This window comes from Anguilla rostrata, chromosome 19 (genome assembly GCF_018555375.3).
Source record: "Anguilla rostrata isolate EN2019 chromosome 19, ASM1855537v3, whole genome shotgun sequence".
Taxonomy (NCBI): Eukaryota; Metazoa; Chordata; class Actinopteri; order Anguilliformes; family Anguillidae; genus Anguilla; species Anguilla rostrata.
In genome coordinates this window covers 11,027,755-11,313,767 of record NC_057951.1, presented here as the reverse complement: position 1 = coordinate 11,313,767, position 286,013 = coordinate 11,027,755, and the positions used below count along the sequence as shown (strand labels likewise).

Here is a 286,013-nt window from a genome sequence, read left to right as displayed (position 1 = left end):
CTCAATGAAATCAACTCAATAGACTCCCTCCTTCTGCCACAGTGTTCCCGGGCGAGTGGCGCTGACCCAATACAATCTGAGATGTGTTTTTCTCAGTGTTGTGTCCTCTGTTAGTCTCTGGGTCTTCACGGTGGATTTATGACACTTTCAGCGGGAACGTTTCTGTCGGCGCGGCTGTCGATGCCAGATGAAGAGCTCAGATGAAGTCCACTGCGGAGGGATCAGGAACTTCTTTTCTCTGGTGTACCCTCTCTCTCCTTCCTCCTTCCCAATCCTTTATTCCCATAAAGCTTGAGAGGGAACTGCGTCTCATGAATATTCTGTTTCAGTGAATGGGGGGCACCCAGTGATCGTGGGGGGGGGGGGGGATCTTTCACATACCACGGCCATTATTGCACAGTAACAAAGAGAACCTCACACCCGTCCAAACCGGTTTATCGGCTGGCAGAACACGTGTGGTGTTTTGGTGTTGTGGGGAGGGAGAGGGAGAGGGAGGGAGAGAGAGAGAGAGATATGGAGGACGGGAGAGAGATTGTAAGATGTAAACACCTACTGGCAGGTAGGTTATTTGTCTATTTTTTGTTATTACTGTTCTTTGTAACTCTTGCTTTGGCAACACTGCGCGTGTCATGCCAATAAAGCAACTTGAAATTGAGAGAGAGAGAGAGAGAGAGGGAGAGAGAGAGAGAGAGAGAGAGAGGGAGAGGAGAGGGAGAGGAGAGGAGAGAGGAGAGGAGAGGAGAGAGGGGAGAGAGAGAGAGAGAGAGAGAAAGAGAGAGAAGAGAGAGAGAGGAGAGAGAGAGAGAGAGAGAGAGAGAGAGAGAGAGAGAGAGAGAGAGAGAGAGAGAGAGAGAGAGAGAGATTTTGGTTGTGCAGGTGAACCCTTATTTTCTCTCCAGAGGAATATATGATGAAATAAGCAGAGATATCAGACCCTGGCCCAGAGGAGCCCTTTCCTCTCAGTAATGAGATCCTCTTCATCTGTGAGCGGAACAGGCCCTCCTCTCCCTCGCCGATACAAGAGCCGGGGACGTTTCGTTCTGCAATTCAGCTAATTCACTCCACCGACTCGCTAAACTGATTTGATCAAATCCATTCTTACCCTATGTTATGAAACGTGCTGCCTTGTTTCGTGTCTCCATTTTAATTGCTTTTCTGCGTAGCGCTTTGGGCTATACTTCTGATGTGTGGACACGCGCATGCCTCAGTTAACAGGTGACAGCCACGTAGCGAAACCTCCTTTTGCAGGCGAAAGGAACATTTCCTCGGCTTATCAGAGTATCGATGAATGGATGTTATGGTTTTATCATCTAATCTATGGCTGGTTACAACAATAAAATATGTGGAACATTCCGTCCAGCAGCACACGATACTTCATTCACTGCATTTTTCCGGTAATTTCAGCGCACAAATAACCAGCAGAAAACCCATTTAAACCCCCCCCCCCAACGCCTCTGGATGTAAATGTGACTCAGTTTGTGTTGGTCTTCCTTATGAATGACTGATGCTCTGCGTCATGAGATTTGATTTCTCACTGCGGCCAGAGAGAAATGAGATTTAAAAAAAATATTAATAAAAAATAAATAAATGTAGACAGGAGGATATTTGCCTGAAAAACGAGATTATGTTTTGTCCACATGGCAAAAAAAAAAAACACTTAATAAAGGTATTCCTTTGGCTGGAAAACAAACATGGTGGTTCATGTGACAGAGACTGCGCTGTGCTGGGAGACTCATCAGGTCAGACGGCGCGTTAGCCGTTAGCGTGCACAACCGCGGTTCCTTTGAACTGTTGAGAGCTATCAGAAGGCCCGCGGGCGCCACCGCCGCGGCCCCCGGGGCGAGCGAAGCCGGGGCTTTGAAGACGGACGATCCAAAGGCCCGCCGTGACTCGGCCTGGCCGCCGGCGGCGGGTCTGCGCCGGTACCGCGCGTCCGGAGCGCTTTCATCTCTGTCTGTGAAGTCCGGAGGGGCGTCTGTGACTCCTGCGTCCTGCCCGAAGTGGCAAAGCCAAAAAAAACCCCAAAAAAACCGCCGCCCACCCGCCCCCCAGCTGGGCCCCTTGTTCCCACACATTTCACAGAATCACTGCCAGGCATTATCACCCATTCATTTTTTTCTTTACCGATTGAAGAACTCACGGAACTTAGCTGCATTCTTTTTTCTTTTTGAGGTAATCTCAAATATTAGGCAAAAGGGGGGGGGAATCTCGCTTCCAGAGTTCTTTTTTTCTTCTCATATTCTCTTGCTGGGGCCGAACAGCAGCGGCTTCGGTTTCAGCGTGTGTTCTGGAACACGCCGGGGTTGCCGGGGACGCCCGCGCAGAGCGGGGTTATTTCGGACAGTGGCCACGTGCTGGAGAAATCCATTTCCCCACTTTGACTGTGACTCGGCTGATGAGAGGAAAATGGAAAAAAAGAACCAAAATGGTTGTGCTCACTCTAAACTAACCTTGGTACACGTGCATGCATGCACGCACGCACATACACGTGCACACACACACACACACACACACACACAGCACAGCACACACAGACACTCAAAGATATGGCTTTACACCTTGGCTCTATACATTTTCCGCCCTGTGGACTACAGTCTGATATCTGACACTCCTATAAACAGGATACATAAATTATTCTTAAGGTGAGGACCAACCTATTGCATTATACCTCGGCTGCTTTTTTGGCTGGAGTTCCCCTTCATCAGCCATTACTGAATTAGTCCCAGGAATGGGATGGGTGTTCTCAGAATCCGGCCTTATGCAACCTCTCTGTCAGTGACATCACTGCTAATGAAGCAGGTGAATGAACACAGTGTTGCCAATGCAGGCTACTGACTCTCAGGGACTACAATTCAAACATAAATGACAGCTAATTCAGTCACCATTTCAATGGCCTGCTCCCTTCTTACCAGAGCAGATTAGGCTGACATCACAGCTGAATACGTGGATCAGGACATTTGACTATGCAAACGAGGTGGCAGCGTAGCACAGAATTTGTTCTCAAATGACCTGCCTGGATAAATTTGAAAAGTACTTCCTTTTTTTTAAAGTATACTGGTTCAAGAACTAATTTGAGTGGCATGTCTGATCTACAGGTGGGGTGCTGCCGCTGTGCCTTTAACAAGGTACTTAACTCGAATTGCTTCGATAAATAACCGGCTGTATTAATTGACTACATTAAAATAACGAGGTGAGTCACTCTGGATATGCGTACACACTAAAAACCTTCATATAATGCAAATCCACTTGATTCTAACAACAATACTTCCTGTCAGACTCACTGTGTTAACAATCCTTTCCTGTGTCGCTGGCTTGCTATTCTTCTTCATTAACTATTTAAATAGGCTTGTGAACTTTGTCTTGAAAATTAGTGCTGGAGAAAACACATGTAAGAAACAAGCACATTTTAACTGGATAGCTGAAGCATAACCTCGGAGCCGTTTAGTGAATAGGTTTTGGGAGTCTGGGTAAAAGCGAAATGACCTTTCTCTGCCAGGGCTTGGGCGGTAATTTTTTGGAGCCCCACTGCTTCAGTATGAATGATTCAGAGACATCCGCTGAGCCTGACCTCGCTGCTCAGGCAGCAACACACAGGTGAATTATTCACAAGGACTACAGGTGTGTGTGTGTGTGTGTGTGTGCGCGTGCATGTGCACATGTCTGTGTGTGTGTATGTGCATGCGTGTGCGCATGTATGTGTGTGTGTGCACGCAGACGGTCAGTGTTTAGCGATGGGGAAAAAAATACCCGAGAATGTACGTTGTTACAAAACTACTCCGAAATAAAACCAGTGGAGGTGTTGGTTGCTAGGCAAGTGGCGCAGTGAAAAATAAAGCTAAAAGTGTGCTAGCAGGTGTCAGACGTAGGAAAGAGTCTCGTGAGAAAACCTTTTGCACACATTATTATCCTCGGATACATCAAATCCTCATTTTTGGCTCCGTATGCGAACACGATGTTTAGAGGTTCTGGGTCAGGCCACAGAGAGCTGAGAGCTGTGTGCCGCTGCTGCCGGGTCACATGGTACATTCATCCCTCCAGTTCATTTCCCAACTGCCGCACAAAGCGCCGATGCTCGCTGTCCCGACAATGGCCGTCGTGAGGGGATTATTTTCATTGTTCCCCTGAAAGGATGTTTTTGTCCTCAAGTGACCCAGACCAACATGACGTTTTTTATTTTTTAAAGGCAGAGGCCAAACTTCTCCCCAAATCATAGATTAATTGTGCAAGATCTAGAATAGAGGGAGGTTCTTAAGAGAGGGGGAGGGTTATATCACTTTTGTCCTTTAAAGCACAACTTGGTCTTGGTCTGATGAGAATCTCCTGCTTTTTGGTTCATTTTACCTTGCGTCTGCGGCCACCACTCTCCCAGCTGAGCCGAACTCAGGCTTTGGTGCCACATTTTGTTGCCTTGGCAGCGTTCAGCCGGTGCACCTTGGGATACCTTGGCAAAAACAAGCTATTGTTCGATATTATCTTTCATCCGTTTTTGTTGTGATTATATCTTCTCTCGTTTTCATATCTACGGAATGTTGCGTTGTCAACATGGCACAATCCATGTGTCGGGATCAGATTTAGAATAACTTGCACTGATAAGTAGTATCTGTGAGAATAATAATTAAATTATGCCAGATAATACTTTAACATGTAGTTTAGCACTTGCCACCACTCATGTATCTTTTCAGAGCACCGAACATTCAGCGATGACTTTAAACTGCTAAAAACACGTGGAAAAATGTCAGAAAATGACCAGATACACACTTCGCATAAGTCATTCTGTTGGTACGGATGTCTGTACCTGGAGTGTACACTCCTTCTGCTTCTCTCAGTCAAGAGCCTGCACAAGCCTGCCTCTCACACACACAATGCAAAAAAAGAGAAACAAGCCTTTAATCTCCATCAGCTGCTATACTGAACTGCATACTGATCAGCTGCTGCGATAAGCTCTGCATGACTCATTAAGGCTGAAACTCAGAGAGCTTATTACCTTATATACCTTAACTATTTATCACGTAAGTTATAACAGAACAGATGCAGCTGAACAGTTCGCCCAGAGGTCTTAACACTGAAGAGTAAGTCTTGGCACGGGCTGTTGGCATTTCTAACCACCCTGTTGATTGCTCTGTCAGACAGCCAGCAGGTTGGGAATGTTTGTTAGCGCACGCCTAGTTCCGCACGTTTCCGCTCAGGATCCCATTCCTAGCGTTCCCGAGACGGTCAGTCGGGCTCCAGGTCACCGCTCAGGAATCTGGCTCGGCTGTCATCAGCTGAGGGAACGGTGCCACAAAAGAGATTCTCCTCGAGATTACGGCACAGCCAACCCCCCGCCCAACCCCACCATCTGCCATCAGACCAGAGCAGCAAGTGCTAGAACACATGACAAAGGCCATTGCTATGAACCGAGATACCATACCAACGATGTAACTGCAACGACAGGAAGTGAAGTCATACGGTTTTCAGAAAAGCAGGAGGAAGAAGAAACGGTGATTTCTCAACACGTAAATGGCAGAGTGTGCGTTTTCTAAGCCCTCAGATCAGACATTCCCGCGTGGCTAAGTACAGAGTACGGACAGAAGAGGTTGGGTCAGAACGTCTACGCTTACGCCAGATTACAAATACGAGAGGAAGAAAGCTCCTTCGTGGCATTCGCTCGGTTCTTCCTGCGCAGAACGGAAGAATTAGATTGGAATCGGTGTTCAGTCAGCCTGCTCTCATGTGACTTAGGAACACGATGGCAAGAACATGCCATTCAGCTCATCTAAGCTCAGCATCAGCGCCAGAAAAGAGAAGGAACACCGTGTCACGCCCGGCCTTGAGCACCCGGGACAAGCATTGTTCCACGCACCGAAAACTCAACGCATTGTCACTGTGCTGATATCAAAGCTGAACATACCTTCAACTAAAAAAAAAATGAATTATAAAATTCTAAAAGCCCAAATATGATCCAGGCGGAATATGACAGTTTTACTGTAATAGCACGGACATTAGCCTCAATGAGTGCTGCCTCTTTGATGAGATTTGGCCAGGTGAGTTTCAGGCTTATTAACACAGGGCACATTAAATACTAGAGCAAAGGTGAAAAATCTTCCGTGGATGTGATGCTTAGATTCCAACAGATATGTAAATCCCAAAAATAACTTGTACGCTGTAACTCAACACGCTTGTTGACAAGTGGTTACAATCAGGAACATCAGGTTTCCAGAATCAGGCGCCATGAAGCACTGTTTGTGCCTTTGTGGTGACTTCCCCAATGACATCACCTGCAATCTCCGACTGGACTTCGACAACCTGTGCAACGGCATTCTCAACACTCAGACTCCCCCCCCCACACCCCCGCTGACAGTTAAACGGTTTGGCACTTCTCAGAAGGTGCCCTGCACGCAATTTGATTGGCTGTGGTGTGAATCCATGCGAGGCCAGTGTGCTCACATAGGAGCGGTTCCTCTGCATACCTGCCGGAGCTCCTCACGCGTCTCCAACGGCGACGGATGACTGGGGCATGGCGTAAGCATACGCAATAAGCGCTTCTGCACATCGCGACAGCTTCAGGGTAAGAGGAAATATTCTGGAATGGCCACAGAGAGAATAAGTCACATCCCTGGGGCTTTGGTGGATGCTTTCAAACAAACAGCATTCATCCATCCATCCATTATCTATACCCGCTTATCCTGGGCAGGGTTGCAGGGGGTGCTGGAGCCTGGACAGACTGCCAATCCATTGCAATCAAACAAGAGAGAGAGAGAGATCATCTTAATGAAGCAAAGTCATTCATATTACGTTCCTATGAATTTACAGCACATTTTTATGGTGCCAGTAAAACTTTATTTTCTTGCTGGAGTAATATTAAGAAATAAGAAGATGTATCAGACTCTGGCCCAGAGGGGCCCTTTGACTGTCAGGAAATGAGGCCCAAAGGACGCTTATCTCAGCCAACAAGACACACTGAGAAATGGGTGCATTTCTAATCTAAAGGAGGGCGGCAGTGTGTTTAACACACACACACACGCACACACACACACGCACACACACGCACACACACGCACACACATGCACACACATACATATATCCATAAGGCAGCCAAAAGGAAGCTGAAAGTGATAATGATGCTGTTTTTCCATGTCCTAGTGCTGTGTGTCTGTAGGGTTATCTGGGGCCAGACAGTCTTCCCTCCTATCCTTCCGCTTACCAATGAGTACAGTGGGGCCCTCTCTCCCTCCCTCTGACTATACATACATAATACTTACACACATGCATACATACATACATACAGTACATACAGAGATTACTGTTTCTTCTATTAAAACAGGATTGAGTAGCATGGATACATCCATCATGTTTACTTTAAAAATTAATTTACCTCAAGGCTGCTATCTGCATACCTTGGATGATTAAAAGTGTATAACATGTCAAGGCAGTTAGGTTAGCAGAGGCTGAGCCACAATTGCCACTGATTTTAGCTCCTTCATAGCCCTCTTTCCACTTTGAGGTCAAGCACTACCACTCCACTTGTCGCTCTCGTCAAGCGATAAGGTCAAATAAGGTTGGGGTCTCTCTTCACTTCAACAAACATCACCCCTGCTTGCTCTGGGCTCCTGCCTCCCCTGTGAAAGACCAGCCTCCCTCACTGAGAAAACACGCCTCACTGTGAAAGACAGGCTATAATGTGCAAGACACACTGTACTTCACTATGAAAGATGAGGTCTACAAGCCCTGAAAACGAGCCTCCCTGTGGAAGACTCACTCTGCAGGGTGCAGGGTTGAGAAAGAGAGTGTCACACCAGTACAAGCCAGTTTGTTTTGTACCACAGGGTGAGCCCTATTACGCTGGCATGGCTCCCTTACATAACCCACAGTGTTGCTAAACATTGCTGAGGTCACAGCCTGCAGGTCACACGCCCCCACACTAATGACCAATCAGTGACCTTCTCTCACCCTCCAGCACATCTCTACCTGATCAGCTCTCTGCCAGCTGACCGCTCACACTGCCTCAGAGTACACACTTCCAAACACCTATTCAAAGCACACAAATCACACATAGATATGTATGATATATACGTATGTACCTACTCACTGAAGTACACAAATCAGAACTGATCCAATATAGGGCGGCTGACAAATTTACATGCAGACTGAAGACAGTACAATACTGTAATCAGGCCCAGCCATTTTTGAAAAAAATTGCCCTGTTTAACAGTACAGCAGAATGCCTTGACCCGACTTACTTTTCATGCAAACACTTATCATGGAATGACCCTGAGATCACTTTTACGATTATTATTAACGATATACATGCTGGAAGTCCATAAAAAATGCGATAAACTGTATAGCGTGTTTGCTTGAACTTTAGAATCTTGCCTCAGTCCAGGCTGATATCTGTATGTGTCATGGGTCAGGCTCACATGCTTCAGTACAGAAAAAAACCTTCAGTCTTTAGCTTTCCTGTCTTTTCCCAAGGGCTGCCTGCAAATCATTACCTTCAAGTGTTACGGGAGCTTTCCGCTGGGCATATATCCCTGTGTACGCAATCCAGCTGCACAAATGTGTTGCAGAAAGGTAATGTGAAACTACTTAAGTGATTTAGGTAACCTAGGTAACTTTGCTCATGGGGGCAACACCTGTGTACAACACCGATAGCGGCCCACCTGGGATCCGAACCAGTGACCACCCGGTGCAGAGCGTCACGCGGTGCCATTTCAGCCCAAAGGGGAGTGAATGCGTCACGCGTCTCTGATGGTCAGAGCGAGGCTGCCGGGTCGTACCGCCATTCAGGGAAGAGGCTCCAAAGGTCAACGTCGCCCGCGCTTCGACGGGGGGCTCCGGCATCACGCGGAGAGGAAGAAACGCCGCTAAACAAAAGCGCACAATCCCCAGCATGCACCTGTGTGACCGCCGGAGGCCGGAGCTTTCGCTGACATCCCTCTTCATCTTTGACCCCATTCCTCTCTTCCCCCCTCCATCCCCCCTCCCCCCCACTAGCGTTTGGCAGCAAAATTCCGGGATAGGGGATTTGGGCTGGGGGGGGGCTTACTGTGGCTGGGAAGGCTTTACTACGCAACCGCCGATAATTTGTCACCTTTTTAACGAGGCGGGTTTCCTCAAAAGGAAGTGACAGACAATGCGGCTGGACATTCCTTCTCGGAACACGGAGCTGGTGGGGAGGGGGGGGGGGAGCTATAGTGTGTAGCCATAAGGACCAGCTGCTCCTGTTGTTTTAACAAAGTTCACATTGCATTCCTGGACCTCCACACACCCCCAGGGTGGCGACCGACCCCTGAGCTGGGGGGCTGGTATGTGCTTGCACAGAACACTACAGAATATAAGGACAAGAAGAGGCCATATGTCCCCACTGAGGCTCCTTTACCGATACAGACTGAGCAGTATAAAGCACTGCCTCAAGCCTGGGCTCTGGGCTCGAATACCGACACTGGTCAATGCACAGACCAAGCCTCTTAGAGTAGCAAAGTGATGAGGGATTATTTAGTCCCGCTCCCTAACATCAGCACCTCAGTGCAGCAAGGGGTTGAGAGGATATTTAGCCCCGCCTCCTAACACCTGAGCATTCCTCTCACATCACTTTTGGGTTGAGGTGGTCACAGCCTCAAACTACACCCTGTTTCAGCAGTAAACGCAGGGTAGCCACTGTGGCTAATAAACTTGCTTTTGAAAGCCACTCAGACATGAAGAAACCAGCCATCACATAGGAAGCAGATAACATGAGCAGATGCCTAACAGGAAGAGTAAACAAAGAAAGATATTTTATTTCAGTTCCCTCAATCAACATCCTAAACAAAATTACGCTGGTGAAGGGGGCTGCCACAGGGCCCTGTCACAAGACTCATGTACAAACAGAATGGGTAGAGCAGCCCCCCCTTATCGAAAGAAACGGACGGATGAACGCAGTGCCTGCCTTCGGACACCAGGCCCATCGGAACAGATCCAATCAGAATCTTTGTCATCATTCATTCTAATTTTGAGTCTTAGAAACCGGTTATGTCAGGTTGATGTGTTTTGCAATAGTTTTTGGAACACAGATTGTTATGAAGACATGAAACTGATCGTGTATGCTGTGTGTTATCTAGGGGAATTCTAACAACACCTTGTTTCTGGGGAAAGAAGGAAGGAAAGACAGAGAGAGAGAGAGAGATATAAGCATGAACTGAGCATGTTTTCAGGGCAGAGGGCACAAGGGCAGAGCAACAGAGAGAGCATAGAGGGGGGAAGGAAGAGAGGAGGAAGAAATGTGTGCGTGTGTGTGTGCATGCGTCCGCACATGTGTGTGTATATGTGTATGTGTGCATTTGCTAATTTAAATTTAAATTTAAATTAAAATGGAAAAGTCCTATATTTTTTTTATTGTGGCCCACAACACATTCGAGTTGGGAAATTTGGCCAACACTGGAGACACAAATGAAGACAAAGTGATTAAAAACCAGAGTAAAAAAAAAAAAACACATCCATCCCAGGTAAAATCGCTAAACAAACAAACAGGATGCTAGCTTTGATTTCCCCCAGGGAAAGGCCATTCTCTCTCTCAAATGGCTGCTTGATCATTGCTTTCTGCACTGCACATACTCTCGGATCCTATAGCCTACTGTTTTATGCGGCAGCAGTCAGCTAGGCGTGAAATGGTCTCTGAACAGAAACCAGGCTACAATCACTTCCTGCGCGGCGAAGAGAGGCGTTTCAGCCAGTTATAAACACGAAACAACTTTGCCCCACGACACTGCCATCGATTGTGCTTATGTCCAGGGAGGCGTGCTAAAATGGAACTTTGACCTCTAATTACAGTGTTGTTCCAAAGATTGCACTGTTAAACTCTACTCTTTATTAGCTGTGGGAGACAATTCAAAGGCCACCCTCAAAGAACTAACATTTACACTTCACACTGGATTTACTGAAGCAGTTCACACAACAGCTGGCTCAGCGCTATTTAGATGATTTCCTATGCCTGGGGCTGTTTGTTGGATTCATTTAGCATTACAACAGTAGAAAGAGTTGGTCTCAGATATGTGGATTCAGCACTGCTACACACTCATTCATTTGTATAGTCATTGTGTTTGTCATGTATGCGTCTCGATCGTAAGGAAAGGTCACCTCCTGGTGGACAAATTGTTGCAATGCTATGATTAGCCTTACCTCTCTGACGCCTTGGAAGAAACGATGACAGCAGCAGTCCTTTCATTGCATGGAAGGTAACCTCCTGAATTAGCCCAAAAGAAATGTGAAAGTAAGACCACCAGAACACATTTCAGAACAGCAACGCAATCAGTGAAGTCATCACACAAGCCTCCGAAATGCATTGCACAACCTTATCTTTATCATTGTCACTTCCTCTCCTCTTACAAGTCTTTTGTTTTACTCTGTCGCATGAAGAGATGCTCACAGGGACTGATGCTGATTTGTGTTTCCCTCGAAGAAGGCTGACACACAACTTCACACAGGCTCATGAGTGCCATTGTCAAGAGCCAGCACTAGAGTTTTGGTGGACCTAAACATAAATGCGGTTGTGGCCCCAAAATGCTCCAGTGTAAACACACACACACTACTTAAACTAGAATTGTGCGGCCCAGGGATGTTTGTGGCCCTAAACACTGAGTGTTTATGCCAATGGCCCATTCTGACCATTGTTAGTGTTTTAGTTTGACCTAAAGGGACTAAACACACTACATCCTAATGCCTGGGCAGAAGCACAATGCGTAAGCACAAACAAACGACAAAGAAGTGTATGAAATTACATAAAAGTGATAACAAAGGTTAAAAGTGAGGGAAGAGTAAGTTGACCTCTGTCATGGTCCCAGGAGCCCTCTACTGACTCTTCGGAGTAGTGCAGCTGTTTTACATTCGTAACTACAACAGTGGTCGTCCATCCACAGAGTAAATAGAATGAATGAATGAATGAATGAATGAATGAATGAATGAGACTATTTAAAACTGAGATTTCATAAGACTGCCTAGCAGACAGTAATCCTATAAAAATTGCTGAGGATAGAAACACAAGAAAGCCAGCAGGCTTATTTCCATTGTGGTCCGCTAACATTCAAATGTAGACATGACAAAACATCCAATACAACACAGTACAAAAAGATATGACAAAATAAGATATGACAAAAAGTACTGGCAGATTGGCAGATTATATGATAAAAACACAGTATTTAATAGCCATCTTTTTAAGGATAACTCAAAATTATTCTTGGATGCACATGATTTCAATTCAGAGGGAAGTATATTGCACTGGACTGCTTGTACAAAAAGGTATTGTTCCCCATTGGGCTCTTGAATGTACAAGGGACAAAATTAGTGAGACTGACACTGCTTGCACAATAATGTCTCTGATGCGAGTAAAATAATTTACCAAATAACTTGGAGTTATTTACAATTTTATATGTAATCCTCATAGTAATCTGCATGACTCTTTTGTCTATTGTAAGCCATTTAAGGTGCTTAAAATAAGAATCAACCAGATGGGTACGATGATGATGAAAATATTAAGGCAAACCGTTTGAAATATGATCAGTTTGACACATAACTAATTTCTATATAAAATGTCCTTATTGACTTAAAAGCTCAAACGTTAGTGGAGGAACTTTTATTTTGATACGTCGACACTTCGACACCGGAAGTATGCGGCCATTTTTTCAGCTTCACTGTCAATGGTTGTTATCGGCGGTTGGGCACGAGTTTTCGTTTTTAAATTCTGTATATTTTCTTGAGTTTTATGTTCAGTAATCGTTAAAGGATCTGCAGCGATGGAAACTGATTGTTTCTCAGATAGCAATGCAGGTAATGACACACTACTGTAACGATAGTTACCACTAGACTATAGGCAGCTAAAAAACTATTACTATTAACCCTCCTTGGTGTCAAGTATTGTTGGCGAGCTTGATCATAAAACAGAAAATGCGTGTTGTCACTTCATTTCGTAACATTATTACAGTTACTAACTTGCTACCTGTCTGGCACTGAGTTAGCGTATTGCCCAGATAAAATGACGTTAGTGGACTACTTCATTGCGTGTTCATTTATTAGTTTTAATGGCAATGTTACCAGGAACCTGCAAGCTGCAACTGAGCTGTTCCAGCGTCATTTAATTACAGCAGAAAACAGGACGTGATTTTTTTTATTGATGTGCAAACGTTTTGACTACTCCGAGGCTAGATGTATCTTGGAATCATATTGCGGTCTGTTTACAGGTATTTCTGCTTTTACACCTACCTTAAATTCATGTCATTAGCTGACGAACAAACGGTTCCACAGGCTAAAAGTTTGGTAAACCGCTGTAACCACTTTGCAAAGTTACACGTTTATAAGCGTTAAAAATGCTTATAAAAAAAGAACTACAACGTATGGTTGTTATAACTTGTATGAATAAAACGGCTATTTGAGAGTAATGCTAACGAGATAGTTATGCTGTAGTTACCTATGATAGTTAGCCTCCCAAATAGGCCAACAGTATGACGCTGGACGACCTCAGAATACGCTTACATTTCGGAATGGACTGCCAAGTGGTTGGGACCAGTTCACTCTTGTGCTGTATGGTTGGGACTGCTGGGCTCTGAACATGTTCTGTGGCTGAAGCATTTTCATGGGGCATGCTTCTTCCGGTATTCATAGCTCAAGGTAGCGTGAGGGGCGTGTCTGATTGGTGGATAGTTCCTGCTTACATCCTGGCGGTAATTCCCAGGAAAAGTAAAATATTGGTTAGACGATTTGGATGTCATTGTGCTGTCCTTCATACACAGTGCTATTCCTCTCTATCCCTGTCATTTCTAGTTTTTTCCCCCAACACGTTTCTTTATTCTTTCTTTTTTTAATTTTTATTTTTACAGATACCCATCTTCCTCTCTCTTCCATACGCCTCTTGGTTCCACCGCTACGCTTGGCCTGTGCAGCCATGTGGCAAATGACACAGCGGGGAGAAATAATGCATTATGGGAAGCTGGAGGAGTTTGTGACGTTGGTGACTGAGACAGTCCCAGAACTTCTGACTGACAAACAAAGGGCCCAGCTCATCCAAGGCCTGCAAACAAGGGTGAGAGGGGGAAAAAGGGGGGAGGGGGTAGAAGAAATGATAAGAATGGAGGGAAAAAATAGGTGAGATTGTATACATGGTTCTACAATAAGTTTAATTAAATGCTTTGTAAAGGCCTGTGAAGCCCAGCACTGAAATGATGGAGGAGGGTTTGGGGTGTGAAAAGCAAGAGAGGTAATTGGGCGAAATGAAGATGTGGGAGGGCCGTGAGGTTGTAGAGAGCATTGGAGGGGGAGGAGCTTTGAAAGTGTAGAATGGAGACAAACTGAACTGCGGTCCTCACTTGCAGTAGCGCTGACTCTTGATTGGCTGTTTCAGTTAATTCTGGAGTTGTGTCGCAGCGAGCACTTGGCAGACCCACAGACCATACAGGCCCATGTAGACAGGATCCAGGCCCAGGTAATAATGAAACAGAGCCAAAATATTGAGAAAGCAGCGGCTGATCCATGCTGCTGTAATTGACAGTTACCTGTGTGGCCAATGTGCTGTGTTTGCCAGGTGAGTGAAGCAGAATCTGAAGTGTCGGACGCAAATTTCCTGGAGCTGGTGCAGACCTTGCTGAAGAACCCAGCACAGAGAGAGCAGTTTTTCCAGGTCAGATTCCCAAGTTTATCATCGTGTTTTTTTTTCCTCATTCGTGCAGTTTCTTTTTTTTTTTGGATTCTTTAAAATTATCTTTACTCCTCTCCTCTCTCAGGAGGTGTTCCCAGTGGAATTTGGGCCAAAGTATGATGCCACTCTGCAGACATTGGTGTGGGAGTTCTTCTCCAGACTGGAGCACCTGCTGCCAGTACCAGATCTTACTCAGGTACCACCAGAGAGTGACAAACTGTACATGGTCCTACCTGAGAAATGACTTTGCTAATAACTGTATGAAATGCTAACATCATAAGCATAATTGCATGCTTGGCAACAACCAGGTGGAGATGTGGAGTCCAGATACTGTAGTGGTCCCCCGATTCCCAATGAGTTTATATAGGATCTCATCACTTTTTAAGGATCAGCCAAAATGAATGAAGGATTAACACAAATCCAATTCTCATGAACATGTCCCTGGGCATATAAGGAGTAGGTGGACTCCTTTACCCATCTCTCCCCCTCTTTCCCTGTCTCTCACTTAGACAGCATCCTTGCTCAGTGCTGCTTCCACAGGCCTGGAGGAGTGTGGGCAGTTTGCTTCTCATCAACAGCAGCTCAAGACTCTGCTTCAGCACCACAAATGCTTTGGACAGTTCACCACAAATGGTAGGTCTCAGTTATATGATGTATATAAATGAGAGCAGAAATGTATTAATGATACAGTATTTCAACTTTTTTTTAAATTAGCGGTTAGAGAACAATAGAATTTTAGAATTTTTAATGGACATGAAAATAGTTGAGAATTCCTCTCTCTCTCTCAGTAGCTCTCCCTTCCATGGATGACTGCATCGTCTCATCTCTGTCTCTCCCTTCATTGTCGGGGGTTGTGATCACATCTGAGCAGACCGACTCTGGGGGCCAGTCAGAATCTGCGCACAGCTCTATTGCTGTTTTAAGCTCCTCCTCTTTCAGCAAAGACGTGGTGTCGGAGTGTTTGATTGACAGCACGGATTACGCGGGGGTGGAGGTTGAGCTGAGGACCAGTGTAGGCTTAAGTGAGGGCGCAGAAGAGAGGGAGGAGGGCACGGCGGTGGCAGAAGAGGCAGAGAATGGAGGGATGAACCTTGAGGATGGAGGAATGGACACTAAATGTGAAGAGACAGAGAACGATGGACAGAGCGAGAGGAACGAGAATGAGCAGAGGGACGGAGAGAAGGAAAACGAGAGGAAGGAACCGAGTGGCGGTAATGACATAAGTCACACACCCCAAACTGGCGCGACCCTCAGCGAGGCGAGGCTGTGGCCGTGGAAGGGGGCGGTTGTAACACACAAGAAGACGGGGAACAGCTTGGTGATCACCCTGAAATGCCTCCCCGAGTCACAGGAGAAAGGGTAAGAGAAAGCGGGGTGGAGGGGTACTGGAGAACGTGTGTCTTTTGTCTGATAATTCTCCGAGCTCTTTTGAAATGCAGAATGTGTTATTTGTCGCCCTGTTCCAGAAACATGAATGGAGCCCGAAATTTCTCACACAGGAATGGGGATGCAGGTGAAGTAATGTTTCACGTTCTTTCCTCTCTGTGCAGTTTGGATTCAGGATGCCATGACTATTCCAGCTTTAGTAAAATGATTATATTCCCCAATCCCCACCATCAACAGGCACCATCTTTTTATATATGAGTTACATGTGTTCAGGTCAGGCAATAGTAGCGTGATAACTGGATACAAGATCAGGACGTTATGGTAGTTTCTGAAGATCTAGCTGCAGTAGACCAGCAATTCTAACAGGTGCGTTCATGAAGTAATGTTTCACTGTGCTTGCATGAGTGCTATCCAGGGTGCTGAAATTCGCTAATAAAAGGAAATGTTTGTTCTTTTGCTGTCTTAATGTTTTTTTTAATCAATTACCATTCATTAAATTTCCCTTATTTGGTATTTGTTCTCTGTTATTGTAGTTATCAGGGATAGCTCATTTCTAACCTGCTTTTCAGAGATGTTCTGTGTGTACTTATATGTGTTAATTTGTTATTTTTTAATCAGCTCTGGTTCCTGTTTATTTGTCCATTTCATTCTTGTCTTTTCTCCGTAGGCTGGACCCTGGAGGCGAACGCGCGGGTCTTTGCCTGCTCTAAGTGCCTGGTCTTTCATTCGGACGAAGGGTACCTCTACCAGCACATCAAGACGGCTCACCCAGAGGAGTACAAGGAGTTCGTGTGGGCCGGAGACCGTAAAGCAGAAAACCCAGCGCCTCCTGGCGCTGCCCGTCCTGCCCCTGCCCCCGCCCCTGCCCCCGGCCCCGCCTTCATTCCCGCCCCCAGCCCCGCCCCCGAAAGCCCGCCTCCCGTCCCGGCCAAGCCGGAGGCGAGCGGCCCGCGGAGCCACGCCTGCTCACAGTGCGGGAAGCTGTTCAAGTCGCCGTCGGACCGCACGCGGCACGAGCGCACGCACACGGGGGAGCGGCCGTTCCACTGCCCGCGCTGCGCCAAGCGCTTCATCACCGCCTGGGACCTGACGCGCCACCAGCGCACGCACGCGGGCAAGCTGCCCTTCTACTGCGCGCAGTGCGGCGAGAGCTTCGGCTCCGCGGCCGAGCTGGCGCGGCACAAGCAGGTGCACCCGGACCGGCGGCGCTACGGCTGCCGGCAGTGCGGGCGGAGCTTCGACTCGCTGCTGGAGCGCTCGCAGCACCGGCAGACCCACGCCGTGCGGCGGCTGCACAAGTGCCCGCAGTGCGACAAGAGCTACACCCGCCCGTCCGACATGCGGCGGCACCAGCGCAGCCACACCGGCGAGCGGCCCTACCGCTGCGCCCTCTGCGGCAAGACCTTCCGCTCGGCCACCGGCGAGAAGAAGCACCAGCAGACGCACACGGGCGAGCGCCCCTTCCCCTGCTCCCACTGCGGCAAGCGCTTCACCCGCCTGCCCATCCTGGCCCGGCACGAGCGCATCCACACCGGCGAGCGGCCCTACCTCTGCTCCAAGTGCGGCAAGAGCTTCCTCTCGCTGGGCGAGCTCTCCAAGCACCAGAAGTGCCACACGGAGGAGCGGCCCTACCTGTGCGCCCACTGCGGCAAGGGCTTCAAGCGCGAGGGCACCCTGCTGAAGCACCGCCGCACCCACACCGGCGAGCGGCCCTACCGCTGCCCCCGCTGCGACAAGACCTTCACCGACCGCTCGGGCCTCAACCGGCACGAGCTGGTGCACACCGGGGAGCGGCCCTACGGCTGCGCGCAGTGCGGCAAGGCCTTCCTGTCGTCGGGCGAGCTCCTGAAGCACCAGCGCTTCCACACGGGCGAGCGGCCCTTCGGCTGCGGGCTCTGCGGGAAGACCTTCACGCAGTCCTGCTACCTGAAGCGGCACGAGAGGAGCCACTCGGGCGAGAGGCCGTACGGCTGCCCGCAGTGCCGCAAGAGCTTCTCCTGCTCCACGCAGCTGAAGCGGCACGCCAGGGTGCACGCCGAGGAGAAGCCCTTCCGCTGCTCCGAGTGCGGCAAGGGCTTCAGCCAATCGTGCCTCGCCAAGGCGCACCAGCTGACTCACGCGGTCGGGCAGAGCTGAGCCAGGCCTTCCTCCCTCTGAGGAATGGCGAGGACAGACATAGGACACATAGGCAAGGAACGTTTGTGTGACGATGTGTTCACAACGTGATTTCTGTTTGATGCGGTTTCTGAGCCGGCTAATTTAAGACATATCAAAATTGCTGCATCACAGACAATTAAAAGACCTGTACAGTAAATGCTAAATGCACATTAGGATATGTTTCAGCATCTTTCAAAAAGGGATTTAAAAAAAATGTTTTTTTTTTTTTTTACGTAAGCTGTGTTAAGATAAAGAAAGCTGTCTGAAGTGTACTGGAACTGATTGCACTATTTTGCATTGTTTGTTAAATGTAGATTGTAAAATATGTAAAACTTGTTCAAATGCCAAATCATGTAATGTTTGTGATCAAGAAAACACAGGAGCAGAACAGGTAATCACAGAACTCTTAGTTGTCAGTTGAAATGAGCCACAATAATGCAAGATGAATATAAAGCTAATCGTGTTTTGTAGTGTTGTGTTCAATATTTACACCGCCTTTGAAGATTGTAGGCTTTAAAGAGAAGATTTTTCATCATAGATAACGTTCATTGTTCATTGAGTAACATTATCCAAAAAATCACTATTTAGTATGTTCCGTCTGACCGTCAGAGTTATTGCTGTGACCTCTGTTTCATAAAACTGAGTACTTCATCTTTAACTCCAAAAGGCCAGTGAACTTGAAGTGATATTGTTTGAATATATAACCCCCTTGACACGTTCTTAAAAAATGCCATTTTCATTTTTTTAAAACACTAAAGAATGTTCTCATTAAGAGCAAGGCAAGGCAAAGACGTGAAATATGGTAGGGCTCGAAAAAACTGACCCTGATCCTAAAACTAAAATGAGCCCCAAAAAATATCAAAAATGCTCGCTGTAATTACACCTATGGTGCGCCGGGAGTCGCCAGTCTGTCGGCCATATTTCGCAATGACCCCAACTTCTCTGCGCTGGTTTTAGTCCGAGAAAATTTAAATTGTCTGCCGTCTCTCTGCTTTAACAATGTTAAAGAGTTATGTTCCTACAGCCTCTAAAAAGCCAGAAACATATTAACGGTTTTCTACTATTTTATTTATAAACAAAGCAAGCGGAAATCCTGGAGAGGCTGCCTGTTGATTGACACTTGGTGAGTTAGTAAATTAACTTAAAATAATCATAATAATTGTTATTTATTATTATTATTATTATTATTATTATTTGTAAGTAATGTTGCAAGTCATTCATTAACAAATATTTACTTGCTAAGATACCAAGAAAACAAGCACCTCTAGTAGTGCTTGTCTAAGGTGTCGGTGGCTACCTAATGTGCGAAGCTAAATTAAGTCGCATTGTGATTTTCTTATGATATACTTTTTCGTTTTGAAGAGGGATATTTAAGCAAGCTTGGTTTAGGAGGTGTGCTACATTAGTAGTCTGGTGAGCTTAAATTCCTGCTCGGCTCCATCTCAGTGAACATTGTTTTTTTTAATACTGATCTTTGATAGTAAAAGACGCGTTTGGAAAAGAGGAAATTGCAACACACGTGGTCTGTATTCCCACCGCCTTTGTTATAGATCTGATAATTCTGTCATTTGTTTTTATCAGCAGTAAGAGGGAAGCAGAAAATTCAGCCCTTACTTCGGTTGCTTACATAGTCCAGATGAACAGATGCACGACTGAAATGTTCATCCGTTCTTTCGGTCTGTTTTTTTGGACGAGTGGCTTTATTGCACTTTATATAATTATGAATCTAATGGTTAAGGCTGTCCCTTTTTGCCACTCCTGCCTTGTGCTGCCAAGCTCCTCACCCTTAAACATGCCGTAAGCTGTTTCTTATCGCTCCCCGTTGTGAGCACTGTTTGAGCTGCACGTTGCTGGGATTGCTAATGCTAATGCCGCAGACCTCTGGCTCATCCGTCGGGCACGTTGCCATTGGTGACCACAGCAGGCTTAGCACTGCTTCACCTTTTCCCACTTTTACTTGCTTTTTGTGTTCCGCCTGCCTGGCCTCTAGTAGTCAGGTGGGAATTAACTTCAGATGCAACTCGTAGGCTATTTATAGACTTAGTAACAAGGAAGATATAGCCTAGTTTTTGTTTAAACTGGATTAAGGAGTGGGGCAACACTGTTTCTGGACAAAATAAATCAATTTTCTGCACACAAGCGAAGTGAAAATATGATCTTGAAGCTTTCCTTGTGGTAATTATAGGATTGAAATGATTTATGCACTGCAATGGGATGACTGTTTTAACAAGCAGACAGAAGAGACTGCAGTGACCTCATTTCTAGGATAGGAGAAGTTCAGTTTTCAAAATAAAAGTCACAGTCACTTCTAGGATGCTGCGGTGTGTTACTCTGTAACCTAAGATGTAAAATTTTCCTATTTCTGCCTTTGAGCAATTCCCTGAGATGTGTGTGCTTCCCATCCCAATATCCTCAGCACTCAAGCTTGCGTAACTCAAGAGTTTGAGGAACTGAAGTTCCTGATAATACAAGTTGTGTGCCTGTTACGGCCTTAGAAATTTCAGTTCCTTGAACTCTTTTGGTGACTGGTAGCCCAACCCCACTTAGTACTTTTTCAAAGTATGTGTTTGAGTTGGCTTGTGCCCATTGCCGCATCGAGTACAAATTTACCAACTCAGTTCACCATGCCAAGAACGCAGTGTTCCCTTATTGTGTGTTTGCATTTGCGTGAAACAGCACTGAGAAAAGAGACTCAACCCGGAGGTCACTGGGATAGATACTGAAGCCTTTTATTTTTTATTTTTTGGAACACACACATTTAAACTGTGACAATGACCCCGGCCCTGCTGCCCCAGCAGTTACACGGTCATCCTTTCTAGCAAGTGACAAAAAATGCACACGAATGGCACCAATGAAGAACAGTCTGGACTGGACGCACGCCGAACAAGAGAACCGTGAAAAAAGTGCTACCTACCTATACATGACACTCGTTTGCTTCCTGGTCTGAGAAAAGGCTGGAGAGTTTCCTTCACACGCCTGTGCCCTCAACAAAGGGGGGGGCGGAGCTTTCATCATCTGTCCTGCGTCATGTGACTGTGATTTCGGAACAGTCTACACACACTACTACAGCTTAAAAAAAAAAAACTGTTTCGAATGGACGCGGGAGGCCACGCCCTGCCTTGCAGTTCTTGAGCCCAGCTGTAATGGCGGTACATGGTTTTACCATCACAGAAGTCCTCGTGGATTTAAATATTGCCCTGTGGGCCTGCAAATAAAATGAGTAAAAATCACAAAAGTAGTCGCTCTGTTTGTAATTTCTGGTCCCCTATTTTTTTTTTTTTTTTGCACCAACTGCTATGCTTGGATGCACAACGTTCCCCCGGTTACGGCAGAAAAATTCCACCATTTTGATTTGTCAGGGTGCTCAATGCTGCCGCCTGGGAATGTTGGGAATGGTATTATGACCTCATAAAATGCTGCAATTTTTCTAAATCCAGAGTTAAAGAAAATACAAAATAATACCTCTAAATGCACATAAGGAAATTTGAAATGACCACCACCAGCAAGATTTGTAAATGCAATATGATACAGAAATGTCATCTTGGAAATAATCTTGTTTGGTCCCACCTATAAGGAGAGTTCAGTGCAAAATTAAAAGGGACACAGCTACTTTATGACCTGCAATGAACAGTTGATTCATTAAACTGACAGAAAAACTGTTTTTTTTTCCTGACACCACACACATCAATAAAGCTGTTCACTTTGATGGTGATTATAGCTTGAACACCCCTGATGAAACGAACACCGTATGGTTGTATACAAGAACACAACTGCAGTGAGCGGATGAGGGACAAGTCATTATGCGAACTTGCGGTTCTCTGTTTTGTGTTCATAACACAAAAAATAAAGGCTGATTTTTAAAAAATAGGGCAAATATACTGAGATTGCTCCCGTGTAAAATCTTGGTTCTGAGAGAGTGTGGTAGTGGCAGTGGTCAGGGCTGTGACTCATGTGTGACATAGTCTTCAGAATGTTGTTTGAATCCCACATGGAACATTGTTCCGTCGGTAGATGACAGGTTGTTCAGATATAAGTTATTTCAGGAACTTGAAGCAGAACATGTAAATTCTTGCTCTGGCAGCAAAATCATTGTCTTACCATTTCAAGATTTTCTTATAAAGAAACTTATTTCAGTTTTACAGCCATAGATTAATTTCCAATACCTATAGTCACACCTGTGGTGGGATTCCAACACAGTTGCATGATGAAGACAGTATGCTAAAGAGATTGGATCACTTGTTTCACATATTAAAATATACAACTGAGCACGACCTGTTTTAACCTGTAAACTTAGCACAGTCCTCTTAGATTGAAATAACTAAGCAGGTGAGAAAATTGAGGGAATTTGTTGTTTTTTGTTTGTTTTTAAAGAACACTGATGAAAATTACGTTTGCAGGAGTAATCGTAGTCGTAATGTAGGAAAGGGATTACCATAAAATGTGTAAAACACTCAACAAGAGCGAACTTGAAAAAGCAGCCTGAAACAAATTCACTCTTGTTGATGCCCTACACTTATATGTTCTGTTCTTACAGCATAGCATCATTACAGTAGTGGTGATGTAGTTATGATATGGAGAAGATAATGTATAAGTGCTTAATATGCATATTTACAATATGCACCTTGAACGTGACCAATTCCACTCCATCTTCCAGGATTCCCTGTCTTCCTCCTCTTCTTGTGATTGGCCATTTGCTCCCCTGCCTGTTAAACCATAAACCCCCGTGCAAGCTTCCAGTATAGTTGGCATACCGATGCAGCGGTAGCCATATGGAATCGGAAACTCATTACAGGGCGTGAAGAATCCCGGCTCCCCAGTGTTTTCTCAATGGCAGACGATCCACAGTGTGCACACGACGCATGGAAAAATACAAGTCTCTTGAGCTGTTTGTACAGTATAGACTTATACACAGATTACATTACTTGACCCGCGTGGGGTGGCAGTGCAGCTTTGAATCGCTCATGCCTGTCCTCGTTAGAGATGCTCACGCTGCTGTGGCATTATGGGTAACAACTCACTGTCGCTACTTAAAAGGTGTGAAAACTAAAGCTACCGTGTGAATGGTTAACGATATGTAAAAAAAAAAAAAAGGTTATCTCCCGGTGAACTACTATTCCCTGCTAACATGTAGCCCTCCCTCAAAATGTCTGCGATCCCCCTGCGGTCTTGTACCACGGCAGTGTGATAACTCAAATAAAACACGGGGAAAGGAGAGAACGTTAGCTGTTAGCCATGTTCCGGCTAATCCTGAGATCAACATAAACTATTAACGAAACAAAAGATTTGTCGCTGACAACAACAATCAGTTCCTCCGTTCCGCCACTAGAGGGACGGCTCTCTCTTCTGACCCAGATGTGTGGCTTTGTTGCTGCTTGTTTGAAGGAAACGGCCTTCAGGTTGGGGGAGGAAATGTGGGTGGGTGTGTGTGCGCTCCCACTACGGCCCGCCCCCACCCGGCCCGTTTCAGTTGGTTTGGCAAGTGTCAACTTGGTCCGGTGAGCGCAGAATCGCTGGCTCCATCTGGAACGCGGTTGGTCACTGAAGACTCTTTAAGGCAAGGGTCCGTCCCTTGCTTCCACCCTCTCAAACAAAAAAAAAAGTTCTGCAAAAAATGTTTTATTTTTTTTGTTTAGTTTTTTTTTTTGTTTAGTTTTTTTTTCTTTTCGGATCTTGTGTTGACTTTTTGGTATCAACGAAAAGCCTGAAGCAAGGGAGGACAGGTGAATAACCTGCATTTGTGGAGGGAGAAGTGGGGAGGGAAAGAAAGAGAAAGAGCAGTTACATCCTATCCAGCCATTTTCAGACACAATACCCCACATGCTCATTTATGTAGAACAGAGACAGTACAGATCTCCACCAAGAATCCACCAAGGTTTCTTTACATCAGTTTTGTTAAGTTGCACTGATCTTTGCTAAGTCAATGTTTGAACTTTTAAAATAGTCAAACAACCATATCTTCATGCTTTTCAAATTTCGTAATGGACAGCAATTTGCCTGGGCCTGAGTGTTTACCCCGTTCAACTAGGTCATTGGAATAGACCTCATCAATGGTTCAGTTCCTTCAAGACATTTAATTCATATTACCAAAAGAAGAAAAACTCAAAACGAGTCGTTTCCACATTCGGCTGGTGAGTTAAACACTCACATTGCACGGTTAGGACTTGGTAACGTTCTCATAGATGACATCACTGGTGATGGACTGCTGTTTCTTCTTCCTCCACATCAGCTGGACGCACTGGTGGATGAACACGTACTGTTCCTGCAGAGGAGAGGGGGCGGGAGGGATCTTACCTCATTACTCACATTTTTCAAAATCATGTAGACTTTTCTTAAATATATTTCACAGCAGTGCATGTTTGTATGTAAGTAATCTTGACATTACATTTTATTTTGAAATATTTCAGTACTCCATTTGTGTGAGCAGAGGCGCCTTATTGGGGGGATAGAGTTAGGTTGATTCCAAGGGCCCTGACTAATAGGGGCCCTCAAAGACTATGTTGTAGTTATAGTGATAGGGTAGAGGGGCCCAATTGTTCATCCATATGGCTAAAAAGGACATGGAGCATGATCCCTGATTTGTGATTAATGTGCAAAATGGAGGTGGAGTTAGTTGGGTGAGAAACGCTGCCGCTCTCGCTCACCTCTGTCTGCACCATGCAGAGCCGGTGGGAGCGCATCTGCGACACCAGGCCCAGGATGTCGGCGAACTCGTGCTCCCGAATGTGCTGCATGAGGCGGTCCAGGGCGATGAAGGTCCCCGTCCGCCCCACGCCCGCGCTGGGGTTAAACAACAGGGCCGTCAATCAAAACGCTGTCTGCGCCATCTTTAACAACGGCGTTGAAAGCAGAGACGCTCATGGGAGAACCACAGTGAAATCCGAGCTGCCTTGTTGGGTCTGTGCAGGCTCAACATTGCTACATTACAGTTTTCATGTGTAATGTATTATGTCATGTTAATTAGATATAATTTTTCACCTCATTTAAACACTGGAGTATGGCTGACTCAAAGACTCAAATTAAAAGCTAGAAACTAGGGCTGCTTCTAACACACTCTGACATAGAGTTTGATATAAGCGTCACCTTAGATAAAGTACAGTGTTTTATACTTGAAGTAGTGGGTGTTTGGTCAAGCCCAGTACTGTGGATGCAGAGGTACCACGGCAGGTTTGGCGGGCGTAGGCGCCATCTCGGTCTCAGTCTCAGGCACAGGCACAGGCACAGGCACAGGCACAGGCACAGGCACAGGCACAGGCACGGTCCCGGTCCTGGTCCCAGTCCTACCTGCAGTGCACCACGATGGGCCCTTTGGTCCGCGACGCGTGCTGCCGGACGATCTGCACAAACTGCAGGATGCTCTCGATGGCGTTGACCGTGGGGACGCCGTGGTCGGGCCAGGACGTGTAGTTCGCGTGCAGGACGTCCTGCGTCTCGTCCGCCTGCCAGGCAGTTGGAAACGGCATCACATGACTGACGGCAGCTTAAACTGCAGCGCAGCAGTGCAGTTGCAAAACCGTGACTGCTGCAGCGCACAATTATGCCCTTCCCTGAGAACGTTCTAATCACGTATTTGTTATCTTACATCGCCACCCACAGCCCATATATTAGGATATGTGACCACTCCTTACTAGAAATCGGTAATGTGCTGAAGGTATCCATACAGGGACAGTAGGACTAAATTCACAGTCCCACTCCCGCTTCTCTCTTTTAAACATGAACTGTTCCTTGCAGTTGACAAACGCATACAGGCAATGGCATGGTCTTTCTGGTGGCACTTCAGATAACGGCCATTTCCTGAGGTGACGTGACATCGATGTTTTCCTGAGTGAACTCACATAGCTCAGTCTGAAGTTCCTCATGGTCCACTCTGGAGCCTCTTTCTCAGAAAGCATCTCCACGACGATCTCTCCGTAGGCCACTGGCTCGTCCGTAAAGGGCCAGTAGTGGTCGCACTTCACCTGCAACCGCATCCCATAATTCACTCTTAGTCAGGTGATCAGTCACGTGATTTTTTTGAAGGCATACATACAAATCGGTGAAAGATTGTGACCTCTAAATCAGTATCTCAATCTGCACAAAACTTTCCGTTTCACCGTTTCACAGTGACCTCATTTAAAGTAAGTGATGTTGTTGGCTGTTAATGGTCTAAAAAGCAATAACCATCATCTACGAACAGTGTGGGAAGGAACGGGAGGACGAATAATAGGCTGGCCTCGCATCACATGGTTTTAGACCAGGAATGCTATTTGTCGTCATATTAGAGTGCTGCAATATGAGCATGTACTTCATCAATAAATTTCTTTTGGGTGCATAATCCAGCCTTGCCAATCTACAATCGGCACACCAGATGACTGATTTGTGTTTCTCTTTTTGTTCCCCACTCTCCTGGTTAAGTATAAGCTCACTCTAATACCCACACAATAAAGACTAAACATGACCAGATGTAAGATTTTGTTACTAATGCTGCACTGATCTGGGTGGATTTTCTTTTGCAGGCATCATGAATGTTGTGCAAATTAAGCAGCAAAGTCTCACTGCTTGTAAATACAGGATATACTGCATGAAATAAATGAGAGACTGCATGAAATAAATGAGAGGTTAAATTCAATAGCATTATCCTCTTCCGTGACACACAATTTATATACATTTTCTTTCTAATATTTTTTTCTTTTGGGATTTTGGAACAGAACTGCTGAGGATTACCACAGTTACCCCAACCCATTTTTGATTAGCAGTTTTGGAAACATATCCGCGAACAAGCTTGCTAACACATTTAATCCACTGCCTAGCACTCTAGCAACAGGCCAGAATTCCATGTCCTGCAAATGGTGCAGAATCTTAAGCGGCTGGTTTATTCCGGTATGACTGTAGTGATGCTGTCCAACACGGCTCCCGAAAGTTCAAGGTACATAAAAAGGAGGTTCTGGGGGCTCTGGTGTGATTGCATTCTAAGTTCAGACACTGTTTATCTCGTTTGTAATCAAAGATCTGATTTGTAGTTAAGACATAGCCCGTCAGCATGCTGTGTGAATTATCTTGTGTTGTTTTGGATATTGTCTTTGCTGCCTGGCTGATAAGCTGTGGGAGGGACTGCCTGATTGACAGGTCGATTGACGGGCCTCACCCTCCGGCGCTCGTTGCACTGGGTCAGCATGACGATGACGCGGCACTTCTGCTGCAGCACCATCTTCCAGAAGTCGTTTCGCGTCTCGGGCAACGGCCCCTGGGTGGCGATGTACTCGCGGGGGGATTTGTAACCCTGGAAACATAGAGCAGAGAGGGAGCGTTGGCCAATGGGGACGGTTGCTTAGGCCAGAGAATGCCAGTGCCCGTCCTGCACAGGTTGGAGAGGTGGGGCTTCTTCTCTCTGTCTTTCACCATGACTTGTTCCATATCCTGTATGTTTTCCATCTCAATGGAATAATGAGAAGTCATCCATTCCATTACATTATAGGCATTTGGCAGACGCTCTTATCCAGAGCGACTAACACAAATTTTTAACATTGCATCCATTTATACAGCCGGATATATACTGATGCAATGTAGGTGAAGTACCTTGTTCAAGGGTACAACGGCAGTGTCCTACCCGAAGAATCGAACCTGTGACCTTTAGGTTACAAGACCAGTTCCTTACCCATTGTAGTACACTGCCGCCCTACACTGTCCCCCTTTCTGCTGCCGATCAGTGAGCTGGTTTCTGTGCCTGCTGTGGGCGCGGGCACGCGGGCAGCCGCACAGCCGGAACACTTACGGGAATGTAGTTGGCGTTGATGTAGTCGGACCCTTCGTCGTTGTGCATGGAGATCAGCTTCACGCGGCTGAAGTCGTCTGTGAAGGACAGGGACCCGAGCTTAATGTAGGAGCGCGTCTGCTTCGCTATCCCCGAGCCAAAAACCATCGCTGCGCTCCGAGTTTCATTATCTGATGTGAGGTCGGGAGCTGTCAGCGCAGATAGCAGTGCTGTACCCTACCTCCAAAATGCACTAGACTGATTGCTTGAGTCGACCCGGAGAGAGTGTGCAGTTGGCAACAGTAAAACTAAGCATGGCAGTGGCCAAAGGAGTGATTTAGATACAGATAAGATGTGGCAGCTTATTCCTGTGGGTCCCCCGAAACATGCTGCAGAATGAGATCTACAGAAACGCTTTTTAAAACGGTGCTTCGGATACTGGGGCCCATACGCAGAATCAGTTTGGAGCCGCCATGGTGGCTGCACTGTGAACGCTGGGGTGGGGTGGGGGGGGGCGTGGCCAGGGCTCCCGGTGGGCGGGGCCAGTGCCAGTGCACTGGAATTGTGGGCGGGCACTCACAGGGCAGGATGTTGGTGTAGCGGTTCTTGGCTCGGTTGACGGGCAGGTCGGCGGCGTCATGGGACAGGTCCAGGCCCACGCTCTTGAGCTCCTGGGAGCAGGGAGAGAAACCAGGGGAAACATTAGTTGCTTCTCTTAAAAAAAAATAGTTTGCCGTCAAACTCCATCAAGATTTTTATTTCAGGCAGTTTGACCCTTAACCACAGAATAAAATTTGGGGGGCTCAGTGATTTCAGGGGGGAACTTGGTGGATGGTGTGAGTGTTACTTGCGAGTGAGCGTTTGCCAAAAAGCAGCAGGGGTCTGAAAGGTACGCCCTGGGGTTGGCCTGCGGGCCGGCCTTACCTCAAACTGCAGGGAGAATTTGTAGGCAGAGTCTTTGCTCATGTCTTTGAGGTAGGCATCAAAGTCATCCAGCTGGACGGGGCTGGAGACAGACAGGACAACGGCAGTTAACATAGTGTCCAGCTTCATACCGGCATCAGCCACGTCCAAAAGAAAAAACACCTTTGCCACTGAGGCGGTTACACAATCTGCATGTTGTCAGCACCTTCAGATGCTGATAATGCATCTTGAAGATGTCTGTGTGTTTAAATATTTAAGGTTAAATATTTTCCAGAGCTCCTAAAATATAACTGAACATTACCATGGGCTATGGTTCATTCAAAACTTGTACAAATTGCTCAGAACTCCCTCCGGTTGCATCTTAAGTGCTGTCGCAACGTGACAAAAAGCCATGCTTGCAGAGATTGGCACTACTGTACTGACAGAAGTTGTGATGTCACTCAGGACCCTGGGGCTTTACCTCGTCAGCTTCCTTTTCTTTAAAGCAGTCTTGCTCCTACAAGATAAACAACCAAAAAAAAAAGAGGCATTCTTGAGTGAGCGCACAAAAAACAGGTCCCAGAGTACAATTAAATTTATGATGATGTGGAGAGGAGGAGGGTGGGGTGGGGGGGGGTCTGGGGGGTGGGGGGTGAAGACAGCCTTTTTCAAGAGATTCCATTCCATTCCTGAATCCTGCCTCAAAGTTACTGTTGCATGCGGTACCAAGATGCATTCAAAATCTAGTTAGGAATCACTTAGAGGTGTCTGCTAACAGCTGAGGTAGGCTGTTCCAGTAGCACACACCGGCGCAGACTGAGTCATAGTCTGAAAGCATCTTGTGCTCGGAACAGTCCTAACACCGTTGGTGCTACATGACTTTTAAGAAGTTACTTAGTCTGTGGTCTGGAAATATGATAGTTTACCTTTACAATTGTCTTTGGATATGTGCAGTTTTTTTTTTATAAGTAGGGAAACAAATCATTTTTTTCTTAATGATTACAGTTTTAGTTTTTTGGATTTTTAAGTAACAGAAACTTAAGGGAGTGTTTGAGTTGAGTCAGAGACCATTGGTATGCTGACTCGTAATACTGCATGTCCAACCAAACACTTTCCCTGGGATTAATTTTCCCACAGAAAACCCCTTTCTGTCTGTGTCTTCTACTGCATCTACATGCATAATAGAACATTATGTGGAAAACAAGAAGTACGCTGGGAAACTTTTACAACTGTACATCTACTCATTTAATCTGGCGATGCACGCCCCCTACTGGGCATTCTCAAACACTTTGCGTTGCAGTTCGTCACACACATGCAAGCATCGCATGAGGATTAAAGCCAAAAGCCTCGCTCTTATTAGTGCCTTGCCATTAGTTGGTACGTGTCATTAACATGTGTGCTTATGTATTCCCATCAGGTTCATTGAATATAACCATAGATATACTGCAGTCACTGGCTTCGCTCTTACATGCTGTTCCCTGCCTGAACACACAGAGCATTCTGCTGTATCTGCTACAGGCGCAGAAATGTGTTTGAATCTGTGTAAAGACCTGACCACAGGGGCTACTGCAAGCAGGGATGGCCTGCCCAGATCCGTCATGCACCACAGTTTGCCTTTAATGAGGGGGGAGCCATTCTAACAGTTCTATTTCTGTGGTTAGGACAGCAGGCTGTCCCTTTCTTTAACATGTCCCATGATGCAGCGGGGTGGTGGCTGTCAGCGCTACTTACCAAGGATTAATATAAAAAGCCAAAAGATAGTCAGTCCATAGGCAGGAAGGCAGAAGTGTAAGGAAGGCAAAAAGGCTTCTTCGCCTGGGGAGTTTCAAAATGGGGTACAGATAGGGACAAAACATTGTGCTCTGTTAGTAAGTGCTGCTAGCAGACAGTGCTTCATAATAACTCAATTAGTGGTTCATTAGGCGTTAATTTGTCATGCAGCTTTTTTCTTTTTTTTTTTTTTTTAAATCATCACATAAATAAATGAATAAATAAATCTGATGACGGTGTTGCAACCTCAGAGCTCTCTGTCCAGGGGAACCCGTTTACTGAGGTCAGTCTTTTCCTGTGAGTTCATCATGGTTCATCGACTGGTGGTGAATGCGGCCATTTTTCACACACTGTGCCGTCCTACTGCCCAGTGCCACTGCTCAACCTAACTGAGTGATTTCATATTGCACTGGTGTGTGAAGTACTTCTTGTACGTCTAATTATTTAGAGTTTTCTGGAAGATTAATGGAAATCAGATGGGCTCTGTTGCTCTGTTTTACTTTGCCAATTTGTTTTGCGCTTGTTACAGTGAATCCCGTGGTGAAAACATTCACGCTAACTGCTGTGGCAGTTATGCTGATAAAGAGGCAAGGCTGAATCTGGGTTCCTTTAAAAGGCTCCTTTTAAGGCAGTATTTTCTCACATTCAGATGAAGACAAAATGTTTTTTCAACTGTTAATTTTCAACTTCATTTATATAAAGCTTTTATTCAAATGAGGATTTCTTCGCAAAGTAAAGTTGTCACAACCACATCTAGGGGAGCTACGGCATTTGGAATGATATGACAAACACAAAGCAGACATTTAATGTATGTCATTGTGGAACATTCTTAAGCTTTTCAAAAGCAAGCTTCAGAAGGTCTCAATAACAAATTGAACTCCCCCATCGGTTTGAGATCATGGTATGGCCGAATGACTCCTTGTCTTGTGAACCCAATATCTGCCATAACTGGCCGTCTTTAAGCCATTATATTAACCCTAAAGGATTATCGTGATTTGAGTAGACTTAATATTGAATGCTAGAAATGATCTCTCTAATTTGACCTTTGGAAATTAATTATTGTATTAATGTGCAGTTGTATTAATGAGGTATAATGTGAATTATTGAACTGCCTACAGACCCTGAATTAGTTTGACTGGGGTATTGATTTGTTTATTGACAGAGTTCAATCGACCAAATTTTTTCCCAGTCACATTCATCAATATCACAACAGCTGTTTGAATGTTGTATTCATAATTGTAGCATTGCAATAATTTTTAGTAGTATTGCAATTTTTTGTTTGTTTGTTTTCTTTCTTACACATGGATGGAATTCAATCTTCCTGCATGGCAGTTTGGCCTAAATTTAAACTTAAATTTACAGTTCAACTTCCAGCACTTTTGAAAGTTAATTTACCTTATAAGTTACTGTAAATCAAAGAGAGTCTGATTTAAAATTTTGTTTACTTAGATGTCATGACTGCTGAAACAGTATAAATATGATGTTGGATGATGTGGAAATTTGGTTCCTTTAAGAAACTGTCACACAACATAAGGAATAGATGCCACTCCATGAATTCTTTTGTTCAAAATGAAGGCCAAAATGTAATGCATGAGGGCGAAATTCCCTCCTAAGTTGATTACATTTCTTTAGAATTAGGACTTCACATTTGCATTTGCTCATGCCACTATAAAGTGCATGTCTCTATGGTTACGCAGTATGTACGCAAAGCATTACAGTCAAATCCCTAATCTTTCCCGTCCACTCAACCTAATCTTGCAGAACATTTGACTCTCCAGGTCTCGAAGATAAGGGAAGCTCCCGAATTAGATGTCACTGTAATCTTTAGTGTCTTCTTTAGTGGCTGCCACGTGAGCCAGATTCAGTGTTCTCTGCTGAAAGAAAGTGCCCTCGCCTCAGAGCAAATTCTTCACTTTTAGGGACGCTCCCTGAATTTGCGATTGCTTTAGGGTCTGAACCCTGAGAGCAGTTTCTCAAGGCGCCCCGTCGCAGGATGGGTTGTTTTTTTAACAGAATCGCTTTAACGTGAGAGGCGAGCTCCTACCAGTTGTACGGCAGTTTCCCGTCCCTGTCGAACGAGGCGAAATTAACGAAGGTTCCAGCCCCGCACTCCCTGAAAAACAGTGAAACAGTAAGAGTAAGACATTCAGTCGATGCGGTGATTTCCAACCTGCACAGACGCCATCAGCAACGACTCACCCGCAGCTCCACAGAGCAGCCCGCTTAATGGAACTCATGCTCAAGTTACATGCTGTTGTTCCAGCAGAGGGGAAGATCCAGTCTGCCATCTTAAGCTAAGGCAGTTGTTTTTGCTCTCTCTTTCTGCGTCAGTAAAATGGCTTTCACGTCTAGTTCTGCGAGGGCGTAACATTTTCATAACGTTCCTGTAACGTTACAAGGACTTGCCAGCATAACAGCCAGCTGCGACAGCGTCAGGAGAACGGTGCAGGCGAGGTTACCTGGTCATCTGCAGGTGTTTCTTGCGGAGCACGAGGAAGATGAGCACGAGGAGGCTGAGGAGGAGCACGCTGAGGATAACCAGAGCCGAAATGGCCGCCACGCTGGGGTTCATCTCACGGGCTGCAACGACACACAGCAAAGTAGAAATACCTCATAGAAATAGCTCAATACCTAAATTAGAGGTTTTTTTTGGCTGTGGGGAGGGGGGTGGGGGTGGTTGTATATATTAAACTAGCCTGACCGTACTTTAAATTAGAATTCCATTAGGGACATTTGTACTGAAGCAACTGCAGTGGCAGAATATCACGGTTTAGTGTTTGCATTATCAACTCTCCGGGGTGACATTGGCTCATCAAATGTGATGAGATCCCAGCCACCAGTCACATTACCACACGTCTATCTGTTAGACACTGCCCCCCGGTGACTGGAGGCCCCCCTGCCATTTAGGAAGAAACGGGACTTTGTCGATGCGTTGGAAGGGGACAGAGGGCGTTACCTGGGGTGGAGACGGTGATGTAGGAGGGCTCGCTGGGAGTGCTGTAGCTGTAGCTGGTCACGCTGCAGTTGTAGGTGGTGGAAGGCCGGAGGGCGGCGACTGTGGCCACGTGGGAGTGGACTGCCTGAGGCTCCCTCGCCTGCAGGAAGCAGCACCTCCCGTTGGTCACGTGCTCCTCAGACAGCTTTCACACCATTCATTAAGTCATTAGGCTCACTAAGTCTTTCAGCTCATATCCTTTAATTATTATTGTAATTATGCGCTAATACAGTCTTTTCTCTGGGTCTGATGTGCCCAGTTAGGACTGCCAGGCCTCCCATCCTCACAGTGTCAGTGGAAGGGAAGGGCGCATGCACGTTGCACATCTCACACAGCACGAGCAGCCTGCCACTGCTTCTTTAAAACTTGGCAGTTAACCAGCTGAGCTGTGTACTAACAGCGCTGGAGGGCCACTCAGCTAATGCACCTTACACAGGCTGATCTTAAGTGCCTGATCAAGCTAAGGGGTCTGGAATCGAGGCATCTTACTTCACTGTTTATGCTATTCTCTAGGAGGAGACATTCAGACTCATTTCATTCTCTGGCTGCTGCTTGTCAGCAAGCTACTTTAGTATCGCTGGCATTTCCGTTCACGCTAGCAGCAGTACGGGGCAGACTCTTACTTTCAGGTCTCTGCCGGGCCGGACCTGTTTGCAGAGCACCTGGTAGAAGTCCACCACGCCCTCCTCCACCCACAGCAGGGTCACCGAGGTGTGGGTGGCGTTCACCGCGTACAGGGACTTGGGAGGCGCCGGTTCTGTGGGAAAAGAAGTGTCTTTTCATTGCTGTCCCTGGACTGATACAGCAAGCATAGCCATCGTGCGTCGCCCTGCTATAGCTGACCACCTTCTGCCTGACGAATAACTCCCTAGTTTCACTTTCCAAAAACAAGAAGGGGGAGAACTTTACATCCCCAACCACTGTATACTGTATATATTTAAGTCACTGCTGCTGCAAGAGTGGACACAGAGCGAAGTATCCCAGAATCCCCCTGTGCGTGGGACTGACCCAGCTTTATGATGTGTGGCATGGAGGTGTTCCTGCCGCGCTCTGTACAGGCCGTGACGGTCAGGTTGTAGATGTCTCCAGGGGGCAGGGCCAGTGTCGCCTCCATGACTGTGCGTGTCACCTGGGGGGGAGGAGCAACATGTCCGTTCACTGCTCACCTTTAAAGAGGGGATTACAATAACACATCTGAATTTCCTGTGACTTCTTTAGTTCAGTTTATTTACACTGGCATTAAGGCTGATATTATATTGATTGTTCTGTCGAGTATTCTGATGGCGCAAGTTGATGACATCACTTGGAATTTGATCAGAACAGGGGATATGAATTTCTGTGTGACTCCTTGATTGGAGTGCCTATATCTACAGCATGAAGTAAATCCTTCCTTTTGACAGGATCTGATAGAACTGAAGTTCTCAGACTCGTAGCAGAAACAGCTGTATTACATCCCTGTGGCAGATAAATCCACACTGCACCTGATGCTATCTCTCTACACTGATTTTTAAAGCAACCACACAATGTTTTGCTATGCTGCTGCATTGCTGCAATTGCCGCACGGAAAGGTTTAGCATCGGAGGGTAATTACCGCGATCCCTTCTGTATCCACTGGGAGTATCCAGACATTTAGTTTGTGGAATATTCTCTCATTAATAATCATGCCTTCTGAGTGAAAGAGGGAACTCATTATGGCTCTCGGAGCTGAAGCGAGAGCAGGAAGTGGCAGACAGTAGGGCCCTGCAGGACTCAAGACGCGATGCCACCCAGCTCCATACCTGCCTGGCTTTAATTAGGTTTAAAACAAGCGCTGACATCACCATCGATATCACATTCTCTTGTGGACTAATTATCCACCCTCTGTCTTTTCAGCTCAGCTCTGGCTATTGAAAGTTGGGCTTAAAACAAAGCTCACGGTGTTGTGAGAACATTAGGAGGTCCTACGGATGATGGAAAATAGGTCAGAACAAAAATCTGTGAGTCGTGTCAGAACATCGCTGACACGTTGAGAGCGTTAGGGAGTCATGTTGCAGGAAGGTTAGGGAGTACACTGTGGGACACTGCGAGAATTAAGGAGTAACATTACACGAATGTTACAAGAGCGTTACAATTTGGGAGCAATAAGGGAGTAACACTAGGGAGTAACATGAGACTGTTAGGGAGTCGTGTACGGAGTCGGGACGGAGTGTAGCACAGTGGGTAAGGAACTAGACTTGTAACGAAAGCGTCGCGGTTGTGCTGAGTTCCCGGTAGGAATGCCGTTGTACCCTTGAGCAAGTGTCACGAAATGCTTCAGTATATATCCAGCTGTATAAATGGATACAATGTAAAATGCTATGTAAAAAAATTGTGTAAGTCGCTCTGGATAAGAGCGTCTGCTAAATGCCTGTAATGTAATGTAATGTAATGAGTCGTTGCAAGAATGTTGGGGAGTGAGAACAATGTTGGGGAGTCATGTTGTGAGAATGTGAAGCAATAACATTATGAGAATGTCAGGGAGTAACGCTGTGAGAACGCTGTGAGAACGTCAGGCAGTCCTCTGGAAGTAGCTCACGTCAGCAGAGATGTGCCGTTTTGATCCCTTCTTTCCCTCGGCCACCACCAGCCAGTGCAGCATCCTGGAGTGGGAGAGGTCGGTCAAGATGTCCCCGTAGGTCCACTTGACGTACAGCAGGCTGTTGGCGTAGACTACTGCGGTGATGTGAGGGGCCTCTGGAGCTAGACGTACCAAAATATCACAATTGCACATGCATACTTATCCAGAGAAACTCACTAAAATGTATACAGACAGCATCGTCAAAGAGACAGTTCCAGGTTATGAATGACACAGCTGGCAGTTATTACAAAAATCTACAACCTTAGCGGGAATAGGTAAGAAATTTAAGAGCTTGAAAGCTGCCAAACACCACTTTTTAAGGGTTTATGGACACCCAGCGTTCATAAATTTCTATAGAAATATAGAAAAGTGATATATAGAAATGTCTGGCGTGTCGGCTAGTAGTACCTGTGGTGAAGCTAACGATTGAGCTGTCACAGCAGTTGAGAGCTGGCTCGCCCCACGTTACCATGGTTACGCGGAAGTTGTAGTACCAAGCAGGCAGCAGATTGGACACTTTCTATAAGGGGAAGGGAGTAAAGCGACGTCACTAAGGCACCCATCTTATACAGTCAGTTTACAGAACATTCCGTCAATAAGAACCTCTCATTGGCCTATCTGATCACATGACAGGGCTGTTTCACTGGTCTGCAGTTTCCTAGTTGTCCTTGTATTCCTCCATTGGCTGAGCGCCACTGAGCCGGGGTCCAGCAGGGTGGGACGGGATGGGGGACAGGGGCAGATGGCCTGCCGAAATGTGTTATTATTTTTGAACACCATGTGATGCCTCACTGGTGAGTAACCATAACTGAGTCAAAATAACAGGGGGGATCCAAAAACGAATCTTAATAGAAGCAAAAGCAGCAGGTGGCAGAAACACATCACGCAGAGGAAGAATGACTGTTCTCTCAGTGCGCTGGGGTAATTTCTAGTTAGCATCCCACACAAATAGATATTTGACAAAAAAGAAAGGAACACACAAGAACATACTGTACGTTTACAACCAAAGGAATATTTGGACAAGGAGAGCAGTCACTCTGCCCAGCCGGGCTAATCTGAAACAATTTAATCAAGGTAAAGCAAACAGCTCCAGGGAACAATAACAACAGCTTTCCATCAGGAATTTATGTCTCCAGCCTTATTCAAAAGCGTACGCTGCAGTCTAAATCCATCACACCCACTGGCTACCATAACAACTTAATGAATTACAATTATAATGTAAAACCCATCACGGCCGTGGGCTATAATTACGATTTAATTCGCGAAAATTACAATCTGAAAGCACCACAGCTATAGGCTGTAATAAATGCATTACAATTACAGCCTAATTACAATAGATGAAGACGCTGAAATGGTACAGCTGGGTTTCTGTATTTCTAGTACTAATGAAGATGAAAGAGTGCGTTGGTATTTAAGGACAGGACGGTTCAAACTGTCCCTACGGTCACAGTTCTTCTGTGCGACCCAGGTAGCTAGTGACTAGGGGCCAGATCTGCGCCGATTCCTGCTAACTTTGTCCCTTAGATGCTTGCTGTCTGGGAAATGTTTTTGAACAACTTTCATTGCTTGCACTATTTTCTAATACGTTAATGAAAATATTAGTTAAGTAATCAAGAAAGTGACTTCCTAGGATGTGTCATTCAAGAAGGACGAGTTTAAATGACACCCATTATTAGCCTTGATCAGCTAGCAAAATCACAGGGACATAAGAATATATAATGACAAGAACAAACCATTCAGCCCATCTTGGCATATCATTTATCTACAAAAAAAACAAAACAGAACCCAGCAGGTGTTAAGCCTGGAACTGAACCTTACTGAACACTAGTGACTAGTTAAACAGCAGCGAAGCTTGACACTCGTGGCTGAACGCCGGCGACGTAAACGCGAGGAGCGGTTACCGTGGACGCGGTGACGGAGGCGGTGGCGGCGATCTCGTAGTATTTGGTCCACCCGGAGGTGAGGGTGGCGGGGTCGAAGTGGAAGATGTCCAGGGCGTACTTGCGGAAGGCCACGTGGTACGGCCGCCGCCAGCTGAGGATGGCCGCCGTGGGGCTGAGCGGGTACACCGCCAGGTCTCGAACCCCCGTCGGCTCTGCCGGGCGGGACGGCCCAAAAACAGCCAATCGGTTCGTGTTTTACAACAATCAAGCATTTACAGAGCACCCGTTTTACAAGGAAACAAGCAACCCAAAGTCCCTCGCTTTGGATTTAAAGAAAGACAATGCATTCAAAATTAAGGCGTACAATCTAAAAATTGGATAAACTGCTAAATTAGATCAATTTCATGTGTGGTCTTTGTTTCAGCCCAGTGCTAAGACAGAATGGGGACTGCATGGGGTCTGCCATCTTAGTCAGTCTTCAGAGAGAAAATGGCGGGAGGCAAACCTATTCCGATGATGACGGGGTCTGAGGGAGGGCTGATCAGGGGTCCGTTGGTGTGATAGACCACCACTCTGTACTGCGCCCCGGGGGTCAAATTCGTGATGATGTCACTGGTGGAATTTTCCTGTGGGACAATATAACAATGTAACAATATCCCTAAAACAATAACTCGGATCGTTATGCGTATATTAATAACTACAGCAGTATCCATTCTTAATTATATCAGTGGCCTACCCGCGTCCTGATATACGCGCTGGAAGGTAAGAGGAGTAGAGTGATCCCACGTGTTCAGCTCTAAATTATGCAAATTAAATTCTCCACTCTCTACCCACTGCCTTAAGGTGTAAAAGACGAGTAATGAATCTCAGCGGGGTTTTCCAAATGTTAGTAATAGAGGGAGCCAGAAGAAGTGGCTGCAGTCTGGCCAGTTTTGACCAGTTCAGCGTTTAGTAGTGTGCACAGGCAGGCGTTTTCAGGAGTGTTTTATAGGCTGGCGTGTTCAGTGATGTGTTCAAGGCAGGTGTGTGTTCAGTAGCCTGTTTAGGTCATTGTGTGTTCAGCAGCATGCATAGCCTGCTGTGTTCAGTGGCGTGTCTAGCTGGGTGTGTGTTCAGTAGCATTTTTAGGTATGCGTGTTTTCGGTAGCACGTACACACAGTAGCGTGTTCAGGCGGGTACGTGTTGAGCCCCACCTCGCTGCAGTAGGTGTTCTCCATCCTCTGGCTGAGGCTGGGCTTGAGGCAGGTCAGGGACAGCACCGACACCAGGGAGCCGTTGTGGCTCTCCGAGGACGGCGCCCAGGAGACGTCCGCCGCGCTGGAGCCCAGCATCCTCACGCTCACCGCCTGCGGCCTCTCCTTCGGCTGCTCAAACCACTCCCCGCTGGGACCTGGGACACAGATCTGAGATCAGCTCGTCTGAGCACACAGGCCTAGCACATAGGAGCACACAGGCCTAGCACACAGATCTGAGATCAGCTCGTCTGAACACACAGGCCTAGCACACAGGAGCACATAGGCCTAGCACATAGGAGCACATAGGCCTGAGATCAGGTCATCTGAACACACAGGCCTAGCACATAGGAGCACACAGGCCTGAGATCAGGTCATCGGAACACACAGGCCTAGCACATAGGAGCACATAGGCCTGAGATCAGGTCATCTGAACACACAGGCCTAGCACATAGGAGCACACAGGCCTGAGATCAGGTCATCTGAACACACAGGCCTAGCACACAGTTTTACAATAATCAAGCATTTACAGAGCACCCGTTTTACAGACAAGCACCAAGTGCTGTCAGCTTGGTTTCAAAGACAATGCTTCAAATTAAGGTGTCACATCTAAATTGGATAACTGCAAGTTAATCAATTTCTGTGTGAACTTCACACAACACAGGCCTAGCACCAGATATGGATCTCCGAGCAGCCTAGAACAGGCCTGAGCAGCTCCTAGCACACAGCCTGCGATCAGCTCGTCTGTCACCCACCGGCCTGAGCACACAGATCTGAGATCAGCTCGTCTGAGCACACAGGCCTAGCACATAGGAGCACAAAGGCCTGAGATCAGGTCATCTGAACACACAGGCCTAGCACACAGATCTGAGATCAGCTCGTCTGAGCACACAGGCCTAGCACACAGATCTGAGATCAGTTCACCTGAACACATAGGCCTAGCACACAGGCCTGAGATTAGCTCGTCTGTACACACAGGCCTGAGATCAGCTCTGCTAAACCAGTGCACCTGCATCACGTTTCCTGTCGGTTGCCGCAGCTTTGCGCCAGCCACTCCGCGCTTACCGAACCTCTACCAGTAAGACGATGATGTCACCGCTGTCTTATCGGCAGTCTATCACTGCTGCTTTTCATGAGGAAATGGCTCTGGGTTTACGGTCGCTCCAGAGGGACCGCGCCGCTGCAGCTGATTGGCTGAGAGAGCCGGGCCAGGCTTACTGAGGTAGAAGGTGAAGCCGGCGTCCCCGGCGCTCTCCCGCGGCTCGCAGTCCCCGGACGAGCTGAGCGTGGTCACCAGCGCCCGGTAGGTGCCCGGCTCCGTCAGCTCCACGAAGAACTCGTGAGTGTTCTCGTCCACGGTGGCCATCTCTGTGCAGTTGCCTAACAAAAAAATTACACCTTCAGACAGTGCCTTCCGAAATTATTTCCATTTCCTTGATAAAGATGAAGAAAGGAGACTGTATGATGTAAACAACACAGGTGCTGAGCAATGTTGTATGAGTGAAATACTAGAAACACGTTCGACCTCAGCACCTCTGCAGGGCACTGCCGACCTGTGTTTGAGTGTGGGAATGCGCAAAGCTTTTGGTGCAATCAATTGCATTTTGCTGCGCTTGTGCTTTGCTGCGCATTTTTCATAAATCGCGTTCACAATTTAGCCAGACTGGGCCTGAGCCTTAAGCCCAAACCTTTGAAAGCGCAGGCTTACGCTGAACTTAGCCGGTGAAATCATCACACACCAACGGGAGAAATGAGCGCGAGGTTCTCGTTGAGGAGCGAGCCATCATTGTGAGAAGACCATTTAGAAGGGAACGTGTTTTTTAGAGAACAACAAGATCCTTTCAGGCTCTTGTACAATTATCTTCATGAGTGCTTCTGATTTAGTGGCAAGGGAATTATTTACCTCCAGCAATTAATAGGAGTGCACATTGCCAACTCAGAGTGAAACGAGCCCCAACAGCGATACAATACACTGTATTGAGCTCCGCTTCCTCGCACCGATACACTTTTATATGCTGCTTGCCACGCTGAACATAAAGGCCTAATAGTAAATGTTATTTGTTAATTTGCTTCATGCATAAAATGCAATGCACACTGCATCACATTTGACAATAAGAGTAAACGCGAAATAAAAGCAATAAGCTGGATTGGGATGGCAGGTATGCCATCCACCAAGTTACACCTTGGCAGGGCAAGCCCCAAAGTTTGTGTGTCAAATAACAAAAACTGCTTCATGGAAGAAGACATCATGCAAATTGATGTTTTAAACAGCTGATGAACTTACTCTCCAGAGAGGATATGTTTAGGCTTGGTTGGCCAGTTCATGATACACACTGTATGGCCTGTAAGTCACTGCTGTTAGATTCTTCCAGAGTATACGCAGCAGGCAAAAACGTACCTTCCCTGTAGATGTAGATGTTAAATCCATCGAAGGTGGTGGGTGGGCGGGGCGGCTGCCAGCGCAGCTCTAGCAGTATGGGGGGTAGCCTGGTGGGGGCGACAGAGGGCTCAGGAGACAGGGGCAGGCTCATGGCAGAACCGGGCTCGTTGGAGTCTTCGTATTCCGGCACCACCGCGTTCACAAACTCCTCCTCCGAGGGGGAGGGGCTCCCCGTGGGCGGCGGCCAATAGGAATTCGTAACGGTTTGGCTCTGGGCCTCGTCCACCGAGCTGTAGGTGTCATTGGGGCCCTGGGCAACGCCGTCCTCCACCGCTTCCGCGTTCTCCTCCTCTTCCCCCTGAGCCTCCGCCTCTTCCTGTTGCTCCATCAGGGGAACGTCGCGGGCCCTGCGGGGGTGGGGCCCATTGTGGAACCCCCCGAGGGGGGCCCCGCTGCTCAGGTGAATGATCCTCAGAGAGACGTTGACGGGGGGGTTGGGGACTGCAAAGAGTGGACAGAGATCATGTGACAGGGCCAGGAGACTCCACTAGCATGGCCCAGATTGGAGCATGCAGGAAGTCATGTGAATGATATCTATGGTGAAGTATATAGACTTGTAAGTTTGTGGATACACCATTCCCGCTATTCTGATCCATTCAGTCCGTTCAAGAGCCAGGGGTACCTGTCCTGTGATGGGGGGTCTCGTGTCCCACCGGACTTTGGCGCACCACCGTGCTTCTGTTGGCGGTCGCCTCGGAGACCAGCCGGAAGGTGACGTTGCTGTAGCAGGTGCCCGGCAGCCAGTGCTTGAAGACGGTTCTCCCCCTGAGGAAATCTGGGCGCGGCAACAGAGCGTTCGGCTAGCGTTAGCATTACCGTTAGCGTTGCCACCGCATTAGCAAACACTGAGCAGCCGAACGGGAGTCTCAGTCAACTCCTTGAATGCTTTCCAATCAATTAGCATAACAGCAATTATAATAATATATCACCATAATTTAAGGTTTGCTGTGTTGAGCTCAATTTTACTTATAGCGTTTAGTCAGCCTCATTTAGCCTAGTTTAGCAGAATATAATTTATCTGGGATAAATTATCCAGTACAGTTTAATCCCTTGTTCAACAAAACTAAAAGCACTTAACAGATTAACCTTTTTAATGCACACAGGCACACACCGATGCACACGACACACACACACACACACATACACACACGCGCACACACCCACACAAATACTAAATTAATTTAATGTGGGTCTTTGAGGAATAACATAATCGAGATAACAGCAGGCCGCTCAGTTTATAATTTTGATTCCTGGGAGAAAGGGTGCTTTAGCTTGGCCAGACAGATGCAGACACACAGGCATATGAGGATATGGCCCGTGGGGCGAAGGGGACCTACCTTTATACAGCATAGATCTTGGCTCCCTCCCCTCCAGGTAGCTGATGTTTACTCTGGTGAAAATGTTGTTCTCTGCCGTCTTGATCTCAAAGACCACCCCCGTCTCCGGAGCCGGCTGGTAGTCTTGGATTGACACACTTTCAACCGGAAGAGGCTCTGGTAAAGAAGAAGAAAAAAAAACATCTGACAAACATTTGCAGCCCATGTTGTTTGTAATGCATTATTTCCCATATCTGCTAAATTGTTCATTCTAAACCAGTTATAATGCTCAATACTTAATATTTATTTACAGCTGGCTTAATATCATATGCACAGTGTGCATCTTAATTCAGAAAAAAACAGTACATCTATGCAGACAGAAGCCATTTTAGGTTACCAAGCAACAATGACACGCCAACACCAGCACTGCGGTGGGGCCGCAGCGGGGCTGGACAGGAGGAGAAGCGCTCACGTGTGAGGACGGTGGCGGTCTTGAGGGGCCTGGACCAGGGCGTGCCCGTGTTGCTCAGGAGGCTCACGGTGTAGCACAGGCCGTGGTACGAGGTGTTGAAGACCAGCGGGGGCGGCGGGGAGACGGCAAAATCGTCGAACTGCAGCACGCGGGCGACCGGCTCGCCCGCCACCCGCGCCGCGTACGCCGTGGCGTTCTCCACCAGGTCCTCGGCCTCCAGGAACATCGCCAGGCTGCCGTCGTCTCTGACGGACACCCGGAAGGACGCTGAGCTCTGGAGCAAGGGGGGGGGCAGGAATGAGAAGCAGCCATGGCAACGGGACCCGGTCTCAAAAACAGCGGACGGCGCGTCCTCAGCGGGACAGCCGTGGGTGTCATGTGACCGTGAGAAATCAGCAGGAATGCCGTCTCCCGGGAGAGACACGTACCCGGAACAGGCATGTGGACCCGCCAAATATTCCTGTTCTCATTTACAGACGAACAAAACCCGCTGAACCCTGCTGTGGATTCAAATGTAAGAAAAAAAACCAAAATCCAGAAATGCATCTATGACAGACTATGTGAGACTTAGGGGACATGTGGTAAGTTTGGCCCACAGGACTGCCTATATATCTTCAGTGCTACTGTCAGGGATTACGCGGAGACGACACTGTTGAGATACTGGCACGTCTGCGATGGTTATTTAACTTGTGTGGTGAATAGAGCCTTGTTTGCATTCAGAAGGTGTCATTTTCCTAGCAGGGAAGACTTGAGGACGATTCCCAACAAGCGCCGAGCACTGAGCTAGGCAGCTTCACGCAGGGAGGCTGATATCGACCTTCCTCCTCCTTCTCCTCCCTCTTTGTGTCTGAAGAATGAAAAAACCCCGTGCCTTAGAAAATGAATCTCCCGTGGTCTAATTATTCAGTTTCTGGTTTGATCAGCAGCCTTACCTGCTGTGCGTTTCTCTTGGCAAATTATGGTGCAGCGCAGTGCTCCGGGCCTAAACATCAGGCTTTGTTTTTTTTTTTTAAATCGAATGGAAAAACCCACAACAACGCTACAGAAGCTGTAGCCTCAATTCACAAAAAGGATCAACATATTTGGCAGAATAAGCACTGATGTACACGATAAATAAATATGTTTTCCCCTGAATGCCAGCAGCATGTAGCAAGCTGTTAGAAAGGTCCAAATTCACCGTTTCATCTCCAAGGAGATAAAACACTTACAAGCCTAACCAATAAATCCATTCTTCAACATGCAGGCTGTACACAGGGGACCTTTCTGGCTCCTTCTTGAAGTTAATCTGTGTTGAATCTCCTCAGTCTCACACACAGATTCCGATTTTTTCCCATGCCAACATTTATAGAAAGTATTTCAGCGAGGTTGAAAAGCAACACCCTTTTTTGTGTTCGTTTTTACGTCCGGGTTGTCCAGTCCCTTTCCTGGAGATCTCGCTGCCCTGTATGTTTTCCCTCCAGCCCTAACAAAGCCCACCTCAATCAACAGCTACAGACCTCATTGAGAGCTGCTAATTATTAGTGGAATCAGGTGTGCCAAATTAGGATTGGAATGCAAGCCTGCAGGAGCAGGGGCTGCTCGGCCCTGCTTCAGGTATTCCAAGCGAAGCCCGCGTTCATCTGTGATGTGAAGGCGTGCAGCTTTTCTGGCGCTAACACACATAATTAGTGCAGCTGAGCTCCTGGCTCTGCCTCTGAATCTCATTACTCTCTCCCGGCTGGATGCCCCCCCCCCGCCCCCCAGAGGAAAAGGGCGCTCTCCCTGTCCTTTTCAACAAAATGCCAATATTTACATTTTTATCTTCGCTCGACTCCTTTTCCCTTGTACCGCGGCCGGCCGTGACTGGTTTCGGGGGGGGGCCGCCACGCCCTAGTCCGTCGCCACGGCAACGATACCGCCGCAAGAGCAGGGCGCGCGCGCACGTCCTTCGGCTTGACGGACAGCGCTGTGAAACGCTGTCTCGACACTCATTAAACACAGCATCACGCTGTTTCTGCACAGAATTCGGTAACTTGGCAACAATTCCCTGTCTTTTATAAGGCCATATTTTTATATACATTTCCGCTTCCAGAGAATCCTGCTTGTTGTCTTACATTCTTGCGGAAAAGTCTTATCCTGGCGTAGGCTCAATGGATAAGGACGAATATTAAGGTTACTTTTTGTCATGTTTTTAACTAGCACATAGAAGCCAGCAGCCCTGATTCTCCACAGACCAAAGATATTTTTATCATAAAGGCCAAGTTCTCATGTATTGCACCAACTAGCTAGACAAGTAGTATTTTTTGACACAAATGTCAACATTATGGATGCAGCAGTTTTAACCACCAGGAAATAAAGCCATTGAAACCGATTCTTCGCTGGCCAGTCCTAGTGGACCTGCTGAAGCTAATATGCAGGTGGGTGAATATTAAATCACAAGACACCACATGAAAATGACTCCATAGGACAATTTCACAGAAGCAAAAGTATACGTAGTGATTTGCTTCCATGTGTGACAACACTGACTTTCACATCCAAATATGCTCAGCCAGTTAGTCTGAAAGAAAGATAGACACCGGCTGTCCGGATTGGACGTATGAGACTATCAGCACCATCTCTGAAGTGACTGTCCTCTGTCCCCTCCACTCCCAGATATTCATTCAATTAACTCAATCACTCTGATCTGTGAAGGCCTTGGTCCGAGGGTCTCCTGAGTGAGCACAATTAGCCCACAGCTTTCTGCACGGGCATATTTCATCTTTAATGGGGGCACGCCATTAAGCAGAGAGATCTTTTTCTTTTTCTTTTTTTTTTCTTTGCCAGATCGGTAATTATGCAGCACAAAGCCGGTCGCCAGGGGAACTTTTGAAGATCCTGCAGCTTTTGCATTGATTTCTCTTCCTTTTCATTGGTGCACGAGGGTAGCCCAGTGGGGGTGGGGGGGATGGGTGGGGTGAGGGTATCTCCTGTAAGGGGGGACAGGGCCTGTTTGATACCTGATTGCGTTTGCTGAAGCCCAGCGATGCCCCGGGAACATGCTGGCGAATCACACGAGGCGTCTTTGCGAGAAATCGAGGCTTTGGTCTGCGGCTAATGGCTAACGGCTAACAGCTCTGATCACGTTGGCGCATTTCCCTCCCGTGTTCCCTGGGAGTGCTTTACCGCCATGCAATAAAGATCCAGACTGAAGATACGATAGAGAAAGCAAAATAAAAATAAACGATGTTTGCCATTTCCTTTAATGCCGTGCTGGCTGGTGGAGTTCTGCACACTGTGGGGACCCACTATGCCTACATTGTAGTATACACTCATTGCTGAATGGTATCTGAACATTTTCAGTTTTCTTCCTGAAAAAACAAAAAACCAAAATTGTGTAATCATACCATCTGCTATTAGCCGGGGGGGGGGGAGGGGGTCTGTTGACATTAGCAACATTCCTTCACAGTGACCTAGCAGAAATTTAACACTAATAAACCCCCCTCCCCCCTCTTCCTTTTGCTGATAAAGCGGTTTTGAAATTTGGAAGCAAAAAAAAGAAGCTTTTTCTGGGGCTGACGGTAGAAGCAGTGATTTACTGTAAATGCGGGATACTCTGCTGTGTGTATCCTGGCTTAGCATCATTTTGACTTGACTACTGTGTCACTGCAGGTCAGCAGAAAACATACTGTAGTGCCATTTCCCCACTGTACATTTCCCAGCCGACTTATTTATTGCAGTTACATAAACATAGACGTCAATTTGCACTTTTACAAGGGGCTATGGGAATGCATCTTTGTTGATCGAACTGGTGCGCGATTTAATGACCAGCTTAATGTATCCTGCCACCTCCGTGCTTGAGTAACACTAGTATTTACATTTGTAATTATTTGTTTTATGATTAAGGTCCCCCCCCCCCCAGGTTGTAATTTCTGGCTATGCATCAAGTTACCTCTATGCTGCCCCCTGTTGCACTTGTAGATCCTTGCACTCCTTTATATAATAAGCAAGTGACTACTTTAAGTCCAGCATTCCGCACCGTCCTACAGGAGAGAGTTAGCACTGATCACAGTGCTAGAAGGCCTCTTACTTATCGTATCAAGTAGCCTGTAGGCATCTGGGTGTGACTGGCCAGGAACTGGTGTAGCGGTAACTTGAGGAACACTTATTCAGTTTATATCCAGTCTGTTCCTGGCGGCGCAAGGCCCATTCTGTCCTGTAGCTGTGGCCTCCTGGTCATAGTCAACGGTGTAACAACTGTTACATCCTCCCTTACACTTGTGTATTGAAGACAGACAATAAACAATCTTGAATCTTGAATCAACCCGTGACTATAGACCCAAGCCTGCGTTCACCTGTAGTCACCTTTACCAGCTAAGAAAGGCCAACAACAGGTATTTATATCCCAGTCGCACACACGCACACACACACACACACACACACACAAAACATATCAAAATAGAATATTTTGAAAGCGGTCAGCACCATTAAATTGCCGGGGATTGATTTGCTTTAAACGGGCTCTCGGCAGAGCCGGGCGTTCGGATCGCGTTTATTTGCTTTGTGTGATTGTTGTGAGACCGTCTCCCCATTACGGATTCCCAGGCCGCTGAGTGGTTGCTGCCCGCGGCACAAAGCTGTCGTCGAAAGAGGACGATATTATCAATTTGCCAATTACCACTTTCCAGATCTGGAGACTTATTTCCTGCTAAGGAACCTGGCATTACTGCCAGCGCCTCTCCCCCTGCTCCGAGTCTCCGACCTGCATCGTCGCGCTTTAACAGCTACACACAGAGTCCCGCCCGCACTCAGAAAACTGAGCTTTTTAAATTGCTCCGGATTGGAGATGCGGGCCTTTTCGAAAGGCATTTCTCCGCTTTACCAGGGTACTTCAAAGTCTATGTCAATTTAATAACCTTCCATCTGGTAAGTGTGTTTACTGTAGGGAGAAACGGGAGAGCACTTATTCTTGCTCCAACCTGAATAAAGTCATAAATATTGGGATGATGATTACAGATGGGGGCCTGAAGCTTGATATGAAGCCCAAACAGGTATTTGTTTCCATTATAATGATTGGGCAATGCAACATTATCTGATTACATTTTAAAGGCTTGGGCTCTTAAGATTACGGGTAGGTCCATTTGCCCATGCAGTCGAGATTGAATCCTGTTTTTCAGTCTGTTACATATGCATTACACATACAAAGTAAAAAAATACATTTTGGAGATGCTGTTATGGCTTACACAGTTTACCTTCCTTACATACAGTTTGTACAACTGGATACTTTGCTGAAGCAATTCAGGTTACATACCTGAATCCACACTAGGCTGTATTGGCAGTGCCCCACCATGGAATCAAACCTGCAACCTTGATGTGTTAAGCCCAGTTCTCTAACCGCTATGCAACTCTATTGCCAGCAGGTAAACGCAGTCAGTGATTGGCCAGCTGCATTTCATATCGTTCCCATGGTGGTAATATGGGCCTGTCTCCTTCACAGGTGCGTGCTGGGTTGGTTAATTTGAAGAAAGAGACTAGAAAGGATGCTTTGAGCTCTAAAACACATTTTGATACTCATTTGGAATACTGGTTTCAGTCTTTCAACTCTCCAACATTGCAGAGACCAGGTACTGTTTGTCCTGCCTTCCAGGTAGTTCACCTTAAAAATCAGCCCTCCAACCCTCAGCGTAGGGGTAAGATTTTGGGTTTGCTCCTTAATTCAAAAGAGCAAAGAAATGTGCTTCTCAGTGCGGGCGTGGAAGTGGTATTTAAATGCAGGACGGTAAATTATGGCGGGGCAGTACTCAAACGCAAGCCCCGGAAAGGCTTGACACGTCAACCGCTACAACACATTTATTTCCACTACATTATATATTCCTCCAGGTTGCCAGGCAGTGGCAGCGCTGTTGACTGGCCCGCGTGCCCGCGACGATTTAAGCCCCGTCTGATGCGGGAATATTGACAAAGCAAGGCCTCGGGCTGATCGCACTCCATCACGGGAACAACATCCTTCCCACTTCCCAACGCTCCCGTTCACTCATACTTCCTGTCAGATATCGGTTCATTATACGCTCATATTTCTCTTTAGGGACGGGTGCATAAGGTTTAGAAAAGTGGGGATAAATCTTTTATTTAATCGAGTGTGACCCCCCCTTGTAAGAGTAGAGGTGGCGCTGTCCTAGAAGTTTGTATTCAGAATGTAATGTGTGCATAAAAAGCTGAGCATATTCAAAAGAATGAGACACGAGAAAGTATTCAAAAATTAAAGAGGTACTTTATTAATATATTATCAGAAAAGTCGTGCTTGTTTTTATCGTGGCTTTTTAAGGAAATACAGTAGTCGTCGACGCTGTACTGTGAAACGGACTCTCTTATCTCTTTTTAATGGGTGAGCCTCACCTTCCCATGGTCCTTCCCATAAACCGGGAAAGACCGGCGGGAATTCCAGGCCGCTCGTAAATGCTTCAGTGAATGTGCGAGAAGCCCTCTCCAGCCCCTGCAGTTAAACCGAATGAACAGCCAACCGTGAGCGATTCTGGTCCCCGTCTCTCGGAAAAGGACTGTGTGTTCGCTAAGAGAACACAACCAGAGGGAGTTCGCTGAGGGGTTTTTTTTTAACACTGCGTACCCATCAAACGCGCACCTATAATTCGGATGACTCCGTGTCCTGACTTCCTGTTGCCGTGCCACGCTAACCTGTGCATGCTCTCGCATCGGAACATGTGAGATGTGAGAGACGTGTGCCTATTTCTGAACACAAACTGTCAGCCCGTATTTGCTGTGTGTCTTTCCGGTAGTGTTCTGTCATGGCTTTATTGTCTGATGTGACATGTATAATATTGGCCCGACGATGACAACCAGAGCGAGAGAAGACCGCTAGAATACCGCTAGATACCATTTTCCTTGAGTCCATTTCGGCAATGATGAACCTTCATAAAAAATATGCTAATGGCAGCCATGCTCTGTCTTCTCTACTGTTAAATTAGGCAGCCCGTTCTTTCACCAGGTGCATTTGAAATGGCTCGCCAATAAACCTCTACATTGTTTTACATGGTACGGTTGAGCCACCGATCTGGGCGATCTGATGCAATCTCACTGCAGCATTAGTGCCATAAAAACAGATGGGATGATGCATTCAGATCAGAGCTGATCTCTTCCTGCTGCCTTGCAGCTCTCAGTCAATGACCTAATGCTGTCCTGTAAACATCCTGTGACACACTTGCTTTTTGCCAATCTTTATTTCCCCTAAATAAGCGGGAAATGTAGACGCCAGAGTGGTTGTGTCTTAAATGTGACTCAATAACTGTCAACCCGTGAAGACAGACACAGGGGATCTCAGTACAGGAAGTGAAATTAGATAGCTTTATAGGGTTCCGCAACACATTCGAGAAAATGTTTTTAAACCTGTCAGAAACTTCCTAAGAGGTAGGACGACTCTGAAAGCCTGCTGTCTCAAAACAGCACTCGCCTGGAATTTGGACCTTAAAATTGAGTTTTAAGTTTCTGTTTCCACATCAGTATCACCGCCATTTCAGATACACCCTCCATATTCTACCTCACAACGTATCAAAATGACTTCCCAAAACCAGCGATTTAGGAACCTAAATTGGGAGCGGGGTTCGGTGTTAATCCCAGTGAAGTGAAAGCGCAGTCGCAGTGAGAGTCCGGCTCCTAATCTCTGCTGCTCAGATGGCACCGGTCCAGGATTGGAGGGGACTTGGGTAATGCCACAGATTGGTTGCACTTGGATTGACAGATGCAGCCATGCAAGCCAAACTTAATCAGCATAAATTAATGTGGTGGTGATGGGGAAGGGGGGGAACAAATCTTTTGTTGCTTCCTTTCAAAAGAAGGCTTGTGGCCATGTAAAGAGATGCAGCTTTTCTCTGAAAGCTCCCCCCGCTCAAAGTTGTGTCGTTTGTAAGTGTGCCCGCTTATGGGCATTGTATTTTTCTGTCTAATACGATTTCTTTCTTACTTTCGAGGCGTAAACACGCATAAACATCGGCAGTCGAAGCTATTCACACATTGCGCGTATATCGGAGACAATGGGACGGGTTTGAACAAAGCCGGTGTCTTTGCAGAAAAACCAAAACAAAACGCCGTTTGCAGTAAAAGCAAATCTGAGTTCTTTGGGGTTTTAGTTCTTTGGGGTTTTTTTAACATGCCTTGACTGCGGTTTTAAACCAGCACATTGTTTACAGTCACCGCCTGGGTAATTCCCATAAACTCTTGGCTTACTGCATGTTGTCATTTTTATTCAAATTCATAATTACTGTTCGCGTCTCCCTGTGATTTATGGTGTGCTGCCTGCCGTTGCGCATCGTGCTATTGGACGATCGGGAGCTTGCACGTCCGCGATTCGCTCGTGCCTCTCTGCTCATGTGTGTTTGAATGCTCGGGATGAGGTCGTATAAATAAATAATAACGCGCTGCCCACACCGCCTGTGATCCCGTCAGTCCGTCTCATAAGGAACGAAACCACATTGGTTTTGCTGGTACGTTAGCCATTTAAATTCAGGGTTATGAATCATGAATATAATCAGGCTTCGAACTCGATGAAGGCTACGTGCTGTGCCTGGATAAAGCAATGCTAGCAATCTCTTGTAAGACACCTGACATATTCTGATTGTATTTTATTTTTATTGCTGTGTCTGAAATGCATGCTAAAGCCAGTACTTTAATATGTTTAAAATAAGGAATATAAAGGTTTATACAAAGCAACTGTAATTTGAAGAAGGTATTGTTTTTGTTTGTTTAAAATGCTGTTTTTAAACCAAAAAAATTCATGGCTATCCAGAGATATTTTTTTGTGAGAATGAACAAAACCTCTCACCAAAAATTCTCAGCAATGACACAATTTTTTACAAAGATTAAACATGAACATGGGACTGAAATGATTGCATGGAGTTCCAAAAGCAGAGTCAAGTGAAGCAACAAGAAGTGTAGACAGTCTTCCTGGACCAGAAAGGAAAACTAAAGGTGTGGAACACAACACAACAACAAATGAGTGTTGTTCCAAATTTAGGATGGCTGGGTTCATTTTGAAATCCTTTGTCCCAAATCCTAAAGAAAGTATGAAAGCGACGTGTGTCCAGAATCTTAATTGGCTGAAGCCAGAGCCACTTTGCTACACCCCATTAAGACAACACGGGCCTTTCTCCTCAGAAGACAAAGAAAACACTTACAGAAACCAAAGGAGCCGGAATCATAATTAGACCAACATGCCTGGGTGACACTAACCGCCGGATAGTGACTGCCCTGGCCTCCGTCTATGATATTTTAATTAAATCCTGAGACAGCGATGATATGTTGCCTCCCTTTGGTCTTTTAATTAAAAGCAAACGCGTCGGGAGTCGGCGGGACCCGGCGTTAACAGTTGGGCCGAGAGAGACACGCACTCGGAAGACAATGAGCTTTCACTCCTGGAACCCACCCACGGGCCGACTGAATGCCAAACCACAGAGCCTCCTTACACAAGCTCGACACCCTCCGACTTTAATTAGGCCTGCAGACTGCGAGATGGAGCCGGCCGTAAATCTGCCTCCTCTGGCTCCCGGTTAGCGCGCTTTCCCCTCCCGTCTGTCCGGGCGGACGCCGTCCAAACGCGCCGTGTTTTCCAACCGCACTTTGATGCTCGCTAAAATGCAAACATCTCGCTTTTCCATTCTCGTTCTCGTCGGCATTGTAGTCCTTAAATGCCCTGGCGTCCACCGTTTGCCGCAAAATTGCGTGTGCCCGTCCTGCAGAAGTTCCTGTCTACCCTGAAACAGTGACTGTCATTGTAAATGTTCCCTGGGGGGTGAGAATGTGTGTGGCTGAAGGGCTGGAGAGGGAGCGAGCCCCACTCTGAGAAGGGCAGTGTGATGTCATGTCAGATGACCTCCCGCCCACATGTTTGTATTGTTTTATTGCTGCCATCATCACCATTAAGTCCTTGCGTAGGTGTGAATTTGTATCGTTATGATGACATCAGAGGTATGTTTTGACAACACGACGCTGATTAGAAAACTGAAGTGCAAGTCGCTGTTGGTTTTTTTTTTTTGTTCTTAATCAAATTCATTCTATGAATAGCTTCTAAAGACCATTAGTGTGCACCACTGACTCATTTTGACAACAACCCAGCACCTATGGGCTGAAGGCAGTACACACACCCACACAATATCACCATGAAAACGGTCAGGATCATGTGACATTATGAAATGTCCTTCGTACACTGCAAATATCAAGAAGCCTTCTTTCTGCATGTTTGGTCCCTGTTCTTGCTGAAATATTTAACTTATTTCAATTATGATATCTTCAGCCTCTTTTCTCAGAAATGCTGTAGAACTAGGTTCAATTATTTTATATGCATTTAATAATAATTAGTTTAATAATGCATTAGTCACAACATTGTACTTAAGACAATGTTAATAGTCCTAAACAGATAAATACAGTTTCCAAATAAATTTTACACAAGGTTACAATCTTTACTGTTGCTATGTAATATATGTTCCAATTTCAGAACTAAGGTTACGATCCTTACTATTGCTATGTAATATATTTTCCAATCTCAGAGCTAAGGTTACAATCCTTACTGTTGCTATGTAATATATATTCCAATCTCAGAACTAAGGTTACAATCCTTACTGTTGCTATGTAATATATATTCCAATCTCAGAACTAAGGTTACAATCCTTACTGTTGCTATGTAATATATATTCCAATCTCAGAACTAAGGTTACAATCCTTACTGTTGCTATGTAATATATATTCCAATCTCAGTGCTTAAGTATGACCTTAACGTCCATTAACTTATCACCAACAGTGCACTAATGCTTTTAAAAAAGTGTATATAACTGTATATTATTTATGATTTTCTGTCGTCTTTCACATATTCACTGCAGGTCAAATGCAAATGCGCTGTTGCAAGGTCCGTGTTGACCAATCTGATAAACCTCATTCAGCTGTATTTCCAAGGCTAGCAAACTGTTGGGTGGAGTGGGGGTGGGGGTCGGGTGGTCATGAGGTGGGGGAGGTGGTGGGGGAGGGGGGTTGTGGGGGGGTGAGGGTTGGTTGCCCAGAGACAGACTGCCAACTTCCTCTCTTTCTGCCTGGCGACAAGTAACAGAAGATTTTTCTGCTTAGCCAGGGCTCGTCAGGGCCACAGGAATAATGCACCCTGACAGGCCTGGATGAGCACAGTGGCCATTTACTGTATGGAGTGACTGACGGGGAGGCCGGGGCGAGAAATCCCAGGGCCCTGCATTTAGGGCCCGGAGTAATGGAGCTGAATGGGCACATTATTCCGTCTCGGGGCCGGTTCTGACCAGCCTGCCCGGCCAGAATCCCATCCAGCCTCTGCACACTCAGCTCCATTCACTTCCGTGGGGCTGTCCCTACAAAGGAACTGCAGCCCAATGTGCTGAGTGAACACAGAAACAAAATATCCAACAACTAGGAACTACAACAACGACAGTGCATGTATTATTTGCAGTAACTTAAAGCTGTTAAAAATCATTATAAAAATAATTACATTATATATATACGTGTGTGTATATACACACACACACATTATATATATATATATATATATATATAAAACGAGAGAGCGAGAGAGAGAAAAAGTTACACTTTGTTGCATTAACAGCAAATACCATTCCCCTCACCAAGTTAAAAAGTCGTTGTTTTTTTGAACTTGGTGGAATCAGCATGATTTTGCAAACTGATGTACAGTAGTGGCTTTTTGAAGCCAAATGCATAGAATAAACAGGATGATCATGGACTTGGTTCAGTATAGATTTCTATAGCCATTTTTCTAGGATACGCCACGCAAGTGAGTCCAAATTTTCAGTACGAAGCACAATGGCACTTACGCTACACCTGGACCACGGTGCACAGAAACATATCAAAGGCCTGACACTGCATGACCAACACTCAATGGTAAGGGTACGCTAAGTACCTACATATGTGTTCAGGTGTTTATAATATGTGCTTGGGGTGCACTAGAGTCCTGCGACTGTGCAGAAATCGTTAGTGAAGGAGTTTACATGCTCTGCCGCGTCCAGCAGTGACTCACTATTCAGATCAGCACCTGGGTTGTTCTGGATAAACTGGGCTATATAACGTAAATAATGGTGACCTTTCAGCTGTTTTAAGGTTGCATCAACCTGAGAGGACAGACGTGAGTTCGATAATCATATCAGATATACGTTTCTGAGCTCTCTTAATCAACCACAGTACAGGTATTTTTTTAGAATGTATTTGTTTCACATCATATTGCTAGGAAATTTTCAGCCTTTTTAAAGACATTGATTCTTCTCACTGTCACTTGCATTGGGCTAACTGATTGACAGGCGTAATGACGCTACCTACTGTTAGCTTTCTGTCAACTGGCATCATCTAATGGGGGTTCATTAACATGAGTCATTGTTCCTGTTGTCCAGCAAAATTACATGAAGACCGTGGAACTATTCCCTATTAAGTACGAAAACCAGGGTCTACCTCAAGTGCAGGAAATGCATATAGTTATAAATTTAACAGTGTGCATTGAGAGCCATTCAAGACGACATTTGAATTTGCCTGCTTACAATAAAAAAAACACCACTCTTGCGCTCCACTTCAAAGAATTAATCAGAGAGTCTGCAAGAGACGCCACGTAATATTTTAAGCCGGCAAATAATCCCTTCTTTTTCCTTGCTTTTCCGCCAATCTCTGCCAGGAATAAGCTCGCTGTGCTAATCCGGCAGAGAGAACTGGCGTTTGCTCCTCGGCCGTCCCGCGCGGCGATTCCAGGCTTCCACCCGCAAGCCGTGCGCCGAATGCACGATTGATATTTGCGCCGGATATTTTCACCGGATTAAGATTCGCCACATTTTACGCCAGCGTCCGTACCGCCCGAGTTGGGCTTTGTTCTTCCCCCACACCCGCGCACACACACACACACACCTTGAAGCTACGCTTCCTGGATATCAGCAACGTTTCCCATAACAGTCCAGTCCCCCATTCTTGCAAGCTTCACAGCCCAGTTCTACGTAGATCGGCGAGCTTTCTCCAAACACACAGAGATGAACGATGGACATTTCCAGCCTTTTGTCTGCATTTGCATGAAACGGCTGAAATGTGCTGTGTAAAAAAAGCAGGTGGCACTTTCAGGGTGGTAGAGAGTGTTTGTGACTAACGGGCTCTCAGGCTCATGGCTGTAGGCTTCTGTTCCAGATTGCTCTATATGGGCAACAGAAGGTGCTAAACGAAAAGCAAGAACAGATCAGTCCACCCTGACCCGCAGTGAGCATTTTGCAAACAGATGATTTATCATACAGGCATGTAAGACAGAGGGGAGGTACCGGTTTGATTCCGTGTTTGATGAGTCTGGGTATCTGGGGCAACCATCAGTGTCACACTATCAGAACATGAGGTGGCATTTGTTTATCTGTATCGTGTCTGACCCAAGTAAGTGTTGCACATAGTCATGGCCTGAAATTTACTTAACTGAAATTGAAGTATTTCATTTTTTTGACATAATACAAGTGTCAAAAATATGTTGCAGTGAAAATATTTCCAAAAATATTTTTTCTTTTATTTTTATTGAATGTCCCTTGTGTAGCCTTCAGCACAGTATAAAATATGGGTTCTTTGAGATTAAGACCAGAGAGAAAACCTAATTGGCGGGTCTTAGGAGGACATGTGACCGTGCAGTGACCGTGCCGACGGTCCGGCGTGTGCTCAGAGCATTGATTAATCCTTAATGTGGCCCTTCTGCTGACCTCATAATGTGGAGCGCCAGGGCGTAACGCCATTCGGTGGCATGTGTGCGGGCACGGGCGATGCCATGGTGTTCCAGATTTGGCATGACCGGGAGAACATCCCTGCTCCTGGGTCCTGAGCCGTGTTCCGGAATGGCAGCCCCTGCTCCTCAGGGAAGCAGGGAGGCTGCTCACCTGGTAACACCTGCCCTGCGCGGGATTGGCTGATTAACAGGGATGGAGAGGCAGCGCTCCCGAGTGCGCCGCAGTTTGAGCCAATCCAGATCTTTCAAGAAGCCAGGCGGCCACCGACAGGCTGGTTCCTCTCCAGTGCACCACCGGGCTTCTTCTGTAACCTGGAATGGCTCACATAGCTGTGCACCAGGCGTGTTGTTCCCTCCCTCGCAATAATGTAACCACTTTAACATGCCACTCACACAGTAAAATGCCCAGTGTTGATTCCACTCTAACGGTGTACATATGGTACTACTCTGGACCAAAGGAGTACTCTGTAAGGGGTGACATAACACTAGATGTTTTACTGTGCACACATTCAGCGAGTGATGATGTGCTGCACCACGTCTGTACGACAGCCACGCTTATCCAGGGCAGGCAACCACTGACACTATTTATAGACCTCGTCCATATGGCAGATATCACAGATGCACATTGCATTAGGTACTGTGCAGTGCTGTAAGGAAGTATGAACAACCCAAACAACAGGTACTACTTCGATGACTGTCCGGGATTCATATTTCCATAATATGCTGGACATAGTACGCTATCTATTTATCAGCTTTCTGCTACCTTGGTGTAGGCTTTGTGCTCACGACTAATACCCATCCCTAAAATTAATTTGCAAGTACCACAGATCATGATTGAGTTCAAGTTCCAATTACACATAGAAATACATATAATGTACTATACTTAGCCTATGGTTTTGTCCTCCTATAATAACAAATATAAACTATAAACCTTGATTTTCAGTAAACAAAATGGTAAAGATTCAATTAACTAAGAAACTACTAATTACACAGTGACCAGAAAATGAAACACAGGCAATATTGTAACACCAATTCTATTGTACTTTCATTGGAAGATGTATTTCTCAATGCCAATAAAAGAGAACTAATATTGATGATGAATAGCCGTTTGCATGGATCATAATACTTCATCAAAAGATTTCCATTTGTTTATATTTCGCGTCAATATATCAATATTTATCTGAGCACTTAATGCACCATAAACTACTTTACCAAATGCAAAATCTATATGCAAAGACCAATTTCAACTTTTATAGGGTCGTCGTGTACACCAGATATCCTCTCGGAACGGCCATTCCGTCTTCCGACCTCCATTGCGAGGTGGAGGGTGCTGAACGTACACGCACAGACCACAACATCCGCAGTGTACCCTGAAGCCACCCAGCTCACATGCAGAAAATGCCCTGAAGGGTCCGTGGTTATTTCCTGCACGGACGGAGCTACTTAATTGAACGTCTCCAAGTAATCATATGCACAAATAACAAAAAGGGGAGAAAGAAAACAAAACAATTGCTGAGATACCGCCAGTTAAAGTTGAGGTCGACATATTTTCTATTCTGATGATCCCAAAATTCGGAGTTAGAATACATTTCAGCAGTGTATTTAATATTAAAATGGTTCATTTAAGCTGGTATTCAATCAACAGAAATAAGTCTGTCTATAAAGCGGGGTAAATCTCCTAAGTTTTCCATATAGGCCAGCAGTGATGTATAGACAGATCCATTGTTTCATGTTTGCATTAACGAACTGGGAACTCGCGTTTTACAGGTGGAAATTTGTCTCAGAGGGCTGACGGAAAGGAGTCTACAAGCAACTTGGTTCAAGAATGCATTATAATAGCCTATATAAAATACCCTGTCCGTTTCCACTATTCTCTTTGTCAGTCAGTGCCGTTTTTTTTTTTCATTTGCATGAAGCAGAAAACGAGGACTTAATTGTGCGGACCGGGGGGATGCAGCAGAAGCACACAGTGAATACGCTCAGCTGAAATGCCCCCATTTCGCCTGAGGAAACATCACAGAAACCGACGTCGAAAGCCAATGCCTGTTACTTTATCAACAACGAGAATGGTTAAATAGAATACATAAATGTGTTTTCAAACAATTAGGTTTCCAAAAAACAAATCCGTAAATGTGTCCAGTGCGTGCCGCAAACTGAACCATATTGCGCGAACCCCCCAGACACAAATGGTTATGCTTGGTACAGCAACCCAGACAAACGTAAGGCAGTTCATTCAATTAAAGGCGAGTCAGAAATAACAGTTTCCTACCTGGATGCTGCAGATGAGCCATATTATGTAAGGCAGCATTGAGGTGATGATACCGACGAGCCCTTGGCAGCACATTGATTTGAGGACTTTTTTAAATCTCAGTGTCGTTGAGTCGCCGGCTCATCGAAACAATGGCGAATTTTCTGCAGCATCAGACCGCTGGCAGTCCCCCACTCGCAACCGACCCAAGGCGAACGAGAGCGTGCTCTCGGTTTTCACCAATGCGCCGCTATAAGGCAGCGTTCCTATATCAAGGGTCCCTAATTTTGGCCATCAGTTTCGAATAATGATCGATTTGGTTAGCGAGGCTTAACAGTCCGCGACAGCTCGGTGTGATGAATGGAAATTAAGCGCTACCCATCACTTTCCGAACGAGACTGACACACAGAGGCAACATTCTCACTCCCCGCTTACGCCCCGCCCTAGTCTCCCATGAAGCCAGCAGCCAGCGAACAAGACATGCACACACCGAGGAGAGAGAGGGGGGAGGCGGGTAGTGGGTGGACACTGCATCTATTCACTACTTTGCCGTCTCAAATCCAGTAGCTGCTGTTCCGGGCAGGAGTCATTGTTGCGCAAAGAGTTAGCATTGCGCGGGTGTGTGTCCCTGTCCCGCTGTGCGCGTTCATTTGAATGGTCGGATAGATGCAAAGATTTGAAGAAAAGATGTGGTCTCTCTGGCGACGAGAAAGCACACTGATCAAAACAAAGTCGTGGACCACTGTGTGATCTGTGAATATTTATCGGACAAACTTATGCGCAAATAGACAGTAGAGCAAACATCTCTTCGGTTTTCTTAAGGACTACTCAAGTGTATTTTTTCCGGTTTGATTCTTGTTATTATCGTATTATCAACTACTACTGTTGCTTTGACAACAACATCCCGAGTTGAGTTTCTAAGGGACCACTGCAATTCCCATGCCTATATCACAACATGACTGTGGAGAAAATAAAATATTTGGAAATGGCAGTTGATGCGCCATGCCGGAGATCATACTTTTCAAGTTGTGCGAAAAACAGACATCTCAGGCACAGTTACCCTTCTGAAAATTAGCTTCCTGGTTAAAACAGAAACATTCCCCCCCTGCATCAATTATGTCAGATGTGCGTTGTTTACAGGTTGTTCAGGGCTGTTTTCTGAAAACACAATCTCTATTTTCAAATTAGAGGCAGGTCAGAACGCCTCGGGAGAATGAGGCGTTTGATCTATTTGAAAATAGGCCTGAAGGACAAATATTTAATTTGGTGACCTATACACATAATACTTATAAATGCTTAATTTTGTGTATTCAAGAAAACAGTATCTGCACCTAAGTCTTATAAATCACAAGAGTCTCCCCGAGGTAAAATAAAGCCGAAAAGAGCCACTGGCAGAGGTGGGTAACCCGGCTTCAAAGAGTAAAAAGACTGACCATGCATTTGCTCCAGCACCATGCACTAAACCAGCTGATCACAATAATTAGTTCTCCCATCATGCTGAAGAGTTATGCTAATTAGAATCAGCTGGTTTAGTGCATGGTGGTGGAGCAAATACATGGTCAGTCTTTTTACTCTTTGAAGCCAGGTTACCCACCTCTGGTCACTGGGTTGCATGTTTTGTTCTAGTCCAAGAAAAGATCACATTAATTAATTACATCATTCCAAATGTCATATGCATTTAGAGAATCATTCATCAACTATCTCTTTATTGCTGATTTTGGATCAGCAAGTCATTCCACGATGAAGCACCTGAATAAATAAACGCACGTCCACCCATCAAAACCTTAAATTACGGGATTCTGGTATTTGCAAGCATACATTAATTCCACTGCGTTCGCTTCCCATCAGCAAGCAGCTGGATGACGACAGCTCACGGCGGATAGAATCACGGCGCTCCGCGGCTTGCAATAGAAATTCCAGTCCATGTTTTACGCCCTCGTGCTCTAACGCCTATTTAGTGAACCCCGGCAATCCAAACAGTGGTAGCGGAACGGCAAGCTTTGCGCTCCAGTACTTTGCTCCAGCTTTCCACTAGTAACAGAAGCGCACAAACACGAAAACCAATGGTAGCCCCGTTTTTACAGGAACAATGGAATCAACCAATGACGCTGTATATTTTAACAAAAAATCCGAACTACCATTGGTCAATCTGGTTATTCCTTGCTTCACCAATCCGGTGGAATTTAGACCAAGGGTTTGCGTTTTCGGGGCTGCATCCTCATCTTGCATAGCTGCTGCCCGACTGTGCGATTATTTATCCCTGTCTCTTTCTCCCACGCATACAAATGCATGTAGCCACACACACACACACACACACACTGCACTTATTAATTGTTACGCACTAAAAATAATTGTTTAGGTAAGTTATTAAGTAATGTTATTCATGTGTCGTTAATAATTAAATTACATATTGTGATAGGCCGGCATGTGTCAAGGAAAAGCCCGTCCTTGATTTTATATAAATAAATCATCATGGTTTAAGTTATAATTGTTTTGGTCCTCATTTCTGCCTTCTGATTTAAATGTGAATACTTCCAATTTTTTTTTGTTTCAGAACGTATGCCTATAGAACGAGCGCTTTCTGAGCTATCCAAGGTAGCCTTTGTGTTTTCAATTTCTCTGGTCTTTGCTGCCATCTAGTGGTAAACCTTTATATTGCACTTGCTTCTGTTTAACATGGATGCCACTTAAAGGCCACACTCGGTCTTTGGCAGCCTGTGTTAGTTTCAGCATCTCATTCCCTTCTTAAGGGTGATGCCCTATGTTTAGCCTATTTTCCCAATAATTCTGAGTAGTTGCATTTTAGACAGGTTCGCTTTCTTATCGAAAAAAAAAAATACATAAAACTGAGAAACCAATTTCTCTGTGGATGTTAGATATAACATTGATTACAAATCACTATTCACACACATCATGTCACCTCAGTCTGTGTCATTGGGTGCACTGTTAATTCATGTACCATTTTAAGCCGAGGGTTACATTTGTATTGCTTCTTAAACAAGGCCATTCTTTCATGCATTTCTGCAGCAACCAAAGTCAAATGTTTTCAACAAGTCAGGTCTACTCTGTCTTCAGAATGATTCACATTTAGGTTTAGGTTGAGGTTAACTTGGCCATACTTATTTTATTCATAAAGACCTTCTATTGGCATTACTGTGTGCCATTCACCAGCGGTGAAAAAGTAACGTTGGGGCTGAACCATCGATTGACTATTACAAACATTAGTGCATCTACAGCATGTAGGATTTCTGGTGCATCACATACAGTCTAAACATTTCTTTCTTTCTTTCTTTCTTTATTTATTTATTTATGTACAGTAAATTGCAGCATATGACCAGGTTAATTGTGTAAGAATTAGTGGTCTGGAAGTGTGATACAATAAACAGATAGAATATGTGCATTTAGACTTTTAGAATAACCTTGAATGTTTTTATTTGCTTGTAATTTGACTAATAACAGGGCTAGGGTTCAGTTCTAATTTAAAATGCATGCGTGGTAAAATTCCAGCTGAAATCTCAGGAAGTGGGGAAATGATCATGCATTGGAATTGCCGGAATCTTCATGGAATTTAATTGGAATTACTGGAAATTAATTTACATAAAACATACCATTTATAAAAAAAAATAGAAAGGGAGATTTTAACTGGAATCGAATGATTCAGATCCTAGAATAGGCTATATAAGATGCATTTTAAAAATCGTATATGCCTACCTTAATTAACATAGCCGTTGCTGAATGTAATGTTTTAGAGATTGTTTAGTTGAGGCTCTGACATTTGGACCCAACAATGAACAACACAATGGAAATGCCTGTGCAAGGGCAAGGCGACATGCAGCGTCAATATATCGCGCTCTGCTGAAATTACGCCAGAGGGCCCTCGTTCGCTTCCTTCGCGGAATACAAATGCGGTGGCATGCACAGCAACGCGCCGCACTGTTACAATCACTTTTACGTAACTGAAGTGCGGTGACTCCACTCCGCGTATTGCGATTGACCCTCAATCAGAGAGAGAGAGCCCCTGTCAGACCGTGGCGCTCCGCAGTTTAGTCAGCTTTGATCCGGACAGTAACCGGAGGGCTCGATCTTCACCGTGCCAGCACTTCGTGTGCGCAGCCTCGATCAGCACAAAGATCATTCAAGACGGGCGGTCAAGCATTTCCACTACCTACAGAACATCAATGAACTCGCGGTTTTTTCGCAAGACTCCGAACAATTTCGACATTGCCCTTCTTGTTGGGTGAGTTGACATTTTTATAATGTTTGTTTATATCCGCGCATCAACAAATGTTGGTGTGGCATTTATCAATAAAATAACTTGCCACAGCTGGGCTCTTTTTGAGTTTGATGAAGCAAACTTTATGAAATGCATTACGATTTGCTTGTTAAACTAACCCTAACTTGTCCACATAAATTAACCCTCTGTGTTCATTTATGTGGACATTTGTGCCTAAGATTTTTTTCGTCGTTTCTATGTTTAGTCCGATTCTTGGATGACCAAGTCAATGTCAAATCAAATGGTATCAAAACGTGAACCTGTTGTAAATCTGATTGTTATGCTGAGGGACGACATTAAAGTTTTCCGTGATAGCATGCTGTATAGACCGAAAATAATTGTGCGCAAAGAATATTGTTCGGTTGTTTCCCTGGTCCATTCGGAGTGTGTTTAAGGGAAAACGTGCAGGGCAGTTTTTCCACACGGTTGTGTTTCGTCGCTATTTTGAGGACTTTCGGGGCTGAATATCATCACATATAATATTCTCTTTAAACAAGACTTGACAGGAAACAAATTCAAAACGAAAGCAATGCGAATTAAAAAATGTAAGCCGAGCAAAACATAGTAAAGACTGAATTTAACCAGAGGATGTGTTGTCTGCCGCAGCACAGTGGCACAATGCAGGAGACATGGGGAGCACCTTACAATGACACTTTATCATACATATTTAACATGCGCCCGAAGCAGAGAGTAGAGCCATGTTTTATGAACAGATAAATCGTGTTGCACACCCCTAAGAGCGCAAAGATCCTGTATGGCAGATATCCAATCCCCGGAAAGTTGTATACGGTTATACTGTGGATGCTAGTCAGTGAAACTGGCTGAGAGCGATAATAGGCGCTCCATACACTATTCGCCCGCCTCTGGGTCTCCCCCCTTCTATAGCTCCATATTTACATTCATCTCGGCAGCCTGCGGGTCAGGGCTGGATCACGTTGTGATGCGCAATAACGCATTTGATCTTGACGGGAATAAAGGCGTGGAGGGTAGAAACAAAACGATTGGAGGGACGCGCTAGTCTGTCGTTCTCACTGGTTGCCACCTCGCGACGCCACCTCTGGTGTCATCAGCCTTCGAATCCACTGATGAACTATTTGCGTTCCAACCTACAAAATAACAATTGCATCACTGTTTATAATTCAGAAGTAGAATGTGTATCTCAAAAACGATGTACCGATGGGCATGTCACAAATAAGGTAATATTTATTTGATTCCATCTTTTAAATTATATGCACAGTTACCTTGCAGTATTTCTGATTGCTTGTGACATATTAACACCCGTTTGACTTCAACTACAGCTTTTCCCAGCCGTACAAAAGCAACCTTGTCCTATGTAGTCGACACTGCTGGCAAAAATACGTTTTTTTCATAAATAGTTCTGAATCATGGACAATTTTTTGTGGGATTTAATCCAGTTGTAAATAACAAAGCAAGTACAAAATCAAAAACAGTACAGATTTTCTAATGTTTGTGGGTGGATCTGAAATTTCAGACCTGACTGAAATAACACATACACCAGTCAATAAGATTTATAACAAGCAATTACATTTGAACAACTGCATACCTTAACATTCAAGAAAATACAGCCAATTAAAGCATGAATGCAACGGTTCATTGTTTGATGTAAAATTGCACGTATTTAAAGACTGTTATGTTTCGGCAGGGCCAGAGCTGTAAATTGCTTCTTGAGGGATTTTGAGCAATAGGATACAGCACATATGACACGCTGGCATCCACTGCCTATAACACTTATAACACCCAAGCAATCAATGTTTAACAACGAGTCAGTGCTCTCGCTGGACAGTGTTAGCCCCTGTCACCATGGAAACATTGACGGTTACTCTTATGAATACCCACCTTAGATTTTCTTTTTCAGCGCTCCATTGTGTAAGTTCTTGTGCAGGCGTACAAGATTTGAACATTCAGAGGTGATTTTAACGTATTAATGGAGCGATCTGAGGTGCGTGTGCGGTATCTCGTTTGTACAGCGACAGACCCCGCTTCCCTGTGCTCGAGCAAACAGGTGGCAACCTTTGGCTGTGGGCTTTGAAACGACGCCGCCAACTCCCAGACCAGAAGCCCACACCTGGCAGCCTAACCTGATGACACAGAGCATTATGAGCTCAACCATCAAAGAGCCTTCAGAAAAAGCTCTTCACTGTCGGCGTATGATTAGATTATGTTGCCAGCTAGAATAAGCGGGGAGGATGGGGTCCAACGCTTTGTGTCATTGCACAGAGCACATACATGCACGGCTCTGTTCCTTATCCAATCAGAATGAATTCTGCATCTGAAAATCTTTATTATTGGGTGAATGTTTGGACATGGAAGTAGCTGTGCTACTGGAGCCAGTGGCGGTGGAATCTGGCCACGTTCTCTCTGCCTCAGAGACCCCTCCCGTCCCCCGGGGAATGCCTTCAAAGGTTCCAGAATCCAACGACACTGCCGTAGTCTGTTCCCAGCTGATTGAATAGCCGGCTTTTTAAATTGTGTCTGACACTCAATTAATGAGCAGCCGTCTGTGATGGATTCCTCTGTCCCCGCTCTTGGACAGCCTGCTGAAAGGCGTTTTGGCAGAAGCGCGTGCAGCACTGTATGGATATTACCGGGGTTGCGTGTTCTGGAACGCTCTACCGACGTCCGCCCTGTCTGAGAACGTGCGGGCAGTTAGACCAGAAGCAGTGCGTTTTGGAACCTGTTTCTGTGTTGGCCCTGTACAGAACTAAGCTGGGCAACCCGGAGCTGTTTTCCGGTTCATTCCGGTTCACAAACACTGGTCTTTAAGAGACTGGACATTTCTAGTCTTCAATAGCATGATCACAAATCCACTTTGACGCCACACACTACCGAAAAAAAAGACACGTGCCCAAAGCATCTACTAGCACTGCAGCACTGTAGCCCACCTTGCCCGGTTCTCCATCCCCCCGGAGTGACCCAGCGGCACTGGTGGAGGGGCGGAGGAACCCCCTGGGGGTCTCTCAGCAGGGCAGCCAAGCCCGTCATCTGACGGAGGCGCCGGCTGCCAGTCTGGCCCGCTGGGAGCTTGCCGAGGGGCACCGCCAGCGGCCAGGTTGCCATATAAGGCCCCAGACGTGGCGGGCTCCCCGCACACGAGACCCCTGGGCTTAGAGGCGGCCAGCGGAGAGGAAGCAGGAAGTCTGGCCGAGTGACTCACTCCCAGCATGCTCTGGGGAGACGATCCGGAGCCGAAGGTCACCGGTTCAGACGCAAGGCAAGAGGAAAACTGGGAGGAATGCACTTCACTGGAAGACATGAAAAATGTGACCTGTTCAAGTTTCCCAAGTCGAAAGGCCTTGTCCCACTTACAATTATTATTATTATTACTATTATTATTATTATTATTATTATTATTATTATTAGTAGTAGTAGTAGTAGTAGTAGTATTATTAGTATTATCATGCCACAGAACTCAATAAGGCGTTATGTTTCCAGAATGTTCTTGCAGTTGAGAGGCACATCTCTTTCACAGCTGAGATGTTCGTCTGTGGCTTTTCTGACCATTGGGAGGTTATCCCATAGACGTTCCGATGCGGCCATCTGTTTCGAATGCATAGGCCTTGATTTCACTACAACAGGGTCCGGCTGTGGGTGGCGAACGGGCACATCTATCGTACCGCGCGTCTCCTGATTGCTCATTCACGGCTCGTTATCTTCCCTGCAAGCTCGCGTCCCGAATTTGATGAGCGCATATATCATCCTTTCTCCGAAGACAAAAAAAAAAAAAAAACGCGCATCATAATTAGATGAGGTAATACTACCCTGAAGCCCAGTCCAGCTGTGTTCCCTCACACGCTCCACGCTCCATCTGCGCTGGCTCAGTCCTGATCAAACTGACTGATTGCAGGGGGGAGAACGCGAACGCAGGCCGCACGGAGAGGCGTATTATTCATCTTTATTTTTTTCTGAATGAATAATTGAAGGGCGTGTTCCCACGGCGATGGCGGTTCGAGGGTCTCTCTCTGCGCTGCCCACCTCTGCGGATGTGCGTGGGATTCGGTCTGCTATTCACCCGGTGCTCGCCCGCCCACGCTCACTGCGCTACTCGTGCTCCCGGAACACTTCATGAAGTGTGTGGGGGGGAGAAAAAAAAAAACACGTTCGCCATTACATTTTTATTTTTTATGTTATGGATTTTAGGCTACATTTAGAACTCAAAATTAGAGTGCCTTTGTGTGGCTTTGAGCTCCAGTATTTGGAGGCGCCCTATTGGCTGGCGTTGACTGACTGCGGCCAGTAGCCCCACAGCGTGGCTCGCGATTGACCGACCCGTCATCTGAGGAGGGAGGGTGGGATCCGGTTGGAGGGATTGTCTCCTTTGAATGTGTGCAGCAGAAACTGGTCTAATAGTTGCAGGATGTGCAGTAGCCTGCCCCTGTCTGCAGAGTCTGCGCAGCTCAGCTAATGGATTTTGGGGAAGAGTGTATGCTTTTCAGGGGCGGCGCTAAGGGGGTATAACAGCCGGTTCAGGGGGACCCCTAGAGGTGGGGTGTGTGTGTATGTGTGTGGAGGTGGGGTGTGTGTATGTGTGTGGAGGTGGGGTATGTGTGTATGTGTGTGGAGGTGGGGTGTGTGTGTATGTGTGTGGAGGTGGGGTGTGTGTGTATGTGTGTGGAGGTGGTGTGTGTGTATGTGTGTGGAGGTGGGGTGTGTGTGTATGTGTGTGGAGGTGGTGTGTGTGTATGTGTGTGGAGGTGGGGTATGTGTGTATGTGTGTATGTGTGCGAGCACCGGCAGGGGAGGACCCTTTCTCATATTTTATTCCCCTCTGCACAAATAATTTCTAGATCCATCCCTGATGCTTGTCTGCACTCTCCCTAATTAATGGAGGTTGTTACGGTGATGAGACAGGTCTAAAGCTATTGTAAGAAAAGCTGTTTTAATAAAAGCTTTGGAAGCGCTCATGGGGAGAGCTGGTAGAGGAGGAGGAGGAGGAGGAGGAGGGGGGTGCAGAGACGGAGACGGCGATTACTCTGTTTGCTGATGTGTTCTCCAGATGTTCCGTCGCTGGGCTTCGGAGATGAGATGTTGAGGCCCGAGGCGGCTCTCCACAGCGGGACACACCGGCTCTGCGACTTCGGCGTTCAGGCGGAGGGGCGTTAGGGCGCGGCTGCCATGGCGAAGAGCGCGGAGGTGAAGCTGGCTGTGTTCGGCCGAGCCGGGGTGGGGAAATCCGGTAAGGGCCCCGCCTAACGAACACGTCAGACTGTTCCACACGACACATTCTGCCTGGAGTGTGAGTGCTCTCACTGCTGTAGTACAGAACTGCTGCTTTTTTTTTTACTGTATCATGCTGACAAACTAAAGCTGCAAATTGTAATTTCAAGTCATTTCAACTGTGTCAGTAATTCATCAAAGATTTGTGAAAAAGGAAAGCTCTGTCTGAAGTCCCTCAGAGAATCCCAAATCAACGTCTGTTAGTGTTTTTAGTATTTTCTTCTTTTTTTTTTTTTTTTACATAATATTAGTGCTTTGGGTGAAAGGAGTATGTTGCAGCGAAAATATTTTTTAAATATAATTTATTTTATTGAGGTGTCCCTTGTTGTCTAGGTTTCACCAATGTGGAATATATGGTTCTTGAGATTAAGACTAGAGGCTGGGGAACAAAAATAAATTTCCAGGTCTTAGGAGGATATGTGGCAGAAAACCTCAAAACGAAAGGAAAGTTCTGACAGCAGAATCCCCTCACGATCACTCAAATTGCCTTAATATGAGAATAAGCCCTACTTACGATGCAAACCGCAGACTTTGATTTTTTTCCTGTCATGTTGCCTTCTGCGAGCTAAACCAAAATAAACACTAATTCCCCCAGGGAGGCCTTCACCTCCCTTCGGGCTGTTGCTCAAATGACCTGTTGATGCACACGTGCAGTCAGAACACCGGATGTGTATGATTTGATCACTTTAAACGGCCTTTTTTAGGATTATCTGCTGCTTCATTGATTTGTTTTGCGGTGAACGGGGTCCATGGCTTTTAGAAAGAGAGCCAGGGAGCGACAGTAGGGAGATGGTCATAAACTCATTCAGTCAGGGGGCTATAAATGCCTCCCCAATCAAAGGCCTGCCTCCATTAAATGTATTGCCGTCAAGGCAACTGACATAACTGACGTAGACAGGCAAAATAAAATAAATTATATAAAAATGAATTTAATAAATTCCAAACAATGTTAAATAAATAAATACCACGATAATTATGTAAGAAAATTATTGTCGTATTTATTTTGACAGGTGGTCAGTCTGTTCTTTGGATACATTTTGAAAAAGCACAAAGCAACTGTGTGTGCTGTGGAAATGTTTAACTTTCAAAAACGATTCAGACTTCAGAGACTAGCCGATACATTTGCAAAGATTTCTGGCCAGTTCAGGTTTCCTCCTGTGGCACAAATCATACGTAGGTATTGGCAGAGAGTCCGAGTGAGATATGCTTTCAGAAACTATTGTACTGCTTCTGAGCTGGACCGAGTCAAGGTAACTGATACTGGTGGATTATATCTTTGTACGGTAAGTTGGTAGCTGGCTTTAGAAAGCAGAAACTCCATTGAAGTGACAGTCTTTTGCTCATGAATTCCTTAGAAAAATAAGAAAGGAAAGGGCATGCCAGGCAGTCATTTTTTTTGCCAAATGTTAAAATTAAAAACTCTTGTGGCAAAAGATACAGGCTGACTTCCTGGACGAGGAATCGGCCAGCTCAACCTCCACAGGCTTGTCTTTGAATCACTGCTGGATGAAATGTGTTATTTATGGTCAGCATTACCACTTTATTTAGTTTTCTTCCATTTTTTTTCTTCTTTCTTTTCCCTCTCCAATTTGGAATTGGCAGTTATGTGTCGTTAGTGCGGCCCACACCCACACCCACGTGAGCAGCGGTGCAGCTGCCAGGCCCCGCTTGGCTCGTCTCTCATTGGCTCTAACCGGTCACCTGTCAGCGCCCGGCGCTTCCTTGGCTGAAGCTAACACAGCTATGACCAGGGGAACGCTTCTGAATCAAAGCCTACCTTTACCCCTGGTGTCACAGAGCCAGCTGAATCCCAGCACTGTGGACGCCCGCGCTTATAGCTGGCTAATGTCCTAGCCCAGGCTAATTCCTGCTGTGTTTAGGCTAGGCTCCTGTCTGTGTTCGTGACGAGAGCCTCTCCTGGCTGATCTACTCAGGAGTCCCTCTGTTTCTTCCATCAATACAGTTGTGAGGATGTTGTGCTATAGTGAGTTACATCTATCTTCTTGTAATGCTAAATTGATCTGCCTTTGATCCTGTCTTTTCTCTACTGCAGTGCAGCGAATATTACTTCAGTGAACCCGCTGACAAGCTTGTTTTAGGAAGTAAAAGCTGTACAGTGTTGACACAATGATACCATACAATGACAAAAATGAATACTGTCAAAGTAACAATATGAACTCCTTTACATTTAAGCAGAGTTATGGACCGCACAATGTGAATTCATTTCAATTGTTCAGTTGTTTCTGGGACAACAGTCTCCTATGGATATGATGAAGCGGTTGAAGACAAAAGGGTCGTATTGTTGCATCATTGTATTTATTGTTTATTACCTGCACTTTTCTTGCACACTGGCTTCCTGATAAGATGTACTGTAACACACGGCAGAAGGTCCTGTTCCTCTACACTGACCCCACTTTCTAATGCGCTTCTGTTCAACAAAAGCAATCAAATGCAAATATAATCTCCTCTGCTGTTGAAGTCCTCAGGGTTTCTGAGGGCTTGAGATATGATTTTTAGTCCATATTGCTCATATCTAGCTCCACGGGGACATTTCACAAATCACCGGTAAGTTAGTTTACTTATACCAGTATGCAGTTATGGCAGTCAAATTCGTTGCTGTGATAAGGTTGCAATCACCCCTTCAGAATCAGTGACTTGTGTGAGTAATTTTGTTTGACATTTGGCAAAGAGGGTATGAGGGTGTGACTCAGTCTCTAAATTGGCACTAAAGAGCTCCTGCATCTGGAGCTATTATATGATAATCAGCCTGTTCCCCTGACAATATTAATAAAGTAATACAATATATTGTGATGAGAAACATTGCCATTTACTTGTGGGTTTGTTTGCTGATAATATCATTTTTAAAAGAGTACTGATATAAGGAATGCTAATGATAAAAATGTACCATGTATGTGTTTGAACATGCATGTAATGACTCGTATCGTGCCACAGCTTGGCGAAGTACTTGATTGTGATTGGCAGAGAGGGTACTGATTGTTGTCTTATAACTTTCATAGAGAAACAGTATAATGCATGGTAACAAAGAATTTCCAGCTGAAGTGGCTTTATCAGCATTCCGGATTCATACGCAAGCCCATTGAAATTCAGTTTCAGTTGAACATTTTATTTACAACTGACAATAAATTAAGCAAACTAGCAAGCAAGGTAAGCAACGACAACAACGTGGCCTGACAACAATCTTTGTTTTGTGTTGAATTGTATTCGCGTGTTAAATGATTTCCTCTGCAAGTAGGGCTGGTACAAGCAGAATAAACATCCCTGGGCTCTGGCTGTATGAAAAACGAACCGCTCCCGGGCAGTTTGTTTGGCTTTTTTTTCCTTGAGATGACGTCACGGCAACCCTGTCGCGGTTGATTTCCATACAGCTGCTCAGCCCAGAGGGGTTTGCATGGCCGACAGATATGTCACATATTCCACCGTATTCAGTGCGTTTTCCAGCCTGCTATATTCCCTGCGTAGTACAACAGCATCGTTTTTCAGCAGTGCACTGTGTTGTGATGTTTTCATGAACTGCATTCCTCTTCAGTGATTGGCCGCAACTCAATTGCACAATCAGTGCACTTCAAAAAAAAAACAAAAAACCTTTTTTCATTAAAGATACACAACGCGCGGCTTGCAAACATGGCCAGACTCCCAAGTAAACTAAGTAAAGTGTGTTTGGTTGGATGTGCTCAATATCGTTAACAGTAAATGAAATCCTGTTGATCTGTTATCTGGATGCAGTGCTTGGGCGGTCAGCCTTACTCAACGGTTTCATTTTGCCATGCGTGTAAAATTATAGTCGGAATCTTTGGAAATAATTCTCTAGCCGCTGCTGGTATGCAAATGCGGGATCATAATTGCAGGACAAGGCTGCAGTATTTGTTCAGGCAAATGTCTGCGGTGATTTTTATTTTGTCTCTCGACGCTTAGAACAAAATGCACAGATGTTAGATTGAACAGAGGCCATAATTATGTTCTCCAAAGATGTTCCTCTTTTTTGTTCATTTTTTAGGCCCGCACGCGATATTGGGATTGGCATCGCCGGACGAGAAACAATGTTCCCGTCTGGAGGCGTGATATTAACAGCAGGCTATTTCTGTAAATTTAATAAGAAACCACTTTGTTTTCCGTATTCGTTTTAAATGCGTATGACCAGTAGAGGTTAGCAAGCAAAATGCAATTTAATGGAAAAGTTATTACCATAATAATCGGCGCGTGTGTTTCAGGGAGTATCTTTTCTGTGAGGTGAAACCTCCATTCTTTGAGATAGTATTGTGGCTGCTTTAGTTTCGGGTTGAGGTCTGTGGTGGTAAGACACACCACAAGGTACAGACCTACAGGTCCCTGCCACTCAGTACTGCCCCAGTCAGGACTGAAGGACCTTGGGATGCAGTACTGCGCCCCAGTATGTGTATGTTGCAGTGCTCTCTTCCCTGATCATTCTCATTCAGGACGTTCCTCTCACACTCAAACCCCAAAATCCTGTGGTGAATGTTTCTGTGGATTACCGTAAAACTGTCCATATATCCTTTACCCTTACGATTTCATAGGCACTTTTGACATTACATAACTATTCATCTTCAAGTAATCATTTATTTATCATTAAATTTTCTTAATTATGTACAAGTAAGCCAACAAGCCATAGTTAACCGAAAGTCCAGCCTCCGAATTCCATTCTCACTAGTAAGACCGAGCCGACAGAAAATCATTCCTTGGCATGTGTTTAGGTCTGGAGTGCGTTCGCCATCCTCCATTCCGGGGCACACACCTGTATTTGATTAGGCGAGGGGGCATCGATCATCCCGCTCTTTTGTGTTTGCGGTTTATCGAGTTACGCGACTCCGGGGCCGGGGCAGGATGTGACATAAATCCTCTCGACGAGCCCGTCGCCGGGCCGACGGCCACAGTTTCGGGCCGCGGCCGCTAAACGGCTCTCTCGGACTCGAGAGGAAATTAAGTTTATCGAGCACAAAAAAACAAAAAAAGTTTTCAGCCGTAAAAGGCTTTGAGAACACGCCGCCGCCGCCGCCGCCTGATTGGCTGACGCGACGGCGAATAAATCCAGCCGACCGGCTTCTCACCGACGCCGCTGTTTACGTCTGGCCGTAGTGTTTACGCCCATTAATCAGCCTTGTGTGAGCGCTTGGCACCTGAGGTATGCGCGCCAGCTTTTGTTGTCAAAACGCAGATATTAAATGGTCTGAGATTGGCATGCGGTGGATGCTGGGTTTTCAGCGGCGTCTGTGGTCCGCTAGGGTTCCTTGAACTAACTGGCCTAACTTTCTCTGTAGATTTTGGGAAATATTTCAAAATATAAAACCTTTTATATTAGAACCCTTTCTAAAAAAATATGTAAGCCTTTTTACCTTATGATGGGTCCCTTAGAGGCCTTTGGGCCTGGCTGGGGGTCCCAGGATGAGATAGGGTTGGAAATCCCTGTTGTAGACTGTGTGTGTGATGCAGTCTCCAGAGGGAGTGTAAACAGGGTTACAGCCTCTTGAGCATCATGCTAAAAATGCATCTGATATCTTGAGGGTAAGGCTCTGTGGCTGTGCTGCCTTCTGTTATTAAATGTCAAACCTTTATCCCCCCCGAAGACAAACATCTACTACAAGAGACCCGTCTAGTGGGCTTTAGCATCTCAGTTTTGTAAGACAGTGTTTATCTGTGTTATGTTCTGCCCCCGTGCAGTATCGCTGTTCATTTCTCAGTCTGCTTTGGCGATAGCGTGTGGCGCCTGGTGAGGTGACGGAGTTTGGAGACGGCCCCAGCAGGGCTGGCCAGGCTCCACCCTCTACAGCTGACCTGGGATCAGTGCGAGAGCGCGCCCGTAATCCTTTGACAAGCAGTGGGTGCTGATCCGTAATCAAGAGGACGGGAGCAGAATCAGTGCTGATGATTGGCCGGGAGATGATTGTGCATTAATTCTGGGCAGTGTAATGACGATAAGGACATGTCGTGAGAGCCTTCTGCACTGTGTGGCATGCTTACACTCCCCCGAGCTTTAACCCTCTGAGGAGTAGGCTTCTTGGGACGTTTTTTTTTCCTCTTCACATTTCTAAGTCAGTGTTCCAGAACGCCATCGCTTTCAGTTACCAGCAGCGATTGTGACATCAGCATTAGAATGTTCAGTCAGGAACATTCTAATCACTTATTTGTGATCTCAGAAGGATTGAAGCAGACAAGCAAACTGCAGCCAAGGCTGAGTAGGCATTTTTATATATCCTGCACGAGCCCCATTTGGCACATAACTGATTTTTGAATTATTATCATTATTTGTTTATGGGCCTATGGGATTAGTGCACTTGATTCTAAGCTCAGACCCCTTAAAAGGAACATTTGTCTGGCATAGGAAGCTATAGGCGACCGTAAATAGTGCGTACTGTAAGTGCACTTTTCCACATCAGGGTCAGGGGCCCTGGAGGGTCTGAAAATGAGTCTCGTGGGCATCCCACCAAAATGAAAATAAATTGTCCCTCTTCAAATAATATTTCGTTGATGCATTTAAAAGAAAAAAAACACATTTTCAGATTTAAAAAAAAACCTTAATTGGTCCTCATATCCTCGGTAATATTGTGGTAATTACAATTATGGATAAATCTGTGTGCTGCATTGCTTCCAGGAGAGACAGACGTTCTGGAGCCCTGCATTTTGGAGATAAGATCCCTCGAGGTCGGTAAAAACTGAGGAAACTGCCCTGTGATTAAAAAGCCAGACGCGGGCGACATGAAGTCACGTGACCTGCTAAAAAATGGCCGCCGATGCTGAGACGGCCGGGCTGGGAAAGGCTTCTCTGGTGCCTCCTGCTGCTGCTGTGTGGCCCAGGTCACACGCCCACCCAAGCCCAGCGCTGCTCTCTCTGTGCGTTTCTACTCCGCGTGAGTTACGTGAGCGTTTGCACTTGTCCATTTTAAAGCAGGTCCCGTGGCTGCCGTGGAAATGAATTATTGACGAGCCGTCACCGCGGCGGCGTGAGCAGAAATTGACACAGAGTGGCGAGGCGTGGCGAGGCCAATCGCACGCCGCGTCGTTAGTCCGCGCGGAGACGATCTCGCCGCGACGAGCCGAGAGCTGCGAGCGCTAGACCGGGCGGCGAGGCGACGGCGGCGGCACGGCGAAGGCGTCCGATTCGCCGCCGAACCGGTGAGGTCGGCGCACGGCGTGAGCGAGCGGGCACCCCGCGGACGCAGCATGCGCTTTGCGTGACTGGCAGCGCCGGGGAACAGCGGCAGAGCAGCGAGGGGCGGGGCGGCCCCCCTCTGACCGCCGCCACCGTGGATTCAATTCGGCGCGACGCTGGGCTAATTTCCTCTCCCCAATTTCCCGTGTTTGAATTCTTTTCTTATTCCTTTTTTCTTTCATAACGCCTAGGTGGTGAAAATGTAAACCTGACAGCAAGTCAATTCTGTGGGCAAATCGTTTCTTTTTTATGACTCTTAACATGGTGCTTCCTCTCCGTTTGAAAATGAGCAGGTTTTACCTCCCCTGTGACGGCCTCCGTTTGAGTCCCAGGTCAAGGCCTCGTGGCCTGTCTCTGCGCTGAGTGGATGGGAAATACACAGCCGCTGATGTGTTTACCGTCAGTGTCTCCTTGGTCGTGAGTTTGTTTGTCCCAGGCCGGGGGAACAGGACGTGCCTGTCATCAGTCAGTGCATCGATTTTGGGTTTTTACTCCCCCCTCCAGTAACGGGGACATGCATCTCCTCAGAGATCCGCTCACCTGCCCGGTACAGGGTTTGAGCCTTAAGAGCCTGAAACCCAGCCGTTTGGGCGTCCTTATTTTTAGAGCTCTTCACCGTTCCCCACCCCGCCGCCCTCCCGCTGTGTTTACGGTTCGCCCCGCTCCCGAGTCTCCTTCGGCGTGAGTCATAGCTTTCATTTTCCTCTTAACAGCCCTTCCCCGCTTCCCTCCTGAGGATTAGAAGGCACTCAGAGCGTAATGACGGGACCATAAAGACAACGGAGGATTCTGGGGTTTTTTTTGTTGTTTTTTTTCTTTCTTTCTTTCTTTTTTTTTTCTTCTTTATGTTAGCCGGAGGTTGCAAATTGCCTGGGTTTTTGCGTTGTTCTAAAAAGAATTTCTGTTGCCTTGGGCACTTGAGCTGAAGCTGTGCTTTAAAGGGCTCGAAACGCACGTCACAGCCCCCCCCCCCTCCCCCCACCCCCCACCCCCCTCCCCCTCCCCCTCCCCCCGATCCCATCGTGCACCCACGTACGAACACTGAGAATTCCTTTGGGCTTCATTTTAGAGTTACCTGTCTGAAATCTGCTTTCTGTCTCAACACTGTGCTTTTGTATACCTGCCTGTGTACACAGTAAAATGTTAAGTGTTAAATCAACTCTTTCAGGGCACATATGGTCCCACTTAATTATTTTTAAAGGACATTTTGCTCTTCATTTTAGAGAGTCACCAGCCTTAAATCTACTGAATGTCTCTTTGCTGTGCTTCTGTTTACCTGCGTATGTAGAGTGTATTACAGTTTGCACAACTTCATTATTTTTAATGAAAGTTGACTAAGTTTGAATCTGTTAATGGGCACTGAAGATTCACTCACCGAGTTTTTAATGTGAATATCTCACTGGAATTTGAAATTAGTTTCACGGGAACATTAGTTTCATTAGAAAAGTTTTGAACTTTAGGTGTGGTGTTTAGCTGGATGTACCATGTCAACTTAATGGCCACTGTAAAAGTGATTATATAAATGTTAATTCCTTCCTTGAGTTTTATTTTTTGAATCCAGTCTGGGTTCTTTATTTAATCTCTGCGGATTCAGCCTGCCTGCCCAGAACGCTCTGCTAGGCCCTGATAGGCCAGGATTAATTAACATGGTGATGCTTGGTTCAGAACGCTACTGAGCCAGATTCTTTCCAATTGTGCTAGCTACCGTTCTGGTGCAGTCACATGATCGCGGAGAAGATTTACGGCTATGGGCGGGACAGTGTGGGAAACCCCGGTCTTTCATGGGTGCCCGGGGTGTGGGGGGGGTGTTGGGAAACATGAGAATCATTCATACAGTGACCCTATTCACTCAACGGAAGGCGATCCTCATCCGCGAATAGCCGGTGGGCATAATGTGGATGAGAGGATTTATGCTTTAAGGTGATGTGTAATCACAGGTTGTACACGTGGACGAGACAGGCTTAAGTGGGTCACATTCTCTGCTTCAGTGTCTGTGGGCAAATCTTAAGGCTTTCATTCCTGTTAGGAATTTAAGCATTTTTGACCCTCAATGAGCATTGAATGGAAAATGTGTGGTAGAAATGGCTGGTCCCTGTCACTACTTAGCCATTGCTGGAAATGGCAAGTGCCTGGAATTGGGCCACTGTCTAACATATTAGTGACATTATGATCGAATCTACCCGGCGATGGATCTGAGCGGAAGCGTTCACGAGTGGCCTCGGCCTGGGAAACACACAGCCGTGCCTGCGCTGGGGCCTGTGGAGTGACGAGCACTGTGTTTGTCGGGTGTGAGGTGGTGTTAAACGCCTCTCGTCTCTCAGTCACCAGGGGTCCTGTGTCGGTTCATCCCTGTGGTGCCGGAATTAATGCAGAAGCACAGGTGGGGGGCTGGGGCTGGGGCTGGGGTGGGACAAACACACCAAGGAGAGCCGTGGGAATGACTGAAAGTCGATACTGGGACAGAGAAATGAGGATTGAGTGCGTGTGTGTGCTTTGCCTCCGGGCGGGGCCGCCCAGCCCGGCTCCTGGAAGAGCTGCCGTCCTGGAGGTTTTCATTTCAGCCCTGATCAGGCACACCTGATTCCACCGATCAGCAGCTCAAGGAGATCTGTGGCTGTTGAATGGGGTGCGCTTTGTCAGGGTTGGAGTGAAAACCCAGAGGACGGTAGTTGGCCTTAGAGCGATGCTCAGGATTATGGGTATGATGAGGAGACTAGTCAGGGTCAGCCCGTGCCCTGAGGAGCAGCCTGACTCTGCCGGTGAGAGAGGCACTGACAGTCGCTCAGCTGAAAACACATATTTTTACCAGCTAAAACCGTCAAAGACAGGGTGGAAATCCAGAGAAGCGGTCTTGACCATCGTGGTCGTTGCTCTCTGTTGTTCCAGCGTAGCTCTCAGTGGGAACCTCTGCTTGACAGCCCAGTGATTTAATGAGTTTAATTCCAATGTGACCCAAGGCCCGTGAGATAGCATATCGGATGGGTTAATTTTAGACTGAATTATCTCCAGACCCCAACATCACCATAGGGAAAAGAAACACAGCTAAACAAACAAACAAAACCAGGATTTGAGCATTTGAAAAAGTTGCATTTTAAGTATCAAATCAATTACAAATATATTTGATTTATTAGAGCATAAATCAATTATTCCTACTTCCTTAGAAATATAGATTGCACATACAGTATTATAGAAGACAGTTGGTATCTCTTATTTTTTTAAATATCTGAAGCATGGAATTGCACTTATGAATGTGGTAATAATTGCAATCTTCTATGGTCTAAATATATGGTATTCATCAGAAGTACACTTTCTGATTTCATATTTTATCCTGAAATGCATAATGTGTGATACTGAATATAATCTTGCAACTATCTTGAGGATACACCAATTTGTGTTAAAATTGTTTTTAGAAGTCCCACTGAAGCTCTGAGAAAATAGTTTAAAAATGTGTTCAGCTTTAAATCATCTTTTTAATTTCTAAAACTTATGTAAATAGGAATGTAATGACATTGTGTAATTGCTGCAAGTCACAACTGCAATTATCTGTCGCCTTCATTCTTTATCAGGTGGGTGCAGTTACTCCATCTTGATGGCAGTGTCACTACAAAAAGGTGGTTCTGCACATGCTCAGAACGGTCACGGTCTGACTATCCAGTTTGTGTTGTTCCTTATCCCAAATGTAAATGTTACCACATCCTGGCGTGTCTACGAAAGATTGATTGCCAGGTGCTTCGTAGGAAAGAGCTAGGACTATGACTGGTGCAAAACAATGTTTATTTATTTCATTACCCAGTGAATCAAAGGATGTGACATTTGTTTACTACCCTAATAAAACCAGAAGAAAAACCTTTGGTGCCTCTCTGCCGCACAGCAGCAGCAGCCATAATCACAATAATAATTTACAGACTAATTGGATCATTTGGTCTGGAAGTGCTTTCCGTCTGGGGCAGCTGCGTGGTGTGGGGTTTCCACGGCAGCGAACTGCCACATGTAATATTATGGTCTGCGCCCCTTTAACATTGTTTTCCCTGGCCATTCCCTCTTCTTTTAATCTGATTTGTCGACTGCTTTGCCTTCGATGATCCCCAAATTTTTGTTTGTTTCTCACCTTAATGCATAAGGCATTATAACGCATCGTAAGGCTTTATAATGTTTCCCAGGGAAATGGGCTTTGGAGGAAAAGGGCATCTGGCCGGGATATGGGATCTGACCTCAAGCCCAGAGGATGTGACTTTTCCTGTTTGTCCCACATTAGGCCAAATGTTTTGGATTGTTTGTCTTCTGGTGATATAACAGATATTTGATTGAATGAACAGGGCACAGGACACTGTAATGCAAATACAAACACAAAGGAAGTTTGGTGCTGTGCTTTAACTTCGGTCACAAAAACAGAATTAGTAACAGGCAGCTGTTTGGATTAAATAATTTTTGGATCGCTAATTAGCACAGTTCTGTTCAGTAGCATTTCCCACAGTGCAATTAGCTCATCCAACAATGGGGCCACTCTAATGACCTCCTAATGATGCTGTGTTGTTATGGCACTTGGTAAGCAATGGTTGACATTTACCAAATTGCAGCATTCCTTTGACACCAGGTTATGACCTCGCGGTTACTGGATTCCTGTTCTCTGTGAATCATTCTCAGGATCACGCTTATATTTTCATTAAAGACGCTCACCTGTTACAAAGAAATGCGCTATAGAACAGACATAGTTTCCCCACGTTCAGATTCTATAGATATTGGAATTTAATTTAGACCGTGTGACCGAGAATGTTCGTCCATTTTCTGAAGCAATTTACCGTGTGTGTTTGTGTGGGTGTGTCTGTGTGTCGGTGTGTGTGTGCATGTGCATGTGAGTGGGTGGGGGGTTTCCTGTATATTAGAAAACCGATTTTGACAAGCTTGGCAGAACTTTAAATAGGTACATTTTATAGCCTAAAAAATGGAATCGAGCTATACTTGCTGTGATTGCTGCCACATTGAACCTAGCAGAGGGATTGAAGTAAGTGTTGAGCATTTTCCCTTTAACCTAAATGTGTCAGCCACTCTTTTCACGCTTAAATGACTCATAAACAAATATGTGCTACAGCTTTTAGCGAGTGGCTGAAAAAAGTTTCTGAAATTGCGCTGACCCAGAAGCGAGATTCATAAGAGTTATATAAGAGGAAAAGTTTTTATTCAAAAATTTTTCATAAATGATGAAATTATTTGCTAATTTTAAAATTGATTGCAGGCTGTATGACTCATTCCCTCCCGAGCGCAGAATAACTGCATTAGTGAAAAGAGGCCTATTCTATGAGCAATGGTTGGAGGTCTGACAAAGTATGCTGAGGTAAATAAAGAACCAGCGAATTATTTTGAAAAGAAAGCATTTACAGAGCATAACAAGTATGAAATTGTTTGCTGTTATATTGGAACATGACAGGTTTCAGTGAAGGATTCGAGAATACATTTTCACGTCAGTGAGCACCATGGAATTTAGTTGCCTGGAAAGAATTGTTCTGCCTCTTTCTAAGAAGGAGAGATAATTATGGAAACTGCCGGACGAGACAAATAGGTGTTCAGCTGAATTCCAGACAACTGTCCAAGTACCGTTCTTACAAATGTGTAGGAAAAGGATGAATGATCAGACTCAGGCTCCCAGTAGCCTTTATTTTACAGGCTGGAACCTGGGCTGTGTCATTTGCCAAATAAGACTTGGAAACAGCTGGCTTTGTCTCAGGGGTTCCCTAGGGTTCCTTAGGGTTCCTTAGGGTTCCGCGGGTTACTCCTGTATTGCACACCCACGGACGGCTCGCTGTCATCGGTAGGCGATATTCCTCTCTTCTCGACAGCCCCTGCACACCTGCAGTCTTGGTATTGTTTCCAGGCATTTTAATTGGCTATTGTGTGCTGGGGAAAAATGGTCCCTGTCTTGTGGGCAAGAACATTGAAGGTTTGCTCATGTTTCATAGAATATTGGTGTGGGTGGCACAGCTGTACCGGAGAGGCAGCTGGTGATTTAACAATGGGGAGAGCAAGCAGTTTTCAGTTTAAATGTCTGCATTGCAGCTGCGAAGTCCTGTCGCCATTTAAAGAGAGCGGACGCCAGGGTCTCTGCGAAGGGTTAAGTCCAATGTGTCAGAGGTTCCGTATCCAGAGTAATGGCTTTCGGTGAAGCTAATTTTCGGGGGGGGGGGGGGGAAACCGAGATGGATGTTCTTTCCAGTTCAAAGACAAAGTCATTTTCTCCATTGTCTCATTCAACAAAACACACCGTCACTCCACAGGAGGAAACCAACGCCCTTAGAGTTTCAAGTCATCCATTCAGGCTCATTTGAAATCATTCAGGCATGGAATAGCCAGCTCTTACAGAAGCAGGCACAAGAAGGCCACATCCTGTATAACCTATATGACGCATAACCTTCTCTTCTCACTGTTGGCGGTGCATTTCATTACCCTGCCAATGCACCTAAATCTAGGTCCTAGATGATGCCTGGCTCCTAAAAGGAATCTGTTTTGAGCGCGGGTATTTTATGTACTGACCACAGAATGCTGGAGCTAGTTGTAGATCAAATAGGTATGCAGTTAACTGTCTACATTGCCTACTAACTCAGTTTTGCTGTATACCTGTGTGGAGCTGATATCCAGCATGATGACTATCTTTATGAATCCTTCAGTAAACAGAAGCGCCTGTCAGGGGCCCACCTGGTTAGAGTGCTATACATTCCACTGGCTGCTGTGTTATAAGAGGCAATTCCAGTAGAGAGGCTGAAAACAGATATAATTCTTAAAATAAAGAGCTGAGTCAGCCCCCCTCTCTGACCTGTCGGCTGTAGATGGGGAGGTGAAGCAGGGGGGTGGACGTGAGTGGGATGTCCTCCCGAGGCTCGGCAGGAAAAAGATGTATTAAAAATTGTAATTCTTTTTGACATATTTATAGTGTCCCGGATGACAAAATAAAAATGCTGCAGTGAAAATATGGTCAAAAAAATAATTTAATATTTATTGAATGTCCCTGGTAGTGTAGGTTTCAGCAAAGCAGAATATGGGGTTTCTCAAGATGAAGGCGAGAGACATGTGTCCCCTACAGGGGACAGAAATGAATTGCCGGGGGTCTTGGGAGGATATCCCATGCCTCTGAATGGATCCCCAGCCCTGTACCGCTGGACGCAGGAATGCTAGACCCCGTTTCTCAGAGTGCTAAGCGAATGGAAAAGGACTGGAGGCGACAGTGCTGTTAATGGGGGTTGATGAATGGCTGGTTCTGACTTGGGCACTGCATGTGTCTGCGGCCAGTCGATAGACAAAGTGTAAAGATCTATGAAACTAAAACAGACCCAAAAACACCCAAATGCCAAATCGCAAAGTGCGCTGAGGAGCATAAGACGCTTTTATTTGAAAACCTTAATCAGATTAAATTGAGTTACAGCATACGGCCACAGTCTAATGTTTAATGTTTAGGCAAGCGCACCAGGGGCCGTATTCATAAAATGTATTTTACATAAAACATGCGAGGAATTAATATGAAGGGCTCCACTCAGTGTTCCCTAGTTTATGCCAGAGCAGCTCGATGTCCTGCGGCCTGGAGCTTCTCTGTGCTTGATAAACAAGATGCACAGATACTGTACTGTACTGTGAGCAGAAGTGGCGAGTAGCAGCATGCATTTTTGGAGGATGCGTTTGCTAGTGTGCCCTCGCCAGGAAATGGTGATGGATATTGCGGTCGGCGGGGAGAGGTCTCGCATGCGACTGTCTGCGTGTGTAAATAAAAATGTGGATCGAACGATAAAGATGTGTGTGAAGGTCTGATTAGATCAGGTACGCAGGCAACAAAGGAGGGCTGGGATCCACAAGGAGACCCGTGAGTCACCAGGGAGGGGGCGGCATAGTTGAGCGTAAACTTTTTTTTTTTTTTTTTTAAAGCCGCAGGCTTTGTTTACTACCACAGTGGAGCAAAGCTCTTTAGGACTCTTGTGTTCTTCGTCATATTAGATTTATACTGCTTAACACTGAGGCAATTCAGGTTTAGAACCTTGCACAGCTCCGACTAGGATTTGACCCTACAACCCTTTAGGTTACAGCCAGGGTTAGATTATTTTCCCTTATAAGGCGTGAGATCACAAATGTTTGATTAGAATGTTCTTAACTGGACATTCTAATTCTGATGTAACAGTCACTACTGGTAGCTGAAAGCAGTGGAGTTCTAGAACACTCTTTGAAAAAAAGCATTCCAAAAAACCTACTCTTCAAAGGTTTAACTCCTGCACCACTCTTTCCAGAGCGGTGACACTGACAATGCCTCTGTCTGTCTCCCTGCAGCTCTGGTGGTGCGCTTCCTGACCAAGCGCTTCATCTGGGAATACGACCCCACCCTCGGTAAGTGACACCCTCGCCACCCATCTGGAGCCTCTTTGTACCCACAATCCCGTGGGGCGTATTATTGGTGGGAGCTCGGTGGCACAGTTCGCCCCGTACTGTACCTTCACACAGACGGCCCATTCATCGACATTTTGGGATGGCTTAATTGCCATCACGCTCACATGCATCTGACTCCTTAATGCCACTTGAAGGGCCCCCCTGCTTGAGGTTTGTTTCATGAAAGCTAATGTTTGTGACATGCTTCGCCATTTCCATTCAACGTGTCTTATCTGAGCTTGAACTTTAGTTGACATTTTCTGGGAGGAAATGCCAAAAAGCAAACCCCCGTGAATGCTTTCTGTTGACCATTTGGTACATAACGTTTCTTAGGTTTTACGGTATTTTCATGCATAAAAACCTTTTTAAAAAAAAAATCCTTTTAAAGGTGTTTGATTTATGGGTTTTGGACAATATTCTTCCTCATTTCCTGGAAGGTTGTACTGCCAGTTCAACAGAAATATGGTTTGGATTTAGCATTCACAGCATTCTCACGATCAAACATAGTGTTGCTCTCATGGTTACAGTGTAAGACGAAAATAAAGCAATACTGACATTATCACATTGGTAAACTGATTTGAACCAGTGTTTCAGAGCACATTCATTGCTGCCCTAGTTTTAATAGACATGTAGCCATCATATCAGTTTACGCTTCCGTTTATTTGCAGTTCTCAGTTACAGTGCTTATTGTCCAGTAACCCATAACACGGAACATCATCTTTTCCGCAGTACACAAACGCATGCGTGCTGTTATGTTATGCCACTGGAAGCGAAAGCTGGTGGCTTAACTTGAAACACCGCTCGCACTTAAGTGCATGAGGTAAATGTGTTTACGCCTGTGGAAGGTGGAGGATGTAAGGAGGTGGAATGCGAGGGTAAATCCAGGGGAATTTGCAGTATCTCTCGCCCTAAGACCCCTTCAAAGAGCGCGCTCAAATCTACAGACGGTAGCAATTCCACAGGGTAATTACATTGACTCCCAGTCGTTAGTTATAATGGCAAAAGTATGTAGCAGCGGGAACATTCGCCCATAAATTCAAAAGCTTTTTGTGTGCTCGTTCTGTGTTTTTTGACCAAAAAACATTATTGGGGTTTTAAGGCTTTAAAGCAGTGTACTCGGGCCAGTTCTCTCACAAGTCCCAACAAGCGCATTTCCCAAATGGAGAAGATCATGGGGAAAATGCAGCATAAAAGCACATTACAGTGGTCCTGAAGGTTAAAGTCTCCCCTGTTTGTCTCAATAGCCATGTTCTCTCTGAATGTCCTACTGAGTGCTTCATGAAAATTGTTCGAAAATACACAAAATGTGTGTGATCACAAAATACATTGCTCGTCCCCATTGCCTTTGGCACAGCCCTCCTCCCCCCAGGAGGCGCGCACGCGTGCCCTTGACTCTGTGCTCGGAGGAGCCGGAGGACGACGGGCGGCTGAGAGGGAGGGGCTTCTCCCCGCGACCGCGCGGCTCGGGCCGCACCGCCGCCACCGTCGCCGCCGGTGATGAGAATATTGAGTTACCGCGCGTCCCCCCCCCCATCCATTTAAGAAGCCGTCCGGGGTCTGCAAGCAATTTCATAAAGTTTCCACGCGTGGCACAAGCTCTGTATTGAGGAGAAGCGGAGCACCCATTCCTGGGTGACAGCTCCTGTTTCATATTAATCCGGCCTCGACTGTCACTCAAAAAAACGAGGCACCTGTGCAAGCAACATTTATACTGTGGCGTTTGAGGTAAATGAATCCCTCTTTAAACAAACCCGCCTGGCGTTCCGTCTCACCTCTTCAGGTGCGATTCTCGTCGCTGGCATGCTACACAAATGGGAAACTGGAAGCCTTTTCTGCAGTAGCTGAGGGTGCTGTTGTATGCTCAGTTATGTTGTGAAGTGTGCAGCACGTTTTACATTTCTGGCCTCATCCTATTTGGCTCATCTGATTAGTTTAAACCCTTTAAGGTGTGAGATCACGACAAATATGTGAGTAGAATGTTCTTCAGTCACTACTGGTAATTGAAAGAATGGAGTTCCAGAACACTGACTGCTTCAAATGTTTTTGAATGAAACTGTCAGTGTTCTAGAACTCCATTACTGTAATGTAACAATTGCTGCTGGTAATTGAAAGCAATAGAGTTCTAGAACACATTCCAAAGAGAACCTGCAATTCAAAGGGTTAACGACGTGGATGACAAACGCGCGGAGGCTGCATGAAGCGAAACAGGGGAACCGGCCTCAGCTCGGCCCTGGGGAAACCAGGGCAAACAAACACAAGTCCTGACTTCCTCAGGTGCCAGTCAACCTGCACTTTGTTTGCAGGATAAATCACCGGACGCAGAAAGGCGTTTCCTCGTCTGGTGGAGACCCTCTCTCCCCGCAAGGCAACGGCAGGAATGCATGCACTTTGCAGAGCAGAAAGCAGTGACTTATGAGCTGTCAGGAAAATTATGGATGAGGACCTGCTAAAGCCTTTCTTGGCTCCTCTGCGATACAGTAGGCATGTAGGGCCGTTAAATCATTTCCCCTTGTCCAGAAGCCACAGCAGACCTCAGAGTGTCAGTCAAATGTGGGCTGAAAATGTAGAGTGGCAGCTGCATTAACGGGATGTTCTGCTGAGCCTGTGCGAGTTTCGGGTCTGCCTCCGCTCTGGATTGTCCCAACGGCACAAGGGGGATGCTGGGAAATCAATGACATCACTTTGCCTGGAGCTAACCGTGGCCTATTGCCTTGTGAAAACTCACGCAGAATAATAATTGCTATCCTATCACCCACTTGGCGCAGGTATTGCTAATGTGCCCGGCTAGTTTACAACAAAATGCAAACTTAACATTTGGAAGACGAACGGCTGTTCCCAGGTTCATTACTTAAACCCGCCAGACTGTGCCGAGAGGGGTTTGTGTTTCTTTATTTACAGAGAGGTAAATCTTCAAAACTAAACTGTGTATGTTTTCCTCATTCCGAAATGTATAACTGGGAAGAATAAGTGCAATGTAGTCCTGGGGAACTTGATGATTACGGGGTATTCATTCTAGAGTCTTTTTTAGCCACGTTCCTTCTAATCCAATGTAATTCCCTACATAAAATGTCTAACTGATATTTAAGTCATTATTTTTCTGTAATAGAGGTCTGTGCTTTGAGAAGCTGATGTATCCTTATGCTAGCGGATTTAGAAGGCTGTATTTAGCATGTGCTCTCCTGAGCATAAATGGTATCTTAAAATGTTTTACTTCACACAGCTGACCGAAATGTGTTTGGGTAAGGTTTCCAAAGCATGAAACAGACCAGAAAAAAAACAGAATAACCTTGAAATTAAGCTGAACTGCCTCAAACAGCAGTAAAACACATAACAAAGAAAGATTAAAGAGAATATATGGCCCGGAGCAAATTAAAGAGCTCATTCGTTTTACGGCTTGCACATCTTTGACCTATTTTTTACACAGCATTGTTTTTCTGGAGCTATTCCAGTAAAAGTGTTTGCCTCTTGGTATAATATAACTGGGCAAGATCTGAAGCTGTTTTCAACAGGTTCGAAAGGCTGTTTTCCCACCAGCACTTCCGTCATTACCCCCCTGGGTGCAACAGTAGTACTGCATGACATAAACTGTTTAACATTTTAGCGAGCGGGTTTCACGCACACCCGTGCTGACTGAGTACGCCCTCGTCTGTTTTCAGAGTCAACATATCGTCATCAAGCAAGTATTGATGATGAGCTCGTCAGCATGGAGATCCTGGACACAGCTGGTCAGGTAAGCTCCTGTGCATCACCAATAATAATAATAATAATAATAATAATAATAATAATAATAATAATAATAAAAGAAGAAGAAGAACAAGAATGCTTACTGTAGTACCTTCTATATAATGAAATTGCAGCCTAAACAAAGATCAGAATAAGCAAATTAGACATTAATAAAAGGGATTCAAAATGATAAAAGGAGAGCTTTCGTACGAATGCCTAACACCACCCCCTGGTCATGTTGCTATTGTTGACATCACACATTCCCGTTCCGTATGACTTCATTCAGACGCCCGTCTCCTGTCGGGCCGGGGTGTGAGGCGTGTGACTGTAAACACAGCACCCCTATCAGCACCTCTCTGTGCTCTGAGGTCCCCTGTGAAACCTCTGCTGAAGCTACCACTCGCTCATTAAAGTCTATTTTTAGTCAAATTGGAGCTTAACCCCCTAGTCAAAGGTTGTTGTGCAGGGCTCTTAAAAAAAAGAAAGAAAAAAGCCTGTGATTCAGGCTCTGGCAGCGAGAGGATTTGGAGGAGTTTAAAATGTGTGTATTTAGAGTACAGACAGCTTTAAAAGTGTGTTAAAGTCAAATTTTCCTAATGCTTCACAGCTATTATACATTTATTATTCGCATAATTAGCAGTGCTTGTGGGGAAAAAGACCAAAAGATGTTGATTTTTAACAATAACAACGAGGTCATGTTCTCTTAGGGTGTGTAGAGCAATAACATTAAATCTTTGGAACAGGGTAGGTCAGGAATGCTTATTGGCTGGCTGCTAATCACATGATAGCATAACCAATGCTTATTGGCTGGCTGCTAATCACATGATAGCATAACCAATGTTGTGGCATTCCGTACCATCACCGCTTTGCACGTAATGGTGAAATATTAGCAATTGTAAGTTAACTGTGTAACCTAAAAAGCACAGTAAAATTAGACAATTATATGTCTTTACTTTACTAAAATGTTATCAATTAGTCATCAAATATGGAAGTTCTTTCTTTACTGCCCTGCACACAGAGATGTCCCTTTTCCTCATTCTTCAGGAAATACTGATTTTCAGACCCTAAATGCCAGTTGTATTTGCCTTTATTGCTTAACATTCTCTCGTGCGATCAGCGGTTGTAGAGCACTCTTGATGTCTACGCCAGTGAATTACTCCAGCGCTCAGCCTCCTGAGACATTTACATTACATTTATTCATTTAGCAGATGCTCTTATCCAAAGTGATTTAAGTGGCTTACCTCTTTTGGGCTCTGTTTATTCGTACGGCTGGGTATTTACTGATGCGAGTGTAGTGCACTGGGAATCAAACCTGCAGAATTTGAGGTACATGCCCTGTTACCACCCCATTAAGCCAGCCAATTAAGGGTTTGGAAATCACTATGTCCTGATTAATCGTGAAAAATGAAGTGTGTGTGTACATGCTAATCACGTGACCAACCCCGCCCCCCCCACACGCACACACAGGAAGACATGCTCCAGAGGGAGGGCCACATCCGCTGGGGCGACGGCTTCGTGGTGGTCTACGACATCACGGACCGGGGCAGCTTCGAGGACGTGGTGCCGCTGAAGAGCCTCCTGGAGGAGGCCAAGAAGCCCAAGAGCGCCACGCTGGTGCTGGTGGGCAACAAGGCGGACCTGGAGCACGCGCGGCAGGTGAGCACGGAGGAGGGCGAGCGCCTGGCGGCCGAGCTGTCCTGCGCCTTCTACGAGTGCTCGGCCTGCACGGGCGAGGGCTGCGTGAGCGAGCCCTTCCTGGAGCTGTGCCGCGAGGTGCGCCGCCGCCGCGCCGTCCAGGGCAAGGGCCGCCGCCGCAGCTCCACCACGCACGTCAAGCAGGCCATCAACAAGATGCTGACCAAGATCAGCAGCTAGGGGGCGCCGTGCCCAACGCGAACGCTGCGGAGCACAAGCGAACTTAAATCTCTATGTAAAAAAAAAAAAATGTATTAAAAAAAAAAAAAAAAGTGACATTTTTGGCCTTGGTCATCCTCCGTTGGGGAGAGTTGACTGCATTTTTTGTTTTGTTATATACATATATACGACAAGTAGTGTATAAAACCTATAAATAATATAGTCAGAAAAGAAGCTTGGCTTTACTTCGCTTATGGGACGGCTCCACGGATTCTCTTGGCACTCTGGAGATCGCTGTATACCCACGCTCACTGTCTGATTCTGAAGGACCCTGGGAAATGGAGTGTTCCCTCTGGAACGGTTTCATGTCAAGGATTGTCAGTGAACCGTTTTAGAGCATGCCGAGTGCATCCGGAGCCGGTTCCCCAGCGCTGGTCCTTGCCCTCGAGCGGCCCTCAGAGTTGCCCGTTTCAGACGTTGCTCCGAGCGGCGCCGCGTACGGACCGGTGAAGCTTCCGGCTCTGTGAACGCTCTGTGAACTCCTCGCTTCTACCAGCTTATTTCGGTTGGATTCGCCCTGTGCCTACAGAGGTTCACATTTTCCCCAAATACCTGCCGTTACTCTTGAAATATTTGCCTTCTGGGATTACTCAACGGAACAGACCCACGCCATCATTCACAGGCAGGAGCTTAAGCAGGTCTCGGAGTTCCCGCTGGCTGATGATAAGACCCGTATACTCAAAAGCTCGCCCCTCAGAGCCTTCAGATACCCTCAGTTTGGTACCAAGGGACGTGTGGAGGGACACAGCATCCTGTTAAAAAAGAAAAAAATATATATATATACAAATGCACCGGCCTATATTGTAGAGCATGAATCTAAACGTCGAGCCGTTGCTAAGCGGAGGCTAACAGACTCGTGCTAATTGTTGTGGCTTTGTGATCTGTCTCACATGGCAGTGCTTTGGTTTGCTGTTGCACACATCTCAACCCGCAGCCATTTCAGCCCATCAGAGAAATCCGGCCTACGAAAATAACTTCACCCCAATCACCGTCAGACCTGCAAAACCAACACGGGGGCAGGCTGTTGCATAAACTAGGGGTCTTACCTGCATTTCAAAATGATTTTTCTTTTCAAAAAAAGATTGACACTTTTTTTTTCTTCTTCTTCTTCTTTCCATGGCTGTGCATACGACGCTTACCTAATAAAGTGCTGGGTAATGGAAGACCCAAAGGGCCTTGTGGGCCATCTGTAGTTTTTGTGGTCGAGCGGTCCCTGTTCCAGGTCGTTATATACTCGTTATTCCTCCAATTTAAACTCTGAAGTTTCCTGGAAAATGTTCCCTGAATTGTAAAGCCTGTTTGTTATTGCCTCAGTCACTGAGTGGAATGTTTTGTCCCCGTGTTTATAGCCTCATAGAGACGGAGAGAGTAATTCCCTGTGTACGTGTATTGTAATCCAACGGTAAGTCTCCTGTTCCCGCTCTCTGGCAGTGTGTGAAATACACGTGTATATTTTCTGCAGTGCAACTGTAATTAAACAACATAAACACAAATACAAATTAATCTATTGTTTTATTTGTTTTACTTGTCCTTTCTGGAAAAAAACCTGGTTTGGTCGCAATGAGGTTTAAAGACTTTTGCAAAGAGAACATGCCCGAGAGAGGGCTGTTTGTCTGGTTCCCCCGCGCGCAACCTTAATGCCTGTTGTGCTGAGATCGGTGCGCCCTGCGCGGTGTGATCGGGATCGGTTATGTAAGCGGGTCTTTTCTGTGGGAGCAGCTTGGAGAAACAAGGTTGTATTTCAGCGGTGTGAATCGGTCATTGTGCGTGCGCTTTGTGCGCCGCATTGTAAACTAGCAGCGACGACAACGTGCGCACTGAAGATGTGTCCACAGTGCCTCCATTTGATTGTCGCTGTTCTACTGTCAGTGATCTGTTTTTTAATCCCTGTTAGAAATTCTCAGTTGCTATTGTCGGTTACCCAAACTGCAGCAGCTTCTGCACTTCTACAAGACTGCACACCAGCCTCTAGTTGGTCTCCTGCTACAGGTTTGCCCTTTGCAGGATTAGTCTCCCTAAAGTGAAAACAGGTGATACATCTCGGTAGAGCAGTATTTCATAAAAAGGGTTCAGAAACCTTATCTGCTGTCCCATCCGGAGATATTATCTTTTTAAAATATATTGGCCTGACCGCCATTCTTTGCACTGATCAAATCATCTTGAGGACATTTAGTGCTTTTATTTATTAGCGCAAGCAGATGCACACTCACTGGGACACGTGCCGACAGAAGGACACGGACACGAACATGAGCGCACACACACACACACACACACACACACACCACACACACACACAACACACACACACACACACACACACACACACAACACACCACCACACCACACACACACACACCCACACACACACACACACACACACACACACACACACACACACACACACACACACACACACACACACACACACACACACACATACACACACACACACACACACACCCACACCCACACACACACACACACACACACACACACACACACACACACATACGCACGCACTCACTCGCGCCCAAGTGAAATGCATGCTGGGAGAAAGGCCGTCTGTGCCACCATTCTCCCAGCATGCACTTGCATGTTGAGAGAGGAAGAGAGAGAGGGAAAGGCAGAGATATTCTGCTGATGGGGATGAATTCTATTTTCTATTTCCGTCTGCTGGTTTTGGGAGGCTCCCGATGGGCGGGGCGAGGTAATTACTGGGACCCATCTCCCGAAATACCCCTCGGGTTACCACGGCTGGGGGAGAGCCCCGCCCCCTGCTCCCTGCCCAGCACAGAGCACGCTCACGCATATTTACAGATGCATAATGCTTATAACATACAGTACATACCGTGTGCATGCTCACATATGGACGTTTGAGCAGCTTCTCACTGGTGGAGTAGCACTCACTGCTGTGGCAAAGCTCTCTCCGCAGAGAGGGTTGCGAGTTCAAGTCCCTGGCCTCCTGAACCTTTCTCTATATTGATGTCAGACTGATGAACCTTTTCTCCGTTTGGCACTTTCCAGACTGTTGTCCCTTCTCCCTCTCTGACTAAAGCAGGGGAAGGGTTTGACCTTTATCGTTAGCACTTGTTGAACTCTGAGAGTTTCCGGATGGCTGAATTAACCTTGAAGAAGGGTTTATCAGTGGAAACTCTTCTACCGTACAATAGCTGAAAGCATGCCACACGTCACAACGGCAAATTGAATTTCATTTGAATTTATGCCCTTACTCAATTTTCTTCTTTCAAAGCCAACTTCCTGTCATGATTGAGAGGTGTGTGTGTGTGTGTGTGTGCGGGGGGGGGGAGGTCAGTACAATAATTTAAATGACATATTTCCCATATGAAATGATACTTTTTAACCTCTGTGGCAGTCTTGCCTCCGCGCGCTAATGTTTCATCACAGGCAGCACGCAGCGTTTCCAGCAGAGAACCCTCCATGCACTCGGCCCACACGAAGAGCGCCGTCTCTGTACCCCTACCCCGCAACCCCGTCCCCGTCCCCCGGCCCCCCGTCCCCCCGTCCCCCCCCCCCCCCCGTGCTCGAAGGAAAGGACGCAAAGCCAGCGCAGCCCAGACGGAACCTCACGTACCTTCAGGCTCCAGATGCCCCCCCAGCTTCTGCGTGCGGTGTCCTCGTGAGTCACGCGGAAGAGACGTGGCTGTTTCCACATTCCGGAATGTTCTGTCACCAGACGCAGCTGTGTGCCTCCAGAGCGCTGAGAAGGTGGCAGTGTGTTTTGCTTAGGCTGTGTGGTGTGAACCAAAAAGCCCTCTGTTTATGAGTCGGGAATTTGGGGACCAGCCCTGCAAGATGGACTGTAAGTAATTTCTAAGTAATACAGCATGTGTTGTGTATTGTCAAGCGAATACATGCTCAAAACACATATTCAAATAATGAAACATTAAGTTATTCTGTGTTTCAAGTCTCAGAAAAACATCAGACTTCCTTCATTTTAACTCAGTTGAGAAAAATGCATGCTACAAGTGCACACACACACACACACACACACGCCCTTCTGATTTCCACTGACCTTGGGTAGTGGAAGCCCTGTTTGATCCCTGACCATCCAACTTTCCATTACAGGTTTGGGGTGAAATGTGGTGAAAGCAATAAATACGCAGAAGAGGAAATGAAAGCACGATCCAGTTGGATTTGGGTCCTGGAAAAAGACAATATGAATAGGTGTGACGCTGGTGAACTCTTGAACCATGCTTCCCCCTTGTGTGGAAGGCCATATCAGTCTTTCACATACCGCAGTATTCATGACAAACTAGACTTGCATGAACGAGAGGATTTTAAAAGAAATTCAGACAAAAAATGAATTGCTGTTCGACGCTGGAGCCTTGTTATAGACGAACGAGGTACGTATTGGCTATTGTGTTCAGCATTTTTACACTCGGCGTGCTCTGCACAGGCACCGAAGGACCCCGATAGCCGAAACACTGAAACAAAAGCGGTGTGTCGACGTGTGTACCTTCGTCCCGCTACGGTGGGGGCGTACGTCATTTTTCAGGCAAAAAAAAAAAAAAAAGTGTCAGTCTGCAGTGATAAACTAGTCAATGGGATCCTGTGGGCTACACATTCTCTGGCTCTCCTCCACAGATCATCCCGTGTTCTGTCAGGCATTGCAGTTGCCATGGCGACCAAGGCCTTTTCCCAGTTACCAACCCGAGGTGACTCTACTCTAGCTCCCTCCCTCCCACACACCCCCCCCCCTGCCCTGCCCCTCCCACACCTCCCTTCTCGGTGACCAGGAACAGTGCGGGGGTTTGTGAGCCGAAATGGGCAGCCAGTGCCTCAGAGAGGGGGAGTATCTCATAAAAATAAAAATAAAAAAACCCCACAGCTGACGCAAATCAGGGGCAGTAGAAGTCACGGAATTTTCTAGAGGTAAAGCAGCGTTAAACATGCTAAGTGCTTCCAACCAGGAGACCAAACATAGCAAGACATGAATCACATAAGCTAATTAACAACCGTATGAATGAAACAAATATACGCCCCGACTTGCTGTGGCACTTAGCAAAACCATGTTTTTGTGCTACATCGTCTAATCTTCTGGCACTTGTAGGAGATCATGCTCTCAAGAGGGCAATAGCTTTGAGCGACATTCTGAATGACATTTATTAGAAATGTGCCCCTGTTGTTCCTACATGACGTATCAATGGCTATATATAGACACCTCTTCCCACACTGCCCTGGTCAGGTCTGCAGGTAAGACACATAAACATTCTGAGCAGTGATAGGCTGAGAATATGGATGGCATTGTGATGTGCAAATGCATTATGTGCAGTGATAGGCTGAGAATTTGAATGATATTATGACCTATAAATTGATTCTGAGCAGTGATATATGGATGGCAGTATGTCTCAATGGTGGCATCCATGTAGTAACAGTATGTCAAGCCAGTGGCAGCTAACATCATTATGGTTACCACATCATTGCCTCGTCCTTCTCAGAATATTTTCTGTTCTTATTTTGTGCAAAAATGAGCTGTTGGTCCTCATGTCTGACACTAAGAGTTTGCTATAAAAAATAATAATAACAAATCATGGAAGGTGGGTCACCTTCTTGACAGCTCATGATGGCGCGTAATATTATTAATATTTCTGCCATATGCAGACCTGATCCAGGGCTGTCTACCGTCACATTTCTGTGGCACAAGTGCACGGCAGTCTTAGATATGTGAGAATGCCACGCCGGTATCTCACACAAACTGTTTTTAAACTGTTTGTTTCATTTTGCCTTTAAGTCTCCGAAGTCGTGCGCGTCTGGGTGGCGAGTGCCCGGTCTCCCGGTTACGCCCCGCGTAGACGCCATGCCGAGTCATCAGCGCGGCGGCTCAACCAGCACGCGGAGGAATTTCACACTTCACAGCGGTGTCCTCTCTGAGGGACACGGGGTGGGGTGGGGTGGGGGGGGGACCAGGGGCCGCGACTGCGCCCGCGCCCGTCACAACGGCGGATGAAACGCCGGAAACTTCCGCAGGAATGCGAGGGCAAGACCGCACTGGCCACGGAGCTGATAATTATCCAAGATTGAGTGTGCAAATCCAGGAATGTGCAACAACCGCCCCACCCCTACCATTCCCTTTTCTTTATCTCTCTCTCTCCTCTCAGACGGCGGGGGTCTCTCGCCCAGCGCACTGTACACGCACAGGGTTCCTCGCAGCCAGTCGTTGAGTTTCGTCTTGTGAGAGTGCGTGATGTAGATCAGCACTGTAAATAAGCGCTTTTCAAGGTGCTGCAGCTCTATTATCACAACCAGTGATTTTTACAGGAATTACAGTAATCACTCACTTAAAGTATATACATTTTTTTTTTTAAAGCTACAGTTGGTTTTGTTTTTTTTTTTCTTCCCACAGCCCCGCTTGTGCTGGGAATAGAATTTCAAATGTAAAGATGGCTCAGGGAATTTTCTGGTAACAGGATGTCTTAGAAGCAGACTTAGTTTCCATTTTTCTCAAAAGGAGGCTTTTCTGTTTAAGGCAGTAGTAGAATTGTTTTGAGGACTGCGTGGACTCGTTTACGCTCTCTTTTGGGAATGAGCTGTGTGCTCGACATAAAACGCAGACTGACAAGGCCTTTGCGTTCACTGCACGGCCTTCAAACGCAAAAGAAAAAAAAACCATTCACTTTAAAGGCGTATTACTCCCTTTCATTGGGCACCCCCGAGAACGTGTGACCTGAACACATCAATTAGTGGTTTTGGGTCCTTTTATTTTCATAAAGCGCAGTCCCAAAATTGTCTGTAAAACTACTGTGGATTTATCAAAGGATTGTGGCCGGCACTAATATTGACTGTATTGTGTCAGACGATGAAATAATGACACTAACAGAACACAAAGGACTGCTGGTAATCAGAAGCAGATTCAGTAATGGGCACATACATATTCATTTTGACCAAAAGTACAAATTCAGTACAGGGTGTTTTAACAGAGTGTCCACTTCTCTGTTTGCATGAGTGAAATGACAACGGTGTACTAAAATGGAGTCCAGCCATCATGTGTGCACAAAAGTGCCGTAGGGTGACTTGCCTTGTGTTCACAAACTCACAGATGAAAAACACACAGGCATGCACTATCCTGCATACTGTATACATGTGAATATCAGTGTAACATTATTATTAATATTATTATTATTATTGTTATTATTATTGTCTCAAAGGTAGTACCCCATGGGCAGATATCAGCATCTCATCAGTGACATCACCTGCTGTATACTCAGTATGCGTGCTGTAGCTCAGTTATGGTGGATCTGAGACTTTAGCAACACGCTCTGTTCTTTCAGACAAAACTACTGATTGCTTTGCCTTGTACTGATGTCTGCCAAGATAAACAAGTCTGGGACATCCCCTCATCTGTTAGAACAATCAAGTCTGAGTTTCAAAATATAAATTTAGCCGCTGCTCGGGATCGCTGTAAAACATACGACATGATTTGCAACTTGATTCATCTTAACTTTTCACGTGACGTGTGCGATGCGAAGAGAAACATTAGCTTATTTTCCCCGAACGTTCAGAGTGGTGCAGGAAGTAAAGTACCACAAAAGCACCGAAAGCACAAGACGGTCACGCCATGATGGCCCCTACACTGCCATCTGCAGGATTTTTCATGCCGTTTTGTGTGTATATTTCTGTGTGCGCTTATACCTTTTTAACACACTGCCTGTGGACAAAAAGTATAAAATATTCCGTTACATTCAGCCATTTAGCAGACGCTCTTATCCAAAGTGACTTACACAGCTTTTTACACAGCATTTACATTGCATCCATTTACGCAGCTGGATATATACTGAAGCAATGCAGGTTAAGGGCAGCGTCCGCCCTGGGAACTGATCCTGTGACCTTTAGGTTACAAGACCAGCCCCTTACCCTTTATAGACAACTATTGACAGGAACTACAGCACAAAGATTAATATAAGTAACTGAAATGCCATTGAGAGATATGATGTACAGTAAAGTATTTGACTTCATATATCTAATGATAAAGATTCCTTTTTTTGTTTTTGTTTTTAATATTAATCCACATGGGATGGACTGTAGTGGCTCTCTACTGTCGACTCCGCTCTTACGAATCTGGGACCTTGAAGAAACATTAATAGACTCCTTTATAAACTCATTGTAGTTGGGAGGAGTGTTCTCTGTGAAGTGAATGTCAAAGCATGAAGGCGTCGCCGCGTATTTCACCTCCTCACATCCTGCCCCGACCTCTCCCTGCCCCTGGCAGAGTGTCAGAGCCTCCTAGGCACGGGGCGAGAGGGAGGCCCCGTCCGCTCTGATGGGGGCGATCGCGCCGAGCTCTTAAGCAGCGCGGGCCAGAGTTCAGCGGGAAACGCTGTTTCCGGAACGTTCTCCATGAAAGGGGGGAGAAACCGAGCGGTCCACGCAGACGCGAACGCGCCCCGAAGCCACGCATCAGGGTTTCAGCCGAGAGAACAGAACGATCCTCAGGTCCGCAGGCTGTGGGAAGCGGGAGGGTGTGCCCCACACAGACTATTCCGGTCAAACCCGCTCTGGAACCAAAAACTTCCCGAAGCACGCCCTGCGTTCTGCTGACACCGCTCATCTCTGGCCACGCCGAGCAGCCGGCGTATGAGACGAGGGCACGGTGGAAATGCCCGTGACGCACAGCGGCACTCATCAATCACAGTTATGTTCTGAAGAGCAATTTTAACAGCATTATGGTCCTCAGCGGGGCTGCCGTGTTTATGCAGGGCGGAAATGAGGTTTCTGTAATCTGAGGAATGCTGGCGCTAGCGTCTGACCGGGCCGTGTTTCCTTCTTCGACAGTGAGTGGACATCACGTCTCCGCAGCCGGGACAGTCAGAATCTCTGGACGGTGCTCCCTGGGTTCTCTAAAGTGGGGTCACTGAATTCCACATGCTTGTCCAGTTCTCTGTCTGGGTCTGCATGTTCCAGATATGTGTGAGAACACAAGAGGAGAGTGTGAGGAGAACGAGAGAAATAAAAAAAAATAATAATAAATTTTTTTTATAATGAGACACCTTACAAAAAATCTATTGGTTTCTCCAGTGACATTCTCACAGATGGACCTCACAGCCACCGGCAACCCAACCTCTTCCAGATGTCTGAATTAATTCCCCCTGAAAACTCCTCAAAACCCCCCATCTTCAACTGACTCCCACGCATTGTTCCTTTAAAAATACCCCTATGAATTTTTTTTAATCCCCTACATTTAGGGATAAATCCCCCAGTCTGGCAACCAAGCTTCCGTCTCCCCCAATGGGAAAAGATCAGTGTGCATCAGCAGGATAAAGGAAATGGCTCTTTTCCTGGCCTCAGCTTCAAGGTCGCCAAAGCCATTATGTTCCATTGGCAAGGGACCTTCGTATGCTGAGGTGTGTGCAAGAAACATGAATTATTTATCCATACCATACTGAAAAGCAAGCTAAATTGACTGCATGTAAATGCAATTACATTGTGACTGAACGCTTCATTTCTGAAGAAAATTCAATAAGGCCAGCACTGTTCAAGCACTGTTTTATATGATCCACCCACACACTGTCCTTTCAGTCTGATGTCTGGCCAGTGCATAGAATGCCCTTTAAAATGAATAAGTCGTTCTAATTTTCCCCAGTAAAGATTAAAAAACTGAATGTAGGCGTCCTTGGGGCCAGGGTGGATAGGGATTCATTGAGGTCTTGCTATTTTATACCACACACAGCCTCCGTTTGAAGAGAAAGATAAAAAAAGGATCATGCAAGCTATGACAGAGAGAAAGGCAACATTCACAAGCGCTCTGGTCTGAATCGGCTACAGTAGTCTGCGGGTATTGTTCCGGAACTTTCTGCTCAAAGGGGGTCATGGGAGTGTTTTTGAAGTGACTGATATCTTGCCAGAGAGAAGCTGGATCACCTTGGCCTTTGCAACACTGTCTCACTGACAGATTTATGATGGGACCTGGAAGAGTTAAATTTCCCGGCTAACTTATATAAAATAACATGAAGCAAAAGCATTTCAAGGATGATGAAATTTAATATTTCCTCTAATACACTGAAGGCCAGCAGGGCTGCACCGGAATATTAATTCAGGATAATTCATTATTTATTCAGTTATTGAAGAATTCTAATTCCATTGGCAACTTTAGACAGTGATAAAGGCAGTTTACCTGTATATCCTCTGCATCATTCCTGTATCTGATCTGCATTCTTTTTTCATATCCTTCTTTCCTCTTTGCTGTGCCTCTAATTTTAAACTCTGAGACCTTTCTTCCTCCATCTCTCCTCCTGCTGTAAAATGGCTGCCATGCATGTGCTACACGTCAGAGCTTCTTGAAGTGAATCTATAAACCAAGAACACATATTGATTATACAGTCGATCAACTTCAGCATTATTACAGCTGTACTTCAACATCGCATTTTAGATTTTTAAAAACTTTTATCAGTAATGTCTTTACACTACTGGTGTACCTTTGAAGGTGTGATTTTCTATCATGTAAAATGGTGCTCTGTCCTGTAAAATGTTCTTTTAAGGCTAGTGCTAATGGTATGTTAATGCTAGTGCTAGTTGTTTTGCTCAGTGGGGGCTTCTATCTGTACCTAGAAATACATTTCCTAACTCATGGCATCACCTTTAGCCTAAATGATGACTTATGGCTTGCAGAAGTCTTGAGTAGAGATGGCAAGACCTTGCGGTAGAACACAGTGCCTTTATTTCCACACTGTCCCTTTAAGAGCAGGTGTCTGACAGTGGGAGACAAGTTCAGAGGCCAGCACGTGGAATAATGCTGGGGTTGTGCTGTATTATTAAACTAGGCACCTGGGGGCAGGTAGTTCTACACCTGCTACCAGTTACAGGTCTATCGCCCTTACCTCATGCCCAGGTAAATTAATGGAGTGGAAGATAGCAGGGTGATTGACAGATTTCATATTTCCCCAGAGAATACAGGGGCTGTTTTCTCTAGAGCAGTTTCTGTGCAGGTCAACCCTCCGTGCAGATCGTACATAGATATCAGTAGGCCTTTAGCCATGAGGTAGGCTTATAATGTGTCTTTACATGAGGACCTGTCTAAAAATGGTATGTGGCGGGTCTAGAGGTCATGCTTTATAGCTATTGGGGGAGAGGGGGGACGCAACCAAAATTAGATAAATATCTGATTGCTTGTTAATAAACCCAGAAACCCAGGCCTTTCTATTGAAGGCAAAGGAACCAGAGGAATCTGAGGAAACAGACTCAGGAGCAGGATCCCATTCAGCATTTAATATGCTCACTTTATTTATAAGCTATATGCTGAATTAAACTGATATTGTTATTTTTATTGAGAAGATATATATATATTGCAGCTATTCTTAAACTGCAGGTGGTAATGTTAGTGTACCCTACCATTCAATCTGTCCAGAAGCATGCACGTCATGTTAAGAATTTCCAATGTTCGCTGAATCACACAGCATGCCGCCGACAGCTGCAGAATTAAAAGTTTGGAGGAGTCTTGAAGCTACGAGTGAAATACTCTCTTCTATTGCACAATTCTGACCGTTTTCCCCAGCACTATACTCAAGCACCACTAAACCTGCTCAGGAAAAAAAAGAATAACTGGAACATCGAAGTTCTACCAGGCTAAAGGCTATTGACATAGGCTATGTACCATACCACCCATTTGCCGAGGAAAGCAAACACCTTCTGATATATTGTAATGGATGTAAACAGCGAAACCATGCGCTTAAAAAAAACAACCGTGAGCTCCTGACTAATCTGCGACAACAGTTTCGTTTCACAGTAATGAGTCCAATAAATTGACGTTTGCTTGGATTCGTGACCGGTTTTTCCTTTCTTATTTCACTAATGAACGGAGTAAAATAAGTAATTATTTATATTACAATAATAACGCCATAACGTCAGGTAAGATAAGATATGTAGTTTCACGTAATGGAAGAAAGGGGTCATGTTTACAAGGCAGCGATAAGTTTCGGTTTTGATTCCGGTGAATGATGAATTGAAACTCTCGCTCAGTGTGTTTTGTGTTTATCGCGGAGCAGACCTACGGAAAATACAGAACGCCTACGTTAAGTTTACAATATGACAGAAACCAATGTAACAAAGGTGATTTGCGGCAACGGCGGAGCAATGGATTATGATGATTTAGTACATAATTTTTTATTTGGAGATGAAACCGCCGTTCAAAAGGGTGATGCTTTCCACATCGCGCTTGCGAACCAGAATAAACGGATTATTGCAAAAACTAAAGTTCGGTTGTGTAAAGCCAAAGAATGCGACGGCTGTAACAATTTACACTTCTGTAAATTCTTCCTCTTCGGGGGCTGCAAGAACGGCAGAGGACGGTAGGCCTATGTGTGTGTCGATGTAAAGTAACCGGACTCGTTTGATTTTCAATGTTACAACACGGAAACGTTTAACTGCTTGTCACATTTGTTGAGAAAACATGCAATGTTCCGAATACAGTAGCTGTAAACTACACAGTAATACAAGACGAGTCGTTATTTATTTTTTACAGTCTCTGATTTTTCCACATTTACGTATTTGTTTTTTGGCTGTGTTACAAACAGGCTTGTTTGCTTGGCACATTGCTTACGTGAAACTGCAAAGTTATTTAATTTGATTTGTCGACATATGTAACTAATCTACATCGACTGTGTTTGCTCTTAACACAAATAGGTGTACATAAAGACAAAATAGTTAGTTATGAAATGATATATTGTAAAAACTGGAGTTACATGTTCATTTACAATATTTATGACTCCCCATGAAACGAGGAAGCATTTCGTCATAGTAACCCAGCTCTCGTATCAGGAACACTCCGAACAGAATATTTTGTGTTTAGGGTATTTCTGGACTCTTTATTTTTGCCTGTAGGCGTACATGCCGCTATGGTCACAGTTTGACGACAGAGCACAATGCCAAAGTCCTTACAGACAACAACCTGCAGGAACTGGACAAACGCGAGCTCTGCACGTTGCTACTTCAGAACGACAACACCCTGTTACCGCCGGTAAGACTCCTGTAATGTTGCGTGCAGCTGACTGAGTTCGTGGGTGGTAGAAACACATGGCTATGGCAAGCCGTTTTAACATTTAATGGCTAGACTGGATATGTATTGACGATATCCGTAATTCAATTCTTCCTAGTCAAAATGAACATTTCAGATATCCACATGTCAATTTCGTGTTCAGAGGATTTTTAGAAGATTTAAAAAATGGCAATTTTAGGCTTCATCACAACCTTTACATAGCTTCAAGTCCAGTTTGACCACAATCAAGAAAAAAAACTGAAATTTTGCAATTCACTTAAGTGGCACTAGATGGTGCCAGTACACAGATTATTGGTATTGCTGCACAAAAGGAGTATTGAGTAAGGGATACTTTTTATGAATTCACTTTTAATTACCATTTATGTGATAGTTATACATTCAGGGGAAAATGAATAAGTACATTTTTAAGATTAAAATGCAAGAGATGATTAAAAAAAAGTTTCCATATCACTTTTCCCAAATACATTGCAAACTCTATTCATGTACCATCCAAACACGTAGCAAACCATAACCATGTTCTCAAAATCACTTTTTTATGGCTAAAATTTAAGGACCAGTTTTTTACTCCCTTATCAGGTGTGCTTCCAATACAACAAAGGTGATGGAGAGTACGGAAACTGCTCTGATCAGGAGAGCTGCAGGAGGATTCACATCTGCGACAGGTACCTCAGAGGCACCTGCACGTCAGGGGCGGGCTGCCTCAGGTCACATGACTTCTCCGAGCCCCACCCACTGAAAACCCTGAAGGAGAGAGGGGTGCCCAATCAGCTGATTGGCTCCATGCTGTCCGTCTACAAGAACATACAGGCCATGAAGAGCGCTGACTGCAGCAATACGAAAGCAAGAGGCCAAACACAGGGCATGAATGCAAAAAGCAGCACAAATCAAAACAGACAGCCTGAGAATGGTCCAGGTATTATAATTTTTTTCTGTTGTGGTGGTTACCAAATTTGATTTTCACATACTATTTATTAATCTGTTTATGTTTTATGTTCCGTAATGCAAAACCACCTGAATTATTCTGGCATGTGAACCCACATAATTGAATCATTTTTGTTTGTATTAATCTAAAATGAAGGCATGAAATGTCATTACTATAACAACCAAGATTATTAGGCTGTAAAATTTGAGACGGTAAGATTTGCATTGCTGTTATATCCCGCATACTCATTGTACATGCACAATATAGAAAATATGGCAAATCTTTTACATTTTTAGCATCATTTGAAGTTACACCGTGCTTTATGGAAAAAGGCCAGGAGGGCGTTTTATGCTAAAGGCATTAGCAATCAAGAAAATACATTTACATGTCATGTAGCGAGTAACGGAAAGTGTGCTTTGTCCGTAGAGAAAAGCGAGATATGCATGTACTACGTCCGGGGTACCTGCAGGCACGACGGTAAGGTCACGCTTTGTTCGGCACTGCGATATTTGGAATGTGCTGCTTCCTCTGAGCCAACGGAAGAGAAATGACTCTCACGCTTGTTTTCGTTTGCGCTTCAGAAAAATGCTGGAAAGAGCACTCCAAACTGCCGTATAAGTGGGAGGTGAAGGTGGGTTTCGGCTGGTCGCCTCTCCCGGACAACGAGCAGGTGGAGAAAGACTACTGCGACCCCGCCAATGACTACAGGTGTGCTGGACGATTTTACGCTGTAGATGCGCTACAGCAGAGGACCTAGGACAAGCTGCCTGTACAAGAGCAAGAATTTCATGATTAGTTTTAAGTATAAAGTAAGAATCAAAGTAAGAATTTAATTACACTTGCCCCTGTGAAAATTCTGCAGTACTGGTTTATATATACTGGTATATATACCCATGCGTGCTGGATACTATGCAGTTTGTAGGCAAATGATCCCGCATTGGGATGAACAGGGCTACCCAATCCTGTTCCTGCAGATCTACCATCCTGCAGGTTTTCAATCCAGCCCTACGCAAGCACACCTCATTTATCAGCTAGAGGTCTTGTTGAGCTGCTAGTCAATCAGGTGTGCTGAGTAAGGGTTGAAATGAAAACCTACTGGACGGCAGATCTCCAGGAACAGGATTTGGGCCTGTTGGCCGCTGTATCCCCCTTTGTTCTGATTTTTTTTTTTTTTGGTTTCAGCCAAGGATCCTCAGTGCATTTTGGTACCATGGCCCGTGGGCCGGCCCAGGTGAGGCGCCTCTCCACGGTCTCCTCCGTGGTTCAGCCCACCTTCATCCTCACCACCAAATGGGCCTGGTACTGGGAGGACGAGTACAACAACTGGATCCAGTACACGTCATCGGTATGTGTCCGTTACCACTCAGAATGCATCACTATACACTAGCCATGTTAGATACCAATCCATGTATTACATCATTCCAATATGCTATATACCAGTAGTTCCCAGTTGATTATTTCAGTGAACATTCAGCAAGTGTGTATGTATTCCTCATTGATCTGAACCTAAACGTCTCGACCGGTGGCAGAGACCCTGAGCACTGCTGCACATTAAACGTCTCTGTTGCCTGGGAGAGCTGAACGTTGCTCCGAGCGGCTGAACGTTCAGCGAAAAAAGCCAAATACCGGTGACCCCCCTGAGACATTTAGGCCCCTAAAAACTCCTGCGCGGGTAGGAGAAGGCAGCTCCCCGATTCAGCGCCTCCTCACGGGCTCGCGTTTCCCCCCAACGCCAGGGCGCAGGGCACGGGGCGTCGTCCCTCTCCAGTGAGGACCTGGAGGAGCAGTTCCAGCAGGACGACAGCGCGGTTATCCACTTCAACGCAGGGTCACAGACCTACCAGCTCAGCTTCAAAGGTACTGAGCACATAACCCAGCCATCCTGCATCCTGCTGAATTATTATTATTATTATTATTATTATAGTATTATAATTCATTTAGTTTTATATAATTAGTTTTTTAATTTTTTATATTCCTTTTTTCCCGTAACCTTTAGCTTTTGACTGTTAGAACACCTGTTTTTATTGTTGTAATCGGGGCTTCATTGAAAAAGAGGCCCACGGTGTGATTTCCCTGTCTAAATAAAGGGTTGAGCTTTCAGAGTTGAGCGTTCGTGCAGAAAGGGTGCCATGTTTGTGCCCATGAACGCCTCAGAAAAAACCTCCCTCGTTTCCAAAGCCTGTGTAGTTACCCCCTTCCTCTTCTTCTTCATGTCTGCAGACATGGTGCAGACAAACACACGGTATGGCACTCGACGAGCGGTCCGGAGGAGGCCCGTGTTCGTCTCCTCAGCGCAGGCACAGACCATCAGGACCAGGTAACCGTGGTTTCCATGCTGTCACTCAGAGAGGGAGGGCTTCCATCAGCAGGATTTCCCCCTCCTAATCACATAATGGCTGACAAATGAAATAAATATTTCCTTAACAATCCAAAGCAATCTGGTGAGAGCTGGTAAAGTGGGAAAAAAAAAACGGAAATGGAAAAAAAATGAGCAGTTAATATATGTTGTACAACATTGGGACATTTCATTTTCATGTCAAATTCTGTGTTGTTCAGCAAAAAAGCACCCAATGCCCGGGCATCAAACTCCAAAGCTTTGCCAGACTGCTGGGACAAGTCAATGGCACCTGAAATTGGATACAGGGTAGGATATTGCATTATTTTATACACCAGCGCTGTAAATTTTATTCAATGATTGCTCATGGTGTTTTTCTATAGCGTTCTAGGAATCAACCTGTCTTCACAATGGTATTGACTGCCTTGTCGTCAAGGTTACAAAATGGAATAATTCTGACATTTTGTCCCTGGCTCTGGAAGTTGCCGTTGAACCATTGTTGTTGTGTTTTTTAATTTTATTTTTCTTGTTACTCTCATTTTGTATCGCTCGCTGACCCACGCGCCCTCCAGAGAGTCCCTCTGCAGTCCAGCGCAAGCGAGTACCAGGAAATTTCGGCACTTTTCAGAACAACGATGAGGGGGTTCAGTGTACGCCAAATTGAGAGAATTCAGAACAAGTCCCTGTGGGAAGTCTTTCAGTGGTGAGTTCCCGTTAAAGCTTCCGATAGCACTGCTGTACTCTCAGGCAGTAAATTACCTGTCTATGTCACTAGGGAGCTGTTTTTAAAGTGGTAATCTTTAATTTTTTCATCTAAAAAAATGTCATATTTGATACCTTTTCACAATGGCATTTTTGTAGCAATATCGATTCAGTGTGTTTAAGTTCTGTAATTGTTCTCCTCTAGCTGCTATTTTCCACTGGTGGTGCCAGGTGCCACAATCCTGCCAAGTATTCAAATGTGATGATGCAAGCACAAGAACCTGCATGCGAGCAAATTCCTAAAATCCATAAAACTGTTTTTAAAATTAGGTTTGATATGCTGCTCAATATTACCGTGTCAGACAACGTTTTTGGTTTTCTCTAGGCAGTCTTCTTTCTCCAAAATATGCTACCATTGGATTATCTTCTAAGAAGCACTCAATGTGCTCCTTGTAATAGCTTCATTTCGAATGGAAATGTGGTTTTTGGAGTGGAAAAACCTTTTTTTCATAAATGTATTTGAATCACTGCTGTTCTTGCCTATCTCCCAGATCAAATACAGCTTAAGGATTTGACTTTCTTGTATTATATTACAATTTATGTAAATTGAAGCTAAAATTAAGAGCTTTTGACATTCCTGATTTGGAGATTTCTCTTACTCACCACAAGCAGACTGGGCCTTATGGAGTGGCTCAGTCAGTAAAGGCTCTCACAGTGAGCGCAGGCGGTGCACAAATTATTATGAAGGTGTATTAAAAAATATGCATATTTATTTTTCTAGGCAAAGGGATCTGATGAGAAAAAATAATGGCGGTAGAAATGTGTCGGAGAAACAGCTGTTCCACGGCACCGACTCCAAACACATCGACGCCATTTGCAAGCAGAACTTCGACTGGAGGATCTGTGGAACGCACGGAACAGCCTACGGGAGAGGTGCGTCCCAAATTTGTGTCAGTGGTGTGAGGAAATTAAATGAATAAATTAATATATAAAAGGAGAAAATACAAATGGAAATTACCAAGTAAATGCACAATGGTGTGCTTTTTGATTGTGAAACTATCTGTGACTGTAATATCAAACACTTTGATAACCCAGCAAACATTCATTTGGGGATTTCAAGTGTTGGAGAGTATTCTGTCTCTAATATCATTTGGTTCTGAGATAATGTTTTGATTAGAACTTTCCTCAGTCTAAGAGCATATATTTTGTTCCAAAAAAAAAATTTAATAAATAAAATTCCAAACACATTACAGGCAAAATTTCTGGGAACCTCCCTTGATGATTATCGTTGAGTCATGGAACACATAATGGAGGACACATGTCAAATACATTTTTATAAAATGACAGTCAATGAATAAAAGTATTTAATAAAAGTAAAAGTACTGAAATAAAAAAATAAAATAAAATATGAAGCTGCAGATTCACTGCCTCCATTTCAGTGTGAATTCTAGGCTGGAAACTGGTTACATATGGGAAAAGAGACTTCCTTGTTTAGCCGTTGTTTTTGGCCTTGGCACAACACTGTTCCTCTGGCAAATCTACTGTGACACATTTAAGAAAATATTTGCGTGTATTAAAATCCACCCAAAACCAAAACTAGATCTTTTGTCTATTTCAACTGATGACGTCATTGGGCTGTAATTCCTAATAACTTCTTTATTTAACTCTTACATATTGAACTCATCGTTACAGGAAGTTACTTTGCTAGGGATGCAAAGTACTCCAACAGTTACACGGGCTCCTCAGGAATGAAGACCATGTTTGTTTGCCGGGTGTTGGTTGGCTGCTACACGAGAGGAAACTCCAGCTACCTCCGCCCGCCCTCAAAAGATGGCGGCGACTCCGTGTTCTACGACAGCTGCGTGGACGACATCCACAATCCCTCCATTTTCGTCGTTTTCGAAAAGCACCAGGTTTACCCCGAGTACCTCATCCAGTACAGTGAGGATGAGTGGGGTTCCCCCGCCCAAGCGTACGTCAGGCCCACACCAAAGCCAGTGTATTCCCCGCCACCGTCCTATGTACCGTCAAGATCATATTCCCCGCCCACACCAAATCCAGCCAGCTATTCCAGTCCATCCACCACAAATACAGAGAGTTCATGCGTCATTAGTTAACTCCATTTTCCGCCACTTCAGCATTTTTAACTCTCGGTTAAAATGTGTGCGGGGGAGCCCTTTCTTGGTGCATGAGGTGTGGTCCACCTCTGAACTCTTAAGTTGTACTATATCTTGCTCTGTTTTTCTATTTGCTGCACCTTTGAAGTGCTACATTGAAATTGCTAGAAGATCAAGACACAAGATACACGTGTTAAAATGACAGTGCTACTTGATTGGGAGTAGCCCTGCACAGAAGGGTAGTATTAATGTTAGCCAAGGTAGAGTCTGAAGAGATGTGTCTTCAGACCACAATGAAAATAGGCAGTGACTGATCGGTTCGTGGAGGACTAATGGATTGAATGTCCGGATTTTTTTTTGTCTTTCTCCAAATGATCTGCGCATTGAGGGTAAAATGAGCAAAACCAAAGGTTTTAAATTGATCAGCTTTTGATACACAGATGTGAATGTTTGAAAAAGTCCCTTTGTGTGAAATCGGTTAATTTATATGCAGATACACTACTGATGATTATTTCAACAAATACATTTTGCGGGAGAATGATAAAATATATCAGGAGATCCTCACAAAAAGGGTCATTTAGAAACTTGGGCTCTATTTAAAATTGGTTACTATCCGCACTTAACTGAGACATAAAATGGGTATGTACGGTATTATGTATCATGTACATAGTATGTTCATTTTGAGTATGCGAAAAGTGTCTGGATGTATACTACATTAGGAAAATCTTTCAACAAGTATGTGCCCGGGGTTACGCAGTGGTAAAGATACACCCCATAATGCATTGCGGCTGCATGTCGTTGCCAACCAAATTGTCTGTCATTGTTGCACAGATGACACAGCACTGCTGTGGTGTATTACGGGGCGTCACCCGGTGCATTAAAAATATATAAATGAGGACCGCAATGACCTGATGACCAGACACTGAGAGCAGTGAGAGTAGATGGAAAATTATCCCGCACTTCCTATCAATATTTTCATTTGTTGTAGCCATGGGTTAAATACACATCAATGAATAATGTCACAAATATTTAGCGAAATTTTGTAAATCTAATGAGGTTGGTTTAAATTCGTTTTTACAAGATTTAAAAAAATTATATAGGCTTTGATGGCCACTGGTCTTGGGTACGCTTAAGTATTCTCAATTTCCGAAACATCCTCTATGCCAGCTATTCATACTAACATGTGTCTTAGTATGTACTACACAGTACATAAAAACATAGTATGTAGTATGTGGCATGTTAGTATTCTGTTTGGAACAGTCTATTGTAATCGTATTCCTCTGCTCAAATCAAGTCATAAATCATATTAAATAAGTCTCATTAGGTAAGAAAACATAAAATGGCTGAATTTGGCCTATAGTTAGGGGAACCCTGTGTCATCTCACTTTGAGAGTTTTCTGCTTTAGATTCTATTATTTCTTTTTCTTTTACTATATTCACTTATTAAGACCTGCATTATTTGTGTTTAATACAATTGGAAGAAATAGGTGTTTAGAATGTTTAACATATTTAGTACGAAGTTCTAAATATGAAGGAATGAATTGTATGACTTTGGAAAATTGGAAAAATTTGGAAATAAACTTTTACTGCAGTGCAAATTCAAAGGCTCCTGTTTGTTCATTTATAATTGTGTGCATGGAAACTAGCTGCTTGACCTGTTAGTCTCAAGCAATTCTTGAGAACCACTTTTAAAGCTGTACTTTGGTCATGCTGAAGTAATATTATGGGGATGTATTGATTGAGGATTGTGTAGTTATCCTTAGTTGTTTACCAGACCAAACACAGTCCTTTGTGAATTGCGTCTTGCTGCGCCAAGAAAAATCTACAAGTGCTTTAAAATATTTGGGATGTAATAGTAAGTTGTGTACCTAATTCTTTTTCAATATTTAAGTTGTGGTTTAACTGTTTTCTCACATTATTGCAGAGGTTCAGAATGGAGCCTACGTTTTGCATTTGTGAAATTGAATACCTCGGTTTTGACGGAATATTTTATTGCACTCTCAAAAAGGATGTGTGAATGTCCAGCACACTTTATTTTAGTACTTTTCTGTTGCTTTCACATTTTGCGTTAAAGTTTGGCTACTTTTGTGTTACAAATATACAATGTATGCGTTACAAAGAGACTGTTTAACACACACTGTGTTGAAAGCAACACAACATGCGTTGTCCGTAAATTGACACGGAATTGTGTAAAAAATGGCACATTGTGTGTGGTTTTTAACGCATCTGTTTTGAGTGTGTGGATGGCACAGTCCATTGTGTAAGGTAATTGTATAGGGAATTTTTATGTGTCTGCGACGGGCGAGACGGGCTAGACGGTGCACTCGCTCGCTGAATGCTATGTTGCTCTGATCCGATGAATTAAATATACACTGTAATATAATAATATAATGTTAATATTTGTTTATAATTTATATAACGTTACGGTAATCGTCTGTGTTATTGTTGTTGTACATGACTTTATTTTACTGAAGTAGCTATAGTTCAGTTACTATAAATAGTTACATGACTCACATCATGACCCTGTATATAGGAATCTTTATCTGTGCATGTTTAAATGTTGTACAGTTTTGCAAACTTCCCTGCAGCTGAGGCACATGAAATGTCTCCAATTTTCCTCGTTCAGGGACTGAAGGTCGGGATATTCCTAAAAGTAAACAGAAGTTGTATATCACGGAAGCAAACCTTAGGTTTCGTTTTCCACAGAAGTGGAGGAGCCGCTCACTGCTCCAACAGTACATTATTTCGGCGCATTACTGCTTTGCACATTAGTCAACCAGCTGGTGAAGAGACTTTGCCGAAGATAGTATCACCTGCCAATAATCATAAAGTTTCGATGAGTAGGATTATATGAGTAGGAGGTTAAGGCAATAGAAAATGACAGAATCATTAATGATAAAACTTATTTGCAGTAATCATGGGTCGATGGATTACGGAGATCTGGTCGACATTGGCTCTGGGCTTCTGGACGTAAAAGGCGTTATTGACACAGTCATTGGAAATGATCAGTTTTCCGTTGTTACGTTAAATGGAAACAAACGAGTTGTCGCTAAGACTAAAGTAAGACTGTGTAAAGCCAGAGAATGCACCGATTGCCGGAATTTACACCTGTGCAAATTCTACCTTTTTGGAGACTGTAGGAACAGCAAGACGCGGTAAGAGTGAAACATTAACCCAGAAATAGCATAAAATATATTTTACCAGTATTTTATCGTATTGGCGAAAGTCCATTGACTTAAATTATTTTCAGTTAAGAACTGATGTTTCTCCGCTAGATTTCCGTTAGGCCTACAAGAGAGACATAATTCAGAATTTAAGAGATGTAATTTAGCTATATATTTCCTTGTACAGGGATGATTATGCCTACGCGATCTAATGGACGCCATCGTTTGGGGAACTCGTTTCCCTTTTTTCTTTCTTTCTTTATTAGGCGAGGGTGCCGCTTCTGCCATGATATATACTCGGAGCACAACGCTACTGTCCTTCAAGACAATAACCTGCACGAACTGGACAGGAGCGAGCTCTGCACTTTGCTCCTTCAGAACGACAGCACCCTTTTGCCTCCGGTAAATCCACCATCAGAGTAAACCTCTCCCGTTCTCAGTGTAATCTCGTGTCGGAAGCCACGCGAGTCCACAGCAGAACACAATAAGTATCTAGTTGATGCATATTTATTTTTTTGTTGGATTATACTTAAAATATTTTTAGGTGTGTGAATAATATGTTTTCGTAATCAAATTCGTTGTCAAAATTTTTTTTTCTGAAGAATCATATTAGGATACATTAATAAACCCTTGGAAAAATAGCCTATTTTCCATCTTGAGCACCCTACCCAAATTGTACACATGTGATCTGCTGACTATGAGTCAGTATCTCACACGTGTTCAAGTTAACATTTTCCTTCTTATCAGGTGTGCTTCCAATACAACAAAGGTGATGGAGAGTACGGAAACTGCTCTGAACAGGAGAGCTGCAGGAGGATTCACATCTGCGACAGGTACCTCAGAGGCACCTGCACGTCACGGGCGGGCTGCCTCAGGTCACATGACTTCTTCGAGCCCCAGCCACTGAAAACACTTCAGGAGAGATGGGTGCCCAATGAGATGATTGGCTCCATGCTGTGCGTCTACCAGAACATACAGGCAATAAAGATGAGTGACAACAGCACGAACAGGAAGCAGCAAACGCCCACAGGAAACGTGAACAGCAGCAGAAAAAACCAAGGTTAGCAGACTTGATATTTTTTTACGGTTTTAAAATATGACATTTAATTAAAATTAATGTTGCAAACAGTATCATCCAGTGTGAAGTACAATGAAATATGACACCAGAGTTGGGTGAGTGACAGTGTCAGACCTGGCTGTCAACATTCCCAAACTAGAGAATGTAAATAAGCCTAGAGCCATAACACAGATTATATTCATATTTCTCTCACCTCACCTCACGTCCATATGAACCTGTGAAGCGGGGCTGCCCAATCCTGTTCTCGGAGATGTCCAGTATCATCCTGCTGGTTTTCATTCCTGCCCTGTTTTGGCATACCCGATTCTACTAATTAGCAGACTTCCACAAGCTCTCTAGCTGTTGAATGAGGTGTGCTCTGTTATGGTTGAAGTGAAAACCTACAGGAGGGTAGATCTCCCAAAACAGGATTGGGCTGCCCATGCTATTATGCACGCTGTTGCAATCCTAAAATAATTACAGCACATCAGAAAAAAAGTGCTCGGAGGTGGGAATAGGAGGTGAGCCTTGACTTCCTGCTATCATGGAGCGTGGGTAAATGTTAGAATTTAGAGATACTTAATAGCCTTAGTAATGCCGTTGTACTGCTGAGTTCTGTGTTATACTGGGACTCTTTAGTTGAAGCCATTGATTACTAGTGCAGGACGATTGTGGAGCTTTGGCCCGTTCAAGTCCTGTTGCTTTTATTTTTGTATATTTTTGTACTTTATTTTGCTTTTTTTATTACAGATGAAAAGGCTTCTTGGCAAGCAATTTTCCGCCATGTTTTAATTAAAATATTTATTTATTTATTTTTTCTTTCAGAAAAGACAGAGATCTGTCTTTACTTTGTCAAGGGTACCTGCAAACAGGAAGGTAAGGAAACTGTGTGTGTGTGTGTGTGTGTGTGTGTGTGTGCACGTGTGTGTGCGTGTGTGAGTGACTGATACAGTATGAAAACATTTCCATTATACTGCACGTTCTCTGTGGAGACACACGTGCCGCAGTGGCAGTCTCAGCCTACACCTTTTATTTGTGCTGAAGACCGATGCTGGAGAGAGCACTCCAGTATGCCGTATAAATGGGAGATCAGAACTGGAGACGGCTGGTCAGCGCTCCCAGACAACGAGGAGATCGAGAGAGACTTCTGCGTCCCCGCCAATGTGTGCAGGTACGTTTACTGAACATTTTGTACAGGTGCAGGTACTGAACACTGGAGCTGTTTAAATGCATGTTTGAGTTCAGAAGGTCGGACGTGAAACATTGCGAATGGCTGTCTATGAGAGTCTGCGTGTTATCCCTTGTCTGGATTCAGCCGTGGGACCCCCCCGGTGCATTTTGGTACCATGACCCGTGGGTCGGCCCAGGTGAGGCGCCTCTCCACGGTCTCCTCCGTGCTTCAGCCCACCTTCGTCCTCACCACCAAATGGGCCTGGTACTGGGAGGACGAGTACAACAACTGGATCCAGTACGCGTCACTGGTACGTGAGAAAATCAAAATCAGAGAAACATACATATTCAGTCCTGGCCAGCCTACGTGCAAAACCTTGCCATGTTTGTGTACCCAAAAAAACAAAAAAAAAAACAAGTAAATTGTTGTCCAGCTGCAATTCAGTTATGTAAAATAATGTTTTCACCCAAAATTAGCACTGCTAAATGTAACCTTTCTTGTTTGCATTAATGTGAGTGAGAGCAGTGACATTTGGTTGTGCTTCGCTGCTATTTGTTGTTGGGAATAATTCTGTGCTAACCGAGCCTTCAGCTTTAATTTGACTGCATTGTTTCTGACAGGAGGGACAGCACAGGCTGTCCTCCATCACTAGTGAGGAGCTGGAGGGGAAGTATCTGGAGGACAGCAATGCGGTGGTTGAGTTCTCGGCAGGGAAACAGGCCTACAGGCTCAGTTTCCAAGGTATTACCGTGTGCCGGGGTCGAAAAGAATAACCAGAAATATCAATTCCAGTAAACAAACCAAATGAATTTGTATGGACATGCTTCTGTGATTTTTTTAAATTATTTTTTTTCCCTTGCTGGTATAAATTTGGCACTTATTAACGGTGTCTCAAAACTTCTTGCAGACATGATTCAGACAAACGAAAAATACGGCACCCAAAGACGGGTGAAAAGACGACCCGTGTTTGTCTCTACGGCGGATGCTCGGACAGCCAAGACAAGGTGAGTCCAGTTTATGCTGCAGACATATTGCAGGCAAATTACTTCCCAATTTGGAACCACTCATACAGACGCTTGTTACTATTGGGCCTCCCACTCCCACACTAGGAGCACTGCAACTGAAGCACGCTTTGGTCCTCTGATGTATAAATATCTTAGTCTTTTTCAATTATGGGTTATGCTAGAAAATGGTTAATATGTGTTTAATGTCATAGCAAAAAAATATAAATCATTTGTTGAGTTGAGAAGGAAAGTCCACTGTCGTCTTGTAATAGAGAGGCTATCCAGACAGCAGAACACTTCACGCTTGATCCAGTTATAATGGTCTTTATTTCTGTATAAAGAATACGCCTGCCGGCAAAGTCAACACCGTACCAAAGTGTTATTTACAGTGATTGTTCGTACAGCCGTGTGTCTCATTACCAAGTGCAACCACCTAATTTGGTAGAAAAGTAAAACTTAGTTTCCCACCGTCCTGCTGCCTACACCCCCTGTCTGCTTTTCGCTCAAGGCCTGTAGGAGTTCAGGATCGGCCTGTGACATGTTGGCACCTGACCTACAGTGTTACTGATCCAGGCCTGATCAGATAGAAAATAACAAGTAATGTTGAATAGGACAGAACACATTATTTTACACATACCTTTTAAGTAAAATGTAATCATAATATTGTGGATTAAAGCATGTTAGCCTTTCAGTTTTTTATCATCATGTTGCCAGAATATCATTAATATCATGCCAACTAACTTTTTTGGTCATTTTGACTTACTGGTTTCAGCAAAAACAGGCCAGTTCATAATTTCAAAGCAGTTCCTGGATACTGGGACAAATCCATGTTGCCGGACACTGGATACAAGGTACAGTACCACATGACTTAAATACACGTTCCCATGGGAGCCCTAATTAAGCCCTGCAGACACAAAAACAGATGTTGATTCACCTGCTAATCAGGAATTACAGAAGGAACAATGGCTTATACTCTTTGGGCTAGAGCCAGCTGGCGTTTAAACCTCAAGTTTCTGGAATTTCCCAAAACTTGTTTGTGCTTGTTTTGTTTTGCAGATCGTCTCTGATTAGTTAAAAACATCGGATTTCTGAGAAACTGACTTGTTTAGAATATGGGACTTCTTCAAGGCTAACATGTCACAGTGACTTAAAACAATGGAAAAATGCAGAGACAGTTTTCTGGGAAAAACAGGAACACGTGCGAGAGGGTCTATGCACTGCCAATAATTCTCAGTTAGACAGAAAAGCAATTAAATGATTTCTTAAGGTTATATACAAGCAAGTAAATATATGTAGACAGTAATTTATTATTTTTCCCTTACGCCTCAGATCTTGGGAGATCTCAAAACGCTCTGGCTTTTCCGTGCGAGAGCAGCCCTTACTGAAGCAGTGACAAGCACAGCAGGGCTGTGGAGGCTTAGACGCTGGTCAGGTAGTGTCCTGAGAACGTTTTGCGCTAACTGGGTTGGTCTTCGCTCCTTTCTAGAAAGTCACTTTGCTGGATTCCTCAGAGGACTACAAGAAGATCCTGGGTCTTTTCCAGAAGACGATGAGGGGATATGGAATACAAAGTGTCGAGAGAGTCCAGAACAGAACACTGTGGGAAGTCTTTCAGTGGTATGTCAGCTGTCCTCCCCATTAAAGCAAAACCATGAAAGGTTTGGGCTTTTAATGTAACGTTTCAATCAACAACGCTTACAATTTACAGTTTGCTATTGCGTCAAACCATATAACACTTAGGGGATTTTTTTTTTTAATCGTTTCATGAAATGGATTAAGGGGACTTCCAAAATATTTTTCGGGGAGTTCTGTCAGCTGAAAAAGGGCCATAGTTCATCCCTCATTTATTTTAGTCAGGTGTGCTTGTGTTATTTTACGGTTACGTTTTTGGGAGCAGTGGACTGAATCAGGTCTTGTGACACAGTGTCTCAGGTCCCATAACAGCCAATGCTGACTCATTTTTAGATATGATAAGGTGTTTATATGTAATATTAAATAAATAACACGGAATTACGCTGTGTAACGACTCCATTTCATTATGTGACAACGTAAAATGGAGCATATACTATGTATACTATGCATTCACAGTAGTGGAATGTAAATTGAGGCTTTTGAACTTTATTCATATAAGTTCAAATAAGTTCAGATTTGGTGACTGAAGTTGCTTTAATACTGTGGTTTCAAAAATACTAACTCAGATACAATGTATATTAGGGTAAAAAAATGGACAGTTGTTAAACAAGAAGCTGAAAAGATAACTCTTGTGCCTACAATGATTTCTGGTTCCTGTCCAAACTGGTAAAACCTAGGTTCCTTATAATTAAAAGCCTTTTAAACTTTTTCAAATATTTAACACCTGTTAGTATAGTGTACAAGAGGTAATGGCCTGCATCCTGTGACCATAGGTTCCTATTTAGGAGATAAGGAGAAATTTGGTGGACTGAGACCAGACAGTGTTTTCATAGATCAATAACAAACTTGTCATCAGCATGATAATTATTCATGTGTCAATGAAGAGAACCAAGAAGTGTGTGTGATCATTTTGTTCTTTGCCTTTTGAGACCGTCCACCAGCTGAAGGCACATGGGTTTAGCTGTCAGCCCATAATGCATTGCAGTAGTCCAAGATCGAATAGACAAGAGCAAAAGCATTTGAAACGTTTGTGATAGAAAGAACCATAATTTACTCACAACTTGTGTGATATTTAAGGGAGACATTTAGGGTGAATATCACTCCACAATTTATGAGCTGTAATTGTGAGCTAGAGGTGAGTTCATTTGTATTCAGCACAAAGTCTGTCAGAAGAAGGAGACTTTAATGTCCTGAAATCTCTCAACTAGATAAGTGTCGTAAAATTTTATTGAAATATGAAATAAACACAGCGCGCATTAACGCGTATGAAATATGTTACAGGCAAAAGGATCTGATGAGAAAAAATAATGGCGGTAGAAATGTGTCGGAGAAACAGCTGTTCCACGGCACCGACTCCAAACACATCGACGCCATTTGCAAGCAGAACTTCGACTGGAGGATCTGTGGAACGCACGGAACAGCCTATGGGAGAGGTGCGTGTGGCCCTTTGCTTTTGGCTGCTGTTTCTGTTTGTGATTTACACGCAGATTCCCTGCACTTACTTCCTGGACTTCTCTGCTTGCTAGCTAAATGCGATTGACATTCATATGTCACTCGTATACTGGTATATGAAGTACGGCGTGCGCGTTTATAGCTGGTGAGCTGATGTTAGCCACACTTTTTTTAAAAGAAAGCACATGTGGACTAAATAGTAGTCATATGTCAGCTTTCACAGTGTGTTTTTTATCAAGATATTGCTAGCCATAGCTCATTGAAAGGTAGCAGTTCACATGTAAATGAATGTGTACATGGACTAAAGTGCCTACTAATCAGAGGTGGGTAACCCGGCTTCAAAGAGTAAAAAGACTGACCATGTATTTGCTCCACCACCATGCACTAAACCAGCTGACTCTAATTAGCATAACTCTTCAGCATGATAGGAGACCTAATTATTGTAATCAGCTGGTTTAGTGCATGGTGGTGGAGCAAATACATGGTCAGTCTTTTTACTCTTTGAAGCCGGGTTACCCACCTCTGCTACTAATACATCTAAATGGTACAAGTTTTGTAAATGAGACTTTTTTTTGTTTTTGCAGGAAGTTACTTTGCTAGGGATGCAAAGTACTCCCACAGTTACACGGGCTCCTCTGGAATGAAGACCATGTTTGTTTGCCGAGTGTTGGTTGGCTGCTACACAAAAGGAGACTCCAGCTACCTCCGCCCACCCTCACGAGATGGCGGCGACTCCGTGTTCTACGACAGCTGCGTGGACAACGTCCATGATCCCTCCATTTTTGTTGTTTTTGAGAAGCACCAGGTTTACCCTGAGTACCTCATAAAGTATGATGAAGATATGTGGTTTCCCTCCGCATTATCCACGGTAACTACGTCATCTTTTGGGTATAGCAGTGCCTTCTCTTCAACTAGCAACGTTTTAATACCAACGCAAGCTCCGCCCCCAATCAGTGCTGGTTCTGTGTATGCAAAGCCCGTACAAGCTCCATCCCCAGTCAGTGCCAGCTCTGTGATCTCAAAGCCTGTACAAGCTCCATCCCCAGTCAGTGCCAGCTCTGTGATCTCAAAGCCTGTACCCGCTCCATACCCAGTCAGTGCCAGCTCTGTGTACTCAAAGCCTGTACAAGCTCCATCCCCAGTCAGTGCCAGCTCTGTGATCTCAAAGCCTGTACAAGCTCCGCCCCCAATCAGTGCCAGCTCTGTGATCTCAAAGCCTGTACAAGCTCCGCCCCCAATCAGTGCCAGCTCTGTGATCTCAAAGCCTGTACAAGCTCCGCCCCCAACCAGTGCCAGCTCTGTGTACTCAAAGCCTGTACACGTTCCATCCCCAGTCAGTGCCAGCTCTGTGATCTCAAAGCCTGTACAAGCTCCATCCCCAGTCAGTGCCAGCTCTGTGATCTCAAAGCCTGTACAAGCTCCGCGCCCAATCAGTGCCAGCTCTGTGTACTTCCCCCCCACTGTCAGTACGTCCTCTGTGATATCAAGACCGGCACCGGCACCGGCCCCGGTCCATACCTCTTCTGTGATCTCAAAGCCCAGGCAAGCCTCCATTAGAGAGAATAATTCAGTTCATTATCATACTGGAGACTGGACTGACAGGTTCTCAAATATGCCCTCATACTCAACTTCATCAACCTGGCCGGACCTATCCTCTAGCATAAGACCCGTTAGCCAACTGAACAGGTCCTCTCCCACTGGCAGTAGTTCTTTCTCCCAACAACGAAAGAAGAATGACAAGGATTGCACTATCCTTTAATTTCTCACGGCAGATGACAGTACCCCCAAGATTTTATTGCATTTGGAATGGAGGTCATGTGTAACTTTAAAAGTGATGTGAAAATACACCAATCTAAAGCATACTGTAAGAATCCTTTATCGACTAGAATGGCATGCTTCCAGCAAGTAAATTATAAAGGAACTTATTTCTGAAACAGGCCATTCTATTGTGTAGCCTAAATCCTTAGTTTATAACTACTAATCAAACAAGCAGTAATCAATTATTTTTTGTGTTTTCTTTCCAAACTGTACATCACTTTCCAGTGAATGGCTATCTTTGATCTTTTATGTGAATACTTATACTAATATTTTTATCGTCCGCTACTGTCAAACAGTGTTATTAGAGGACCCAGATTTTTAAGCAGTGCTGATTTTAAACCATTTTTTAATACCCGATTTCCATCAAAATGCATTTTAAAAATCCCCTATTTTCAGTTGGCTATAATTCAGAATTTCCTGGCCTTTTCCCCAGTATTTCCTTTAAAACTCCCTGTACCTTTTCTCTGAAATTGATCTATGTGGTAAATCTGGCAACCCGGACCCCACCTCTGCCAGTGGTCACCTGTGTGGTAATCCTCTTTCCCGCCTTCACATCCCCGGGCAACTCAGATAGGACTGACACACCCGCTTCCACACACCCCACCAAATCCCCTTTCTCTACCGGATATGCATGACTTTTTGTTTTTCCGTTGTTGCCGTGCGACTCAGCGGTTGCCCCTATTCCCCTGACGGCCGTCCCTGCGGGCAAGCTGAAAGTGCCTAGAAACCAAAACAAAGCCGCGTCTGTTTCTCCGGCGTCTTCATGGTATTCTGCGGAGCGGAGGGCTGATCAATATGAATGGCTCTTTGAAATGAACCGTTTCCATTAGGGCATGACAAATCAGCCAGGCGTTCCGCCGCCCCCCCCCCCCCTCCTGTGTACCGACTGAGTTAACCCAGGCTTCAGTTCAGCCTGTCTGCTTTATCTCAGTATCCTCTTTTTTTTTTTTTTTTTAAAAGAAAAAAAAAGCCAAATGCCTTTCACAGTGCTGAATGTTATACTGTAACATTTCCACAGCAATGGCGACAGCATTGTGAGAAAGTTTTGTGTATGCCGGGATATGTCTGACAATTTGAAATTGTTAAATCAAAATCTCTTCACAAGAGGTCAAATCGAGCATAAACATGTTAGTGGAGAGCAGGTGGTCCTTGTAAAACCCAATTAAATGCAATACAGAGACGATGCTGTTGTGCTGTATACCTCAGCTCTGAGTGGTAGGCACACAAATTTCTTTTGATTTGAGAGAATCAAACACTTATTAACAAAACACTGTGACTGGTGCTTTATTGCTGCAATGATATGTACACAATTGGTTTCTGTGTATGTCAGTTATTCAAGCATATCAATTGATGAGATTTTATTTAGAGATTGAATTGAATTGTATTGAACATGCATTATGCACTTTTCGCTTTGGATTAAAGCTTCTGCCAAATAAATGTAATGAACATTGGTCATTGCTTTTTGTGACATGATTGAAGCTTTCTAAATCTTCTGATGTTTTGGAAATTAATAAAGTATCCAAAAACACTTAAAATTTGGTATTCTTTGTTGAAAGTATTAAATGGTCCACCCACAATATTTTTGTTCATTAAAGATTAGACAAAACACACCCTTCATTGGTGACATGGTACTGTTTTGTTAGTAAGCTTTACCTAACCTCAACCTAAATCATGCAGGAATTTCCAATCAGTACTTCCTCTTTAATTAACCATTTTAGTTTTAACGAGTAGCCTAAAGACTTTTTAGAGTCCCTGTCTCATAGCAATAAAAATAACATTAAATATATATTTAATTGAACTGGACATTAATTTCAATCTGTGAGATACAGTAGATACAGGTGAAAAATTATAGTGCGATCATAAAAGTTCCACAATGTAAAAATGAGGTTGACATTTCACATGTTTGTAAATGGATGGATGGCCTCTCACTTACGTAAGTGAATACGCAGTCCTCTGGTGAAAAGGGAATGAGCCTTGAGTGTCCACGGCGACCAATGCTGGACGGCAAACAGGCAGGTGTAGTCAGGTGGTCATGTGACTAGAGTTCACATGGCTCATGCTATACCCATTCTGCCTTCATCATAGCTTAGATGTAACGTCAGAATCATCCTTTGATTCTGTTCCTGGTTTTTCGAAATCGTATTTAAACCAAACATTGCATTAATAAAACCAGTCTGTGAAAAATAACACTCAACCCAGATTTTGTGCTATATTTGATTGACAGGTGCCATGCACCGCATGTGGTCATTGACGCCATTGGAGGAGAGTGCAGTGGGTCTATCTGAAGCAGTTACGACAGCTCTCATTAACAGCAGGAATCTCACCTTTTGCATTTCCTCTATTAATATTTAACCATACGCCACCCTTGGTGCTGGAGAATGTCCTGGTTGTCTTGGGAGTCATTTTCTGAATCACCACTGGATGGAACTCTTAAAGAGACAGCAAATAAATAAAAACCAAACTAAATAAACAAATAATAATGATAGTTATATAGTATAGTGATTTTTTTATTTCCTGGGATTTCCTATAGCACAGAAAATGCATTTAAGATCATTATAAATGTAAATGAATAATGGATTTAAATTTATAGATTTAAAGATTTTTCTTCGCCAATTCCATTTATTCTGAACCACTTACAAATTTCTTCATAAAAACTTGCTACTGTTGATGTATTTTTAAATAATTTTTACACAGCTTGAAGAGGTTTTTTTCCTGTTGTGGTTGTGCTTTACATACTTATGCAGTTGAATTATACCTAATCTCATCAGAAATGTCTCGTTAGATGCATAGCTACGAGGTGTGTTTAGGTAGTTAGGTAGGTTTGAATGTTAGAATCACTTTTGAAGGCAAAAGGTTAACATAACCGACACTTGGTACCAACACTTGCTGGGTAGACAGAGCTATAACTCGTTTGATGCAGTCATTGTAATGTTGTATTATTATGTAATTATATAATAAACATAAATATGTATTTTATATCATATAAATTATTGTAGCACAATGTTTCCATTATGTGGAAAGTACTTTTCAGGATGCAATTTATTTTAATGTCCTTGCTTGTGCAGGATGAAAGTAAATCCCTATACAATAATTACGAGAAGTCATTTGTGACAGCAGTGTTTGTATAACCCAGTGTACAAGTTTGCCGATCTCTGGAAATACTAATGTTCCGCTGATTATACTAATAAAAGGAGGCGTTTTTTAATTTCAGAAACTATTCGGCCATCGGGCCTCGAAGAGCAGCACAGAATTATGGCAATGTACTTCCTATTTTCCCAGCATGCTTTGCAGTGCGGGGAGGTTGAGGCGGCTGTAGCGCGAGCTGCATGGCAGTGGAGACTGGAGTGCGGCAGCATCATAACAGACTTACGACGAGGAGCCGTCCTCAGGTAAAACATGTATATTAAGCGGTTTACTGTGCGTTATTCGAAAGTTCAAAGCAAACAAATGTACATATGGTTATGCAGTTATTATTGTTATTTTAAAGGCATTTTAATTACCTATGTGTTGTCTCAAACGCTGCTTTAGCGGCTACCACTTCACCATAAACAAAAGCAATTGATAATAGCTAGCTAGATGTTTCATGGTCAGCTGTGGAAAATTGTCTGAGTACTGAGAAAGTATAATGTGTCATTTAAACAGCAGAAGCATTGTTTGTTTTCTTCAGGAAAAGCATTGCTGCAGTAATCGTTTGTGAATGTGTGCGCGCGTGTGCACGCGCGTGCGTGCGAGCGTGCGCGCGTGTGATTCTCTTGGTTTAGCTATTGATTTTGAAATGAAATGGAAATAATCTTGCTTGTCTGGTTTACAAACATGTCAACGAAATTGTTTTTACACCATGGACGACAAACTGCATTTTTAAACGTCACGTCAAAAGTCGTGCGGTGTGTATTCCGGTATGTAATTAGTAAAATTAGCTGCAAGCTAGGATGATATGAAGCCTATGGTTGCAAAACGCTAAATGACGCGTGGATGCACTGGTGCACTTGTTGAAATTTACAGTCGTCCAGCCAACCATGACAGACGGATCGTTTTCATCCGAAACAAACTTGATTTTAACCTACACAGGCCCCGCAGACCAGAAAATAAGCCAGAACTGGAATCACTTATAATGAGCGTTACCCTACGATGTTATCCCGACGAGTGTAAATACGACAGTTTGGCAGATGGACACCCACGTAACCTACATTCAACCGAAGGAATTAAAGAAGCGAACTCCTACAGATAGTATACGGTAAATGGCTCTCACAACGTTCAACTGTACAATGAAGTGGCGGAAAATCACAAAAAATAGGAAATGTGTTATGAGCTGTCCTGCGCGACTCTGTACCACGCATTCAATCTGAATAAGTGCTGCTGGTGCCTGTCCATGGTGCTGAACTGTAACACTTTTCTATTGGCTGGACTCCTGCCCAAGCCTTTAAAATAGAAACCTTTTGCAGTAAGTGATCGTGGGCCTTTTTAAAAATTTTTTACGATTTATGAGTAGTGAAGTGGTTTTGTATATTATGAAAACGGCTTCCCAGGTGACATCTTCATGCTTGTTTGAATTCAAACAATAAATGATGACTTCAAAATCCAAACTGTTTGAATGACATTGAAGTAATATCTGGGTTTATTGATGATGCAATCCGTGTTCTTGTGGAGAGATGTGGTAACGCACAACCACAATGGATACAAAGGAAATGAACAAAACTAAAAGTGTGATTCGTTCAAGCTCCCACCCTCTGTAATTCAATAAGGGCCATCATTAACTGAACCTGATATTTCACAGATGCTCAGTGTGTGTGTGTGTGTGTGTATTTGTTTGTCTGTTTGTCTGTGCTTGCCTATGTGCATGCATGCTTGCTTGTATGTGGGTATGTGCTAGCTCCTGTGTGTGTGTGTGTGTGTGTGTGTGTGTGAGAGAGCTTAAACTAACTTTGTTTACCATTTCTTTGTTCATAAACGTGCTGTAACATTAGGAAGAAAACTCAAGATGCTTAATCTGTTTAGGCGGCTAAGGGAAGTGGATGAGAGGGATTTATTGAGATTTTTTTCGAGTTCTGGACGGAGGTGGAAGCTATAGGTCAAAACTATTGACATCAGGAAGCATTTTGTTTGCAGTTGTGAATACGTAGAATATTAAAATATGGAACAGACTGGTCAGGCAAAGACCCCCAAGATATTCCAGATATGCCAGGCTTAGTGCAGTGCTGGATGCTGTCTAGCCTGTCGGTAAATGACAAGCCCAGATGGCCTGGATGAACTGAAATAACTCATTGTTACGATGTGTTGTTTTGTTCTTGGATTCTTAAGAACGCGTGACCTTGTGGGACCACAGTCAGCATTCAGAAACCCCAGTGATGGGTGTTTCCCTGCCATGGAAATATGTACTTTAACAGGACACCCCACACCACCCCCCCCCCCCCCCCCCAAAAAAAAACCTTTCCTTATACTCTGGCGCCCGTACGTGTTAGCGCTGTTTGTAAATATGCCGTGTCTTATGCTGTCGCAGTCACCAGTGCCTTGAGTCGGCGTCGGGCGGGCTAACGAGCTTTGCAGTGGCCTGCCAGCGGTCCTGTGAGACAGCCTGGCATGTGCCGTCGTGTCCGTGTCACCCATGTTTTATGCATGCCGCACAGATTTCATTTTGTCCTGAGCTTTAAGTAACAAAGCCTACGAGGCACTCTGCCAAAGAAACACAAACCTATTTACATCTTGTTCTATTATTTATTTTTATTTATATCTTTTTCTGACTTTTTGAAGTTCCTTAAATATTTTATGTGTGCGCACATTGCTCCATTTAAACAGGCCTGACTTGGGGTAACTGGAATACACTCATTTGGTGTCCTGAAACTGAGTTAAGCAGCATATGTGAACCTGCTATTAAAGCCATATAACTTGCATTGATTTGGACCCAGATGGCTCCGCTGCAAGTCTGAATGCATTATTGGATCGTCTGCTTAATGCACAGGGCGACGTTCAGCCAAACTCACGATGCACGGCTTTTATGGGTTATAAAAAGCTAAAAATAAAATACTATCTACACAGTAATGTCTGGAAACCATATAAAATGTGCCCTTTGATAGAGTACCCTTCGACTATCTTATAAAAGCTTATATCTACTATGGTGGCGTAGCCTGGCTCTTCCTTTTCTGCGATAATCTATTATAAAAAGATCTTGATATTGGGGCTTCGCAGATTTTCCCCCTTGACACCCGTGGCAGCCATCTTGAAAAATGGCGGTACGCTGAATTTCCAGTCTGTCTCATTTCTGAAAGGCCGGACAACCAGTTATTCTTCCGGTGTCTTCCCTGTTTCAGAGATGGCCGCCGCCATCGCCGTCCCAGCTGCTCTGCGGCGACGCGGTGTGATCTCGATGGCGGTGACTTGCGCACTGGTTTTTGCAGCCCAGATGGCGAGCGCTCGCTCGCACAGCGATAGGCATTCCGGGGGGGGGCGTGCCAGCATAGACGTGGGCCCGATTCTCATTTGCCAGCTTGTGTGGAGTGCTATGGCTTTGACACACGCCTCCTTTTACCGCTCTACCACTTTTCTGAGTCCCGTAGTTTATGGTAGGATGGCCTTCACCTTAGTCTGGCCTTCGCAGTGTTCGTGTGTTTGCCTGTGAAGTGCTGGACATGTCCTGAGAGCAGGCAGGTTTCTGGCTTTGAGCTGGGCCGCTTAAAGTGGGGAGTACACGCGGAATACAGAGCTACTCATCTGCTAATGGCCGTATGGTTGACAGTTCGTTCTGCTGTTACAGGAAAATGTCCACCTCTGGAAAATGTGTTAACACGGTCTTAAAGGGCAACTGAAGTACCGTAGGAAGCGAGCGGAATGTTGGAGAGGAAATTGGGTAATGCATCTCAGTGCTGTTGTAAAATGTATTAAAATTGCACAGGGAAGTAAAAGCTTTGGAAAGTTGTAGAGAGAAAAAAAGATGCATGCTTAAACAATGCTGCTGTCTGCAAGGTAGCTGAACTAACATTAGTCTGTTATGGCTAGCAAGCACAACTGGGAGTGGAGAGCCCCTTTCTGTTCACTGTGTGTGTGTGTGTTTGTGCGTGTACAGTATCTGTGTGTGTGTGTGTGTGTGTGTTTGTGTGTGTGTGTGTTTACTATTTGTTTACCATGTCTTCATTCTTAAATAGCGTAATTATTATTTCAGCTGCAGTTGAGGGAGATGAGGAGCTGAGTGGGCTGTTGGAGGCTGGCAGCTGTGCAGGGGCGTAGGGTGCAGTAATTGGCTGAGCTGCAGACAGGATCTCTCTGTGGGGCTGAGTGTCGCATTGTGTGTGGAGAAGCCCCAGCACTGTCACATGTCAGCACCCGCCATTAACCCCCCCGCATTACTCCATATCGCAGTGCTTTGGGCTGCTCACCATCTGTTGTACAACTCCACCCTGGACCCACACCCCTCCTGTGGGGCATTAGAGCACAACTCCACCCTGGACCCACACCCCTCCTGAGGGCATTAGAACAGAACTCCACCCTGGATTTGCCCCCCTCCTGTGGGGCATTAGAGCAGAACTCCACCCTGAACCTGCCCCCTCCTGTGGGGCATTAGAGCACAACTCCACCCTGGATTTGCCCCCCTCCTGTGGGGCATTAGAGCAGAACTCCACCCTGAACCTGCCCCCTCCTGAGGGCATTAGAACAGAACTCCACCCTGAACCTGCCCCCTCCTGAGGGGCATTAGAACACAACTCCACCCTGGATTTGCCCCCCTCCTGTGGGGCATTAGAGCAGAACTCCACCCTGGATTTGCCCCCCTCCTGTGGGGCATTAGAGCACAACTCCACCCTGGATTTGCCCCCCTCCTGTGGGGCATCAGAGCTGGGGATCCTGGGCCTCCTGCTGGATCTGAGTCTCCAGGATCTGCTCGGATACACTGTCGCCTCTGAGTAACTGTTAGGATGCTCACATTGGAAGTGGAAAATTATTATTTGCATTTAATTTCTTTGAAAATGAGAGTGCATATCCAGTTCTGATCTTCCATCTAAAACAGCAAACAGAAGTGAAGTAAGAATGTTGAATCTCCCTGTGAAATGGAGCTCACTGACCTGGGATCAGTTTAGTCTTTTTAGTTCCTGATGAATGAGCTTAGGCTGTGGACACAGGAAACTGATCCCAGATAACCACCCTTCCTCTGAGAGTGTTTATGAATATGGACCCGAATCTCCAGACTCTATCTTACATGGGAAACATTACAGCATATACATGAGTCTTGTATTTGGAATGTTATGGTGTGTTGTGTGTGCTTCCTTTTTTTCCTCCCAGAAAAGAGAAAAGTAAGTGAAGTGGTTGCTAAGCGACCGGCATGGCAGTGCGCCTGACGCTAGGTTGCGTGCTCTTCTCTGAGTGTCTGTGTTCCGTGAGGGATCTGTGTGTGTACTGCACTGCTGCTGTTACTGTATGTGTACGCGCTTGTGTGCCATTGGATTATTTACACTTAAAGACAATGGGGCAATTTGGCCTTCTCAAAATAATGAGCTTGATAAATAATTAAGGCTTTGGAAACTCAGAAACCCCCTGAGGGTCGCGCAAAAGAAACAAACATGCCACTTTATCCTCGTTGCCAAATTTGCTTTGCTATGCGATATCAGTCATCGCAGTAAGCGGATATGGCGGCTCATTTTTCCTGAGCCAGTGTTTTTTTTCCGGGCCGGGCAGTTGCGCTGGATGTCTTTTATCAGTCTCTGTTTGTCCATCACGCCACAGCGGAGGCCGTACTATGACCCAGCCAGCGTCCGAATCAATTACCCACAATCCTCCCCTTCTGCCAGTCTGTGGTGTGCTGCTCATGTGAAAGTGTTGCTAGGATGTCAAGAGTGTGTGTGTGTGTGTGTGTGTGTGTGTGTTGTATGTTGCCTGTATCTGTTGTGTATCTGTTGTGTGTGTGTGTGTTGTGTGTGTGTGTTATTTGGATTGGCCGGATCCTCATTACTTCCTGGTCCCTGTGTCAGGGCGCTGGCAGCACACAGGGTGACTGCTGACCCAGATATTGGCGGCGTTGACTCACCCGCTCACCAGCACGGCCCGCCGTTTCGCATGATGCAATCTCCTCCTCCCTCTCTGTGGCACGCGCCGCACTCTGAGAGGGGCTCTCCGCTGCGCGGGGACGGGAGCTGCCGTCGGTGATTACAGTGCAGCCGCGGAAGGGCAGGGGAACGGCGGAGCAGCTGTGGCTGTGCCTGGCTGCGATGAGGGTCTTTATCACTGGACAGGGAGCAATTACAGAGAGCTGGGAGGATCGGCCAGGGCAAGGGTTGGGCCCGGAGACAAAGAATTGCTGCTTTCAGTGCTGTAATGATGGCCTCTGCTGTAGGACTGGAGTTGAAATATGTGTGGGGTGGGTTAGTATTTGAAGAGCTGGTGCTGGGGGCTCTGTAGGTGTACCGCTGCCAGGACAGGTTCAGTCTGCTTCTGGAGATATCTGATGTTTACTGGAAACTGAAATGTGGCCTCTCAAAGTACAAGGGCTGTAGGCAGTCTGAATGTGCAGTGACACGAACGTGGTGTCATTGTCCCCGCATTTCAATGACTTGAGGTTTAATGGCGCCAGTAGCAACAGTAAAAGTAGTTTTGGTCGTACCAGAAGTCATAATAAAATGATGATTTTGTTACTGAGGATGACCTAATATTGAGGGTGATTCTGACACTGAGGGTGACTCTGAAGCTGAGGGTGATTCTGACACTGAGGGTGACTCTGAAGCTGAGGGTGATTCTGAGGGTGACTCTGACACTGAGGGTGACTCTGAAGCTGAGGGTGATTCTGACACTGAGGGTGACTCTGGAGCTGAGGGTGACTCTGGAGCTGAGGGTGACTCCATGGTGTGTTTCACAGCCGCGGGCCACCCTGTGAGCAGCGACCCGCCTCGTAGCCGAAACCACACGGCTTAGTCCCCAGCTGAGAGACGGGCAGCGCGGTCAGGCGCTATCGAGTGCCGTTCGGTGCCCTTTCCATTCGGCCAAGGTTTCCACGCGTTTCCTCTGTCTGCGCTCAGTTAACGGTGGAGCGGTTAAAGGATGCCTCAGCACGCAGCGCATAAGTGGCGGCTGATCGCTCTTTGTGCTGAACGTTAGATCTCTCACTCACCGCGTGCGCCGCTATCGCTAAACGCGCTCATTACACTTGGGGTTTTATGCTGAGAATATCCTTACTGTGACCGCGATTAGATTAGCATAGGCTATCATTACCTGCATACAGAGCTGGGGTTCCTCGCCAGTTCAACAGCGGTGCCCCTTGACGGGGTGCCTGTTAATGAGTTTGGCACAGTCGCGTTCCCTCGTCCCACCGTCGTGCATTGGAGCAGCGTTACAAGCGGGAGGTAGTGTAGTGCAGTGGATAGTGAACTGGGCGTGAGGTTGTAGCTCTGATTCCTAGGTGGGACGCAGGAGCTTATCTTGATTTGGTGCTTTAATTATATGCTGCAGCATATAGATATAAATGGATAGTATGTTATAAAATGCATGCTGTTTAATTCTGTGTCTGGTAAAAGTACACAGTGAGTGTGTTTGCAGCCCTTTAAAGGCAGCGCCTGTTCTGCGTGTCTCCAGGAGCAGCCTCTGAGCGTGACCCTTCCCAGCCGCCAGCATGAACTACCTGCGCAGACGCCTGTCGGACAGCAGCTTCGTGGCCAACCTGCCCAACGGCTACATGATGGACCTGCAGCGGCCGGCGGGGCCGTCCAGCTCGCCCGTGTCCCCGGCCAGCGAGCGCCGGCCGCAGCACCAGCAGGGGGCGCCGCCGCCGCCGGCCTCGTCCACCTCCGCCGGCTTCCTCAGCTCGCTGTCCAGCGTGGTGAAGAGCAGCCAGGCCGCCCCCAGCGCCGCCGCCGCCGCCCAGGCCACGCCCCCCTCCGCAGCCCCGCCCCCTCCCGCCGCCCCGCCCGCCCCCCGCAAGCCTAAAGTCCTGCTGATCATCGATGATCCGCACACAGACTGGTGAGAGCGCCTGGCCCGTTGCTTTGACTACAGCCTGCTCCTCCCATTATTAATAATAATAATAATAATAATAATAATAATATAAATAATAATAATAATAATAATCATCATCATAATCATCATCATAATCGTAATAATAACTGAACTAGTGTGTTTCATTGTATTTTCCAATGCATTTTTAGGTGTGTATAAAATTGAGTGGTTTCTTTTCCTTGACCGTGTAAATTGCAGCCCAGTTGATTTGCGTGACGTCTTCCCAGCATGCATTAAATGGAATGAGGTGATGAGTGGGTGTAAAACAATATCAATCAATATCAGTCGACAGCATCGACGATTCACATGTCCCTGAGCCCCCAGAGCCCCAGTCTGCTTTCTGATGAAGTGAATCAACTTCCTTTGCTTTAATGAGGTGTCATTGATATTAATGCGGGGGCTACACCTGAGAAGTGACAGAGCAATGGGGTACCGATGCAGTTACTGATGAATGGCAGTGGATTTCTGCGCCTGTACGTGGTGTTCACTGTTCTCCTGCCCTGTCCCTAACCCTAACCCACACTGCCAAGGTGTCTGTCATTACAGTGCATGAGTGGGGAAGCAGTGTGTCTCTGCAGCTACTCCATGAGGTCCAGCTGCACATAAGAGCATTGAATGCGACCAAAGTAACCATAAGCGCTGCTTGTCTGATCCTTTCTCTCTCTCTTGCTCTTTCTGTCGTTTCGTTCTCTCTCTTTCTTCTGCATTTCTGTCTGTCTCCCTCTTTCTCCTTTCAGTTTCTCTCTCTCTCTCCCTCTCTCCTTCCCTCCCTCTCCTGTCTGATCTGTCCTGTCACTTGAGATGATTTTCCTTCTGCTGCTATTTTTACCCTCCCCTTGAATTCTGGCTTGGATCGCACTTCCAAACGCGCTGCCTCATCTTTCCTCCCGGTGCTGTGCTGTACGGCAGGGCTGCCAGCTCACGTCCCAGGGATCCTACCTCTGCGAGCGCTTCAGCGCCTCACGCTGGTGATTCATCAGACTGCACCCTCCCTCCCTGCCGTTTGTTACAGATCTCATCAGAGCCGTCGTGAATTCCCCTTTTTTTTTCTTTCTTCCTTCTTCTTCGGCTTTACAGTGAGAACCACCGTCAGAGGACGTGAGCCCGGTATTTCAGCACTTCACTGTTATTCCACAGGGTGGCAGTGTTGTCCAGGTGCTGGAATAGCCAATTGCCTGTGAGAGTTCTCTGTAAAAGCATGTTTGTAGCTCTGCAGCTCAGTCGCCAGCAGGGGGCGCTGGCTGATCACATGAAAACCCTGGCGATGCAGTACTGAAGCCTTTTTTTCTGTCAGAAAATGGAGATTCCTTCATCATGAAATATCAGATACGCCCTTGTGATTATTTAGTTGCTTTGTACTCTGTGTAAAATTCACAATGGTTTTAAATGGCTCACCTTTGGCATATTGCCCTGTTGCGACGTGAGTGTAAACCAGGTGGTAGTGTGGTATAGGGGTTAGGAAGGTGGGCTAGGATGTTGGGTAGGGAATAGCATATATGAAAGCCAGATTACTTCAGACTCCAGTATATGCCAGTACATTTTTAATGCCTGCCCCAGTGTGTGTGTTGTGCAGTTCAGAGACGTGACTTTGCATATGAGCAGCTGCTGTAGATGGCTTCACCCTGGAGAAGCAGTGAGTGTGTGGTCAGGTCCCCTGGGTTGGGGAAGTGGCTCTTTAGGTCAGGGGGCTGATCCTGTGGTGTCTCTGCTTAGTGACCGGCGAAGGCCGTGGGCACGTCATTCGCAGCAGAACGGGGAAGTCGTTTTTCTCCGCCTGCGCTCGTTTTACTGTGAGAGTGCGCTCAAGGACGCGACTGCAGTAAGCGGCGGATGTCGGCGGGGGCGATGGCGTGAGATTGCGCTCGGTGAGATGAGGAGTTCAGAGGCGTAGCGGAGTCGATGCACTTCTCCATTGCCTTTTAAAGGCTGTTTCAGAACAAAAATCATTCGCGAACAAAACAGCGATATAACATCTTCAGGAGGAACTGTGTTGGGTGTGGACTGATGAGCTTCAGTGCTTGTGCCGATGGCTCCTGCAGTCTCTAAAACCCTACGTCCTATGTTTCATGTCATCATTTAAGAATAGACAGGTCCCCTCAGCTGACTCATATCCTGTTGTTGTGGAAGCAGTCATGTAATATGTTTTTCAGTTGTTCTTTTCTCAACTCCCATAATTCATCGCACAGCGCCGATGTCTATGGGACTGTATGGGAATTGTATTGCCAAGCCAGATCGGAAGAAGAGTCTTGCCAAGGGCAACAGAATTTTTAAAAGGTACACATTAAAATGCACAAAAATGAACTGTCTTTGGGTAGGTTACGACCACAAAGCCCGTAACTGACTGCATACGGCTTACCCTAAGTGCCGTGCATTATTCCTTTAAGAAAGCCTTTGGACTCTGTGAAGCCACACTGTTTTGACAGCAGCTCAGTAACAAGGCCTTAGTGAAGCCTGTATTACGTACTCTGAACAGAACTTCCTGCGCATCACGTCCTGCAGGTCTGCTTTTGTGCCACGCTGTGGGGAAATCGGTGTGGCAGAAAGGTCACATGATGCAGGACGTGACTCGCCGCCGAAGCACCGCGGTGGCACGCAGAACACCTGTAGGAATTCACACCGTTGCCACGGGAACACTATTAACACGTTCTTAATGTGGCGCGTATGACTGAAGGGCAAAGGGTCATCTGATACGCTGATCCCCTTACTATAAACTGTGTTACTCTGGAGTCTCTCCATGCCTCTGAATAGAGGTGGCTATTGCAGGTGTGTGTGTGTGTGTGTGTGTGTGTCGTTGTTGTGTCAGACCCTGCTTGTTCCGTTTCATGGCGCTTCGCAGAGACGCAGATGATGTATTATTTTCTGCAGTGCTATAAATCACACGCTGACCCTATCTCTGAAATTTTGTTTTCGTTCACCTCCGGGCCGAACGGGGGTGTTTTGTCTGGGCGGAAATCTGTTACTGACAGCCGATGCATTGGACGTGCGGTAACTATATCTGATTGGCACAGCGGAGCAAACCGCCTTAATAAAATCTGCCCCGATCACATTCATCTATGCGTGCGCTTATAACATTTCTGTGTGGCGTCTGTGGATAAACGGGGATCGGAATGAGAAAGCCATGTTTCCACGTCAGGAGTAAAATGGAGGCCACCAGGGAGTGTGATTTCATTTATCAGTGCGATCATAAATATGCAGAAGCCCCTCGGTTTCTCAAAAGATAACATTCATTTTATGCAGTGAGCGTCCTGTGTGTCATATTGCTGTGTGAAACGGCTGTAAAGATGATATACGATTGTACCCTTCCGAATATGTCTTAACTGTTTTAACATTAAAACCAGAAGCTGCCTGTGGCTTTATGTTACAACAATATTGAATCTCCGTATTTCATTTTAAAATGCTCATTGACTTTTTTAGTGGGTAAGCAAATTCTGGCAACAGCAGGACATGGTTATGTATTTTTAAGTGGCAGTGGTTATCCAGAGGCTAAAGGCTGTGGCTGTAGCTTGCAGTATGAGTTTATCATGGTTCTCCTCACACTAGAGTCAGTTCAAACGGGTTCAAACTGACTTCAGTGAAACCTACTGCTTCCTGTTGTGTGAAAGACAAAAAAAAAAAAAGTTGTATTAGAGTTTTTTTAAAAGAGCCTTAAAATTACTTTTAAACCGTGACTTTTAATTTGAACAGTAACAGTTTTTAAGCGGATCAGTTCCATGTGAATGTGCCGTACCTGGGTTGTGACACAGGTGGTTGCGCTGACTTTAGTCAGACTCCTGCAGACTCCGGCCGGCGTGAGCGCGCGTGCGTAAGGGACACACGCGTGCTGTTTAGTGGAGGCCCGTTCTGAAAGCCTCTATTTAGGAGGTCTGGACCGCCTCAGACTCCGGCTTCGGCTCACGCCGCTGAGGTTTCCCGCCGCGGCTTCCTGCTTCAGACCGGCGGCGGCGGCCCGGCGGCGGCCCGGCGGCTCGTTGCGCTGCGCGGGTAAGGACCGCCGCGCTCTCGTTTCGGAGGCCGTCGCAGAGCGGGCGCGGTGAGGTAACCAGGAATACGACCCCCCCCCTCCACCCCGCCCCCCCGGGTCCGGAGATGTCCCTTTCACCGCTCCCCTCTACCCCCCCCCCCCCATCCCGTTTGGTGCAGCTCTGCAGGCGGGTGGGAGGGTGTGTTGGTGAATTTCGGGGTGCAGGCCAAAGGGTGGCGAGCCCATCTCTGTGAAGGCCGAATGTTGTTTTTTTTTGGGGGGGGGGGAGCTTTCAGCGGGAGCATTCCAGAGCGCGGCCTGCGTATCGCCGGGGAAACCCCAGCCCCACTGCAGCCCTTTCTGAGACGGGCACAAAGGCGCTACACAGCTCCGCTTTTCGGGTGGGTGGGGGGGTGGGGGGGGGCATTTCTCACTGGTGCCCCGGCGCTGGGACGTCCAGCGGGTCAGACCTTGTTCCCCGCCAGGTCGGCTCTCGGCGTCCTGTGTGTCGGACGTGGGGCGGCGTTCCCATATTCCGCACGGGGAGCGGTTTCACTGCCGGACCTGCCAGTCACGGAAGGGCCCGGAATGTGCAGCAGCGTTTTAAGCTGATAACAGCCCTGGACCTGTATTTCATGTGTTAACTGGCCCGGGAGCAAACAGCTGATTCCCTTTTTACGTAACCGCTTCTCGGGGTAGCTGTGTCTTTTGTGCAGTCCCGTTACATAATGCTGATCATACCCGAGAGATCGTAGGGTGAGACTGATTAGAGATTAGACAGAGCGAATCTTTTCTTTTGGGTGCAAGAAAGAGGGTGGTTTTAATTTTTCTGTGGGTGCTTTTTTGGAAGTGTGGAGGTGTTTGTGCGTTCTTGCTCGTAGTGTGAACAAGACCTCACCTTAAGTGGGTATAAATACCTACAGGCAGCTGTTTCAGGGGCTCATTCATCTTCATTATACGTCTTCATAAACAGATGACGGAACAGTGTGTACGTTTTTCAGCTTCATCAGAATGTGTGGCTCATGATGAATTCCTACAAATCTTCATATACTCTCAGTGATAATGCTTCCATTTTAGAGACGTCCAGAGAGCGCCCCTCAAATGGGCGGGAGGGGTGGAGCCCTCTGAAGGGAGAACTGAGCCCGCCCTGAGCCCCAGCACAAAAACCCACCATCCCCAGACATCCCCAGACATCCCCACACATCCCCGCTCGCCGCTGAAGATATATAGAGCGCTCGCTCCTGGGGTCAAAGGTCGACCTCGAGGGGTGGGTGGTGATGGGGGTCGCAGTGCACGGGCGCGTCGGCGGGCATAGAGGTCGCTTTGGACAGGGAAGGGGCCCTGGGTGTGTGTGAATGGATACAAACGAGGCCTGTGCATTTTACTGCTCTGAAATCCACTAGGCCTGGTGTGCTGACTTACATCTGCCTTGAATAAAGTTGTGTTTCTTCATTTCTATAAAAAGAATATTCCACGTGTTGTCCTGCAGTGGTGCTCAACAGTTTATTGAATTTGGGTTGCGAATCTGTGCCCAGTAATTCCAAACATTCCATGGGTGTGTCACAATAAATGAGGAATAGAAATTTAGAAAAATAAGGTTTTTAAAAAAAAAAAAAAAAAAATAAGATGAGGAAAAACATAAGATTTACAGTGATTGTTTTGGGTTGAGAGAGAGGAGAGGTAGATGTGCAGGTCACCAACTTGTACTATTCCTTTCGTGCTTAGAGGAAGTTGGAAGTGTAAATTAGTTTAAACAAATAATACAAATAAAACCCCAGTAATATTCAGGGATAACAGATTCACGTAAGCCACTGATTTGGAAAGCTGCACTAAAACAGGCAGGGTAGATTTAGGGCTGATGTCACTACAAGGACAGCGGAGCTTCCCCCCCCCTCGTGCCTGGGGTGTCTGGATTAGGAATCAAAGCCCCCTCCAGTAAGCTGATACGGGCCCAGCGTCCTCTTTAACCCCGTACGAGCGACTGTGCCGGAGCCAACCGCGGTGACTCACCAGCGGCTAACTTTCCCCATTTCTCTGTGTCCCGCCCGCAGGTCCAAGTACTTCCGTGGGAGAAAGCTGAACGGGGAGTACGAAATCCGAGTGGAGCAGGTTGGTACCGTGCGTATGAAACCGGGAACCGTGTCGTCTTGTTTGGTGACACGTGGCCTCACACTGCTACGGTGCCCTTTCCTGGGATTTTCTCCCGTTGTTGAGTGCCCATAATTAAACACTGCCAACCATACAGGCCAGAAACACTACCAACCATACAGACCAGAAACACAACCAACCACACAGACCAGAAACACTACCAACCATACAGGCCAGAAACACTACCAACCATACAGACCAGAAACACTGCCAACCATACAGGCCAGAAACACTACCAACCATACAGGCCAGAAACACTACCAACCATACAGGCCAGAAACACTACCAACCACACAGGCCAGAAACACTACCAACCATACAGGCCAGAAACACTACCAACCACACAGGCCAGAAACACTACCAACCATACAGACCTGAAACACTACCAACCACACAGGCCAGAAACACTACCAACCATACAGGCCTGAAACACTACCAACCACACAGGCCAGAAGCACTACCAACCATACAGGCCAGAAACACTAGCAACTATACAGACCAGAAACACTACCAACCATACAGACCAGAAACACTACCAACCATACAGACCAGAAACACTAACAATCACACAGGCCAGAAACACTACCAACCATACAGACCAGAAACACTACCAGCCACACAGGCCTGAAACACTACCAACCACACAGGCCAGAAACACTACCAACCATACAGGCCAGAAACACTACCAACCATACAGGCCAGAAACACTACCAACCACACAGGCCAGAAACACTACCAACCATACAGGCCAGGTGACAGACGCCATGTATCATGCTAATAAGATCTTGTGCATCCCAAACTGTTGCTTCAGTCCCACACCACTCTTATGAATCCATTTTCCGTTTGTTTCCCGTGTCAGTAACAAACAGTGCACTCACGTGCTGTACTCCTTTCCAGAGCTGCAGCCTTGAGTCAGCTCAAGCCAGAAGAAGCTGTTCTTATCCCTCTTATTTAAACGGAGACGTGCGACTGAAATGAAACTTGGTCGCGGTCTCCTGGCCGACCGACCGTGTTTATACGCGTTTATATTTGCGGGGCTCGGTCGCGTTCGGGTCGGGAGTTTTTTGGAGCTCCATTAGCGCGCGACCTCATCTGCCGTCGTCTGCCGTCGTCTGCATTCGTCTGCGTTCGTCTGCTCGGTGTTTACAGGAACTGCAGCAGCGACCTCATCTGAGAGGCAGGGATGAGGTATTAAACACAGCGCGTCTGCCCAAGGAGAGTGTTTACAGTGCCTTTACGAAATGTAGCCTGCATGTGACCCCTGGGGTACCACTTTCTAGAGCTGTGCATAGTGAATTTATCAGTTAGCAGTATGGGAAGAGAATGTATGTATGTATGCATGTATGTGAAATTATGAAGTCTAGACATATCCCACATATCCTTGTCTTCCTGTTCAATTTGCCTGTGTTGAGCCATATGGATTCATCAAGGCCCATCTGTCTTTTTAAAAACATAAATTGTTTTCTTTACGTTTTGACTAATAAAAGCAAAAGAAAATAATTTGTCTGGTGGGGGGGGGGAAGCCAATCAGAATGAGCGGGGTGTGTTGACTCAGGCCTGCTGGTTCACTCACACGTTGACCTCTGAGGGGGTAGATTTCGGTGCTGCCAGTTAACTGTGGGCAAAGCTCAGCCGAAACCAAATAAACCGTGCGGCCAGCCTGACTGGGGACAGTAAATCAACAGAGAGGGACCGGCACACCTGCACTCCCTCAGCCCTAAATGTGGACCTGCTTCTGCTTTTAGTCCCCCTCTCTGTTTGCTCCAGTCTTTTTTTATACTTTCCCTACGATGACTGCGAGCTAATTACCCTCAGCTTTTAGGTCACCTGCCAAACCGCCCCCCCCCATAGGGGTTATTTAATGTGGAATAGAAGGCTTCCACTCAAATATTGAACCAGTAACCGGATCCCTGTGTGAAAGGCTGTGGACGGGCCGACCCGGAGAACTTAGCAGAATGCTTCGCGGTCCCAATGTTTCAGCGTCCCCATCGCACCAGGCCAAGCCTTTTCGGCTCTCTCTCTTCCTCTCGCTTACCCCCCAGCCCCCCCGCCCTCCCCCGGCCCGGCCTGCTACTCGCGGTCCCGCATAAGGCCGTATAAGGCCCCGGCTGCAGGCCGTGCAGCCCCGCCCCTCGCAGGCCGTAAGCACTCTTATCTGTGTGTAAGGGCCTGGGGTACCGTGAGATGCAGCTACTCAGAGAGGCTCATTCAGGCCCGTATCTCCCCTCAGTGCCGCAGATAAACGGCCAGCTCTTGTGCCCGGTGTCATGAGCTAATCCTCTGCTCTTAGCCACTCGCGCCCCGGTTCGGGGGATTCGCTTTTTGTGGAGCGCAGGCCGCGCAGAACGATGTTTTCGCACCGCCGTTTTCGGCAAATTCGCGAGCGGCGTCAGAACCGTGCACACGAGCGTCACGTTGTTCCACGGCGCTCGCTGAACAACAGGACCGGTCCGCAGATGTGGGCGAATCGGGGCCGCGTTCCTGCGGCCGGGCCTTTGCACCGCAGGCGGTCGGCGTTTCCGAAAAACAAGTTTTACAGCACACCCCCGGTGACGGGTCCGGGTCCCGAGCCGCCCCGCTCCGGCTCCGTGTCTTTTCACCTGCCAGCGTCCTTTATCTCCGTGACAAATGCTGCAGATACGCGGGGCGCTGGCAGCGCTGGCCGCTATCTGCACACGCACATGTAGCGCGCGCCACACTTTGTTTAATGGAGGGTGTCTGGCAGCGTAATCCTGTCAGCCGCATCGCCTCCTCAACCGTGAGTCATCCGCCGAGCCTGCGCGGCCGGCCTCTGTGAAATCTCACAGCCCGCGTGAGTTACGTCTTTATTTATTCTCTGCTGTTTCGCGCTGGTGCGCTGCGCAGAAAGTCATCACAGGGGGGCGCTCTTGCCAGTGTGGATTCATCGACTGGGGATTCGGGGATTTTACAGCGACCAGCATTGATTAACCGTTGGGCATTTCCAAATTTTTGAAGGTCAACGGCTCCAATTATGGCAATTTGTGGAGTTGAGCTTTTGGTTGCCCTGAAGAGAACGCAGGAGGCAGGCCTCCAGGAGTGTGACTGTGAAACCACGGACCACACTCGTACCCTCCTGCTGACCTCAAACAACAGAGCCCCCGTGGGTTCACCAGGGCAACATCTGCCAAGATTTACCACTCTGTAGCCACGGCAACCGTAGCTGCGCACCGGATGGTTTCCCCGCCCCCCCTCGGGCCCGCCCGTTCCCCTCCAGGTTGCGGACACCTGTTAGGATGTTCCGTGCTGGCGGGTACCTGGCTGGCCGCGTGCCACAGAGGGAGACTGCGGCATTCCGGCACCTTCTCGCCCATAAGCGCCGGTCCCGCCCGCGGCCAGGACGCCGGGCTGTCCGTCACCTGCTGGCGGCGCAAGGCAGTGAATTCTGGGAAGGCCAATTCGGGGGGTCAGAGAAAAGGCACATTCCCGAATCTCCCGGAGGATGTCGGGAACGGATTACCAAAAACACGCCGGATTCATGCGGACGGGTTCTAAATCAGCAGAATTCCTCGTCTGCAATTGCCCTTGGAAAAGGTGGCAGCTAGAAGAGAAGTGCACCAGATGGCGGCTCTGCGGCAGATGGCGGTGTTTTTTTCGCAGGTAGGATCTGAGATGGGTGGAATTCTGCACAGGCACGGAACTTTTTTTCCCCTTGGCTGTTCTTTGATGTTTTGGTCCTCCATATGTATCCCATATTGCCTCACATTACCAACCACGGTCATCATATTGATGGTGGATCAGCAGCAGATCCTCTGTAAAGGGCCTACAGCACCAGTTGAGAGTCAAACCAGCCCAGCACCTGTAGTGATGGGTTCTCCTGGTCAGTGCTTTTTTGACGTTAACCTGGTTAAGGATTTTTTAAAATGGCTGTCCTTGCTGTTGGGCACCGCTTGGTTTGTCTTTGTAGCAGCTGGGCTGAAGTGACTGTGGCTGCTTATTTTTATTTACACAACTCCGAGAGCTGCTTGATAGGAATTAATGTGACTCTGAAGCTGTGAATTTGCACGTTGAGCCGCGCAGTTCAGTCCTCAGGACTGTGCCTCTCACCTCTCCAGCGACAGAGCGGTGGTGGCTCCCGGATACAAAACCCCCCAAAAAACTTTTAAAATCTCGTTTTGCCCCTGCCTGTTACGTCGGAGGAGCCAAAGACGCTTGCGGAAGGTCTCACAGAAAGGGCCTCCTGGAGAGGAGACGCATTAAAAAGGAGGCGCAGTTTCACTGAGAGAGGGTATCGGTGGGAGAACATAATGGCTTCAGGAGAACAGAGACTGTAATTATGCTGCTAGAATCCTGGGGTGGGGTGGGGGGGGGGGGGGGATTAAGCTTCCGGTGATACAGGGATGGAGCGCGCCATTGCCAATATGTGATATGAAGACTTCTGATGAAATGCTCTTTTTATATCTGGGAATTGGCTCATTGCGGTGGCTTATTGGCTCTCCGGTAATGCCATTGTGTATTAAGCATATCTTAGACAAACTCCACGAACAGATAGGGACATGGTGGATTTTGCAATTGGAAATGTAATGCCATTAAAGCAAATGTGATTATGAACGAGGACGTTAATAAGCTACCATCAAGGCATATGCGGTCTATGGCAATAGTGTGCAATAGTCCCTGGGGAGGGGAACAAAGCATTTTAGGTACAGTGCATATATAACCTTTAAAAGCAATATCATTTTAGGTTGTGCGATAATATTCATGTTAATAGTGGTAACTAACAGTCATTTCACAATGCAGTTCAGTACATTCAGAGCTAGGTAATCATGCTGAAGAAGAGGTCTGAGGCGGATGTGAGTCTGTGGACTGTAGTGGCGTGGCGCTAGCTCTTGGTGCAATCTGAGTTTCATCTGACATTGAGCATTTCATGAAACATTGGGCTGGCCATCGCATGGGAAAAGAATGCATTGTCCAGACTGAGCGAGCACCAGGCCTGCGATGGCTCGGGGGAATACTCCTGACTCCGTGTCCTGAGATAAGTGGCGTGACACATCGAGGTGGGGACCGTCGGAACAGACGAAATGAGGCGCGTGAGCTTATCGAGCAAGAGCAACAAACAGGCCCGGCCGGGCCTCCCTTTTTCGGCACAACCGGAGCCGGGCACCCCCCCCCCCCCCCCCGCCCGTCTGGGACGAGCGAGCAGGGGCGATGCCTTTTCCAGGCAGAGGAAGCGATTATTTCTGCGGAAAAAAAAAACTAAACAAAAAAAACCCAGCTGGTTGTGAAAAAAACTTTAAAAAGAGCCGGCGGGTTATCTCTGGGATTGGGAGTTACGAGCGTCTGTGTCTGTACACACCCGGCGAGGAGGACGAGGGCCACTTTACGGGAGAAGGAGAAACCGGTAACGGCCAATCAGACAGCTCGGCCGTGCGGGCGTGGCAGCGTTCGGAGTTCATTTTGAGATGTTAATGCGCACTTCTAAGGCTCGGCGTGACCCTGGACTGCACGGTGGAACTTGCAGTACCCTTCTCAGCTGGAGACAGGGCTCAGACCGGCTGAGAAGGGTCTCCTTAACGTCCCGTCGGCAGGGCTAAGAGCAAAAGGGCTCCTCCTAAATCTGTGGGATGTGGGACTGTGCCTGTGTCCAGGGTGCTGTGGCCCGACCATCGCACTCATTCATCGCTGCTTGTGATGTTGGCAGTTCGCAAATCTAGGCTCTTCATTCCCGCTCGCTGTTCTGCATATGGTGGCTGAATAAATGCCCTGGATAAATTCCTAAAATGTGGTTATTAGAAATGCCCAATGCTTCCATGTTTTAAATCTCTGAAAATAAAAAAAACACATTATCTTAAATCTGTTGCTTTACATTTGTCTTATTCTGTTTTTTATTTTATTTTAATGGAATGCCATTTTTAGGACTATATATTTGACCTTACTTGTACCGTTACTCTTACTTACCTGTCATGTCTTTATTTGTATATTCCACTGCCTGTTAATTGTGTGTGCTGTTCTACAGTATGTCCTTTTCTGGACAGACTGAGTGCACTTCATGAAAAGCGTTGTATAAATAAAGTTTATGTGTGCGCTTCACATTCAGGTTTAAATACGTCAAGGGCATTCACTGTCACTGTTCCTGAAACCGTATAGAGTTATAAATATAAATACGAATGCATTGTGTCCTTATATAAGCCTTGAAGTTTGCACATCAAAAGGATTTTAGATTCCTTTTTTATAGCGAGGAGCTCAGATTGTTTCGTCTGAAGGCGAGGATTATTGAGCCAAACTTTTAGGATACTGCTTTCATCGGAGAATGAAAACCAGACGACTCACTGAACTGAATGCTAATAGAAAACTTGTTGAGTTTTCTGATCCCTGCGAAATGAACTTTTAATACTCGTCTGTTTGAGGGAAGTGTGAATATATGAGATCACTTGGGAACACCCTGAACCGGACTATGACTCCAACAGGCCATGACCACTTGAGAAAAGTTATCTTGGTCCATTTGATAAGGGTGGAGGACCTGTAAAAATGAGGAAGTTATTGGATCTCTCCTCTGCAGGAAACGCGCATTTTGAGTTTGGAAATAAAATGGTTCCAAATGTGAAAAATAAACAAACGGTATTTGCATGAGGAGAATAGTTGGCCTGTTATAAGATGATGTGCTGCCGTGTCATAACTGCAAGGCCCGCCCACTCACATGACTGGCTCAGCCTTAATCGTTCCCTCATGGCGATTACTGCGCTGTGGTCACGCATAAATCAAGCGCTGGGACGAACCGGCAGCGCTTGAAAGTGTGCTCAGAGTGTCTGCGTGCTGAACAGCACGGATCACTACTGTCCTGTTTTTTTCCCCTCTCCTACCGTGAATCTGAAGAGAATTCCGCTATTTCTGCTTTATTTTTTCCTTTTCGTTTTTTTAACGGGTGGTTTTTATTTCCTGCGAAAGCCGTGCCTAACTTGAAACGTGTCTCTCGGCTCAGGACTGAAAGGGGGGCGGCAAGCACGTGTCACTTCCCTGACACTGATGACACTCTGTCTTTACAGGAAAATGTATGTTGAATGTGGACTTTTAGTCCTTCCCCAGAATTTTGCCACATGGGTCTGAGGCCATGAGTCAGAGCTCCCCCCTGACCCCCCCCTCGCCCCCTCGCCCCCCCGCAGTGGGTGATGGGTTTCTCTTTCCTGTGGCTCGTTACAGGCTCGTTAACCCCTGTGTCAGTTCTGGTCCTTGCAGCGGCTGTGTTGGGATTCCAGGCCTGCCGCTGCCGCCGGTGCTGCTGGGAGAACGCTAGCCTCCCGTACTCCCGGGTTCCCGCTCCTGCACCGCAAAGCCGCATTAGCGCCGGAGAGATTACACCGCGTGACCCGCTCGGTGGGGCCCGGCGGGGGGCGGGGACGGGGGCCCGGGGCCCACGATCCGGCAGAGGGGACCCATGCACCTGACCCTCCACAACAGCAATCAGGGGGACTCTAAAAATATCCCTAAAAGATTCCAGATGAGCTTTGGATTGGGAGAGGGGGGGTAAAAAAAACCCTCTTTGGCAGCACTGGGCACCATATTTGGTAACTGGTGTCTTGGATAAAATATGCCTTTCCAGGCAGGCAGCTGACTGCGGTGTGTTTGGGGATTTGCTGAATGCACTTAGAGCTTCGCCTCTCCCTGCGTATTAACAGGAGGCTCTGCCAAAGCGAAGAGTGTGCGCGGGGAACTGCAGCAGAGCGGCCGTCCTTTTGGGGAGGGCGGGGGTCAAAGGTCGCACGCACACAGGCGCAGGTCCTTAGGTTTGCACGAGCCCCCTTTTCCCCACAGCGTCTGCACCCACTGAGGCAGGCTGCGCGATTTCAGCACCGTTTCTGAGTTAAGCTCAGATTAATCTCACATTTCCACCAGGGATCTGATTGTGCAACGGCGCGCTTCGGAATAGAACATTAAAAAGAGAAACGTGCGTCTCATCAAGAACGTTCCAAGAATGTTTTTGAACAAAGCGGCCTAGCTTAGAGCTCTTGGAAGAGGCAGGGATGAACTCTGAGAGCGTCTGCCTTGTTTGAAAAGGGATCTGGAGTGCCTGCACCAGTCTTGGCAGCGGAGGGGTGCGCAGTGGGATGATGTCTGTGGAGATGTCGCCGGGGCCAAAGGCTGGAACAGGAGAGAGGCATTTGTCCTGGTGACTGCTTCCTGTTTTCCTTCCCCCGTGGTCGGAGCCGGTCCAAGAGGCCGAGTGCATTATCTGAGCGGTTACCATGGCAGTCGGGAAACATACCATGGTCTGTTTGCCTGCCGAGTCACCAACTGCTCATCCTCCGAGAGAGAGAGAAAGAGGGGCAGCGAGAGAGACAGCCAGAGAGAAAGACAGAGGGGGGGAGAGATGGCGGGGGGGTTTCAGCCTTTGAAGAGTAGGCTTTTTGGATTTTTCTTTTTGCAAAATTCAAAGTCAGTGTTCTAGAATTCAACGGCTTTTGATTACCGGTAGTGACTGTGACATCAGCACTAGAATGTTCAGTTAAGAACATTCTGATCATATATTTCGTGCCTTAATGGGTAAATCCGGTGACATTAACTGTTCCTGGAAAGCGGAGGGTTTCTGGTTTGGGACTCTTTGCCGCAGATTCAGGCGCTCTCTTGTTTCGGGCTTTGGCAGAGCGAGCGGTGTGGGGGATGCAGATGTTTGTTTCCGCGGCGGGTCAGAGACGAGGCGGCCCGAGCCGGGACCGACCGGCCGGCGCTGGCTGCGCCTCCAGGCCTCCGCCCCAGCCCTCTGCGAATGAGATTCCGCCCCTCGCCCCGTCCCCTCGCCCCTCGTCCCCCCGCCCCTCCCCGCGCCCCTCCTGCGCCTTCGCGAAAACAAACAGGGGCCGCGGCCGTTAATTCTGCTCCCAGTGCGCGCGTTTGAGCTCGTTCTCACCGCGCTGCCGCAGTCTCCGCGCTCAGCTCCCCCCCGCGAGACCGGAGCCGCGCTGCACGGTTCACACGCACCGCTGACTGTAGCGAACTACAGCTCGGCTGCGTTTTAACACTCGCCACAGCTGCCAGCTCACTGGAAAATGTAGTTTTTTTGCGCTCGGATCAACATTAACTGGGGCCGATGACACGGCTGTTGATCAAAACGAATCGTCCACACACGCCTCCGCATACTGGACTGTGTGCCCCGCACCCCTGACCTGGTGCACCAGCACTGTGGGCCCCGGGGCCCCTGCAATCGAACCCTTCCCTGTAATCCTGTGGCCCGGGTTGGAGCGCGTGTTAGAGAGGCATGCTGTGCCTAAATTGGGCCGGATGACGACACCGCGTCGCTGTCGAGCTGGCCGCCGACCATAAACACGCTCTGTAGAAACGCTGCGGCCTCTCCGTGTCTGATCTGCCAAAGACCATGTCATGTGTATAAATACCGTCCTGCAGGAAAGGGCAGCCGTTTCACAGCACAGAAGATTCCCTGAGGCGACGCTGCCCGCTGTGACCTGAACCATATGAGCTTTCAACTCGGTAAACTTTTATTGGCTTTGGTGATCTTTGTGGCCAAACTGACAATGGCTATTTGGCTGCGAATCAGTTAAACAGCGAGAATATTAATTTCCTGTGAAAGGGGTAAAAAACCAAAAAATTATGCCCCCCACCCATTGCAATAGGTGGATTCATGGGTAAAGATGCAGCATATTATGCATTTTTGCTCAGAATGGACGTTGCTCATAGTGCTCATATTCTGAGCACTGGTTTACAATCAGGACTGATCTAGGATCAGTTTAGCCATTTAGCTCTGAATGTACAGGGTTATATATATGGACAGAGAGAAACCTGACCCAGGATCAGTGCTTTTACCAGTCTCCTCGTATATAGGAATTGGTGCTTGGCAAGCTACCTGCGCCATGTAGCTCAGGGTAAGCGATGAGAAAGCAGAGTTAGAGGAATCACATACAGGCGTAGGCACAAAACCCCTTTTAATTAAGAGCCCATTCATTGATGTGTGTATTAATGCGCTGTACTCTGGCTCTTAAGGGCCTACCAGGGTCAGCCACCATTTTGCAATAAGCCATGGAAAATATATTGTGAAAAATGTGAAAAGCTCAGCATACAGTATTTGTTCTGCTTTTCCAGTGCTGATGTATGTCTGTTTTAAGTCTGCCTTTATAGTCTATACCCACTGCTACCTCCTGGTGTGTGACAACACACGTGGAGCATTGCTGGAAACACTTATGGAAGAGAAAACAAACTTATAAAACAATCCATAACTAGGGAATCCTATACAAATACATTTGAAGAACATGCATGTATTCAACAAGTATGTAACTATTCACTAAGGAAAACATAATTTACTACTACAACTTCCTAATACGTTTGATGTTTTTTAAAAAAGAATATATATGTATTATTTCTTTCTTTCTTTATGCTTTCCCCCCCAGTTTGGAATTCCCAATCATGCGCAGGCACAATTGATCATTCCAGCCAATAGCCAATGGTTTTGCTTTTTTGCTCAGTCTGCAAAAATGAGTTGATAACATTGCAATGCAGCAATATAGGGTTTATATTACGTGGTGCATTAATAATGGGTCAATGAGTATATGTGTGCAAGCTGTACATAAGAATAAGATGGCTCATAACTTTAATTTGGACATAGATGATTTATATTTGTTCAAATGCATGTTCAAGTGCCCCAAAGAAAGCCTTTTTTGATTGGGATCAGGGCTGCATTCTGTCTCGCATCGCTTTCCCAGAATGCAGTGTGTTCCCACACCGCTTTCCCAGACACTTTTTGCAGGTAATTTAGCAGGCCTGGAGTCCCGTCTCTCTGATCAGCTCTGATGGGGCTCCAGCCGCACGTTGATGAGCGATTGTTTTTCTGACCCTCGTGTCCTTTGAAACGTTCTGACACTTTCCATCTGTACTTGTCAAGTGCGCCACACCCGCGTATAGTGAACGGACCTTCCCCTAATGGCCAATGACTCAGCCATTCATAACAGGAAAGAGAACAGGCCCCTGGCTTCTTTATGATGGCACGTTTGGAATTGAAAAAGAGTACAGGACTAGCCTGTACAATTGATTTGGATGAGCCTGTTAGAACGGCATTAATTGGAACAGCCAGGTGGTACAATGCAGGTTTTTTTTTGAATGATTGATGTGTTGTTTTTACAGGCAGAGTTCTCGGAGATAAACCTGGCGTCCTGTGTCAACGGCGGCTGTGTGGTAGACATGCAGACCATGAGGGGCGGGACCAGGGTGGTCAGGTGAGCGGAATCCACCAATCACGCGCCGTAGACCCCAGCAGCCTCTCATGTATCCGGCACACACGAGGTGCATCCCCTGTCCTGTTTGTCTTCTGTCGAACAGGACAGGAACAAAGCTGTCTGTGAACCGAGCGGAGAAAGGAAACGTGTCGCTGTCAGTGTTTACCTTGTTGGTTTTATCTGTCTGTCTGTCTGAGTGTCGCTGTCTGATTTTATATCCAACTCACAATGTCTAAATATGTTGCTGGGCCAAAAAAAAGAAGCAAAAGAAATGTCACAACAAGTCCTTCCTGTGTCGCTGCAGCATTGTGGCTGCCTGGCTTCGGCTCACCTTGTGCTCACTCTTTCCGCAACGGCCAACCGGCAAGGTCGTGATTTAAACACCCCCCCCTCCCCTTGTGAGACTCTGACAGAAGCCCCGACCAGCAGGACGCCATCGCCGCTGCCCTCTCGCCCGACCTCTCCCGCTTCCAGAGAGCCGTTCTCTAGCACGTTCTCCCGCTGAGCGGCTGAAGCTGCGGCGCTCTCCTGTTACATTACATTACCTTACATTACATTACATTACATTACAGGCATTAGCAGACGCTCTTATCCAGAGTGACTTACACAGTGATCTACACAGCAGGCCTGACCGCGCTCTGTGATAGAGCACAGGGAGTCGCCGCGCCGCGGTCACTTTAACGCGTGGGGTACGGTGCGATGCCCAGCCATGCTCGGGTTGGGCCGGTTCGGGTCGGGCTGGTTTGGGTCGGGCCGCTTCGGGTCGGGTCGTGCGTCCGTAACGGCAGTGGTTGTTCCAGTAAGGCGCTCCAGGGAACGTGTGTGGTCGGCGCTCCCGAACCCGCGGGTTTTTGGTTCCCCCCGGCTGGGTAATTGAATCGGCCCGTTTGGTACGCGCTGTGGAGGAATGAATGGCGGTTACGGGCGAGCTCAGGTGCAGAGCCGCGCCGGGCGCTGAGGCCGCGCTGACAGCTGATGACAGTGTGCACGATGCAGCTGTGCACGTTTTCCTTTATCCAGGGTTCAGCTCACACGCGTCTGAATCTGAACCTGCAACCTCCTGGTGTCAAGACCAGGTCCGCTACCAGGTGGGTTCACTTCCATCCCGGTTAGACGGGACAGCACCGCAGTGAGTACATTTCTTTTGCGGATTCTTTATTAGTTTTGGGGGAGCGTCAGACAGGAGGAAGACGGCTGGCTGCTGCAGTGTCTCTCAGGGTTCGTGCTCAATGGCGGGGCGACCCCCGCTCTGGTCACGGTCACTGCTCCATGGGCTCCGTGCGCACATGCAGGCGCTGATTGCAGAAGCAGATCTGCAGTCTGATACCACCCCCCCTAGACCCCCCCTCCCCAAACCACCACCTCAACCCCCAACCACCACATAACCCCCAGACCCCCGCCTCCCACCCACCCACACACCATCTCAACCCCCAACCACCACCGCCCCCACCCCCACCTCCCCAGCCATCGGCCCCCCACCCCTGCCTCCCCTACCCCCCAACCACCATCCCCCCACCCCCGTCTCCCCCTCAAACCCCAGCGGCTGTCCCGGGCCAGACAGGCTGCTGGTTATGTGCTGCTCACATTACATTGGGCGAGCCTGGTTACCTCCCCGCCACACGGGGCTCCCTACCACAGCTCCCTGAAGAGGCCGGCCTGCTTCTCTGAGACTCAGCCAGGATATCCTTCCTCAGGGTAAATAAACAACCCCAGCTCCTCAGACACAGCCTTAATAAAACATATCAGTCAGCCAGCCAGACCTTTCCCTTTTAGTATTTTGTTTCATACATAAATATATATATATATAATATAGAGAGAGAGAGTAGTTCTCAGCAGTAATGCTTTTTAATGTGACATATTTACTCACGTAAATATTAATAGGAAATATGGGCAGCATCTATTTGGAAATCTTCTGTTAAACATGTGGGTCAGTGTGTTTGTTGTAAGCTGTTTGTTTTATATATTTTTTATATGTTTTTTTTTTAGCTTGCGGTGGTTAGGGAGTATAACCTCCTTCCTCAGCAGAAGATTCAGTGAGAGGGCAGTGTGCAGTTCAGCTATAAAAGAGCCACACTGTTCAACAGGCATTGAAAGGCATTACCTCACATCCCTTAATGTGCCATTATGGGGTGGTCTTCCCTCTGGACCATTCCAATTCCCAAAAAAACATCCAATGCCTCCCTGCAGCAATGGGAACACTGTGCTGTAGGAGATTTTCTCTTTAGGGTGAAACGTTAGGCCCAGCCTCAACTCATTTAAATGATTCCACTGCACTTGCTGCGAATAGAAAGAGGTTTCCCGCCTACCTCTCTCAGTGTGACCCTCTTATCGTCCCCTGTGTGTACGGCTAAATTTGTCTGGTGAAAAAAAAAAATTGCTGTTATTGTTATTCAGGCAGCATAAATGGGCCAACACCCAGTTTTGGAACTGAATAGTGTGCCAGTGGGAGTTTTAGTCCCATTTCCTGCGCTGTCAGAGAGGGCCAGCGGGCCATCGCTCCTCGAAGTGCACAAATGCTCAGGGGCGCTCAGGGGTAAACGCTCAGGGGCGGGGCGGGGCGACACCATGATGTCACCGAGCTGCGTCTCCCCTGGGGCCGCGCCCCCCCCCCCGGGCCCTGTCCAGGAATAGCCGGCAGCTCTTTCTCACAAAGAACGGTGACGCAGGTGGGGCCTCTCCTCGTGCGCACGTTCTCACTGACAACTGCTGCCCGCCCTGCTGCTAACTGCTCTTTACCTGTGAGCTTTACGCTCATGTGCAGAGCTCATGCTGTAGGAATCCGGTAAGAGCCAATTAAATTGTGCCATGTCAGTATCAAGCTCTGTGTTATCACTGATGCAAAAAAAAAAAAGGTCAGCATCTATAAGGAGGCATGTCTCAGCACTTTGTGCGAACATGAAGGTGAAGTGCACTGTGAATCTGTGCAGTGTAATGGCTGTGTGTGTATATGTATGGTAATGGCTGTGTGTATATGCAGTGTGGTGGCTGTGTGTGTAGTGTAATGGGTGTGTGTGTGCAGTGTAATGGCTTCTGCTCTGGACTTGCTCTTTGAAAATGCTGCCTATTGTTTCTTGCGGAAATGACATGGCTCTTTCCTAAGTGATTAAGGGCACATTTAATTGTTACGTGACACAAATCAAGCTTTTCCCTCTGGGATTACTCCTGGGGTTCACAGAAAGTCAGATTTGGAAGATTAAACGCTGGTAATTAGAACACCCTGTGCGCAGAGAGAGAGAGATTTTGAAAAGAAAACTCTGTCCTCATTGTGCCCGGTCCTAAAGGAGGTGGTGAAAAGGTTATAGGAGCCGGATTAATGGAGGAGCGGGTTCCTGCCAGGTGGGTCTAACGCTTCAGCTCCCCCCAAAAAACCCTATTCAGCCATACTGACTCATATTACTGTTAAATATTTATAGTGTGTGTGTGAGTGAGTGTTCGTGCAAGCGTTTGTGTGTCTGTCTGTCTGCATGTGTGTATACGTGCGTGCGTCTGCCTGCCTGCGTCTGTCTGTGTGTGTGTGTGTGTGTGTGTTGGAGCTGTTCACTTAAAATGCAGCAGTAATTTACCTCACAGTCCATTTCTGAAAATCGGGGAAGTGCAATGATTTCCGCACGAGTGAAAAACAAATGGAGCCGTTGCTGGGGCTCGGGGATATTAAACAGAGTGAAAGGCCTAAAATCTCTCCTGAGACGCAGAGCCGCAGTGAAGAATGGAGGACGGCAGGGGAGCCCCCCCAAACGGCAGGTGAAGACGGGGTGGAGATGGCCTTCTGCTGAGAATACCTGCCTGGGATCAGGCCACCGTTAATCAAGCGCACCGGCTGGGTCAGAGAACCAATCTCCGCTGGGTCAGAGCGCCAGTCCCTGCTGGGTCACTGCGCTGACTGGCTTGGCCCTTTTCCCAGAGCGAGATTGTGCCGTGTTAATTAGATAGATCGTCTGAAAGATTAGTTCTCGAACAATCCCCCCCCACCCTCCAGTCGTCTCAATAATGACTCCTTTTCTGTAAACAGCCAGCTGAAAGCTAACGTGCTAATGCGATGACATCGCTAATTCGTTTGGTCTGAAAGGCAACAGCTGCCGAGCCGGGGCGAAAGGACAATGCGCTGGGGTGGGGGGGAGGGCGGGGGTGCGCGTGTATCGACGCAATTGGCCGCCGGGGCTGGGTCTATTGGGGCCCAGAATCAGACGGCGTAGCTCAGAATCGGTTAAACTGACCTTCGCCGCCGTGCCCTTGTCTGTGGCTACACCGCTGTGTCCTCAGAACGTACCGCCTCCCCGGAGCACAGATGGTCTATTTCCAATCGCATCAAGACGACCGTCTCATCACATCTGTATAACTGCGGTTGTCGGTAATTTAAACAAGTCGCTGTGCATTATTTCATCATTTCAGGAGAATTTATAGGCCGTTTGAAAGCAGGGCGGCTTTTAAATGGCCTAATGGTTTCTGGGCTTTCTCCAAAGTGAACTGCGCATATTTTATTCCATTTATAGGGGTAATGGCAATAATTAAAGATGCACTCTCGCTCTCTTTGCTTCAGAGAAGAGTAGTGCTTCCTTAGTTTCCACAGTGTTTCAGTCACATTGTGTAACACCAACCACACAGTCCCTTATAACCTGTTTCTGAGGGACCTGGAGCTCCTTATGTAATGCCCTTACTCTAAATGCAATTTGTGTGGTATACAAGTATGTGTATGCACATGCATCTTTTCATATGTACATGGATGAAAGCTCTGGTGTTCACGTTATATTCATTAATATGATTTAGTCTGATCACAATCATGTTCATGGTACATGCATGTAGAGTAGCGTTTGCTGACTCTTTTTCTTTGAAAAACATTTCGTCTCCCACTGTTTTATTTATAAAAAATTTACTTTAAAAATTTTTAGAGTAACCCTTTTGTATCGCCCTGTCTTGTTTTGTCCCTCAAGGTCCTTCAAGCCAGACTTCATCCTGATTCGCCAGCACGCCTACAGCATGACCCCGGGGGAGGACTTCCGCAGCCTGGTGATTGGCCTGCAGTTCGGGGGCGTGCCCAGCGTGAACTCTCTCCTCTCCATCTACAACTTCTGCAGCAAGCCGTGGGTGGTGCGTGAGCCGCCCGGCCCGGATCTCAAACTGATTTATTTCAGACGATTAAAGGGCAGCCCGTGGGACCGGTGGCCCGGCCCGCGAGCTGCCGGTACTCACTCACACGCACGCTTAATGGCACAGGCCGTCCCGGTGATTTCGCACCCAGACAAGGTCTCGTTTATGACAGTCCAGTGTGTTTCAGGTGGGATTGCAAGGGGAGAATTTTCTAGAAGGCTTTGTGGGTCTTTGTCCAACACGCTATCTTTCACTTTTTTTTGTCCTTTTTGCAGTTTTCTCACATGATCAAACTCTTCCAATCGCTGGGCCCAGAGAAATTTCCCCTGAATGAGCAAACCTTCTATCCCAACCACAGGCAGATGGTGAGTTGCTTCACTTTGTGTGGAACTGTTACCCACTTTATCTTTCTATATATTTCCTAAAAAATCACAATGTTTGTACTGTAACTTCCAAATGAATCCCCATGTTGGTAAGGTCAGGTTTAGTGTTGATTCTTATATAAGGAAGCATATTCTTATATATGATGATCAAGATTTCTGTTTTCTAGCTGGGCACTTTTGGAAAAGTGTGATAATTTCTGTCCAAATCATGTTACTGATAATGAAGCTACTCTTATAATGAGGGAGAGCACAAATGGAAATGCCACGAATCAGTGCATTTGGGAAATGAATGTGTTGTTATCCTGAGAGTAATGAAAATGCATTCCTCATTTTGAAGAACAAAACTGTTTATGGTGTTTTAAGCATTTTCTTTTTTTAGAATTGTTTGTTTGTGATGCATTGTAGATTTAAATCACATCAGTCACGGCACACAAGAACAAAACAACTCGGGTGACCTTTGGGATTTTCATTAAAACTTTATTATAAAAATATAAAACACAGAGATTAAAAGTCAAACATTTCTCAATCCCTACTAGAATTGGTTGCCCCAGGAATCAGTGTATGTACACATACACACAGACTTTGCCAGCATTCTCAGACTTCAGATAATGTGTCCCACATGGAATTGATATAACCGGGATTTTTTTTTTCTTTCTTGCAATAAGCAGACAGTCTATTTACACAAAGATAAACCACCGAAACCAAAACAAAGTTATCCCATCAGTTTGTGAGAGCCACCTGCTTCTGCAGCTATGCAAAATTACACAGGTACACCTTTGATGGTGGAAGCCATCATCAAGGTCTCAATGTCACATGAGTGAGTCCACCTTTCTCTCTAAATATGGAAAAACAGATCCGCCGAATTAATTTACTTCTTTAGGCTTCTTGGAATATGAATTTGGTGCATGCGCTGTCGCTATGGAAACGCCTGGCATTTGTCATGCAGATTAAGGGCAATGGCAGCAATTTTTGTTTGCAGCAGGGGGCTTCAAACCACGTCCTGGGGTCTCCCGTGTGTGCCAGTTTTCACTCCAATCACTACCGCAGCCTCGGAATTATAATGAGCTGCTAATTACGCTTGATTAGACACTTCTGATGCCTTCTGCAGGATTTAAGGTAACGTTATGTCAGAAGGTGCTATGAACTGTGAATAATGAAGGTCCCATATCCACATCCCTGGAGTTTTCATTAGATCAGTTAATGCTTTCATTTTCTGTAATGTGCTGTATGGAAACAGCTTGTGACTCTAAAAGAAAAAGGATGGATTTGAAGACGAAGAAAGTGACAATGAGCCAAACCTGCATTTGTGTTAATAGGTTTCAGGACAGAATGATGGAATAATTTAAAACACTTTCTCAGTAACCTTAGATGATGAAGAGACTGCATGAAAAACCAGCACACACATAGTGGGGCCGCAGGACTGATTTTGTAAACCCCTGATTTACAAAGCTGGAGGAAAGTGTACAGAGGAGATCGGCCAATTACTCTCCTCTTTCCTCACAGTAAAACCACACCTTCAGTTGCAGTGCCTCCTCTGCGTTTTGGTGATTTGATTTTGCGACCCCCCAGATTTTCTGGGTCTTGCCATATCTGCAAGCACAGGCCCAGACGCAGCTCCTCTCTGAATACAGTGACTCCCAGACGGCCTCTCAAACCATGTCAACTTTGTTTCTACAGAGGAATGAACGGAAGATTCTGGAATCTCTTCCAGTGGGCAAAAAAAAAAAATGAAAGAAAAGAGTTTTGTGACAACATTATTATCTCCATCCGGCTTCACTGAAAGGCTTAACACTTTAAACAAAAGATCTGAGAATCTTTTTTTTGTCTTTCCAGAACCCCAGCTTGAATACAGATCATGGTCTCTCTTTAGTACAAAGGATTGAAGAAATATGACTGAAGTACCATTCTAAAAGTCAGCATAGGGTGCATCGGATTGGCACACTGTAATACATGGATTTTGCCTTTCTTCCTTCATTAATGAAACCACGATTTGGGGTGGGGGGGGGAGCAGGGGGGTTGGGAAGGGGGGAGGCAAATGAGTGCTTCAGGTCATTTTCCCTTTCAATTTTAGGATTGTGGTTCTCTCTTGTCATATGCATACATATGTAACAGTCTACATTGTTTTAGGGGATAGACTTGACTAGTCAGGGCATCTTTTCATTTCTGTCATATCTGTCATAGCTTATGTCATCACGTACAGCATGAGAAAGACAAAGAGACAATAGCTTGCGTCCGTTTCCCTCCTGTCTGTGCGGTGGGGTTCAGGCTTTGAGTTTGCACGCGCTCACAGGTACGTGGGCCTTGCGTCCATCGGAGACGCGCGTATTCCATCCTTACACACGCGTGTGGGTGACTCTGAAATTGGTAGTCTTTGTACAGGTTACCCTCTAACTCTCAAACTGAGAGCTGTTTAGATGACCGAATTGTTTCGTCTGAGACAAAGACCACGCAAGTCTCAAGCCAGGGTTTGCCTGACTTTGAGTTCAGTAGGACTCCATGCCAAGATGCACGACTTTCATGGCCTACTTGAGTCACCCAAGCTGGCACCAAATGAATGTTAATCACATGGATCTCAAGCCGGGATCAGGCCCTCGTGCTCATACGAGAATGCCAACCAGTTTGATTACCGGGCGAGTATCTGTTGAACACAGTCTTATGAGGCGTGTTCAGATGGTGAGGGAGAACTCCACAGCACGCACAGCAGGGGACGCAGAAACAGAACCGTTAATAAATAGATATGTTACAGAATACACAGTGGAAATGTACATACACGTGTGTATACATACATATGCACTTTCTATATAATTAAAAATAAATTTTAAATACCGATATTTCGACGTAAAATACCAAGGTGACTGTAGCGAGAGGCAGTATTTTCGTGGAGAACGCCACGTGTGGGCTTTGCCCTTCTAACAATGACAAAGCGTTTGATAATTGTACACTAACCTTTTAAGGTGTAAGATCACTAGCCTGTGATTAGAATGTTCTTAACTGAACATTCTAATGCTGATGTAACCATCACTACTGGCAATTGGAAAGCAAAGGAGTTCTAGAACACTGACTTAGAATTTTGAAAAAAAAAAAAAAAAACATTCCAAAAAGCCTACTCTTCAAAGGGTTGAATTTGTGGGATGACCACAGATACCGAGTGTCAGAGCTCTGAGCCGACTGTTTCTGAACCCGCATGGCCACTCTCGCCTCCCAGACTGACGGCCTCATGTGATTCGCTTATTGCTTTTTGTATCCGTGGTGCTGTGCGAGTGAGAGAGAGCGAAGCTTCTGTGATTATAAAGCTCTGCCGTTTTTTTTTTTTTTTAAGTAAGCAATTCACTAGGACCCCAGCATGCTAGAGCACCAGACTCTTTGGGTTCAGGTCCATTTTTAGTGGTTCTATTATTTTCTGTCCATTAGTAAAAGTGGTCGAGGCAAGAGGGAGTGGGGAGGGGGGTGATCCTTAAAAATGAAATAATACAGCATGGCAAAAAAGTATTGTTTATGTCTGAAGTGCTGCCACTGTGAAGAGACAGGCACTATCTTATCATGGGTTACAAAAATATCACTATTGTGGCTGGGGGAGTGGGTGGAGCCCACTGGTGCTCTATGGGGGTTGTAGAGTGGCCAAGTCCTATATTGTATTGCTCTATGGGTTTGAAGAGTGGGCAGGGGAAGAGTCATATATTGCTCTTTGGGGTTGAAGGGTGGGTGGTGTAAGAGTCCTATAGCACTCTATGGTGGCTGGGAGAACGGAAGGGTAAGAGTCCTATAGCACTCTATGGTGGCTGGTGGTATGGGCAGGGTAAGAGTCCTATAACACTCTATGGTGGCTGGTGGTACGGGCAGGGTAAGAGTCCTATAGCACTCTATGGTGGCTGGTGGTATGGGCAGGGTAAGAGTCCTATAACACTCTATGGTGGCTGGGGGAAGGGAAAGAGTCCTATAGCACTCTGTGGTGGCAGGGGGAATGGGCGGGGCAAGAGTCCTATAGCACTCTATGGGGATTGGGGAGCGGGTGGGTGGCTCAGGGGTCAGTGGCATTGATGATGGTTTTGTCCCGGATTGGCATTCCTCGATACCAGCTGCAGTAGCCCTCCTTTTGCTGGATACAGGCATAGTGTCGGGACTGGTACCCGGGGTGTCCAAAGTAAGAAATCATGTCCGTCCACAAGCACTCGTTCTTTGAAGTCACAAAGCAGGGCAGGTAGTAGCAGGGCTTAATCTACGAACACATAAGCAACACTGCAGATGTAGACGGGCGCAACATGGAAAACTGTGAGCACAATGAACAGGGAGCGCGGTGCAGGTTTGGCTTTCAGCAGAGCTGAAGCAGCGCTGGATCTGCCTTATTCATGAAAACTTCACCAGAGGGGAAGAGAGACCAATCAAAGCAAGACTGTGTTTTTTAGTTAAACTACACATTTCCTCTTGAACTGGAAAATGAGGGACTATCATTGAGCCATGCAGAATCTTGTACCCGAAAGTTGCTAATTAAATCGTTCGTATTTGTCTTTTCGTTTAATACGTAATACTTGAAATATTGAAATTTGGGGGGGGGGTTTACAGTTTCCTTAGGCAATTGTGCTATTTCTTCAGCACAATGGCTGATCGGTTTCAAAATATTGTTTTTCTCCTTCAGAGAAAGCACAAGTTACGGATTATTTATGCATGCTGTCCTAGAGAACGTGGTATAAACACCACGCTCAGTAGGTGGCATTCATCATTTAAATCAAATGTACTAATTTAATTAAGAAGTTCTGTGTGCTTTAGAGGGATTAAATCCTGAACTTTGCGTTTTAGTAAGAGCTGCAAGTGACCAGAAGCATGGGGACAGGAACAAGAGCACAGAACATGGGTTATGCAGATACGTTGTTGCTTTTTTTGTTTCGTAGGTTCAGGCTGCACCAGAAACAGTGCAGAACAGGGGGGTGTCAAACACAATTCCCAAGGGGTCTCAGTGTCTGCCGGTTTTTCTGTGGCTTCCTCTCAAATCAGCTGCCAATCAAGGCCTTGAGCACTAGGTGTGTGGATTCCTCAGCCAATCGATGACTTAAGTGACACACGTAGAAGTCCAGCTGACACCGCGGCCCCCCCAGGACTGGAGTCTGACACCTCTGCGGCTGTAGGAAAGGCGTGAGTGCCATGCAAGCACCTGATTCTAATGTGTGTTTTTTTAAATGGGGGCGGAGGGCCGAGCCCCGTGTTGCTCGTGCTGGCATTCCCAGGCACAGTGCCTCAGACGGCTAGCGTAGCGGCGCATGGGGGCGCAGACAACACAGCGCTGTGCACCGCTACTGCAGGCCCGCATGTTTATTCCACAGTCCGCTCCGGGGCGCGTCTGCGTGGAAGGAATGCGTTCCCCTTTTTTTTGGGGGGGGGGTAAAATAATGAAAGGCCTGCCGTGTTTTGAATCGGGGGGAGAGTTAATTTGGCGTTCCTAAAATCTAAAAAAAAAAAAGAGTCAGCGCTTAGATCCGGCGGGCGGGAGAAGGCCCCGTGGAGAGGATCGTATCTGGAGAAGCGCTTATTTTTACGCTGGGGCCAATTGCTGGAGCAGATGTTTGCAGCTGCGCTGTAAAGCTGAGCATTACGGCTGCTTGACAGGTCTGCGCTGGAGCAGGTAGTACATGAAGAAGCCAGCTCAGAGTCCTATAGAGCAGAACGCCGAGGCGAGACTTTAAATTATTACGTCTCATTTATAATCTCCGCAAAATATGAGTAGCCTCCCTCATCTTTTCTGTGCCGCCTTGCTCTCTTTCTGTATGCTTGTATACTCATACTTTCAGAGTTCCTGGTACACGTCTCCTGTGAGAACTAATCTCAGCTGCACTCCCCTGTTCTAATGACTGATATCTCATTCTCCTTGTGCACTGACATTTGCTGTACGACCAATTGACAGCTACCCAGATGTTTTACGGGTGACGTTAACTCCAAACCTTAAATGTGAATGTAACTGAAAAAAAAGGATGTAATAGCCTGTCATTAAAAAAAAGTGACATCATGCTTGGCTGTGGGCTGCTGGTACTGGGTATAAGAGGCATGTCAGTAAGTGTATCACTGACTAGTTTCTGCCTAGCTCAGATCATCAGTCAAAGCGAGGAGGGGATTACAAACTTGGCGATTCGATTGGGGAGTTTGATTCGGGCGGGAAAGTGGGCGGAGTCTATCGGAGAATCATGGGCTTGAGCAGGGCGTTCCCCCTGGGCCCTGGTCCTCTTCTTGCTGTGATTGGCCCCTTTCCTGGTGCACGGCCTGCCACTCACCCTGCAGTTACAGCCCAGCTGGTAGCGGTGGTTGATCCCCTTCCTCTGGGACAGGGTCAGGCGGTCCCACTTCTCGTTCAGGTTGCACAGTCCCGTGTAGACCTTGCCGTCATAGACGCGTCCTGGCGGGAGAGAGAGAAGGGTGTCAGAAATGACAGGAGGAGTCTAGTCAAAACACCGAGGCAAATTTAGGATAAATTGGGGAAAACAAGTTTCATAAATTACACTAACTGCAAAGAAGTGCTGGACTTTATGGCTGCTTTAAGGAACCATTGATGCCACAGCCATTGTACCCCTTGTGTAAACGCCCGGACCAAGTGGGTAAGAGATTTGACTCTTTTTACAGTGGTAATACGACCTACATCATCTCCAACAGCATCCCCTTTCTAAATGTCCAAAAGTCAAATGTCCATCTGGCTTCTATTATTAGTCCCGACTCCCCCCCTGCGGCTTACTACGGAAGCCAGGACGGTGGCTCTGGGACAGGTGCGCCGGCTCCTTTCTAAACATAGCCGGGGCGCGGCGGCCTGATGCAGCCGCGTATTGCACTTTGGCGGCAAATGGCGGTGAGTCAGAGCGCGCTCGTCAGGATCCTCCGGTCGTGCCGGTGCGAAAGAAAGAGCGCTATCGGGGAATTCCACGAGCGCGGCACCCTGGCTCGGGCGGGAGGTAACCGCTGCGCCGCGACGTCCATCGATCGAAGGAGGACTTCCGAAGTTGTTCTCGCCAAAAGACGCGATGCGTCTGAAGCCCCGTGAACCCCGCGGCGACACCCTCAGCCCGGGGGGTTGAATCCCAATTATAGAAGCCCGGAACGGGGACGGTTCTAACGCCGCCGCTGACACCGGAGCCGCGAACTAACACCAGTGTGTCGGTTGGGACTGTTGCCACGGCGACCGACTTCTACCGTCCCTGCCAAGTAAACAAGTTTAGATTCTACAATGGCGCATTTAAGCCAAGCGAAAAAGGTTTGCCAGCAGGCTGACTGTATCCCAGCTTCAGAAGGAGAACAGTAAACTGTTGTGGTAAATGCCTGCGAGGCTTGCCAGCTTGCGTTGCTTCGGTTCATCGTGATTCACAGGGAGGGGGGAGGAGGGGGGGGGGGAGGACTGTCTTCTCCTTCCAGAAGGAGAGAAAATTACTCATAGAATTTTTGTCGTTTTCTAATTTGTTGTTGTCCTGGCACGGCGGAACGTGGGAAGTTATAAATAGCGGTAAAGATTGCGTGGCTGCTTTTCAGCCAGCCTCGGGGAGTTTAAAACAAACACGCGGGGTCTGCCTGCAGTGGCGCGAGCGTGCCAGAGAGGAGGAGAGGCGCAAAGGCACGAGCGTTTCTCACGAACGCCCAGCGATCTCGCCGGCCCCCTCAGCGCAGGCCCCGTCTGCGTGCGTGTCACACAAACGCAGCAGGTTGCTTGACTTGAAGAGCCCTGTTGCCCAGCTGCATGAGTTCACAGGCAGACTGGGTTTGACCCTTTAGGGCGTGACATCACAGATACGTGATTAGAATGTTCTTAACTGAACATTCTAATGCTGATGTGGCAATCACTGATGGCAACTGAAAGCAGTCGAATTCTAGAACATTCCAAAAAAACCTACTCATCGAAGGGTTAATGGCAGCGCTATATGATATAGCAGCCCCCTGGTTTCTGGCTGAAGAGTACATTAAAGGTTGGGAGCCTTTTACCAGCCACCACCATTAAGCCCATTACAAAGATGGCCGTGCCCCACAGTGCGATCGCTCACCGGTGATCAGGTACTGGTACTTGTTTATGTCGAACTTGACCCCGCACAAGCTCTCGGAGGCATCCGTGTAGATGTGCTGGACGTGTTGGATTTTGTCGAACCCTTTGTACATCTGCGAAGGAGGAGAGAGGCACGGGGAGTCAGAAAGGGAGGACCGAGGGAGGGAGGGAGGGGAAGCATTCATTGGCGGTTTTTATCAGATTTGCAACCGCCGCCCAAAACTGAGCTGCGGAGAGTTGTGTCTGGTGCAGATCATCTCCCAAATGATGCAACTGCATTATGTAAGTGTTCCTGAGGTTGAGCGATGTGCCTGGGCAGCGTATAAAACACATGAAATATGTGGAAGTCAAAACACTGGCGGGTCAAATAAATACTCAGGTCTGTACGTGACATTTTGTTTGTCAGAAGTTATTTGTTCTGTGGCAATAGGAAATGCGTATTTCCATTTCCCATGGAATTCTTTTTTTTTTTTTAAAGTTTATCGGGTCTCTGGAGAGGAAAGAAACCACAGATTTACAGTAGTTAAATGAATTCAAGAAAGAAAACCAGCATCTCTGTAAATGGTAATACTGGTATTTTCCCAACATGTAGGCCTAACGTACTGCAAGTTTTTGGAGTGAATTCTGCATTCGACATTCACACACATTTAGCCAGTTAGCGGACGTTATTATACAGAGAGATTTAAAGTGACTACAGGGAGGTTAGCCAAAGAGCAGAGAAGATGCCATGTTTGTAGACTTATTAATGATCACGTTGCTAGAAGTTACACTGCATAAACCTGCAGCATAGCACTGAGTGCCATAGTGGGTGAAACAGAAAGGAACTGAGGACCGGGTGACTTGAACAGTAAACTAACTGAAATGATGGTGTTTAAAAGTGGGGTTACTGAACCAAGGTGCAGTTTACGCATTAGGAAATTTTTACAGTCTGCAGTGGAATGCGTTTTGGAGTGCAGCTGCCCTGGACTGGAAGGCTCCAGAATGCGGTGTTGCCGTGAGATGGCGGTCTCGGCTTACCTTCGTCTGTTTGACGGTGTAGCGCATGGTGCCGAAGTGGCCGTCCTTCAGGAGCTTCTTCCCCACCACTTTGGCCCGGATCACTGCCGACAGAAGAAGCACAAACGCAGCCAGTCACTCTGACGGCTCCGACCAGCTCCAGCTCGGCGCCCAAAAGCACGTTTCTGTGTCCCAATGCACAGTCTGTGCAAATTACAGGTGCTTCAGTTTACTGTTTTTAAAATGTATTCGTCAAGTTTCTTCCCCACATTTGCCTCCTAAACCATGTTGGTTCGTTCCAGACTTGGCCCACTGATAGAGCTGCTTACCCAATGAGGGATTTTGGCACTGTTTGGCCACTTGATGGTGCTATAGCAGTCGGCTGAAGCTTTAGGTGCACTTTGTTTTATTCATCCGCTTACTGTATCCCTAATGGTTTCACTCACAACCAGAATTTGGGGGATTTTCTAAATTTGCTCTGACACAGGACCTGGTTATTGTACTCCACAAATATACTGTATGCCTGCTCTCTGTGAAATCACACACACACACACACAAACTGTGCTACAGGTGCTCCAGGACTCATCTGGAGGTAGCTAACTGCTGGTACGAAGCTGGATATGAGAGTGTCCTTTACGCTTGACGACGCGTTGATGATGGCGGGCTCGGAGGTGAACGGGCGTTCTCCCGGGCGCCGGTATCGGCGGTGGACTTCACAGAGCGCGTACGCGTCGCGGACGCAGCGGCGCGTGAGGCTCACCTGCTTCCCTCGCCTCGGCGCGGTCAGGAGCCAGGCCGCGTGCGTGTTTGTTCTGCGCGTGGAATTTCCTTCCCGGAATTATACGAGGCTCGCATTCCTCAGCCTGTCAGAAGGCCCGCTTTCTTCAGCCAAACAGACGGTTCTAGTGTCTCGCTGTCAGCCTTTCACTTTGCTTTTATTGCTCTCTGAGCTGTGAGCACAGGCTGAAGCTGAAGGCTTACTCTCAAGTCTGTGAGTAACTCAGTGAGAAGGAGGGAAAACAAGCTGCTCTTTAATATTGTCTTATTTCTGGAACGACACTCTCTTGAATCTTTGTATTGCAGCCCTGGAAGAAATAGGTTATCTTGAAAAGAACTTTCTAATGATGGTGCCTGTTTTTTTTCGTGATAGTACTACAGAGTTGCAGAAATGGTCTTTGGTTAGTCTAAACAGTGTATAAGTGTTGATCTGATAAGTCTTTTATCCCACTCTTGACAGATTGGAGCAGTCTCCATTTTGCAACTCCATTTAGCTTGTGCTGAATTGTGAAATAGCAGTCTTGTTTAGCTGTAAGCTTATACCGAATATGTGAACATGCCAACAGCAAAGGTTTAATATTTTGCATATTGAAGTTCTTTTTAAGTCAACATTCCCTAACAGGGAACTTATACTGGATCAAACAAGCCTAAACAAAGATGGGGCAATGCATGGTTTTAACCGGCAAGAGTCGGTTGAATGTGTTGCACGGCTGTTTCTGATAGGGCGGCAGTGATGTCATCGGTGCAGTCATGTGTGAAATGCCACATCTGCTTGCGTTCCTGGAATTCTGTCATTTATTTGCTTAACCTTTTGAACTTGCACCAAGGGCAAGTTCTCTCGCATTGTTAACTCTTGCATTGTTAAGAGTAGTGCTTGATATAGACAGCATGCTTGCCTTTAAATATGCCCAATTCCAAATTCAAATTGACTGATTCAAATTCACTGGGCCTGCAGTGATTGGCTTTACTGCTGGATGTTACTGCACACAACTACAGTCAGCTGCCTTTGGTTGAAATGTTTATTGAAATATTTATTGTCTGAACATCAGGATTTCCTAATCAATCAAGAAAGAAACCGTATCCCTCCCAGATGTAACTGCATTCATCTGCTGAAATGAGCTTCCCACCCGGTCTGCGTACACTTGACCTGGATAGAGGGGAGCGCACAGTCGGCTGGGGGAACAGATGAGAGAATCTCGGTCTGCTTAAAGCAGGCAAATTGAATTATGTCGTTTCTCGAGCGTTGGTCACGGGTGTATTAATGATGTGTAAAAATGAAGAGCCCGGGACTTGTGAACACACCCGCTCTGGCTGGTGTGCAGCGGTTGGCAAATAATCCAGAAAATTTTGACCCACTGACCTATATAGCAGGCAGATGTGAGGAGGTGGGTATGGGGTGATGAGCCTTTGACCACAAGCGTTTGCAGTCAGCAGGACAGGGCCTGTGACCTCACTAAAATGGACGCCTCTTGACTCCGGGATCCATCATTTGATTGGCTAAAGATTGTCTATTGGGCCCCGTCACATTGGCCACATAGGTTGGCATCACCGGAACCGAAGGGTGTCATTTACTGATTTCACTGATGACGGGTAAAACAATAGTACACTGTGCCTTTACGAATTCCATTCCAACAAACAAATGAAGATGATGATGATGATGATGATAATTGTAATGCGAGGGGAAATGATAGTGAACCTTACTTGAAACCGGTCTGGATGCCTTTCCAGTATGTCTTCCCCCAGGGATAAAGAGAAAGTCCCGTCTGGACCTTTCCCTGATAACGTGTTGTGACTGAGTGCTAACTGCCCGCAGTGGCCGGTGAGCCCCACTGCACTAGCTGCGCAGTGGAAGGTACTGTAGGAGAGCGGCCGGCGCCTAAAAGAACAATGAGCTGCTTTGTGTTCCTGCATTCCCGCGCGTTCTGCACCCGCTCAGCACGCTGGCACAGGCTCACAGCCCTCAGTCCGTCTCAGCCTCGCTCACTCTGTCCCAGGTAGGCGGACAGTTAGGGGTCGGGTTGGGGGGGTGGGGGGGGTAACTGCAGCACATAAGGGCTGTAATTAGGGTCATTCGACCCCCCCTCCCCACCGAATCAGCCTGCGCCTCCCGCGTTTGTTTCGCACGGCCACTTAGCGTCCAATGAGAGGCCAGGAGGAGGAGGACTGGCTCCCTGACGACGTGCAGCACACACAGCACTGGTCCCCTTTAATCAGCAGCAGAGCTAATCCCCCGCAGTGAAGCAGTACTGAGACGTGTTTGCCTGGTACAGCCTATTAGAAAGGCCCCGGGTCTGTGCCAGCCTGGGTCCTGGAGGGAAGGGGCTTACCTTCACCTGCCAGACCCTTGAGCAGGATGTTAAACCCCAAGTGCTTTTTTAGCGGATGCTAATCTGACGCACGTTGATCTTTGGAGAAAACGGCGCCTGCCACTGAATTAATGACCTGTTTTACTGAATTCTGTTTCTGTGCATGTTTACGGGTTATGGAAACGGGGTCATTTTGCAATGTTTAAGTATGCAGTACAGATGAATTATAGGGGGTGGCATGTTCTGTTTTATGGAAATTCAGATGATTCATTGAGGAAATGTATGTCAAAAGAGTAAATTTGCCACTAATTCTGATGAATATTTCCTCATGCCAAACTATGAATAAATTGGCTATAGATAGATAGCTATTTCAGTCATTTCTCGATGTGGAGCAAACAGGTGGTAATCATTTACTGATGTATTTGAGATGAATTCCTCTGATAATTTGGTTCACTTGCTCTAAACACGTTAAAAGGAAAACTATATTTCATAAATCAAGCATTATTTGAATTTCTGCCATGTCAATATTATTCTCCCGCTGACTTAATAATGTGCAAACTAAATGAGTCCAGGTCTTCTTGCTCCTGGCTGATGCTGCTGTTTTTGTGTAATTACTGACAAGTGCTTGCCAGAAAAGAGCTGTCTATTGAGAACAATGCCACAAAGTCAGCTGTGATTGGGGGGAGGGGGAGATAGCCCAGAACACAGTGTACGAAGTATAAATTCCCAAAATAAACAGAATAGACTCCTGTAATCTTAAGGGAAAGTGGCGTTGTTCTGTTTGGGAGTTTATTGTCTGAGGTACACAGACCCAAGCTGTAGGTCAGCTCCATGTCGTTAGTGAACTTTATTGGTGGCTGAATGAAATGTCACCGTTTGTTTTGTAAAGGTGCCGTTAGACTGTGCATGCCCGTATTTAGAGTTAGTTATTCAAAATATATGCCAAAGGGTCAAGACCCAATAAATTGTATAATACCCTGCACAGTCAGTCGTGACCATGAATGCAAAAAGCTCGTTACAAATGTGAAAATCTCTAGCCAGATTTAAGAGCCTCTTTGAATATGATCCAATAGGATAACATGCTTGGCAATATGATAGGTGGCATTATAGCTTCATAGATATCCTTGAACATATTGTCCACTGACATAATGTAGAAAGAACTACGGTAATGCAAACGTCTGTAATTCCCTTGTGATGGGAGCTGGGCGCTTTCACAAAGCGCACGCGCGTTTGCACTCCTGGCTTTGAAAGCGGAGAGGCATTGATGCACGGCGCAAGTATTTAGCGCTGCTTGCGAAGGAATGACCTTGAAACGGGGATTTCATGGGGGCTCAGTAGGGTTGTGGGCACGCACCGAAGTGCCTCCCGATTTTGCCCGACGCCGTGCCATTCTCTGGCATTTGCGCGTCTGGCCTCGGAGGAGAAGTAAAAGCTGGCAAAGGGTCCCTCGCAGAACCGACCGTTTTATTTTTAGTTAAATCGCGTCAGGATCACGGCGCGGTTTACGCGCAAGACAATGTGCACCGTGACCCCCAATCCTAGAACTCGCGAGAATGGAGATAATATGTGAAGTAAATCAGCCATGCAACCACAACCAAAGACACCAGTAAGCTGTACGCAGCGTGGTGACATTGTCATGGTGCTCGCATAGTAATTCACTCAAAGAAATATAAACAGTTTGTCAAATATTTGTCCAAAATCTAGAGCATTCCATCTCTGAGCACATTCCAGCTCAAACAGGATTTGCTACTTAGACCAAATAAAAACCCCATGATATCCCAGTCAAAGTCAGACTCCCTCCCCATGCATTGCCGTGGTTTGAAATTCCAGGCAGGTAGTTAAACCTCCGTGTTTGCATTTGTCACTGCTATTTGTGTGTGCATTGTATAATCCCCGGCAGATAGGCTGGTAACAGCATCTGAGCAGCTCCCCAAGGTAACATTTCTTTGTAAAACCACCTCCTGTTAAGAGACCTGCCGGAGTCTCCTGCCAATACGTCTGCGCTGACCTCTTTTTCACTCCGCATTTCTTTCCCGCAGGAGCTTCTGGCCCCCGGTAATCATTTGGGTTTATCAGATAAAGCTTTGTTCCCTCTCGAAATGAGTTTCGACTCGCTGAAGCCAAAGCAAGTAACGTCAGTCTCTGGGACGTCAAAATAATGGCCCCAATGTTTATTAATGGAAGGCTCAAAGTAGTTCCTTGATAAGACGCCGACTATAATAAAGCGGGGAGGGGGGTGGGCGGAAGGTTTGAAAGCATGACCTAGTAGCAGGTCTCGTTGCGCAAAATAGCCAGATACAAATTCCGCCAAGAATATCGGAGCAAAAAAGAGCGGCGCTGGGAGAAAATATTCCTGGAATTATTGTAGAACATACCACACACTTCATGCAGTGGCCAGATATAAGCAGTTCCACCGCATGCACAAGTTACTCTGACCCAGCGCGCGTCCCATATGGCGTAAACCAGGTTTATTAAAACCTTTAATGACCAACGTGTGCAACCGAGACGTTCACCTACTGAGAACTGACACTGACAAGCTCAGTCAAGCGCAGCGTCTTTAAACCAATTATACAAATTCCAAACATAGTATGGAGTAAACTGAAATCGGTTTTATGCCATTAATTTAAAAAAAACTTCGCGACTTCTATACAGGATTAATGTGCTTCTGAAGTTGCAGGGATTCGTGTCCTAACAGTACACTCAAATGCAGCACACTCGTATCCGACACATTTTGACTTGATCCACCCCCCGTTTAAACCCACAGTAAAATACTTGGCCAGCTCCTGGCTGTCCGCTCTGTTTTATAGCTCAGCAAGTGGTCATTTGCCCAGAAAACATAACACTCGCGGGGACCGGTTTCCATGGCGACCGTTAACTCTTCCCCTGACTTCCAGAGAGGGCAAAGAAGGTGGATTCATCTGGCTTTACTTGAATACGGACACATTTGATTATAGTGATAATATACCCTTTTTGCGATTTTCTATCCTATTGATGAAGATTTTACTTTCTGTCATGTGGAAAACTTTAATCTGGTTTACATAAATACGAATGCATGACGAGGTCAGCTATTGAAATTGGAATAAAAAGGCTTTCGAGTTTCTCACCTATTGCTGAAGATGGTTTCATGTAACTTTTTTCTTTTAAAAATCATCCAATGTGTTGTCAGAAGTTACCCTGTATTGTTGTTTTTTACTTACGAACCAATTTGCAAAATGTCCTATAATATATTATGCTTTGTACTTAATAGCCATGCAGTTTTAAATGCATGCCACGTTAAAGCCATGCCTAGCATCATAAACACTGTTCAGCAAACCAAACCTGCGGGGAGCAATTAAGAATCGTACCGTGATGCTTGTTGTGCGTTGTATATTCTTTAATAACAGCGTTATTTTAAAAGCATTGTTTAAAGAAACATCTCTTTCCAATATGTAATAGAATACCCTTACCTATGTCAGAGTTGCAGTAAGCATCCTGTGGATGAGACTGGAGGCACGAGCAAGCCTCTGTGAACTGTCTGATCTGCAGGCTGCTGAGGACAATCAGCAGATTGAACAGAGTGCAGTGAAACGACTGCATTCTCGCGCAAATTCTGCTTATCCGAAAACCCCTAGCAAAATAAAGAAGGCAAAGTTTCAGCCGCGAACTCGAGCGTCTCCGCGTTCCTTTTGCAGCGCCGATTAGTTCCACTCCGCTCGCGACGCCAGTAGAGATTCGTCTGTCACTGCTCCTCTGCTCGTGAGTCACTTATTAGATATAGAGCGCGAGACGTCAACGCCACCCACCTCTTAGCCCAGCTGCAGCGACGGCCAATCACGGCGCTCGATGATGCCATTTAAATAACAGCAGCATGAGATCTCCTGACGTTGTCTATACAAAGGCAGGCTTTTTCCTCATATTTTGCTTTTCCCCCGCAGGATGATTTCGGTTTTATCAGGGCAATGGCATTCCGCAGTGAGTCAACGCTGGAGGAAACTCCTCGTTAGATAAATGACCACATAGACTGGCCCCAGATGTCATGTTACTTATTTAGACTGTGACATGTGGGAGAAAGTATTTACTCTTTACATGCATTTGTGTGTGTACACTTTGTGTATTCACTCATACATTCACACCCAACTGTGATGTGTTCTTTTATTTTTGTGACGTGATAATGAGGTTTCTTTGGATTTTCTGACAGATGTGTTTAAAAAAAGAAGAAGCAGTTGTGGTGTGGGGATGGCTGGTTTAAGCAGCCACACCTGCCCTGGGTCAAGCTAATTAGACCTGGCCAATTGGATAATTGGTGAAGAATTAGATAATTGGCCAGGCTAATTGGACCCAGGAACAGGAGTGGCTGCACCTGTGCGTAGTGAGGTAATCACTGCGCACAGGTTAAATCTGCCATCCCCACCCACACCAGGCAGCTTCGGTCATGACTGTTTTAACATCTGCTCATTTGGCTATACCATCTTGCCAAACCCTCGTGGAATAAATGTGGACTGTTTTAACATCTTCTCCCTGTGTCTCTGTGCTGGAGGGCCCCAAGAAAAGCCACTTCGGTGGCCTGTGGCAGGCGTGTTTGCCACAGTGGCGCCCAACGTGGGGCTCCTCCGGCACAGCAAAGAGGCACAGGAGGGCCAGCCAGGAAGCACACTGGAGGAGGGGCGGCTGAGGTGTTCCCGACAGGGCTTCGGGCGGATCCTCCGGGCCAAAAATGGGGAGCTGAAGATGACCAGGGAGGGGAAGGAGGCAATCCTCAGCTGGGACGCTGAGGAGCTGCACCTGGCCGAGAAGGCAGGTCAGCGACGGGCGGTGCACGAGAGGTGGTCGCGCCGTGAGCTGGACTTGGCCGGGAAGGCGGGTCAGCCACGGGCGGCGCACGAGTGGTGGCCGCGCCGTTTTGCTTCCTTTCTCGTCCGTTTTGGTTGTTTTTAGTTCTTTGTTTTGGCCTGGTTGGTTTGCCCGGAGCCCATGAGGGGATAAGCCTGCAGCCGCCTGCCAGCAGAGCCGACTGGCGGCCACCACAGCCACGAGGGTTCCTGGTCCCCAGCGCCACAAGAAGGCCAGTCCACCAGCCCACCAGCCCAGCCACCCCACCACAGCCCCTGGAACAGCCCAAGCCGGTGACGCCCCCACCAGCCAGCAGAGCAGCCCAGGACTTCCCGTGCTCCGGGAGGGAGGAGGAAGAAGGGCTGCCTTGTCGTCAGAAGGGGCACAGCATGTACTGGACTGTTCCGGGGCCACCCACCCTGACTCTTTTTTTTTTTTTTGCGTGTTTAGAGTTTTTATTTTTATTTGTCTTTTGCTTTGTTGGGAGTGCAGGGGTGGGGGAGGGTAGGCTTCGGCCAGTGATTCTCCCTGGCCTCAGTTTGGCGTTGGGGTATGTGGTGTGGGGATGGCTGGTTTAAGCAGCCACACCTGCCCTGGGTCAAGCTAATTAGACCTGGCCAATTGGATAATTGGTGAAGAATTAGATAATTGGCCAGGCTAATTGGACCCAGGAACAGGAGGGCTGCACCTGTGCGTAGTGAGGTAATCACTGCGCACAGGTTAAATCTGCCATCCCCACCCACACCAGGCAGCTTCGGTCATGACTGTTTTAACATCTGCTCATTTGGCTATACCATCTTGCCAAACCCTCGTGGAATAAATGTGGACTGTTTGAACATCTTCTCCCTGTGTCTCTGTGCTGGAGGGCCCCAAGAAAAGCCACTTCGGTGGCCTGTGGCAGGCGTGTTTGCCACAGCAGTATTTCAGTGTTGATATTTGTCCAATGTGAAAATGGCACCGAGTCAAACCGATGCAGATGAATTTACTTATATGTTATAGAAAGTAATCTAAGAGGAGCCTTGGCCACAGATGTGCTAGAGGCCTTGGAGCAGCACTGAAAAGGTGTTTGTGTTGAATTTTCAGGCTGTGAGCTCGGATGAAGGAAAGGGACAATGCAGTTGTACCCTTGACCAGCATATCCCACCCCTACTCCTGAACAAAACCTCATCTGTTTTATCGCACAGACACACTGAATGGATTTTGCTGTGAATGCTTACAACACAATGGGTATATGCTACTGTAGATTCATGTCTGCGAATATTTGACTAGGACATTTGGGGCAATGAATAGCTTTACAAGCCAACGTGTGAAACCTGCAGAGTCTGGCCGGCTCAAATAATTAAAGAAGAATGAGCGAGAATACTTGAATTAGCCAAATGAAGCTTAAAAATATTTTTATGTAACTGTTCAAAAAGTCTGCGGTGATATCACCCAGGAGCTGATCTCTTGGGATTTAAGATGTTGAGGTAGGGTGGGCAGTTATATAACCGGTAATCCCATTTTACTAAGCTGTAGCTGGGCCCCACTCAATTAAAATGTTCAAATTTTACAGCACCATGTGATCTTGGTTATCTTTCTGGGCTTGCCACCAGTCTGAGCTATGAGAAAGGTCATTTATTTATTTACGTACTTGTTTATTTATTGATATAGTTTATTAGTTCATTCATTTATTTTGCTACATCTTTCTGCAACATCATAGTTTTTTGATTATTTTCTTTTTTTGCGGTGGAAGCTCTGGACAGGGGGCTTTTGAAAAAGACTTTTAAAAAGGTGCAACCCGTCCCTAATCCTTTCCGAGGTGGTACAGTGGCCGGCGAAGAGCCATTTTGGTGGGACTCCTGGCCCCAAACTGACCCTGACCCTGGCAGAATTCAGCCTTAGTCTGGGCCTTACTGGTCACCACTGCCCTACGGCTGCCTTGGTGCCTCCCTCCCCAGGGGCACCCTCAAGATGTTTTGGCAGGTTAAAGTGAGCATTGATGGAAATGGGTTAAAGGCAAATTCAGTTCAGAAGTGAATGGTCTGAAATGAAAGCCAGGTCTTCTAAAGTTGTCTGAACATCCTTAGTCTTTTAGTGTGGACGGAGTAGCATTCTAAACATATCAGAAGCAGAAATGAAGGCTATTAGTCCTGGGGGGTACAGTTAGCCCTTTATTTCAAACTCGGGAGAGAGGAGCAGCCTATCAGCAAGGCTCCCTGTGTTTGTGTGCTGCACGCGTTCACAGGTGCGGGTTGGCGGTCGTGGATTTGGAGTTAATTAGAAAAACAAGAAGCGAGCCGCTAAACAGGATGAGGGTGGGCTTCCTCTGCTTCCGCTAGCCGTCGCTGTGATGTGGCTGGACGTTCAGAAGCCCGTCACACTGAAGCTGTGGAAACGCTACAGCGGTGGAAAAGATCAACTGATTAAAACGGTTTGAGCTGCAGTGTCAGCTGCTACAAAATTGTTTTTTTGACATAGCCTGGAAAGCCTCTTTAACTAATATGTAGGCTGTGCATTGTACATGAGGGTATTTTTTTTTTCCAGTTATCATCGGTTAGCTATTGCTTAGTAACTCTCACTTGCAACACATTTGGCTATTCAAACATATTATGCATTACGTGATCCAAAAGAAATATGAATCATATGATTAATAACATAAAACCTTTTCCAGGAGTAGGGAACAAATAATATGTGATCCATTTAGACTTTGAAGTATGCTCTTGCTTCCACAGAACTATAAGTGTAAATACCATTGATAACGAAAAAGGTGCATTAAATTAAGGGGGATACCCATTTGAAGGATTAAGTAAGTAAACAGAGGGATGGGTGTGTCCTGCATATCTATCCAGCTAGAACAGCCGCCACATCAGGGCTGCCCAGCCCTGTTCATGGAGATCTAGCCTCCTGCATGTTTTCACTCCAACCCTAACACAGCATACCTCATTTAACAGCTAGAGATTACATTACATTACATTACAGGCATTTGGCAGACGCTCTTATCCAGAGCGACGTACAACAAAGTGTATAACCATAACCAGGAACAAGTATGACGAAACCCCTAGAGAGAAGTACCGGTCCAAGTACAGGGAACAACCGCATAGTTCAACTTGGACCCTGATGGTTAAACTGATTAACACTAACAACGAGAACGGCAACAACGCAATCTATGGAAAAATAAAAATAAATAGATCTCATCCAGCTGCTAATTAGTAGACTCAGGTGTGCCAAATCAGGGCTGAAATGAAAACCTTCAGGACGGTAGATCTCCAGCAACAGGGTTGGGCAGCCCTGGCATGCATCTTAGCGATGGCGGGCGTCTGTTTGGAAGTCGGACTGCCAAAATGAGTTGCAAGCGATGGTGCAATGGAAAAAAAAGATTAAAGCAGGAAGGCGCATTTCTGTCCAGGTGACTGGTTTCTGCCAGCTCCTCTGGAGACTGCTGGAAGGTGTTGGCAGGGGAAGGCGCTTCTTGAAGCTGGCAGGGGCCGGCATGGGGAGGCGATAAAGGAAATGGGGGGCCGGTGACTCAGAGGAAATACCGTTCATCCGACTGACAACCCGCTAAATAGATACAGGGAGACAAAAGCCTCTGCGCCTCCTCTGATAGCCGCGGAGAGGCCGTTTCCACGGCGATCCTATCGCCGCGTGAGTCACCCCCTGTTCATTGGCAGCCGCTCGCCCATGTGACTGGCAAAAAAAAAAACACGCAGGATGGAAAGGGGGGGGCTTTAGTGGGGGATCCGCACACGCGGCCCCCCCCCACCCCCCAACTCGGAAATCTTTCACAGGGCCAGGAGTGCCCTGGCGGTGTCAGCCAAGGACAACGAAGGTCACCGCATGCAGGAGTGTTGAAGGCAGAGAATGTTCTAGAAGAGCTTGGAAGAAGAGCACGCGTAGAGGGTGGAGAGGTCCCGTTCAGGTACTCCCTTCATTTGAGTTGGAGCCTAATGCTTGTGAAGGTGTCAGGTTCCGCCCTCCCTCTCCTTACTGCCTCACTCCAGTCCAAGCTGTGGACTCCGCTGAGCTCGCCAACAGCCAGTCACGCCCAGGATTTCAGGCGTTTTCCCTTATTCGCTTCGTTAATTTTTAATCTTTTTTGTTTCTGAGAAAATGCCACGTGAGGCTTGAAGCTCACAGTGCCTCCTGGCTGTTCTGCACGCTGCGTTGCCAACACTTCAGATTCATTCCCACCAGGGCTGAAGGCATTTGCAGGCACTTGGTAACATTTATACTCAGTTGCTTCCCAAAAAAAAAACGAGCATGCCATGCTAACCCACGCCTGACGCACCCCGCGGCCCATACTGGGGTCCTGACTGAGCTGGTGCCCACTGCGGAGTCCTATAGCACGGCTGTAGTGTCACCCAGGGAGGGAGGGTTTCGGTTAGTAGGGGGGGTTTTCTCCCCTGTCTTTGCTGTGCACGGTCTCCTCTGGTCGATCAGCAGGCCTGCTGCCTGCTCCTGTCTGCTGTAGCGCTCAGAGCAGCTGGCTAAATTAGAAGCAGCAGCTGGGTGCGTGCAGGCTACTGTGCGCTAGCCTGGAACGCTGAAGCATTTTGCAGTGGCAGGACAGCCTTGCAGATATGATGGGTCATTATTAGGCTTTCAGCTCCCCATGAGTAGGTAGCGCTTTGTATGGAGTGACATTGATGTCTGCTAAAATGGGGTTTGGAAAGGGATGTTGGACTTCACTGTCAATCAGTCTGAGGGCCGAACACTGCAGAAGAGCACTGTCACTGACGCTAACTGACTCGCCCAATTACTGACTTGTCGAAGACAGACACCCGCATTCAGTCGCCTTCAGGGTTCCAGAAAGCAGTTCATAGGAGTTTCCCAGTCCCATGCTGTGGGCTCTGGTGTTGTCACAGTTAGCTTGCCACTTGAGGTCTTGTGCTCTCCAGCTTCTCGGCTAAAGCTGTGCTTCCTATACCAGGCTAGCTGCCAAATGGCCGATGTTCTGTTTTGGCCCCGTTAGCGTAGTTTTAATGTCAGTGCCACTTTTAATCCTGCACGTACGCCTAGCGCTCCGCCACTACAGGTGTTTGAATGATCAGACGTCCTTTCATTGTGTGTCAGCCTGTCTGCGTGAGTGTGTGTGTGTGTGAGTGCGTGAGTGCGTGTGTGTGTGTGTGTGTGAGTGTGAGTGCGTGTGTGTGCGTGTGTACGTGTGTGTGTGTGTGTGTGAGTGTGTGTGTGTGTGCGTGAGTGTGTGAGTGTGTGTGTGTGTGTGTGTGCATCCCCGTGTTTTGACTTCCCTTCTCCTGTTTCTGTAAACATCTAAATCGGGATGTTTGCTTGGTTAAGTGGAGAGGGGGTGAAAATGTACTTGGTCTGGATTTCCCGAACGTCTGCCCAAGTGAATTCACACAAGCCGCAGTGGCTGAAGTCACCACTCCATCAGGGAACAAGCTGTCTTTCAGTTAAACGCTATCTGTGAGATTTGCATTGTGTCTGATTGCTTCAGAGGGTGTTTAATAAGTAGTGCTTCCACAACCCCTTTTACTGCCTCAATTTGGAGTCTGCAGTGGTGCCACCTGCACCCATGCAAGGAGCTCATCAGCTGGGGAGCACCTAGCACCGCCAGGGGCCAGATTCCACACTGTACTACAGGAGAGCTAGTGTCATTCATACAGTCTGTCACTAGATGAGAAATGGTGGTCAACTCATTGGACAGCCTGTTGCTGGAGTTGAGCATGTTTATGTATTTTATTTCTGTATTAGCTTCTAGGCTTTCCTCTTCTCCGTATGTTTGTCCATCACTAGGCAGTTATTTGAGGAACGTGTATAGACACAAGGTGGCATTTGTGAAATAATCACTCCAGAAAACACGCCGTCTTATTTTTCCTTTGAACAGCTCATTAGAAATGGACAAAACAAGCTCTTTGATTGAAATTGTACGTACAGTTCTCTTACGGTTTCAGTACAATGGAGAAATGACGCATTGGATGAAATTACTTCATTTTTCCCTTTTGCACTCAGAAACCTCCCCCCAAAGTCTGGAGCTCTGAACTCCCAGTCTGTGCCCCTGCCCACATCTGCATATTTGCTGTGTGATGAGAAAATGATTGCATTGTACTGCAGCGCTGCAGCGCGAGACGGCATATAGCGAAGTCAGACTATGAGCGCATAACCGCCGCCTATATGCGTACACAAACCCATAAAAAAAACATTTAAAATAAAATAAAAAACGTTCTGCGGAGTTTCCAAAAGGCCAGCCCCGGCACGAGGCTCCGTTCCCCCACGGCTTCCCGCAGCGCCCGAGGAATGTTCTGGAATCCTGTTACCTCTGTGAAAGAATCCCCTCCTCTCCGCCGTAATTCCTTCCCCGCCGCGATTTCCTGTGGAAAAGGGGGGGTGGGGGGGGAGTGAGAGGAAGGTGTGGGGAAAGGGGGGGGGGGCGGGCGTCGGAGACCGGGGCAGTGATTCACGGCCCAGAGATGCGAAAGGTCACGGGGTTCAGCGGGGAGGCCCAGGAGTTTGTTTTTCTTTGCTGTTTTCCGGAAAGGTTGCATTTAGCCCTGACATCACAGGCCTTAATCTGTGGCCCCCTTGCTGCTTCCCTCAGGAAGGGGAGGTAGGCTCCCGTACCTGCCTCCCACCTGCTGTTGCTAACTGTCCCACGCTTTGTGGTGCATACCACACCTCCGCAGTCAGCAAAAATATGGGGGGGGGGCTCGGGGGACGTAGGGGGCTCCAGCGACACACAGGAACACATACATATTGGGTTGTCCAAATTAGGAGAGAATAAGGGTAAACATGTCCTGTGTGCCCCGCTGGGAAAATGGCTTCAATAAAAACAATGAGATGGACTGGTCTTCATCTCAGTCAGCAGTAAAAGTGCAGCCAATGTGCGCCCCATTCACATGTACTCAGGCCACCACTGGTCCTGGTTTTTTTCTTCTCTGTCTGATAAACTAAAGAACGAAGAGTTCCTCACTTCAGTCGGCCCTTAACCATATGCGTTTGAGCTCTTCAGGACCATGGGCTGATATTAAAGCCTGATCATTGGCTGGCACCCCCTCGTACTGTACCGCAGTTAGCCTTTATGTCATTAAGGGAGGGCTTCAGGCGATGGGGATTATCTTGTCTCGTTGCTCTATAGCACCTCCTCTAGGTCATTAAGGTTCCTGCAATCTACCTGCTGCATAACTGTCGCTATACTCCTACAACACAATGACAACTCAACAGATGTGCCACAAAGAAGGTGCTTTGCCGCAGGGTAAGCTTATCTGCACTGTTCTGAGTTGATGGACACCATTGCAGTGATAAGATAAGGCCTTCCAATACAATTTGGCAAAATACAGAGAAATACCTGGGATAAAATTAGAGGTACGTTTGCGGTGAACGACATGCCAGCTGCTCGGCTCGCCAACGGCAAATTTGACCTTTGAGCAGGCATCAAGCGTTCTGCTTGGTGGACCACGTTCCTCTCCTGGCGTTGAGGCGGAGGGGAGTGTGCTCCCGGCTAAACATGCGGACGACTGTGGGAGGGGCCGCTCCCATTAGAGTTTTACTGCTGGAACATCCCTGCAGACGTTTACACAAGCATGCACTCAGAGCATGGGAAGCGGGCGATCTTTGAGAACAAGCTGAACCGTTCTTGCGTATCTTATTCCTTTCCGAGTCTGAGGTGAAGGGGAATGTTTACTCTTGCCTGGGCTTCGGCCGAGACTGTTATTTTTAAAGGCCGGTTGTGAAACGGCGGTTGGTCGGCGTTGGCCAGTTGCGGCCGGGGGTCCGGTTTTTGGCGCGGCCCCATTGTGTTGTAAGCGCTCTGTTTGTGCAGAGTCATCCTGGCTGATACGGCGCTGTGCTGCACGTGGGCTGCCCCGAGCCGCTCTCAGTGACTTAGCGCTCCAGCCGAGGACAGGAAGCGAGTGGGCTGAAACACTCCTGCATGTGTGCTGATACCAAGTGCTTTGGCCCCCCCCCCCCCCGTTTCCCCGAAATGCACCAGTTCCCAATACAGAGGCACAGAACCGACCTTGTGGACCTCACTACACGCAGTCAGCTGACCTGATACATTCATCTTCACTCTAGTGTGTTTCTTTTGCACCTCTGCACCTTGAACGAATGCACTTGTTGTACGTCACTCTGGATAAGAGCGTCTGCTAAATGCCTGTAATATAATGTAATGTAATGTAATCTAACTAGACTGAGCCAATCAAGGAATACTGATTTGAACTTAGAAGTAGTTGGACGCCTGTTTAGGGGTGGAGGAATTTGGTTTTCAGGTGATCTGTGCCTGCTACAGTACATGTATAAATTACAGTATATGCTGTGGTACTGTATTCCCCTCGAGCCCCATACTGTATGTAACATGAGGTTTGGTATTGGTGCTGTTATTAGGGAATGCACACTGTTGGTTCATTCCCATCACTTATTTTCACCTCCTTGCGTCTTTTCCTTGTATCCTTTCCTGTGTTTGGATGTATGTATTTGGCAAATGGAACGGCCTTGCTCAGTCAAGTGTCAGTTTGAAGGCCCGTCAGTTACAGACGTGACCGACGTGGAGAGGTTTCTGGGGTCATGCGAGGAACGAGGAGACGAGGATGGATAAAATAAGAGGTTGGTTTTTGAAGACGAGTGAGTTGCCTAGGGCTAAGAAGACTCTGAAAAAGTGCAGCCATTGCCAAGACCAAATGTGTTGAAAAATTACCAAATGTGTTGAATGAATTAATACATTTATTTATTAATAAATAAATTCCACATTCCACCGTTAGCATCCCCTCTCCTCTAAAAACCCTCCCATCAGCCACCGCTCTTCTTGAAAACAGGGGGAAAGTTCTCATGCGCACCCTCAACAATGGCAGCCAGAGCAGCCAAGAACTGGACATGGAGTTTCCATCTGAACTTTGACCGGCTCTCCTGCCAGGTCTGGCCAGGCCAGGTGTCTCTGAGTCACTGTGACCTCAGAGGCTGGGGGGCTTCCACTGTAGCAGGTGTGTACTCGCTCTCATGTGCGAAGTATAAATAGGTGGGGTGTGCCGGAAATGGTCACACTAAATACATTCCCCTGGGTTTCCCTTCTGAATGGGAGGTGTAAACAGAGCCGTGCTAGAACAGGGCTGTCCTGTGCATACTCCACAGATGGGCCCCTATTGAAACTGTGACAGCTAAAAATGCACAACAGTCGCATGCTATTGTCTCTGCCCTGGCGCTCTTTTTACACAGCTCATTTGACTGTTTGATAGGAATAGCAGTGAAGTCATTACCTCAAGCGATAGCTGTGTAATTTGTGGGGGCACTTAATGTAAACATGGAGTAAAGCTCGGTGTTGCGGAAAGTTTCTGTTGCCATCAGTCCCTGTTAAATTCAGGCATAAACTTGCCCTTGTAAACAAGAGATGTTTGTGGGTCCCTGCTGCTTTGATCACAGCTGTGAGGAGTGGCTTTGGAGTATTTTTGAGTAAAAACCCTGTTTGCCAGCGGTTGCCAGCCAATTAAAGATGTTGTTGCGCGTTGGATCTAAGATTCACAGTGGAAGCTCGGCAAAATTGCTTCCTTAATGGCCCACCGACTCCACGGGACATTGCTTAACTCGAGAACATCCCCCCTGCCTGAGGTCCATTTGTTTGTTTGGACCAACATTGTACTCCTCAGCCTTTTGAGAAAAGCATGTGATAGCTTAGAAGTGTTCAGAGAAAAAAAAAGCTAGAGCTAGAGGTGTCAGTCACTCCCCTTCTCACTCACTCACTCACTCACACTCTCACACTCTCACTCACTCACTCAGTCACTCAGTCACTCACTCACTCACTCTCTCACTCCCTCACTCCCTCACTCACTCACTCACTCACTCACTCACTCACACTCTCACACTCTCACTCACTCACTCAGTCACTCAGTCACTCACTCACTCACTCTCTCACTCCCTCACTCCCTCACTCACTCACTCACACTCTCACTCACTCACTCACACTCTCACTCACTCACTCACTCACACTCTCACTCACTCACTCACTCACTCACTCACTGGCTTAGCTGGCTGAAAGCGGGAGCTCTTAGCTCCCATGGTGCTTTGCATCGCTGACACTGTGTCCTTGTTTTGTGACCGAAGTTAAGTGATATAAACAGCATTTCAATGCCGTGTAGGTGATTGATCTGTAAGCATTTTGTTTCCATGCAGCTGCCTCGCACAGAGTAACGGGCCTATAATTATCAGGCCGAACTCTGTGTGTTAAAGAATCCATTCTTCACTTTCACTGACCTCCCAGTTCCTCCTCACAGTTGCCGCTCTGTGAATGTTAAGATAACACAGCAGTGAGTTAAAAGGGTCTTAGTGTAGCTCTGTTCATCCCCCAGGCCTATTCCAGCACTTATTGGATTCACTGCAGTCAGATTCATTGCAGTGCAGTTTCCCATGCTACCCCGTCAGTGGCCGGGCAGTGTGACACCGTTGCTAATTTTAGGTCTCGACTCTGAAAGCGCACTTGTTTAATATGCCTGTTGTAATTGGTTATTTTACCCATTTTTGTTGTTTATTCTTTGTATGTAGAAAAGGCCTGTTAGGTGGTTATAGGAGAAAATAAATGGTGTGTAATTGGTGTGCGGCCAAATAAGAACTTACCCTGGTTCTGTCAAATATTTATTAATATTTATCTGCCAGAAGACTTCGTATTAATTTAAAGCGAGTACTCGTTTGTAATAACGTCAACATCGCTGAACCTGGCTGGACAAATGTAAATAGCGATTTCAAAGGCTATGCATGGAATTCTGTGTTATGAAGGACATTATTTAATTGCAGATAATCAATCCTGTGGAAACAAACAGTGCTGCAGGCGGGAAGAGGGGCACAAATAACAAGCCTGCGATGGCTTAAGAATAGCGGCGGTATTTTAAGATGGGGGCAGAGCTCTCTGCAGGCTCGCTCAGTACCTGTGTGGAGAGGTGTTAGCGGCGCCGCGTAGCGCCGCCGTTGGGTTTTTCCGGAATCTTCCGTCACATGGGACGGTGAGCCGCGAAGGGGGTCAGGGGCAGGTTACCCGACGAGGGGCTGGTCAGAAGCTCACAGCTACATTGTTTTAATGAGGGGTCTCTGGTGGATTTGTCAGAGGGAATCCATCACGCCAGCGGCGCTGAACGTGGCCCGGTGTGTCTAATGCACGGCTGAGACTTAAAGAATCCCCGTGTGAGTCTGTGCAGCGCACTGGATCTACACGTGTCACAGCGCGCCTAGCGCCAGGCCTTCTGGGGGTCAGTCGTGAGCCGAGGGTGAAATTTGTCCTGCTGCCGTGTAGCCATGGATGTAGATCTTAGGGAAAAACATAGAATGTTCCCCCCCAGTATTATCCGACACCCCCCCTCCCACCCCCCAATATTATCCAGTCTATACCAATATGGTGAATTGGGTGGGTACTGTCAGAGTCTCTCACATAAAAAAAAAACAATTCCTGTTGTCTCCACCAAAGTTGAAATGAGATCTATGAGTCCTTGTTTCCTCTTTGGTTTTGTCAGTGGATAAAACAGAAGAACATTTTGAGTCAAGTAGTGCTTTGTCATTTACTGTAAACACCTCACGAGGCCAGACATTTGAACTCTGAGCCGGACATCCGAATACTTAGGGGAAAAAAGAGGAACAGTTTTTTTGATTGGAAATACTACTTCCATTACTACTGACTTTGTTTTTTTAAACAGGCCTCACTCAATAATCCTTCGTTTAAATGACTTTAAAAGTAATAAAACAGCCTCGCTTGGAAAGTTTTCAGTTGGTGCCCTGGAAATGGGTTTTGTGTGTGGAATTTCTGCTTTCATATGCGTTCAGACAGGGCTTCCAGCCTTATTAAATGAGATCCACATTTCCGTGCGTTGCTCTGTCTCGTTTTTTTCATCCAGGATGTTCTCTTTCCCTCCTCCTTGTTCCATCCTTTATTTTCTCACTCACTCATCAAATCGTTTTATTTTAAGGCTTTCGTTTCCCCGCATCTGTTATCAGAACTTCAACGCTTTTGAAAAGTCGAGTCAGCGTTTGAGTCAATCCCAGAAAAATGTTTTTTTTTATTATTGTAAATTCAAATACCTTGAATTTACTTGAAGTACAAGCACACAACAAGTAAATTCAAGGTATGCTCACAAGTGCTTGTGTTGTCCAACCAAATGCTTTCCATGGGTTCATTTTCTCTCAGGACAGCCAGCTTATGGTATCTCTCTTAATCACATTCATGCTGTCATTTAAGGAGAGAGGTCGCCCTGGAGATGCATAGTAAACAAAGCAATGATGCTATCAGTTTTCCATCAGCAAGGGACTCAGCCATCTGCTCCTGATTCACAGTGACAAATTGACCAATGAAAAGTTTCATTTGTTCATCGCCACATTAGAGTTTGGCAAAGACAAATGCGTGGCAATCTGTTGCTGTTTGTGCTAAAAAATGCTTTATGGGCACTTTCGCATTAAAAAAAAAGAAAAGCAAGCACTGCATGATTTTATAACCAAATCTAAGAAATAAATGGACACCAATGGCTGTGGGGGAAAAAAGAAAAGTAAAATGGGCGAATTAAAACGTGAACTGCCACTGCTGCGACTTGAGATAAGCCCCAGTCAGTCAGTGCGTGGAGAGGGAACTTTCACGGTGACATTGTGCTTGTTTATCACGTTCTGTCTTACCTCTCGTGTAGAAACCCAACCTCAGTTCCTTGACATCATTAATTCTGATTAATGATCGCTGAACATATTTCATAACAATATATCTGATGTATTAAATTTGCCGCTGAAGGTCTTGACATTGCTCTGCGCGACAGTACGCTCAGTTCTTCTCCCTCGCTCTGATTAAAGCGCGTGATTGTCAGAGACATGTCCGCAATGCTTCAGCGTGAGGGAGCATGCCAGATTGTGTTCCGTTGCTTTTTTATTCAAATGAGGCGGGGCAGGGCGTGAGAGTCCTGGGCTTCGCCCTGGCAAGCGTGCCACGCTCTGCGCTGTTGTTCCATTCCGTTAGCTGTGTTTACGGCCGCCTCATTCTCCACAGCACCTCACGCCAGCACCGCCATTGGCCCCATGCAAGCACGGCTCCTTGCAGACCTGGGTCAAATACGTATTTTGTTTTGGATTCAAATACTTTTCTACACTTTGCTGATCTTGTCTGGTGTATTGGAACCGGTGAAGTACTCTCAAAAAGTGCAAACCCCCACCTTCTGGTCATATTGGCAGGCTCAGTTACACCAGGCAAGATCAAGAGAGCACAGAAAAGTATTTTTATACAAAACTAATATGTATTTGACCCAGGTCTGGTTCCCTGCATTCTCTGGGCATCGCATGACGTCAGTTAAAATTTCACTTGCCTCGTTATTGTTTGGCGTTCGGAGGAAGAGTTACACTGCAATGCTGTGGTGATGTTCAGCGTTGAAAAACAGGAAGGAACAGAAATAGGTTGTTCCTGAAATGATGAAATTCACACGCCAGAATGGAGCTTAGCAGTGCCTGGCCTTAGAGCTTTTGGTGTTAGATGGCTTTAAGGCTGCAGCTCTTTTGTTTGTCTCTCTTAGCTTTTCTACAGATTGCCCCAGAGAGCGTCTGTAATGGAAATGTCACACTTTCTGCATCATCCTGTCATTGTTTCTCTCCCTGCAAATCATAATTCTGAGTATTTTTTATTTACTATCACCATATCCTGTTGAATATTGTCAAAAAGAAATTATAATTCCAGCTACAGGTGATGCATGGGGCTGCCATTCTGCCCAGGGACAGATCTAACAGTAATTTTTGCTGGGGAAAAAACACACACACACACACACACACGCACATGCACAGACACCCACACACACACACAAATCCTTAGCTCCACCCTTGCTGTGCCCCATTACACCAGAGCCATAGGACCCCCCCAGTCATACACAGTCCGTACTAATTGGTACTACTAATGTCCCTGTGTATGAGCTGCTATGTATATATATATGTTACCTATATAAGCTGGCTCTTGAGAATAAGTGTAAAAGCAGCTGTAGAAGCTGTTTCTGAAGGTGCACGCGCTGGTGTGGGCCCCCCCTGCTGCCAGAGACCCTTGCTGTGATGGGACAGGCCTAGATTGGCCGTTCGAACGTCCTGTAGCTAAAGTGGGACGAACAGTTAAAACGGGGACCAGAGGGAATACGTAACACAGGCCCCGCTCACATGCTCATTACTCAGCCCGGCTCTCTCCTTGAGCCAACATGGGGGAGGACGGCTCACCAGCGCATGCATATCCATCAAAACCAAGTGGACCCCTTTCAAAGGAGCCGCCCGGCGCTGCGGTTACCTCTCATCTCTTTGGCTCTCGCCCACTGTGCCGTTACAAAGCGGCCATTACTAAAATAATGTTTTTTCTTGTTGGGATTTAAAAAAAAAAAATTGAACTCCCAAAGACAGACTCCAAGTTAAATTCCACAAAATTTGTCATTATGTCACTATGTTTCTTTGTTTTTTATATTTGGTGACTGACAAAATGTCCTATATTGTTTATTTTGCCCTATGTTTGTTTATAGTTAAATTTATCTGCTAATTTATCAGTTGATAAGATTTCAGCACATGTCTAAAATAAAATTCTTGTGGGAAAGGTATCTCACTCTCCGTCAATGGATTTGGACAAAGCGTGAAGCCAAAACAGGAAACAGGAAGGGACACGCCGTCTCTCCTCCAGCAAGTGCAGACTTCGGTGGCGTGTTTCCCATCACCAGCCGTGACTCCCATAATGCCCCTGCAGAAATACCCATGGACCATCGCTGTGGTCAGGGCGCAGGCGACCGCAGCGTAGTATTGATGTGAGGGCGGACTTTCATTCACAAAACCAGACTGTCCTCCTCGGGGCTGTTCCCCAAACGGCTGCAGAGCGGCGCGATTGGAACCAGATGAGTGTAGTAATTGGCCCAGCTTCCAGACGGCTTTGAAAGCCTTAATGTGCGCAGATGACAAACCGAGGCGGATCCGGTAACTGGATGAGTAAGCGTCCCGTAACCGCGAAGCCCTGTGTCTGTTTTGGGAGGGGCACGTCGTCCCGGTGCCGTGTTGTGAAGTCGTGAAGGTTGACGAGCACCCCTGAGCGTCTAAGACCGGAATTAAAGCCCGTCTTTGATCCACTGTGTAATCACACAAACTACACATGAGCGCTGTTGTCAGTTTACTCCTTAATGTACTGTTGGTATGGTAACAGAGAGAATGAGGGTGCACAGGAGTGTGGATTGGTCGGTACTGTGATTCTGCAAATGTGCAAGGTGAGGAGGGGGCTGGTGCCTGTCATTCCAGTTCTGACTTTTTGAGAGTGAGCTGAGACTGCATAATTAATTTAGATCATAATATGAAGAAGAAGAAGACAATGAAGATGAACATAATATTATTATTATTGGTATTGATTGCGTATCTACCGCCTTACAGATGATCTCAAAGCTCTTTAAAGCAAATGGGGAAACATCTTCACCACCGATGCGTGTCACCCTCCTGGGTGAACCATGGTGGCCATTTTACCCCAGAAAGCTGGCATCTGAAGAAGAGGAGGAGGCATTTAGCATTTCATTTAGCCAGTGGCAGGGGTCATGGGGGGGCGGGGGGGGGGGGGGGGGGGGGGGGGTGCGGGGTCCCTGTACGGCACACCGGGTCAGGACCCCTCTGCTCCTCTCATCTGTTCATCTCATCACTGTGTTGCATGCCCCGTTATGTGGCTTCTTTCAACGGCCATATTAACAAGGGAAGGACCCTCACGGCCAGATGTGTGTAGCATATGGGGGACCCTATACAGCCATCAGCCCTGCAGCACATTCATACTCAGGGCTGTATGAATACATACTCAGCTTCACATTGGGTCCTGTTGGATGTGGATTCAGATTATTCTACTGTACCACATACCTGTTACACCGGTATACTATATGAAATCATATAGTACAGCTACAATAGTAATATTCCATACAGCTTTATTGTTTATTTATATGCTATACATCTTTAACAGCGGGAATTATTGTGTCCAACCTCCACGGGCACTCGAGTTATTTGGTCACAATGTCTTCTTTTCAAGTGAAGGATCAATGCTGTGCTTTTCAGGTATGAATGTAATACAGCGCCTGTTCGCTCGCGGTGATGATTTGACGTGGACGTGCGTCCTGCTCATTTTTCCATAAATAAGTTAATGGGCGCAGTCATGGGAAGGCCAGCACCATGCTGGTCATTTAAAGAGCAGCAGCCAGCGGCAGCCTGAGTCACAGCGAAGGTGATTAGAGCACGCCCAGCTCCGACTGAAAAGGCTGGATTCCCCGCGACCAGCAGACCATGGCGAGCATTACAGGTGTCTGATGACGTCTGGCACCTCCCCCGCCCGTTTGCCCCCCCCCCCCCTCCTTTTTCCGGCAACCCCGCGGTTTTGTCCGGGGGCTCGGAATGTGGCGCGGCGGTGCCGGCCACTCAGAGGGCCGCAGAGCTGACTCACGATCCTGGGCCCGACGCTTCGACCGCCGTTTGGTTTGTTTATTTTCCCACCCCCCCTCCTCCACGCGTCTGTGTGCGCGCGGGCGAGAGGGAGACCCCTCCAGCGCTTCCCCTCCTGGCCCGGGCCCGTCTGTCTGGAGCGCTTTCCCCCGAACCACAGACATAGTCAGACCGATGAAATCATGGCCCGTCTAATTGGGCTTTCATGTTTCCTCCATCATTTCACCAGATGGGATGATATTTATACATATTTTTTTGTTTTTACATGACAATTGGAAAAAAAAGACATTCATTACTAAGAGAGGGATTCAGAATACTCAAGAAAAGGTCACTTCAAAAAAGTTTTTAAAAGTCAGTTCTGTTTCAAAGTAGGGCCTGTCTCTAATGAGCAGCCTCTTTCCTCCCCGCCCTCAGAAAAAAAGCAGTTCAGACTGGGAAATTCAGATGGCTGTAGGCAGAGCACATTCAGGAATTGCGATAACATCGTAGATTCTGGGATTAGCTCTCTGTGATGAATGGCTGGCGGTGGGCACGGTGTTGAGTTGGGCCTGTTCGCTCGCGGCGATAAGCGCTCTGCTTGTTTGGGTCCACACGCTTGTGTCCCGGGAGTGATGCAGATCGGTCGCGGTGGCGGAGAAGCCTGTGAGTGCTGACAGACAGACAGACAGACAGACAGACAGACAGACGGCGTGGGCAGCGTACGCTCTCGTCCAACCAGGGGGCCGGGAAGCCCCTCACCCCGTCCCGTCCCGTATTGTTCCGTCCCGCCCCATCCCGGCTTCTCTATGGGAAACCTCTGTCAAGCTTCGGTCGATAAAACCACAGCTTCCCCCTGCCAACCCACAGGCACTCCGAGCACCACACCTCTCTGCCGTCTGCACACACGGGCTGATGTCATTGGCCTTCTCCTGACCAATCCCACTGCAGCACAGGCCTCTCTTTGATCCACTCTCATTTGCGCTTACATTTCAATGGAATATTTCTTTTTTCATGAGTCAAGTTCATGAGTCCCCCAAACACGTTAAAGAGTTAAGAAGAAAAATAAAAGTTAAATTGATTTGCCATTAATAAGAAGCTTCATTTTTTTAGACAGGTCAGTAATTTACAGCGCTGTTTTCGCCCTTATAAAATAAAATGAAATCCAGAGGTTTTTAAAAAAAACATTTTCTTTATTATATAAAATCTTTATCACCGCAAAAGTAGTTTAGGAGTGGCATGTGGTGATAGTTTTCAGTATATGATGCGAATGCGATATTATATGACGTATGTGCCCACTGTTGCTTGTGATTTCGAGATACTTTGTACCAAACCTAATTTACTCCATCCAATAGCCTTCATAAAACAACAGAAATGTTATAAAATACATGCATTATACTAACGCACACATTAAAAGCTGAAAGTGCCAGTAGTTGTGATCGCTGGTTTACTCTGTAGCCGTTGTGCCTGCGTGATGTGCTCTTGTTTCAAGTGCTTTCCTGTGAGCTCTAGGGTGCTTTCAAGAATGAAGGAGTGTTTTTTTTCTGTCTCAGTCAATAATTAAATCGTTTTAAGAGGCGGTTATTAATGATTACTGCGGGGATGGATGCTGGCAGCTCTTCTGAAGCAGGCTGTTGTTGCCTGGCTCATTTTACTCCAGACTGCGGTCAAAGGCCGCCATTGAACAGTACGGTGCAGTTGATCATTAGCTCACACTGCACACCTTCCAGCGCTGTGCTGTGTAAAATTAAAGGGCGTTATCACAAACAAAATGTCGCTTCTCATCTTCGGGCCTGCTGCCATTAGCCACCGGTTTACCGGCTTTCTGATCCCCCGCTTTCAGAAGACTGAAATAAAATGACAGTGCTTGATACCGCTTCACAGGAAATGGAACGTTTTAGGAAGGAAGTGGCGAGGGCCCTCTCCCGACGCTGTTGATGCATCACCTCCATCTGTCTGTCTTGGGCATTTCTCCGTCAGAGCAGGGCTACCCCAACCCTGCTCCAGGAGATCTACCTTCCTGGGGGTTTTCATTCCAGCCCTGATTAGGCACACCTGATTCCACTGATTAGCAGCTCGATGGAGTGAAAACCTCCAGGTTGGTAGATGTCCAGGAGCAGGGTTGGGCAGCCCTTCATTATTAATCAAAGTGTAAAGCTGGGTTTTTGCTGGTGATGTCATAATCACCTGCCCAACGTGACTGAGCCTCACACAGCTGCTGGCCTTTCCTCACACCAGCCTCCAGTTCCTGCAGTTTTCCAGTCTTTTTGTCTCGCAGAGAGAATGTGTCAGCGTGTGGACCAGCCTGCCGAGATGGACAAAACTGCCCACTGTCATCACTGAGTATTCTCTTCTTCCCATGATCTGATCTGATCTGCTGTTGTCTCTTCTGTTTGTTCAGCTGTCGACGCCCGCGTTCCCGGTGGTGGTGAAGATGGGGCACGCCCATTCCGGAATGGGAAAGGTGAGACCTGTGACGCTGCGGGGTCAGGCGGGCCCTGATGATGTCATCACCCGCCTCCCAAGCAGACACACGTGTTTCGGATCTCAACCAACTCGCTTCCTGAGAATCTCTCTCGTTATTTTCTCTGCGGGGGAAAGATAAAAGTGAATTACTAAAGTCCCTTTACGGGAACTGGGAGTGAAACTGGGAAATACAGGGGACGTGTCTCATCCCTCTTAACGACGGGCGCCCCCCTCTCTTCCTCCCCGTGTGTCTGTGGGAATGCCAGAGATGAGCGCTTCTGAGGGGAAGAGGCCGCTTTCCAGTTATTGGCCCTGGCCCTGGCCCTGGTCCACGCCCGCGACCTTAGCTCGTAATCGGGCCGATGCCGAGGCCCCAGCTGGGGCGATAAGGGGAAGAGTTTCCCCTCCTCACAGCCCACCCGTCAGTGCTGTACAGCCCTCCACCTCTCGTCTCTCTGCCACTTCATTTTAAAGCTTTATTTTAAAGAGCGCTGCAGCACACGTCGATAGTAATGATTTACTCTCTTTGTGCCTCCGAAGCCGCCACTGTTCTGTCATAGTGAGGTCCCACAGTCCTCCCCCAACACCACACCTGCATTTTTATTCCTTTTTTTTGAGTGAACGGTTTCTTTTTATATACGTGAAGGCGGGTAACACTGCACAGCACAAAGTGCGGCTTGGAGCTGGGGCCTGTACGTCGGGGGCAGGAGCGTTTGGGAAAGCTATGAGAGGAGAGAGTGGACTGCACGCGGGGTGTATCGGTACTGCATACACGTTATCCAGGTGTGTTGCGCGACGCTGTGCTTAATGTAGCGGAATAGCTGAGAAGCTTCTAGAAGCCGGGCGCCGTCACGGGTCTGAGTGGAGCAGCTTTAGAGGTGCAGGAGAGTGTGACGGACCGCTGGAGAGTCCGCCCCCCTGTCTTTCATCTGCCGTTTGTGTATCTGCGTAGGCCCTGCTGCGCGTGACTCTGCTCTCTCTCTCTCTCTCTCTCTCTCTCTCTCTCTCTCTCGCTCGCTCTTTCCCGGAGGAGCTTCTGGAAAACTCGAGACTCTGGAGGCGTGCTTCTCTGCCCCCGTGCACGTCCGTCTGAGGCACACGCCCCCCTACACTCCCCCCCCCCCCACACCCCCACACCCCCACACACTCGACTGAGGCCCTGGAATGTGTTGGATCCGCTGCTCTGATCGCTAACAGCAGCCGTGCCCTCTTGGCAGGCGCTCCCTAAACTTTCCGCCGGGGCCCCTGTGCCGGGGCCAAGCAGCGGAACCGTAAACAGCAAACAGGCTCCGTGCGCGCGGCTCAGAAACGAAACTGCGCGCGGCTCCACCGCTCAAAAAACGGCGACTCGCTGGCTGAATCGCAAACGCAGCTTTCACACACACGCTGGCTATCCGCGGAGCGCCGCTTACACAGCTACAGATGACGAGCAGCAGATCCTCTCTCTCGTGTGTGAGGAAGAGGCCCACTTCAGCTAGGCTAAGTAGGTCATTAGCGATTAGCCTAACAGGGCAGGCTCACCTACTGTATGAGGACCCAACAATGCTGTGGATGATTCTGGAAGACTACAAATGAGGTCCCCAACCCCCCCCCCATGCAGGACACTGATTTTAAATGCCCCCCCCCCCCCAACCCAAAGCAGGGCTTCACAGTGCTGAAGAAACTATGCTCATCAGTAGACACCTCCCCCATTGTACCGAGGTGCGGACTCGGCCCACTTGGGCCTCCCTGAAGACGTCCCAGGCCGTTGGGTTTTGAAAGGAGCCGGTGAAGTGCTGGAGGCTGAAGCCATGGCACATTAAACTGTGTGCTGCTCTGCTTATAGTGCCCTGGCCATGCTTTGCACCGCAAACCCCGGGACTTTTATTTCAAAATAAAAGACAAAATGAAAGACAGCGGACACTCATGCATTGTGTTGTTTGTGTTTCAGTAAAAGTGCGGAGGCGGCTTGGTTTAGAAAGCAGAGGCTGATGCGTAGGGGCTTTCCCGTGTGCCTGTGTCAGTAATGAGCTGCATGTGTAGCTGTATTATTCTCCCACGCCTCCTGTGCTCAGGGGAGCGAGAGCTTCGCTTTTGGGAGGAACACGCGTGGGAAAGATCGTCAGCCCGACCCCCCGCCCCGGTCGCCAGAGGTCCCCCCGACAAGCCCACTCGGATGAATCATAATATTATAAACATTGGGCGGCATGAAAAGATGACTATGTTTGGGTTTAAGTGTAGCTGGTCACCGTGGAGTTTAATGACAGCTCACTTAGCATCGAGGGCAGCGTGTTTTTTCTGTTTCTGTGCGAGTCCGTCTGTGGGCTCTTTCATCACTGCTGAGTCGTGTCCGCGCTGGCCTTGTTATTTGTGGAATGGGTTCTCTCTCTTCTAACACACCAGTGAGCCCACCGTCACGGTCAAATACTTATTGGTTTTATATATCTGGAGTAAGAACTGTGCTCTTTTATAAACCAAATTGAATATTAAATTAATTCCGAAGCACACAATTAAAAAAATGACAGTTAGGCTATACATAGAGTTTGCTTTTCATGTGATGATGTACCGTCACCTTTCAAAAGAATGCCCTGCAGTGGTGCAAACTGAATGGAGAGTTAGGTCAGTCATAGAAATCCATAAATAAAATATGGACAGATTTTACATGCTGGGACATAAGAGGCCATTGTCTTTGAAGGGATGATGGATTGATTGGTCTCAGGTAATAAGCTGAATAATGGGCGTAGTGTATGACTACTGTAGAGCCACTGTGTTTTCTTTCTAACCCTGTCATATAATTAACTTCTCTGTATCTAAATTCTGTCATTTGTCAGGGAGTTTCTTATCTGTAGTGACTGCAGTGTTACAACAACAATGTTCTGTACTGCTGTAGTAAATTGTAAGCTGCATTTTAATAACAGTTTTTATTTCAGTAGATAGCATGCTATAATTTGTTCTTTCTCTATCTCTCTCTCTCTCTGTTTCTCTCTCCATCTGTGTCTCTCTCTCTCCCTCTCCCTCTCTCTCTCTCTCTATCTGTGTCTCTCTCTCCAGATAAAAGTTGAGAACCACTATGACTTCCAGGATATAACCAGCGTGGTTGCGCTGGCCAAGACGTACGCCACTTCAGAGCCCTACATCGACTCCAAGTACGACATCAGGGTCCAGAAGATCGGCAGCAATTACAAGGCCTACATGTGAGCAGTGTGTGACCGTGTTTAACCCTGTGGAGCGGAGGACACAGGGCTGGAGCACAGGGCTGGGTCCCGGGTGGAGCCGCCCTCCTATCCCCTCCAGAAACGTGCTACGCCCTGTTTGCCTCAGTTGCAAAACAGCTGTGGAACTGGGGCTCCCAGCAAGGGGAGTCTGTGAGGCGGCCCAAAAAACCTGAGAGCTGATTCTCTGAGCTAATCGAATAATGTGTTATAGCCCTGATTCTCTGAGCCAATTGAATGAAGTGTTACAGAACTCATTCTCTGAGCCAATCGAATTATGTGTTACAGTACTGATTCCCTGAGCCGATCAATGTGTTCCAGAGCTGATTCTCTGTCTTGTCCTCAAAGGTTGTGGAGAGGACTGTTTGCAGGGCCTCTTTTCATATCTTGAAAAATGTGTAAAAATGCAGCAAATTTTTTATTTTTAGAATTTCAAATGGTGACATTTATTTTGAGTTTTCACTGATGGTAAATATTTTTTTAGTTGATATTCTTAACCATCTTATTTTGGAATATGTTTGCTTCACACATGAACAACACAGGTCATGCATGTCACCCACGGCCTACATTAAGCATGCAGTGCCACCGCAGAATGTTCTGGACTTCATTTCCCATCAGCTGCGCTGCGTGAGAGAGCCCAGTTCCTGGGTTTCCTTAGTGTGCGTGTCCCAGTCGCCGGGGCGCGGTGCTGGGAAACGGCATCCCACTCGACCGCGCCCGCAGCCCGCTCACCTCGCCGCGACGCCATGGTAGCCTCACTGGTCAGAGCTATCTCTGTTCCCCCGTGGAAAGGGGGGGGGGGGGTGGAGGAGGGGGGCCCCGCCCTGTGCACACATTCCACCCGTCTGCCAGGAGAGGCTGGGGTTGCGTAAGAACGCGTAATGAGAGAGAACGTTCCAAGGCCCTCATTTACCTGCAGTCTCAAGAGTATCCAGCACGGCACAAGTCTGGCTTTAAGCATCCGAAGCGTCTGTGCCTTGACCTGACGATCTGACATCCTGCTCCAGCATTGACAAAAAAATACCCTTTCAAATAATACACCCTGATATTTAACTTTAACTGATTTTCGTCTGTGTCCCCTGTGTTCTGCGGGCTCAACTCAGCCAGATAAATTTTTATTTGAAAAAAGTATCTCTTCCAGTGCTAGGAACAGCATGATAAATTTTAACTGGAAATATTTGCTTAATTTAAATTGCAATAGTAAAAAGTATGTCCTGAAGCAAGCCACTGTTTTTATAAAAATGAACTGCAGTGCAGAATGGTGCTGGACAGGCAAAGAAAATACAGTCGGATTGAAAATAAGCATGTCCTGCCCTAATAATCCTGAGGGGAACTCTCCTTTAAGTAAACTTAAAGGACCTGGCAACTTCTACAGGCTGTGTCTGAGGAATCAAAAGATGTGGGCTTTTGGGTTAGTCAGATATGAGTGTTCTGATTGGCTCAAAGGATTCGTGTCACTGCGGTGCGCTCTGTCGTGTGGACCCCCCTGTTGCCATGGCAACTGCGTGTCCTTCCGAACACCATCAGGCTAATTTTGTGGCTTTTTTTTTTTGAAGTCTCCCTTGTGATGCACAGGACCCAGAGTTTCACTCCCATGTAACCCCTGCTGGTAGTCCTACACGCCAGGAACCGATGGGAAATGCGCAGGGCCTCTTTTAACCCTAACGAAATGCCTGCACACTGTGTGGATACTCAGAGCCATAGAACACATTCATCATTCTGACCCTCTGCTTAACCCTTTGATTACAGCCTGCATTCAGTGACAGCCTGCTCAAATCACCCTCCCCCCCCCTTCTCCTCCCTCTCCCTCTTTTAGGAGAACGTCCATCTCAGGCAACTGGAAAGCCAACACGGGCTCCGCTATGCTGGAGCAGATAGCAATGACAGACAGGTACGTTCTCACTCCTTCTGTTGTCTTGGTGCCTAATCTTTGCGTAATCGCGGTTAGTGCATTTCCCTATGAAAATGTGCAACAATTGCCGCAGTGTGTTGTGAACCCAGTGCCAGTCGTCCTTTTGACCTAAGCCTGACTGAGAGATAATCCAAATGATGTATAATAACTGTTGGAGGGAAAACCAGGACTGGAGTTGTGCACCCCGGGTCCAGTTGAGTAATGGCTGTGCCCCTGGGCCCCAGGTACCGGCTGTGGGTGGACTCCTGCGCGGAGATGTTCGGCGGCCTGGACATCTGCGCGGTCAAGGCGGTCCACGGCAAGGACGGCAGCGACTACATCATCGAGGTCCGTTCCGCTCTCCTCCTCCCGCCCCCACCTCCGTTCCGGTTCTTTGCTCGAGCCTGAAACGGTGCCCGGAATCCGGTAACGCAAACACGGCTCTAAATGCGCAAACGCAAACATGCTTGCCCCCCTGTCAGACCTGTCATCGCGCGGGCGCTGCGAAGTCCCGCTGGTGCCTGGGGAGGGCCAGGCTATGTGAAAGTGCTGCCATTTGGGCTCGACCCGCCTGTAGATATGCGAGCGCAGACATCTGCGTCTTTGCCGGTGCCAAGAGAAACCATTTGATTGGCGTTAGCGTAAATACAAACAACAGGGATGAGCTTTTCTCATTAGCTGGACAAGCAACCGAAATAACTGCTGACTGTAATGCTATTGTTTTAGCTAGCCGCTTAAATCCGCTGCCTACTAACTATAACTGGTCAGCTGCGGTAGGCGAGAGATGACTGTATGTTGGATGAAAGCGTCTGCTAAGTAAATGTAATATAGTGTAATGTAATTGTATACAGAGTCTGTGTGAGCTTGTACGAGATCGCAGTAACAGCCTTCAGGCGGTTTCCCGCGGTTCGCAGTACTTTATTTAGTTTGTGGCCCTTGCCAGGCCGATAATGTAACAGCCTGTGCTGAATGACTAATGGTGTTAAAAGAGAGGGTGGGGTGAGGCCTTCACAGACGGTGTCACAGGCCAGAAACAATGCAGATGTGGTCAGGCCCAGCCGAGGGTCGCTGTAATCAAACGCTGTTTTGGCTCCTGGCGGGAACACTCACGCTCGACGCTGAGGTCATGCCGTGCGCGTCTGCCCCGCCCCCGTCCGTGACAGAGGCCTGCCGCCGCGGCGCTGATTACACATTCCTGGGAGGACCCGCCGTTCGAGTCCGATCGCTGCGCTTTTGTTTGGAGAAGCACGTCTGTGGGACGGAAAACGAAAACCAACGAGCAGCCGTGCCCTTTTCGTGTGATGTAATCGAGTAATTATTTCTGCTCTTTTCGCCTGGGGCCAGATGAGATCTGCTGAACGGTCATTCTCCAGAGATGGGTGTTTTGTTGATTTAAAACCTTAATAGAGCACCTGAAAGGTCTCATATATTAGCTTTTTATCTCCCGTGAAGCGTCTCTGGATTAAAACCCGTATTAATTACAGCTGAATTGGGTGCCTAAAGTCCAGGCAGTTACACACGAAAATATATGGAGAGGGAGGATAAACTGTGCTTGCTGTTTTGTTTTAATTGGATTTTGTACAAACAAAATGGGAGGTAATATTTCAAAAGTTTCATAGAATTAGTTTGTAAAAAAAGGACTTGCATGGTGCAATGTAGCTGAACTTGTAATGTACTGTAGTGGTTAGTTGGGGTATAATGATACATTGATCCCAATATGATGACTCAACTGTTGACTCAAAAATCTAAATTGTCCTATCGTGGTGAAGCCTCAGGGGTTACTACCCTAGAGGTCAGGGAACTGGACTTGTAACCGCGGTTACGGGTTCGATTCCCAGCTGAGGCACTTCTGTTTCACTCTTGAACAAGGTACTTAACCCGAATTGCTTCTGTAAATACTAGTGTCGATGGATTATGTGAAAATAAATAACCCAAAGCACTGTGAGTGACTCTGGATACGTATGTCTATGATTTAATAAAAGAAAATCAGCTCGTGGGTTTGAAGGCACTTGAGCGGCCTTCCTCCCCTGGTAAGACTTTGGCAGTAGGACCTGCAGGAGGACGCGTGTACTCGCTTGTTGCCACGGACACGTGCGGTAAGTGGAGCAAACGCAGCCCACAGCCCGCTGGCTGTTTCCTGTTGTTGCTGTGAGCTCACGCAGCGGGCAGGACGCTGAGCGCTTAGTGGCCGGGGCGATAAGTGGAGCTGCCACTCTGCCACTCTGCCGCGGTGGCGCGGTGGCACGGTGGCGCGGCTCTGGTGCGTGCCAGACGCAGCGCGGGCGCTTGTTTCCTGGAGACAAGCCGGGCTTATCTGGGCCCGGGCAGCTCGTGGGCCGGCCTCAGCCAGAGAGGGCTCTGGATAAGGAGCCCTGCCGGGGGGGGCTTTCTGAGAGGAGGGCGGAGATGGGAGAATATACAGACACATATACATACACATGCATATATACATATACACACACACACACAGACACACACACACATATACATACACATGCATATATACATATACACACACACACACACATATACACACACACACATATACATATACACACACATATACATACACACATATACAAACACACACACACACACACACACACACACATATACATACACATGCATATATACATATACACACACACACACACACATATACACACACACACATATACATATACACACACATATACATACACACACACACACACACACATATACATACACACACACACATATACATACACACGCACATATGTACATATACACACACACACATACACATATACATACACACACACACACACACACACAAGTAGTCGCACAACCCACTCATGCATGCAAGATAAACCACACACACTCACCCAAACACACACACACACACACACAAACAAACAAACACCCACACAGGTATGCAAGATAAACAAGACACACACTCACACACAAACAAACACAGGCACCCACACATGTATGCAAGATAAGCTAGACACGTGCACACACAAATGCACAAACAAACAAACGAACACGCGCACCCACACGTGCACAGTTTGGATGAGACCTGCAAAAAGCTTCAGAACATTTCTGGGGGAAAGAGTGCAAAGAGAACAACGTCTGTTTCAGCTTCAGAGGACCTCAAAATGTTCAAAATAAACCTCCTTAGTTTGAGAAACATATATTTTCCAAAGCTGTCTGTCGCCTTGTTTTCAGTGCAATGACAGATGGACTAGCTTCATTTCAACGTACCTCCACAGAATATTTGATAGCATAAATTAAAATGGGACAAATGGCTAATTCATTGGCATTCGGACTGAAATCACTTACTCTTATTTGATCCAGTACAGGAGTACTCCCCCCCCCCCTGGCCCGTGTAAAACTCCCACTCCCATGGGAGTTCCCTGGCCATTAGCTGCCATTGTCTCTGAGTGTATTGTTGTTACGGAGGCGCAGCGATGTCCTTATTTAGATTTGAACGGAAACATTATCATTCCAAACATTTTTCGGCGGACGGCTCATGCGTCACTTGGCCGATGCGGAAGCTCATTCCGAAACTCGCCTCATTCTGAAAGTGATCTGAGGACCCCCTCATTCCGAAAGTGATCTGAGGACCCCCTCATTCCGAAAGTGATCTGAGGACCCCCCCCCCCCCCTCCCCAGGGGACCCGGGGACCCGGCGACTGGCCTCTTTTAGAGCGCCCTGCAGTGGGAGACACTGACCCGCGTGACCCAGCCCAGCGAGAACAACGTGTGCTGCGGGACAGGGGCTGTGCTGGGGGACAGGGGGCGTGCTGGGGGACAGGGGGCGTGCTGGGGGACAGGGGGCGTGCTGCAGGACAGGGGCCGTGCTGCGGGACAGGGGGTGTGCTGGGGGACAGGGGTGTGCTGCGGGACAGGGGGTGCTGGGGGACAGGGGCCGCGCTGGGGGACAGGGGCGTGCTGGGGGACAGGGGCCGTGCTGGGGGACAGGGGGCGTGCTGCAGGACAGGGGGCGTGCTGCGGGACAGGGGGCGTGCTGTGGCCCTCGCTCCCGCATGCCAGAGCGTTTATAAGAGGGCAGCCCAACCCTGTTCCTGGAGATCTGCCGTCCTAGAGAAACAATCTTTGCTGTCATTGCTAATGAAAGACCTACCTCTCCAATTCCACGTTTTTCCATCTAATTTAATGAAACTCCAGTTTATTGTGTGTGAATTCAGAAACTCAATCACTCATATGTGAAGCACACTAATAAAACTGCCATTGACTGCATTACCAACAGTTCCCAAGCATTACTCAGACCATGTGAGAGCTGTCCAATCAAACCACATTACTCCTTTGGGAAAATGTTGAAATTAATAGCTTACGTAGTTTAAAACATAATAAAAAACATTAACTACTGAAATCCCCTCATTTCAGTTCCAGGCTGTATGCGTAGTCCTGGAGATGTTTTCTCCTGTTTCTGCAGGTGTTACAGCACCTTTTGTTCAGGTCCTAAGCAGAACCCGTGAAAACCACCTCATGAGGTGTCACAGCAGTCTGAGCCCAGACAGAAGGAACACTGTGAGCTGCGATTGTGAAAGACGCTAACACTGAGGGTCCAAGGGAAACACGCGGGCGTGTCGTCTGCTGGGTGACTCCGTGTTCCAGTAGAAAAGCCGGGGTGTACCCGCTCCTCCACCAGACCCACACGCACGCCAGATCCGCCTCGCGGTCGCCGCCAGACACGCAGACCCTCGCCGGCTGCGGTGGTGACTGATGGGGGAATGCCACCCTGTCTCTAGGCCCCCCCCCCACCCCCCACGGGACGTCCCGAAGGGCTTCCCTCTCTCTCTCTCTCTCTCTCTCTCTCTCTCCTTCTGATCCCCGGGCCCGTTTCTGCGGAGCCTCGCACGCATCAGAGGCCTCCTCCGGCTTTGAGGGCGATCGAACGCGCACCCTCGTTACTCTCTCTCTCTCTCTGGGTCTGCTCTGACCGCAGCTGCCTCGCCGCGTTTGTTTGGGTTCTAATTTGAAGCGCCGTGACTGTTTTGAATTTAGAAATGTGCCTTTTTGGTGGAGCCAGGGTTACTGTGCTCGGAAAAGCACTTGTGACTCTCAGTGGAAATGAGGGCTTTTTATGTTTCTTGGATTTGGGCAGATGTTTATTGGGATGGCAGGTGTGCCCCTCGCCCTGTTGCCAAAGGGGTGGTTTAAGAATGTTTTCAGAGGAAATTATGTTGAGAGTGAACTACCGACCTTTCAGCTGCCTGCTGTAGTTTCTGAGAGTCAACATGGAAACTCTTGAGTCCAGCGCTGACACGACTTCACACAAGCAATTTATAACTTTAATGGAAATAGACATTTAATTTAATTTAGAAGACTACATTTGGGCCATGTTGTATTTACTAACAAGCATTCCATCCTGTGTTTCCATTTTCATCTGGTCTACAGGCACAGTTTTGATCTGAACTTTGAGACTGTTAATATATTTACAGGGTATTCACTTTCACTGTAGCATTTCTGATGTGGTCTCCACCCTCTCTTGGAGTGATGAAATATGATTCAGCAGTTACTGATGCGTGAAAAATGTGCTGGCTGTGTGTGTGTGTGCGCGCTCACGGTTGACTGTGTGTGTGTGTGTGTGTGTGTGTGTGTGCGCATGCATGCGCTCGTGTGTGTGTGTGCCTGCATGCGTGTGTGATGTCTTAATGACGTCTCTTCTCCTACATAAACGAGCAGTTACGATTTGACTGCTACTGCTGACGAGCACGTTGAGCCCTTTGCGTGCTGGCTACTGTGTAATTATTATGGGATGGGGAAGGCTCTCCAAGGCTACCACATGTGTAGCGGTTTCCGGGGCGATGCCCAGGGGCTGCTCTGCCCTCGAAGGCGCACGTACTGCACGGGGCGGCAGGCAGGGGCACACTGCCCCATTTACACTGAGGAATGGCTAAACAGCCAGAGCTGGCCCGGGACACTGAGGAGCAACAGCCTTCCTCTTCCCCAAAAAACAGCACTGAATACCTGATAACTGCGGTGGGCTGGGACCGGGGGTTTAATGACCAGCACGGCGTCTCCCATGGCGCGGTGTGCGGGACATTCGGTCTGAAATAAAACAAAAAACCTGCCCCATGTGGCCCAGCAACCTGCAGTTTCCCAGCAGCAACCTGTTTTCCCCCCAGATTAAAGCAACATGGCCGCCGGCTCTGCCAGCTGTTTTCAGAGAGCAGCAGTTCCCCCTTCTGCAGTGGCTCATCAGTAAATCTCCACTGACTAAAACCCTCATTATCCACAGAACCTTTGGCATGCGGCACTGGGATCATTTTGCTGATCCAACACTGCTGTCTAGTGGCCAAACTGTGAGAGTGCACTTTCATTGCAACCTTGGTCTTGGGATTGAAATGAAACACAATTAAAAAAATTATAATAATAAATTATAATCAACAGAATCAACAGACACTGTGTCTACATTTAGATATGTTCAGGTGATTCACATTCCAAAAAATATCCCAGTAAAAAAAAATAAAATGCTCACATTAGATTCTTATCAGATGGTGTGTTCATTCCCCAGCAGGGATAATAGAAATGTAAAGCCTCAGGGTTTACTAAAACCTTTATCATAACATGACCAATGATTAGTCGTGATATTTGTTTTTGCACCAATCATTGGTCATGTTATTGGTTTTGTGTGCTAAAATGTTTTGCATGTGCTAAAGGTCTTGAAAAGCAGATGGACTGTATCCCAGTGCGTTGACATGGTCCCGCTCTGTTCCGTTGTCTCCAGGTGATGGACAGCTCCATGCCTCTGATTGGAGAGCACGTGGAGGAGGACAAGCAGCTCATCACAGACCTGGTGGTGAACAAGATGAGCTTACTGCTGACCGGGGCCGCGTCCCCTCCTCATACCTCAGCCAAGGTACGCTCAGAGAGGACATGTTTTACTCTAATCACCACCGTCCCCGTAGGATTCAAACCCATGTCCTTCTGGTGCAGAGTCCAGTTTAGACCACTGCACCTCATGATGCTTATTGTGAGCTATGAGACCTGCGGAGGACCACTGTTAATTATTGACCCTTTATGGTGTGACATATGTGATTAGAATGTTCTTAACTGAACATTCTAATGCTGATGTAACAATCAGTACTGGTAATTGAGTAAAGGTGTTCTAGAACACTGAATTTAGAATTTTTAAAAATTAAAAAAAACATTCAACAAGCCTACTGTTGAGAGGGTTAACACAGTGACTGTTTGACCCAGCAGGCCTGGCCCGGACCTCTGACCATGCAGCCTCGCCGGGGACAAGGTGGGTCTGTCCACCAGCTTCCATAGCATGACCAACATGTGGTGTTATGCTCTCCCTTTACTGTCTGAGAACAGCCCTTTACTGTAGCAGAGGGTGCTTCCCGCAGGAGTGATGTTTCTGTGCATGTCTCCTCTCACCGTCCAACCCCTTCCCTGTGTCTCCTTGTATTTGAATTGCTGCCTTAATCTCTGACCCCCCGCAGGTGTGGCCCGATCGCGGGGTACCTCCCCCTCAGCTCAGGGGTCCCCCCAGCGAGCCCGATCCGCCACCACCTCCCCCAGCCAAGCCTTCCAGCCTGGACCAATCCCAGCATCCTCCGGGCCAGGGGCGGGCCCTCAGCTCAAGTAAAACATACTTTTAGTCTCACTGTTCCTTTTTCACTCATTCAATCTCTTCTTTTATATATAAGAATACAAAAACTGTTTCCATTGAAAGATCAACAGCATCAGGCCCAAACTGATTTTCAGTGGGCTCCTAACCTACAATCTGATAGGAATGTGGGAAAAAAAAAAGTTGTACGGAGAAAAGACAATAAAAGGTGACACTAAACAAAGGATAAAAAAGGAAGTTAACCTTCAACTGAGTGATTGAAGTTTGAGAGGATATAGGGTAAAATAAAATACAAAACTGCCATTTTGTGACCACAAAATAAAAATATATCTGTCAGATTCAGTGTGGCGTGTGTTGTCACACTGAAATATAAAAAGCTATATGTTCTCTGGGGTATTGTGAAACTGTAGGGTAGCAAAGCATGCGGGGAAGTGTGCTTACTGGGAACACAGAACTGTCTTGGATTAAAAAATCAATACAGTTTCCTTTTATAGATGAGAAGATGAGAAGAGTTGCCTTGGAGAAAAAAATGAAGTTTAATCTAGACCTGTTGATAACAGGAGAATTTATGGTTTGTTTGTGGGGTAGAAAATAAATGTTAGTTCACTGTTGCTATGTTACAATCATATTTTGTGGTAGGTGGGAAGTTATCGTGTAAACATTATGGAAATGGGGAATTTTAGAGAATGTTTTGCCAATTCAGAAAGCGAAAGTGGCTAATTGGCAGTCAGAGGAAGCGTGAAGGTAAATGCAGTTTTTAGGTTCGGCCATAAATGGATTTGTGTACAGGCGTAGCATTCTCCAATAATTCACTGGGGTATGTGACGAATTTATTTGATCTGGTAAAAACTCTATTAAAGGAAAAAGCTGTTTTTGTCTGAAGTCTGAGGAGCGTTTATGTTAGGCAGCGTAGACCTTATATCCAGCTGTATAAATGGATGCAAAGTAAATGCCGTGTACAGAGTTGTGTAAGTGGCTCTGGATAAGAGTGTCTGCTGAATGCCTGCAGTGTAATGTAATGTAATGTGATGTAAACCTGGCGGATGTGTGTTTAAAACGCTGGCCTGGCCTCTCGCTCCCCCGCAGCAAATCTCAGTCGCTCACCAATGCCTTCAGCGTGGGGGAGGCGCTGCGCGGGAACGCCAGCGAGGACGAGGCCAAGGCCGAGACCATCCGCAGCCTCCGCCAGTCCTTCGCCAGCCTCTTCTCCGACTAGGCCCCGCCCCCTCCTCGCCTCCGCCGCTGTGAGGACCAACCACGGGAAAAAAACCCAGGAGGGGGGAGGAGGGTCGGGGCAGGGCGGGGCGGGGCGGGCGGGGGGGTCGACCTGTCTCTGGGACACCCAGACCTGCAGAGAGGGAACTTCCTGTCCTCTGTTTCCTCTTCCTGTTCTCTCCCCCCCCCCACACACGCACTCGCACACCAGCTGGTAGGGTGCCCCGCTTAGTGGAGCTGGCGGCGGACAGAGACAGGCTTTTGGAAGTTGGGATGAGGCAGTTTCATACACGTCAGCTGAATTCATATTCACCGTAGTTTTCAGTACTGTTCCTCCATCGCCCATCGTTAATGATAGTTGTGTGAGTATATATATATTGTATGTGTAGAGTTTCAGTTCAGGCCCCATACCTAAATTAGCGATCGGACTCATATACATGCACATGCGTTTTCTCAGCGATGTGGGTTATCTGTGGAAATGCATTGAACAACCATGAAAGGAGACTTTTAAAATAGGGTTTAAATCATCATAACTTGCCAGGCACTAGGTGTGAACATTGGCCCTGAAGCAGAATGTCCTGAAGGTATGAAATGTTATTCATTTTACGGATGATGGAGTTTATGAATAGTTTAAGTTTAGTGTCAGTTTTAATTCTAGTCTAGCATCGGCTGCATTGGACTCGGCTCCTCTGCTTACACTGCTGTGTTATAATTTGTATAATTTGCAGGTCCATACGTGGCTTTCTATGTCCAAAGACGTCCACATCGCAAACACACGTCCTTTTCTGTGCTTGGCAGAACCACTAGGACAGTAACTTTGGCTTTTGGTGCGTTAGGCAAATGGAAACGTTCTTAAACCTCTTATATGCTGTGAGCAGTCTTCCATTTCAAGCCAATCTTCCCTTTATGAAGTCGATACTGTAAGATAAACGCTCGATACAGATTGTAAATAATATTCTTAATGCTATTAATTCGCACCAAAATAAACTGGAATACGGAATTGTGCTGTAAGCATCTGTACTGCAATGAAACAAGTACACAATATGTAAAATTGATTTTCTTCCTTTAAGTCTGTCTTTCGTTATTAAAACAAAGCTAACATCTTATGCAAAACCAAACCGAAATTGTTATTAGCCAGTGAAATTCAGCCAGTGAAAATGCACATGTCAAACAGGACCAGTCAGGATACATGGTTAAAGCCTGTTCTTTTTCCCAGATTATTTTTTACCTTTATTTTAATTTCTCCACAGTCTAGTTTGTATGTTTCTTTTTCCAAGTGACATTAAAATCTGTAAAAGTCTATAATCATCCTGCTATAGGGGTGGATTCAATCACCAAGTGGAGTTTTGCATTTTTGCTTGCAGGATATGGTTAAAAACACTTGATTGGTGGGCAAAATACTTATAAAATATCTTAACATACTTACAGTTGTCAGATTTCGATTGGATCCCCCTTTATTTATTTATTTATTTATTTATTTATTTATTTATTTATTTATCAATCAATCTATCAATCAATCAATCAATCAATCAAAATTCTCTGATTTTACAGAGAATTCTCAAAACCTACCAATTAAAAAGATACACATGGCCTTAACATTGGTTGCGCCTACTTCCAGTGTTTGTTTGAAATAGAAGGGCTTCCTTGCTTCACATTGCAGATTGTTAGGATTGTGTATTCACTTGGAAATATACATGTATACGAGCTCCATTTACCAGAACACTCTTGTATATTTGTTGCATCTGTGCAACGTTCAGGAAAACTCTGTTCACCTCTCTATCTCTCCTTCGTTTCCCCTTCAGAAAGAGCGAACGGCTCATTCCATACCGACTCAACCACAAATGGAGTCTCTTTTTTGACCAGCCCTCAGATTTTCCTTGAAAATTTCATTGACAGGTAAACTGAGCAGCCAGAGCCCTTGCTAAAATGTTCAAGTTATCGCATGTCTGCCCGGCTAATTTAAGTGTTGAAATGTTTTCAGAAGGAGACAGGAGGAGTCGGGCACCGTGAGCAGTCTCAGAGAAGCCTGGTAATTATCAGATAACTACATGAAATATGAATTTACTATTCATATGTTCATTTATTCATTGGCTAGAATTCACTAGCCAATGGTATGAGTAACTAGCTGTGAGCAAAAATGCTCTGCTAACAAAAGTCTGAAATAGCTAATGGAAGGTTGGATGGATTTGATGCTGTATGTGGGTAGCACTGACATACCTTGCAGTGAATAGTCTGTAGCTGTGTGTAAGATGCCTTTTGCTGTTTTAAGTATATGAAGTTATCTTTTGGTGCCTAATAGGTAAGGGTAGGAAGGCATTGGCACGGCCTACATTCTGGCCTTCTCTGCACCGTTAGGTGTTAATTCATTCACCGGCGAAGCTTCCTCCCTTCAGAATGACCTTCGGCAGGTCATAGGTCAAAGGGGAGAAATCAAACAAATAGTATTTCTAAACTCGGCATACCTGAAAAGCCTCAAGTGAATTCTTCTAGAAAAATCCGAAGGGGGTTGGGCAATGAGTCTGGTTGAGTTGGTGTAGAATAGCTCATGTCGGCCATATTAAGCATTTTTTACTTACTCATTTACTGACTTAACTACTGACTGATAATGTTATCAATAAACAGTGTTCTGTTGATTACAAAAAACTTATTGTTGTATAAAATACCATCATTACCATTGCAGAGAACAGTTGTCTTAAATGCGTGCTATTTTTCCCCAAAGTTTGTGACGGAAACAGAATGATTTTGGAAAATGTTTTTTTTGATGAATTTGGCTGTTTTGTAGTGTTTGTTTGAAGCAATATTGCTTTAAAAAATTTCAATAACTTTGGTGGTAAATGTGTCAGAATATCTTATTTTAAAAAACACTTAATATTACTCATAATTACACTTCTTAGGTTTCCTGCAGATAAGCCATTGCCGTTTCATCTATGGGCTCGTCTTTGTAAATGATTTGTGCGTTTTACTCCAGAGCATTGCTTATGTCCTCAGATACACAAATAGGATCGTTTTTAACTTTTGTTTCTCGTACTTGTTTTTATCCGTTGAAAGTCTGAAAATAAAAACGATTACTGTGATCACGTGGTGAACGCTGAAAAACAAGGCCATATTCTTACTCGTTTATCTCTTTCAGCATGTATTTTTTTCAGTGGCAGTTGGATTTTTTAAAATTTCATTTAAATCTTTGAATGTTCCGTATCCCCCCGTCAGTTGTGAAGTGAGTATGTGAATGCGAGTGGAACATTATTTATAATGGCAGCACTATGGATCATTGTAACCCTTGATTTTATCATAGGATGTTTTAATCTTGTGTGATTGATCGCAATAAAATTGCAGTGGTTATTATTGATCACATAAGTTTTGAGCTGGTAAAATTTTTATTTGTATCACGTTTATTTGATTTCGAGGTGGTGTCTTATGGACCAAATTCAAGTGTGTTCATGTCAGTAAATGCATGTTTAAAAAAAAAAAAATCATTTAATGCAGTTATTTGAAAGTATGAATTCATTTTCGTTCACGCGTTTAAAAGTAGGCCTTTGTCCATGTGTGAGATTCCTCTTAATTTTATATGAAATTGGAAAAATGTATATTGTGTATAACATCAGAAGCCATAACAAAATGACCTTGATGAGTCCCACGGTGTGCTTTTATTACTGATAGCATTGTGTGTGTCTTTACTGCTGTTGCGCATTGACCGCCAGTTCAGTCACAACACTGATATTCTTATTCTGCTACCTTATCTGTTTTTGGGATTATTTATGGAAATTAAAGTAGGCATTGATTTCAGTGACCCTTCATTCATTTTCATTATCAGTGAGGTGGTATTTGAGTGAATGTCTACGAACAGGAATAACACTCAGACCCAAATGTAGATTAACTGGCAGCAACCAGAATTCACTCGACGGCTTTAACTTCCAAATAAATGCAGTTATTTTCTGGAAAGGTCTGATATCAACAAAAGTATAGTATATAACCAAACGGTGAGAGGAAACTACCCTTTTCTGGAATGTTCTGAGATCAACAAAAGTACGGTACATAACCAAACTGAGAGGAAGCTACCCTTTTCTGGAATGTTCTGAGATCAACGAAAGTACAGTGCATAACCAAACTGTGTTTGTGAAGAAAGAGAAACTACCCTTATAGACATCCATGTACAAGTCAGATTTAAGTATAAAATCAGCAATGCCAAAGGAAACGTGCATCACACCAACTCATGAGAAGTCCGTCTTCCACTTCACTTAAAATGGAAACCTCAACTCTCTACCCGAGAAACTCTGTTCACTCACTTTTCTGTGGGACACTGAAAATACCTTTCCAGCCAATAAGCAATTTTGGATCATTTTATGGTTACTATTCAACCAACCTAATGGTGCTGCAGCAGTCCCCATCCGTCCTTATCTGTTTGAATTCTGTCAGAACAGCTTGAAACTATTTTTAGCAAATAGCCATTAAAGTGAAGTTTATATTACATTGGGAAATATTCCTCCTCAAGTTGTTTTTTTTTTTTTTTTTAATATATAAATGTGGCATGACAACAGAAGTCTCCCCTGTACCTGTGTTTCTGTATATTACCGTTATCGTCTGGCTGCTATACCTTTGGTGTGTGAATCGGCACTTGTATGTCATTGTAATACATGACGGTTCTGTTTTTTGGGATTCAGCAATTAAAAAGGACATTGTTTACTATAACTGTGGGCAGTTTTTTCCTCACCGCCTCTCATGCATTCCACATAAGCTCACATAGAGGGGCTGCTGGGGGGGTTCATCCTGTTCCAGTGTGCAGATTGGGGGGGGGGATATGGACTCCGGACTGCCCCAGGGCTGACTTGGGTGTGTAACTAGCTGTGCTGCCTCTTCAAGTGTCACTCATTTGATAAAGTGTTCAATGTTCGTTCAGCTCCCATCCGATAGCGTTGCGATTTATCACTGTACATACTGGTTTGCGGGGAGGGAGGGATTACAGGGGAAGCATAATCATGTCCCACGGCGCCTCGTGTGGTCACTCGCGTGCCTGCAGTCTGCCTGGAAAAGCTGCGCATGAAGGGTCCTCAGCGATGGATATACAGTACCACCTGGTGGACGGCAGTGTCAACAGCAGCCTTTTCATTTTTCTTCAGCGAAGGGACTGTCCTATGGGAAAAATTAGAATTTTTGTTCTTTAAGACAACGAATTTGGGTAAAGAAAAGAAAAAGATTTATTCAGTGCACATTAACAGTAAATCTGTCGCTCAACTTTAAACTGTAAATCTATATTGAATCAATTTCTGTCCCATCAAATCTGTAAGTGAAAACAGAATCCTTTTATAGCAGACAGTAAAGTGTTTCACTGTGAAGTAAACTGATCGAGTACTCTCATTTTACGTTGATAGATTTGACTCTGTTAGCGAATGTGACATTTAGGTGTGTACACAGCTGAACAAATGCACTAATGCATATTTCTTTAGTTTTCCCCATCTGAAATGTGATGTGGCTTAGCCCACAGTTCCACTCTCCTCTGTGGAGCTGGCCTCTAAGTGTTTATAAATAGTTGATAAATCCGCGAGATTAAACGTGACATAAATTGATGGTGTTCCAGGTGATCTGAGTTCTCCATTTAAGGTCATTGTTCAAAGTCAATTTACTGCCCGTGTGAAATATAACAGGACACTCCATCGAGGGGGATTACCTTGTAATCTCAGGCTCCATCATATTGGAAGTTACCGTTATTTAAAGTGGCTCAGGAGACACATTTGGGGGAGTGGAAGGTGCAGTAAATTGTCTCCACAGACTTCCCTCCTGCTTAAATAAGCTGTATTTTAGCAGGCTGGAGGTAATGGAAAAATGGGACGCTCGTGAATCAGGGGCACGTAAATGTACGAGATGAAGGAGGAATTTTATCAGCCAATTTTTGCACGATATCTTCCGAAGAAGAGAGGAAAAAGAAGAGGGAAGAAGAAAAACACTGCGGTTCACATTCCTTTGAGTGCCCGCCCATCCTTACATCCCCAACGCTGGACGAGCCGCGGCAAGCTGAGAATAAACACTAATCCTAGTGCTGTAAATTAAGCCACAGGCTTGCAAAACAACGACAGTGTAATGTTAAGTCCAGCCCTCCCCTTGCAGTACCCAGTTAGCTAACATATTCTCATCGGACAGAATGGAGAGAAGTCTCAAACGCGGTCAGTTTTCTCTGTGGTGATGCTTGGGGGACCGGACACGTGAATATCAGTGCTTTTTGTTTCCAGCGCCAACATTGCTCTGAGGTCCTTTTTTTTCCATTCTGTCTCCGGTGCAACAACCGCAAGGAATGTTTCTTATTTGGGTGGAAGTTGGCACCAATTGTGCACTCATGACCTTGAATACCAGGTGTGTTGGCCACAGTTATACCACACGCTGCATCTGTATTCTGAAACAGGTGTCATAACCATGTCTGACCTTGGGTTGGTGGAATGCATAGTAGTAACAAAGAAAGGACCAATTAGGGTCAAGTGTGCTTTTAGACCAGTGGTGTAAGACAGCTCTCCCAGGTACCAGAATTATTAAATGCGATGACAGATATTGACAGGGGTATTGGGCTGATTTGGGCTGGTCTTGAAAGGCCCTCAAAATGCTCTTTGTTCAGGCAACGTGCAGCTTCACCTCAGAGACCATCACAAGCATCGTGTTCAACACCTGTGAAGGACCTGAACACAATGTAGGCTAAAATCGAAGATGAGGTTACAGCTCATTGTAATCAATGTCCAATTACTGTCATCCCAAACTAATACATATCCAAAACTCCTGTAATGGCTTCTAGTGTCTCCGGTCGGATCAATGCAAGGCCTCTCACTGAAAATAACTCCGATCTCTGCAGCACTTTAATAAGATAGAAATAGAGTGAGCCGAAATCTTATCTTCAGGACAGTCGTTGCTCTCAGGAAAAGTTTGTTAATTGAACTTTATTAACAGTCTTGCAGATAATTAGTGCAATAATCTGTAATAGGAGAGATAATTCCCTTTCTGTTTCTCTTGCAGTGGGATAATTCTCATTTTCATTGTTAGGCAGTTAGAAGGGCTTTTTGGATGACCCGCACTAAGCTGCCTAGCGATGGCTGAGATGTTGTTTGGTTGTGTCTCCTGATTTAATGCTGAGCTTTAACCTTTGACCTCTGACTTCAGGTTGAGTCCACGGAGTGAGAGCTGAAGGTGGGGTTTGTCTAGCCACTACGGGAGCCTGTCTGGACCATAGGGACGTCTCCTACTGTGAGTTTAAAGACTGATGTACGCCACTGTGAGGATTAAGTATGATACAGATTATATAGACATACAGTGCATTTAATCGCAAACTAAAACAAAGTTAAACTACTTAATTAAATATTTCTGTTCATTTTGATTATCAAGAAAAAGAAGATTTATTCAATTAAACTTTTAGACCAATTGGAAATGCATACTCATATTTGTAAGACCGTGTTTTTTTTTTTTTTAAAGAAACGTGCATTTCTAGGGAAATTCCACTAGATGGAGCCAAACTCAAATAAATGGAAAATTTGACCCTCTTGGCTCTTCCATGCAATTTACATGGACAAATGTTACATTGCAGAGTATACGTTGTTTCCCATTTTCAACGGAAAAAAAATATTTAAAATATTAAAATATTTTTATATATAGATAGATATTTTAGATATTTCGAGATATTTAGGGAGTGAATTATTTTTATGTGAAAATTATAAAATGCAGTTTGCCAAAAACAGGATTTGTTATATTATCTGCAGTCTTTTCTTTCTCAATTTTGACAGTGTTGTCGTAATTTCAACCATTAACATACAAATTGTTGAAATTTGAAATCACTTGCTCATAATACTCGGCTTAATATTCTTGTTTATGAAAGTCGTCAGCTAAAGTATTGCTTTGAGAATTACAGAGATGTGTTTGAAGTGGCCATGGTCTTTAAAGTAGATGTGTGTCTGAGTCTTGATCTTGTGGTGTCAATTATTTCTGAAATAATTTCTCCAGTAAATTTGTTAAACACTCTGCTTTATTGCATTGTGGCCTGATAGGATGTTAGTCTTGGTAAATGTTTAGTTCTATTATTAATTGAATCCAATTCTAACGAAACCTGTCATGCCCCTGTACAACATTTATATATACTGCAGCATGACCACGGTAGTAAGTAATCAAACTGAATTTATCGTAACACGTGAGTATCCCATGTAAACAACGCTGTAAATAATCATCTGTGCTTAATTAGTGGCAATTACTTCATCAGTTTAGATTGGGGTGGTGTAAATGGGATAATTGCTTGACACAGAGGCTATTGCGACCTCTAGCTGGCGGAGTACTGAAGTACCATGTGAGAGATCAAGGGGAGAGGATCTCCCCTACACATGACATAGGTTGCCATTCAATCAACAGTCATTGCCATTGATAGTTTGAATCATTTTGTCTAGACAGCTGGTCTGTCACCACCACTGCAGCTGGCTTGTTTCCCAACTGCGCATTACTGTGCCCAACTGCGCACCACTGTGCCCAACTGTGCGTCACTGTGCCCAACTGTGCGTCACTGTGCTCAACTGTGCGTCGCTTCATCCAGTGCATTTTTCCATTGTTCTGTCCTGCGGGAGTTCTTTCTTCCTCTGGAGCCAGTGTGCAGTTCTTTATGGATACATATTTGTACTTAGTAATCATTTAAATGGATGACATTTCTTTTGAATTAAATACAAATGTGGAAGGGTGATACTTATTCACTTGCACGCACACACGCACACACAGACACACACACACACACACACGCACACACATACACACACACACATGCACACACGCACACACACACACACACACACACACGCACACACACACACACACACACGCACACACACATCTCTCACACAGCCATTACTCAGAGAAAAACAGTTCATGTTTGGCTCAAAGGGCAGACTTGCGGGTGTCCGATGGTGGCGTGTCCTTTTGAGCAATGGCCGAGCAAAGCTTACAAGCTCCCATTACTTTAGAACATTCTGTAGCGTTTGTAACAAAATTCATCGGAAATGTGGAGGTTTGGCAAACGAAAATTAGGCGCTGTTGGGCATGGCAGAGCAACTGACTAGCGCTGGCCTTACCCACATGCTGAGGTGTCTGGCAGAGAAGGACATCAAGTGCAGACGTAGAATTTGGGAGATGAAAGCAGAGCAAATGGAGACTGAGGTGGGGGAGCTGGGACGACAGCAGAGCAGAGGAGTAGTAGGGAGAGAGGGAGAGAGAGAGGGAGGGAGAGCGAGAGAGGGAGGGAGAGAGAGAGAGAAAGAGAGAGAGAGAGAGAGAGAGAGAGTGAGAATGAAAGAGAGAGAGAGAGAGAGAGAGACGCATGTTCATGGTATGACTTAAATGTCAGTAAGATTTTCTATCAAAACCCGGGGCAGAGAGGGAGGGGCGGGGGGGAGGGTGGGGGTGTGAGGGGGTTGTGCAAACTGGAGAGTCGGGTTAAAATTAGGAAAGGGCCATACGTGCGGGGAGGGCCAGGAAGTTGGGGCTTGGGTGCTGGAACAAGCACAGGGCTGACAGAAGGGCTGTTTTTAGGAGCCTGCATCTGGGCCTGGGCAAGGACACACTCTCACAGACCAGTCTGGGAATAGGTTAAATATATATATGTGTGTGTGTGTGTGTGTGTGTGTGTGTATGTATGTATAAATGTGCACATTGTTAAATTAATATTTTGAAGGCATATATAGTACTTAGTTTATTTGACTATTTTAATATAGTTAAAATCCGGTTATCGCTTAATTAAAAACAACACATTTTTCAAGATTACACCTGCTCATTATAAAATATATGATGAAAAGATTCAGTTTCTTATCTTGGAATATCTGCTCAATTCTTCTCTTAAAAACCAGTGGGTTCTGTGCCTGCTCGATTGCAAGACGCAGTTAATTCCACTCCATGGCTCATAAATACAGGAAACCTTACCCATGATAGACGTGAGCATGTTGAGGCCATGTACCACCTTGTTAAGATAGTTGGCAAAGTAACTGGGGGCTCTAGTCTTTAAGACCCTTTGGCCCAAATGAAGTTGTATGAGACGTGCTCTATCTTTGACAGGCAGCCGTTGAAGCTGTAAAAACAGAGACCTGCTAACATGATTAATTTGATCCAGACCCAGGACTGCCCTAGTAAGTCTGTTCTGGGATACCTGAAGTTTATTTTTCATGGCTTTGTTCAGGCATGTATACAATGAACTAAAGATATAGTCAAGGGGACAAGGTAATCTTCAGTCATCTTCAAACAGCCCATGCTAGGCAAAACAAAGACTGCGCTGCCAGTAGATTGTTAGGTGATGCAGTGCCTAATGAAACTGCCTGATTAGGGCTCAATGGAGGCAGAAAATTAAAAAAACAATGATGCCTATAGCTGCTTGCAGTCTATGCCACTTTACAGTAAGTATGCCACCCCGTTGCCGTTTTGATTGTACTTATCACTTGGGCCACGGGACGGGACTCAGCAGAATTTCAAGCCGAAGCCTGTAGTAGCAGCTTCGTCTGTGTCTGTCACCAACTGTGACGGGGAGTCTGCTGATTTAGGGCACAGTTGTGCTTGTCATGCCAGTGTTGCCAAGGTTGCTTAGGTTACTGTTACCTTAGTTACTTCCAGCAATATGACACCAACCCCAATGCACCTGGCGTGGGATTGTGGATGGTGCTGAGGAAACTCAAAAGGTACAGCTGGCCATTCCAAATTTGGGAGGTAAAGAAAAAGAACATGACTGAGCAACTCTGATTCATGCAAACTAAACATGCAGCAATTTAAAACAGTGCAAACCCCATTTAGTAAAAAAAATAATAAATAAATAAATAAATAGTTGTAATTTCCCATGAAAAATAGTATCTAGTTTTTAAAAATAAAAAGTGCACTATATTTATTCTTATAAAACAGAATGTATGCATATTTACTAAAATAGTCATAATCATATATTATGTACTTGTAATTTAAGGAAAACACTGTTGATGTGAAATACTGTTTATGATTGTGGCCTCTGAAATATATGAAACAACATAGTTGTACAAACGATAAAACGAAGTAATCTTTAATGTGAGGGATTAATGCAGTATGATATGCAAAGGTGCATCAAATGTTGCACAAGGATGAGCGAAGCCGTTTCCGTGCATGAACCCTGTTAATATTTTCCACAGAGCAAACAAGTTTTCTCGAGAGAACAAAGCTTCGTTATTTGTCTTCTCACGGCACGCCACCGTCCAAAAATACTTTCCCAGACGCGCAGGCACCCTTGGCCGAAATAAACTCCTGAATGTATCCTTGAATTGAGACACCGTTCCTGAAAGAGCTTCTTTAAGCAGATGCGTAGCCTGCAGCCGGAGGTGGAGCAGTCGCCGAGCAGTGAGCAAGAAGGGCCCTGTTAAAACTGAATAAGTTGCCCCAAGCACACATGGATCGGCTACATATCCACCTGCCAATACCTGATCCAAGCCTGACAGGCAACAAGTATGCCACGGAATAGATAACCGAAATAGGTATTGAGACGGATGATATAGGCTACAGTGCTGCATGGGTGAAGCACTTTTTTGGCCAAATATTTTCCAATGACTCTCGATAATGTCCAAAATCCAATGCTGCGCGCGTTTATTTATTTAACGGATAGAGATGAACGTGATGTATTTAAATGTTTGTGCTCGTGCGCCAAATAGAGTCCAAAGCCACTGCGACGGACCGTGGAGCTGATGAGTCGCGCGTGAGCCTGGTGTCGGGCTGATAGTGAGAGCTGCTTTCTACTATTGATGAATCACCCTATTAACGGCTAGCGCTGAAACATCCGAGGCCTTGGGTATGTGCCTCTTCCATCACTGGTAGTACAGGGCTCCCGCCGCTCAAATTCCACAGGTTCTTTTCGTGGAGGACGCTTAAAGCGGAGCTGGCAATAGCGGGGACTGACTTCTCCTGGTCAGATGTAGCGAAAATCGCCTACTTTTCGCCCCCTGTTTTGCGCGGCTTCACTATGTACCACTGAGTGTTGACGATTGACGCGTTATTATGTCTTTTTAGAGATGCGTCAGAACATGATAATCTTTAGTAGCCTACCCCAAGTAAGAGATTTGAATCAAAAAGGTGTCAAGGACCATGGGTTAATTAGACTGGTCACAGCATGGCAGGTTTTACTGGGAAATTCCTTGTGCGTAAATTTAGCAGCGGCCCGTATACCCATTTTCTGGGTTGATTTAATTAACTATTAAATAGCCACAGAAGAATAAATGGCAACGAATCGACACCTTAAATCAATTCAAATGATTATTAAATGCACTCGATGGTCTGTATTTCCCCTTGAGTAGCCTAGAGATCTGCAAATTCAGAAACACTATAATTGAAATCCTGAGTACATCTTTCTATAGCAATGGTCATTGTAAGTGATTTTACCACCTCTCACACAAGACTCCAATTAAAGTGTCATTGAGTTGAGAAAGTATAACAAATTCAGGCGCTCCATAAACACTCGCGTTGTCTGCAATTGTGAATATAACCCAGCGACTGACTGCCACCGGAAAATTGTTTTAGTAACTGTAAGACCACGACAACCGCGGCGCGTCTTTGTTATTACAAGCAAGCGGTATTGTTGGCAGTAAACAAAGAAACACCCCATTAGAAGTATCAACTCTTGCCGGTCTGTCAACAAACCAAGGCTTTTAGGCACAAGCACCGAAGATAAAATCGAGCTCTTTTCCTTTAAGGCTGTCGCTTAGAATATGAAACGTGCGCTTTTGTATTTTGCTGTTCCATGTGATCGGATGGTTGAAAAATCAAAATAGGCTGTGCACGTGCTGAAAGGACAGCTCCCTCGCAGTCTAAACAGGGCTAATGATCATTTCCGCAATTTAAATAAACTAACAGAGACGTGTTTGGTATTGGTTTTTATTTCTATTCAAACACATTTCCACGAAAGCCAATTATTCTACACACACGTGAAAAATAACGGGCTTGTTGATAAGGAACAGCCTAAATAAAGCATATAGTTTATATAGTTGCAAGACCTGTTGAGGATACAAATACGCACGAAGTATAGACAAACAAGGTCATTTATTTCTCCTAAATGCTCAAAGATTGAGTTCTGTTGCCGAAAATAAATAGCCACCAACAGTTTATTATAATTATAATAATAATAATAATTATTATTATTATTATTGATAATATAATAATCTGCAACCTTGTGTGGACTAATGCAGCGTGAACAGAATCTTTGCCCGTCTGACGGCAGAGAGTCTGAATAAAGATGCATGCCAATGAGAGAAAGGGAAAAGGGCGTGCCCTTGGTGCTGTTTCAGGGGTGAGGAAGCAGATTTGAATAACGGGGAGAAATGTATTTCTTCCACGCTGAGCGGTTGATAATGGCGAAGCCCAAAGGGTAACAGCCTAAGGTGACATGTCAATAATGAGAAGATCTGTCTTGCCGTTTGACTTCATCTGTCTGGATGAGAAGCAGCGAAGAGCGGGGAGTCATAGAGGAAGCCAGCGCTGCACGTTCACGAGGAGCTCCTGGCTGAGATCATTCGCACCAGGAGAAACCAGAGGAACTCTGACAAGCAAGCAAGCTCCTTTCCCCACCCCCTTTAAATCACCAGCGACGATGCGCCTGCCTAGCAGCTTTGCAAAGCTTCTGGAGAGGGGTTCTCTTAATTGCATGTGACTTTTTTTGGACAATTTCGGATGGCTCGATGAATTTGGTGACCTACCTAAACAAAGAAAGCTGCTGTGCTTGTTGTTACTTCTGAAATACACAATACTTTTTATCGAGTCATGTCTTACCCAGAGCTATGGGCAAGATCGATGACAACGAGAGGATAATCCTCAACGTTGGGGGAACCAGGCACGAGACGTATCGGACCACGCTGAAGACTCTGCCAGGCACGCGACTGGCTCTTCTCGCCTCCGAGGCTGACACGGAGTCCGTGCTGGATCAGCTGCAACAAGTCCCCGGCTTTATCGAGTACAACCCGAAGAACAACGAATACTTTTTCGACCGCCACCCGGGCGTTTTCGCCTATGTCCTCAACTACTACAGGACCGGGAAACTTCACTGTCCGGCAGATGTCTGCGGTCCTCTCTTCGAAGAAGAGTTGTCTTTCTGGGGTATCGATGAGACCGACGTGGAGCCATGCTGCTGGATGACCTACCGGCAGCACCGGGATGCAGAAGAGGCGCTCGATGTGTTTGACATAAACGTGGACAATGGAGAGGGAGATGAGGACGAGATAGGTAAACGACTCGGTATAGAGGACGTGGTGTCATCCGATGGCAGTATCAGCCGCTGGAAAAAGTGGCAGCCAGTGATTTGGAATCTATTTGAAGACCCCTATTCATCCAGAGCCGCACGGGTAAGGCGCACCGTTGTGGATGGAAAGCGCCTTCACATATATGGAGAGCACCTGTTATTTGAGCATTTGAAAGTTGTCCTTTTGTTTATTTTCTTTGATTTATCTCATTACATTAAGAACTGATTGTCTTGGGAAATGCTGTCGGTCAATTTAAATTTCTACCACCGCTTCTGGTGTTTTTATGAAATATAACGCGAAGCTACAGTAGTATCAGATTATTCTGTGCCATTATCCACTAAGGAACATTTACCAAGCGCGCTCTCAAGAGCAAAACACGCGATGCGTGCCTTTGTTTTCTTTGAGGATCAGCCTTTGTGTTGGAGGCAACTATATTAGCAGAAGCTTACATTATTGGCCATGACACCGTTAAAAGCACTGACCTACAATATAAACTGTTAAAGTCAAATTTATCCCTGTTTGTATAAAGGAGTTAGGCACCCAGGCAGATGTGACGTCGCAGAAGGACGTCTAACTTGCTAAAATGAAATATCTGAAGCGAACATCAATTCACATTTAGGATTAATCGTTGTCATTCTTTATTTGATGAAATAAAAGCCAAAATATTGAAATTAAATAGATCGTGGTACTCTCATAAGGGAAGCAACGATTAACGGACCGTTCTCATTTCCTAAATTTAATCTGAGGTAATATGTCTATTAATAGTAGTATACAGAAAGTAAAACGGAGGTTGTTATGGAAACCTGTTTTGGAGGAGGCGTGTGACTGAAGGAGATGGGTTTTTTCTTTGAAACGACTCAAGGTGGTATTGGGAAATAAATGCACCGTTGGTAAATATTTATGCAGATCTCCGCGGTCAAGGGTTCCCTCCTTCTTAATCTTGTTCACTCTGGAGATTTACTGATAAATAGCACACATGTAAGTCATTACACCTGCACACGCACGTCCTTGTTGATTATTAAGAATATGTAGTTATTGGCGACACAGAGAGCAGATTGAGGGGTTTGGAATGGCCTACATACAGGATAATAATTTTCCAGCATTTATCTGTCAGCAATTAGTCATCAATAATCTTGCAAATTGACATTTTAGTCACATAAATGTGTGTGCGTGCATGTGTGTTTGTGTAAACAAGATTATGTGTGTGTGTGTGTGTGTGCATGTGTATTTGTAGGCATGTGTGTGTGTGTGTGCGTTATTGTGTGTGTGCGCACAAGTGTGTGTGTGTGTACGTGCGTGCACGCATGTGTATGTGTGTGTGTGTGTGTGAGAGAGCAGCGTGAGGTTGTGACTCTTTTCAGGGCACCCATTCATTCCCTGTGACTGCAAAGCCTGCTCTACCCAGCCTCCCCATTCAACACAAAGTTATTTATACACAGCCCATATAAACCTGCCTCCCCGGGGGGAGAGCAGTAATAACTTGTTTCAGGGGCAGCGTGTGCCTCACCTCTGGAAACCTGGCCCTGCAGCAGGCAGGCCTCGGCCTTCTGAAATGACCGGGCCAAACCCAGCGACATACTGTACATGCCTGCAGCACATCTGATACGGAAAGAGGGACCTGGGTTACTAAGCCCTTTGAGCACATCCAAAACCTGTTAGCACACACAGAACCCAATAACGCAACCAGTGATTGGTCATGGGGTTTGGTTTTGCACCAATCGTTGGCTGCGTTATTAGTTTTGCGTGCGCTAAAAGGATTTGCACGCGCTAAAGGTTAAAGTAAATCAAGCCCTGAATGCCTGTGGCGGACGGCTTGCCCTCTGTGCATTGCCAACCTTCAAGGACGATAAAGTTTCGGCGTTCGACCTCAGCCAATCGGGCTGAATGAGCGACCCTGATTGATTCCACCCATTCTGGGAGAGGAAGAAACGGAGCCCCATGGCATTGTATCCGAGTGTCGATGCGATCAATAATTAATCGCGTCTCTCGCCATCTAATCCCTGGCTTTGGCCAGAAACCTGCGTCTGTAACGAGCTGGGAATTGTAGTTCTGACCTTGCCCAGGTTCACAGGAGAAACACCTTGTTGGCATTGACACAGTGGGTATTTTTGGTACTCAGGCAGACTTCAGGAAGCTTGCTACCCACAAAAGGGTCTGCACAATGTTGCTGCTGTGTGGTTGAAAAAACATTCCAGTAACATTGTGAGAACATTCAATGTCCGCTGGGAGGGAACGCGTGCTCAGGAGGAGTTAAAATGGCCTCCTTCGTGCAGTGACCTGAAATCGCAACTTTGAAACTGCAACTGTGGAAAGAGTGTGTAGCGCGCCGCGCTTCACTGTCTGGCTCGTGAATGGCAATTCAATTTAGGGAGCAGGTTGCTGGGAACTCTGATTATTAAGCCTTCTCGAGTTATATCTGGGCGCCTGGCTGTTCTCCTGTATGCTGGTGATGCCGCCTTCCTCCCCAGATGTCCTTCTCAAACCCAGCACTCGCGAATCCTTCTTGGACAGGGTCTTAAGTTAGAATGGTGTGGAGTTATCCACAAATAAACTAAATTGCTCCTTTTGGCGATTGGGCCCGTCAGTCATGTGATACGGTGAGGGGCCTCATGCATAGCCAATGGACCTGCTCTGTCTCTCCCTGCCTTCCCGCTCTCCCGAGCCCCCCGCTCTCAGCTCTCTGCTCATCACCAGGCCTCAGTGCCGGGGCTCTGTGGTTGGCCTGCGGAGTTCCTCCTCCCTGCCGCAGCCGTGGGTCTCCGATGCCTCCGCCATCACAATGATAATCCTGACTGGCGCCGGCGAATAGAACTCTCGGTGACGCTTTGCTCGAACCCTTCGACCTGCGGCTGACACAACGCTGTCATGCGCGTGGCATAACGGCTGCCACAAGATGGCATAACAGACGATGTCGGTTTATGTCAACTGACATAAAACTGTCATCGCCTTTATTGGTGAACGTTACGGCAGTGACGTCTGTCATAACATTTGCTGATGACAGTTTGACAGTTTTATGTCGGTCGACTTAAACCGACACCGTCTGTTATTGCGTCTTCTGGCGGCTGTTACGTCCTGTGTGTGACAGCGTCACGCCAGCTTTGTGTCCAAGGGTTCGAGTGAAGTGCTGCCGAACTCTCATACTGTACCACTGACTCCTCTTGGCGAACTGGAGCTCTTATGCATCGACCACTGTCACTGCAAAAGATACTGTCTACCAGTGACTCCACCTGTGCTGTTTTGCGTCCTGCAGATAAAGGCAGAAGGCATTTGTTTATTTAGCTTGTTCTGGCGTGTGTTACGTGTAGGAAGTTGCTATGCTTTGCTCCTTAAAGGTTAATTTCACATTCGCAGTCAAACCAGCTGAGAGAATGAGCTCATCTGTGTGTTCTTGGTTTGGGGACTGGGGAGGTTCTGTTCTGGAGGCCATTTTGGCTCTGGTTTGCTGAATGGAGTTAGGGTTCTTCCGTAAAGGGTTAAGAGTTGAGTGAAACTCCTCCCGCCTCTACCCACTGAGTAGGCTCTGGGGAATTTGCCGTCTCACCACCGGCGAGTGCTGGGTTTGTCACTGTGTAATGGGAGATGCGTTTCAACCCTTTGCAGACAGGCAGCTGTTATTTAGACCCAGGCTTAATTATGCACCAGTGGAGTGCTCCACTGAAGCCTGCACATCCTCGCCTGGCGGAGGGTTCTGTCCCTGTTCTCCCTTTGTAAGTTCAAGTCTAATTACTGTCTTATTTCGGTCGTTCAGTACCGTGGGACTGAGAGATGGTAAATCATTCATTTTTTCAGGATCTGAGTGTCTCTTTTCTGACTCTGTTGGGTTTTGGCAGCACGCTGCACACGCTCTGCTTTCGCCGCTGGAGGGGTTAAACCGGCCGCCGTCTGCGTGTCTCTGCACGTTCAAAGATGCTGCCGCGGCGGGCTGCGCTTGTTGTCATAGCAACATTTCACTCGTGCTTTCCTGTTTTTCATTGATGGCCGCCTGGTCTATGAAATCATCTGATGTTGGGAACTTATTTAGCCGTGAACTATATAACCCTTGTATAGTACTGCGTACTTGATTTGTAGCGCATTTATATATAAAACACTTTATGATTCAAATTAAAACTAATGCACCGATCTAAATGACCAGATGCTTTTTAATGAAGCCTGGTGCCAGTTGGAGGAGTTTCAAACAAGGTTTGATTCATTGTGATTTCGTTTTTGCCGGCTGTCAAGGACAGGTCCAGGGTGCTCGTCAGTACCCATTGCAATGCAGAGCTGATCCAGATTTCAGACTGTCTCAGGTATCAGAATCAGAGATCAGAACTGCGGTGGCTGAAGAGGGGACCGTTCGCTGTGCGTCCCTGCCTCTGGTTGTGCGTCACAGCTGTGCTGCGGTGGTTACTCAGAGAGAAAGGGCTTAATTTAGTTTTCAGACATTATCTCAATCGAGCGACCGGCCTGCTGAATCATCTGGAGGTGTTCAGTGGCCAGTGGCTCCCTTTCTGTAGTCCGGTTTTCTCCCCACAGGGAGTTTTTTTTTTACCTCTTGTACTTGCTACTGAGGAGTTCTGGCCTGGTGTTTGCTCTGTTTGCTCTTTTTGCTCTGTCTCTCGTGTTGCTACTCTGTAAAGCATCTTTGTGGCAGCTCTCTGTAAGAAGCGCTATACAAATAAAATTGAATTGAATTGGAAATTGAGCACAGGGGCCCTTGGACTGGTCCTGATGGGCCTCAGACCCAGTCCCATTAATGGATCTGCAGTTTGTGGAGGGGTTGCTGCATTATTGATACGCTGTTCGCTCACAGAGACGGAGCACCTTCTGAGTATGGGGGACTTATTAAACGTGCGATTTTTCAAAATGATTCCCCAGCACGTTCGCTGCATTAAAACCCCATTAATAAAAGCCATTGTAAATTCATTACCTTTTAAAACTCCCTTCAGATCACGCGGGAGGCTGAACACACTAATCTTTGGACGATAACTGCTGCTGACGTAATTTAGTGCTACAGGTTTCCATATATTGAAGTGAGTGAATATTTTTATTCTATTATTATTTATTATAATTATTATTTATTTATTATAAAAGTTTTTATTGATGCTTTCCCAGTGAATTGTCTCATATTCACACATATTAACACAATGATGGTAGAGGTTCTAGCACCTGTTTCCTATGTCCATCATTCCTACTGTTGGTTCAATTGGTCTGAAATAAATTATTTAAAAAAACAAAAAAAGAAAATTTACTTTATGGAAATGAAATGGATTTCATTTATTCGAAGTCTTTGATAGAAAGCAGATGACAAATTTGACAGAGAGAGCAGACATCATGAAACAAAGATCATTTGGTTCTGATGACGGGGGGGGGGTGGATTTCAACATCTGACGAGCGCAGTCACTTCAACAGCACACAGGGAATTCATTTTTGAATAAACATTTCCCTCTTTAATTTTTTGCGGTCTTGTTTCAGCAAGTAGGATTGGGATAGAAAAACATGTCTGCCTGTCAATTTCAAGTGGATTAGAGGATGTAAAATAATTGTTTTGTGCCGTGAGAAGATGGATAATCTTGCGTAAAACACCATCTTCCCACCGCCTCCCCCTCCGCTCACAGTTTTACACGGGTGATGGATCTTTCTCTGCCCTCGTGAATTTCAAATCTTCTTACTGCTTATTACAATGCTATAAACACAGTCAACTGCAAAGTTCAAATTCAGATGACATTATCGGCTTGGCTGAATACTGTCAAAGGTAGTGAATACAGAGAAGTACAGGACACTTCACAAAAGACAAAATAACATAATTCAAATGAAAATTGTATATACACATCAAGGGGTGGAAAGAAGCGATGGCAAAGTGCGTGTTGCACATCACGTGACATTTCAGCAGAGAGATTGGCCTGTAGTTACAACTGGGAGTATTACCTGGGGGTAGAGCGTGCATCAGAGCTGGGGCCTACATAAGGGTGAATGCTCCTGCTAATTCCATTGTGTGTAGTTGTTGGGGGGGGGGGGCTCTCCCAGCAGTGCTGAACGATGCTGGCCTGTCAGGCTGCACATGTCCCGTGGTCACCCCTGAACGCCATCCCCTCTCCACCGGCGCAGAAGGCACGCACGCATCAGCGGCGGAGAGCAGGCGCTCCTCTCTGACGGGAAGCCCGTCTCCTGCAGACGAGGCCCCCGTCTCCCTCAGGCTGCTCGGCCTCCCCGCAGAGGCAGGCGGGGGGGGGGAGAGCGGTGACTCACCGTGGAGGAGCCGGAGGAGCCAGAGGGCCCTCAGAGCTGGACCACGTCCAGGGCTTTAATGCATTAAGCTCACCGTGTGAAGCGCGCGCCGTGGATACTCCACAGGGGCTGCTCAGGTCTTCCTCGCTGAAGTAGAGCAGGACGGGCTTTTCTCTGCGCTGGATTGATGGTAATGCGAGGCTGCGTGGCAGCCTGAGAAGGGGCACGAGATTGGATTGTTATCGATCGGGTGACTGCGTGGTTTCGACTGAATGAGCGCACAGGCGCCCCGCGTAACTGCGTTAAGTGAGCCGCAGATTGTTTGTTAAACCGTTTAACATGGCAGCTCCTTCGTGTTCAGAGCGTGCTCCTCTCCTGTGGGTTTACAGGTGAGCCAGTGTCAGGGAGTGGGGCATTTTCGGGGTTCTTTGTCCCCCAGGACCTACTGCGGTACCTTTAAAGTGGATTTTCTGACGTCCCCCTCGTCCACCATACCTGGGAATGGGGTCAGACTGGTGCAGCTGTATGATGTGGGTTTGTACTGTAGAGACCTGGCTATTATCAGTGGTGGATGCCCCCCCCCCCCACACCATTGTCATGCTCTAGTCTCATCCCTTTCCCCTCAGTAAAGGCGAGTCCCTGGGGAAAATGGAGGGGGGTGGGGGGGGGAGCCCAAAAACAGGAGGCTTGTGCACATGAGATAAATGAGGCGTTTCTGCCCGTAGTTTATTTCCTGGAGCCCCAGGCAGGCCAGAGGGCTGGAGCCGGTCTCTCTCCGGCAGAGCCCTGAGCACCGAGCCAGCCTTGCTGGTCCAGCTGTGTGGCACACTGCACTGCTTTTACTCCTGCCACTGTGTGCTAGACCCCCCCGCCCCCTCCGTTAGACTCCGCTCGTAGAGCACGTGTCCCCGAGCCAGAGGAAGCCTCTTCCTCCTCCGCGTTCCTCCTCCTGACAGCTGCCTCTGCCAGCCGAGCCCCGATGCTTTCCGCTCGCTGATGCTCTCAGGCAGCGCAGATGCACAGGCTGTCCTGGATGGGAGAGGTCACGGATCCCCCCCCCACCACCCCACACCCCCCCCACCTCACATATAAACTTCATCTTCCTTTATGTCTGATGTGTATGTGTGTGTGTGCTCGCAGCAGTACTTGTGTGGTGCGTCCATGCTGATGAAACAAGGATGGAGAGTGTGGGGGGGGGTGTCGGACCATTTATAACTGGCAGTCCAGTCCTGTCTGTTGACTGAGCGATGATAAGATCAGATTTTATTCGCTAAGATGTTTGTTTTGAGATAGTAGAAAGGACAGTAGTCCTAGAGAATTCCCTTGGCGCATCCACACACGCAAGTACACACATGTACGCACGTGCGTACACACACACACACACACACACACCTGCAGTTTGAAGGAGGGAAGGAATAGTTGATTATGGCCTCAACCATGTGCCGTGCAAGACCGACACTGTTGTTTATTGACAGTTTTGAAAGAAGAATAAAAAGGAGGCTCATTCTGGGAGTAACTGTGTGGCAGCCAACCATTTTATACACTGGTACTGTACCACAGACCAAGAAGCTGAAGTCTAATTACAATAGTATTTCTGATGAGATTTTTTTTCTTTGGACATTTTCACTTTTACCTTTTAACCTTATGTGATTCAGTAGTGAACACCAGTAGCATTTCATACTGTAGCTTGGCATAATGTTTCTGTGATACGTTCAATACTCTGCTCTGATTTTTATTTTTGGCTGAAAATTAATCTTCATGTTTCCAAGAATCCTAGAGCCTGGAGCTATGCTGTTCTGTTCTGCAGGGCCTTGTACCGCACAGGGTTTTTATGCAAACGAAGGGATAAGTTAATATTTCATATGTTAATTGGCCAACAAGATTTTTTTTTGCTTTGTGAAATGTGTGAGTCACATCCGAACTGAATCTGAATATTTTTAAACTCAGTCTGATGCGGTGGCATTCTCGCAAACGAAAATCTTTCCCCCTACTGCGCTGTTTAACGGTTTATGCAAAAATCTTTACGAATTCACATAGTACACGGTACAGATGAGTAACATGCAAAACAACATAGCAGATGAGAGCCATTTGGGTGGCGGGAAGGGGGGTGGGTATTCTGCTTTTTAGTGATTGAGCGACGATACGAAGCATCTGAATCAACAATGGGCAAAGAACACAAACCAGTTTTTTCATTTTTCGGAGTTTGAGCTCATTTGGAGTTGCGTGGCGGGGGTCTGGGAGACCCGGCCTTGGGAGTTCTGGGCGCTTCTGTGCCTTGAGAGCCGGCACGCCCGTGCTCTTTGTTCACACGAGCCGAACGATGGCGGAGGCAGAGCAGAATCGGGGAGGCCTCGCCACGCTAGAAGAGATGTTTCCCCTCCGGCTGCTGGGTGACGGCGGCCCCTTTGGGCCTGCGCGGCGGCAAAGCCTAATCTCGAAACGTTTATCGTGTTTCGGCAGAAACCGGCGTTCTCCAGCGCGCGAAGACAAGACAGATGCGACGGCTTTTGACGGTGAATAATTACGGGAAGAGAGCCGCGGCTGCATGCTAACGGGCTCTGTTCTGCTGCAGAAACGTGCGCATGACGAAGTGTGGAAGAGTTAGGCTGCATGCTAACGGGCTCTGATCTGCTGCAGAAACGTGCGCGTGATGAAGTGTGGAAGAGTCAGGCAGCTGGGCTTTCACTTCCTAGATAGAACATCACAGTGTTGCCTGTGCACACGGTACTTGCTAATTGCTGCAGGAAATGGGCAGCTGTTTAAAAATATACCTGTATAATGTTGTGTTGTTATTTTGTGCTTGTTGCTTGCTTTTGGGGATGTGAGTCCCTGCAGACAAGAAGGGTAATGAGGTTTTTTGTAACGATGTCTAAAAGGAAAAAACTCACAGGAAACATAACAGCAATGTGGTCTTCTTTTATAGGCCAGTTTGTCTGTATCACCCTTAACAAACACCTGATTTACAAACAAGCCGTAATTAATGGAAGTGCGTCTCCATGCGATGGAAGAACTGCCGTTGGTGAAGACTGAATGGAGGCGTGAGTCACCGGTAATCAAAGTAGCAATCAGATTTCCCGCTGGCTGATCAGCGGAGTCTTGGCATGTCCAACGAGCGTAATTACTCCTGTTTGAAATACTGCCACCCGGTAACGATTTTAAATATGAATATATCAGAGCGTATGGCTGAAATGCTCAAACACTGCATAGTGCCCCATGTAACTGTGTGTGTGTGTGTGTGTCTGTTTACATGTTCAAATATACAACATACTCTGCATGTATTAATCCACAGGCCTTGGCAGCAGCTGCCAACCATAGCAGGAGGACAGATCTTCTGAGATCGTTTGGCAACTGTCACTGAAGAGGGGAGTCCCACAGCGATATAGGGACAGTATTATAGACCCCCCACCCCTGGCCTCTCCCCTCCCATTGACCCTGCGTGACTGCATAACTCCTCCCCCTCTGTCCCTCTTATGACTCACCAGTGGGTCCTTGACTCACTGTTTTTTGGAATCGCCGTCCTCCATAATTTGTCCACTGTTTATCTGTGCATCATCCGCTGGAGGAGTCAGATGAGGGGGGGCACCACTGCCGTCTCCTGAGCGGGGTGGGGGGGTGTCGCAGGGTGGGCGGCGGGGGGTGTGAGGGGGAGAGTGGGGGGGGTGGTGGGGTGCAGAGTGGGCGGGGCGTTCTGTTCTGCGATTTCCTCCAATGGCGTCGCTCCTTTCCGGCGCCACGGCTGACCTTGAACAGCTTCCACCGGGGACGGGTTTGTAAATTGTTAACGCGCGCGATGGTAATTCACGCCCACGCAGCCCGGCCGCGTTCCTCCGGCCCGGCGCTGAAACGAGACGGGGGGGCACCAGGAGCCGCAGGAGCCCGAGACGCGTGGCGGGTAAACTCCGGGGTGCGAATTCAATTCCGCCAGACGAGGCGGAATAAAGCTCCCTTTCAGCCCAGCCAAACGAAACCCAGCCTCGCTGCTCTTTGTTTTCTGTTCCCTCGGTTTTTTATCCGGGGAAATGTTTTTTTGAGAGGTGTATCCACGGATGGAATCTTTTTCTTTGAAAAGTAAAATGGGAAAATCAATAATAATAATGATAATAATAATAATAATAATAATAATAATAATAAAAAATAAAACACAACCGCGGGTGAGAACCGAAACGGAAGTGAGTGTGTGTATTTGTGCCGCTGCGGTTGCGCTGTGGATTCGGGGTCTCAGATCAGTAGACCGGCGCAGCATTGGCCCCTCAGGGCCCAGAGACTGGTAGGCGGACGAGGCTGAACCACAGCTGCACTTTTCGTGGAGGCTGTCTGGTTCTGTGCACTGTATCAATCATCAGAATGAGTCCAGACTCAATGCGAAGGCTGGGAGCCGGAGAAGCCCCCCCCCAGTCTCATGGCTGTAAATAGACCGGGGAATACCTCCACAGGCCTGTGTGATATCTTCACCATCAATACGCGGGCCTGCTGCATTACATTGCGCCTACATTTAGGGCGCTTAGCAGAAGCTTTTATCATGAGTCACTTTAAGGAAATGTACACGATCTGTTTATGCAGCTAGATGTTCACTGAAGCCCTGTTTGGGTTAAGTACCTTACTCAGGGGCGTGCGGGCTGTGCCCCCACTCGGGAATCACACCTGCAACCTTTGAGTTAAAAGCACTGTTCCCTATCTATTATACTACACTGCTGGCTGTTGACTATTAATCAGTAATGGAAGAGTATGCTTTTCTGGTTTGATTGCAGATGTGTTATGGTCTTGTTCCACAGGCTCAGTTTTGCCATGAAGGTTGTTTTGAAATTTAAAAGCAGAACGCCAGCTCTGCTGTGTGAGAAATTTACCCAGCATTCAAAAGGGTTTATCTTAACACGAGTGCTCCTAGCTTTTAACGCTCACTGGATCATTACATTCCACAAGTCGCAGATGCATTCTAAAGTAAACACGGAAGGTGTGTGTGTGTGTGTGTGTGTGTGTGTATTGGGAGGAGGAGGAGGGGGGGATTAAAAACAATTTGGAGGCCTTGGCTACCAGGGCATGGTGATCTGAAATGAAATTTGCATGCAGAAATGGAGCTTTCCAAACAGCAGGGCTTCAGAGGGCGTGGCTTGTCTGAAAAAGCAGACTGTGTCCTCCTGTCTGAATGAATAAACACGTCTGACCTGAGGAGACTTAGCATTCCCGCTGAGTCTCAATCAGGGCTTTTATTAAAATTATATAACCATAGTTAAGGGAAGGGGAGGAGGAGGAACCATTTTGGGGCGAGGGGAAGCTTTTGGGGGAACCATTTTGGAGTGAGGGGTAGCTTTTGGGGGAACCATTTTGAGGTGAAGGGAAGCTTTGGGGGGAGCTTTTTCTTAGCAAATGTTCTTAGCAAATTAAGTTTGCCGTTCACTGAACCCACCTAGCCAGGATTGTGAAAGAAGAAAAAGAAAAAGAAAAAAGGCAGCTGTCACAAAGAATTAGGAGTTTAATTGAAGGACTGATGGAGACTGCCAGAGTCAGGCCCTGTCAGGAGCCTGACAGCGCCAGCAGCGCAGGCACTGCACGTGAGAGGGAGGAAAACACATCTTCTACCCAATGACAGACGAACTCGGACCTCTGGGGCTATTAGAAAATGCTTCAGACGTGATTATAATCCCACGAGGTCACGCTGAAAGCAGGACCCGGGAAAGTGCTTTTGCAGGGAAATTTCCTGTGATTCGTTTTAGCAGGGGTCGCTCTGCAGTGGCTGAAGTAGCTCTCAGAAACCTGGGTGATGGCATCGCTTTTCTTTTTGCTTTTTAACTCGGGTAAAGCCTCACTGATGCTCTGCCATCGGTTTTCGTAAAGCGTTGATTTATGCTGTTAAACCCGCACACACACACACACACACACATGCGCTCACACAACCTCCGCAGACAATTGTATTAGTCTGTGGTAACTGATACTCTGAATAGCTGTTCCATTAGAAGTCACTTGAACTCAGAGGTTGAGTATACCTGTTGTTAGAGACACTCTATTGTGGTAATCTACAGAAGCACATAAGTGGCCCTAGAAACAATGTGGAGGATTTTTTTAACATCTCTGCCTGTGAGGTACCTGCTCCTTCATGCCATGAATGCTCATTACAGCTGCAGTCAAGTGTCACCCCTCCTGTAAGATTTAGGATGATGCTCGATGCCTGTCTTTTGGACTATTGATTATGTGATTTGTTGATGTTGATGATGATGATGATGATGATGATGATGATGATGATGATGATGATGATTTTCATACAGGCTGTGTAAACTCTCGGTGTGCTGCGGCCCTGTCATGTCTGCTCTTGATGTTCCTGGAGGGGGCGCTTCTGCTCAATTATACATGCTGACCTAACTCACGGGGGGGCCACGTGACCACAGAGCGGGCGGGGCGGCGGGGGGCGGCGGGGTGGTGGCGGGGGAGGGGCAGGTATAGATGTGAGCACTCTCTCTTTGATCTGTCTTTACATCCTCCTGCCTCATTGTATTAAATGAATTATAAATGTGGCTAACCTGATCAGGTCAGCACTATGCACACACTCACCCAGAGCTGCTCTTAGCTCGGGTTCTATCTATAGCCAGTTTGGTTTGAGGATAAAAAAGCCTTTTGACATTTAGGGGGGAAATAGTTTATTGATGCCCCCCCCCCCCACAGAGAAGTTAGTCATATGGGTGGAAGAAATCTGCTTTGTCCTGAAGAACACAGGGATGAGATGAGATTGTCTGAATAATGCTTTAAAAACCCCTGGACAGGAGAGAAGGTTGACCTCTGTCTCTCTCTGGTGTGCGCTACAGTGCTAATTTTGCATGGCTGGCCTGTCACGTAGATGATGAGTTGCAGTTTTTCCGGAGTGATGAGCTGTCTCGGTGTTGTTTAAAAGCACACAGAAGACCTACCTGATAAGGCTGGGGACTGATCTGCGTGGTGACTGTGCAGAGTTATTATTAAACAGTCATTTGGCGTGTAAAACATTTTTTATTTCTGGGGAAGGTCCCTGCCTTCTTAAAATGAGTTTGGGCTGCTGTGTCTCTCCAAGCAAAACAGGAAAGAAAAAGCCTCAGTTGTTTTGTCCTCTCGTTGCCAAGGTGACCCACTTGCTTCCCTAGAAGGAAGTTTTGTCTTATAAGGTATCAGCTGGTTGCCTTAGATATAAAAAAAAAACATTTTTTAATAGTGGATAATGTGAAGTATGTGACCCCATGGCCAATATGAGACCGGCCCATACAGAGGGGGGGTCTATTCCAGAGACCCCCAGTCCACAGTTTATGGTTCTTGGAAGTGGTTTTTTTGGACAGCAGAAGCATTCCTCTGGGACCAGGGCCCCAGTGGCAGGGATATGAGGCTCCAGGGCCGCGGAGCCTCCGGACGGACGCTCAGCTCTGGCTGCGTGTCACAGCAGCCCTGGCCTGGCATAACAGAGCCTGTAAAAGAGCCCGCTTTCAGCAGCTGCTCCTTTGACCTTTCAAAGCAGAGGTGGCAACCGGGAAAGTATACAACCGTACGTGCTGAGAGTAACGCCAGCAGCAGTAAGAATGATAACACTAATAATAGTGTAGTCACAGTCACTCCCCGTACGGAAACAGCAAGGCATACTCATAGGTCATCCTGCTGCAGTGCTGTGGGGCAGTATTTTGTATGGCTTGCAGTTGTTGTCTGAAGCGTATTGTGAAAATTGCTGTGAAATGCGCTATATAAATGAAATTTGATTGATTGATTGATTGATTGATTGTCTTCTCAAAATCAGTTCCTAGGCCTTGTGCATGCCCTTTCTGTTATATTGTGAAATGCAAAATGCCAGTCTTGCGGTGGTTTGGTGTTCCCATTGGCGGGCTGCTTCCTCCGCAGTGGTCCCTGTTCTGCCGGCCAGGCCCGATCGATCTGTGAGTGAGTGGGAGGAGCTTCAGCACGCTCCGTACCTGGCGCAGGTGTCTGTTGAGCGCTGTGAGAGAGCCTTAGCGCACGCAAGCCGGTGTGATGCCTTAGATCAGCACAGTGCTGATTGGTCCAGATTGCTTGGCCTCTACCTGTCTCTGCACTGCCCTGTCTCCAGGCTGGCCGGGGCTGCATCGCCTCTCTGTGAGCTTCCTCTGCCTCTCTGTGAGCTTCCTCTGCCTCAGGATGCTAAGCCCGACAGCCACAGCTTGGCTTTAAAACAGAGCAAAATGGACACCAGCTTCAGTCTGGCAGGCTGGGATCTAGAATAAGCACAGAGGAGAGACAGAGCTTAAAATGTGTGTATGACAGAATCACAAACAACACCTCGAACCAGGGAGAGTTGTTTAGATGTGAAAGCACTCGTCCTAGGGTGTTATTTTCAAACGGTGGTTTCATTTTATTTAAATAGATTATGTAGATGTAAATAATGACGGGAATCTAGGATCTGTTTCTGCATGAAACACAGTACGTTACTATAGAGCTGTATGTAGATAAAAGGACTATTTTTAAAAGGCGATTCTAAGAGACGAAATTGCTTACTTTTTTATAAACAGATAAAATAAACAGTATAGTTCACATACAGTCCCAAAGAGTAGTGCTCATTAGACAAGCTCGCTCATCACATTTGCTTCCTGTCATTCCTGATGTACTGAGTAAAGATACAGACAGCTTCACATTCGGTTCATCCCTAGCGTCGTCTGAATGTTACGGGGGTCGTAAATCGACCTTTGACCTTGTCAGTTTGGCGAGGTTCTTGGAAAGGTCCTCGCGCGGCTGCGCCAGTTTCCTGCACGCCCTGTTGCGCCGCGCGGCGGCTTCCTGGAAGAAGGGCTCGCGCCCGGAGGAAGGAGACGGTGTTAAATGTCCTGACTTCCTGAAGGTCCCAGGGAGCGCGGCGCCTCCGCGTTAACGAGCAGAAATGGGATTACCTCCGCGCCCGGGAGACCACAGGCCTGGGGAGACGGACCGCCACCGTGGTCGCCATGGTCACCATTCCGACCGGCCCGGCCTCATGACTCATAATGCAGTGAGCAGACAGCGCTGAGGTGGGGGGGGGGGGGAGGCTGGAAGGCAGGCTCGCATTCAGAAAAACCTCAGACTGACCGAAGGATCTTGGACATGGTCCTTGTTTTTTTGGACATCCGGAGGAATGTCAGTGAGTCAGCTTTTGAGATGCCTCTCCTCAGGATGTGAAACATGAGGAGCTGTGCGCCTGCCCTGAACACCTGAGACTTCCTCTTGGCCCAGCCGAGGACCTCGGGTCTTTGATGGCATCCCAGTGATGGCACTTTTGCTTCAGTAATGGCATGGCCAGGGTTTCCACATATACCAGTAATACGTCAGCTTCTTCCTCATCCTATTTGCAGAGCATCATTATGGCTCTGTGTATATATATATATATATATATAGTGTATATATAGAGCATTTCCTGTTATAATAATATTGTGTTTTCTAATGCAAGACTTCCTGTCAGCAACCGGTTCTTATAGTATTTAGTAATTGACTGCCTGAGTAAAATTCAGTCAGATGTACTGGTGACATAACCCCTCTCTCTGATTATACACAGCTGCCTTTAGGAAAGCCTGATATTATTTTTGCTTGTTTTGCGGCGTTAGTTTGATACCTACGCAGATTTACGCCTGAGCACGGGCGAGGTAATTGGCAAAATGATTGCGTAATTACAGGGTGTGAGTAATTGCACATAATAACGACAGGTGTTGCCAGATTGGTTGCTAGCATGTGCAGTGCCAGCGTGGTGTGCCTGTGTAAAAACAGGCTCCCTGAATGCCCCCACATCCCCGACAGGTTGGGGACTGGGCCGGGGCCAATCGGTGCTGTTGATTTCCGTTATCTCACAGAGGTCATGTGACGCGCGTGTTGACCGTGGCTGTGGTGTGACAGGAGTCCGGCGCTACGCTTAATGTCTGCCTGGTTGGGCGGCCCGTGGCAGGGCCGGCTCGTTTTGGCATTGGCTCACCCCTAGACTCATTCTGTCCCAGTTTTACCACCGTCATGCGGTTCGGTTCTTTCCCTCCCTCTTTTATCTCTCTCTATCTCTCTCACTCACTCCCTCCCTCTCTTCCTCTTTTTCATCTTTCCCTCCCTCTTTTATCTCTCTATCTCACTCCCTCTCTTCCTCTTTTTCATCTTTCCCTCCATCTCTCTTCCCGTTTCTTTCTCCCTCTTTCTCTTTTTTCTTTGGGAGAATGTGACCTTGTGCCGGGTGGGACAGGCAGAGGAACGGGCGCGGTGTGTTTAGGGATCTGGCAGCGCTGGAGCGTTTTGGGTGATTTATTTCCCCCGTTTATTTGGGGAAACCGTTCGGGGCGCGCCGGGGGATCTGGAGAGAGATGGCCGCGCGCCTTGATTACAGAGGGAGGGATTTAGCAGCAGAGACAAGGGCACAGTCAGGCCGGGGTACTTTTTTACTTTCTTCTTTTTTTAACTTAAACGACGTCCCACAGGGGACAGCGCGAGCGCCTCTTGGTGACTAATGCGGCGGTGTTTGGGAGATGGGACGCGGCCTCTGTGAGACTGCGGGGCTCTGTGGAGGCTCTGCCTGGGCGGGGACACTCATGCGTCCCATCGCACCAGCGGATTAAATGAACTGTTACAAACCTGCCAGCTAAGTTTCTCCCTGAGTTTCGGTCCACTGCTCTGTGTCTGTTAGAGCCTGCGGCCTGGCTCTTTCTCCACAGCGTACACACGCACACTGACAGACTAACGCACGCGGTACTGTGTGCCACTTCTACAGCTGACAAAGCGCTACTTGGCCACACACCACTGACAGACTAAGCACCGGTACTGTGTGACGCATACACCGACGACTGCCTACCCTGCTTTATCACACGTGCAACGTTACACACATGTTTCATCTGCGTGTACGCGCTTCCTAATGGCTGCCTGTCTGTGATCGCCCGTCAGACCTGTCCACGCGATGAAAAGGAGCGATTGTGCAGCAGGCTTAATTTGTCTGGTCGTCGAGTACATTTCTGTATCTAATAACCCAGTGTACATTTATACCCACATGTATGTAATCTAATCATGTAATAAGACATATACATGCACACGGTTGCCTGCTGAGTGTAATGCACTGCGGTGTTAGCGGGCTGCTTAATTCTGCGGCTGATAAGCTGGAATTGGGTTAATTGCATTCCGGGCCCCCCTCTGCCGTAGGTTTAGCCTGGGAACCGTGATATAGTGGGGGGGGGGGGAGATGAATGACTACAGACCCGCCGGTCCCCATAAGTCAACCCCCGCGATCCATCATCAGACCCTGGCTTTTAATACCGTAATAAAAATGGAAATGCTCTTATCATCCATATTCATTTCTGGCAAATTGCTTCCGATTCACGCGCGGAAAAGAAAAAAAAAAAAAAGCACGCGGTGAATGATTCAGGTCGTTTCCGTCGCCGTTGGAGAGCGTGTGGCGGTAGAGAAGATGGAAATAAAAACGGAGCGCGTTGAGAAGCGGCACAAAGCGGCCCGGTGCCGGAGCTCTGATAGGCTGCACAGCTTTCTGATGCGGGCTGCGGACTGTGAACGCCCGGGGAAAATCACCCGGCCCGCTGGAGCCGTGCGAAACGTGCCCGACGGATGTTCCCTCGCTCCCGATTCCGATTCGGCCTGGGTAATGAGATCGGGCTGAAATGAGCAGCATGCACCTTAATTCAGGCTGAAATTGGGGGGGGGGGGGGGGCAGCGCGTGTCATTTCAGAATGAAACGAACCAGAATGAGTCTGGCGTTTCTGGGACGGGGCACGGCGGGAACCTTCGCCCACGGGCGTTTTTTTCCCCCTCCATCGCAGAGACACAGCCTTTTTAAAAAAGGGGTTCATGTTGTACAGGGAAGAACTCTGTTTTCAAAAGGACGTTTTCAATCATTTACACTGCGCGCTGGGGCGGGTGACAGTGTTTGGGCTGTCTGTGAAGTGCTGGTGTCTGGGGCCCTGCTTCTGCGCTGGAGTTATAGACTCTGGGACGATACTGGGAGGATGTGACCGTCTCTCACTGTCACTGGCCTCAGTATCTATGCCTCGGATAAACCATCTGCTGCTTCTGCTTTTTCATGCTTTCAGATATATGAGTCAGCTGAGGAGCGCTGTGACATGCATCAGCAGAAATAAAGTGCGCTTCTTCTGTTTATATTTAGATGGCGCGCGGCTCGCCGGCCGCTTTGACTGCGCTGCATAAACATGTCTGCCAGAGACCTTTGAGATTCGGAGATTGAGAGACTGGAAGACTTCAGAGAAATGAAGAGTGTACAGTCCAGACCGTTTATCACCGCTGAGTCTCTCGTGCTTAGCAAGCAAACAATGTTATTGCTCTGTTGAGCACTTTATCAAGCCATGTGTTTTTTTGCTTACATAATTTGTCATAGACATGTTTGTATTAGTGGGAATAGTGCACAATTCAAAGCATATATCAGATTATTACATTTAATTCTGAATATGAATGTGAATATGGATATGCTCACAGTTGGATTATGGATGCTCATAGTGTGATTATGAATGCTCACAGCATGATAACGAAGTATAATAAGGAATGATACAGTATGGTAATGAATGGTAACGGTTTGATTATGAATGTTCACTGCACATATTAAAATATGTGTTAAAAAATAATTCTCCAAAATGGAGGCTTATTTCCTAACTGAGGAAAGACAATGGAGGAGAGAGCGGTCAGAAAGTTTCTCTGCTGTTTACCTGCTGAGGGACGTCTCCCATGGCAACATCTTTCATACTTGCTCTACCTGTTAGTTTCCATTTCCTGTATCACAGAAAGGACCACATCGCTCCTGACATTAGTAACTCTTAGTAACGCACGCAGCAGCCACAAAGCCAATGAAAAGTGGCCGTGTTTTGAATCTGTGTTAGCGTGCCTATCTATCAGTCTGGAGCACCTTGGGCGATTCACATCCAGCAGGGTACTCGCAAACAATATCTCAAGGAGGTCACATGACCGCCCCGCATCGGCAGAGCAATCAAACTCTGTTTGTGTTTGCATCTCTGGTGTATTGTCGGCACGTTCGCACAGGCGGAATACCAATTGGGGGGTGGGGGGGTGAGGGAGAAGAACTGAGAGAAGTGGTAACTGTGGCAACAAGGTTGTTAGGATGTAGGGATGGATTTTCCGTCGCGCAAGTGATATATCTGGGAATTCCATTCCATTACATTACATTTATTTGGCAGACGCTAGCATGGAGCGTGGCTGTTGGCTTCTGCTGGAGGGAGCTGAGCTGCTCCTGGACTTCTGCCCGGACTTCTGGCCCAGGATGTGATGTCATCGAGAGAGGCTGGTTTCTCCAAAAACCCAGTGGGACTGGATGCCTCTCTAATAACCATGGCTGCAGTGGAGTCCTTCTGAAAAAAATAACAGGAAATGGGGTTGAGACAACTTCCTGTGAATAAAGAGGAATAACACCAGAATTCCTGGTTTTTTCAAGAGCAGCAAGTATAGTAAACTCAAACCCCAGGTGTCACTTCCTGCTGTGAGGAATTGTTCCCTGGTTCCAAAGCTTATTACAGAAAACTTGCTGCCCTGTTCCTTTACCACATGTGAGCTAAAAGCTCTCCAGATCCGTGCTGAAATGACAGAATTGACACAAAGTAAAGATGTTTCACTTCTGTGAGGCACGACTGCAGAAGTGATGCCCCCCTGTGAAGATTCCAGCTTGTCGGGAGGAAAGTAAATCAAACCGTCTGTGATGTTCAGTGATTCAAAATTGGGAACGGCAAACAGCGCTTTGTCTTAAAAGCACAGAGCCGTCAAACTGGCAGAGGGGAGTTTTTTTGGGGGATTGTTTTTGGAGTTCTGACCTCAGCAGCCAATGGAAATGACTGAATTACGGTGTGGATTGCTGAAGAATGCGCAGTTGTGATGAGGTCGTCTGAATGTTATTGGGCCGTCGCACGCAGCGACGCACAGGAAATGCCTTCAGGATAAGGAGGAAAACATCGCCAGCCGTTAGTCCCGTTCGTCTCCACCCCCGTCAACGATGTTATTCCTGTTCCTCTGATCTGACAGCTGCGGGTTTCAGATTCCCCTCCGCCAGCACCGCCACCGCATGCATCTCTTTTATGCATCATAAAAAGGCAAATTCCCTCCTTTCTCATTGGCTGAGCGGACGCAGAGAGAAAGGGGGAGTTGTCACACCTGTCCTCGCTGGCAGATTGCATTTTATGACGACTCAAGAAAGCCCTGGAACTTTGCATCGCCATGGCAACAGCCCGGTCCCTCCTCTTGCGATGGCGAGTCCTAAGACACGTCAGGAGGGGCGAAAGGTGATTAAAATAAGACGTGAGGCTCTCGCTGTCACATTCACACCGGCAGTGTTATGGGATGCCCCTCCCCCCCCCCCCAACGGTGTTCATCTCAGGATGATAATGGAAAGGCAGTTCCTGTGATTTGGCTTTTTACACTGAATACGTTTACCTTGCCAGTGCTGTCTTCCGTGTGTTGTTCAGCTTCTCAGTGCAAACCAAATGATAAATGAAAGAGACTACAGTATGCATCACATAACATAATGAGTTTTTTGGCTGAGAGGAAGTCATGTTTTAAAATGACTGAAGAGTTTATAGAGTTTAAGGATGAGATTTGACTGTGAACACAGAACGACAGATTTCATCCTCGTGGATGTGTACACATTATTTTTGTTCGACCAGGCCTTAAAGATCCTTCATGATTGGCACTGGACAACTTTTAGTTGACCTGTTGCTGATTTAGGAGACAAATGTCACAACCCCTTCCATTATAGTCCATCTGCCGTCAGTTATGCAAGTGACTCCACAGGCATTGGTGGCCATTTTTTCATTTGGCACAGCTGATCAGTAGACATTAGTATTTGTGTTTGTGTGTGTGTGTGTGTGTCTATGTCTGTGTCTGTGTCTGTCTGCCTATTGGTGAAAGGGAGAGCGCAGAGAGCGAGAGAGACAAAATCCATAAAAGTTTGATGGTGTTTGGAAGTTTATTTTTTATTCATTTAGCCAAACACTGTAATTGCATGAATTTTTAAATTGACATTAATATATTCATGCATGTTGAAAGCCTTGGGAAGGCTTTGCAAGATGTGTCAGAGTAAATGGTGTAGAAACTGGAGGGGGGGGGGGGGGGGTAAATAATATTTTATTACCAGAATAAAATGAACACTTGATGCATTATGTTATGAATTGAAATATGGTCCAGTGGGGCTGGTCAGTGTGGGTTTATTTCCCTGGAAAATAAACTGTTCTTTGACATATTCTGCTTTGGATTAAAAACATTCCCCCTGAACAGGGTTATTAAATCAATTTATGGAGCCCACGGGCAGCTCCTGCCGCCGGTGACGTTACGCAACCTCTCCGCGTCTTCGCCGGTGCGTGGCTCCGTGAGCCCGATAGCGCTGTTCGAGCCTGTTAGCCACCACGCGGCTCTGTGAGCCCGATAGCACTGTCCGAGCCTATTAGCCGCCGCACGGCTCTGTGAGCCCGATAGCGCTGTCCGAGCCTATTAGCCGCCGCACGGCTCTGTGAGCCCGATAGCGCTGTCCGAGCCTATTAGCCGTCGCGCGGCTCTGTGAGCCCGATAGCGCTGTCCGAGCCTATTAGCCGCCGCTGGCCGTAATGAGCCGCCATCCGGAGAAAAAGCGAGGCGTCCAGAAGCCGCGCGCGGAGTTCGTTAAAACGGCGGACCTGCTTCCCTCAGATTGGCGGAGCGACGCGTTCGCTAAAATAGCAGCGGCGGCGATGGCGGCGGCGCCAGAGACAGCGTCCCCTTCTGATCTGAGCCGTGGGTGTTGACGACGGCTCAAAGGAAACATGGACGCAGCGGGAAACGGAGAGAGACAGACAGAGAGAGAGAGAGAGAGACAGAGAGACAGACAGACAGACATACAGACAGACAGACAGAGAAACAGAGAGAAATGGAGAGAGAGAGAGAGAGAGAGAGAGAGCATGTCTGCAGTTCCTCTCTTTTTGTCAAAAGATTCACAAGCGTTTGAAGCATAGTCATGGACTGATCACTCGCTGGCAACTGTCGTGCTCCATAACCATCTCAAAGCCATCGCTGTGCAATATGATTTGTGAAGGCGATGGTGTAGGTGTATGTGTAAGCTTACAGCTTTGTGATAAATCATCTGTTTCCTCCACTGCCCTGTTGTATAGTATTATGACCAGCATGTGTGTCACTTGGAAATTGAATGACTTTCATCATTGACCATTTTAAATGAAATATCTCCAGCGACATTCATTGTAAAATTTTATTCACACACTGTGAATAGAAGGGTCAGTACTGTGCAGCGCTTTCACGCGGCGTTCATCGATTAAGGGGCTGGTGTGTGTTTGTATAGCGCCTTTCTTTTCGTGACCTCAAACTCATTTCAACCGCTACGGCGGCCATTTTGCAGCCCGAACGCTGACCACACATCAGCCGGGGTAGAGAGGGAGGGACCGCTGAGCCAGGCCAAACTGGGGCACTGCTCTGTGGCAGGCTAACGGAGCCCGGCTGGGCATCTCTCCAGGGCTCTTGGGTAAGCACCACGGGTAGCCTGATGAACACAGTGTGCCAGGACCTCTGTTTAACACCTCGATCCGGAAGGCGGCATGTCCCGCTCCCAGACGCCCTGCCGACGGTGGCGTCTGGCCAGGTGGTCGCAGGTTCCAATCCTTATGTGGCATAGACAGATGCTGCCTCATGGACAGATGTTAATGGATGAAGGTTTGCAGTGTACGTGAATCACTCTGGATGAGGGGATTCTGTGAGACGTGGAAGCAGCGTATTGGGGGTAACGTGGCTGTTATGAATCCACAGCACCCCCCCCCCCCCCACCCTCCATCTGCAGGGACATTATTCACCCCGGTCTGTTCACACGTCTATTTTCCCTTCACTGCTGTTGTTTATGCTGTTGTCTGTGACATAGCAGCACAGCTCTAACTGCTTTGGGGGGGGGGAGGGATGGGGATTGGTGAGGAGGTTGTAGTTCCCAGGGTGACCCTGCCATGTCACTTTTTTAACCCCGCCCCCATCCCCCCCCCACCCACGAGGGGGAATTCTACCCGTCAGTCAAACGTAAGCGCTTGGACCCGGGCGGTGCGGAGTCTATTCTTAGAGCGTGGGGTGTCAGAAGAGATGCCGCGCTTGGCGCTTCTCGGTGAGGTAGAAGCGCTCGACAGGTCTCCTCCACAGCGCTGGAGGACAGCGATATCGCGTCTGGCAGGGCTTCAAAAGTCATCCCTCTTCCTCTCCTCTCTTCTCTGCTACCCCTCGCTTTTATCACCGCTTAAAGTAGCGGTGAATTATTCAAATGAGCACGGCGGAATATTCTCCCGTGCTATTTTTAACTCAGCGCCTGGTTGGCTGCCAAAAAAGCTGTGGGTTTTTTACGCCGGGTTCCCCCCAGTGAGTCTGCCACCGTGATCCGAGTGTGTGTGTGTGCGTGTGTGTGTGGGTGTGCGTGCGTGTGAGTGCATACTATATGTTTCTGTCTGTTTCTGTGTGTGCGCGTGTGTGTGTGGGTGTGCATGTGCGTGTGCGTGTGTACGTTTGTGTTTGTGAGCGTGTGTGTGTTTGTGTTGGTGTGGGTGTGTGGGTGTGTGCGTGTGAGTGCATACTATATGTTTCTGTCTGTTTCTGTGTGTGTGTGTGTGCGTGTGTGTTTGTGTGGGTGTGGGTGTGGGTGTGTGTGTGAGTGTGTACTGTGTGTGCGAGACAGCGAGGGAGAGATATATCAGTCTTTTATAGAAAGCGATTGTTCTGGTTATTGTGTGCTCTGTGTAGGCTGTGCCCTGTGTAGCTCAGTGAGAGAGGCACGCAGGGGGGAAACCCTGTTTACAGAGAGACTCCCTGGTCCTCTGCCATGGGCCTGGAGCCTGTCAGCCCTACCCTGGGCCTGTGGGTCCTTCTGACACACTGCGCTTCTGTTTACTGTGAGGTGGTTCTGCTCAGTGTGGTGTGGCTCTGTGTGTTGGTGTGTGGTTCTGTTCGGTTTGGTCTGGTTCTGTGTAATACTACATGATACTGTTTGGTATGGTGTGGTTCTGTTTGGTGTGGTGTGGCTCTGTGTGGTGGTGTGTGGTTCTGTTCGGTTTGGTCTGGTTCTGTGTAATACTACATGATACTGTTTGGTATGGTGTGGTTCTGTTTGGTGTGGTGTGGCTCTGCGTGGTGGTGTGTGGTTCTGTTCGGTTTGGTCTGGTTCTGTGTAGTACTACATGATACTGTTTGGTGTGGTGTGGCTCTGTTTAGTGTTTTGCGGTTCTGTTTAATGTGATCTGGTTCTGTTTAGTGCGTTGAGGTTCTGTTCACTGCCACATGGTTCCGTGTGCTGCTATGCGGTGCTGCACCAACAGCGGGACAGGCGGCTTGTTGTGTTACCGCGGCACCATACGACGATGCCAACAGGGGACACTGCAAGCTGTTCCTCGCTCAAAACAAGGCTTAGCAGCAGCCCCTCCAAACAAACACTGACAGCCTAGCCTGGTCTGTCCTCCCTAGCTCCTCATTAGGCACCTTTCCTGTGACCATGAATGGTGTGTGAGAGTATGTTTAGACCCCGTACAATTACACATGGTAAGACTATTGGATAGCCACTGTGAGCTGTCACACAGCACACACAGCCGCATATTAATATTAATATTAGGACGCCGTAGCCGTATGGACCTTGTTGTGGTAATGTGGCACGCGCTTATTAATATATGCGGCGTTGAATGTAACAGCGTCGCCTGCGAGCAGAAGCACGGCCGCGGGAAAAACAAACACCGCCCCCCTGCGCACCACGCTGAGCGGAGAGAGAAGGATCTGGACGGCGCCCAGGACACTCTCACGAGCGGCGGCGTCCCCTCGGCGGGCGATGACGTGTATCGTGCTGCGCCGGGCCGGGCCGGGCCGGGCCGCCAGGAACTCGGGGAGGGGTGCGGAACGCTAGGGGCAGCAGTGGGGGGCCAGGGGGCGGGGAGGGGGGAGGGGGGAGAGGGGTTGGGATGTGTTGGAATGAACAGAAGGGTGTTTAGGCAGATGGCGGGTGTTCAGAGGCGGTATGGGTACGGAGCCGCTGATTGGTTGGTTGGTACGGCGTGTTGTTGTGTTTTTTTCGGGAGAGCGGGAGAGGGGGTTTCTGTGGCCGGCAGCCAGGGTCTGCACAGCAGGTTTCAGCCTAACTGCCACACCTGCCACAGGTAGAGTTCAGGGAAGCCTGATGATTCAGAAATGTGGCATGAATTACTCTATGTCTCTATTCTTTATTCACAAGTCCTCCATTTTAGTGACTGTGTTAGTATTACCAGTTTGTTAGGAAGTGTGTGTGCTGTTCTTCACAAGGTTTGTGGCTTATAATATTTATATGATGGAAGAAGAGATGTTCCATTTGATCCAGTCAGTGAATCTTGCTTTGAGCTGAATTTAAAAATGTGTTTCTAAATCCAAAAGGCTTTTTTGTCATGGCTCAGAAATTCCAATTAAAACCAAGTACCCAAAGCAAGCCGGATCACTGTGGTTTGTTATCCTTGTTTATTTACCGTTACACTGGCTCTTCCTGTGCAAATTGCGGATCCTACATTGAGCGGTATCTTCTGAACCACAGCTTTTTTGATGGTGGAAACCCAAGTTTGTGTTATTCAGCCAGTAAATATTTGTTCCTTAAAGGGATAGTTTGCGTTCTGGGTTGTTGGATATTATTTCAGTCTTATTGTAGGTTTTGAATTGGCCCAGGCAGTTTCTTGTGCACACTGAAGGAAATATTTATGCATTTGCAGAGGGTTAATGATGGCCAACCAGCTGTAAAATGGCTGGTGCTGAGAGTGAGCTATTATTTTAGCAACTGTGCCACAACCAGCTACCTGTGTTAAAATGAATCAAATGCAGAAACATTTCATTACACGCCGGAATCAAGATACTCCACTTGGGATCCTCCTCATAGCTTGGCTTAGACCAATGAACATATATGTGTTTCGCACGTTACCGCAGGAGGGTTATGTCATCTATCTGTCTGTTCTCAGCCTCATTAAATGTTGATGCGCTGAGCTTCAGACTGGATCGGGTCCTGAATTATGAATTTGCAGAATTTTGTACGCTTTTAAAAATGATACGCTTTATTTTTAGAATGCTTTTCAGGCCATAGGTTCAAAGTGCTTTGCAGAAGGCCATAATAAGAAAACGCTGGCATCCAGGGGAATCCCAGTTGGGAGATCACATGACTCACTGAGCCTTGGTCACATGACTGATTGTCGCTGGATATGTAGCATGAGAATGGATCTGCACATTATTATCAGTATTAGTATTGTTATTTTCATTATCATAATAACAAATTAGAACAGAAGTTTTCTTTATGTTTCTCTGTAAAGAACCATTGTGACAGTACTCTAAGAAGCGCTATGCAGAGTGAATTAAATTGAACCAAATTGAATTAAAAATAAATGCATCAAATTAGCACTCAGCATATAATTGTCATCATACATATTTTTCCAGTGAGCACCCAGCTGGTTATAATTTAAGGTTGTGTGGCAGCTGAAGTCACATTTGGAATTTATTGAGTTGCATTCTGGATGAGTGGAAGCCTGTCGAAAAGTTCTGCAGTCAAAAAAAAAAAAAAAAGTTCAGAAAAAGATGTGGCCGTAACAATAATGAATAAAACGCAGCCAGCTTCCGACGTTGCTGTGGATGCCAAACACCCAGTGGAGCGGGGTGACCCAGATAGTGTCACACCGCGTGAGTCATGCTGCCTAAAATGTTACGCCAAGACAGGAGCGGCTTTCTGAGATCCGGGAGGAAGGAGCCTCGATCAGTCACTCCTACAGCGCAGGGCTCTCATCTCGTCTCAGACTTCAGAAAATATAAATAAAACATGGGTCTGAGTAAACTAAAGAGTAATGGGACTCGCCGTTACGGCCTGGCTCCACCCACAATGCACAGTTTTGAAAAATGCATCCTGGGGCGGGTGGGGTGGGTGTGTCCAGTCCATCTCATTTGCATAACGTGTTCTCTATGCAAATTAAGTTGTACAGAGTAGCTGCGCCCGGCTCACAAACCTCGGATCAAACTGTAAAACTGGGCGTTTTCAGATCAAATATGAATGGAGATTTAGCAATTGCATGGCCTATTTCTCACCCCTCGTGTTTTCAGAAACATGTTTTACGTGTGTGGACTGTTTCAGCGGAATATGAGAACGTTCATGAACAGGCCGCCATGTTTCTCTGATTTGAAGAAGCTGAGATGAAGCCCTTCTAGCCAATCAGGTGCTGGCAGTGTTCCGCCATGTTAAAAACTAAACAGACCAATTTGTGGGTGGCGACAATTATCTGGATATCTTTATTGATATTTATATGATGTAGTAGTACCTCCAAAGAGGTACTCTGACATCGTGATTGGGGCGGAGCCACATTGGAATGCAGGAATAATTTTTCAAATGTTAGAGGGAAGCATAAAACATCTTCTACTGGTTTTTTCTGCCAAATGTTATTAGTTCAGAAATGTTGAAATAACAGCATGAATTAACGTGTTTCATTATAAAGTAGGCCTGTTTACAGCTAAAAAAAAAAGTGATCTAGGCTGTAATTACCCTTTAAGCAGCACAGGTAATTACCTATATTGTATGCTCAGAAAATGGGAAAAAAATTGTTGATAACCATGAAGGCAAATAGAGTCAGTAACCCCTAATTATGTCTCTAGGAGAGTTAACTGATGTTTCAGTATGTCTTTCAAAGAAACGCATTCCGTAATTTTTTTATTTTTTGGCTGTGATGTATTTTCTGGTATAGCATGAGTGAAAGACTAATAGAGTCCTGGCTGATGGCTGATATCACATGGGTGTTATAATGATGGTGCCCTCAGTACAGCTCTGATGCACATTTCAGCTTAAAACTGAAATGATTCAGCTGCAAACAGGGGAAATTACTGAAAATGTGAAACCTCTTAAATCACTTTGAGTAAAGGTGTCTGCTTAGCAAATACATTTTTAAATGATAGAGTAGATAATGCCTCGCGTGTTGTGTGCGAAAAGGCACTATAATTGTACTCAACCTTTTCACCTTGAAAGCTGAGTTTACCTGTCTGAAACCGTTGGCCCCCGTCGAGATTTACACCAAAGATTTCCAGTGGTCAGTCACCTTTTGTTTAATATGTGAAAGTAAGCATGCGTGAGGCTGTCTATTGTTGCAGAAGTCCTCTCTTTAGCGTCCCCAGGCTAACATTAAAACTTTTAATGACTTATTTTAATGAGGCTTGTGGGCCCAGCAGGCACATTCCGGCCTAAATGTTCCCGTCCCGACCTTGCTGCGGGACGTCATTAGGATTGGGAAGAGGGGGTCTCATTGTACAGCTCACAGGGACCAGAGAGCGGGGGCTGGCTGTTCCCCCAACCTGCCCAGGGAGGACGACCTGTTCCGCAGCCCTCCAGCCAAAACTGGGGCCCCCCACTCCCCTGTACCCAGTCTGCGTGGACGTTTGTTACCGCTGACCGGTTTGGTGAAACGGCACAGCCAGGTCAGAGGCGTCCTTTCGAGCGTTTGCGCCGACGGCGGGTCTGACTCTACCATCGTTCACTGCAGGAAGGGGCGGGCCCCCGGGCGTACTCCAGACAGGTATAACTGATCTCAGCTGAATGCATTAGCAGGTAATGTGAACAAGAAAAAACAAAAAAAACTCACATAATGAGAGAAGTGAGATTCCACACACTGCCGGTTACCCAACACGGTACCGTTTTTTAAACGGCTTTAGGCGAGTGCTGTGAGTACGCTTTTCTCAATGAGATGCACGTCAGTGTCTCCGAGAATAGTCCAGTAAAGGCCCCACCGTTTCACACTGGGCGAGATAACATGTGAGCGAGTCTGCTGCCTGACTCAGAGTCCAGCGGTGTGCTGAGGCTGTCTACAGTGTCGGGTTCCCAAGGTTACGGCTCACGCAAGGGCAGACTGCAGCAGCATTCGCAGCGCGGAAACGTAGCAACGGCGGCGTTAGCGATATGGAGCTGTGTGAATATTGGAGCGGACGGATGGAAGCGGGAGGAGGAGGGAAAGGGGGAGAGGGGTCAGCGATTCTATTATACGCATTAGTGCTGAGTGCTAATAGGATGCTGTGGAGGTGTGGTCCTTCCTCCCAAACTTAATTACCTTCATCAATCCCAACATAATTCTCTGCATGATTGTGTTTACCATGATGCTTGCATATCACTGTTGTAATATTATACATCTATAATATTATACTTATTTTATAAAAATGCTCAAAAATGGCAATAGGATAAAAAATATTTTGTCTGATATGCATTGGGACTCGATAGGCATATGCATATTTCAACAACATGGCTTAAGTTATTAACAGACCATTCAGGACTATGGTTAAAACTGAATTAATGATGGAATATATTTGAATGATTCATTTCTGGATTAATTTCCTTCTTTTATTTTGTAAAAAAAAAAAAACTTAAATAATAAAATGATAATTCTTTAGAGAATCAGATATATTCTTTACAAATAGAGTACATTGCATGAATCAAAGCTTTTTTTTCTGAGTTTCCATGAAAATCTAATTATTGTTTGCTTTTTTCATAAATTAAATTAGGACTGAAGCGTGTGGGCGTAGTTTCCCATGATAACCGGGAAGAATCAGTCCCATCAAATATGGGTTTCCTCATTACTGTGGGGAGTTCCGTCTGCAGAAGCAGGAACTCTCAGTGCTGCTTTATAGGCATTAAGAGAATTTAATTATGTGGGGGATGCGTGATCATCAGAGGTCTCCTTGGTGAGTTTCTGTCCTGTGTTTTTGTACTGAGTTACGGTGAAGTGACGCCACACCTTCCATTAACCTCACATAGGGTTTCTAGCTCTTGCTTTTTTCTTAATATTTACATCCCTACACGTTAGCCATATTAGATTTACCACCATTTTGAATTATGCACAGTGAAAGTCTACCTTCTCCTCCCTAGTTAAGCAGATTTGCATGAAGCATGTCACGAAACAGTACATTTGGTTGATGATGATACATTTGCACTTTTCTTGCTTTTGGTGCATGCGTCCTCAACATTTTTATTTTATTTTATTAGATTTAAATATGTTGTGACACTGCTCTGTAATGCTCTATCAGAGGCTCTTGAAACAGCTTATCCAAGCATCTTAAAGCGATAACTGTCCCTAAAATCAAACACTTTCACCTACAGTATGTCCTCCTTCCTCATCATCTGCTTGTGTATTCAGTGGCTTTTGTGTGCTTACAGTATTTGTGCTTGACCCCTGTAATTGCTGCTTGCAGCTATATCTTCTGTTTGTCTATTTGACTGCCATAGTAAGGTTATTTTAGTTCCCTGAATGAGCTCGACTGAGGTTAATAGGTTGTGATTATGCATGCAGGGCGTGCTGTTCATTTGCCATATTAAAACTATATCGATTCCGGCCTACTTGTGGCCATGCGTGGAACTACTGAAGCACCATCAGAGCTGAGGTAAAGAGCCATCAGACCTCTTGACTTCCTGCCAAGGAGAACTCAAATAAATCAAGACTGCAGAGGAGGATCGTTCATATTTACCTGACGTAAATCTCTGTTACAAGTTACCGTGCCAATATTACAGTGCTCTGACAACAGGGAGCCACAACAGGGGTTGTTGCCGGGAGACGTGAGGAATATATCGAGGCTTTTTAAGAGGCGCCTGAGCTTGATTGACAGCTGAGTGTCTGGCAGCAGTGATAGTGGGTAGGGCTTGGGACAGGACTGTAGTCATTGACTAAGCGGTCAACTAACACCTGATTCACACATAAATTCTTAGCAACAGAATGTGTTTTGGGCAATAATTACTTTTTGCGAAACAGTATGAAGGAAGACAATTACACAGGCGCTTGATAAACTTGGGCTTTGGCGTCAGCAGCAGCCTGCGAGCTCACGTTTGACATGCGGAGGCCTTTTCTTGTTTCTGCCTCATTACGAAGACCTGCGTGAATAAACAAGCCTGTCAGTTCAGGACCAGATAAGGCTGGCAAACAAGATCAGCATGGACCATTCTCCCAATGTTAATTTGGTTCTGTCTCATCGCGGCTGACAGTAAATGAGCTGGAGTAAACCTTAACAACCCCCCCCCCCCCAACCCCCTCCCCTCGCCTCCCCGCACCACCCGCCAACCCAAAGAGTAAGCTCTGCTGTTAATGTGAATCCTGAGGGGTCTGTCGTGCAGACTGTGGTACCAAACTTCCTGTCTGCTTTTTTTTCTTCTTTTTTTTTTTGTTGCAGTTTGTGGCCTTCGCGTCCCTGTTCTTCATCCTGGTCTCCATCACCACCTTCTGCCTGGAGACGCATGAGGCCTTCAACACCATCATCAACAAGACGGAGCCGGCGCGCAACGACAGCCAGCCGGACCCGGGCCCGCACTACGAGATCGAGACGGACCCGGCGCTCACCTACGTGGAGGGCGTCTGCGTCCTCTGGTTCACCATCGAGTTCCTGGTGCGGGTCACCTTCAGCCCGGACAAGCTGGAGTTCGTCAAGAGCGTGCTGAACATCATCGACTTCGTGGCCATCCTGCCCTTCTACCTGGAGGTGGGGCTGAGCGGGCTCTCCTCCAAGGCCGCCAAGGACGTGCTGGGCTTCCTGCGTGTGGTGCGCTTCGTGCGGATCCTGCGCATCTTCAAGCTCACCCGCCACTTCGTGGGGCTCCGCGTGCTGGGCCACACGCTCCGCGCCAGCACCAACGAGTTCTTCCTCCTCATCATCTTCCTCGCGTTGGGCGTGCTCATCTTCGCCACCATGATCTACTACGCCGAGCGCATCGGGGCCAGCCCCACCGACCCCACCGCCAGCCACCACACGCAGTTCAAGAACATCCCCATCGGCTTCTGGTGGGCCGTGGTCACCATGACCACGCTGGGCTACGGCGACATGTACCCGCAGACCTGGTCGGGCATGCTGGTGGGCGCGCTGTGCGCCCTGGCGGGGGTGCTGACCATCGCCATGCCCGTGCCCGTCATCGTCAACAACTTCGGGATGTACTACTCGCTGGCCATGGCCAAGCAGAAGCTGCCCAAGAAGAGGAAGAAGCACATCCCCCAGGGGCCGCAGGCAGGGTCGCCCACCTACTGCAAGCCCGAGCTCAACGCCGCCTGCAACAGCGCCCAGGGCGACGCCTGCCTCAGCCCCGCCAGCCGAACGCTGGAGCGACACAGATCCGGTGAGACGCGCCGGGCCGGGGGCCAGGGGGCGCAGGGGGACAGGGGGACAGGGGCAGGGGGACAGGGGGACAGCGGGGCCAGGGGGCCAGGGGGGACAGGGGGACAGGGGGGACAGGGGGACAGGGGTCCTGAGGTTGAGGGGTTGATTGGTCCAGGGGTGCAGAGGTCCAAGGGGGCGTGGGCCTTAGGTTCAGCTCTCAGCTCATTGGCTACTGAAGCCTGTCTGTGAGCCCAGCAGCGATGACCCCCAAAGGGGAGATGCTGCCCCCATTTAGTGAGATCCAGGAAAGAGCCCCAGATTTTGTTTGTTTTTATCTTCCTTTTCCCTTTCCTTTCCCTTTATACAGGCTGCAGGCAAGTTTAAAAGTGCAGCAACAGGGGCGATGGAGATGCTTTCATTTGTTTTAATGGTCTTGTGGTTTGCACTTTAACTGTTTTGTCCGCAGTACGCCGGCCTCCCTTGTGTGATGTCTCTTCTGCTGTGTTCTTTGTAATTCAGCGTGACGTGCTCCTTATGGGTGCGAATGCACGTGAGCGTCGGTGTGTGTCTCCTCTCCCCTTGCTATGAGCGATAATGAGATTAATTAAATGCAGTCTTGCTGAGGGGCATGCTTGACAGCTAGCTGCAAAGATATGCATATTACGCCAACAGGATGTCAAGTAATAACTAATACGCCAGCAGGATGTCAAGGAAACAAAGATAGATTAGAGGGGAAATAAATGCACTGTACACTTCTAAAGATTAATGTGGCCAGGACATGTTCATAGGTGTGTCCACAGACGTTAAACGAGTGTCTGTGCTGTGTGTGTGTGTGTGTGTGTGTGTGCATGTGTGTGTGTGTATGCATGTGCTTGCCCCAGTGCTGTCTGCTGACTGCAGCGGAGGAAGTGACCTCACCATGTCCCCCGAGGAGCGGCTGCCCATGCGGCGGTCCAGCACCCGCGACCGGAACCAGAGGGGCGGGGGCACCTGCTTCCTGCTGGCGGCCAGCGATTACAGCTGCCCCGCCGATGGGGGAATCCGCAAATCAGGTAGGGGGGGTCACTCCACCGCCGGGGAGGTCCAGCGAGCGGCCATGTGCCAAAACACCCCCAAAATCCAGGGATATACATAAGAGCCAATCATGCCATAGCCTCCATCACTGACTGGAGAACATAGGCTTCAGCTTGCTGTTGTCCTAGCAAGGGCATCTGCCAAGCAACTGACTTACTTATATACAATGCACGGGCACTAGGATCAGTCTGCAAATCTTTGGGTAAAATGAGGTGTGTAACCAAGGGCAAGAGAGGAACGTGTTTGTACCCCTGTGTAAATTAAAGAGGGCACTCCTGTACCCCTGATATACGCAGAGGCCTGGGGGGAGTGGAGGGACACACTGTGGGACTGCCACACACACGCACACACACACACACACACACACACACACACACACTCACAGCACGCACACGCAACCACACACACAACCACACACACACACACACACACACACGCACACTGCACACACACACACGCACACACACACACACACCACGCACGCACACACACACGCACACACACACACACACACACACGCACACGCACACGCACGCACACGCACACGCACACGCACACGCACACACACACACACACACAGACACACACGCACGCACGCACGCGCGCGCACGCACACGCGCACGCGACGCGCACCCGCCCGCGCACGACACCACGCACGCACACACACACACACACAGACACGCACGCACGCACGCACGAAGCACACGCACACACGCACACGCACACACACACACGCACACACACACACACACACACACACACTGCCTGGCTCAGATCAGCCAGGCAGACAGAGCGGTGCTGAAGGGCATAGTCACTTATCAGCGGAACCGGCCAATCGGACCCCGGAGCATTTACCCGACCGGCCATTTTCTGCAGAAAGTGTTTTAGATGTATTCCTGCCCAAATGGTGCCGCAGTTAAAATGTCATTTGTTTCACATGCAGGCCCAAAGTAATGAAAATATAAAGACCCTGAAATGGCCTGTCCTCACTGTCCATGTGCATGAGCAGTGAGCTATAATATCTATAATTAGATTTTTATAAGGCAGAAAAGGCCATAGCTGCAGTTTGATACACTATCAGAGATTACATTTTCCTTATAAAGAGCATATGAATTGCTCTTAAGGAAACAGTTTATATTATATATATATATATATTTTTTTTTGCATCTAATATTTTTTACATCTCCCTTAAAACCAAAATGTCTTTTACACAGTAATTAAACTTTATCTCAGTTATCACAAAGTCAATTAGTAATTTCTGTATACTGTAATATGGGATCCCAGTAAGACTTTTAGGCAAATTGCTAACTGTCAGGACTTAATTAGCCCTGGTATAAACCCAGTGCTCTCATTGGCTAGGAGAGAGATATTCACATGCCTTTGAAAAATTATACTTTGATTTGACTTGGGAGAAACAGCTATCTGGCAGTGCCGTTGAATCCACACAAGGATTATTTTTGCTCAGGGACCTGCTGATGGTGAAATCCAGCCTGGATTAAGGTTTTCAGTCTTCCTCAATGTTTGGTTTAATATTGATCATAACAGAGACAGAAAGTTTTCGGCGGTATGACTGCACCCAGGACTCAGTTCAATGCACAATGCTTCTAAATTCCTCATTTGAATAACTTCCTGAGAATCCCTGTGGTCACATGACTAGAACCTGTGACCTCACGCGGGCCTGGTTCTGCAGGTTGACTAGTGGAGCCCAGGCTCTGCGGCTGGCACAGACAGGTGCATTGTGGGTGGCGTGGCGGTGGGACACAGCAGCGGTAGAGGCGGGGCTCCTGGTGTGCTCGCACCCCGAGCGTCTCTGTTCACGGCACAGGGGGGTTTTGCATAAAACATGGAGCCCTTCCTGCGCCCGCTGCCTTTTGTTCTCCTCTCCTTCTGATCTCCCTCTCAAAGCATCCGCTTGTCACCCAGCGTACATTCTGTGAAATAAATGCTAATGAGTCCCCCTCGTTCTGCCAGATCCTGTCTGTACAGGAGAACAACGCTCCACGCACACAAACACGCGTGCATGCATGGACGCGCACACACACACACACACTCACACACGTACACACACACACACACTCACACACGTACACACACACACACACACACACACTCACACACGTACACACACTCGCGCAAACACGCGCGTGCACACACACACATACATACACACATACACACATGTGCACACGCACATATACATACACACTCATACACGCACGCATGTATAAGCCTGCATGTGAATGCAGACCACACACACACACACACATACACACACACACATACAGACACACTCACGCTTTTTAAACAGCATTAGCAATGTTGCTTCAAGGTGTTTCTTCTTCCCAGAATACACCTGTTACCTTGACACACATGAGCTGCATCTCTAACGCCAGGAGAATTAGTCACAAGTCACAAATCTGCTTAATCTGAGATGAACTGAGGCAATGACTGGCTCTTATATCAGATAAATAACATCAGACTGTTTGTTATCATTAAAAACGTGTTATGATCATTGTCACTACTTGACATTCCCCTAAATTTTGGCTGTGTAACTGATTTTATTTTGAATGTTTTGGCTTATTGATGAGTGCTGTTAATTGATTGATGCATATTCAATTTTACAAAACACCTGTCCATTAATTACCATGGAAACTTGAAGCGTCAAATTTTATTAAACTTCATTCACACCTGTACAAGTAGATTTTCTACCCAAAACACGGTGCACAGTGAATCCCAGTTTTGTATCGTGTAAACAATAATGGAAATATTGAATTCAGCACTGTGAACCTTTTGCGACGTGAATTTGTTAAAAAAAGAAGGAAAAGAAAAAAAGAAAAACTTTCTGACCTGAAACCCAAGCAATGGTCATTACATCTTAATTAATGGACACTTGCCTGTGAAGCACCGTCTGTGAAGGACACGTTTACGACCCGTGCATGACGTTCGTTGTGCTCCACCCTGTGTCCTCGTCTCTGTTTTTATGGGCTGACTCGGATCTGTCTGTCTGTGTCTGTGTGTCTGTCTGTCTTGTGCATTCTCTCGCATCGAAGGCTATGAGAAATCCCGGAGCTTAAACAACATAGCGGGCGTGGCCGGCAGTGCTCTGAGACTGTCCCCGGTAACCACGCCCTTCGGCTCCCCCTGCCCGCTGCGGCGGTCCCGCTCTCCAATCCCGTCCATCCTGTGAGGACGGGACTCCGCCCCCCCTCCCCCCTCTCTCTCCGCGTCCTGCCCCGGGACGCTGGCCCTGCTTTTATGGGCACTGATAGCCTAACACGACCCGTGTATGGAGTAAACTGTGCATTTTAGGGAGCGATTACTTTGTGGATTCGGATTTTGATTCGGATTAAACTCACCCCCCACCCCATCTTTAGCTGTTGATATGAGCATCATGTTTAGGGTTAGTTCTTCCCCTTAAAGTCCTTCTTACAGAACTTAAAGGCAATAAGAAAAAAAAAAGACTCTCTAGCTGCTCTAGATTGCGTAGAAAAGCATTGCATTTAATCAGGGAGATCGTGTGCAGGTAGTGAACAAAATAAACGGACACTGTAGTGTCGACATCATTTGGCTCAGTGCAGTGTGTACGCAGTGAGAATGCCGGCCTCTGGAATTCTGCGGGCGGAACGCTCCACCGTTCTTCCGTGAGAAAGCCGATCGGCTCACGCGCAGTCGCTCGGGAAACGCTGTCTCGGGCTCCGTTCCATAATATCCCGTATAAAAGATTTGGGTTTGGATCTGGTGATGACTGAAGGCTTGCTGTCTGTGGACTGGGGCGCTGCCGTCTTGGAGGAAGCTCCTCTCTGCAGGGCAGAAATGCTTTACCGTGGGATGAAAAATGAATGCTCACTTAGTACCAGTTAGCAACGATTGACATTGGCCTTGCCTTCTAGGGGTAGGAGCGCACCCAAACCTTGGCAGGATCATGCACCCCTCTCCATCAGGGGAACACCAGAGCCCTTCGTAGATGGAACACTGCTGCGTTTCCCAGTTTTTGTTCAATACCTGTACATAGCTTTATATATATTACAGAAAGATGTGCTTCCAAAAAAAGATCAATTATCAATCACCATTACCATCGGACCTCATGTCTGGGACTTCTCACTATCTATTTCTATTTTTATTACATTTTTTCAACCCGGAGATGTCCCTGGAGCCTTGTCTCGATTCACGCACACGCCCCCCCCCACCCCCCCTTCCTCCACCCCCCTCCACTCCACCCTTCCTCACTCCGCTCTCCAACTTCTGGGACTCTCGGAAAATCGTTGTTTGCATGGACCATCCTGTCTCATCGTTTTTAAAGCACTGTCTCACGAATGACGCAGAACGAACGCGAAACGCTGTGATTCCGGGGACCCTGAATGTGCACTGGGCCTGTGTGTGTTTGCCTGTGTGTGCATTGTGCCATTTTGTTGACGGGGGAATTGGGTGGGTGGGGAGAATGGGGCGTGGGGGGGGGGGGTTGCGGAATGTTCCGGATGGCTGGGCTTGCATGCGGGGTGTTGCTGCTGTCCTGGGCGTGGTCCCCCCCCCCCCCCCCCCCCAGACCACACTGAGGTGTCTCCGCTTGTTTGCGCACAGAGAACTGCAAAGACGTTGTCTTTACGGGTTACACACAAGCAGAGAGCAGCGCTCTGTCTTAAAGCCTGTGTGGGGGGAAGGCCACAGAAGCACACGGAAAAGGTAACGCTGTCCTTCTGACTCCCCGTCCCGACACAAACCCGCCTTCTTTCTGCTGTGCTCTTGCCGTTCCCAAATTATTATTATTTTATTTTTTCCATTTTGTTTTTGTGCAGAGGGGTAATTCAACAACGCTCATCTCTGCAATTCTTTTCAAATCCAGTGCTGCTAATTGTACATTAAGATATATATATATATTTTTGTCTGCATTTACATAAAGTTTGTTAATCGAACATACACTTACAGTGGTAACTTTATTAGGCGATCAATGTAGCATCTGATCAAACACAGGCGAACACAGACCCAGTTGTATGCACACACACACACACACACACACACACACACACGCGCACACCTGCATTCCTCTTCAGTACGACGTGCCAAATTGGTTCAGTGTACTTGTTAAATCCTGGAGTCCTTTGGGACCTGCTTTCCCTGGACCCGGCTACGTTGCGGGCATGCCTCATTTTCAGCTCCAATCAAGGAGGGAATTGGCTTTGTTCCAGCAGCGATATATCTCCCATGATCCTCTGACAGGTGTGTCATACAAGAACGGACCTCACCCTACATGTTACCTATAGTAACAGCAGCACGGTTGCTAAGCAACTGGCACGTTCAGATGTTGAACGGCTGGCTCTGAACTGCACAAGCTCGGATGCAAACACACACACACACACACACACACACACACACTCACACATGCACATATGGACACTATTGATTGCTAATAAAAGCTATTATCGATAGACCCTGTGTGAAAACAGTTACATTTTAGATGATATAATTAAGTTGTTGAATTACCCACTGCATAGTGTTTTAATAACTCACATTTAAAAAATCTGAGAAGTATAACTGCATAGATGTACATATATATAAATGTAAACTTAAAATGTTAAATTATATAATATCTGTACATAGATTTATCCTCACAGCATGACTCTGCATGCCAGTTCTTGTAAAGTATGATGATATATTCCTGCAGAAGCATTTCTGATATTTAGAGATGTATACTATTGATATATATTTTGATGTCATATTTATTTTGAGAAAAACAAAAGTCATGGATAATCAAATTAATGGCATATCTGATGCTGCTGTTATCGACCACAGAGCTGTACCACGTTATTTGTGAATTAGAACCCGCAGCCCTGCTGGATGTTGGATTTTGGGGTTAAAACGCGGCTGTCAGTGGAAGAACTCTTACCGGGAGGGCAAGGCCCGGATGGAGAGACCGGGAGGACTGGGATGGGATGCCGAAGGGACGGTTGGCCAAAAATGGAAGCAGGGGAGTCCGGTCCCAACCTTTTAAAAGACAGCTGTTGCTACTGACTACAGCAGAAAAAAAAAGAAAAAAAAACTTGGCAGTTGCCTTGGATACAGCCCCAAACCTTAGGACGGATGCACATTTGCTGACCACACGTCAGTTAACAAACTTTTTTTTTTCTCTGGCCCTGATGGTGGAGGATTACCAGCACTGCGTAGGATACCTGACAACACTAATGCGCTGCTATGGGTTTGCTGCAATAAGCGCAGTTATGACGTGTAAAACTGAGAGGGATTGTTCCCATAATTTGAGATACATATATACATATATAGAGAGATAGAAAATAATTCTATACTTATACTGAGGTATGAAAAGTGCGTTATTATAAAAAGACATTAATAAGTGTGACATGGTCATCAGACTTTTATTTATGACAGTATTTTTGTGGATCCTATACTATAAGGAGTTTTCATCTGTTTATTTTTTTATGTTTTATGTTTTTTCATTAAAATGTGGATGTAGAGCAGTGGTTCCCAGCCGTGTTCCTGGGGATCTGCCATCTTGTGGGTTTTCACTTCCACACTAACAAAGCACACCTCGCTCGTCAGCTAGACATCTCGGTATGCTGCTAATTAGTAGAATCAGGCGTGCCAAATTAGGCTTGAAATGAAAACCAACAGGATGGTAGATCTCCCGGAACAGGGTTGGAAACCACTGATCTATGGAGAGAAAAAAAACAAAACAAAAATCTGATCATTGTGTCTCTGTACTTTCACTCATTTTTTGAAGTGCTTGGTCTATGCTGAAAGACTGTCGAGTGAATGCTAACCTGTGCACTGTAATGGGGGTCTTTTGGTGTTGTGTCTGTTTCAGGTGTGTCTGGATTTACTCTCTGTGATCTTGTCCCTGTGCAGTACCGACTCTCGCTTCCTCTGCAAGTGTATTTGCAAACTGACGCCTCAAGAATTCAAATTTCGCTGCGACTTGATTCGCTCTTTACTTTGAGCAGTGAATTGAAGCGTTGTTCTACCCTTTCAAAATTGAGTTGGGCAATCACTGGAACTAACAAAAGTTGCATTACGAACTGAAATGAAACAACATAGCATTTGCTTAACACTATATTTGTAACTCAGCGTTTCGTGAAATCTGGGCCGAATGCCATTTAATGGAGTTAAACATAGCCTGTGTGTGAAATTCAGTCTCAGTGCAAAGTGTCTACGCCTTACTGTGGAATAAAATATGTATTTTTTAATGTTTTAGGCTACATCGTACCTTTGGGAGTTACTCATAATGACACATATCATAGTAATGAAAAAATAAACAAGTTGCGTTTGGAATGGCGACAGACACACTTGCTTAAGTTCATCGCTTGAGGTTAAGGACATATTGCTTCGCGGTAAGATTGAATCCTGTCCAATTTCTCTACAGTATGTGTGGCATAATTCTGTCTCAGGGTGATGTCATTGGTCACATGATGAGCACTTATGACCTTTCACATGACTGCATACAAAAAATAGCCTCTTTGGAGTTGGGATGGGGTGCGGTGGGGTGGGGGTCAGGTTTTATTTGCTGCTGGTTTGGGACTTTTGCACAAAACCACCGAATTTCAGTTCCACTGAGTACGAAGGGAAACTCCCAGAGGCTGAGATTTTGCAAGGTTTAGAAAACACTTGGGCTGCACGTTTGGTTCTTGTCCTCCATTTCTATCCGTCTTCAGTGAAAATACACAAGAATCAAAATCAATTTGCAATAATGATGCAACACACATACCAGTTTGCACTGTGATTTTAGTTCTGCGTGAGTGACATCGTTTAAAAAAAATAGCTCACTTTCTCCCTGGAAAAAAAAAAAAAAAGAGGCTGTAGGTTTCTCTCACTCCTGTGAAGAATTTAAACGTTTTTCATATCAGCTATTGAGAGATTAGTAACTCCACGTTGGAGTGTTTTGCACACTGCTTGTGCATACTGAACTATTGCCACTTTATTGCCCCCCTCCCCCCCATTCCCCCCAGCATAACCCTCCATGGTCTGGGCAAAGAACTTATCTGGGATGTAGCTTTCTGTGTGTTTTCTCACATATTTCTTCAAAAAATAAAAACAAAAAAAAAATTTTAAGTAAAAATGAATCTTTAAATGTACCAAGGGCACTGCCTGCAGAGCATTCCAGAGGAGATGATTTACTTGCATTTTCCGTATTAAAAATATGTAAAGAGAAATTTTTATCTGATTCAATATCATGTATTACTGTGTCTGCTGTGGAGTTGGTATCCTGGTTACGTGTCTGTTATGAAGTCATGGTGATCCAATGCTGTGCTTCACTGTACAGTCCTCAACTGTCAAAACTATGATCCGGGACTTTTGTTTAGTTTTATTTAATTTAATTTTTTTTTTTGTTTGTTAGTTTTTTTGTTTTTGGTGTTTAATGGACGTGGGGAGGTTCAAGTCTGTATTGTGGAGCCGATTTTTTGTGTGTATTCTGGAGTGCATGCACAGCTGGAGATGAGCTCATAGGATCAAAAATGTAAGAATGACATATTTCACATTCAAAATGATATGTGTAGAATAAAAGTAAATGCCATGTGAGAAATTCACATAAAAATATTTATCATTTTAAAATGTTGGTTGTTTTCTTTTCTCAAGCACGTTTTGGAGCAAGCTACAAGTGTGCTGTTGGTGCGAGAAGAAAAATGGTATCTGGCAAATCAAGGAATCTCTGTCCAGTTGGCATTAAGGCATTTTCCATTTGTACTGTAGGCTTTTGTACACACACACACACACACGCACACAAACCATTAACTTCCCACACAGATTAAAGGCTTTAAATTCCAAAAGCTGATTTTGTTTCACTGAGCTCGTCTGGAGAAATGAACTTTCCGGCGAGGATTACAAGATGACGGCGGTGAAGAACGACGGCACACTTGTGATGGTTTTTGTTTCACCATTTTTTCTGTCGTTCTCTGCTCCTCTTGGTTTTTGCTCCCGTTTCTCTGTCTGCGTGCGTTTAATCCTCCTCAGTGGTGTCTCCCACAGGAGCAGAGTACCCACCACTGCCGCCTGCTATCTTCACTCCCATCACCATGGAAACAGTCCCCAAGTCAGAGAGAAGTAAACAGCTGGGGATGGAGGAGAGAATTTTACAGAGAAGATATCAACATGCACCCCCCCTCCCCCCACAACACTTTCCCCTCCACCAGCACTCCTCACCAAACCCCCCCACAACACTCTCACCCCTTAACCAGCACTCCTCACCTAACCCCCACCCCCACCCCCACAACCAGGCCTGAGAGAATTATAAAAATAAATGCAGTTTTTTTTCTTTCAAAAAGCTGTATTCCGTGGGCAGAATTTTTTTTATAAAAAGAGAGATCGTTACTATGAATATTGAATTGCTTTGTCGCATGCAATCAGGCTTAAAAGCCATCTTCTCTTCCAGGTCCGCATGCAGTAATGACCGCACGGATAGATCCAGTGCGCATGTCGTGTTCTGGCACTGCGCACACGCGTCCACAGCGGGGGATCGAAACACAGCCGAAACACGGGAGCGGCACGCGGGCGCACCGAGCAGCTGCAGTTCCGGAACTCTCCACCAGGCATTAGACCGCGAGGGTGAGCCGTAGAATCTGGCAGTGAGGTCTGCAGACTGCACTGCTGCGGAGGCAGCATTCTCACATCCCCTCTGAATAGTGCGCAGATTGGCATAGAGATGAAGGTAATTAACTGCAAGACCTTTTTTTTTTTTAAAGACTAACTGGAAAATAATCAGGGGAGAGGCTAAGGGCTTTGGAACAGGAGAGCGCAGCGCATTCTAAAGGGGTTTTGCTCAAGTGGCCCACTCACCAACCCTCGCAGCGAGCTCCACCATTCAGACTTCACCACATTCAAATCAGGGAACGGAATCAGGGGCCAGTGATTCATTCATTTAGATTTACTTTTATTGGCTCATTCGTGACGTGAAAATAATGTGGGGGGGGGGGGGGCTTTATTACAGAAGCACCAGGGCCCTCCCTTCACTGCTGGAACACTGACGCTGGTCCATTTTCTTTTGTTCACTTGTGCTTCAGACACAAATCCCACATGATGTGAGAAAATGTAGTGCTGGACGAAAGCGCTCACAGAGCAGTGAAATAGTTTTTGCCTTAGAAAATTACTCACTTGTTTCCACATGTCTGCGCTCATCGAACTAACGTTCAGACGGAATTTATCGAAATACAGGTGTTAGCGGTTTGCCTCTAGAGCTTTAGAAAAGATAGTGACCTAATGTGTGTGTTTTTTTTTTTTTTTTTTTTTCATTCAAGATATTTTTAGTAGTGGTACCTCACTTACAAGGTTAATTACATTTTAATGGCGTCTGACCAGTTGTGAAACAAGCAAAGTGGATGGCGACCCCGGATGAGTCCGGATGAGCCTCTCTGGCATTCTACACAGCAGATGTTTTCACCATGACATTGCCTCTGCCTCCTTTAAATTAGCCAGCTGACAAGAAGAAAAATGACACCTTTGATTTGCTAGTCACATACCAAAGTATTGATCAGGCACAGTTCCAAATACAAAAACATGTCATACATGGGATTGAACAGTTATATGCGTTTAAAACATCATTACATTATCCCTTTATTTATTGCGATTTTAATTCTCGGTGTGCTTCTAAGTGTACTTCAACTACATTACTATTGATCCACGCAGAGCTTGTAAGCCTCTTAATACAAACTATTACAGTACCATTCGACTGTACAAAGGGAAAAATAAGCAGCAGTTCCATTGCCAAGGTCGTGTTCAATATAATACTTCTCCTTTCTTATCCACAGCTCGTTGCCTCTTGTGTGGGATTTATTGCATTTTCTTGTGTGTATTTGTGTGTGTGTGTGTGTGTGTGTGCACACCTGTGAATGTGTGTGATTGAGCGAGTGATATCTAGGTCACAGTATTCCTCGTAATAATAAACACATAAGCACATAAACTTTAGAAAAGAAAATGGTTGATCGTTGAAATCAGGAGAATGGTAAACGTTTGCTAATGAACAGTGGCAGCTCACCCAGGAAATGTGGAAAAGCACGGGCAGTAGTAACCAAAAGTAGGTGGCACCATTTTTTCCTAGTGACGTGAAAAGGATCCAATACTAATACTCACTCTGTCCAGTCAAAAACATAGGACTCAATCATCCTTTAGGACTGTACAGAACACAGAACCCCGCACACAAGGTGAGCTGCTGGATTCACACAGCAATGAAAACATTTAAGTCTTGTTCCCCTGACAGTATTCTGTGAGAAGACCCATAGCTTATTATGACAATAATTATTAGATCGCTCCATGAAGGTGGTGAATTTCCTACTGAGAGAAGGAGTAGGACTGCAAAGCTAAAATCCAATTCTGTCTCAGCCCAGAGGACAGAAAGCCCTTATAGGGACAAATGCTGTTCTTTCACAAATCAGCCATTATGATCAAGACAGTTGGAGAAACAAAAATGTAACTGTAGTCTGCCACCAGTTAACTCAGTTCACAAATTTTCCAGATTTATATATATATATATTCTTCTCCTGAAATGTTTCGTCATGTGAACTGTGACTAAAGTTACCGTGGTTTTTTCAACTGTCTTGATCATAGTGGCTGATTTGTGAAAGATTTTATTTGCTTTTATTATTATATTATTATTATTAGAGGTTATAGAGATTATTATCCAGGTGGTCGCGACAAAGTACTGGGAGGACTTTTAATTTCTGAACCTGGATTTTCCACCTCTGTGTTCATGTAATGGTGATGGATGAAATATTGGACAAGGAGGTGGGGTAGTGTGTACAAGTTTAGATACAAGAAGAAGGTGTGGTCAGGCTTGACTGATGTGGACAAAGAATGTGAATTTACTTTGAATTTCAAATATTTTAACTCTTCAGTAAAAAAGAACGCTCTACCCACAGCATACGGAATTTGCGCTTTCACTTTGCGTGCACAGGTGTTAAGCTTTAGTTAATTAGGAAGACGGCCCACCTCCCTGGCAATCAAATCCACCCCAGACGCAGGTGAGTTTCCAGCGCGTGAAGCAAATAGTTAAGCAATTTGGAAGATAACCGCTTTTGTTTTGTTGTAGCAAAAACCATACACGTCTCAGTTAAACTAATATTCAAAGTTTACGACGGAGAAATTGAAGATGCCACCGTCGCAACAAAGCACTTCGTCTCAGGTAAGCTTCAGTTTGAATTCTTACAACCGAAAAGCAGGTAACAAGGACGCGGTTTTTCTCGTCTTAAATGTTTGTCATGCCGAAACTATTTTGAGGATATTACCGTTTTTTCGCAATTAACTATCGCCAAGTAGATTTTGTATACATATTAAATCAATGCATGTGCAAACTTTATTACATGGAAAAAGTCGAAATATGCATCAAACGAGCATTTCTGTCGTTAACATGCATGCCGTAAGCGCCTCCCTGTTAACTCCGTGTTAAAAAGTTGAAAGTCCTCCATTTTCATGGTTAATTGGGAACAGGTGCGCTGATGCAGGTCTTTTTTTTTGTTGCCGAGACTGAAACAATGTTACCGTCTTCAAGTTGATGCATTTAGCTGGATAATTAAAATATTTAGATTTTGTGAAGGGTGCGAAGCGAACCCATTTTCCGAAGTGTAAAGGTATGTGTTTGTAAATAACAAGGCAAACATTGGTAGGTTTCGTAGTTGTCTTTGGGGGACCCTGATGCAAGTCGTCTACTGACCAAGCCTACCTGCTGAATGTAAGTACAGGATTTATTGTTTTATAAATCTCTCAACAGAGTTCATATCGAGTTTCCGACTGTGATGGGGAACACTTTTTAACCCTGCTTATAATTTAGAAGAAACAACAAATCACAATTATTTCCTCCAATGTCTTAATGTACAAAAATGCATGGATGTATGCATGTGTGTATCTTCTGTCATATGCATTTCGTTATTCCTCAGTCTTTTGAAGGTACAAAGTGCTTCCCTTGACTTTAAACAAAAACAATGTAGCATATTCTGTCATTGGAAAAAGAAGCTATAAATCACGTTAACCAAGTTCATTTAGCAGTCCTCCCCAGCACATGAGAAATTAGACTACGGGGGAGCTTGGGTAATTAATGTAGGGTGGCACAATAACCACCGCTGGGCCTTGGAAATCCGTCTTCTTGAGGGCACTGAAAGTTGTCGATTTAATTCTCCAGAATCCGTTTTTGCTGCCAGTAATTACCCGTTGGATTGCTGCCAGTCCGTTTCTTCGAGGTTTTTTGAACGCCGATGCATTCAACAGTCATCAAAAAACCCCTTGGAAATGTTGGGATGTGGGGGAGGGGGTGTACGGTGGTAATTATAGGAGCAGGCTCCAGCTCTGCCACTGGAGTGAATAATTAATGCAGCTGCTGTTTTGTCTCCCCGTCCCAGGACAGGAGCAGGAAGCGCTGTGCCCTGGAGGCGGGGCCGCCTCCTGGCTGATGCGGGACGCCCGGCCCTCGTCCCCCGCGGCTGCTGCTACCGCCTGTCCACCCGCGTGAGCCTCGTCCCGGAGACGGGTCCGTCCTGCCGAAGAGGGCCACTCCAAGTAAAAAAAAAACCTAGATAACGTGCTGCAGGGAGTGAAGAGAAGGGCTGTGTAATGTGCTGCAGTGAGTGAAGAGAAGGGCTGTGTAATGTGCTTTGAAACCCGAGCGTGTGCGCGCACATGTAAGGACGTGCATTTACACACACACACGCGCGCTCAGATGCACGTGCACCTGCAAGCACAAGACTCAAGAATGCGCATGGACACACCACATACACGTAAACACAGAAATACCCCCCGACTATCTGCGATCTGCTTCCAAACTTCTTTTTTGTGTTGACTTGTAAGTGTGGGGCTAAATTTTCCCTTAATTATTTCCTTCTTTGCCTCCACCTCCTCTACCAACATCAACGTTTCTTCCACAGTCCTATTCGGCTTTCTTTTCACATCCATTTTGCTTAGACTAACATTAGACAACAAGGGAGCTTTCATAATGAGGGTGTGTTTAACTTTATTGAAAACTTCTGTTGACCCATCAATAGAACACGTTTCCCAAAAGCAGATTGGTTCTTCTCTCTTAGCAAGTGTAATTATTAAGATGTTTGATACATACGGCCCCAGGTCTTTAAATCTGACGTGTTCTTGACTTGGGGTGATTTTTACTGGTTCCCTGAATAGCGGGTGGTATTGGTAGTTGCGAAATCCAAGTTTGGTCAATGGTCCATTCTGTTTTACTCTGTAAACCTGTAGGTTTCATATACAAGCGTGGCTTAGCAAAGTGCTTGCATGCCTCTACATGGCCCCATGTTTGGCACATGCATTCATCCGCCCACAGACATACGGTAGTTTTGGCAAGTTACAACTTCAGGCTTCGTTGAAGATCAACGAGTTTCTATGAATTTCCTTGGGCCAGTTGGTGTGAAAATGATTTGATGGTCCATCACAATGTATACCTTTCAAGGCTATTAATTTCCTGAGCCCTTTCTGAAATTTGACATTTTAATGCGCTTCTTTCCGGCTGACCTATCGATCACTGGCTTAGCACCAGGATTTCACCAAGGGCAAGCCGGCAGCTTTCTGAATGCAGTACAGGAATCAAACTTCAGAGTCATTAGCCTTATCAGTTTTATTAGCCCTTCTGTAATTAAGTGCACTGGAGCCACGGGGCTTGCTGTAGGATGGACTTGCTTGTTTTTTCACACTGCAGAAAACACACAGATTGTATTCATGAACACCAGGAGCGTCTATTGGTTTTGGTTTGTTTCATCGTCAGTGAGTCATTGATGTAATTCACTGGCTAAAGAATCTGCACACATTGTTTCCAAGGACTGAAATGGCCTTGGATTGAAAGGAAATCGCACTGCAGCTCTCCAGGACTAACGTTCGAAGACCCTGGTATTCACAATCGAGTGCAGTATTACTGTTTTTATCTTTTCCATACTTCATATGGAAAGTATACAGTATTAAGCCTCCTGCCTTCCCTTACAGTACAGTTAAACCACTAATCATGTAATGTAGTTTTAAAAAAACCTCCCGAGAACATTGTACTTATTCTCCTCTACCAAGGCATTCTTTTTGGACTCACTTTGAAAAAGACACACTGGTTTGTCTTAGAATGAAATCATGACTACATTTTCTGAAAATGCAGTTATTTGTGAAATCATTGGGAATTACAAAGCTCAATCTCCCATTAAGGGGACTTGTTTTCTCTAAACAGAAATCTCAATGCGAATAATCTGAATTGGCGGTTGGGATTAATTTTTTTGAAATGTAAAGCTGTGCTTCGCCTCGTGTACTTGTGCGTCAAAACTGGGCAACGACATGAAATAGCAACTTGGCAACCGACAGTAAGATTGCATTAGGATAAATGCAAAAACAAACCGTAAATACTGATACTGTAAAAATAGATTTTTTTCCCCATTCCATTTCCATGTTGTGGCATCCTCTATGAATGTGTGAGAGCTAGGGTGTGTGTGAAGTCTGCTTGCTGGTTCTTCCTGCAAGTGTGGGTGGGAACAGGGTATATACAAGGGCACAATTGGCGCTATATATATATATATATATATTACATTGAACTCTCGCTGTAATTGATATGTTTTCATCACCATTTTCCCTGAGGAAATTGTGAAACTCAGGAAGTAAAAGAATGATCTGTGTGATCAATTATGTATTTTGTCAACTTAACATTACACTCAAAATAATACTTTATTTATGCATCGCATCATCTGTAAGAGTGAAATTTCTATTTGCATGCAGTGCAGTAGGTCTTAAAATATTCATACATACATAGCTTAATTAATACTTAATTTGTGCAGATATTTCTTTGGGCTCTTGGGTAAGGACTATTTCACATAAGGTAGAAAACCAGGCAAGTGCCCTCCCCTGACAGGTTTCATTTGTGATTTTTAATCTCTGTTTGGGAATGTTTTTCATGAATCTCTAAATGTAGAGGAAGATGCACGTTTCAGGAGAAAGCTGTCGTGACATTATAGGCTTTTTCCAGGGATCCAAGTGAGAGCCCTTGGTATGGGGATTAAGGCTTGGTTGTCATGGCTACGACTAAGGAATTTGTGTACATCTGTAGTCTCTGTTTGAATGTGACTACATTTGAAGGTCTCAGGTAAAGGGAGTATCTGGTATTGCTTGCGGCTTGTTTTATAGATATACGCCCTGAAATTTCAGCTCAAGCGTTCTGACTGGATTTGACACCTGAGATTGGGAAGCGCTAAACCGCTAAACCGTGTCCAGCAGCTCGGGGGTGTAAATCCTGAACACTCCTCCAAGACGGGGGGGGGGGGATGTGGAAGTGTGGCATAGTCAATAACGAGACTGGCATGTAACCATGAAGGCTGCAGGTTTGAATCCCTGGCAGTGAGCCACTGCTGTGCGTTTCAGTTTGGCTTGACCCGAAATCCAACATGTCGGGTAGATTCACGGCGCACGCTCAGCGAGGCTGGTGCACCATCAGAGTTCAGGTTGACTGCTTGCTGTAAAGTGTTGGTTGAGTTGGAACGTCAGCGCTCCCCGTTTTCCATTGCGCTGTCCGTCTCGACACCTGCAGCCTGAGGCAGAGTCCGGTCTTGGATTTTAAATTTTATTTATTTATTTATTTTTTGAGAAGTTTAACCCATTCAAGTGTCGGTTCAATGAATGAGTGTTCTAGAACTCCAGCGCTTAGAATTGCCCGTAGTGATTGTTACATCAGCATTAGAACGGTTAAGAACGTTCTGTTCACATTAGGTGATCTTGTACCCCTTAAAGGGTTAACATGCGTGTGGATTGTGGCCTGGAATTGGGAGTGCCTGAAGCAAGGGACAGACAGTTGTGTAATTGCTGAATGTAAAAAGCTTGGGGGGTGGGGGGCATTATCTGGGTGGGGAAAGGAGGGAACTCTGGGGGCGCCAGCGCTGTTCGACGGTACGCCGTCTTCACCAGAGCCATGGCAAATTTGCAAAGCGCTAAATAATGAAAGGGCCGTGATGAATAATGCATTGCTCATGTGCAGAAAGGCGTCCGCATGAGGGGGGGGGGGGGGGAGGGGAAACATGCTAACTGATTAGCCACAACCGGGCCCTCCACTTGGTAATCAACGGAGCCACAAATGCTAATGAAATGTTTGGTGGGTGTGTGTGGGTGCATGCATGCATGCTTCTGTTTGTATGTGTGTGCTTGTGTGTGCAATTCAGGGATGTGTGTTTATTTGTGTGTATCCACTCCACAGTAATCCCTATGCATGTGTGTGATTGTGTGTGTGTGTGCGCGCGCGCGCATGCGCGCGCCTAGCTCCCTGGGGGGGGGCGGTGATACTTATTCTGTGTGTATTTTTTTTCATGTTCAGGATGAGGCCATGTTATTGTGCTTTTATTTTTGAATTGTTCTTAGTTTCCCCCTCAGGGGTAAAAGACACCAGGGCCCAAAACAAAGAGTCGCTCAGCACCTACGCTCCTGTGTTAACCTCCTATCATTTCTTATTATGGAATGGCACACATCTAAAGTGGCTGGCCCCTTGCCAGTGTTGTCTCCTTGCCTTCAGCTTGTTTGTTTCCATGGTAATCACCACTGCAAAGGGGATTTTCAGGAGCATGTAGTCACTGAGTAAAAGATGCTATGCACACTGCTGTACAGTACATATTTACAAATAGCAAATTCCACTTTTTTTATTCCGTAAGCTTGGAGATTCCTGAATTCCGCTGATGCCTGGAGACCAATACTCGGGTGCCCCGTTTTCGTGGAGACGGTGGGGGGGGGGGGCAGTAGTCCGGCTCGCTGGCTGTCAGGCTCTTTAGTCTGTGGACTCTTGCTCATCTTTTCCGGCAGAATTCTCAAGCAGAGCCTCCACGGTATGTACACGCGACTTGCTGTATGCAGCATCTGTCACAATGACAGAGGGGTAACTACGGCGACGTGGACACGGTGAACTGGTCTTCCCTCCTGAATTACGGGGCTGGTAAAATGTTTACTGCACCCAGGTATTAACTGTTTCACTTCTCTGCAATGTTGCCCTGTGATAAAGGAGGTGACTTTAACCTGTCACTCACTGGGAGTGTTCCAGTGGCTCCGCCCTCCTTAGGAGGAGGTGCTGAAGGCAGGCTGCCATGACGGTGCACATTGATGCATTTTGCGCTCCTGCAGTTACCCAGCGCGTGCTGCTAAATTTAAACAGCGTGTGACGATCCAAGCTACCAGCGTCCTATAAATGAATAAAAAAAGTTGTTGGCCGGATTCCTTTTAGCTCTTAAGCGTATAAAAAATGAATGGCAAAGGATTTTTTTTTTTTTTTTAAAAGATATCAGAAAACCTTGAATGAGAAATGTGACCATCAGTCGTACAGCCCAGTTCTTGAATTTTTTAAGTCACTGTAGCCGCTGTTGTATGTGGGACAACGGTGATGGACCACCTGCTTTAAAGCGATCGTGAACGTGCATGTTTTTCTGGAAACGTGGGTACAGGACGGCAGTATGACTGTCCACTGCGCTAAGGCAAGTCGGTCACATTGGGGAGGGGGTTGTAATGCATACCCTTTAGCTTGCCTCCCACTCATCCAGGCACCTCATAAGATAAAGGCCATAAAAGCTTAGCTGCCTACTACTACTCGTATGCAACTTGTGTGTGGTCACTGGTCTGTGGGTGTTACTGCGGATGTCTGGGTGTGGTTGGTGAGTGTGGTCACTGATGTATGGGTGTAGTCAGTGGATTTAGAGCTTTCTTTGGGGGGTGGGGGTATGGGCATAAATGGGTAGTGTGTCTGTCAGATGATGTATGTGATGCTCTGATTTTCACCAGGACAAATCAATCAAGTGAGAAGGAAAGGCCAAACACCCTCAAGTAGTTTATCATTCATATTCTGTGCGTTTTTTACACGCACCGTCCAAATCATCCGTATCATTCAATGTCCTTTCCCCGTTTTGTGCTGAAGATGTAATCTGATGAGAGGAAGACACTATATAGCTACTTTGCAGTGTTTTTTTTTTTTTTTTTTTGCGCGCTGTAATTATTGGGCTTCTGCATTGTATACAAGCTTCCCATGTTTCATTCGCCCGCCCTTTACGATGATATTCATGGGCGCTCTTTAACCCTGTTTAACCCCGGGCCGAAGGCCTGACGTGAGGGTTAGCGCCTGGCTCACGTGTGACACAGCGCCAGTGCGAGCTAGCCTGCGCGGTTACATCACGTACACATGTATGCGCTCTGGTGTTACTTATGCGTGACTGTTTTGGCTGCTTCTTCATAACATCGCCAGTTAGCCGCCATTTAATATTTATGAACCTCTATACCTAAATAGCATTTAATTAGTCGCAGCCCTGCAGGCACCCATTTTGTAGGCAATATTCTTTGCATGTAAATATCAGGCTGGTTTTATTGGACGGGTTGTTTCCTACAGACTGGGGAGTAAAGTGGGCTCACACCCATCTCTAGGTATCCACCACTGAACAATAAGAGCCCTGTCGTCAGGCCTGTGCCTGCCGAAGGCCTTGCTCTGTGTTGGCTCCCTCCATTTGTAGTAGAATTATGAAAACATGTTGTGTTGGGTCTCTGGGCCCTTTCAAAATACCTGCCCCCATTTTGAGCAGTCTCACTCATCTCCTGGGGGTGGGGGGAAAGTGCTGATGGGAACGGGGGGTTGGGTGTGGATGAGCATATCGAGACTTATGTTAGGAATTATGCTTGGTTGGGTGCGGGGGGGATTGCATTTGGTGAGCGTGTTTTGTTCTATACATGTTTTTTCGGTCAGTGCTCCAGGGTCAGTGTTGGGCTCTGCATTTCTGGGACCACAGGGCCCCCCCCCACCCCCACTTGCTTTTTGACTGCCAACCTAATGGGATATTTTAATACGGCTCGCCATATGGAGTAGTCATGCTTCAGGAAGATGCCATCTGCCGTGTCGTTTGCTGGCTTGGAGTTAATTCATTATGTTTCACATGTCCTTTTTTTTATAAATAGCGAGGGAGCGTGTGGAGAACGCCTCCCTTACCTCCACCGTGGGGAAACCTGCCCCCATCTTGTGTCCTCATGTCGGTGCGTAGTATCCGTTCCTTCAGCAGCGAGTGCGAGTTCCAGTAAAAATCATTAGTGCTCCTGTACCGAGCAGGTGACATGGTCTGCTCGCCGCCGCAGTCCCATATGCTTGATTTTTGCAGTTGCTGCGCGTTGATCACAACAGAAGTGTCGGTTATGAAATATCAGGCTTCTGGGGGAGGGGGCTAGGCAGGCTTGGGTTTGAGTTGATGTGCAATAATTAGTTTACTTTTTTTTTTTTAGACCTCAAAAGTGTCTCAGAATTAACCTCGAGGGGTTCGGGGAGAGACCGCGTGAGGGGCGCAGGGTGGAAATGGGGGGGGGCGAGACGCACCCGTCCCGAGGCCAGTGCAATTATTCAGCATGTGACCCGGGGCTAGAGCAGTAACTATGCTAATCGCTTTGGCCTGAGGGGTCCTGGACCCGTAAGTGTGGCACTGAGGATCACTGTGCTCGTCACTCACATGCTGAAGGGGGAAACGTGCGGGTGGGACGGTGTGAAGAAGTCAATCCATCTCACTTGTAAAGGAGACAAAGTGGGCCTTGGAGTCCAGGTGGCTGAATATTTTTTAGATGAATAAGATGAATAAGATGTGGCCAGATGTGTTGTTCTTATTATTTTTTTAGTTGCACATTGATATTGACAAAGCACATGTGTGCAATATCCCAGCAATACCAGGCGGCTTAATTTAATTTAAACCGGTAGCCAGAATCAGGGCAGAGACGCCTGTTACTGGCAGTGACAAGGGCACAAAGCTGATGCAAACAGTGGGGGGACAGTAATGGACCCAACCATTACGTTTGAAATGAGTGTGTGCGTGCGTGTGTGTGTGTGGGAGAGGAGGAGGGGGTGGGTGGTAAGATTTATGATTGGTTCTCCCATAATAATAGTCATAATATGAGTAATTTGGTCCCCATTACCAGCCACTTTGATGGTTGTTTTTTTTCCCCCCCTTAACATTCATATTGAATGTTGTGCCCTAGTTTGGGCACAACTCAATTTTAGTTTGGCACATTGCAGCGTGTTAGTGCTTTAATGGCCTTGGATACCCTTGCCAGGTGCTGTCATTCCTAGTGTGGGCATAGCCCTTGCTGTTGTTTAGAGACTTTTTCATTGCACTCATAAAACTGCAGTCTGGGGTTTTTTCCCGGAAGGTTCTCTTGTGTGTCGCGCACATTCTGCTCCGGTTGGCACATGCATTTGTTTTCACATGTCTCTGCTCTTTGAGTTATGTATGCCATGCCATCCCCCGGCTCTTACTGAAGAGAGTCCATAAGCTTATTGGGGTTTATTAGCAACGCTGGCTGAGGGAATCTACAGCCCTGTGTTGGCGCAGTGGAGGAATTTCTTAACATAACAAACGGTGTTGAACGCGGTTGGGTTTGGCTGTTTGTGGGGAATGCTTTCTCCCCCTGTTGCCAGCGAAGTCACAGGTTCAGTCTGTGCCCGGGGTTGGGTTCACACTCTGCTGTGGCTTATTGAATATCACACTTGAGAAAATAGCAAAACAATGTCTGAACACAGGAGTCGAAAAATATCCTACCATCCCCCCCCCCCCGTCTTTGAGTCTATGACTTACTGGTTCCACTACAGTAGGAAAGTGAGCATTGTGCAGAAAGGTCAAAGGTCACCCTTTTCCCCCCCCCCTTGTGTGAATCCTTTCTTTCACACAGAGGCATTTCTCCCATCTGATTTTGTTGGTATCCCCTCTCCCTCCCTGTGCATTAACGTTCAAAGCCGAAGCGTGAGGTGGAACGCGTGGGGTATTCATACGAGGGTGTTGATCACACACAGATAAACATCAGACACGTGCTCAGAATAGCCAACAGCCTTAAGGAGGCGCATGTACTCATCCATAAAAAGAAAACACGCATCGGGATGGAAGCTACTGTAAATTAGCATAAAAAAACGTTTCCGGATGCTTCCTTCTGGCCTTGCAGATGCAAAACAGTTTGACAAACGGGAATGGAAATGGTGTTTACAGCGATGTCTTAACAGTTGATGTTTTATCTAATAAATCAGTGAGAGAGTGTGTTGGTTCTGTGCTATCATTGCTCTCAATGGCAGCGTATTACCTGACAGACAGACGCAAACCCCTCACTCAAATTTAAACAGATTCCTCTCTCTTAAGCCAGGACTGCAGTGCACTACATTCTCATCTCTAACGCACGTTCATTAACTTTTATATGGTTCACCTCTCATTTATGTAGGACTGTTGGACCTCAAAAACACGTGCCAGTGGAAGGCTGTACCCGTTTTGTCTTTAGTCTCAATTCACACAGCATTCGTAAACTTGTGTTTTAAGTGTATTGCTCAGGATGAGTTTTATTCATTTGTCTCGGGTGGTTTGGCTTCTTCCAGTTGGTCAGATACAGCGGGGAGCGGTGGCCCTGTTCGGCATTGTGTTGTCAGATATAGAACAGGCCAACAGATGGGAGGGACGGAGGGAGATGGGGAGGGGGTGAAAGAGAGAGAAAGAGAGAGAGAGAGAGAGAGAAGGAAAGGTTCAGGCACTCGGCCGATTCTCACGCAGAGCAGTAGCGCTGTTGTCCGCTGTGGAGCAGGCCAAGTGGCTGACCTGTAAGAAGCGCCCACACATGGCCATGACATCCATGCTGGCTGTGGGGGGGCAAGAGGTCAGAACGAGAGAGAAAATGTTTAACCCTTTAAGACCAGCACCGAGTTGTATGTTCTGTTAAGCGTTTTAATAGCCTAGCGTACGGTGTTCGCACTGCTGTTGATTGCTTTAAAGGTTGGAAATAGTTCCAGAGGAAGCAGATGATCAAGACTAAAGTGGTGGGGAACTGTTTGACTAAATTTGAGGTTCCGTTACACCTCAGTGTGTCAGTTGTGTGAGCGGTTGCATTGGGTTTAATTACACCTGAATGTGTGAGCGGTTAGTAACCCCCCCCCCCCCCACACACGCACACACAATTATTAAATGAATGGTTTAGTTCACGTAGCTGAAAGTCAAGACAGATTATTGGAGTTTGTTTCCATGACAACAGAAGCCAGTCAAAGCTATTAAAAGCTAGTCTAGTGTTATTTCGCATAATTGTAGTCGCCTTCGGTTTCCTACGTGGGGCTCTACAGTACGTCTGAATGCTTACATTATTAAGACCATTCTTGTGTGCGCTACTCTCATTTCAAGGTTCATTTCAAGTGCAATACTAGGGTTTCAAGAGGGAGAGAAACATTTTTGGGGTATTTCACAATTAAATATGGAAGTGTTCCATAAACTCCACTGGATGGCCTTCAGGTGCTTAGCATAAATTGTAAACTTAAGCATGGTTTGGGTGAGGCGTGCAATATGGAAAAGAGGTAGTGAGAAGAGGAAAGGGCTTGATTTTAAACAAATGTACCAGAGGAGCTCTGCTTAACGTGGGAAATAATTCACAATTCAGATGGAGGAATTTCACCTTGAGCTCACTGGTTTCCTCCAGCTTTTGTTACAGTGTGTCTAACGAAGGTGCTTACTGGAGCTGATGTTAAATGCCCACCTTCCTACTCTGGCCTGTCCCGTCAAATGTATCTGGTTTTAGTGGGTTTATCCCTTGCAGTTATTCTATGCAATGGCCCAGAAGCTGTTTATAAAAAGCAATATCACGTCTTGTCTTGATGGTCTCTATTTCTCTCTCTCTCTCCTGTCCTTATGTTATCTCAGTACATCGCTCATTTCCTGCAGTGTAATTACCTCCATTTATCTGTTTCACTCTCAAGTACAGTAGATGTGTCACCCCCACACACTCACCTCAGCGGCCCTCTGGTGGGTCACACACACAAACGCACACACACACACACATGCACATGCAGGCATGCTGACATGCACACGCACACACACATGCACATGCAGGCATGCTGACATGCACACGCACACACACACGCACATGCAGGCATGCTGACATGCACACGCGCACACACACGTGCACCACACATGCAGGCATGCTGACATGCACACGCGCACACACATGCACCACACATGCACGCATGTACACGCACATACACATGCATACACACACAGACGCGGACATGCGCGCGCACACTGGTGAAATGGAACCATGCCAGCAGCCTCATTCAGGGTAAAGTACATTTTCTCTCTGGTGTTTTCTCTCTGGTGTCGTTTTCTACTTGTACTGCCTTTTAACACACTCTGTAATAAGACCAAAATTGTTTTGTGAATAAGTGCAGTGGTGAATATGCCCATTTCACTGTCCGAAACCAGCCAACCGCTCAGCTCATCTCTGCTGACTTGTCCTCAAGTACAGATGCTGTCCTGTAAGAGTTCCACTTGTGATTCAGGGGTTGAGGATTGAGGGGTGGTCATGTATGGGTATGTAGAACACATTGGAAGGCCTGATGAGCCAAATCAGTGGCACCTGTCGTAGATCAGGCCCGTCTGCATGGTAACACATTCTCACCTGTCGTAGATCAGGCCCGTCTGCATGGTAACACATTCTCACCTGTGCAGTGTGAGAGAACGGGGACCAGTTCCACGCCAGCACTTCCATTTCACATTCTCAGGTACTCCAGCTCTTACAGGTAGCAGTCCTACTGTATAGTCCTAATGTGTGTTTCCCTTTGGCAGAGAAGCTTCAGATTCTGCGTTTTAATCGTGTTTTTTTTTTTTTAAGATTGCTGTTGATTTATCCCGGTTCTCGTTGGCATGCAGGGTGGCTGTTTTTCCGCTGTTCCACAGGAATACGGTGCTTGTTTGTTTATTTTTCTCTCAGTCTTACTCACTCCAAGGTCAATTGGCAATTATTCTTTTTATTATGACGGCTCAAATTGCTTTGTTGAGAGCGTCTGATGGGCGGCTGTGTCCCCGCGAAAGGGGAGAACGCCGCGGTCGTCCTGGACGGTGGTGAAGGACGAGATTAATGAAGTAGTTAATCAGAGTTCCTTACCGAGGGGCGAGGGTCGGCTTCCGCGCCTATTTTTAGCTCTGATTGTTATCATGAGGACAAACGGGGCCGCCCTTGCCCCCGTGATTTATCTGAGCCAAGTTCATTTCAGTCCCTTATGAAAGATGGATAACGGGAGCTGTGGTGGATGAGCCGTTGGGTCGATCTTCCGTTCTTCAGTGGTATTCTCAGCGTATGTGCATTGCTTGTGTGGAATTAGAGTTGGAGGGGGTGAATCATTGGAAACAATCAATCATATGCTTGTCAGTCTAAAATGGTTATTTAACTGGAACTGTCTAAATAAAATGGTGCTAATTTTAGTAATGAAAGCAATATTACAGTTTTTTTCGGCGGCGTGGGAGTGGGTTAGAGGGAACTTGGGGGGGCTGAGGGGTAAGGAGGGGTTGATTTATCTGTGCATCATGTGGAAGGATGTCATTTCTTTTTTGCTTTAAATCTCAATTCATTTCATTAATGATAATACCAGCTTGCCAGTGTTCCTCCACTGCTGGCAGTGCAGAGCAGTGCAGAGCCATCCTTGGACCCAGCAGTGTAGTCTGTTATCCTCGTCCCTGCTCTTCGCATTGAGCCGTGACATCTCAATTCGCAGGGCGCTCTCTCCCGGCTCAATCTCGTCGCCGCTCCTGACGTTTTGATGGGTGTCAGAGATGCGAGGCGACCTTTGACCCCAGGTATCACCTCAATGATGAGCCTGCCATTGGGTTTCAGCGGGTTTCTGCAAAGCCTGGGCTAAAGCAGGATTGCACACCCTCCGTTTTAAGCTTCACAGGCACTATTTGCAGAAGCCTTAGGAAGTACCGGTTTTAAAACGAATGTCTTCGAAATAACCCTAACTGATAAAAGCAAAAGACGAGAGCTTCATGTAAATTGTCTTTTCTGTGAGTGTGCAGTTGTTGGCAGTCCGTAACATTCTTTCAACCTTGCGCCTCATGCCAAAAAGCTGATCGTACTCACTCCACACACGTTACCATAGGAACCATGTGTCCATCCTTTGGTTGTAATTTTTTTTAATAGGTCTGTGGCGTCGTCTTGTGGCAATGGCACCAGACCCGTGGTGAAGGACCTGCACCACTTGTCTTTTAAAGGAAGTTGTTGATTCTTTTATCTATGGCCTGATCTGTAAAACTCCACCCCCGTTTAGTGATCAATAACCGTGATTACTGAATGCTGAAGTTTGATGTATTTTTATTTTTGTTCCTGAGTTTACACTCATCTGTCCCCCGTGTAGTTCTCTGAAAGGTTTGGCGCGTGCGGTACGCTCCGCTAACCTCCTCACTGGCGGGGGGAGGCTGAAGGGTTCGGCCCCTGCGAGCCGCTTCCTGAAACAGCGGCCGCCGAAAGGCGTAATAATAACAACCGAAATAATAATTAGCGATGGGGGGTGGGGGAGAGTCTGGCGGGACGGCGGCCTGTGTGAGAGCGGCCCTGTGATGTGTATGAAATGAGATTCGAGCGCGTTAGCAAATCTCGCTCGCCGTCTGCGCCTGATTGATAAGCAAATCAAGTCTCGGGCCTTTCCAGCCCGAGCGGCTGCCTAAAAATAGCAGGCCATTAAAAACGGGGGGGGCGTGGACGGGACGGGACGGGACGGTGGGGGCCGGTGTTCTGAAACGGGTCGCGGTCGCGCCTCGGCGACAAACTTCAGAGGAAGTCTTTATCCGGCGCTGCGCAGCCCTGGCACGAGACGGCGGGAGGTGGGAGTTGGCGGGAAACGGTCCCAACGCCGGGAATAATGTGATTAAGTCCGCCATCTCACCGCCTTCCTCTCTCTTTCTTTTTTTACATTTTTACCTCTTATGCCCCCGGGGGGGGGGGGAAATCATCCCCTACCCTAAGCGTGGCAAATTGCTGGAATTGATCTGTGGTTGCGAAGCTATCCAACTGGGTTACACCCTCATTATGTGCTCAGGCAACGAGCAGCTGCTCACATTTTGAGCACTAGGGCCAGTCAAACAATATTGTTTGGCTCACACTTGTCTTAACTTTGAATATAATAGAAGTTACCCAGCAACGATCTCCATGTCAGATACTGTGGAGTCAAACCTGACTGCAGAACCAATGTGCTGACCCCCACCCGTATGTCTTACTCTTTCTCTCTGTCTCTCTCTTCTGTGTACATCTCTCTATCGGCCCCTCTCTCTTACTCTACTGGCTTTATTTTCCTACTCTTTGAGCGTTGCGTACAGAAATATTCATAACATGCCAGGGGTTTTTAATGCGACGTGATGTTGCGTTCGTATCTGAAAAGTATTACTGCGTCTGACAGCGTTTTTCAGCACGGATGGCTCCTTGGATGTGACGTTAATGCCACCCACTCTCTAGCGCTGCTTTGAGTAAATTAGACAGGACATGGCAGGCATACCACTGACAACCGTTGTCATTGTGTGTGTTTTTTTTTTTTTGTTTTTTTTGCAGTTAGGAATCCTTAATTCAGCCCACTCGCAATTAAGCGTCGGAATATTTCAGGAAACCTCGTCGCGTTCCACTTCAGTGCCTTGTCAGAATTCACTGTCAGACGAGCGGCAAAACGGGGCGGAATCAATGCGTCACGTGATTATGATGTCAACATGCAAGGTGAACATCGGCCCTTGGCGTTCTTGCACTCAAACCTTCGGGCTGTGCGGCCGAACTTGCGCACACTCCAGTTGACACTGAAATCCTCCTTCACCAACAGTGACAATACTAACCCTGCCCGCCCATCCACCCGCCCACACAGTCGTCCTCTTCCCCCACTCGAGCGCGTGACCTCTGTTTGGATTAGAGTAATGAGTCAGCTCCTGTTGAGGATAAAGAGCCGCGGGACGTCATTGGAGATTTTTATCAGCTCCGCTGCTTCCTCACCTTGATTGCCTTTCTTCCAGAGCCGGCGAAAACAAAGACGTACCATAACTCCCCACCCCGGAAGGTTCCAGAATTCATAACTTGCCCGCGATATCCATCTTTCCCTGCTTCAATGTCACCGCGGCCTCACTGCCGTTCAGCATGGCTGCGATTAGCGAGGAGAGTGAGATACGGCTGCCTGGGCTTATAACGGCTGACTCTGAAGGTTCTTACTAGACTTCTCTGTGATGGCAGCAATGGGCCCATCGCACTCGGCTAATGACCTGAACAAGATCCCTTTTGCTGGGATATAATGAGCAGATGTATGGGACTGTATTTATTTCTGTGTGTGTGTGGGGGTGGGGGGGTGGTGTTTGGGGGTGGGGAGAGTGGCACGGTGGGGGGGATGAAAGACAGCCTCTGTGTTTGCCCCTTGGTCTGTTTAACTTGTTTAATGAGACGATGATCAGAGGACCGGCGAACTTCACCTGCGCAGGACCGCGGCGCGCTAAACGCCGCTTCCATTTCAAACGCCGCCGCCGCGAGCCCGAGGAAAAAACGGGGGAACGCGGTGTCGTTTCCAAGCAACAAGACGGTTGCCAGGTGACAGATCACTTTGGCCGAGCACCAAATGCGCGTGTTTCACTTTCTAATGAGCAAAAACAAGATCAAATGTCGTTTCCAGCACCGATACCGCGGCGGACGCTTGCGCGTTCCCAACCGCTTCACACCAGTTTAGACCGCGTTTCCTGGCCCGCCTGAAAAGAGCGTAAAAGAACAGGTGCAAATGCAGCGCATTGTGTACGTATGCATTCATCTACTAGGGCTAAATCAGCAGAATCCTTTCCCGCCGCCACACTGGCTTTGCCGTGCGATGTCCTGCCATTGTCTGGGCGATAATTGCGGCTGCCGCTGCTGTTGGTTTTTGCGGTGGGAGCTGCGAGCGCGTCAGCCGCACGTTCATGAAAACTCACGCCAGACGCGAATCTTCATTTAACCCAAATCTGTCTAATTGCTGTTTTAAACAGTTCCAGTAAGAAAGGCAACTTGTCATAACAAATGAACTCCAGAGGGAATGTAAAGGCACCTATTAGTACTGGAGATATCAGAGGAGCTGCGTCTGTCAGACTGCGTGCGCGAAACAGGCAGGGATAATGGTGTGGTTTTGCTGTGATTTTGTGTAAACAGGGCTGCTCGATTTCCCTGGTTTTTATTCTTGCCTGAAGCCCGACGTGGTGACAGAACATTTTTGCCGTAATTAGTCGCGGGCTTTGTCTGGAACGTGAGCCGACGTGCAGGCGATCCCTTTGTTTTCTTTGAGAAGAGGGGAAAAAAAAAAAGATTCTTTGTGCTTAAGAGTTGAGACACTGTATGTGAGTAAAAGTGTGTATTACTATACATGGACAGATTAAAATTCTATGTTTGGCATCTGTCAAATAACACACATTAGACCAACATAACAATGCTATGCCATTCAAATAATATTGAAAGTAGTTTGTCAATACAACATCGTAAGCTAATGTAACATTTAAATACTGTCAAACATTAAATAGATCAATATTACAGTATTGCGCCATTTTACCCATTTCTCTGGTATGGGGTGGGAGGCGGGTAATATACTTAAGGCAGAGCTTGCAGTAGTTCATCAGGTTTGAACTCTTAGCAGCTGTAGCAACCCATGCCCCAGTGCGCTGTCATCTTTTTAGTTATACAGAGATACAGGCCGGAGATACAGCCGGAGTGATAAAGTGTGGCCATTTTGTGCAGTGCTAAACGCCTCAGCATGGTCAGTCGTGGTTGCGTGCGTGTTCTGCCTGCGGTGTGTGCTGTTGCCTGGCGATACAGTCACCTTGAATTCCAAAGCCTGTAACTGAGGTGTAAGATACAGTGCAAGGTCTTTTCTCTAAATGTTCAGTTACATGGCAGTGTCCGGAGAGGATTGCTATTCAGTAGTCATCCAGTGTGCTAGCCTCAATTTGAATGCCCACGGAATGAATCAGCATTGCTCCTTGGCAGTTACATTGCCTTTCACACGTTTAAAGGGGAGAACAATGAAATTTAAGTACTGAGCCTGCGGACCAGAGGGTCCTCTTATGGTTTTAAATTAATTAGCTGCCATTAAGAACAACATGGGTCAGGGTGGAATATTCCTCAGACTGAATCAAATAGAGGAACGCTGTTTTAAACTAAGAGGAACAATCTTCAAGAGTTAACCGACTACTGTAAGGCCAAACTCTATTTTAGCAGTGCGGACCTGTCCCTTGTGAAAACGAGGGTAATGTTTTTTTTTTTTGTTTTGTTTTGTTTTTTTTTCTTATCTTCCAACAACAGGAGTTTAGAGTCTGATTAAATTATTCTTGACAGTTGGTCCCACTGAAATGTATTTAAGATTAAAATGTCCGTCTGCATCGCTGCTCGCCCTCTGCTGCAGGCACCGCTTCATTCCGTGCTTGTGACTGGATGACCTTGGCGTGCCTTTGTGGAGAAGCTGCAGTGTAGTGGCAAAAAGGTCTTTAGTTTCTTTCTCAAAACATTGCATTGTAAAAAAAAAAAAAAAAAGGAGAACTTTTAACCCCTAGTCCCTTGTATTAAATGTTCATGTGAAGTAATGACCAGGCCTTTCCCCAAAAAACTACAGTTAAATGCGTATGTGTATATACGTGTTTCTCTTAGAATATTGAATGCTGTAATGTGTGAGGCTGAAATAGAAGGCATCAGTCACTGGCATGACATTGGCATGGTCCTCTGCTGCTTCTGCTGGGAAATGGCGCAGCCTAGTGGCAATAAGGCAATATGTGTCACTGATGACTTACAGTGGCTGTGTAATTATGTGCATTTTCTCCCATAGCTGCAGGAAATTATATTATAATGTGTTTATTTCCAGCAGACAGTACCTAAAGTTTTTGTCTCACACCATTCTCATTTTAACTTTAGCAGTTGATTGTGCCTTATTGTATTACATTGATAGTGACTTGAACTGCTTAAACATGATTGCAAATTAATTCTTCTAAGAATGAAACTTGGTCTGTTGCCAGACCTTCAGAAGCTTAAAACTGACAAAAGTGTTGCTTCTGAGGATTTCATTTAGCAGTTTGTTTATACGTGTGTGTGTGTGTGTGTGTGTGTGTGTGTGTGTGTGTGTGTGTGTGTGTGTGTGTGTGTGTGTGTGTGTGTGTGTGTGTGTGTGTGTGTGTGTGTGTGTGTGTGTGTGTGTGTGTGTGTGTGTTGTAGTGTGTGTGTGTGTGTGTGTGTGTGTGTGTGTGTGAGTGTGTGTGTGTGTGTGTGTGTGTGTGTGTGTGTGGTGTGTGTGTGTGTGTGTGTGTGTGTGTGTGTGTGTGTGTGTGTGTTTGTGGTGTGCATATACTGTACTGGCTCATGAAGAGCACCTCCCCACAGTGTCTACAGTGAGGTCACATTTTAAGGACACTTGGCAATGCTCTTTATTTTCTGTGTGCTACCACACTTTTTTTTTTTTTTTTCCCCTCCTCCTTACTTCTGCAGATCTAGTGTGTAGATTGTATGCACAGCTCTACCAGCACAGCTCCTTCATAATGCAGCGGTTAACTGATTAATTTGAATGGTCTCAGACCCTTTTAATGGCGTTTGCGTGCCTCTGGTTTAATTAACGAGGGGTGTGTGCGCTCTTTCATTACAGAATCAAACTCGCGGGACATGGTGGTTGGTGAAATCTGGAACAGAATATTATTCAATGAATAACTTGTTTAAAAGCCCATTAATGAAATGAGTTATTATATTTGATAATGTGCCATTTATTTTGTCTTCCTCTGAGCATTCGTACCGAGCAGCTGCAGCCGGGTTTTAAGAAACAGCGCGTTTCCTTCCAAGGAATTTCTGACGGACGCGACGCGTTGTGGCAGAATAGTGCCAACCATTATTGACAGTTGTTTATCACCTTTGGGGGGAAAAAAAGGTGAATTGACAAGTATTTATGAATTATTTGGTTTGAATGAATTGACAGGCTACATATGGGGAAGTATGCAGTTGTGTTGGGACTCCCAGTGCCTACTGGAAACGCAGCAGTTGAGAGCTCAAGGGAACAGACAGTAGATGATGCCCGCTGACCTCGGGCCTGCCTCAGGGTGGTTGGGAATACAAATGCGTTTGGGCATCGTCACCCTGAGAACTAGTTCTCTTGAAAGTACGTTGTCATAGTAATGGCTACGATGTGAACAGTTGTTATCCATAGTTGTTGCTTCAGCTGGGCGAGGCCATAACTCTCGTCTTTGTTGTTTTATCACCGTCGTTATATTTTTGGAAAAGTTGGACCGTGTCTTCGGGGAAAAAAAAAGGTCTTGGACGTTAGTTTTTTACGTAGATGGATTCCTCTGCGTTCGGCTGGCATTCTTATTAGCCTCAAAAGCTTTTATGTAATTTAATAGGGCTCATAAATATCCAGCCACCTCACTATCTCTGCTGTTTGTTGCCCTGGCATTTTTATCGCCCTCCTTGTTTTATTACGATACAGACCTGAGAGGTCACGCGGACTCTCTTATCACATTTGTGTGAAACGAGAGCCGCCCGCAAACTGCGGGGTGTAAGTAATGGGAGCCGAAGTGCTTTTGCTTTATTTGAATTTTACAGCAGGCCCCAACGCCACTGGTGTGTTTTTTAAAAGGGTTTCCACTTAAGCAGAGAGCATGGAGCCATGGCATTGCTGTGATGAGGGAGTCAGTAGATTAATTTAATGGGTGTAGATTTCAGGTCCAGCTAGTGTTACGGTGCTTCTTGTGTCCGAGAATACCGCGTTTTTCAAGTTAACTGCCCATTGGTTCAGTTATGCACAGTGTTATAGAAGTAGTTCTTGAAGGTTGCGGGACCATTATTTAGATAAGAGTATTCTAATCATGTTCCAGAGTTTAGAAAACCACACAGTTGGGTCATATATATAACCCAATTCACAAAGCAAAGTCCCATAGCATTTTGTCACCTTTACTGAAAAATATAATTAGTAATTAGTTGATGAAGCTGGGCTGATTAAGAAATGAAGGCTCAGGAGCTCAGTAACATTCAATAGATATTTTAAAGTCAACATATTCAACATAGCATTTTTTTATTTAGAAAACACACAGGAAATAGAATAAAAGCTGAACAGCTACAGAAGCGATTTAACACGTTCCACCATCTTATAAGAAAAAAGATCCAAGCCTAAAATTATCCTTCAGGACACCCAGCATTCTCATTAGCATATAACCTTGTTCAGGAACAGATCTATGGGCCTGGGAGACAATTGAGCTATAAATTATCTCCAAATTAAATGCCACAGACATACTCAAAGTGTTGCCCCCCTTCTCCTGCCCCCCTTCTGTACTTCCTGTGTGCAGCAGAGTCCGATCCGATTGGCATGTCCTAGTGAGGAGACGGCCCTTTGGTTGTGTTCAGTTCACAAGGAAAGTTAATTGATTAAAATATCCGAGCGGATGAGTGTCCACTAAATGCCCTAATGTAATGTAATGGAGTATGTATGGAAAGACCACTTCAAATATGGCTGTGGTAACCCAAGATCAGTCCTGGGTCTCTCTGACCACATAAATGGATTGAGTTTGTTGGCTGATGCTCCTCCTCCTGTCTTACAAAAAGACATTAGCTGTAGAAGCTGTAGAAGGCTTTAGACTTTATGCTAAATAGAGACATCAGGTGTTTACAAGCCATTGTGCTAAATGGAGACATCAGGCATTGGAGGAAAAAAAAATGGTGCTGAATGGAGACGTTACAGTCCAGTGAAAGTACACTTTTTCAGAGTCTTCGGAGGTTGTACGTATGATGGTGAAAAGGTCAGGAGTTCCACAGGCATTCTGGGCATTCATTTAAACAATGAGAGAAACGGCGCATTTGTCCCACAGGGCGCTCTCGCGGTAACATGGAGAACCTTTGTCTGTTTGAATGGCAAGCAGGGGCCCTTAGAAAGATACTGTATGAATGCAGAGCGAGTCTCCTTGGTGTGTATTCCTCTGGCTGTTGTGTGCAGTGAGTCCTTGACATTCCGCTAAACCAACTGTGGGTAGAGGGGGTGGGTTGAAGAGAAAAAACAGATTAAACAATCAAACTCAATCAAAGAAGACCAATGCACTCAGCACACATGCGCTTACTGGGTATCTGTGTCATTTGAACCATTTAGAATGGTGATCATTTGTTTTTGGCACCATTGTACTTACACTTAGAGGCCACAAGATGGTGGTCATTGTCCATCGATCGATTGGTGTACTATGAAGGCAGTATTTAACTTGTACACTGATGTGAACGTATGGCAGAGCAGCAGGACACGCCGTTTAGGCCAGGCGGAATGATGTACGTGCAGTGGTTGTTAAAATGACAGTGCAAGTGTTTGGGATGAAGCTCCTAAAATCCATCATACATGGCTATTTCTTCCCAGGGAGCTGCAGTGAATTTGTACAGATGATGTCAGTTGTGTTATGCAAGCACCTCATTGAAAAGCTATTGAGATATAAAGCATTTATACTCGATGCAGTCTGATCTGGTTCGCACTCGTTTTTTTTTAAGGCTTGTTGGCATTGCATATACACAGTACCCTCCGCCATTCATTTTGGAATCCTTTGAATCCTTGTGAAGTTTCCATTTAAAAATGGATCTCCTCTTGAAATGTCACTGTATTATACGAATAAGAAATGAATTCTTTAATTTGTATCACTACGGGTCAATATGACTAATGAATAATTTTCATTTTTTAAATGCATCTAGGGCTCCTTGGCATTCAAATATGAAGTTTTATTTAAATATCTAACTGTGTGTGTGTGTGTGTGTGTGTGTGTGTGTGTGTGTGTGCGTGCACAGCTGCCAATCTTAGTGGATTCTGCATGGGTGGCCATTCTTCATGGCCTGCAGAGTGCAGTACACACATTCTGCCTAAATTCAGACTTTACCTTTTTCACACACCCCATGTAAT

The 286,013-nt window shown here is 46.4% G+C and overlaps 8 protein-coding genes and 3 long non-coding RNA genes across 29 annotated transcripts; 7 read left to right on the top strand and 4 right to left on the bottom strand.

The window, feature by feature from the left end:
• Positions 1–881: 881 nt before the first annotated feature.
• LOC135245975 (uncharacterized) lies at positions 882–13,614 on the bottom strand. The gene is made up of 3 exons (XR_010327476.1): positions 13,481–13,614; positions 11,135–11,198; positions 882–2,392 (listed from the first exon to the last, which is right to left on the bottom strand). It is a non-coding gene; the product is annotated as an uncharacterized LOC135245975 (long non-coding RNA).
• On the bottom strand, positions 3,712–6,728 carry LOC135245976 (uncharacterized). The gene is made up of 3 exons (XR_010327477.1): positions 6,657–6,728; positions 6,450–6,562; positions 3,712–5,264 (listed from the first exon to the last, which is right to left on the bottom strand). It is a non-coding gene; the product is annotated as an uncharacterized LOC135245976 (long non-coding RNA).
• On the top strand, positions 12,619–18,316 carry si:zfos-932h1.3 (zinc finger protein 41). 4 transcript variants are annotated; one of them, XM_064319414.1, is made up of 9 exons: positions 12,619–12,778; positions 13,825–14,027; positions 14,346–14,426; positions 14,526–14,621; positions 14,725–14,835; positions 15,149–15,272; positions 15,428–15,998; positions 16,079–16,152; positions 16,693–18,316. In XM_064319414.1, the coding sequence occupies exons 1-9, from the start codon at positions 12,745–12,747 to the stop codon at positions 18,159–18,161; spliced, it is 2,763 nt and encodes a 920-aa protein (XP_064175484.1). In that variant the 5' UTR covers positions 12,619–12,744; the 3' UTR covers positions 18,162–18,316. The 4 variants fall into 4 exon arrangements, with proteins under 4 accessions (XP_064175484.1, XP_064175482.1, XP_064175481.1 ...); XM_064319412.1 differs by lacking the exon at positions 12,619–12,778 and adding an exon at positions 12,830–13,188 and having other exon boundaries at positions 15,431–15,998; XM_064319411.1 differs by lacking the exon at positions 12,619–12,778 and adding an exon at positions 12,831–13,188.
• Positions 18,317–20,886: 2,570 nt separating this feature from the next.
• On the bottom strand, positions 20,887–59,936 carry ptpro (protein tyrosine phosphatase receptor type O). Of its 6 annotated transcripts, none has more exons than XM_064319404.1 (27): positions 59,507–59,936; positions 43,518–43,791; positions 43,067–43,222; positions 42,352–42,504; positions 41,688–42,170; positions 40,508–40,669; positions 39,251–39,447; positions 38,562–38,682; positions 38,075–38,268; positions 36,582–36,693; positions 36,132–36,295; positions 34,586–34,706; positions 34,201–34,334; positions 33,539–33,677; positions 33,042–33,162; positions 32,627–32,695; positions 30,544–30,627; positions 29,294–29,329; positions 28,834–28,915; positions 28,490–28,580; positions 27,931–28,007; positions 27,304–27,438; positions 26,015–26,137; positions 25,464–25,618; positions 24,824–24,959; positions 24,328–24,441; positions 20,887–23,911 (listed from the first exon to the last, which is right to left on the bottom strand). In XM_064319404.1, exons 1-26 carry the CDS (start codon positions 59,579–59,581, stop codon positions 24,337–24,339), a joined length of 3,699 nt encoding a protein of 1,232 aa, XP_064175474.1. In that variant the 5' UTR covers positions 59,582–59,936; the 3' UTR covers positions 20,887–23,911; positions 24,328–24,336. The 6 variants fall into 6 exon arrangements, with proteins under 6 accessions (XP_064175474.1, XP_064175477.1, XP_064175479.1 ...); XM_064319407.1 differs by lacking the exon at positions 59,507–59,936 and adding an exon at positions 44,726–45,017; XM_064319409.1 differs by lacking the exon at positions 59,507–59,936 and adding an exon at positions 44,450–44,701.
• A 3,470-nt stretch (positions 59,937–63,406) lies between these two features.
• On the top strand, positions 63,407–90,265 carry rerg (RAS-like, estrogen-regulated, growth inhibitor). The gene is made up of 5 exons (XM_064318912.1): positions 63,407–63,722; positions 68,773–68,952; positions 84,478–84,534; positions 88,230–88,303; positions 89,764–90,265. The coding sequence occupies exons 2-5, from the start codon at positions 68,892–68,894 to the stop codon at positions 90,169–90,171; spliced, it is 600 nt and encodes a 199-aa protein (XP_064174982.1). The 5' UTR covers positions 63,407–63,722; positions 68,773–68,891; the 3' UTR covers positions 90,172–90,265.
• An 11,440-nt stretch (positions 90,266–101,705) lies between these two features.
• On the top strand, positions 101,706–110,896 carry si:ch73-252i11.1 (uncharacterized protein LOC553517 homolog). The gene is made up of 12 exons (XM_064319652.1): positions 101,706–102,509; positions 103,042–103,177; positions 103,793–104,129; positions 104,565–104,615; positions 104,720–104,846; positions 105,321–105,483; positions 105,875–105,995; positions 106,359–106,455; positions 106,695–106,782; positions 107,046–107,176; positions 107,957–108,108; positions 108,868–110,896. Exons 1-12 carry the CDS (start codon positions 102,247–102,249, stop codon positions 109,290–109,292), a joined length of 2,091 nt encoding a protein of 696 aa, XP_064175722.1. The 5' UTR covers positions 101,706–102,246; the 3' UTR covers positions 109,293–110,896.
• A 1,084-nt stretch (positions 110,897–111,980) lies between these two features.
• On the top strand, positions 111,981–122,125 carry LOC135246119 (protein mono-ADP-ribosyltransferase PARP12-like). Of its 2 annotated transcripts, none has more exons than XM_064319650.1 (12): positions 111,981–112,447; positions 112,723–112,858; positions 113,204–113,516; positions 114,339–114,389; positions 114,558–114,684; positions 114,829–114,994; positions 115,305–115,425; positions 115,592–115,688; positions 116,455–116,539; positions 117,175–117,305; positions 118,602–118,753; positions 119,357–122,125. In XM_064319650.1, exons 1-12 carry the CDS (start codon positions 112,170–112,172, stop codon positions 120,529–120,531), a joined length of 2,832 nt encoding a protein of 943 aa, XP_064175720.1. In that variant the 5' UTR covers positions 111,981–112,169; the 3' UTR covers positions 120,532–122,125. The 2 variants fall into 2 exon arrangements, with proteins under 2 accessions (XP_064175720.1, XP_064175721.1); XM_064319651.1 differs by having other exon boundaries at positions 111,982–112,447; positions 116,461–116,539.
• A 1,718-nt stretch (positions 122,126–123,843) lies between these two features.
• Positions 123,844–211,084, top strand: LOC135245929 (synapsin-3-like). Of its 7 annotated transcripts, none has more exons than XR_010327455.1 (16): positions 123,844–123,979; positions 131,136–131,522; positions 137,568–137,625; positions 148,744–148,835; positions 153,764–153,920; positions 154,196–154,285; positions 189,927–189,989; positions 193,022–193,164; positions 194,999–195,073; positions 195,319–195,421; positions 201,813–201,944; positions 202,286–202,331; positions 202,534–202,675; positions 203,748–205,772; positions 205,858–205,905; positions 211,011–211,084. XR_010327455.1 is itself a non-coding variant. In XM_064319320.1 (15 exons), the coding sequence occupies exons 2-14, from the start codon at positions 131,173–131,175 to the stop codon at positions 203,875–203,877; spliced, it is 1,581 nt and encodes a 526-aa protein (XP_064175390.1). In that variant the 5' UTR covers positions 123,844–123,979; positions 131,136–131,172; the 3' UTR covers positions 203,878–203,905; positions 205,679–208,562. The 7 variants fall into 7 exon arrangements, 3 of the variants coding, with proteins under 3 accessions (XP_064175390.1, XP_064175391.1, XP_064175389.1); XR_010327456.1 differs by lacking the exon at positions 211,011–211,084 and having other exon boundaries at positions 203,748–203,905; positions 205,679–205,772; positions 205,858–208,562; XR_010327453.1 differs by having other exon boundaries at positions 203,748–205,905; positions 211,011–211,083.
• Positions 154,760–170,128, bottom strand: LOC135245931 (metalloproteinase inhibitor 3). The gene is made up of 5 exons (XM_064319322.1): positions 169,831–170,128; positions 163,323–163,405; positions 162,307–162,418; positions 160,561–160,682; positions 154,760–158,519 (listed from the first exon to the last, which is right to left on the bottom strand). Exons 1-5 carry the CDS (start codon positions 169,958–169,960, stop codon positions 158,322–158,324), a joined length of 645 nt encoding a protein of 214 aa, XP_064175392.1. The 5' UTR covers positions 169,961–170,128; the 3' UTR covers positions 154,760–158,321.
• A 6,031-nt stretch (positions 211,085–217,115) lies between the features above and the next one.
• Positions 217,116–259,222, top strand: LOC135245689 (potassium voltage-gated channel subfamily C member 2-like). Of its 3 annotated transcripts, XM_064318918.1 has the most exons (5): positions 217,116–218,203; positions 249,422–250,355; positions 251,218–251,388; positions 255,989–256,090; positions 257,198–259,222. In XM_064318918.1, the coding sequence occupies exons 1-4, from the start codon at positions 217,643–217,645 to the stop codon at positions 256,048–256,050; spliced, it is 1,728 nt and encodes a 575-aa protein (XP_064174988.1). In that variant the 5' UTR covers positions 217,116–217,642; the 3' UTR covers positions 256,051–256,090; positions 257,198–259,222. The 3 variants fall into 3 exon arrangements, with proteins under 3 accessions (XP_064174988.1, XP_064174986.1, XP_064174987.1); XM_064318916.1 differs by having other exon boundaries at positions 254,461–259,222; XM_064318917.1 differs by having other exon boundaries at positions 217,117–218,203; positions 255,989–259,222.
• Positions 259,223–263,343: 4,121 nt separating this feature from the next.
• LOC135245873 (uncharacterized) lies at positions 263,344–279,437 on the top strand. Of its 2 annotated transcripts, XR_010327429.1 has the most exons (4): positions 263,344–263,525; positions 264,007–264,071; positions 264,736–264,892; positions 279,133–279,437. It is a non-coding gene; the product is annotated as an uncharacterized LOC135245873 (long non-coding RNA). The 2 variants fall into 2 exon arrangements; XR_010327428.1 differs by lacking the exon at positions 279,133–279,437 and having other exon boundaries at positions 263,350–263,525; positions 264,736–265,125.
• The last annotated feature ends 6,576 nt before the right edge of the window (positions 279,438–286,013 follow it).

Bases quoted from the DNA above. Each gene is read 5' to 3' on its own strand.
- si:zfos-932h1.3 (XM_064319411.1), top strand. From the start codon at position 13,122: ATGTGCAAACGTTTTGACTACTCCGAGGCTAGATGTATCTTGGAATCA. The intron at 14,836-15,148 runs GTACCACCAGAG...TCTCTCACTTAG, and splicing joins CAGTACCAGATCTTACTCAG to ACAGCATCCTTGCTCAGTGC. The intron at 15,273-15,427 runs GTAGGTCTCAGT...TCTCTCTCTCAG, and splicing joins TGGACAGTTCACCACAAATG to TAGCTCTCCCTTCCATGGAT.
- ptpro (XM_064319404.1), bottom strand. From the start codon at position 59,581: ATGTGCTGCCAAGGGCTCGTCGGTATCATCACCTCAATGCTGCCTTAC. The intron at 42,171-42,351 runs GTACCCCTGGCT...CACTCTTTGCAG, and splicing joins GACCCCCCATCACAGGACAG to TCCCCAACCCCCCCGTCAAC. The intron at 38,269-38,561 runs GTTTGCCTCCCG...CCCGCCCGGCAG, and splicing joins CCCCGTCATCATCGGAATAG to AGCCGACGGGGGTTCGAGAC.
- rerg (XM_064318912.1), top strand. From the start codon at position 68,892: ATGGCGAAGAGCGCGGAGGTGAAGCTGGCTGTGTTCGGCCGAGCCGGG. The intron at 68,953-84,477 runs GTAAGGGCCCCG...GTCTCCCTGCAG, and splicing joins AGCCGGGGTGGGGAAATCCG to CTCTGGTGGTGCGCTTCCTG. The intron at 88,304-89,763 runs GTAAGCTCCTGT...ACGCACACACAG, and splicing joins TCCTGGACACAGCTGGTCAG to GAAGACATGCTCCAGAGGGA.
- si:ch73-252i11.1 (XM_064319652.1), top strand. From the start codon at position 102,247: ATGACAGAAACCAATGTAACAAAGGTGATTTGCGGCAACGGCGGAGCA. The intron at 104,616-104,719 runs GTAAGGTCACGC...TTTGCGCTTCAG, and splicing joins GGGTACCTGCAGGCACGACG to AAAAATGCTGGAAAGAGCAC. The intron at 106,456-106,694 runs GTAACCGTGGTT...TGTGTTGTTCAG, and splicing joins GCACAGACCATCAGGACCAG to CAAAAAAGCACCCAATGCCC.
- LOC135246119 (XM_064319650.1), top strand. From the start codon at position 112,170: ATGACAGAATCATTAATGATAAAACTTATTTGCAGTAATCATGGGTCG. The intron at 113,517-114,338 runs GTTAGCAGACTT...TTTTTCTTTCAG, and splicing joins CAGCAGCAGAAAAAACCAAG to AAAAGACAGAGATCTGTCTT. The intron at 115,426-115,591 runs GTATTACCGTGT...AACTTCTTGCAG, and splicing joins CTACAGGCTCAGTTTCCAAG to ACATGATTCAGACAAACGAA.
- LOC135245929 (XM_064319320.1), top strand. From the start codon at position 131,173: ATGAACTACCTGCGCAGACGCCTGTCGGACAGCAGCTTCGTGGCCAAC. The intron at 154,286-189,926 runs GTGAGTTGCTTC...CTGTTTGTTCAG, and splicing joins ATCCCAACCACAGGCAGATG to CTGTCGACGCCCGCGTTCCC. The intron at 195,074-195,318 runs GTACGTTCTCAC...CCTGGGCCCCAG, and splicing joins CAGATAGCAATGACAGACAG to GTACCGGCTGTGGGTGGACT.
- LOC135245931 (XM_064319322.1), bottom strand. From the start codon at position 169,960: ATGCAGTCGTTTCACTGCACTCTGTTCAATCTGCTGATTGTCCTCAGC. The intron at 162,419-163,322 runs GTAAGCCGAGAC...CCTCCTTCGCAG, and splicing joins ACACCGTCAAACAGACGAAG to ATGTACAAAGGGTTCGACAA. The intron at 158,520-160,560 runs GTGAGTGGCAGG...ATGTGTTCGTAG, and splicing joins AGCTGGGCTGTAACTGCAGG to ATTAAGCCCTGCTACTACCT.
- LOC135245689 (XM_064318916.1), top strand. From the start codon at position 217,643: ATGGGCAAGATCGATGACAACGAGAGGATAATCCTCAACGTTGGGGGA. The intron at 218,204-249,421 runs GTAAGGCGCACC...TTTTTGTTGCAG, and splicing joins ATTCATCCAGAGCCGCACGG to TTTGTGGCCTTCGCGTCCCT. The intron at 250,356-251,217 runs GTGAGACGCGCC...TGCTTGCCCCAG, and splicing joins GCTGGAGCGACACAGATCCG to TGCTGTCTGCTGACTGCAGC.